The 288,358-nt window shown below is 38.7% G+C and overlaps 1 protein-coding gene across 10 annotated transcripts; it reads right to left on the bottom strand.

Annotated features, from left to right (window-relative positions):
• Positions 1-69,753: 69,753 nt before the first annotated feature.
• On the bottom strand, positions 69,754-231,682 carry ENPP2 (ectonucleotide pyrophosphatase/phosphodiesterase 2). 10 transcript variants are annotated; one of them, XM_060195679.1, is made up of 27 exons: positions 231,365-231,682; positions 185,501-185,603; positions 165,676-165,831; positions 160,871-160,996; positions 158,146-158,206; positions 155,226-155,323; positions 154,913-154,992; positions 153,778-153,897; positions 138,371-138,426; positions 130,080-130,145; positions 129,439-129,511; positions 122,175-122,283; positions 118,225-118,350; positions 113,932-113,963; positions 113,136-113,263; positions 109,469-109,556; positions 109,220-109,307; positions 107,953-108,137; positions 104,176-104,227; positions 91,493-91,567; positions 90,064-90,200; positions 87,914-88,049; positions 86,376-86,453; positions 86,074-86,202; positions 78,379-78,511; positions 75,443-75,599; positions 69,754-70,346 (listed from the first exon to the last, which is right to left on the bottom strand). In XM_060195679.1, the coding sequence occupies exons 1-27, from the start codon at positions 231,383-231,385 to the stop codon at positions 70,176-70,178; spliced, it is 2,784 nt and encodes a 927-aa protein (XP_060051662.1). In that variant the 5' UTR covers positions 231,386-231,682; the 3' UTR covers positions 69,754-70,175. The 10 variants fall into 10 exon arrangements, with proteins under 10 accessions (XP_060051662.1, XP_060051657.1, XP_060051667.1 ...); XM_060195674.1 differs by lacking the exon at positions 231,365-231,682 and adding an exon at positions 185,817-185,954; XM_060195684.1 differs by lacking the exon at positions 231,365-231,682 and adding an exon at positions 185,817-185,954 and having other exon boundaries at positions 107,965-108,137.
• Positions 231,683-288,358: the final 56,676 nt, after the last annotated feature.

Below are 288,358 nucleotides of genomic sequence, written 5' to 3'. Positions count from 1 at the left end.
CATGGTATTCTCTAATTCCATTCCAGGATATTCACTTCCTAACAAAGTCCCAAAGCCTAGATATAGACCAGGTCACATGAGATAGAGCATATGTTCACTTGTATCCATAAAATTAGGGCAGAATATATACCTGAAAGCAAAAATTCATAATAGTCTGTAGTGAGTCAGCATCAAATTCATAAATAAATAATGTCTACTTAGACTTAGATACCCTCTTCACCTACTTCCTATTACAGGCCTCTCACTCACTCCAAAGCTAACCTTAGCAAAGCAAGGACTGCAAAAGCTGAATAAGGGCAAGAGACTGGCATACTTTAAGGATGACTCTTTAGTCACTATCAGGACATTCCACCAGCTGGGGCCCTAATTGGGGAGTCCTGAGATTCCCAAACAGACATGATGGGCCTAGACCTCAAATAAATCCTTCTCTCTATTGTTACTAGTCATCTCTATCAAGAACAACACAATAAACCCTTTGTGGGCCGCCATAGGACCTTGCCCTCAATTTGGATCAACAATGGTAGAGAATGTTCCATCCTCCAAAGGGAGGATGGACAACATACTCTATGCTACACCTGAGGAAGATGGGCTGATATTGGGGCAGCATGGAATGTTCCTACTCGTGACCACAGAATGTGAGCTCAGATCTAGAGGGATGCAGAAGTCATACAGGCTCCTAAGTTAATTATGGGCCCCAGATCACATCAAATCGATGGGGTTTACAGTCAATGATATTTATACCCCTTTCCCATATTAGGGAGCTACTCTCTTCCCTGATCCAGCTTTCTGGTCCTTTTCTCAGCCATGACATCATCTCCCCAGACAATAACTTGGATCCACTGGCATATCAGATTTCAGGCTCAGGGGCAAAAAGAAAAAGGAAAAAAAAAAACAAAAACAAACTAGTATAGCCACAGGCCCTTTGTAATTTAACTAAAATATGCCTACTAGCTATCTACAAAATGGAAGACCCCTCAACTCTTCATCTGCACTATTCCAGCCCTTAGGTCTATGATTGGTCAACAATTTGTTTGGCTTTGTATGTTAACTCTCTTGTCAACCACCAGGTTCCAGACGCTAGCACGATGCCCACCAGACTTCCCTGGACAGACAACCCCAGTAATATGTCTTAGAGCTCCGCTTCCCCAGAGCCCTTCCCCACTAGGGAAAGAGAGAGACAGGCTGGGAGTATGGACTGACTTGTCAATGCCCATGTTCAGCAGGGAAGCAATTACAGAAGCCAGACCTTCAACCTTCTGCATCCCACAAGGATCTTGGGTTCATACTCCCAGAGGGTTAAAGAATAGGAAAGCTGGGAGTCGGGCTGTAGCGCAGTGGGTTAAGCACAGGTGGCGCAAAGCACAAGGACCGGCATAAGGATCCCGGTTCGAACCCCGGCTCCCCACCTGCAGGGGAGTCGCTTCACAAGCGGTGAAGCAGGTCTGCAGGTGTCTATCTTTCTCTCCTCCTCTCTGTCTTCCCCTCCTCTCTCCATTTCTCTCTGTCCTATCCAACAACGACAACAACAATAATAACTACAACAATAAAACAACAAGGGCAACAAAAGGGAATAAATAAATTAAATAAATATTAAAAAAAAGTGTTTATTAAAAAAAAAATAGGAAAGCTATCAGGGAAGGGGATGGGAGACAGAGTTCTGATGGTGGGAATAATGTGAAGTTGAACTCCTCTTATCCTTTGGTTTTGTCAATGTTTCCTTTTCATAAATCAAAAAAAAATTTTAAATGATTGTTTTTTTTCTTTTTTTTTTTCCTCCAGGGTTATTGCTGGGCTCGGTGCCTGCACCATGAATCCACCACTCCTGGAGGCCTTTTTCCCCCCTTTTTGTTGCCCTAGTTGTTGCAGCCTTGTTGCGGTTATTACTGCCATTGTTGACGTTGCTTTGTTGTTGGATAGGACAGAGAGAAATGGAGAGAGGAGGGGAAGACAGAGAGAGAGGGGAGAGAAAGATAGACACCTGCAGACCTGCTTCACCCCCCGTGAAGCGACTCCCCTGCAGGTGGGGAGCCAGGGGCTCCCTGCAGGTGGGGAGCCGGGGGCTCGAACCGGGATCCTTACACCGGTCCCTGCGCTTTGCGCCATGTGCGCTCAACCCACTGCGCCACCGCCCAACTCCCTTAAATGATTTTTTAATATTATTCTGAAATCAGGATGAGAGAAATGACTGCCATTCCTCCTAAGAGAAACATTCACATTTTAGTCTGAGAACTAAAGTACATGACCTCCAGGACCCCTCGAGTGCTGGTCTACTCAGGTTTATCCAGATCAATGGCTTATCAGCTCTGCATAAATTACTCTCCAGATCCAGCAATACTTGCAAGTCAGTCAGCAGCTCATCTTGTCTACATATACAAATGATGTGACCGTTAACATCTATCACCAGATTTCTTGACCTCTAACTTCACCTGCAGAATCACTTACACATACAAACACACAGAATCCCTTCCCCCAAGCATTTTTGAGAAAACTGCATTAGTCTGTTAGGTACTTTTACATTCTTTGTATCTGCCCTTTGATTTTCCATGAAATTTCTAGAGATACCTTTTTCACTATTGTCAGAATATAGGAATGTCACTGTACTATTCAATTTCCCTAATCTATCCAACTTTCAAGTATCAGGGAAAAACTGAGCAGAAGTGAGGGAAGTGGTAAAAACAAATCCATGGGGTCATCCATTCATGTAATTAGCATTAGCTGAGCATCTGCTGTATATAATAGTGGAGTCTGATTAAGAGTAAGGGCTTTGGTGTCAGAGACTCCAAACTGGATTCAAATTTTACTCTGCCCCTTCTAAGTTTTGGTATCTTAATCAAGTACCTTATTCTCTATAAGTTTCAGTTTATTCTTCTAAGGTCTAGGCTCATAGTAGACCTCACGTATGGTGATGCTACAAGAGCTTTATGAAACAGAACATTTAATATAGGAATCTTTATCATAGTACATCAACTGTCATCTTCATCTAGGTTCCAGACTTTAGTTTGACTTCAAAATATTTTCGTCTTATTTGACTTCTTCTCTTTACCAACCTATATACTTTTTGGGAAAGATCACTCTAATAGTGAATCCTGCCTAGTGCATACCATTTACATTTTTTTCCTTTTGCTGGGGGATGGGGGTGGCGGTGAGAGTGAGAATCAGAATTAATTTCTCATGCATGTAAGGCATGCACTCTACCACTGATCTATATCCCTGACTCCATTTTTTTATATTTATTTTATTTATTTATTCCCTTTTGTTGCCCTTGTTGTTTTATTGTTGTAGTTATTATTGTTGTTGTCGTTGTTGGATAGGACAGAGAGAAATGGAGAGAGGAGGGGAAGACAGAGACGAGGAGAGAAAGACAGATACCTGCAGACCTGCTTCACCACCTGTGAAGCGACTCCCCTGCAGGTGGGGAGCCGGGGTTCGAACCGGGATCCTTATGCCGGTCCTTGTGCTTTGCGCCACCTGTGCTTAACCCACTGCGCTACAGCCCGACTCCCCCTGACTCCTTTTTAAAACCAGCATTTCTTTGTTTATTTGTTTGTTCATTTTCTTTTTCATGAAAGAGAGACAGAGAGACCAGAGCACTACTCATTTCTGGCATATGGTTCTATGGATCAACTTCTGAGGCTTCAGACGAGTTAGTCTGGTACACTACTGCTGCACCCTCAGCTCTTTTTTATAGCGCATTTTATGAATTAGAATTACACACTTACTTGTTACTTATTTAGTTTATGTTTTTCACAGTCAGTGATTCCTTTGAGGTTAGAGTTCAGGTTTTACAGAATATACTATTGTTCAAATATTGTTAGCTCTGACACCATCTTCCAAGACAATACTTTTAGCCCACCTGCATGTTGGTTATCTGGCTCAGGCAAAAATGACTAAAGTCATAGGACTCTTGGAATATACTAAAACAGACTTCTTAGCTTCTTCCCACACCAAGACCCTTAGTGGATGTCCTTCTACCTTTATTCCTTTCTCCACTTGCACCCCCCCAGACCCCCCACCCATTGATGTGCTTATGGAATTTAATCCTTAATATTCTGAGTAATCACATACACTCATTCCCACTGCCTTTAATAAAAATGATCTGAAAACTCAAATCTACATCTCCTGCCTGGAGATCTACATCCTATTCCTGAATTCCAGTTTCTTTCTTTCTTTCTTTTCTCTCTCTGTCTCTCTTTCTCTGTGTCTCTCTCTCTTCCTTCCTCCCTTCCTTTCATTTATTTTTTACATCTCCCATTACCAAATGCCTGTGTCCCCATCCTCACCGGCCTATACAACCACTATAGTTCTCCCTCAGTCTTGAAAATAGGTTGATATTTTGGGGTTTTTTCACATTTGTATATTAAATTGTATATATTCCACATAAGTGAAACCATTCTGTAGTTGTCCTTCATCTCCTTACTTATTTCACTGAGAATAGCCTTCTCCAATTCCATCCACTTTATCCCAAAGTGCACAATATCATCTTATAGCCTATTAATCACAAATGTAAAAGAGAAAAAGAAAAAGAAATTCCAAGGAACAATAGTGGTACAGACACCAGTGGAACAGAATGGAAAGCCCAGAAATAAATCCCCACACCTATGGACATTTAATCTTTGATAAGGGGGCCCAAAGCATTAAATGGAAGAAGGAGGCTCTCTTCAATAAATGGTGCTGGGAAAACTGGGTTGTAACATGCAGAAGAATGAAATTGAACCACTTTATCTCACCAGAAACAAAAATCAACTCCAAATGGATCAATGACCTAGATGTCACACCAGAAACAATCAAATACTTAGAGGAAAACATTGGTAAAACACTTTCCCACCTATACCTCAAGGACATCTTTGATGAATCAAATCCAATTGCAAGGAAGACTAAAGCAGAAACAAACCAATGGGACTACATCAAATTGAAAAGCTTCTGCACAGCCAAGGAAACTATAAAACAAACAAAGAGACGCCTCACAGAATGGGAGAAGATCTTCACATGCCATACATCAGACAAGAAACTAATCACCAAAATATATAAAGAGCTCGGCAAACTTAGCACCAAAAAAGCAAATGACCCCATCCAAAAATGGGCAGAGGATATGAACAAAACATTCACCTCAGAAGAGATCCAAAAGGCTAACAAACATATGAAAAACTGTTCTAGGTCACTGATTGTCAGAGAAATGCAAATTAAGACAACACTAAGATACCACCTCACTCCTGTAAGAACGGCATACATCAAAAAGGACAGCAGCAACAAATGCTGGAGAGGATGTGGGGACAGAGGAACCCTTTTACATTGCTGGTGGGAATGTAAATTGGCCCAGCCTCTGTGGAGAGCAGTCTGGAAAACTCTCAGAAGGCTAGACAAGGACCTTCCATATGATCCAGTAATTCCTCTCCTGGAGTTATACCCCAAGGACTCCATAACACCCAACCAAAAAGAGGTGTGTACGCCTATGTCCATAGCAGCACAATTCATAATAGCTAAAACCTGGAAGCAACCCAGGTGCCCAACAACAGATGAGTGTCTGAGAAAGCTGTGGTATATATACACAATGGAATACTATGCAGCTATCAAGAACAATGAACCCACCTACTCTGAGCCATCTTGGACAGAGCTAGAAGGAATTATGTTAAGTGAGCTAAGTCAGAAAGATAAAGATGAGTATGGGATGATCCCACTCATCAACAGAAGTTGAGTAAGAAGATCTGAAAGGGAAACTAAAAGCAGGACCTGACTAAATTGTAAGTAGGGCACCAAAGTAAAAACCCTGTGGTGAGGGGTAGACATGCAGCTTCCTGGGCCAGTGGGGGGTGGAAGTGGGTGGGAGGGATGGGTCACTGTCTTTTGGTAGTGGGAATGGTGTTTATGTACACTCCTAGTAAAGTGTAGTCATATAAATCACTAGATAATTAATATGAGAGGGGGAAAATTATTGTATGTCTCAAAGTTGTTAAAACACAGACTGAGTCTTTTTAATATATAGGAAGTGTATTTGATGTGCAGACTTTCTCAAAAGCCTAGACCAAGTAGATCAGAAGCAACCAATGGCACAACTATATATAAGATACTGGGTACTGTACAGCAAACCCTAACAAAAGGACTTTTCAAAGTTAACCCAATTACCAAATAATGTGATGATAACATTAACTATCGATTGTCTTTTTGAACCCTAAGACAGCAGGAATCTCACATCTCCACTATAGAGCCTCTACTTCCCCCAGTCCTTGAACTTTTGGATAGGGCCCACTTTCCCGTATGCATCTCCCAATCCATATCAAATAATATTGCATCTGCCGATCGCAACCTCATCAACACAACGATTGCCACCTCAACATTCTTCAGCTCAGACTGTGTCCAGAGACTTCACGTGTGGAATGACAACCCTTCAGCTTCATTACTCGGGTGAGACCTTTCCTTTCATAGTATTCTCAATTACAGGTGGTTCTAATTACAGGTGGTTCACTTTCTAACAAAGACCCAAAACCTAGATATACACCAGTTTCTGTGAGAGAGAGCATATGTTCACACGTATCCATAAACTACTGCGAAATATATACCTGAAAGCAGAAGTACATTAGAGTTTGCAGCGAGTACCCCCTAACACTTGCTCTCCACTATTCCAAGCTTTGGGTCCATGATTGCTCAACAATTCGTTTGGCTTTGTATGTTAACTCTCTTTTCAGTCACCAGGTTCCAGATGCCATCAGGATGCCGGCCAGGCTTCCCTGGACTGAAGACCCCACCAATGTGTCCTGGAGCTCCACTTCCCCAGAGACCCACCCTACTAGGGAAAGAGAGAGGCAGACTGGGAGTATGGACCGACCAGTCAACGTCCATGTTCAGCAGGGAAGCAATTACAGAAGCCAGACCTTCCACCTTCTGCAACCCACAGTGTGCCTGGGTCCATGCTCCCAGAGGGATAGAGAATGGGAAAGCTCTCAGGGGAGGGGGTGGGATATGGAGATTGGGTGGTGGGAATTGTGTGGAGTTGTACCCCTCCTACCCTATGGATTTGTTAATTTATCCTTTCTTAAATAAAAAATAAATTTTAAAAAAAGAAAGAAAAATAGTGCTACAGACACTGGCCCCATCCCATGTTCGGCAGCTTCACCCACTCCTAGCCTACTAGAAGCCTATGCTTGATGTCACACCCCCACCACTGGAACTCCAGCTCCAGGAGTGCAGGCCTGTACCCTGCACTCCAGCACTCCAACTCTTCATCCTATCCTAGAAACCACACCCCAGCATCCAGACACAGTACCATAACCTACCCCTGAAGCCTAGCAGCCATCCCTGCACCTTGCCCTAACACCAACTGTGGCAACCCTCACTTGACCAGGGAAGGTGTGTAGCAAGCCACGAGCCTTTGTCCTGACACCTGCCTTGTCTGGACTGTGTGTCAGACGGGAGGCCTTCCTGTCTGCAAGGAGGGGGTGGCATTGAGGGAGGTATAGAGTACAGCTCCCACCTGCACCCCACTCAGAGCCCACCCTTTTGGGCAGTCAGGCCCTCAGAGTCTGTCCACATGGACCTCTGAAGCCCCCTGGCTCCCAGCGGCTCACAGAGTTAGGGGTTTGGGGCCCAGAAGGGGCAGCCCTTGCTCCTAGGACTTGGGGTGCACAGACAGCCCTGGATCCCTCCCTGCTCACATCACCATTCCCTTCTGGGTCTGGGTCTGGGTCTTCCGGTTCCTCTGGGCTCCTACTTCTGGCTGAACCACCGCAAGGGGGTCTCCGCAGTTTGTTTCAGCATCACCAAGGACAAGGGAGGAAGGGGTTGGGGTGGCAGAGAGACAGGGAGGGTGCCATCTTTTGCTTATTGATTTAGCCTTTCTTTTCTTTATTTAACTGTGAGCATATCTGTATAAGTAGGTGGTCTTCAAGGTTCCCTGGCCATTACAGACTCCTCACTTTAATTCAGGAGTGGGGAGTGACTTAGGAAGATACAAGTAGATGAGTGTGGGGATATTGTGAAAACATGGTAGAGCATAGGGAAACTCCCATCATAAAGATGGAGGTCTGAAAATATACCCTACCTGTCAGCCTTTCTCAGGGATCGAGCATGGAGGGGAAAAGCTTTCCTGACTCAGTTCCCCTTGGCAGTCTCCCAAGCATCACAAGAACCTACACCCCTAACACTTAACTCATTCCCTTGTTATAAACCAAATGGTTTGCTTGCTCAAAATTTCACTATAAGTTCACCTGCTTTGATCACATATGCTCCATATATCAACATTCTGCCTTGACCAAGAGGCTCTCCTTTCTATCTCCTTAACCCCCTCCTCCACTTTGATCTAACTCCTCTATCTTATCTCTCTGCCTTCAAGGCTCCTCTCTGTCTGCTTCTTCCTTGCTGGTATAATTAACATGTCCTTCTAAATACCTTCAGCTAATTGACACTCTTACCCAATTGCCACTAATTATTCTGGAACACTCTTCTACCACTATCAATTCTCTTCATTCCATAGATCCTTCACCAGGAGGGTTCTGACCTTCAAAACCCATAATTATCGCCAATTGTGAAATATGTCCTTTGTTCCCTTCTGCTATTTAAACCCTGCCTTCTGTACAATAAATGGATCATTTGCAACCAAGTGGTCTCCTGGTCTTTTCCTGTTGTTAGCCACTAGAGTTAGCACGAAAGGCCTGTAATGACTTGCCCCTGCTGAGAGGTCCCCCATGTGAGTACCAGCAGATAAGGAAACATCCCATGTGAAGCTTCCCTTGTGCTGTTGTTCTTTGGAATCTGATTTAATTTTGAAGAAAAATAAAAAGACAGTACAGACACTGATCTAGACATATGTCTAGAGACTGATCTAGACATTGATCTAGAGATCTCTTGGTCCTAGAGTACCCAAACGGTCACCTCTGAGGCCAAGGTGCCTCCAGCAAAGCCAGGCGCCCAGAATGGACTTTGATCGTCACTGTCTCAACTATCCAGTAAAGACTGAATAATCTGTGTAAGCACTGCCACAGAAAACAACTCAAAACAAGCTTACTGTCCAAGCAGGATCCAGTTATTATAAAAGAAAAGTGGCTTGGAACTAGGTGGTGGCACACCCAGTTGAGCAAACATATTAAAGAGCATGAGGACCCGGGTATAAGCCCCCGGTCCTCACCAGCAGGGGGAGAAGCTTCAGGAATGGTGAAGCAAGGCTGCAGGTATCTCTCTTGCTCTTTCCTTCTCTATCTATCCTTTCCCTCTCTTAATTTCTTTATGTCCTATCAATTAAGATAATTAAAATTAAAATACAAGTGGCTTGAGATTCAGTAAGGAATCAAAATCCTACTAGCAAAAACCCAGTTCTAGGGGAGCAGAGGAGAAAGATGGTACCAGGCAGAGAGGCACCTAGTTGAGTGCACAGGTTACCATGCTGACCAAGGGCTTCCCTGGCTCTAGAGCGCAGAGGTATAAATGACTGCTCTTCAGACACAGAAGGGAAGAAAGCAGACCCTGAAATAATTGGAATAAGCAGTTTAATAATGGAATCAGAGCACCACTAGCTCAGACAAAGTGCCGGTTCAGATACAGTCTTTGGAATCAAGTCTCCAAGGAGCAGGAAAGCTGTCCTTCTCCTGAGGCTACTGCTCTCTGGTGTTTCTGTCTACTTCCCTATGGTCTGACTCTTTCTCTTCTTAGAAGGCTGTGATCTATATTCATTCATTTATAAACACTTTCTATCCATGTGACGGTAAGGGCTCCAGAGGAACAACCAGGCCCAAGAGGGGCATAGATTGAACCTGAGAGCATGTATTCAACACCTGCTTTCTACCACTGAGCCACCTCCCCAGCTTCTATATTATTATTATTATTATTATTATTATTATTATTTTACCAGAGCACTGCTCAGCACTGGCTGATGATGGTTAGAAGGAATGAACCTGGGACCATTATGCTCTCTCCCTAGCCCTCCATTATTTTTAAGTGCAGTGACATGTATATCTTTGAATTTATAAATATCTTTGAATATATAAAGCTTACATTTCCTCAATTCAGATGCATTCTGTGGTGTGTCCACAAGATGGCAGAAAAACACAAGATCCAGGTTGTTTCTAAGCATTTTGTTGAAAGAAAAGTTCAGGTTTTGTACACAGTCCATTTCTTAAAGACTTTTTATAAATGAAGTTCCCTGTAAATATAAATATAATATATATATATATATATATATATATATATATATATATATATATATATATATATTCTAAATAAGATATGGAAAGTTAAGAATGTGTCTGTTCAGATATATTCTTCTGTGTGTCCACAAGGCAGCAGCAAAACACTACAATCACGGTTGTTTCTAAGCATTCTGTAAGTGTGGCCTTTTGCACAGTGGATTTTAACACATGAATTGCATAGCATATAGAGTATAATGTGCTTATAATATATTAACTTGCAGACCTGAACTGGGGCTCTCAAGTGTAAGAATCACTGTCCTCCATTGAGTCATCTGGCAGGCTGCTCCATTCTTGGCTTGGATCAACAATCTGTGGACTGATGTTGAAGGAAGAACTTGAGAGGCTGTGGAGATAGCATAATGGTGATGTAAAAGGCTTTCATGCTTGAGGCTCCAAGGCTTAGGTTTCAATCCCCAGCTCTCTAGTTTAAGTCTGAGATACTCAATGACCTGTTCTCACTGTTTGTTGTTGTTGTTTGTTTGTTTTTCTAAACAAGAGACTTGCTGAGTCCTGTGTCATGAGATATGAGAGTCTTTTTGAATCACCATTATGATATCTACCCCTGCCCATCCACACTCTGTATCTTTCTCTCTGTATCTCTAGCTCTCATTACTAAAGATAAAAAGAAAATAAAAATAGGATAAAATAGTAAATCAAAAAGGAGAGCTTGTGCAGAAGTGACTGCCTAGTAGTTATCACCTTTCTCTCTTTAAAGCTGTCACTACTCAAATTATTAACAAAGTATAGTAAAAAAAAAAATTAAAGAAATAAGTCCTTCAGATAGAAAAAGCATAGTAGCTAACACCATTCTCTCTGTCTCTCTCTTTCTTTTTGTCTCTCAATAGCTAAGTATAATAATACAGTAAAAATGTTTTCATCCCTGGCACCACCTTTTGCTTGAGCTGAGCAGTGTTCTGGTGTTTCTTCGTGTGTTTTTTTCTGACTGGATCTGTGTCAGGAACAGAGCATGAAGACAATCTTGAGAGAAATAGAAGAGCCCTTTGCTTGACTCTAGTCTCCCTAGTCAGGTGCATTCTACTCAGTGTCTACAAGACAGCAACACAACAGACCAGGGCGCCTGTTGAGAGGGCCTTGCTCCCACTGGACAGCCCCTTGGTCTGGATTAACTGTTCATTTGGGGAGGGTGTTTGCCGTCTGTTCATAGGATTTGTTCTTGGAAGCTTCTTTCACTTCCCAGGAGCTAGAGAGAAGCTCGGAGAAAGAGTTGACTGGGCAGAGCACCAGGTTTGTGTGTCTGAGGCACCAGGTTCCCTGGCCTGGTGGGCTGGCCAGAGAAGGGCCCTGGAGCTCTGCCTTTGCTCCTCCTCTGTGCCTTATTACATCAGTCCCTTTCTGTTTCCTACACTGTTCAAGCCTCTGCCGGGTTGCTGGGCTACAGTAAACCAGTGGAGTTACCAGATTTCCATGGACAAGGACCAGGATTAGAGCCTGGATCCCCACCTGTGGGGGCAAGAGAGGTAAAACAGGTTGCAGGGGTCTCTCTCTCTCTCTTTCTCTCTCTCTCTCTCTCTCCCCCACACTCCAGCCCACCCTCATCTATCTCAGCCTTCCCTATTTTTCAGTGTACTTTAAAATCAAAGAGAAGGAATAATGGGAAGGACTTGGGGTGGGGAGGGAAAATAGCTGCCAGCATCCTGGATTCAGAATGTTGGCACAGAGCCTTAGACTAAGCCTAGTAGCACTGAAAGTAGAAAAAGTAAGGGTAGATAGCATAATGGTTATACAAGACACTCTCATACCTGGTGCTTTGAAGTCCCAGGTTCAGTGCCCCTCACCAACATAAGCCAGAGCTGAGGAGTGCTCTGGTTAAAAATAAATAAATAGATAGATAGATAGATAGATAGATAGATAGATAGATAGATAGATAGATAGATAGATAGATAAGTTGTAGAGTGGACCCACTGCCCAGCAAGTCCAGGTCCTTGTTTCCATGAGGTCCGAGTGAGTCGACCCCAGGCTCTCCCTCTGGGATGAGACAATGGCAGGTTCCCCTGACCTCAGGAACTAATGATGGAAATGAGGGGTACCTTTCTGCACATTCCCCTCCTCTCCCCTTAAAACAAAGGCCATGAAAATACTGTACATTGTGTTTGGCCAAACTTGAAAACCACCGCAAACTCCTGTTACTCAACTGCCCCCTTCCTCTGAAGTGCCTGTAATTTACCCCCAGGGAAAATTGCATTGTGAGCTTGAGATCAAACCTTGTATGGTAACTCTTCACTTGTGATCAAATAGTTTGTGGGTCAAAGTATGACTATGCATTGTGTTGCTTTGTGTTTGGGTTAATGATTACCTTAACCTTTTCCCTGTGCAATGGGTATACCTGCTTGCTTTCTCTCTCAATAAATGAGTTGCCCCACTGAGACTCTCCCATAGCTGACTGCTTGTCTCTCTTAGCACTTTGCCCTCATCATGTGGAGCTACCCCAGGACTTCGAGGGGGCTGCTCTGACCTTCACCGCCAGTGGCCAGTGGGGGGCAGGGGACCTGGAGCAGTAGCCCACAATAAATAAAACATAGGGAATAGAGAGAGAAAAAAATTAACTGAAGGGTTCTGGATAGATAGGAAATGAGATGGTGAGACACCTGCAGACATGCTTTACTGCTCATGAAGCTTCCTTCCTGCAGGTGGGGACCTAGGGTCTAAACTTTTGGGCCCTTGCACACTGCAGTGTGTGTGTGTGTGTTCAACCAGTTGAATCACTTCTTGACTTGCTCTTTATTTTCAAAAATAATTCTATTGAGATGTAATGGTTTTCATTACAGTGTTAGCAGATGGATAAAATTTCCCATCTCAACATAAGTGTTTTCAAGACATTCTCATCCCCAGCCTAGGTCCTTTTCACCATCAGGTACCAGAACCCCAGAAAATGCTCCACTCCAAGCTCTCTATTTTTTATGAAAGAGAGCGTGAGTGAAAAAAAGCATGCACATCATTCTGGAACATGTGATGTCTGGCATGGAACTTGTGTCTTCATGATAGAGAGTCAGACACTGTATCACTGTGCCACCTCCTGAGCCCCATGGCCATGAAGCATCCGGGCATCGAGTGCAGAGTCTGAATAGATATTGTAGAACATTCAGCTGGGCCTTGTGGGGGAAAGTGATCAAGGTTTGTAAAGACTCCTCAAATGAGTATGCTGGACAGATTTCACCTTGAGGAGCCTTGCTAGCCAGAGAGAGAGGAGAAAATATCAGCGAGACACCAGGACAGGACAGACAGAAGACAGTGGAAGGAGAGGGAGCGGTCATCTCCACAAAACACAATACAGTATGTGCTGTTTCCTGCATCTTTTACAGCAAAACAGAGCTGGTGAAGCTGCCCTGTGCTTGGGGGGGAGGGGGGCTGCTTTCAGTCTCACAATAGCCTGGACTTTTCACAAGCAACCCTGGTCTCAGCAGACCTTGAACTCTTCCCTTATCACCCAGAAAACTCGAATGAGTCCTGTGGGTCCCTGAGACACTTATAGATAGAATATAGTTTGCTCCTGAACCCTTAAATCTTTCTCTCCAGAAAAACTCTAACATCTATTTCTCAGTCAGCAGTCAAGACCCAGGCACCAGCTGACATGCTGGTTAGTCAGAGAGGGGGTGCCCATCCCGCAGGGCCTGGGACACAGAGGGGGATTTATGGTAGGACCCACTTCCTGCCCTTTTCCAGCCTTCCCTTCTGCCTCCGGGTCTGGAAATTAAAATCATTAGTTCCTACAGTTGTTTTCATGGCAGTTTTGTTGCTGAGAATTCACAGGACAGCAGGGCTAGGATCCTCCTCACTTTTATATTCTGATTCCTGTTGTGTCAGTCAGTCCCATGTTCCCTCCCATCACTCAGAGCAGTCTAGGTGGCAGATGAGGCTGGAGTCAAGCTGCAGAGGTCAGAAGATGCCCTGCAGACACTTGCAGTTCCTGCTGGAAAGGGGAAGATCTCCCTCAGGGAATCAAACCAGGAGAGTTTTTGAATGGTTTGTAACAGTTTCTCCAGTGATTTAAGCCTTCCTCCTCCCTGCCCCCTCCCTCAGTCTTTTATTTAACAGGAGTTAATGGGAGTAAAACACACTGACAAAAGTAAAATGCTTCATGTTGTCCATGCAGTTCCTATAGGGGCTCAAACCCGGGCTATTCAGGCACCCCCACCCCCAACCCCACCCCCACCCTCCCTGGCCTTTTGAGTACAAGTCTCCTCCAGGCTGCCAGGGCCTAAAGCTTGAACAAGCATGAAAAACATAATTTCCTGGGAGGTGTGTGTATGTGTATGTGTTCCGATCCTGGCAAGTCTCCCGTGGGTCAGTGAGGCTCTAAGGCTCCTGCAAGCAGGAAAAATCTCATACCGGGCAATACTTCCCAGAGGGGACCAGATCCCAGGACACTGGGACTCATGAGGCAAAAACACTTGCACTGGGCTATTTTCCCTCCCACCTACCCTATAAGGACATTTGAGTACTTAGCTCTCCACTACTAGGTCTCCTCACTCTAAAGTTCAAATCCACATGAAAATGCTCAGAAAATGACTGGGACTCATCCTGATAGCTAGGGCATGAGAGGCTATTCAATTTGCCCACAAGTTTCCTTAGGCTGCAGTGGGAGGGGAGAAAGGGTGGGGCCACTAAGGCTCAAACAGTTGAAAATGTTTCACACACTCAGAGAAATACTTGAGCCTCCTGGGGCTCTGCACCTTCCCTTCCACTGTAAGCTCCCTCAGTAAACTCTCCTCCATGCTGTGACAACCAAGGGACACCCTGTCCTTCCGCTCCCCCTCTGTCTGGCTCACTGGCCACCCCCTGTAGCAAGTTCATGGCCCCCAAAACTGTGGTTGTAACCACCACAAGACATCAACCCAGTGTAAATCACTCTGTTAAGCCCGAGGACATTTTCAGTTTGAGTAAGCAGCCCAGAAGTCCCAAATCTCCAATCAACTGGGCCATGGGCTCTTGGGTAACTGCAGCTGGGGTTCCCTGCCCCCCACAAAGTGCATGCATGGCCAGTGCTGAAGGGACACTGGTGGACAACAGAGTGGCCCACTGCTGGGGACACCCCGAGGTGTCCAGTGCAGTATGTGTACTAGAGTGCTGCTGCTGCCACTTCTCAATCTTTCTCTCAAGAAACTCCCTCCCCTGTGAAGCAAATAAACCTTCTGAAAAGACAGACAGACCCGAGTGGGAGAAGGAATACAGGAACACACAATGCCCCAAGAGATGCTGTGTCCTGGCTCCTCTTCAGCCTCGCTGACTGGGGAAACAAGTGGACCCACAAACATGACAAAGACCAAAAAAAATTGCACATATGACATTTAATTATGGAAACATGAAAGCACAAGGAGCCAAGTGTTAGTGTGTGACAACCCAAGTTCAAGCCCCTCAGTCCCCACCTGCAGGGGGGAAGCTTCCAAGAGGTGAAGCAGGGCTGCAGGTGTCTCTGTCTCTTTCTCTATCTTCCCATTCCCTCCAATAAAATATAAAAAAAAAAAAAAAGATAGAAGAAATAAAGAAAAGAAATGTGAAGGGATGGGTAGTTAAGCACACACAATACAATGTGCAAGCACCCAGGTTCGAGCCCTCCGTCCCCACCTGCAGGGAGAAAGCTTTACAAGTGGTGAAACAAGGCTGCAGGTGTCTGTCTCTCTCCCCTTCTCTATCTGCACTCCCCCTCCATTTCTCTATCCTATTGAATTAAATAAAGTTTCTTAAAAAATTTTTAAAAAAGATTTAAAAAACAAACAAAAAAAGGAGCTCAGTGGTGGCATACCTGTTTGAGCACACATGTTACAGTGCACAAGGACCTGGGTTTGAGCCCCCCCCCCCCCCCCCCGCCCCTCCACCTTCACGGGGAAAGCTTTGCAAGTGGGGCTTTTGCAAGCAGGGCTACAGGTGTCTGTCTCTGTCCCTCTCTATCACCCCTTCCTCTCAATTTCTGGCTGTCTCTATACAGTAAATAAAGATAATTAAAAATTTTTTAAAAAAGAAAAGGGGGAGTCAGGTGGTAGCGCCGCGAGTAAAGCACACGTGACACAAAGCGCAGGGACCCGCATAAGAATCCCGCTCCCCACCTGCGGGGGGGAGGGGGGTAGCTTCACAGGCAGTGAAGCAGGTCTGCAGGTGTCTTTCTCTCCACCTATCTTCCCCTCCTCCATTTCTCTCTGCCCTACCCAACAACAAGGTCATCAATAAGAACAACAATAATAACTACAACAATAAAGCAACAAGGGCAACAAAAGGGAAAATAAATAAATAAATGAATAAATAATTTTTAAAAATAAAAGGAATACGAAAGAGTCTCATTACTACATATACGGAGGTGGGGCTAGAAAGGGGATTTGCCGCACCTTATATGCTCAGAGCTGAAAATCAGGTCCAGGAGCAAGAGGGGAAGCTGGGCTGGAAACGGCCACCCTGCCCCACCCCTCCCCAGCTCTCCCAGCTGACACTGTTCTCCCTCTCCCATGGGCTCCCATGGGGACCCTGGGGCAGCACCCCCAACAGTGCTCCCTCCCTCCTGAGCTTTGACCCAGACAGTGACCTTCCACCCATGTCAGGGCCCCACCTCTAGCCAGCCCCAGCAGAACTCACCACGCTTCCAGGTGTGGGGGCTGCCATGAGACCAGGGTGACCTCTCACTGAACAAGGACTTCAAGGTCCTTGGTCCACACTGAGGCCCAGTGGGAAGTGGGACACTGCTCATTGCTGCTGTAATCCTGCATCTACGCAGGTGTGGACCACGCCCACATGAGCAGTTGCGAGTCAGCATGCCTCCAGGGTCTGGCCCATCCATAGGGCCTGACCCCGCCCACAGAGTCTGTCCCTGCCTACCAGGATCTGCCAGGTGGGCTGATGTCATCACCTTCCAGATGACCCTCAGCAGGTGGAGGGTGTGGAGCTTGACCCCACCATGGGAGATAAACCACACCTGAGGCAGCCATGGCCCTGCCACTCAGCATGTCTCCAGTAAAGTGACTTCGGAGACATTCTACACTGGCATGGCCATAAGTCCAGTCGAGGCAAACAGAGGGCTGCCCTGATGCTGGAAGGTGGGGAGAGGGGCCAGGTGGTGATGCACCTAGCAGATGCACAAGGTACCATGTGCTTGGACCCAAGTTCAAGCCCCAGGTCTCCACTTGCATTGACAAGATTCAGGAGCAGTGGGTCATTGTTGCAGTGGCCCCTCCAGCTGCCCCCCTACCCATTAAGAAGAGAAAAAGGAAAAGAGGTTGGGACCATGCAGTCACCAATCCCCAAGGACAACTCTGGTGACATAAATAAATACATTAAATAAAAAAGGTAAGGCAGTCTGGACAGCAGCACCCCTCCTTGTGAGACTATGCCCACGGAGCAGCACCTAGGTGCCAGCCAGGGACCCAGAGGGGTTATTGTGCACATGCCCCATGTGACACTCTAGCTCCCCTCACTGACACTTCACTCTAATACTTTAAAGTTACCTGTGGGGCAGGGTGGGAGGTTTCCGTAGAAAACAAAATCAAGGAGTGAGGGCATCTTAAACCTTTGCTGTTAGTAGGCTTCCATGTAAATTGCCTTGATGTGTGTTTATATTTCAGCTTAAATATTAAAGGGGAGGGAGTCAGGTGTAGCGCAGCAGGTTAAGCGCAGGTGGCGCAAAGTGCAAGGACAGGCATGAGGATCCTGGTTCGAGCCCCCGGCTCCCCACCTGCAGGGGAATCACTTCACAAGTGGTGAAGCAGGTCTGCAGGTGTCTATCTTTCTCTCCCCCTCTCTGTCCAATCTCCATTTCTTTCTGTCCAACAACAAGGACAACAATAATAACTACAACAATAATAAAACAACAAGGGCAACAAAAGGGAATAAATAAATAAAATACTAAAAAAATATATTAAAGGGGAGAGATGCTTTGTTGCAGAAACTCTGAGAGAGACAGAGACAGTGATATACACCAGTCCAGTATGCTAAAATTAAAGGAAGACAGAGCCCTGTGTGGCAAGTCAGTTTCCCATGTGAGGTGGTGCAGTCTCAGGCGTTATCTCTGTTTCACTCTTTATCTTAAGTTAAAATGGAAAAAGTGGAGCTGGGGGTGGCACAGTGAGTAAAGCTTTGGAGTCTTAAGCATGAGGCACTGACTTAGATGCCCAGCTAGAGATACAGAGAGAAAGGTAGAGAATGTGATGGGCAGGGGTAGATATTATAATGGTAATGCAGAAAGACTCTCATATCTCAAGACTCAGGACTGAGCAAATCTCTGGTTAAAAAAAAAATTAGAGAGTGAGACCAGAGCACTGCATAGCTCAGACTTATGCTCAGACTTAAGCTGGGGGCTGAACCTGAAGCAATGGAACCTCAAGCATGGAAGTCTTTATATAACCATTATGCTATCTGCCCAGACACTCAAGGTTTTCTTTCAACATGAGCCCAAAGATTGTTGATTCAAGCCAAGAATGGAACAGCCTGCCAGGTGGCTCAATGGAGGGCAGTGATTCTTACACCTAGAGCCCTAGTTCAGTTCCCTCCCCTTCCCAGGTCTACCAGCTGTGATCCCTTCTTTACTGATTTTGCTAAATAACAGAAACCTGTTTTTCCCCCTGTAGCTAAGAGTGAATTTCTGTGCAATATGGAAAATGCAAACTCTCCAGATCCCTGGCCAAAGAGGAGATCTTGACTCACATCCACTCTATCTATCATCTATCTATCTGATTTTCTTTTCCAAATGGCATCAATATAAGATACATTTTAACATTTTCAAGTGGTTATCTATTACTTATCACACAACAACAGGTAAAGAGAGACATACACAGAGAGAGAAACTCCCACAGACCTGTTTTACCTCTCCTGCCCCCACAGGTGGGGATCCAGGCACCAACCCTGGTCCTTGAGCATGGAAATCTGGGAACTCCACTGATTCATCATAGCCCAGCATTCCAGCAGAGACTGTAACAGTGCAGAAGACAGAAAGGGACTGGCCCATGGCATGAGGGGGGGTGGGGGGTGGGATGGAGAACAAAAGCAAAGCTCCAGGGCCCTTCTGTCTCTGTGCCCAGCCTGCCAGGACAGGGAATCTGACGCCTCAGCCTTGCAAGCTTGGTGCTCTGCCCAGTCAACTCTGTCTCCTGCCTCTCTGTAGCTCCTGGGAAGGGAAGGAAGATTCCAAGAACAAATCCTGTGAACAGATTGCAAACACCCTCCCCAAATGAACAGTTAGTTCAGACCAAGGGGCTGCCCACTGGGAGCAAGATTCTCTCAAAACGGGCCCTGATGTGCTATGTTGCCGCCTTGTGGACACTGAGTAGAATGCACCTTACTAGGGAGACTAGAGCCAAACAAAGGGCTCCTATATTTTTCTGAAGATTGTCTTCATTCTCTGTTTCTGACACACATCCAGTCAGAAAAACATGAAGAAAAACACCAGAACACTGCTAAGCTCAAGCTAATGGTGGGGCAAGGGATGGTTCTTAAAAGCACAGGTATGAAAGTCTTTGGAAGAACTTCTAAGATAGCCCTTAAACCCAAGGTCGTTTCATTTTAAGTATTTGCATTTTATTGTATTATTATATTTAGCTATTGAGAGACAGAGATAAAAACAGAGAGAATGATGTCAGCTACAATGCTGTCTCCCAGCACCAAGATCTCTTTCTTTAATATTTTTATTTTACTTTACTTTGGTAATAATTGGAGTAATGACAGATAGCTTTAAAGAAAGAAAGATGATAACTACTAGGTAGTCACTTCTACCCAAGTGCTCCTTTTTGATTTACTATTTTATCATATTCTATTTTCTTCTTACCTTTAGTATTGAGAGCTAGAGATACATAGAAAAAGATATAGAGAGGTGGGCAGGGGTAGATATCATAATGGTGGTACAAAGAAACTCTCATACCTGAAGCTCTGAGGTTCCCTCATATTGCAGGACTGAGTAAAGCTTTGGTATATTTAAAATCTTTAAAATGACAATTTTTGGGTCAAGTTGTTGCACAGGCTACCATGTGCAAGAATCTAGGTTCAACCTCCCAGTCCCCACCTGCAGTGGGAAGCTTCCTGAACTGTGTGGCCATGCTACAGGTATCTCTCTCTTTTTTTTCTCTTTGTCTCCCCCTCCCCTTTCCTCCAGTTTCTCTCTGTTGATATCAAAAAGAAAAAAAGGGGGCTGGGCGATAGCACAGCAGATTAAGCTCACATGGTGAGAAGTGCAAGGACAGTGGTAAGTATCCTCCCCCACCTGCAGGGGGGTCACTTCACAAGGGGTGAAACACGTCTGCAAGTGTCTATTTCTCTCTCTCTCTCTTTCTCTCCCCCTCCTCTTACAATTTCTCTCTGTCCTATCCAACAACAACATTAGCAATAACAATAATAAAAACAAGGGCAAGAAAAATGGGGAAAATGGCCTCCAGAAGCAGTGGATTCACAGTGCAGGCACTGAGCCCCAGCAATAACCCTGGAGGAAAAAAAAAAGAAAAAGAAAAAGAAAAATGACACTTTATTACTTGTTGACCTTTAAATATTGGACCTTTTCTTTTATAATAAAAAAGAATTCCCATTTCTAAAATCTCTAGTAAAACTAAGCCTCACTGTCCCATCCTCCTAAATTGAAGTAATTTTCTGGAATTGAGTCAAAATGTCCTTTTACATAGAGGAATTGCCTTCTAAATATGACAGCCCCCACATGAACCCCCCTCCTCAATGACTTTACCTTCTTGGTGCTCTGCCCCATGGACATTGGACTTTGTAACCTCCCTCCCATACCTATGTGCTAAGTACAGAGATAGAATTTTATGTGATTTTCTATTCTTAGTACAGCTTAATAATTTCTATCCAGTTTTTGTTTGTTTTCTATTTGCCATGTTGAGCTCAACAGAGAAACTCTGCATTCAAGGAGAATTAAGCAAACAAATGCTGTTTATCATTTCAACCATCGCTTCATAAAAGCTACCCAGAAAGCTGGGCCTGAACCTCTCTACAGGCTGGCTAAGTAAGAGGCATGGAACGAGGCATGTCTTGGGGAACTACAAAGGAGAAAGGGAACACTAATACATTCTTGTTATTGTGGTCTTAAACATTCTCAACCAGTAACATTGAGCATTTTATGAATGAAGGTTTGCTCACAGTGTTTGAACACTATCTAGAAGGAAAGCATTTCTAACTTCCACCATTCCAGGAAGATGTCATTTTCTTTTCCTTTGGAGGACAGACCAACTTAGAATATTAGTTTATTCAAAGAGTTGGTTTAAAAAATAATAACTGTTTTATATTAAATCTGTAACAACAGTCTGCTTTATTCCATTGCCAAGTTTATCTGTATTATTGAAGACTAACGCTTGGGGTGGGGATAGATAGCCTGATAGTTATACAAAGAGACTCTCATGCCTGAGGATCCAAAGTCCCAGGTTCAATCTCCCACACCACCATAAACCGGAGCTAAGCAGTGCTCTAGTTAAAAATAAAAATAATAATAATAATATAATAATAATAATAAACTAATGCTTGAGTCTGTGACTTCCTGGGAGGGAAAATAAGCCCTAACAACTAGTGGAGGGGACAAATGTTATGCAGAGAGTTATGTGTTATGCAAATGTTATGTGTTAACCACACATCTAGGTCAAGCTCATGGCTCTCTGGGCTCACCTGGCATTAACAAGTCAATCTCCACTGTATTTTTATAAAGGGAGGAACCCAAAAACATGAGTTACAGCTGCACTGAAGCTGTAATCCCAAAATGGGAACTTTTCCTTGGTCAGTTGGTCCAACTGGAACTTTACTTTTATAGTTTTTATTCTTTCTTAAATAAAAGTCCACTCAAAAATTTACTTTCTTATAAAGATGATAACTTGGGATGTTTTAGATTTTAGTTATGATGCACAAAAAGGAATTTGGGGTATCTAAAGGCCCGTATTTTCATTTCTAAGCTACAATGTATTCATGACATAAAACTGTAGACCCAGGGAACAGTATTCATGTCCTAATCATAGTACTTCTTGTATAACCTGAATCTAGGGACTTAATTTCACACTTTCACACTTGTGACACTTCAGTTCAACAGAAATTTATTTAATAGAATAACTGTGTCCTATGAAGATGTCAATATTTATTTTTAATTAATTTATATTTATTAATTTAGTTGCCTCCAGGCTTATCTGTAGGGCTTGGTGCCTGCACTATGAGTCCACTGCTCTTGGTGGCCATTTTTTACATTGTTGTTTTTGCTGCTGTTATTGTTGTTGTTGCTGCTGTTGTTGTTGTTGTTGTTGGATAGGACAGAGAGAAATTGAGAGAGGAGAGGAAGATAGAGAGGGGGAGAAAAAGATAGACACTTGAAGACCTGCAGCAGCACCCCTTGTGAAGCAAACCCCCTGCAGGGGGGGAACTGGGATACTTGTGAGTGTCATTGTGCTTAGCACCATGTGCTCTTAACCTGGTGTGCCACTCTCTGACCCACAATGGTTTCTTTATTTCTTTTTACCAGAGCGCTGCTCAGCTCTGGCTTATGGTGGTATGGGTGATTGAACCTGGGACTCTGAAGCCTACAGTATGAGAATCTCTTTGTATAACCATTATGCTATCTATCCCCACTTGATGTAAACATTTATAGTGCTATATAAATCTAGAATTTAATTCATCAATAATAAAAACATCATTCAGTCTCTGCTTACAAAGTCACATATATAATCTAAATAAAACAATACTAATATTTCATAATTACACTATTAAGATAATATTATAAGTCTAATTTTTTATACAGTGATAAATATCAGGGGCCAGGTTGTGGTGTACCTGGTTAAGTGCCCATAGTACTAATTGCAAGGACAAGCACAAGGATCCTGGTTCAAGACTCTGGCTCCCTCCTTCAGCAGGAATGTCTCACAGTGGTGAAGCAGGTCTATAGGTATCTATCTATCTCTTTATCTTCCCCCTTCCTCTCTCAATTTCTCTCTGTCCTATCCAATAAAAAAAATGGCCACCAGGAGCAGTGGATTTGTAGTGCTGACATTGAGCCCCAGTGATAACCCTGGAGGGAAATATATATATAATTTGCTGAGGGCTTTGGACTTAGTAACTTAAGACTTTGACTCTGGAGCACAGACGATAGATTTCTTAAAAGTCAAAAATAATATAACCACTACATACATTTCGAAGATTTAGTTAGGAAAAAAGATTTGCATGAAATTAATTTTCTTTCTTTTTTATTTACTTTCTTAGTTTTATTGTCACCAGGATTAACGCTGGGGTTTAGCGCCCCATCACTCCAAATCCACCACTCCTGATAGCCATTTTTTCCATATGTTGTTGTTTTGTTTTGTTTTGTGCTTTCTTTTTGATTAGATAGGACAGAGAAATTGTCTGATAGAGAGGGAAAGGGAAAGAGAGACACCCAGACCTATTTCACCTTTCAACGTCGTTGTGGACTATAATGTGTGCACTGAGTTAGGTGTGCCACCATCCAGCCCCCACTGTTTTGTTTTATTTTCGGTAGAAAAAGTAGTGGGGGGGATGCCGTGGGGAGAATGGGGAGCAGAAAAGAAAAAAGTATTTTTATATGTATTTTTATTTGTGATTTAATAGTGATTACAGAATTATAAAATAATACGGGTATAAATCAAACCCCTCCCACCCCCAAAGATCTGTACCCCTACTCCTCTCCAACAGTAACTACCATAGTTCTCTCAAGGTCACAGATATGTGTTTGAGGTTTGTGTGTGTGTGTGATTTTTACATTTTCAAATTTGTTTCAATTCTCTATATTCCACACATGAGTGAAATCACCCCAAACATATCCTTCACTTAAAAAAAATTATCTTTATTTATTGGATAGAGACAGCCAGAAATCAAGAGGGAAGAGGATGATAGAGAAACAGACAGAGAGATACCTGCAGCCCTGCTTCACTACCTGCAAGGCTTTCCCCCTGCAGGTGGGGACAGGGGGCTTAAATCTGGGTCCTTGCACACTGTAACATGTGTGCTCAACCAGGTGCACCACCACCTGGCCCCCTAACATTTGTATTTGCTTAGCTAAGCATAATCACTGCAAGTTCCACCCATTTAGTCCCAAGGACACATTAAAGACTTTTTTTTTTAACTTCAGAGTTGTGCTCCATTGAGTATATATGCCATGATTATTTTCTTCTTCTTCTCCTCCTCCTCCTCCTTCTTCTTCTCCTTCTCCTTCTCCTTCTTATTCTACTCCTTCTCCTTCTCCTCCTTCTTCTCCTCCTTCTCCTTCTTCTTCTTCTCCTCCTTCTCCTTCTCCTTCTCCTTCTTCTTCTCCTCTGTCTCCTTCTCCTCCTTCTCCTTCTTCTCCTCCTTCTCCTTCTTCTCCTCCTTCTCCTTTTCCTCCTTCTTCTCCTCCTTCTCCTTCCTTCTTCTTCTCTCACTCTCTCTTTGTATTTATAAAACTCAGATTAATTGTTTGTATTTCATTGTTAAACTCTTTTATAACCCTAACTTTAAGTATTTCTCATAGGGTTTTTGTTTTCACCTAATATGTTAAACTTTTAATCAAGAAAATGAAAGGCACCAGAGAAGCACTTGGACAATGATGGCTGACCCCATGTGGAAGCTTATGCCCAATTTTAAAGAGTTTATTTATTTATTCATGAAAAAGATAGGAGAGAGAGAAAGAACTAGACATCACTCTGATACATGTGCTGCTGGGAATTGAACTTGGGACCTCATGGCTGAGAATCCAATAGCTTTATCCACTGCATCACCTCCTGGACCACAAAGATATGCTCATTTTTATTTACTTCTAAGGCTTGCCATCACTTCCTTTTTAAGCCTCACCTACACCTATTACAACTTCAAAGTGTCCTTTCTTTTTCCTTTTTCCTCTTGAGTTCAGGGAAAAGGACCTGGCTTCCTCATGTGTTCTCCAGAGTCTTTTCACTCTCAGTGATGGGGCAAACAGAAATTCCTGGTCAGAAAAGTTCTAGATCCCACTGGAACTAGAGTTCAGATCCCTCTGGTCATCTTCCCCTAGCATTTCCCCCTCTGAGCTTATGGATCCAAAAAACAAATTTTTTTTGAGGTAAAAAAAAAGTTCTGACTTGGATAACCACTTCCCCTTAGGACATGGACATCATGCTTCCCAATCTGCCTCTGTCTTCCCCTAGTGAGGTAAGGCTATGGAAAAGTGAGGGTCCAGGACACATTGGTAAGATGATATATACCTAGGGAGGTCAGGATGGCATCATTGTAGCATCTGGAACTTGGTGGCTGAAAAGTGGCAAGATATAAAGTAGGACAAAATGTTTTATAAACAAGGACCAAAGAGTAGGATTGGCGATAATGAGAATAAAGACCCTATGGTGGAAAGTAGGATATTTATTTTAGGTATGTTTCTAGGAGCCCAGACCCTTAGTAATCTTTGTTTGAGCTTGATATATAACATAAATGTGGGCTAGAATTATTGTCCGGGAGGATGGTGTCAGAGTGGAGAACAGAACATGAGATCTGGATTAGGGCAGAGAGGCATCTCCTAACTTGAAAAATATATATAAAGACAACTATTTACTATATTGATCTGATTCAAGGCCCATGTATATTTAGCACAGGAGTCTGTATAACTTCTGGATCCCTGTCAGTCTAAGCTCACAGTTCCTGGTCACAGCTGGGAACATTCTAGACTATATACATTACAGGATGAATTCTCGAGTAGCAGAGTAGAATTACCCAGCTTCCCTTTGGAGAAATGGGGCAGTCTTTACCAGTGCTAGTTGGTGGCAAGGGTAAGGTCATATAGAAACCCACAGAAAAGCTAATGAGGACATTCACAATGGAAATGACCAGTGATGACAACAGAGGGATCCCATAGTGTCTTATTTGGGAATCCAAGGATTCCTGACTAGGACCCCAGGTGATGAGATGACTCGGAAATGGCCAAAATGACCACCAAGTGAGCTAGTGTTTTGCTCCTTCTGAAAAAATAATTTTCAACTGCATGTTTAATAGTTGTTGATTTAAAAACCAACAAATAATGAAACCAGCACAATTTTTTCCTTTTTTCAAAAAAATTTTATTAACTTTATATATTTATTGGATAGAGGCAGTCAGAAATTGAGAGGAAGAGGGAGGTAGAGAGGAAGTGAGATGGAGAGACATCTGCAGTACTGCTTCACCACTTGTGAAAATGCAAGATTTCCCCCTGCAGGTGGGAACCAGGGACTCAAACCTGGGTCCTTGTGCATTGTAACATGTGGACTCAACTATATGCGTCACCACCACCCAGCCCCCACAAGCACAATGTTTTATAGCAGTTCTTAAAACCTTTTTCATATTATAGAACTGACCATACCCATTGAACAGAAATTCCCCAATTCCTCCCTCCAAGTCCTGACAGTCATTCTCCACTCTATATCTATGAATGTGACTTTAGATTCCTTATATCAGTGGATACAACCTAAATGTGATCAATAGATGAATAAAGAAAATATACATCTCTATACATACATATGTGTGTATTAGGAATATTATTCAGCTATAAAACAAAGTCTCACCATAAGTAACAAGTTTAGGATTTTAAGTGAAATAAACTGTTATCCTTACAGGTGGCATTTGGATGTGGAAATATCCCTGAGAAATATTAATCTGTGTGTACTGAAAATAAAGAAGATGTAAGTATCATTTCACATTGAACATAATATTGAATGTATACTTGACAGATTAAGTAAATTTGACTCTGCTAAGTTTCTATCACCAGATTTCTGGTAGGTAGTGCCTGTTTGTTGACAATTATTATATTTATTCACAGCCAAATCCTTATTAAATATCCAGAGCAACTGTTCCACATCTTTTACAGTTCCCTCATACCCTAATACATTTTCCCTCCAAAATCACCCTACTTTAGTGTTTGTTTTTTTCTTTGAAGTTCTTTGAGAACAATTTTTGCACGTAGTCATTTAAGGTAATGCCTTACAATTCCCATGTACCCCTTGAAGCTTTTCTGCTGACAGAAGTTTTTTCCAAATCACACTATTATGGTTAAGTCCACACTTTTTCTGACTGAATGTCTAAAACATATTTTGTCTAAAGCATACATAAAAAATATGTGGTTACATGACACAGTTTTGAAGTCCAAAGTTTTCTCCCAGAAGTCTTTATTCCCCTTCAAGCTACCAGTCACCAGAGCTTGATTAGGAGGAAGCAAAAAAGAAGAATTAAAAAAAACAAATATTAACCAGTAACTTAGTCTGAAAATATTTGCTTCTAAAAATCTAGCAATTTCAAAACTAGGTTATTCCACAAGAAGAAACCTCACCCTTCCTTTCTGGGCTCTGGATAGACTCCTTTTTCCTTGCAAACTGCAGAGAGGTAGAGGTAAAATGGTATTTGTGGAAAGGTTTGAAGCCATTTATGTCATAGTCAACATAGTAAGGACAATGTCCCCGGCATTTTGTTTAAACTCATCTTTATTTGAAAAGCTAAAATGTCAATGGCATGTCTGGTTTTCAAATGGGCTATTTCCCTAGCTCTTGTACAGAAGTCTCCATTTAAGCAATTCAACTTTCTTAGCATACTGGAACAACTTCCTATGCCATGTCCTGAAAAATAACCCAGATTTAAAAGAAATGAAAAAGGAAAGAAAGAAAAGTAGCTTAATCTTACTCTAGAGGCACTTAGTCTCTTGAACTTCATGATAGTTGATCTTGAAACTATTTTTATCGTTATCTTTAGAATCTCCAAAAGTACTCATGTGTCACAGTTAAAATTAAAAATGATGGGAGTCGGGCAGTAATGAAGTGGGCTAAGCACACATGGCACAAAGTGCGAAGAGCAGCATAAGGATCCCGGTTCGAGCCCTCGGCTCTCCACCTGCGGGGGAGTTGCTTCACAGGCGGTGAAGCAGGTCTGCAGATGTCTATCTTTCTCTCCCCTCTCTGTCTTCCCCTCCTCTCTCCATTTCTCTCTGTGTCCTATCATAAGTAATTACTCAACACATGTTTAGCTGAATAAATAACGGAATCATAAAAAGTCATTGATCATGGTTCTACCAAGCTAGATTGGAATTCTCTTCTTAGATGCCTTGCTTTTCAGTCATCTGGATGTAAATGATGCCAATGAGAAAGAAATTCCTGAAGTAGGTAACTTCATTGGTCCTACACTTGTGACCCTGGACTGAAATGTAGGTGATCTTCTCATTCATTTTTGCTGTAACTGTCAATGGTAAAAGTAAAAAAAAATAGTACCTGTGCTGAAGAATTTTTTTGCAAAATATCTAGTATCTTATGCACACAATATACCGAAAGTATTTGCATTTTGCACTTAAAATTTTTGAATTCTTAAGAGATGATTTATATGATGTAGTAGTGTACTGAGTGTTCTCCACTATGTCTATTTCTACCTTAACCAGAGGCCAAAATAAAAAGATGGACCTTTGCCAATATCATCATTGAGTTGCCTTTCTCTCCAATTAAATGTGCTCAGTGGAAAGCAATAGCAGCAGAAGGAGAAGACAGGTGAAGGAGGTGGCCGGGGCATTTATACTCAGAATCCCACTCTGGTGGCTGGGGCATTTATACTCAGAATCCCACTCTGGTAGACCATGGATAAGAATGGGCTAGGTTCCTCCACTGAACTCAGTCCACTGTTTGGAGCAGGTAAACCCTTTTCTGTTTTCTTTTCAGTGTCTTTTATTTCCAGTGTTAATTTACATTCTTTTGATTTTAGATTTTAGGATTATATAAGGGCTTTGCTAATCTTGGGCTACCTCATTCTCTTAATTTCTCTTAAATTAACCTTTTCCCTCAGAATTAGTCAACTCAATAAATTCATCCATCAGGTTGTTTGAGTCTATTTCCTATAAGAATCTGAATGATTGAAGATTTGTCAGTCTTTGAAAGTGTCCCTGAATTGTTAATACTAAACTTAATGTTCCAAACCTGTGTTGTAGGACTGGGGACAGAGTATAATGATTATGCAAAAGATCCTCATGCTTTGAAGTCCCAGATTCAATACCCAGCACCACCTTGAACCTGACTTAGGGAGTACTCTGTTAAAAAAATAATAAATAAATAATAAAATAATCCCATGTTATGAAGGGAAGTTAATTTTTTAAATATTTAGTTGATATGATCTGCTAAAGACAGGATTCAGCTCTGAGGAGAAATTCATTGATGAATATACACAAATAATTTATACCAATAACTGAAATGTAATTCACATAACATATAATTAACCAGTTAAATAAAGTATACAATTTAATGGCAAAAAAAAAAATACAGCACAGTCTAGTCTGGTGAGAACACACAATTACTGTGGGCTAAATACACTGAATTCCATTTTCTTTTTTTTTTTAATGGTATTATTTTTTTTTCTTTTTTATTTATTTATTTAAGAAAGGAGACATTAACAAAGCCATAGAATGAGAGGGGTACAATTCCACACAATTCCCATAACCTGATCTCCACATCCCACCCCCTCCCCTGATAGCCTTCCCATTCTCTATCTCTCTGGGAGTATGGATCCAGGGTTGTTGTGGGTTGAATTCCATTTTCTAAAACAATTAAATATCCAGTTGCTGCAGTTTGCAATTCCAAATGCAACTGAGTTTCCATCAATAATAGAATAGAAAAATACAGTAGTTGGATAAAGCTTATGTACACCCATAGTAGGGATCTACTAAAGAAGTAAGTCATATTTACAGTTATTGGTATGGTAGTATCTGAGTTTCATATTATTAAGAGGGAAAGAACAGATACTGTGCGTGATAATAACTCTTCATTATAGCATATGCCTTACATGCCTGAGGACTGAGTCTTAGTCCTTATACCTCACATAATAGTGCAGTAGTGCTCTGGCTTCCCTTCTCACTCTCTAAAAAGGAGTTAATTTGAAAATATTAAGAAGCATGTGTGATATATTCTCATTTTTATTTTAAAAAACTCCCTGTATGTACTTTGTATATAAATACGGCAAGAGTGTGAAAAATATATATTAGAATGATGATATTCATTATCTCTAAAATTAATATTAAAAAATTAATATTAACATGGTTGACAAGATAGCTCAACTGAATAGTGTGTCTGCTTTGTTAAGAGCACAACCCAGCTTCAAGGTCAGCCTCCACTACACTGGAAAGATTTTCATTGCTGTAGTATCTTGCCTTCACTGTCTCCATCTCTGTCTCACTATTTATAACTGAAATTATAGTTAATGTCCACCTCATGTGGTTGTAAGATGTTTTGACGTCCCAAATTCACTTAGCACAGTGTCGAAGTAGTGTACTATCAAGAGATAGTATTATAAAGATGTAGAAGAAGCAGAAATAATAGCCATAAAATGTGACCCAGGAATGGTGAAACCCTAGTGACAACAAAAAAAATTAATCATAAATTTCTTCTCCACCGCATGCCTCTGAGGGATTACAAAGACCAAGATGGTTTTTCTAGGTGAGAACACACAAGAAGCATCAGATTGGAGAGGATGTGCTCTACATCAGAGTGTAGACCTTAGAGTGTAAATTTGTCACCAGGTATTTGCTGTCCTAGGAGTAGGAAATGCTACAGACACAGTTATTTGCATGTCACAGAACTCCTTCTGCAGAGCAGCTAGTTATAAACAAAACTGCTAGTAAACAAAACAGCCTTTAGCCAACAATACCAATAAGGGAAGTCTGCGTTTGTTAAATTCATCTTCTCTTTTACCCCTCAGTTCACCTATGGCTTAGGCTGAAAACCCTCAGAAACTTAGAAAGATTTCCACAAAGGCAGAGAAGTCAGAGTTGGAGGACTGAAACCTTGAGACAGTCTGGAAAGTTGTCCTCAGTGAGCAAGAATTTTTGGAAGCCTCTAGGTGGAGACAGTTTGATTTAATGGTGATAAATTTGGTCTCTGGAGTCAAACTCATTGTCTCAGCTTTTGCTTTTTTTTTTTCTAGGACATTGAACATGGGTTTTTTTTTTTATTGTTTTGTTTTTGTTTTTATTTTATTTTTTATTTATTATTATTATTTTTTGCATCCAGGGTTATTGCTGGGGCTTGGTGCTTGCACTACAAATCCACTGCTCCTGAAGGCCTCCCCATTTTTGTTACCTTTGTTGTTATTATTATTGCTATTGTTGTTGTTTGACAGAACAGAGAGAAATCAAGAGAGGAGAGGAAGACAGAAGGGGGAAAAGAAAGATAGACACTTGTAGACCTGCATCCCCATTTGTGAAGTGACTCCCCCTGCAAGTGGAAAGCTGGGGGCACAAACCAGGATCCTTCTGCCAGTCCTTGGCCTTCACACCATGTGTGCTTAACCCGCTGCACTACTGCCTGGCCCCCTGATCATTTAAAAAAACTTTTTACTAATTACTGGATAAAGACAGAGAGAAATTGAGAAAGGAGGGGTAGATAGAAAGGGAAAGAGACAGAGAGATACCTGCAACCCTGCTTCACCACTCATGAAGCCTTCCCCCTGCAGGTGGGGACGAGGGTTTTGAACCTGGGTCCTCAAACACTGTAATGTGTGTGTTTAACCAGGTGTGCTACCGCCTGTCCCCCCCACTTTAACCAATAAATATATTGGCATTCTTGTCTAAAAATGGAAATTATAATTAATGCCCACCTCGTGGTTGTAAGATTTTTTTTTTAATTTAAAAAGGGAGACATTAACAGAACCTTAGGATAGGAGGGGTACAACTCCACACAATTCCCACCACCAGATCTCTATATCCATACCCTCCCCTAATAGATTTCCCCTCTGGAAGTATAGACTCAATGTCATTGTGGGTTGCAGAAGATGGAAGGTCTGACTTCTGTAATTGCTTCCCCACTGAACATGGGTGTTGACTGGTCAGTCCATACTCCCATCTGCCTCTCTCTTTCCCTAGAAGGGTGAGTCTCTGGGGAAATGGAGCTCCAGGACATATTGGTAGGGTTGTCTGGTTGTAAGATTTTAACAAAGTGATGTCCCAAATTCACTTATCACAGTGCCAAGGTATTGTACTACCAAGAGATAGTAACTATAAAGATGTAGAAGAAGCAGAAAGTAATGACCTAGTCAGATTCACATACATGGTTAAAAATGTAGGTGAGGGTGATTTTCAGATATTAACCAAGGATGTTGTTTAAGAGGTATTGTTTGACAGAGGTATTGATGACATTCTTTGGCAATAGAAATAGTTTTGTGGTGGATGGGGACAAGTACAATTAGTGGCAGTCATGCAGCCATACCTACATTTGCCTGAATAGGCAAAACAAAAATGCAGTAAAAAATCATTGCTAACTAATTATAGGGCATTGAGAAAAACTTTACATTTAAGATTAGTTATACTATTAAAATGAATCTAATCCTAACTGCATGATGTCCTGCCTTTGCAAGAACACTAATTAGAAAAGGACCACGCAAAAAAAAAAAAAAAAAAACACACACACACTAGTATAGCTACAGGCCCTTTGAAATATAACTAAAATATACCTACTAGCTATCTACAAAATGGAGGACCCCCCCAACACTTCATCTTCACTATTCCAGCCTTTAGGTCTATGATTGTTCAACAATTTGTTTGGCTTTGTATGTTAACTCTCTTTTCAGCCTCCAGGTTCCAGATGCTAGTAGGATATGACCAGACTTCCCTGGACAGACAACCCCACCAATGTGCCTTGGAGCTCTGCTTCCCCAGAGCCCTTCCCCACTAGGGAAAGAGAGAGACAGGCTGGGAGTATGGATCAACCAGTCAACACCCATGTTCAGTGGGGAAGCAATTCCCGAAGCCAGACCTTCCACCTTCTGCATCCCACAGTGACCTTGGGTCCATACTCCCAGAGGGTTAAAGAATAGGAAAGCTATCAGGAGAGGGGAGGGGATACAGAGTTCTGGTGATGGGAATTGTGTGAAGCTGTACCCCTCTTATCCTATGGTTTAGTCAATATTACATCTTTATAAATAAAAAATTTTTTTAAAAAGGGGGCCATGGACCTTCAGTGACAGGAATGATGAGGGGGTCAAGAGGAAGGACATATAATATTATCCATTGCATTTTTATCACGTTTTACCAATGGTTTTTTCCCTGGTATCAATAATGAGTTTGCCTATCACATCTGTGAATAATCAGACCAGGGCAAAACCAGCTGGGCACTTCCCTCCCCCATCAATATGTAAAATTGTTTATTTAGTCCTTAGTCAAATAGACACACACACACACACACACACACACACACACACACACACACACACACACACGCAGCAGTAGCATATTTATTATTTATGTAGATCAGGAGAAAAAAAAGAAAAAGTAACTATTACTTAAGGTCAAAATTTGTTTTCTAGTCTAGGTTAGCCTTCCTGCTGGTAAATCCATCCATGGTATTTTTCAGACAGGTTAGAAATCTCTACACTGTGATCAAAAAGTGTGCCCAGAACATGGTGAGACAGAGAACCTTGGAAAACTGGAAAGACAGATTTGTTTCCAAATGAAAAGTATAGGCTTGTCACAGCTGGCATTCCATTATGAAGGACTCTGAGAGAGAGTTAGAGAGAAAGAAGTTGGTTTTGAACTTGAAGCCAAGTCACTGTAAGGATCAAATAGATTTTTTTCTCTCAGAGTGGTACAACAGATTGCTATTTTGGCCTCTAAGAACGTACGTACAACTTTCAAATTTGAATGCTTAGATATGGCCCTTTAATATTTTATATTATTTGGATTGGCTTTTCTGCCTTATTTGCTACTTTGGTTCCCATGAAATGTTGTCTCTAAACACAACCAGATTATCTAAAATAAAAATAAGTTGCTCTTTTACTCTGGAGATCTTTTGGAAAAGGTTAGAGAACTGACATTTGTATTGATGAGCCTTATCTTCCAAAAGACCTTGAAGAAGGGAAGTAGGTTCTCAGATTTGACAAATAAGGCAAGTCTCACCTAGAACTGGAATAAACTTTCCAGTCTTCCCCCACCTGGTTACCCAAAAGGGACTAACAATCCAGGTTTTAGCTTCAACAACAGAGCATAAAAAATAAAGCATGCAATTTTGAACTAGCCAGAAAGGAATCTGATTCCTGATCCTCCACTTACTAGGTCTGTAATTTAGCCTGGGATGGTTATATTTCATGAGTTTCAGTCTCACTGATGATAAAAATAGAAATAGTAAGTGTGGCCTCATAGCACTGAATATGTGATGTGGGACAGTATAGGTAGTTCTTCCCTTTGCAAAACCAAAGAAAATAAAATTGCATGGTTAAAATTAAAATGGTTATAATCGTTATTCATTACATCTCTGCTTTGTAGGACTGATACCTGTTAAGATAAATTTGTCTTTGAAAATTACACTCTAGTCACATCAATTATTTGCATTTTTATGTGAGTAAAGGGAGGAAAAAGATGATCAAATTAGGGGCCAGGTGGTGGTGCACCTGGTTGAGCGCACATGTTACAGTGTGCAGGAACCGGGGTTCAAACCCCTGGTCCCCACCTGCGGGGGGAAAGCTTCATGAGTGTAGAAGCAGGGCTACAGGTGTCTCTGTCTCTCTCCCTACCTCCCTATTCCTCTCAATTTCTGGCTGTCACTATCCAATAAAAATAAAGATAATAAAAAATTTTTTAAAAGATTATAGAATTAGGGTCTGAGAAGAAAAAAATGGTAATACACATAGGGAAAACAGATACCTTAGGAGACAGCATAAACATTGCCTGTTCGTCTTTCTTCTATGCTGCTAAATTGGCTTTTTTCCCATAGATCAATGTTAAATATATGAACTTTACTCAATAAAATAAGAATTTCATAAGTACCTACTAAATAACAAGCACTGTGTTATGTGTTGAGATTACAATTATTGTCAACTGTCTTTGGGGGCCTACACTCTTTGGGGGTAGTTTGCACCACCTCTCACCAAGAAGATAAGTTTAGATAGAGATACTTTTACAGTTCAGGATTGATGATGTAAGAAACTGAGGAAGAGGCCTGCAGAGAAGCAAGAATGGAGGGATGGGGAGAGAGAGAAGATGGGGTCCAGAGGAGAAGTAGAAATAAATGTGAGGCAAGAGAAGAGTATTTTCTTCATGCAGAAAATAAAACACTAGGTTATCTAGCAGAAAAATACACCTAGCACTTAGCCCTGTGTGGAAAATTGGGTTAAGAACTGACAGTTCAGTTACCAAAAAAGACTCTAACAGACTGTATTTCCTCCAAAACAGACTCTAAGATGGAGAGCACTTAATGAGATTGCTTTAATATTTTATTTTTTCCTATCTTTATGTATTGGATCAAGACAGCCAGAAATCAAGAACATAGGGGGAGACAGGGAGAGATAAAGAGACACCTTCACCACTCGCAAAGCTTTCCCCCTGCAGGTAGGGACTGAAGGCTAGAACCTAGGTCCTTGAGTATTGTAATGTGCACTCAACCAAGTGCACCACCACCCAGCCCCACTTGGTGAGATTTTTTAAAGAAGTATGTGGTTTTTTAAAAATATTTATTTATTTAGCTATTTATTCCCCTTTGTTGCCCTTTTTGTTTTATTGTTGTAGTTATTATTGTTGTTGTTATTGATGTAGTTGTTCTTGGATAGGACAGAGAGAAATGGAGAGAGGAAGGGAATACAAAGAGGAGGAGACAACGATAGACACCTGCAGACCTGCTTCACTGCCTGCAGGTGAGGCGCCAAGGGCTCAAACCAGGATCCTTATGCTGGTCCTTGCACTTTGCGCCACCTGTGCTTAACCCACTGCTCTACCGTCCAACTCCCAAAGTATGTATTTTTAAGACATTTGAAAGTTTACACAAGACAATAGTCTAGTGAAATAATGTTTTCTCAATCAAAATCAATTTTTCAAAAGTATATTAAAACCAGTACCTGTTAAAGGGAAATAACTGAAGTAGAACTGGGTGAGAATAGGAAGAAATTTTTGGTGGCCTATTATATAATAAAATTGTATGCCTATGTCTGTGATTGCTTTGTAAAGCCTTAACCCCCTCAAACATATTTTTTTAAAGAATTGGGTGAGGAAGAAACAAAATTACAATTTATATTCAGAGACGTGATCATAACCTTCCACAGGAAACTCTGGAGTTAGAATACTGCTCAGACCTGAACCCAGGTGAAGCAGGAAGACCACCATGAGCAGCCATGGATTAAGAACCACTCTGGGATTGGCTTTAAGGTAAGATGGTCCTCTGCTCATGAGACAATAACCAAAGACACTGACAGTTCAAGATCATCTCTTGACAGTACTATGAGAATCTGGAAAATTCTTTCATTGAGAGGGACCCATCAGCGTGCCTATTCCATGGAACAATACAGTTTCTGCTCTCTGGAATCCAGGATTTCTCCAGAGGTACAAACTGGGAAAAAAATGAATCCAGCAGGTGGCAGTGTTACAATTTATGTTGGTTGTCATAGGTCCATGTCTTATGCCAGGGATCTTGGAGGTAAAACAATTAAAACAGACTCTGGTCACTTAAAGTTTAGGAATGATGAGATAATATGGACTTGCTGAGGAAATTTTTGGGACTATCTAGGAGACAGATTAAAAGATGGGTATAAATAACCAGGAATGTATGACTTTCAGAATCTCAGCCATGACCATACCACAGAATAACATAGACTAGACTGCCTCTTGTTACATTAGCAAACAATGGGTGACCCACCTCTGCTTCTAGATTGAAGTTGACTTGTCAAATGCTGCTCTGTGTTGTGATCCCCAAATGCAGAGACTCAAGCAGAGACAGGGCAAAGGGTGAAGATGCAGCTAAGCTTTATTCTCCCTTAGGAAAAGGTGGGAGAGGCCCTGCCTCACACCTTAACTCATGAAAAAAGAATATCCTCAAGCACCATAAGGCACTGGACTGATCAAAAGCAAATAAGCAAAAGGCCATGAATAGTAAAGGCCTACTCAGAGTCAGAGAAATGGTTCACCAGATAAAGCCCATGCCTTGATGTGCATAAAGCCCACATTCAAACCTCTACACCACACAGGAGAAAGCTCAGGTGCTGTTGGCATGACTCCCACCCTGTCTGTCTGTCTGTCTGTCTGTCTGTCTGTCTATCTATCTATCTATCTATCTATCTATCTGCCTTTCTATTTGAATGAAAGAAGTGGCCCAGAAGATGCAGAAGCAGTGAAATTATACATGACCCACAACATAAACAAACACAAACACAGAGTACAAAACCTCATCATTATCTTGATATAAGACTCATAGGAAGGTGCAAACAAGAGTCATACAAACATCAGAGCCTCCAAGCTCATGAAAAGGAGTATAGACAACAGACTGATAAAACAGACAAATACAGGGGAGTCGGGCTGTAGCGCAGCGGGTTAAGCGCAGGTGGCGCAAAGCACAAGGACCGGCATAAGGATCCCAGTTCGAACCCCGGCTCCCCACCTGCAGGGGAGTTGCTTCACAGGTGGTAAAGCAGGTCTGCAGGTGTCTATCTTTCTCTCCTCCTCTCTGTCTTCCCCTCCTCTCTCCATTTCTCTCTGTCCTATCCAACAATGACAACAACAATAATAACTACAACAATAAAACAACAAGGGCAACAAAAGGGAATAAATAAATAAAATAAATATTAAAAAAAAACCAGACAAATATAAAAAAATTTGGGACCGACATTTTTGAGAAGGGTTTAGCTAGAGTGGTGTCATTACTAGATCTGGCTGGATAGACTTGGTGTTGGCAGAGGCTTTTGTCTCTGCAAAGAAACAACTCATGGAAATGTATGTAGGAAACCAAAATCAATGGGAAGATGAAAAGCAATAACTAAAGAGGAGAGGTCAGGCTCACAAAGTGGGAAGATACCCATGACCATCCCAACCATAACTAATCCCCAGCGACAGAAGTAATTCCAAGATCTCTCCAGAGATAAAAGAAGGTCCCTTAAACTACCAAAAAACTTAGCCAAAACTAGCCTGACACCTGGTAGAGACTGAGTCTCTAAGATGGGTTGAAGAGGGTGATGTTAGGAAGATAAATGGTCCCAGAAAGAGTCTTGAATAGTTCTCTCTTTACCACCATCTTCTCCAGAGTCCTCCTCCAAATAAAAGTCACATTTATTTATTGCCAACTATACTAAACCTGTGCTAAGTGTTTTTGCAAATACTCTCTTGAAACCTTTACAAAGAAGTCTGTTATCCTCATTTTCCCCCATGGGGAAGCTGGATATCATAAATGTTAATAGCTTGTCCTGAGTCACACAGATCCAGGATTTGAACTCTAACCTACCTGAAAAACAAACAAACAAAATCTTGTGCCTATGATTTCTACTCTCTCTCATCCCTTGCATTACTCTAGGTTCTTCATTTCCTTTCTTTTTCCAGAGCTGAAGCCTTACACATGAGCCATTTCACCATTCCTTTTTAAAAAATATTTATTTATTTTCCCTTTTGTTGCCTTTGTTTTTCTTTTTCTATTGTTGTTGTAGTTATTATTGTTGTTGTTATTTATGTCATTATTGTTAGATAGGACAGAGAGAAATAGAGAGAGGAGAGGAAGACAGAGAAGGGGAGAGAAAGATAGACACCTGCAGACCTGCTTCACTGCCTGTGAAGCGACTCCCCTGCAGGTGGGGGGTGGGTGTCTAACCTGATCCACTGAAGGTCCTTGTGCTTCACTGCCACATGCACTTAACCCACTGCACTACCACCCAACTCCCCATTTCACCATTTCTAAGATGGCCTTTTTTTCCCCACTCAGACAGAGAGACAAAGAGAGAAAGAAGGCTCCAGTAATGTTTTCCCAGATGCCATGACATTCCCATGTGGTTTCAGACTCAAATCAGGACTATACACAAGACAAGGCCTATATCCCACCTAGTGAATCATCTCTACTTTTAAGAGTCTTTGTTTCTCACTAGACACTGGAATTTATACTCTTATTATAATATGTGTGAGTGCATTTGAGCTCTACCTAGACAACATAAAACATAACACCCACAATGGCTATTTTACTTGAGGATTCTGCAGGGGAAGGCTTGCGGTTTCATTTAAAATTCAGATATTAGAGACAAAAATGTCCTTAGCTACCTACAAATCCTTCTGAAATGAGTGTTTACTCTTGTCTGTTATTGAGGACATACTTTTACATAATTATGAGAATAAAATAGAGCCTAAATAAACCAGGCAACTCTAGATTTACCTGACAACGACCCATTCAGCCCCTGTAACCTCATTTGTTCTAGGGGGAAAATGTGTACTCAAAATAGAAAACAATAGATACTGTACAGTAGAAAAATGGAATTCTCTTTTTTAAATTTTATTAGTGACTTAATATTGATTTACAAAATCAACAGGGGTGTAATTCTATACTGTTCCCATCACCAGAGTTCTGAATCCCCAGTTCCTCTATTGTAAGCCACAGCAGTTCTCCTAAAACCTTAGGTTGTAGACAAGGGTTAACTGTCACTTCTACAACTGTCTACATTTGTACATAATTTCCCCCGTTTTCTTCCAGGTCTTGTCCTCTCTTCCCCTCCAAGCAACACATAACCCTATTACTACATCCAAGTGTCTGTCCCTCTCCTTTTCCTCCTCTCTCTCTGAGTCCTGAGGAAGCTAGAGTTCAGAGCCCTCTTTTCTTCTTCCTTCTACCACTTGTCCCCCACTGGGAGTATGGATCAATATTGTGTTTGGGGTGCAGAAGGTAAGAGTTCTGGCTTCTGTAATTGTTTATCTGCTGAACATGGGTATTGGCAGGTGGATCCATACCCTTAGTCTGTTCCTATTTTTCCCTAGAGTGGTAGCACTCTGGGGAGGGGAGGTTCCAGGGCACAATGGTGAGGTCATCTGCCCAGAGAAGTCAGGATTGAATCACGGTAGTGTCTGCCACTTGGTGTATGGAAGGTAACAGGATATAAAGTAAGACAAAATGGTTATGAACAGGAATCAAAAAGTAGAAATAGGGCAAATGAGATTTGGGATTTTAGGGTGGAAGAAAGGTAGGAAGTCCATTTTAGACATATTTCTAGGAACCTACAATTATGGTAGTTTTTGCTTGAGTTTGATAACTAACATGAAGTTGGATAAAGATATTGTCTGAGAAAATGGTTTCAGAGTAGAGAAAAGGGTTAGAAAGTTGGATTGAGGTAGAGAGTAGCTCCCATTCTTGAAAAAAAATTCTATGAACAAATTATCTATTTATCCACCTGACCCAGGGCCCATAGATATCTTTATATTTTTCACAAGAGCCTGTGTAACCTCTAAGTACTTGTTGGTCTGAGCTTGGTTATAGCTCATGGTTATAGCTGGGAACATTGCAGGCTGCACTCATTCAGGACCAGTCTTCCTTGAGTGGCAGGGCAGGATACCCTAGGCTCCCTTCTGAGACTGGGGCAGTCCCTACCATCACTGCTTTATGGTGAAGGTCCTGGGAAGATCTACAAGAACCCTTATAATGACATTCCTGATAGGCCTGACCACTGGTGGTGGAGAAAGGGATCCATTAGAGATCTATGCCCCTAAAGATGGAATTCTCTATCCAAACCTACTCCCTACCCTTCCTGCGCTGTGTCCTTTTTAACCCCTTTATAAAGGTTTTCACATCTCTACTGCAAGTTCTCAGGCAAGTTCATACCATGTTCCTATGTAAAATACTTCATTGCTTTCAGGTATGGAGGTTGGTGGCTTGGAACTTCATGGCTGGAGGTCATTTTAATACTTTCTTGCCAGGCCAGCTCCATTCTTGTGAATCACCTGTTTGTTTGTTTGTTTGTTTTCCAGGTACTTAGGTCAATGTAAGTTCCCAGGTACACAGACTGGCTCATTTCACCTTCCATTGTTTTTCAGGTGGGGAGATTGGAAATGCCGCTTTCTAGGCCTGCAGGCTGACTTGCTTAGTTTGAAGACCTAGGGTTTCTTGCTGGTTAGGCACACACACCACCAACACCACACCCCACACCCTCTCTCTTGCACCAGCTATGGGACTTCAATCTGGAGGCTCCCTGTTTTGAGAGAAGAAAAAGTACTAGTGAACATGCAAAGAAGTCAAAGTGGGGTGGGTCCCTGATATTGCTAACCTTTGAAAAACATGGAAAGAGCTAGAAAAAAAGAAGAGAGAAAGAAGTAAAAAAGAATGAGAGAACAGTCCAAGAGTATAAAGCACAAATAGAGATTAAACTAGAAAAAGAAAATAAATAAATAAATAAATAAAGCCCTTTGACTTGAGTTGGGAAAAGTTCCAGGCAGTAAGAACTGTTAGGTGACCAACATATGGAGAAGGAAATGAGGAGTGTCCCCAACACTTAGCTCATCTAACCCAGTGGGAACCAGGCAGCCTCCCCTACAGGGATCCATCTAGAGGGACTCTGGGAGGGCAGAATAGCCAGGCAGGTCATTTTCAGTTCCTATTTCTGTTACCCCATGGAACTGAGTGATTCAAACCTTATGTCTTCAAAACCACTCTTCAGTTCAGTGGTTTGGTTGTTTGGTTTTTTGTTTGTTTGTTTGTTTGTTTGTTTTCTTTTGTTTTTACATGACAAAGGTCCTTGTGACAAAACAAAGCGCTCTCACAAAGTTTTTTTCAAACCCAACTCCCTTATCTTCTCTTTCCCCTGCATGTAATGTGCTTTCTTTTAGAACTCGTTCCAGGGTAAACTGGATTGATGTTGTGCTTTATGTAAACTGTGAGGCCAAAGAACAGAGGAATATGAAAGAGCCCACACTGGGTAGGATCAAATTTCAGGGCAGCCTGGGGCTCTGAATCTGACAGTGGTACCCAGGGACCAGTGGTTAAAAGAAGAAAAAGAAAAAAAGAAAAAGAAAGAAAGAAAGAAAGAAAGAAAGAAAGAAAGAAAGAAAGAAAAGAAAAGAAAAGAAAAGGAAAGGAAAGGAAAGGAAAAAGAAGAAAGAAAAAAAAAAAAGCACACTGGTTGCTGTTAACCTCAAAACTCAAAAGGATAGGGATGAGCTCTTGCGCAGACCAAAATGCCTATTTTGTGGGCACACGTTTTGTGGCTGCCTTGTTCCATCTCTAGTAGGAAAAAAAAAAAAAAGCCTGGCCTTCAAACTCAAAAAGAAACAGGGTCTGATTTACTCTGCCCACACAGAAAAGGAAATTTTTGCTGAGTGAATTTATCTTTTCTGAACTTTGTCTGTAAAACAGACACAATTGAATGTCTCATTGAGATCAAACTGGAAGGATCACTAGGCATAATAATGCACATAAAGTTGGGGCTGGGCCATAGCGCAGTGGATTATGTGCACATGACATGAAGCACAAGGAGTGTCTGAAGGAGCCAGGTTCTAGCTGCAGGGGACTCGCTTTACAGGTGGTGAAGCAGGTCTGCAGGTGTCTATTCTCCTTTCCCCTTCTCTGTCTTCCCCTCCTCTCTTGATTTCTCTCTGTCCTGTCCAACAACAACGATGCACAACAAAAGGCAAAAAAAAAAAAAAAAAGCCTCTAGGAGCAGTGGATTCTTAGTGTAGGCACCAAGTCCCAGCGATAACCCTGGAGGCAAAAAAAAGCACATAAAGCAGGTACTCAGTAAACTCAAGAAAGTGATATGGTAGAGGTTCTAACTAAAACTCTCTGTTCCTTTCAGTTGCTTTAGTGAGGGAATAATGATTTACAAGACAGCTATTGTCACATGCATATAACTTCTTTTTTAATTTTATTTATTTATTATTGGATAGAGACAGAGAGAAATTGAGAGGGGAGGGGAAATAGAGAGGGAGAGAGAGACTCCTGCAACTCTGCTTCACTACTCATGAAGCTTTCCCCCTGCAGGTGGGAACCAGGGACTTGAACCCGGGTCCTTGCAGACTGTAGTGTGTGTGCTTAGCCAGGTGCACTATCACCCAGCCCCATGTATAACTTATCTTCCTGTGATAGGTGTCTACATACCACTCCCACTGCCAGCTTAAATTTTCCTCTGCTACCATGCATTGGGTATTCTTCCTTCTTTACCAAGTATTTCACTTTTTTACTGGATAAAGATAGAGAGAAACTGAGATGGAAGGATTAGATAGAGAGGGAAAAAGAAAGACACCCAAAGTATTTCTTCACAATTTGTGAAGCTTCCTGTCTGCAGGTGGGAGCTAGGTGCCTGACCCCAGGTCCTTATACTTGATAACATGTGAACTTAAGCAGGCACTGCACCACTCAGCACACTGCAGTACTCAATTGTAATTACATTTCTCTAAACTGAGAAATGTGACTTCCCACCTCATCAAGAAATAAATGTTGCCTTCCTAATTGGAAACCACCTTAGCTCTTTGTCTGTTAGTATTGCCATCTCTAACAGTTTCATAGATTGAGATGATCTAATCAACCAAACTTTTCTTCTTAGAATTTGAGAGGCTAAGAAATCCAAGATCAAGGTGCCAGCTAATTTGATGACAGGTGAGAGGCCTTTTCCTGTATCCTCACAAGGAGAAGAGAGCTTTCTCTCTCTGTTTTTTTTTTTTTTTAAACTATCAAGTAGTTCATCTCTCAATGTCATCATTATGTTGAGAATTAGTGTTTCAAGATTAGTTGGTGTGGGAGAGATCGACCCCTAGGGCTGGGTCAAGGCCTATCATTTCTACATCGAGTCTTGAGAGGTAGCCCCCGAACCCTCCCCAAGAGAGGCGGTAGGCATGCCCCTTCTCAACCATGTGGACCCAAGATGGCGCCTAGACTCCAGGCTGGGGGCACAAGTTCCTTAACTCATGACCAATAGCGTGGCTAGTACCTGTTCAGGGCATATATGATCTTACGCTGCTGGTATGACATGGTGTAACATGAGGCGTGGCTCTGTGATTGGATTGCTACTACTTCCCCTTCCCTAACCCACAGTATATTAACCCCACACTGTACAATAAACGAGCTGTCTCTCTGAAGCACTCCTGAGGTTTGTGTCTTTCTCCGCATGCTTACCCTCACCACTGGCTTCCCTGTGGTGGTGTGTCGCCCTCTCCACCAGCAAGGGCCACTGGTGAGAAATAGGTGACAAGATTGGTGGGAGAGCACAAAATTTTATTCTATAAGTAGCAGGTAGTGTAGGTGTTTTGCTAAAGGTGCCCTGACTTCAGGTTTAAAGGGAAGATCTGCTCTATCCATTGTTAGTGCTTAAGATGGTCTTTTAACAGATTTCCTTTATTAAATCCTTCTAAGCTTTTAAGAACCTATCTAACCCCTGTCTACCAGATGCTATGAGTTAGCATCCTGTCTCATTGGTTTACAAACTAAACAACATTCACTAATGTCTGACATTTGAAGAAGAAAAGATATCTTATTTGTTGCAATCAGAATGGCATACAATTCAAGAAGAACAGCCTTTGGTCACTTTGGCAGCCTGTCCTTATTTGCTAAGCAACCTCTTTATTTCCCTTTGCTGTGATTTTCTGAAGTATGGGATATGACTTTAAGAATGCACTTAAGTGAAAGAGTTAGAGACTGCTCTGATGGGGAGAAAGTTCTAAAGTTACTAACTGAAGAATCCAATATACTTCCTTTTCTGTGGGTTTCATTTGGTTTTGTTTGGGGGTTTGTTTTCGCAGCATCAGACTTTTCACAAACATGAACTATCACTGACCTTCAGCTGACTTTTATCGCAAAGACAGAGACAGAGACAGAGGGAGAGAAGTACCACAGAACCAGAACTTCCCTCCAGGACCATAGTACTCCCATGTTGTGGTGGGACTTGAATACAACTCCTACATGTCAAAGTGTGTACCCTACAGGATGAACTATCTCCTGGTTCCTGTGCTAGTTTTATGGCTTTGACCTCAAAAAGGAGACTTCAAAATGACCCTGAGTCCCTTGCTCAGTCATCAGTCTAAATTTATACCCTAGTGTTCCCTAGTTTACACATGATCCTTTATTGCTTAGACTGTAGAGGCATCTGTGAAACATCCCCAGCCACAAAGAAAGTTCTCTTGTCATATGTAGATATGGAGAGCAGAAAGTAAAGACTATAGGGGAGGGGGCCAGGCAGTGGCACATCTGGCTAAATGCTCACATAACAGTGCACAAGGACCCAGGTTCAAAGTCCTGGTCCCCACTTGCTGAGAGAAAGCTTCACAAGTGTTGAAGTAGGGTTCAGGTGTCTCTATGTCTCTCTCCCTCTCTGTCTCCCCCTTCCTTCTCAATTTCTCTCTGTCACTATCCAATAATGAATAAATAAAAATAAAATAAGAGAAAAAATATTTTTAAAAGAAGACTTTAGGAAATAGATTCAAGGACCACATTAGCTCCCTGCTGTTTGTATTCACCAGGTCATCAAAGTTACTTCCCTCAAAGCAAAGACATAGGCCTTTTAGAACACAGAACAGGAAAATTATGCCATCCAAGGATTTCACAAGTATAGGAGTACACATTTCTCTCTTGTGGCAGCTACTTGCCCATTGACTTTCCCTGAAGTTCATGGGCCTTAACACTCAGTCCTTTTAAGTATCTCTATTCCTAGGGCTTTATGAGTGTATTTGGATATTCACGTGCTAGTATTGGCTTGGAATCTTGAGATGACATTCATTCCACTTCCTACAATCTTCTACATTGACCAAAGTAAAAGTCAGTCCTCAACTAACTCTAATTTGTCACACATATGAAAAAATGGGGTAGAGGAGAGGGAATGAAAGTGTACAGAGAAGAGGGAAGCAGAGAGAAAAGGAGTATAAGTTGAGTCTATATTCTTCAGTTTTATAAATGAGATGAGTATGGACTGTTTTCATGGGTTAAGTTATTTAGGAAGTAGACTCAGAGATGTAAATTTAGGATATTTATTTAGGAGATTCATTAGTATAAAGTTGCAATGTAGGTTCTTAAAAACCTATGGGTAGGCACTAACTGAATGAGTAATATATAACTGACCTATTTCTATCTCCCTGTCTCTGAAACTCTTTGGATTCCATTTATACAATAAAGGTGGGATCCATTTATGTTGATCCAGATTTTAGTTAATCAAATAAACCATTAAAGCTACTCCCACCTGTGTAATTTCTTACACTGAAGTTATAATGACCACCCATTTTATCCAAAAAAAAGACACAATATCATTGTTTCAATTTGTAGATTATTGCTCATATATATATTATATGATTATAGTTGTTTAATTTACAACAGTCAATGAGTAGAAGCAATCTAAATGCCCATCAACAGATGACTGGGCAAAGATGTTACGGGGGATATATTCAATGGAACACTAATCTACAAATTGAAACAATGATATTGTGTTTCTTCAGACAAGTGGGTAGAATTGCAAGTATAGATGTGACTATGCTTAGTGAACTAAGTATGGAGGTGAAAGATGACTATCAGATTGCTTTTGCTCATTTATGTGATATAGAGAACTAACACTCATTAACATGCAAAAAATTGCTCTCTATTATTTGGTAAGAACTTTGGGTGTTATGGGTATGGGAGGACACAGAATTTAGGTGTTGCATATGCTGTAGAACTACACATTGTAGTCTTACAATTTTTTAAATTATGAAACCACTGATAATTTTATTTAGAAAAATAAAGAAGGTTAAGTTGGAAGGGAGTGAGGACAAAGGGAGAATTGACTCTCCCTTGCAAAAGTTAGGTACAAAAGCTTCCAACAGCCTTGGATAGGAAGATGTTTCAAGTTGGCCATGGAAGTTCACTGTTACAAATTTAGTCACAATTATTATTTTTATACAATTTTCTATTATTTTTCATTCAAGTTGATGGGGTCTTTTAATATTGAACTATTCCAATAGTTCAATATTAAATGTCTATTAGAGCTTTGAATTGAACTAATATTGCAATTTATCAAATCACAGAATAAAACCATTTTATTGTTGGCTATCCCAGTCCTAAAAGCCTCCAACAGATAAGATAATCGCTTTCATCATCACAGCCTTTGAGGCTATTCCTTAAGCCAAGAATGTAGGAATTTGAGTTAGTCAATCTCTTTAAAGCTACCTTGTGGCATTAGAAATAGCTGCCCAAAGATGGATAGTCTTCATTTCCTCATTCCTTTACATTTTATTTGTTGCCCCCCCCCAAAGTGAACTAATTGTATAGACTTCATCAACCAAATTACATTAATATTGCCGTTTCAGTTTGGGGGCAGAAAATGGTAAGCATAAAAACTAGAAACAAATGCATAAAATATATGAAGAGATACATTTCCTGGCCCTAGCCCAACAAACCATGAGCTAGAAACTGCCAGATTTGTTCTTTTCTCTAAGTCAACAGTTTCAATTAGAAAAATTTCTTCAATAGTCCTAACTGCAACTACAGTTCTTTCTAGATTCTGGTAACTATCCCTTCTTGTTCTTTCAGACACAAGAAGTTCACTTTCATCTAGTCCAAATTTGTAAACTCCAAATTTGTAAAATCTTTTGTTGTTTCCTTGGCCCCACCCACAGTCAATGAACCCTTTGTTAAAACTCTTCTCAAATACTCCCCACTGGAGTATAACTCTTAGCTGTTTCCTCAAACCATAGTTCACAAATTCACATGAGTTTTTACTCCATACTACAACATTTAGTTCTTAGTCCACCAAATTGTTGCCTCTAATGTGCATGGTGTTCAGCTTCACTAAAGATGACAACTTTATTGCAGAGTCTTAGCTATGTGCCATGAGTTTCATCCCTGAGTTTAAGCAAAACTTCTACTAGCTTCTCAATTAATTCAGACATATCCATATTGCTTACATTTTCTGGGATATATCTATATATACTCCTGGTACCAGTATCTGTATTAGTTAGAGTTTCTGTTTACAAATGGCAGGAAGTTATATGTATAAATTTAAATAAAATAGAAGTCATTTGTTAGAAAAAACGAGCTCACAGCTTCCCCAGAGACCCACCCTACTAGGGAAAGAGAGAGGCAGACTGGGAGTATGGACCGACCAGTCAACGCCCATGTTCAGCGGGGAAACAATTACAGAAGCCAGACCTTCTACCTTCTGCAACCCACAATGACCCTGGGTCCATGCTCCCAGAGGGATAGAGAATGGGAAAGCTACTGGGGAGGGGGTTGGATATGGAGATTGGGCTGTGGGAATTGTGTGGAGTTGTACCCCTCCTACCCTATGGTTTTGTTAATTAATCCTTTCTTAAAAAAAATTTAAAAAATAAAAAAGAAAAAAATAAAAGAAAAAATGAGCTCACAGAAATGGGATACAATATTCCAAAAGGAATAAAAGAAGACAACACATATTCAGAACAACACTGGAACTAGTACCAAAGCCACAAAACATTCACTGTTATCACTGATGGCACCAACACCACTAGAATTTGAACTTCTTTGCCATTAATCATCTTCACTAAAGTGTCCCAATGTCCTCTGACTTTATGTTAATTTTCTCTGTTGTCCAGTGACCCCCAACATTTTCACATCCATCACATGATTCACCAAGTTAGGAATCAGTGTCAACAAAAAAGTTCAGGCTTCTTATCCTTGGACTCAGAAATCTGTTGCCTTTCAAATGCCCATTTTTCTCCCTTTTCAGCATTCTTTCATAATTACAGAGCAAAAGCATTGTGACAGTGGCATATTCCTTGGTAGTGGATAGTGAGAGAGAGAGACCATTCTCAGCAAGAATTTTGATCAGTAGCATCATTGTGAGAAAGTGACTTGAGATGTAATTAATTTGAATATCAAAAAATTAAAGAAAACTTTTATAATTAGCAAATTAATATTTATTTAAAAAATTAAGAGATAACAGGCATATAATTCCACACCTTCCCACCAACAGACTTCTGTAACCCTGTTACCCTCCACTGGAAATTGCAGTAGTTCTCCCGAGGTCATGAAGATGGGTTGACTTTTATTTCTATAACTACCTATGTTTATATTTATTTGTCCATTTTTTCCAATAGTCCTTACTTCTCTCCCATTCTAAGTCACACTTACACCTATTGCTACTTTCGAAGGTCCTTCCTTTTTTCCCCTTCTCTCTCCTGATCCAGTGGAATTAGAATTCTGAGCCCTCTGGTTATCTCATCCTAAAATTTATCTCCCTGGGAGTATGAACCAAAATATAGAAGGAGATTTTAAGCTGGTGAGGCAGATCATTTCAGTTGAATATAACTTGAATCTGAAAAATATTTCCATTACAATCACTCACGTGTGTGTGTGTGTGTGTGTGTGTGTGTGTGTGTGTGTGTTGATGGGTGTATTTGTGTGTGTATGTTTTGTTTTTATTTTCCATTAGGGTTTTTGCTGACATGCCTGTATGACTCCATTATTACCAGTGGACTTCCTTTTTCTTCTTTCTTTTTTTCCTATTATTATTATTAATCATTATTATTATTTTACCACTGCACTGATCAACTCTGGCTTAGGGTGGTGAGTGTGTGAGAGATTGAACCTCGGGCTTCGGAGTCTCTTTGCATAACCATTATACCATTATGCTATCTACCCTGTCCTTTTTTTTCTTTTTCTTTTTTTTGCCTCCAGGGTTATTGCTGGGGCTCAGTGCCCGCACTATGAATCTATGGCTCCTGGAGGCTATTTTTTTCCCTTTTGTTGCCCTTGTTGTTTATTATTGTTGTTGTTGTTGATGTTGTTGTTTTTGGATAGGACAGAGAGAAATCAAGAGGGGAGGGGAAGACAGACAGAGGGAGACAAAGATACCTGCAGACCTGCTTCACCACTTATGAAGCGACCCCCCTGCAGATGGGGAGTCAGGGACTCAAATTGGGATCCTTGTGCCAATCCTTGTCCTTTGCACCTCTTTGTCTCTTTCTTAGATGTAGAGTGAGAGGGAGAGATAGAAGAGAACACTGTAGCACCATACTAATGAAAAATTCCCTGTGCAGGCGGTGGTCAGGGGCTTGAACCTGTATCCTCACACATGCTAAAGTGGGTACTCCTCAAGGCGAGCCATCTTCCAGACCCTCATTTATTACTCCCTATGGATTCTCCATATATATGGAAAATAGTCTTGCTGAAGATTTGATGAGGTGACACACATTTGGATTAGTGGTGACAAGCATTTGAATGCAGGGGTCAGTGAGGCCACCATTGTACTAATAGGAAAGGCATACCAAAGATCAAATTTTGAACTTAAAACCATTCTTGTTAGTACTTTTAAATACCTTTGTTATGCTTGTCTGCCCAAATCTGTGCTATGAACATTATTTGCTGAAAAGACAAAAGTATCATTCATTCAATAGGCATGTTTAAAGTTTTACCAAATTAAGGCCTCATGATAAAGTATAATAAGTACTATGTTGGGAATAAGTAGACCAGGCTGATTCTCAGAACCCATAAACATTTAATTATCTGTGCAAATATGAACAAACAAGTTACTTTTTATAAACCTAACCCGCATCCATGAAATGTGTAAAATGGAAAAAGCAAGACCATTCCCCAGTACAACCCATGGTAACCCAAGGTTGCAATGAAGATCAGATGACATAAATTATGCTATACTGCTTTACAGAATAGATTAAACAATGTATAAATGTGAGAGATGACTTAATTCCTCTCTTAGTTTTAACTGGTAAATTTTAAATTGGCAAGTACACATTTGCAACAACATTCAGAGGTTCAGGACCTTTCAATCACTAGTTCCCCAAGGCTTTTAAAGAGAGTCACAAGGATAAACCTCCATTGCCACATTCAGAGTATGAAAAGGCCATTTAGCTGTCATCCCTGGCTCTTGGCAGACTCACAGGGAATGCCAGCAAAACGTCCGAAATTGGAAAGGCAACCCACCAAGTACATCCAAATCTTTCATCAAACTGTGCCCAGTTTAGGAGAATATTATGTTAACATTACCCCCACTGTGGATTATTTCTAATGAAACCAATCTGCCAAGGCGAAATAAGAGTACGTGTCAGGGAGGAGTGTAATAGGATTGACCTGAAAACTGAGTTTAAAAGTAAATGGCTTTTCAATTAAAGATGAGCAAAGAGATTCCAGAAACTATCAAGTCTCCTGACTCTTGAATCAGTGGCCTGTCGTTTAGACCAAATATAATCAAATCACTTAAAGTTTCTGAATGTAATTAGAATAGAAATTTGTAACTCTGTTTATTGAGTCAAATTCTCTTGATGGCTGACCCCTCCTAACTGTAGGCTAGCAAACTTCAAAGACAGAACCAGCCCTTTCAAGCAAGCATGGCACCGCCACTAAGATGTGGAAGATACCAAAACAGCCTTTAAATTCAACCTCTGAATCGTCATCATTTCCTTCTCTCCTTAGTTGCTTCAACAATTTCTACCTCCCTTTGTAGCCATATCCTGCCAATCCCTAGAATTTTGTGGTCTATTTGTCTGACACCACAATGCCTTCTGGGAAAGTAAGGATGAGTAAGAGAGTGACCTTGACATTAGATACTCTGCTTCATTCCAGATCATCTCCTTTGTTCATTCTTTTAGTCTCTCATCAAATAACTTCTATTTTCTTATCCTAGGTCACCCAGGAAGACTCACAAATTCCTTCTTTATGCAGTCCAAGAAGTAGTACAGTGGTGGAATTCTGAATTTGATAAGCATGAGCCCCTGAATTTGATTCCTAGTATCCTATGTGCTGGAGTGATACTCTGATTCATCTCTCTCTCTCTCTTTCCATGTGTATATCCCCATTCACCCAGTTTTGTTTTCTGTGGTTTCAGTAGAGTACCCATTTATTGGGGAAACTGACGATCCTTCTTAGCCGACTGAATCCACATGGATCCCAGTCACTTTCAAAGCCAGCAACAAGCAGACATCAGGCTCAACCTGACGCTGTTGACTGGCTACGGAAGAAGGGCAAACGCTAGAAGAAGAAGAAGTTCTGCAACTATAGGCTCAAAATATTAAGTAATATTTTTAGAGAACAAGACTACATTCACATAACTTTATGACAGTATATTGTTATAATTATTTAACTTTATCATTAATTTTTTGTTATTACTAATGTTACTCCATCTAATTTATAATCAAACATTATCATATATATATAGATGCATAATAAAAAATAGTAGATGCAGAATATGTTATTATCAGACATTCAGGAACTCCTTATGTCTAAGAAGTTCACAAAACACATTTCCCTTCTACTCTGGATAAGAGAAGACTACTATTTCATGTTATATTTATAAAAGTTATTCATTCACATATGTCTTTGAAACTAGTGGCTGAGTCATTTTTTGTAATAACACCCTATACAATATCTAGCACAGTATAGAAATTAAAAATATTTATTAAGTAAATGATTCCTCAACAATTTCCCAGTCATCAAATACACTTACTTCTCATTCAGAATTTTCTCTACATATCCCTTTTTTCACTGCTTCTTTTTTCCCTTTTATTTATTTACCAGAGCTCTGCTCAGCTCTGGTTTATAGTAACACAGGGGATTGAACTTGGGACTTTAGAACCTCAGGCATGACAGTCTTTTTGCATAACCATTATGCTACCTAACCCCTTCCCCATCATCACTACCTCTAGGCCATCTTTGGCCCTCTATAACCTTCTACTATTTCTATGTAAATAATTTTTTATGCTATTCTTTACTTCAGATCTATTTTTATCCCTGTAAGATATATCTAAAGTATGTACTTGATTATTTTACTATATTTATCAAATATTCTCCCCTACTTAGACAATTAAAAGGTCTGATAAAATTTTCCTTTTATTAAGTTACATATATATCCACTAGTTGTTGCTGAGGTTCAGCACAATAAATCCACTGCTTTCAGCACCATTTTCCTTTTTGTTTTGTTTTTGTTTTCATAGAGACAGAAAGAAATTGAGAAGGAAGAGGGAAATAGAGAGGATGAGAGAAAGACACGTACAATATTACTTTACCATTCATGAAACTTCCCCCATGTAGGTGAGGACCTGGGGTTTGAACATGGGTCCTTGCTTATGGTATATGTGCACTCAACCCAGTTAGCCACTGCACGGCCCCTCAAACTTACCTTTCAACTCTCTTTCCCTTCCAGCCTAACTTCCAATACTCAGAAATATCATTCACATCTTACTCATATTGTCATTACCACAGAAGAACCTTCAGTGCATATTCACCTATTGAAAGCCTTCCTGGGAGCTGGGCAGTAGCACAGCAGGTTAAGCACACAAGGCTCAAAGCTCAAGGACCAGCGTAAGGATCCCGGTTTGAGCCCGTGGCTCCCCACCTGCAGGGGAGTCACTTCACAAGTAGTGAAGCATGTCTGCAGGTGTCTATCTTTCTCTCCCTCTCTCTGTCTTCTCATCCTCTCTCCATTTCTCTCTGCCCTACCCAACAATGATGACATCAGTAACAACAATAATAACTACAACAATAAAACAAGGGCAACAAAAGGGAATAAATAAATATTTTTTAAAAAATAAAACCTTCTTATCCTTAATAATTTAGCTGAATATCTCATAAACATCACAAAAGCACAGAATACTTTTATTCTAATTTATTAAAATTCCTTTCCACAAACAAATCTAAACATAGAATTAAGACTAAAATCTAAAGTGGTTTGGAGAGACAGTTCAATGGAAGGGCAAAGGACTTATGCATTTAAACCTCAGGCTGAGTCTCTGACACTATATATGTCAGAACTGAGTAGCATTCTGTCATCTCTCTCTCTCACTGTCTCATAAAAATAAAAATAGGAAGCTGGGCGGTAGCACAGTGGGTTAAGTGCACATGATGCAAAATCACAAGGGCCAGCATAAGGATCCTGGTTCGAGCCCCCAGCTCCCCACCTGCAGAGGGTTGCTTCGCAAGCAGTAAAGCAGGTCTACAGATATCTATCTTTCTCTCTTCCTCTGTCTTCCTCTCCTCTCTCGATTTCTCTGTCCTATCCAACAATAACAACAGCAATGATAACAATAACAACTACAACAAGGGCAACAAAAATGGGAAAAATGACTTCCAGGAGCAGTGAATTCATAGTGCAGGCTTACCAAGCCCAGCGATAACCCTAGAGGCAAAATAAATAAATAAATAAATAAATAAATAAATAAAATAAAAAATAAATCTTTTAACAAATAAACACATGGTTCCTAACTCCAGACCTCTTCAACATTGAGTCCATTGCCTCCATTGTTGTAGGAAGGATGATTATATTATGATTATGGTTCAATGTTTACACTGCTGAGAACTAAAGAGGCTGTTGCTAATAATCCCACTTATATGACAAAAACATACCTATCCAAACTGAATCCACCAAAACTTGTGATTATGTTAGATAGGTTCTATTTAACAAGGAGCTCTGTATTATCGAAAGTCTTTCTCTTAAGGAGAAAAGAGGAAACAATAAGAAGAAGGAGGAGGATAAGGAGAAGATGATGATGAAGAAGAGGAGGAGGAAGAGGAAGAAAGAAGATGAAGATGAAGGAGGAGGAGGAGAAGTGGAAGAAGAAGGAGGAAGTGGTGGTGGATGAGGAGAAGAAGGAGGAGGAAGAGAAAGAGGAGGGGGGATGAGGAGGAGGAGAAAGAAAAGAAAGATAAGACAACTCTAAAATAGTGGAATCAATCATACATGTGCAAGGATCAGACAGCCCCCCAAAAGAAATAATTTTTTTTTTTAAAAGTCTTTCTCTTAATAATCCATGAAATAGTGAAGGTGATTTGAGTCGTTGACAATCATTTTGTGCTCTGTCTCTGAATTTCAAAATAACAGCAACAATGAACACAACACACACAACCAAAGACTTGGCACTGTGACTTGTTTTGTTTCCCTAGTAACTGCACAAATTATCATAATCAGATATAGCTTGTGTTCTGGAGTTAGAAACACATGTGTTGGCCATGTAACTTCCTCACTTATTGTGTTAGATTCAGTCTCTTCATCTATAAAATAAAAACAATGGAATTTTTTGATTTATTCATTTCACCATTTGTGAACATTTACTAAATATGAAATACTGTGTGTATACCAGGAATAAAATACCTAGTAAATCGTAGCTACTCTTTACTGTCAAGCAGAAACAGAGCTACGTCAAAATGAATGAATTATGCATAGATGAGAACCGTAGTGTGATATTACATAACACAGGGATCTCTGAGTTCACTAAGTGCATAAAGACATGGTGTTTATTTTGAGATCTTAAGGAGAGTTTAAGTGTGAATGCATGTTAACTCTATAAAAGAGGAGTAAAGAATAATCAACCTTCTGCATCCCACAATGACGTTGGGTCCATACTCCCAGAGGATTAAAGAATAGGAAAGCTATCAGGGGAGGGGATGGGATACAGAGTTCTGGTGGTGGGAATTGTGTGAAGCTGTACCCCTCTTATCCTATGGTTTAGTCAGTGTTACCTTTTTTATAAATAAAAATTTTTTTAAAAAAAGAATAACTTGTGCAAAAGTCCTGTGCCTATGGGAAATTTGACTTCACTAAGAAAAACAAAAGAGCCCTGTGTGTAGGAGCACACAGGATGAAGTAGAAGACACTTCTGGAGATCAGACATGGACTGACAGAAGAAGACATGTCTTAGATGGTCATCTTCATGGTTTCTGCTTTTCCTTTATTTTTTTCTTTTCTTTTTAAAATAATCTTTAGTTATTGTATAGAGACAACCAGAAGTCAAGAGGGTAGGTGATGATAGAAAGTGAAAGAGAAAAAGAGACACCCGCAGCACTGCTTCACAACTTATAAAGCTTTCCCTTTTTATGGGTAATGTGATCTGAAACCAGGTGTTCAACCAGGTGTGCCACCTACGGGCCCTCTGTTTTTTCTTCAAAGAGCAATGGAGTGTTATGGGGAAGAGCTGACATCCACTAGTATATTTGCATGTGGAAATATCGCTCTTATAGAATGAATCATGAATTAGATTCGAAACAAAACACAGGCAGGAGACCAGCAGGAAGGTCTCACAGTAGCTCTGTTTAGAAATGGAGTAGTTTACCCTAGGATGCAAGCAGTAAAGCAGTAGGAAGGAAGAACAAAAAGGTGAAATTGGCAGATTTAGTGATGGTGGGGCAAAAGGAAGATTTAAAAAAAAAAAAAAACACCAAAGTTCTGACTATATGGCAATGCCATTCACTAAAGTAGTAACACTTTAGATTCAGGCCATATATGTACATGGGCTTGCATATAATGAGTATGAAGTAATGATATTGACAAGGAATTTGAATATGCAAGTGCAAAGTTCCAAGTTGAGATCTGAGTACACCTCTGATTTTTTTTTTAATTATCTTTATTAGATAGAGACAGCCAGAAAGCAAGAGGGAAGGGGTGGTAGAGAAGGGAGAGAGACAGAGAGACACCTGCCACTCTGCTTTACCACTCACAAAGCTTTCCCCTTATTTGGGGGGAGTAGGGGGCTGACACTTGCTTCCCCAACATTTAAAAAGTTCATCACAGGAGTTGGGGGGGTAGCCAGCGGGTTAAGCACACGTGGCGCCAAGCACAAGGACCAGCATAAGGATCCTGGTTCAAGCCCCTGGCTCCCCACCTGCAGGGGAATCTCTTCACAATCGGTGAAGCAGGTCTGCAGGTGTCTATCTTTCTCTCCCCCTCTCTGTCTTCACCTCCTCTCTCCATTTCTCTCTGTCCTATCCAACAATGACGACATCAACAACAATAATAACTACAACAATAAAAAAAAACAATAAGGGCAACAAATGGGAATAAATAAATAATTTTTTAAGTTCATTACGCATTATCTCAACAAAGAATTGAGGAGAGAATATGATTTTTCAGGAATTTTAAATTTTATTTGAGGAAATTGAGAACATTCACATGTCAGGGCATGAGAGAGAATGAGAGAGAAAGACAGAGGGAGAGAGCAAGAGCAACAGATTTGTTACTTACATGATGAGTTGGACAGAAAAAAAAAAAAAAGAGAGAGAAAGCCTACACACAGGTCTAGCTTTTAACACTCAAGCCTTGCCTCCACTTTTCCAAGCCACACCTGTCACAACTCCCATTTTTTGGGGGGAGGGCAGGGTGGGGTTACCATCTAGGTAACTCCTGTCCCTCAACACCTTTGCAGGTGGGGACTGGGGGCTCAAATCTGGGTCCCTGCACATTGTAACGTGCTCTCAACCAGGTGCACCACCACCCGGCCTCTATCTCTGTCTATACAGTAATGGCAGCCATGTGTATCAATGAGATTTTTGAGAGAAAAGAGAGGACAAACAAAGAATAGAATGGAGTATCCCATGTCTAGCTCAACCTATAAATAGCCAATGTCATGACCGAAGCTCTCTCCTTGTAACTTTCATTAAAATTGGAAGATCCCCTTCAGCAATAACCATTAGAAAACTTTGAAGAAAAGTAAAGGGTTGTTACTTAGTATGCCTGGAGATTATACAGCAAACACTTGGAGCCCTGTGGTGAGGCTGAAGCCTAGGGTGCTGTTTTATCAAGCTCAAATGAGGTGTTCAAGAAAGAGTTATGGACCTTTTTTTTTTTTAATTTAAAAATGTTGAGCGGGGCTTTAAAACAAAGAAAATGGAAAAGAAAAAAAAAACACAAAGGACTCCAATTGGTCAGTTATCTAAGTCAACCTGGATCTGTTAGACTAGAGTCCTGGTGGGGGGAAGCAATCTTGTTCTTTATCTATCTGCTGGGCAAAGTGTTTATTCAAGATAGAATTCTTTGAAGTGGGTGCCTCTACATCACAAAAAGTAGCCAGCCAGTGGTCTTACACTACAAAGGCACCTCAAGGAACTTTAACATTTAAGGGCAGATTAGAAAAAGAAAGACTCTACAAAGGAAAACAAACCTTTACCAAAGATAGAGGAGGTAAACCAAGAAGGAGAGGCAACCTGCAGCTTTACTGGCAGAAACAGGCATCAGTGGTGTCAAATATCTCTGAGAGGTCAAGGGATGTGCACAGGAAAGTGGATATTCAGTGATATGACTTCAGGGCCATATATATATATTTGTGTGTGTGTGTGGGGTGTGTGTGTGTGTGTGTGTGTGTGTGTGTGTGTGTGTGTGTTACTAAACACTTATTTGGGGGGTGGTAGATTTTTCTTCTCTACACTAGGACTTCACTACTTTGAGCCAATTTTTTTTCAATAGGAAAAGAAAGACAGAAAAGGAAAGATACTATATCACTGAAACTTAGTGCAGTGGTGGCCAGGCTTAAACCTGGGTCCTTTGGATGACAAAGCAGAAATACTACTCAGGTCCATAAGCTACATTCAAAAGTGGGTGCCCAGCAGTTGCAGGCTGCTCTGCAGATAGAGAGTGTGGACTGCAAGTGTAAGGCCAGGAGTTTAAGCCCCAGCACCACATATGACCAGATCTCTCATGGACAGATTACAGCTATATAGATAGTATTGTTTTTAATTAAATAAAAAAATACATAGAAGTATAAAGGGAGTCTTTAGTACTAGAAAAGGTCAGGGCTTCTCTTCCTCTCTCCTACTTGGACTTACTAAGAAGAGGTGGGAAGGCCTAGGCTGACAGGACTTCATTTTAAAACTTCCATCAGTACCTCCCAATCCACACAAATGTCTATATATGTCTCACCACTTTTTAAAAGGAAACAGAGACTGTATGAGAGACTTTTATATTATTAATTAGTTTATTATCATCATTATTATTCTAGATGTGGCAGAGAGAGAGAGAGACCACAGCTCCAAGCTTATTGGGGTGGTAAACTTGGATCATGGACAAGGCAAAGCACTACACTGTCCAAGTAAGCTATTTTGCCAGCACTAGGAGACATTTAGATTTTCTGAAAGCCACAGAAATGGTCAGAAAGATATGGTTTTAGCTCAAGATGTCTGAAGAGGAAAAAAGAAAGAAAGAAAGAAAGAAAGAAAGAAAGAAAGAAAGAAAGAAAGGAAGGAAGGAAGGAAGGAAGGAAGGAAGGAAGGGAGCCAGAGCATGTGCTGTCCCCACCTCAACCCATCAGTTACGTTACATTTAACTCAAGTCACCTGTCAGTAATGTACATGGCATCAAGGCCCATGTACAAACAGTGACTTTTCAGTTAGGGGCTCCCAGAAAGGGAGAGGAGGAAAACATCAGGGGCTGGGAAGGTCATAAATCAGGACAAAATGTACCCACATGTTGGTTTTAAATGATTTACTCTGGAAATTTATCCGATATCACAATATAATAGTACATCAACAGCAACAACAACAACAACAAAAAAGCTTGGCTGGAAAATAGTCACACCTCAAAAATAGGGGAAAAAGTTTTTTTATTTTTTGCCAGAACATTTCTCTACTCAGGCTTACAGTGGTATGGGGGGTTGAACTGGGACCCCAGAGTTTCAGGGACCTCAGAACCCCACATATGAGAGTCTTTTGTACAACTCTTACGCTAACTTCTCTGGCCAAGAAGTACTTGCTTTTTAAATAAACTTGTCCATTATTAGTTTCCCCTCTCTTAGTTTGTGTCCCTCTGATGTTACTGACTTATTCATTATGTGTCTTCACTTTTCAAATTCACCAAGAGGAGCACAGATAAGGGCCTCAACTAGAAAATTCTGACAAAATTCTATTTTACAACTGTTTTTCTTCTGTAACTCATGCTTCTTGGGGATAACCCAGTGACACCCTCCCCTCCACCTCACACTTACCAACATTGTGGACAGAAGGCAAGATTTGTCCCCTCTGTCCTCAGAGACTTGAGGCTTCATCACACAGTCATACCTCCTAGGGCCTTGGCAACACAGAACGTGTTACCATTGGAAGGTTCAGTCTAAATGTTTTCTGACTACAAGGATGTCACCCAGCTCTGGAGATCTGGGCGACATGGCATCTCTCCCAGGCTCAGAAAAAAGCAAGGGGTTATTGCCAGCTCAGTCTCACTGCTAGGAGGAAGCTGATTTTAGTGGAAATCCATCACTGAACCCCAAAGCAGTGATTTCCTCTCCCTTTTCCAAAACAAACACTTTCCTATTTGATGAGCCATCGGTCACCTCATATTGGGAAAATACTCTTGAAATACTCCCTATGGGAGGAAAATTTTACCGTGTTAAACTTCTCTCTCCGTCCTTTACCTTCGCTTTTTAAACCCCAGCCTCTACACGTGAGGAAATTGCCAGATTATCACTGGTGTCTTCTCTTTATGTCCTTTTCTCATATAATTCAGCTAAACTAACTGATGAAATCTTAATTTAAAAAAAGTGGGACAGAGTAGTAGTACATCTGGTAGATGCCCATGTTACAATGTGCAAGGACCCAGGTTCAGGCCCCCCAGTCTCCACCTGCAGGGGAAACTTTCATAAGTGGTGAAGCAGTGCTGCAGGCTTCTCTCTGTCTCCCCCTTCCTCTCTATTTCTGGTTGTCTCTATTCAATAAATAAATCAATACTTTTTTAAAATTTGAACATAAAATACACCCCCCCCCCCGTTTCACAGGGTCAGGAAACTCACATTTATTCATGCCAGTGAGAAAAATCGAAAGAAATAAAATGGGCCCAGTGCTACACTAGTACTGGTTACATATTTGCTGACTGACACTAAAGGGGTCCTGATGGTTAGGCTAAAGTCAGTCAAGAATTACAGTCAAGGTACCAAAGTAGCCAAGAACCACAGGGAGCTAGTGGGGAGAGTCCAGGGGCCAGGTGGCTTGGGTAGGTTATGACCAAAAAGGTCACAGTGGAAGTGAATTAGTGAAAATAGCTGTGTGGCAAAAGGTATAGTTTTGGAGTTATACAGGCAATGATTAGAGTGGGAGGGGTGCATGTGTGACAGAGATTATTTATTAGGTCTTGGGTTTGGTTCACAGACAATTTGCCAGAGGGTGGGGAGGGAGAGAGGGAGAAGGAGAGGGAGAGAAAGAGAAGGAGAGGGAGAGAGAGGGAGAGAGGGAGAGAGGGAGAGAGAGAGAGAAAGAGAGAGAAGGAAAAGAAATTCAACTTGTACTCCCCTTCTCCCCTTGAATGAAAAAAAAAAACATAGGGTTAATAACAATTACCTAGGTACGAAATCCAGTCAGCTAACTGATTCTATCTGGGCAATAAGTGAAGAATAGATTAGTACATTTATTGTACTCAATCATACAATTGAGTAATTAGAGACTCACAGAGCTTCTGACTTTTTTCTCTAATGTTTTTGCCTTTCATAGAAAATGCTTTCCAATTCTTGATCTAAAGAAAAAAAAAGCTTATTCTCAGGGCAAAGGTTTTCCAGATAATTGTTGGCAGAAACAATATCCTATACACAACTTCAATGTAAAATGTTTTAAGAGGCAAAGAAAACAAATCTGAACCTATACAGGAAATTAATCAATTTTTAAATTTTGACATCTAATTCAGTTTTTTTAAAATATTATATGACCCAACAAAGCAACTTGTGGTCTGTATCCAGCCTCAGGCCACCATTTTGCAAAGTGTGATTTACATCATAAGCCTTATGGTAACACCTAATCCATGAAGAAATTATATTAGTTCCTTAGTTTGAAAGCAAATTTACTACAGCTGACTCTTTAGGCATCAAATGCTTCCAATTTCAAATTTGTTTGAAGTTCAATTGTTCTATCCATTAGTGCCTTTTCATGGTTAACTAAATCTTCTCAGTGACCTATAAAAGCTTTTTCTCATCCTAAATAGAGTAAAATCCTTCCCCATTCCTGCTGGCACTGTCTTTTTTTCTCTATTTCTTCAAAAGACAGTCTTACAGCCTGCACTGTGGTCTCACTTCCTTGCCTCATTCCAGTGTAGTTTGGCTGTTTTTCAGACCACTTTACTGATTGTACTTCCAGGAACATCTTAGATAACCAAGGTATTGCAAAATTCTATCACTGCTTTGAAATGTACCTCTAAGTTAACTTTACTCTGGCCTTCATACTTCCCCCATATTGAGAGCATCTATTTTTGAATTTCACTATACTTGGTCTTTCCTCTCTTGGCCCTCTAAATACCATTTCTTCTCACCTCCTCAGTAGGTTTGGTTTACATACATACACACAACACACACACACATACACACACACACACACACACCAGAAATCCACTAATATCAGCTGTTTCTGCTAACTACTGCAACTCAATATAGAACCCTATAATCAAGAAAATACTTATAAACTGTATCCTTTCTTTAGTGGGATGTAAAGATAAAAATGAAAGGAGAAATTATCAATTTATGTTTATGTCTTCTGCAGAATGCCAGTCTTATGCCAGTCTTGAGAAATGGGTATTATGGTTCTCTGAGAAAATTTAGACTAGGAGTTTTAAGTATAAGCCATGTTACTATAACTCCCTAGCTTTTTAAATCATTGCTTAACCTCAAACTATTATCTTGCCTCTGTTCGGAAATGCCGGTGGCGCTGGGGAATACCACCTTTTCCCTCTATGTTCTTCTTAGGCTGGTCAAGTGATCAAACATGGTCAATCAGGTTAGCAAAGGGAAAAAAAATGAATAACATGCACATGGGATACAACAATGATTGTGCATGCCCCTTTCCTAGTCTTGGAGAAAGGAGCATAAACTCCAAACTAAGGTCAAGAGCCCAGAGGTTCTAAGAAAAGAAGAGGTCTATTTCACATGACAAAGAGAGAAGAACATTTCAGTCATCATGGGGGCTTTACCACTCTAGGGTGAGTTTTTCAGATAGAGACTGAAGGAGAAAGGGAAACACACCACAACATTAAGGGTTCCCTCAGTGTAGTGGGGTCCAGGCTCAAATCTGGGTGGTACACACAGCAAAGTAGTTACACTGTCCAGGTAAGCTATCTTGCCTGTCCTGTGACATGATCTTTACTTCCAGAGAGGATGTGTGCCCAAACATTTGCATATGTGATAGTTCCTCAAATTAAATTCTTTTTTTTTAGCTTTACTTCTTTTTTAAATCTTTTTTTCCCCTTTTGTTGCCCTTGTTGTTTTATTGTTGTTGTAGTTATTGATGTCATCGTTGTTGGGTAGGACAGAGAGAAATGGAGAGAGGAGGGGAAGACAGAGAGAAGGAAAGACACCTGCAGACCTGTTTCACTGCCTGTGAAGCAATGCTCCTGCGCCTCTTCAGGTGGGGAGCCAGGGGCTCGAACCAGGATCCTTACACCGGCCCTTGGACTTGGCGCCATGTGCGCTTAACCCACTGCACTACCACCCGACCCCCCCCCCAAATTAAATTCTTCTAGGTCATAAAAAGGGAAGCAGTGGTGACTTCCTTAGCTAGGAGAAGAATTAGGGAAAGAGGATCTCTTCAATTAATGGAAATATCTTTGATTAATGGAAAAGGATTCTTCTCAGTATCTGCAGCCCTCATTGCTCTCAACTCAGAATAATCTGGGGACTGGAAGATAGTTTACCTGGTTGGACACCCATCTTGCCTTGAGTGTAACTTAGGTTTGATCCCTGACACCACATGGGAGAATTATAGCACTGGCAATTTTAAGTTTCTTTTTTCTTTATTGAGGGGTTAGTGGTCTACAGTTGATAGTAAAGTACAGTAGTTGGTACATGTGTAACATTTCTCAGTTTTCCACATAACAATCTAACCCGCACCTAGGTCCTCTCCCAGTATCATGTTCCAGGACCTGAACACACTTCCTGCCTCAGAGTCCTTTACTTTGGTGCAATAAATCAAATTCCATACCCAAGTACTGCTTTGTTTTTTCCCTTCTGTTCTTTTTTTACAACTCTATGAGTGAGATCATTCCATACTCATCCTGGCTTCCAATTATGTTATAGGCCTATGATAATCAAAACTTTGTAGTACTAGAACAAAAACAGACAACACACATGTGAATGGGCTAGAATTGAGAGTCCAGAAATAAAGTGTTCATACATGTGGACAACTAAAGGGGTCCAGAATATTAAATAGGGAAAGTTGAGTCTTCTCAGCAAATGGTAATGGGAAAATTAGATTGAAAGAAGCCAAACAATGAAACAGACCACCACATGTCACCATGCACATAAGTCAACTCCAAATGAAGCAAAGACATGGATGTGAGACCATTAAATACCCAAAAGAAAACTTTGGCAGAACACCTCACAATGTTTGCTTCAGGAACATTTTTGAAGACCCAAGTCCAAGAGCCAGGAAAACAAAATTAAAAGTAAATCAATGGGACTATATGAAACAGAAAAACTTTTGCAAGCAAAAGAAACTACTAAAATGGAAAGAAATCTGAGTAGAAAAAGATATTTATATCTCATACATCAGATAAAAGGTTATAGTAAAAATATTATAAAGAACTCACAAAATTCAACAGTAGCAACACAGAACCACAAAAAGCCCTCAAACAATCTTACTAGAAAATGGGGAGGCCCAACACTTCATCTGCATTATTCCAGCCTTTAGGTCCATGATTGTTCAACAGTTTGTTTGGTTTTGTATGTTAACTCTCTTTTTAGCCACCAGGTTCCGGATGCCAACACGATGCCAACCAGACTTCCCTGGACTGAGGACCCCACCAATGTGTCCTGGAGCTCTGCTTCCCCAGAGACCCACCCTACTAGGGAAACAGAGAGGAAAACCGGGAGCATGGATCAACCAGTCAAAGCCCATGTTCAGTGGGGAAGCAATTACAGAAGCCAGACCTTCCACCTTCTGCAACCCACAATGACCCTGGGTCCATACTCCCAGAGGGATAGAGAATGGGAAAGGTTTCAGGGGAGGGGAGGGGATATGGATATTGGGTGGTGGGAATTGTGTGGAGCTGTACCCCTCCTATCCAATGGTTTTGTGAATGTCTCCTTTCTTAAATAAATAAAAAAGGAAAAAAAAAAAAAGAAAATGGGGAGGGGAGAGACTGAGCAGAGTGTTTACCGAAGATATTTAAATGGCCAGCAGGCATATGAAAAAAATGCTAAGAAGTCACTGATTATCAGAGAAATGTAGATTACATAATCAGTGAATACTACTTCATCCCAGTGAAAATGTCTTTAATCAAAATGGACAGAAACTAGTACTGAAGTGGAAATCAAGGGAAAAAAACACTTTTATTTATTTATTTTTAATTTCTTTATTGGGGAATTTACGCTTTACATTCGACAGTTAATACAATAGTTTATACATGCATAACATTTCCTAATTTTCCATATAACAACACAACTGCCACTAGGTCCTCTGTCATCCTTTTTGGACCTGTATTCTCCCCCCACCCACCCACCCCTAAGTCTTTTACTTTGGTGCAACATGCTAATTCCAGTTCAGGTTCTACTTGAAAAAAACACTTTTATACTGCTGGTGGGAAAGTAAATATATTCAACCCCAATAGAAAAGAATCTGTAGATTCCCAAAACATTAAAAATGGACCTACCTACACCCATGTTCATTGCAGCACAATTTGTAATAGCCAAAACCTGGAAGCAACCCAGATGTCCAAGAACAGATGAGTGGATGAGCAAGTTGTGGTCTATATATACAATGGCATACTATTCAGCTATTTAAAATGGCACTTTCATAATTTTTTAGCCCATCTTGGATGGAGCTTGAAGAAATTATGTTAAGTGAGATATGTCAGAAAAGAAGGATGAATGTGGGATGATCTCATTCATAGGCAGAAGTTGTAAAACAAAATCAGAAGAGAAAACACTAAGAAGAAGTTGGACTGGAGTTGGTGTAGTGCACCGAAGTAAAAAGACTCTGGGGTTGGTGGCTGGGAGGGTTCAGGCCTGGAACATGATGGCAGAGGACCTGGTGGGGGTTGAATTGTTATGTGGAAAACTGGGAAATTTTATGCATGTTCAAACTAATGTATTTACTGTTGACTGTAAAACATTAATGAACCAACCACATTATCCAGCAATTCCTCTCCTAGGCATTTATCCAAAGAACACAAAAGCACTTATCCAAATTAATTTCTGCACACCTCTGTTAATGGAAGAGCTATTTCATAGTCAGCAAAGAGCCAAAAAACGGAAACAATCCAAATGTTGAACTACAGATAAGTGGTTAAGGGAGCTGTGGCATATAAGCACATTACATTGGATGCATGGGATTGACCTTCCCGTGGTGCATCCCGTGAGTACCCACTCATTGGGGAAACTGATGATCCTTCCTAGCCAACTGAATCCATATGGATCCCAGTCACTTTCAAAGCCAGCAACAAGCAGCTCCTGAGAGCTTTCAAGCTGTTGGTCCTGCTCTTCCAGTCCTCCAACTTAATGTTGAGGGGCTGTCCTTTGCCAAACGCGTTCTTATTGGTCAATTGGTGATACAGCATCAGGCAGATGTTATTTGCCTACAAGGCAGACTGGGAGTATGGACCGACCAGTCAACACCCATGTTCAGCGGGGAAGCAATTACAGAAGCCAGACCTTCTACCTTCTGCAACCCACAATGACCCTGGGTCCATGCTCCCAGAGGGATAGAGAATGGGAAAGCTATCAGGGGAGGGCGTGGGAAATGGAGATTGGGTGGTGGTAATTGTGTGGAGTTGTACCCCTCCTACCCTATGGTTTTGTTAATTTATCCTTTCTTAAATAAAAAAAAACCTTATAAAAATTTTTAAAAAATGAAAGGCCAACTAATCTAGAGTGACAAAAAGTACATGAATGTCTGAGAATAGGATAGTGGGAAAAAGGAGGTTAATAATGAACAGTAGTATTTTTGCCATCTTGACTATGGTGGTGGTTTGGGTTGTGTATTCATATGCCCAAACTTATTAAATTGTACACTTTAAACATATGATGTTTAATGATGCCAGTTTCACTATAAAAATTTTTTAAAGAAGCCAAGTTTGTTTTCTATTTTTTTTCCACTTTTACACTCCAACCCTAACTGTACATCTCTGCAAAGAGGTCAAAGAGATGAGCTAGCTCAAAATGTAATCCAAACAGGACTCCTACCACCCTTAGTTGGGCCTCTAGCAGTGCTCTGTTGACCTAAAACTATTAAGTCTAAATATTGTTCCTGTCTCATGCAGTTCCCATTTTCAAAGTTGTGGGAGAGTCTTCCTTTCCTTTACCACTTCCCACTCACAAAGAAAAGAGATATTGGGAGGAAACTGAAGTAATGGAATCCAAGAGGACTAAATCATCTGGACTTCATCTACAGCCATTTTTGTTTTCCTCAATCACCACAAGAAATAATGAACACTGGGATATGGGGGCTGTGGATAAATTTAATTGGCACCAAACACAGCCTTTGTTTTGAAAAAATTGTAAGTCAAATTTCCTAAAAACATGTCAGCCTTTTCCAGAATAATTTTCCTTTGAGTAACCACATGTCTACTTTCCTGGTTTAATTTATAAATACAGTGAGCTCTTTTTAGACCATTTCTGAACCCATCCACTAGAACACGGCCACCATGCTAGTGAGCAACTGGCAATTTGTTCAATGAAAGCATGAATGGACCAAGGTCTTAATTTTTAAAAAAAAATACCCCAACCTAAAATAGTCTTCCTGACCTCATGTTAATAGTGCCCTGTTCATGCAGGAGCTTTCATAAATAACTCCACAATTAATGATACATGTTTATGTATCATTAAAACCATTCACCTGAAATACGCAGTGGTTGTTTCCCCTGGAAATGGAGTTTGTTTATAAGGATGGCCCTTAGGATAAAAATAAGCAGCAGTACTCAATCATTAAATTTGTTCTCCCCCAAAAGCTTCAGGTGTAACCTATTTTGAGACAAGGTCATTCTGAGGTGATAAAATAATTTGACTAAACTTGCAACTACTGAGAAAATGGTGTGAGTGTTGGGTGGGGGGCAGGTGGTGGCACATCTAGTTGAGCACACAAATTACCAAGGACCCATATTTAGGCTTCTGTTCCCCTCCTGTGGGGGGCGCGGGGAGTCTTTTCAGCAGTGAAGCAGGTCTACAGGTGTTCATCTTTCTGTCTCCCTATCTCCCTCTCCCTTCTCAATTTCTCTCTGTCCTATGAAAAAAAGGAAGGAAGGAAGGAAGGAAGGAAGGAAGGAAGGAAGGAAGGAAGGAAGGAAGGAAGGAAGGAAGGAAGGAAGGAAAAAATTGGTTGCCAAGAGGGGTGGATTTGTTGTGCTGGCACCAAGCTCTAACAATAGTCCAGTGGCAATGGAAAGAAGAGAAGGGAAGGGGAGGGGAGGGGAGGGGAGGGAAAGAAAGGGAAGGGGGTGATGCTTCTCCCTTACAAAGTTACTTTTGAGAAACCATTTCAGCATCTAGTAAGTGGAGCCACTGTTTTGAGACGTTATATTTACAGTATTCTATGTACTTACTGCACATATATGTCAACATATGAGCATCTTTTAACAGATCCTGTCATACTCCACTTGAGAGTTCTTTTTCATTGCACTTAGAAAAATATTCAAGTGTCTCAATGGGCATTTATCTTTATCTTTTTTCAAGTGTCTCACCTATTTTTTTCACAACCTTCACACCTTTCACTCCCCACTCTTTTTCTTGTCCCTATTCATGAAACCAGTTCTTTTCATCTCCCACATTTTGATTGTAATGTTACATACAAGGCTCTTCCCTTTCACCATCTTTTCACTCTACACCAGTTTTATTCTCTCACATCATGCATCACAACTAAACTTTGAGATTTTTATTTAAGAGCTCACTTTCTTTTATTAAAGTACAAGCTCTATGATTTCAGGAACCCATGTTTATTTTATCATTGTTTTATTTCCAGTAGCAAATATAGGTCCTGAAATATACTGTAGCATGTGCTTAGTAAATAATTATTGGATATTGAATGAGCAGATAGTTGTATTACAATTATTTTCTACCATACTTACACTATAAATTACAAAGCCCAATTCAAGCACTTTTTCCTAATCCCATCCCAGCTATGGAATTTTTCTTGAGCTACTCTTTTTCAATGTTTAGAGAAAAGGCAATGAAGTGTCTGGAACATACGGCTGCTTAGTAAACACAGATATCACTAGTACTACCATGTTCACTTCTCCCGATGTGGTCTTGCGACTTGTCTTCCCAAAGGTCAGTTTTCTCTTACTACAACCAGAATTCATCCATACCCCACTACATCTGTCCTTCTGCCATTTAATGCCCTTTAATGTTGATTTTAATATTTTCTTATTAAACAAATTTATTTTTAAGGAAACTCTTGCCGAAACAAAAATCCTATTTCCATAAAGCCACTAATGCTAAAAAGGCTGAGAATTAACTATAACATTTTTAACATAATGAAAACAAACAGTATGCTGTCCTCTTTATTTGACAGAGACTTTTGAAAGTTTTAGAGCTACAGAGATAATATGAGGCTTTCTTCATCCCATGCTGTTTTATTATTTAATTTCAGATCTGAGTCCAACTAGAATCAACTCACTAATTAGATCCTTCAAATACTATACTAGTAGTGCTAACAATCTTTATAGTATCCCTTGTTTTGATTGTTGAATTATATTTTTATGTTTATATCTCACACCACTGTCTTATTTTTATTTATATTCTCTTTTTAAGATTTATTTATTTATATGTCACTTATTTATTTGCTTATTTATTATTGAATAGAGACTGAGAGAAGTTAAGAGGGATAGGGGAGACAGAGAGGGAAAGAGACAAAGAGACACCTGCAGCCCTGTTTCACCACTTGTGAAGCTTTCCCCCTTCAGGTGGGAACTAGGGACTTGAATCTGGATCCTTGTGCACTGTAATGTGTGCACTTAACCAGGTGCATCACCACCTGGCCCCCTTCCCCATAGTCTCCAAAGTTTTAAACAGAACACAGAACATAGTCTTAAGATAGTATTAGTTGTGTCTAGGACTTCAAATTTTGAGCCAACCTGAGCAACAGAACATACTATTTTAAATGCCAAAGTATTTTTAAAGGGTTATATGAGAAATGACATTCAGGATTTATGATTTTTTTTTCCTTCTGATCTTCTCATTTGCCTTGGATCTGCACCTAGAGCATCCTATATGACCACTATGCTTGAGTATAATGGCTGCCTTATTATGTAAGCAACAGCCACCTACAAATGGGTCTGATAAAAGAAATGCATGCCTCTCACTTCTGAATACAGCAGAAGCAGACTCTATACATGAAATAAAGACCAGTAAAACCAGAAAAAAACTGAATGTGTGATTTATTATATTTAAGATTGGTTTATAAGACTTAAATATGTCTGTTACAATTGACAGTAAGTGACTGTAACTATACAAAATCAGTATTTTGGTACAATACAGGACTAAGTATGGCAACTGTGCATTGGAAAATTTATATTTCTTCAATGCAAATATCAAATTTGCAGCACCGTTTAGGAGCTTCTACTAAAAATTCAAGCTGCAAAATTTATTACAAGCTCTACTCCAAACACAAGTCTACCTAAAGCAAGCATTAGAGAAACACAGTGGAGTCATTCAGGAGTAATATGTCAGATTTGGTACAAGATTCAGATATTAACTTTTTAATGTCCTGGTTTCAAATTAATAAATACAAAACAATATAAAAATATACACCAGATAAGACTGCACTGCAGATGATCAGAAAGTTAGATCTCACTCTCATAGGTATGCAGGTACGTTTTTAGTGTCAGGATTTCTGAATAGCTGCGGCTGGTCTTCCGAAAGAAATCCAAGCTGGTGAGATGTTCAATGTCCCGCACCCGGGCCGTGTGCATCTTTATGAGTTCTTCCACCCACTTTGACTCATCCTCTGAGCTCTGCGATGGACATAGACAACACAATCAGAATTTTCTAGAGCAGGTTCTTCAAATGGTCACTTTGCTCCAAATCCACAAATGACCTCTGCGTGTCCCCCCCCTCCTGTCCCATTATCCCCCAGAGTCAGTGGGTGTTACTCCTTTCTGACCCCGCCCCCAACTCACCACATTCCCATTGGTGAGATGCCATAAATACCTGCCCTCAGTTGTAAACATTTTCAACAGTAATTAGCTGTACCAAATAAATGAGACATGTGGTGTGAAAGAGCACTTGGCCCAACAGATTCTCAGAACATAAATCAAAATTAGGAAAACCAAAGGCCCTGGAGAATTCAGTAATTTGTTTCTTTGCTCCCCCGCTGTCAAAGTGCAGTGCCGGCCCATGCAGCAGGAGTGATTCAGAAAGCTTGTCTGCCTCCCAAGGAGAGCGAGGAACCTGTGCCCAATGCACAAAATTAGTGTTTAGTTCTGCCTCTTTCAGAGGAACCCACCACATCATGTGCTAGGTCACAAATTAACTGATATTGAGTCATGCCTTTGACTTGAAGCAGGTCAGTTGATAATAGCTAGCACTTTGGAACTCAAGAGTCCCAGCTTGAAATCACCGACCTTCTACTTTGTGGCCACAGGCCACATTTGATGAGTCTTGGTCTTTCTAGGTCATTTGTTCACTGGTTCACAAGAATGATAATGTTTATTTTGGCAGCACCCTGGGGGTAGGAAAAAGTACATGAAGGAAAAACGAGGGGGGAAAGGGAAGGTATAGAAACCAGATTATGAAAAAAAAAAAAAAGGAAAAGGAAATATCTGTCTTAGACACTTGCCAAGAACTACTTCATTGATATAAATTCCAGATGAAAGCATCCAGATGTCCTGCAGCAATTTATTTTATGTCTAAGTTGAGAGAGACTTCAAGGTGATTCAGGTGAACCAATTCCTGCACATTTAAAAAATAACTTTTGCAGATTGGCAAAATAGTTCACCTTGATAATGTGCCTGATCTTCCACATCTGTGACACAAGTTCAAGCCTAACCTCCCCATTAAAGGAAACTTTGATGTATGGTGACTTTTGCTTTGTCTCCCACTATCTGAAAAAGTCAGCCTGGGACTGGAGAGAGAGAGCATACTGGTTATGTAAAATGACTCATGCCTGGAAGATCTGAGTTCACAAGGTTCAACCTCTAGTACCACCATAAGCCAGAACTGAGCAGTGCTCTGGTAATAAACAAACTAACAAAACTGAAACAGAGAAGCCTCAGTGATGATGAGAAAAAAAAAAAAAACTGATGATTTCTCAAATAGTAGAATAATAGAATCACTGCCTAAGGTCCTTGATTCAACTCTAGATATAGAATGTACAGAAATGGTATTTTGGCTTCTCTGTCTTAAGTGAAACTTTATCTTATATATAATATGTAAAATAAATCTTTGAAAAGATAATTTCACTTTTGATGGAAGATAAAAAGAAACTATGAGATCTGAGATCCCTGACAATTATGGGGCACCTTCATTAGTAGACAGGAGACAAGAAGAGTCCCTTTGCAAACAATTTCACTCCTAAATGTCCCTAGAATTACAACCCCCCCAGAGTTTTTCTACAAATTTAAAGGAGGTTGTATAGGCCAAGGCTGGGGATATGCATACCATAACCTTCTCTACTCTTATCCCCAGTGATCTTAGTGAAATCCCCACCAAAGCCCAAGAACCTTGGTTTTCTCAGAAAGCTCCAACCCACACAAACATGGACAAAGAACTACAGCAACTTGTGCCTGTGCTGGTAAATATGTACCATAAAAGTGTTGGTTTAGAAAACTGATGCCTGGTTATCCCAGGCAAAATAAAGAAATGGCTTTGCAAGCATGCAAAGTAAGTGTTTTAACCCCACATGCCTCGCCCTCCTAACCCAGCTAACCAAGATTTCTGCGATTCACAGGAAAGACCTAAATATAAATTTCCCCACACTGGCACTGACCAGTCCTCAGAGTGGCCATATAATTAACAAAGTAGGAGGTCCCCAAACATATCAAGACCCCCTTCAGAGTAAGCAGAGGAAGCATGAAACTATATTTTGGAAGAATTTTCATATTCAACTGATTTATTTGGGGTTTTTTTCTAATGGTAAGCTTAATTTTTCCTTAATAGATACAGTCATGCACACATGTAACCTGGGATAAAAAGAGTTTTCCTGATTTAAGTAATGGCTCATTGGGATTCAAGAAAGAAATTCAAGAATTAAGAATTCAAGAAAGAAATCTGTTTTCCTCTTTCTTTACTTGAGAAATAATTTGCAAGTTACATTGGAGGGGCATTTTCTTCCGGTATCAAGTATCCAACTAATTATTAGAAAATATTAACTATGCTATGTGTGAAGAAAATTTATTTTGCTTGATTTTAGTCAAGAGTCCAGAGACATTCCCTAAGAGAGAGTCTGGTATGAAATGAAAAACTATTAAAATTCAAATACTACTTTGTAGGAAAAGTCCTAACACAATTTTGCATAGGAAAAAATAGAAAAATGTGTCATGGCTTTTCTAACAGTCCATGACTTGTCAGCTTGTGTGCACCAAAGAATGAAGAAAAGATGGGAGGAAAAGGACGTGTACTAAGTTTGGTATATTGATTGAAGGAGTGAGAAATAGGGGGACTCTGGGATCCAGATGCAAGATGATGGGGGCAGGGAATCCTAATTTGTGAGTATTATGTAAACCAATTAGCTAGCTTTATGGTAAAGAACAATTAAAATTGAGAAGGGCAAGTACAAAAGTTGAACATAATATGTCTCTTTCTTACTGTTATCTTAATACTTCACCTCCCATGCAAGTATTTATAAGATCTTAGCAATCCTTCCAGGAGCGTATTGCTAACTTTCTTCTGCTTTTTTAGTTTCCAAGACCAGAGCCATAATTTTGGCTGTTACTTCTAATGCCGTGAAATCTGCCTAAGCCCACTGACCACCAGACTTTACCCACTTCAAATTCACTGCTATAAATCAGAGCCTAAAATATTTTTTCCCCTAAAGTAAAGCCTAAAATACTGTTTCTTAGCTTAAAAGTTTGTTTTCTGTGGCTATCTAATGCCTGTGTAATAATAATAATAATAATAATAATAATAAAAATTGAAAGGGAATAGCCTTTCTGTATTGGGGGTCCTCCTACTAACTAAGCAGGTAATCATATAACATGATTTTCCTTTAGGAGCTATGGGTTTCTCATTCATTAATACAAGAGATAGTAGAAATATAATCTATGCCTTCCCCATAGGATAATTGGAAGGTTAAAATAATATGTGTAGAGAGCCTACATAGTTTTGAGATGGTAACATATTCAATAAATGGTAATAATTATTTTTGCTGCTGCTATTAATATATTACTACTACTTTTATTGTAAATTTGATTACATTTGATTTTAAAATGTTATTAACCATAATGACTCCCATTTACAATATTCTGGTCAAACTCAATCAGCTTTCAAATCGCTCTATATTTTTTTCTTGTATCTTTATTTCATTTTGGATATTCATCATCCAAATTTTTACCTATAGTGGAAGCCAAAGTCTAAAATCTGCTTTATCAATGAAGTTGCTAATCTCTTCTGGAGTTATTCTATTGGCTCTTTGTCTTTGAATGTAGCAATCTTTAGTTCTAGTTTATTTGCTCTTTCATACTGTAGGCTGCCGGGAATAATGATGGTTGAACACAGTATTGCTCTTCTCTAAGTTCAGGGTTTGAGTCATATGTGCTGACTAAAAACCCTTTGTAAATTTTATCCTTCTAGGCTATGAGGCTATGAAACAAAAGCAAAGGGACTGTTTTAAAAAACAGTTTTAGAGTACAGACTTCCCATTACATGAGAGGCCTTATGTAATATGCCCCTGAGTGCAGAATTAGCACAAGGCCAGAAGAAAACTGCATAGCTACTCTCTGCTTCCCTGGGGCTTATGCATTATGTCATCCCACTTTTGAACAGAAATAAATGAATCAGCAGTAATAGGTGCTATGTGGGAATGGGGTGACCTGATGCACATGTCTGCATTATTAATCACAAACAAAAATATGATTTGTGAGTTATATATTTTTTCTGTGTGTATCATTTTAAAATGTTTTATCAGGAAATGTTCAAACATCCAAAAAAGTAGATAGAAAAATATAATATATTTTTATAATATGTTTTATATTATAAAAAATATAATATAAGCTCCTATGAACTCTTACCCAGTTCTAACAGCTATCACAAATATTGCTGCTTTTCTCTTTTTTCAAAAAATAATGACTTTTGCAAAACTAAAGCCACAAAAGCACTTTTATCATTTTTCAGAATTAAACATAATAAAAGAACTATGTTAAAAGTACACACACACATACACACACACACACACACACACTTACATTGAAAACTAAAGGGTTCAGGCTGGGTAATGATAGATACACTTGGTTGATCACACAAGTTACAGTGTGCAGGGACCCAAGTTTAAGCCCCTGGTCCCCATCCCCAAGGGGAAAGCTTCACAAGCAGTGAAACAATGTTGCAGGCGTCTGTCTCTCTCCCTCATGTCCCCATTCTCCTTGATTTCTCTCTGTTCCTACCCAATAAATAAAATATATATTTTAAAATACTTATTTATTTATTCCCTTTTGTTGCCCTTGTTTTATTGTTGTAGTTATTATTGTTGTTATTGATGTTGTTGTTGTTGCATAGGACAGAGAGAAATGGAGAGAGGAGGGGAAGACAGAGAGGGGGAGAGAAAGATAGACACCTGCAGACCTTCTTCACCGCTTGTGAAACGTCTCACTGCTGGTGGGGAACCAGGGGCTCAAACCGCGATCCTTACTCCAGTCCTTGCATTTTGCACCACATGTGCTTAACCCACTGTGCTGCCTCTGGACTCCCAATAAAATATTATTTGAAAAAAGAAAAAGAAAGGGTCATCAATATACAAAGTTCCCAAGTACTAAGTTTTGCTTCTGTCCATTCTTCATTCCACTTGATCTTATAACCCAAATGCAATATAATGAGTGTGTCTACTCCATAGGTAGGAATGTAAATTAAGAGATAAATTGTGTAAGCAAAGCCTAAAGGACTCTGCCTCTGAACTTACATTGCAACTCTCATCATTGTCAGGTCTGTGAGGAAGGATGAAGGAGGAGACAGACAGGGGGCCATCACACTTGTCAGCAGGCTGAGTAAAATCCAGGCAGCTGGTGATGATACTGTAGTAATGAGTCGGAATGGGAATGGAACTACCTTCTACATACCTGAGACAGAAAGGTGAAATAAAATTACAAGTGACATATAAGATAGCTTTCTTAAAAAGTGACCAATGAATGTTGCCCAGGTCATTAAAATTAACGTGAGTCATCAGTGCTCGCTTCTCTTGGTGCTAAACACACACACACAACACACAGACAGACATACACATATTACATTTTACTTAAAATTTTTTACTGAAGTAGCATTGCATTATAACATTTAATTTTCAGGTGTTTATCAATATATGTACATATTATATTAAGTTTATAGCATTAAAAGCACAATTCTATCCTTCAAGATATAGTTGATTCCCTTATAAAATTTATTTTATGTACTGGAGGGGGGGAACTCGAAATCTTCTTTGGCATATGCAGTGCTGGGATTAGACTCAGTGCCATAGTACACAATTTCTAGGCTCAGTCTGCTAAGTCATCTCCAGACCATCAATTAACACTTTTTAGCCTTTTTTTTTTTTACCCTTCTCTCTTGTGATAACCATTACATTGACCATATCATCTAGAGGATTGCCTTTGTTTCATTTAGTTCACTTATTCCTTTGGTTTCTGTATGCACTACATATGAATGAAATCATATAGTGTCTTTCCCCATTTAATATATTTAATGATTTCAATGCCTAGAGGTCCCCCACATATCCCCAACTCTCTCAATCTATAGAATGAAAATGTAGTTCAGGCTTGAACCAAACTTCGAGGCTGGAGATGATAAGTAAATATGATAGTAGAAATGTAAGGCTGGATGGAAAAGCCTATAAATGCCAAATCACGTAAGGTTCAATGTATGAGTTTGTGCTTAGATAAGAATGCTTTGTTGAAGATTTCTCTGCTGAAGAGTATCATTTTGATATTCATGCTTAAGAAAGATTACTTCCACAAATTTATATAAAATTACCCAGAGAAATAAGTCAAATGGTATCCTAAATTTGGTATAAAAACCTATCTTCTAAAGGAAATACTAAAGACTGAGTGCCAGTGAGAAGCATGGTGCTGTAAAACAGTTCCAGCTAAATTACTGCTTTGCTTTTCTATTATGTTAATTCCAAAAATTTTCAACATATCAAACTTATGATTGCAATAGTAACATACCCTGCACTGAGTGGAGCAGGACCTAGGTGGAGGCTTAGAGTTTCATGTAGAAAACTGAGAAATGTTACACATGTACCAAATACTGTATTTTATTTTTTACTGTAAACCATCAATCCACCCAGTAAAGAAAAAAAATAACTTGGAAAAAATTTTTAACAATAACCAACAATAAAACAAATGTTTAACAAAGATGGAATTCATTGTAGGGCCAACAATATTTAGTGAGCCTGCTTGGCAATGTGTATGACCCAGGTTTGAGCCAGGCTTTCACCACACTGGGGGAAACATTTGTACTATACTATATGTCTGTCTGTCTGCCTGTCTATTATCTATCTGAAAAAGTAAAAAAGTATTTTGCTATCACCAGAGCTGTGAGGTTCTGGTGATAGCAAAATATACAATGAGTTTTATCTTATCAATTATTGAAAAGGTTGAAGTAGTTTTTTATTTTACTTTATTAGTTACTAGTATGAAAATTGGAATATACCTAAAAGAAACATCCTAGCTTTTTCCATCATAAAGACCCCAAATTTCAAATGCTCTATTCTTACCTTTAGGTTCCTGACTATTAAACAGTTTCTCTGCTTTATATCTTAATGCTTTTCAGTCACCAAATCGCAGGGCCTACCATGATGCCAACTTGACTTCCCTAGGCAGACAACCTCACCAATGTGTCCTATAGCCCCACCTCTCCAGAGCCTTGCCCCACTAGGGAAAGCTAGAAACAGGCTGGGGGTATGGATCTACCTACCAATGCCCATGTCCAGCAGAGAAGCAATTACAGAAGCCAGACCTCCCACTTTCTGCACCCCATAAAGATCTTTGCTCCATACCCCCAGAGGGATAAAGAATAGGGAAGCTTCCAATGGAGGGGATGGGATATGGAACTCTGGTGGTGGGAATCATATAGGAAATACCTCTCTTATACCACAGTCTTGTCAATCATTATTAAATCAGTAATTAAAAAAAAACTGCATTTAATTGTCTAAATATCTGTACATAATAATTATCCCTTTCTTCTATTTGGTATTTCTGATTGTTTCAAACATGCATAAAATTAAATGATGACTTCTAAACTTTTTTGCACTGTGTCTTTTTGCCTTCTCTGACAATCCAAAAGTTCCTTACAGAGTATCATTTTTTTTGTATCCCCAATAGCACCATGGAGAAGAATAGAAGCTAGGTTCAACCAAAGTCTATGTCTATATATTTTTTTTGCCCAAGCCATATTTTATTTGTGGTTAAAAGTAGTTTACAAGATTGTAAGATTATAGGTTATAATTTCACTCAATTTCCTATTAAGACATACTGACTATAAAAAAATTTAAGGAACTCCACAATAGCCCCACTAAGTAATGAGAATAAGTGAGAATAATCATCTTCTGCTGAAGAACTGGGAGTATGGATGAATAAATGCAAAAGAGTTTTTAATATTTTGATGTATTCTCTTTCATGGAATGAAAGATACACGTATGTATTTTTCATGAAACTCAATTCCATTTCATCCATAAACACCATATTGAATCAAAGGTCCAAAAGAACAGAATAATTTGTAAGGAAATTCAAAGACCAAAAGAGTTAAGGGATATAAACTCTTCCCTCATAAGTGACTCCTTGATAAATAGCCTTGAATGAATGTTTAAATTTAAAAACACACAGTAAGAGAAAATGAAAAACTTACTGTTTGATTTTATCTTGTGTGTCATGTAACCCATCATAGTCATAGTCAAAAACTGGTCCACTTATAACATTAACTCCATTTCTTTCTGAAGCATATTTCTTCACTAGTACTCTTTGGAAATAATTCCAGACTCCTGTACAAAAACAAAATTAATTCTTTATGAGCCAAATCCCTTGCTTAGGTCAAATTCTTTCTATGATGCATTCTAGAAGTCAACTGTTACAAGTTAAAAGTAAAGCTAATGTGACTCATAAGAAGAGTTCATCAAAAAGTATTAACTGTGTGTGTGTGTGTGTGTGTGTGTGTGTGTGTGTGTGTGTGTGTGTGTGTGTGTATGTGTGTATGTGTGCGTGTGTATGAGAGAGAAAGAGCCGGGGGGGGGGGGGATTATAAACAAGCTAAGAGAAGATCGACACTTTGGTAAGGAAGTTTAAACCAGCCCAATAAGTCACTCAATAAGACTCAGAAAAAAATTGTCATTGAGTTTTGGATGAATACTTGATGAGTAGGTGGGTATTTCATAGGCCAAGAGATAGTAAGAGAATATTGCAGACAAGAAAAGAAGAGATAAAGTGTTTGTGAGAAACTTAAAAGAGAAAAAGACCTTCATGATAATATACATAGCCTAATTTTCAGATACATTTTTCTAGAACTGACATTTCCACAGAAGTCTATTCATATTATCTTGCCATATATCTCATGATTCACTTGAATACTTAATAGTCATTTCTAGCAAGAAAAAATATTTATAAATAATTATTAATTTTCCATCCCAATCTTGTTTGCTCCAATTTTCAAATTATTTATTATAATGAGAGGTATTCACATTCACCCAGTTATTTAGGCCAAAATACTAGAAGTCATTTCTGATTTACCTTCTTATTTCATATACATACAAAGAAGGGTCAGTGCTACCTCCAAAATATACCTGTCATCTAATTGTGATCACTTCTCACCATTTGTACTCTGACACCTTTGTCTAAATTAACATCCTTTGTAGGGAACCAACACATGTCTGCTTCCTAGGATATGAGTGAGAAACCCTTAAGTCCTTATAGTTCATTCTCTACAGAATAATCTAGTTAGAACCATTCTACATCATAAATCAGATTGTATCACACTCTCTCCCACACCCATATCTTTTTGTTTCCTTTACTGGGGGATTAATGGTTTATAGTCAACAGTAAAATACTTATCATTTTTAACAGTTGAGTAGTAATCCACTATGTATATATAACACAACTTTCTCAGCCATTTATCTGTTGTTAGACACCTGGGTTACTTCTAGGTTTTGGCTACTACAAATTGTGTTGCTATGCATAGATAGGTATGCACAGATCTTTTTGAATAGGTGTGTTTGATTGTTTGTGATATATCCCCTGGAGAGGAATTGCAGGATCATAGGGTGGGTCCATTTCTAGCCTTTTGAGAGTTCTGCAGACTGCTTTTCACACGGTTGGTCCAATTGACATTCCTACCAGAGTGCAAGAGGGTTCCTTTGTCCCCACTACCTCTCCAGCATTAGTTACTGCTACCTTTTCTGATACATGACATTCTCACAGGAGTGAAGTGCTATCTCATTGTTGTCTTTGTTTCTGAAATCTTATATTCAATGGATCACACTTTATTCTATAGAGGAATTATAAAACTTAGACTATGACTACTTCTTTTTTATGTACTCTTAATGAAAAGCATGAGACTATCTTTCTCATTATCCATCAACTATCTCTAAACTTTGTGTCACTTGTAGGACAGAGCAGCCCACGAGAGCCAAAATAATATAGATAATTGTTTGCAATAAAGAAAATAAGAGCACCTACAGGACCTTGGCTTCATTGTGGATCAACAATGGTAGGGACTGCCCCATTCTCAGAAGGGAGGTTGCGGGGGGAGGAATCCTCTACCACTGAAGGAAGATGGGTCTGGCAATGGATGCAGCCTAGAAAGTTCCTACCCATGACCACAGAATGTGAGTTCAGACCTACAGGGATGCAGAAGTTACACAAGCTCCTGCACTGAATATAGGCCCCAGATCAAATCAATGGGGCTTATAATTAAAGCTATTTAATATACACTACTCTCTTCCCTGATCCAGCTTTCTAATCTTATTCCAACCCTGACACCATCTCCCCAGATAATCTCTTTGGCCCACCTGCATATTAGCAATTGGGCTCAGGCAAAAATTAGTTAAGTCATAGGCCCCTTGGAATATACCTAAAATAGACCTACCAACTTTTTACAAAATGGAGACCTCAAATCTCATCTACTATATTCTAGCTTTTAGATTCCTGATTATCAAATAATTTTTTCTTCTTTATATCTTAATGTTTTTTCAGCCACCAAGTTACAGATGCTACCATGACGTCAACCTGACTTCCCCAGTCAGAGAACCTTACCAGTGTACCCTGGAACCCCATCTCTCCAGAGCCCTGCCTCACTATGGAAAGACAGAAATAGGCTGGGAGTATGGATTCACCTGCCAATGCCCATGTCCAGCAGAGAAGCAATTACAGAAGCCAGACTTTCTACCTTACGCACCCCATAATGATTCTAGGTCCATACTCCCAGGGAGATAAAGAAGAGGAAAGCTTCCAGTTGAGGGGATGGGATATGGAACCCTGGTGGTGGATGTGGAATTTTACCCCTCTCATTCTATGGTTTTGTTGATATTTTCTATTTTTTATTTTATAAATAAATTTAATTTTTAAGAAAAGAAAAGAAGAACAGTGGGAGAGAAATTCAAATGTTAAGGGAAGCATACAAATTGCAAGATACGTAGGAACAATGAGAACAGTTAAAAGGTCATAGCCACAGAAATGTGGCATGTGGGGGGAAGAAAAGCATTCCCCTAGTGAAGAACAGAAATCCTCTATAAAATGACTTCTGTCATGCCAGCCTCAGGGTGGTACTGTGTGTTTGCTTTCTAACTGCTTACTAAAAAAGAATCATGAAATCAGGCTGGAGATCATGCAACCCACCCAGGTTTGAGCACTAGCACTACATACCACCAATAGCACTCTAGTATTATAACATCTCTGTCTTTCTCGCTGTTTCTTCTTTCTCTGAATGAGAAGGTCTGCTTGGGAAGTGGAAACATGAATGTGTAAGGTCTTTGCTTCATAAAAGAAAAAAAGAGAAGAAAAGGAAGGAAGGAAGGAAGGAAGGAAGGAAGGAAGGAAGGAAGGAAGGAAGGAAAGAAAGAAGGAAGAAAGGAGAAAGAGATTTAAGAAACCTTCATTTGAAGCCCAGCCTTAGCTTTGGCTATTGGAATTGGCTTGGAGACAGACTGGGCTTCACCCTGCATCCCTTCTCTGCTTCAGGCACCATGCAGAGAAAGGGTCTCTGAGTCCCTCCACTCAGTTTACTCTGAGCCTCAAACTGCTCCACAGAATAAAACCCAGTACCAAAAACCAGCCAACCAGGAGTGGCTCAGGGGTAGAACGCCGAAGTTTAGGATAAAAATTAAATAAAATGAAATGAAAGAAAGAAAGCTTCATTTGTGGAAACTAAATGAAGTTACATTCTATGTCATGAAGTAATAATTATAACTGTGAGGTTTTCAAATATCTCTCAATTGGACTGAAGGACAAACCAGGAAATTCTTAAAAACATACTTTTAATTTTCATTCAAATCAATAGTCTACTTGTCAACAAGCCTTCATTTACTAACTAGAACAGTAAATATTTTTCTTTTCTCTAAGTCATATTGATCTTTTCTCCAGTGTGAAATTGGTGAGGTCTACACTGTAGATGACATTCAAAAATTGCTTGTTCCTATACTAAAACTTTATGTCAACCCTGAGTATCCAGAAACACAGTCTAAAGCTTGTTTGCTAAATGAAATCAAGGACTGGGGGCTGGGTGGTAGCGCACCAGGTTAAACGCACATAATACGAAGTGCAGTGAAGCAGTTCTGCAGGTATCTTTCTCTCTCCCTATGTATCTCACCCTCCTCTATCAATTTCTCTCAGTCCTACCAAACAACAACAAAACTGGAAAAAATGACAGCAGGAACAGTGGATTCATAGTGCAGGCACTGAGCCCTAACAATAACCCGGGAGGCAAAAATAAATAAATCTATCCTGCTAGACTTTCATTCAATCTAGATGGAGGGATCAAAACCTTCTTAGACAAACAACAGTTAGAGGAAACAACCATCACCAAACCGTCCCTGAAAGAGGTTCTAAAATACCTCTATAAATAAGAACATAAATATAATACTTGCAACATATCAGAACAAATAAGAACTTGTTGAACAATGGCACTACAATACATTAAATCCAAAATATTAATAAATGTCAATGGCTTAAACTCACCCACCAAAAGGCACAGAGTGGGAGGATGGATCAGAAAACATAACCCAACCATATGCTGCTTGCAAGAATCCCACTTGACCCAACAAGATAAACATAGATTTAAAGTGAAAGGATGGAAAACTATCTTACAGGCTAATGGACCACAAAAAAAGGCAGGAACAGCCATTATCATCTCTGACATAATAGATTTTAAATTAAATAAAGTAATAAAAGATAGGCAAGGTCATTACATAATGATTAGAGGATAAATCAGCCAAGAAGACTTAACAGTTATTAACATCTATGCACCCAATGAGGGACCATCCAAATACATCAAGCACCTACTCAAAGAACTTCAAAAATACATCAATAGTAATACAATAATAGTGGGAGACTTTAACACCCCACTCTCACACTTAGATCAAAAAAAGCACAGAATCAACAAAGAAACAAGAGAACTGAATGAAGAGATGGACAGACTAGACCTCTTGGACATTTTCAGAGTTCTTTACCCCCCAAAATTGGAATATACATTCTTTTCAAATCCACACAACACATTCTCAAGGATAGACCACATGTTAGGCCACAAAGACAGTATCAACAAATTCAAGAGCATTGAAATCATCCCAAGTATCTTCTCAGACCACAGTGGAGTAAAGATAACAATAGAAAATTATTAAAATTCACAGAATTTGGAAACTAAACAACATACTGCTTAAGAACCACTGAGTCAGAGAGTCACTCAAGCAAGAAATTCAAATGTTCCTGGAAACAAATGAAAATGAAGACACAAGCTACCAAAATATTTGGGACACAGCTAAAGCAGTATTGAGAGGGAAACTCATAGCCATGCAATCACATATTAAACAATAAGAAAAAGTGCAAATAAACAACCTTACTGCACAACTTAAAGACTTAGAGGAAGAGGAACAAAGGAACCCTAAAGCAACCAGAAGGACAGAAATCACTAAAGTCACTATTTAAGGAAACAGAAAGGGAAACTAAAAGCAGGATCTGATTAAATCTAGAGCAGGGCACCAAAGTAAAAACCCTGTGGTGAAGGGGAGGGTGGCCACTGGAATTCCTGGCGGAGCAGGGGGGATGGGGGGGGTGGATGGGATGGGACACAGTCTTTTGGTGGTGGGAATGGTGTTTATGTACACTATTAAATTGTAGACATATAAACCACTATTTAATTAATATCAGAGGGGAAAAATTGATCATATGTCTAGAACTTCTTAAAACACAGACTGAGTCTTTTTAATACATAGGCTGAGTCTTTGATAAGTTGACTCTTTCAAAAGCCTAGACCAGGGAGAACAGAAGCAACTGGTAGCACAGCTATATATAAGATGCTGGGTATTATACAGCAAACCCTAACAAAGGGACTTTTCAAAGTTAACCCAATCACCAAATAATGTGATCATAACAATAACTATCCATTGTCTTCTTGAACCCTAAGACAGCAGGAACCTCACATTTCCACTATAGAGCCTATATTTCCCCCAGTCCTGGAACCTTAGGGTGGGGCCCACTTTCCTGCATGCTTCTCTCAATCCAAATCAAATAATATTGCATCTGCAGATCGCAACCCAATCAAGACAAGTGCTACCCCAGCATGCTTCACTTCAGACTATGCCCAAAGACTTCAGGTGTGGAATGAGAACTCTTCAGCTTCATCACTCGGGTGAGACCTTTCCTTTCATAGTATTCTATAATTCCATTCCAGGGGTTCCACTCCCCAATAAAGTCCCCAAACCTAGATATAGTCCAGGTCCCTTGAGATAGAGCATATGTTCACACATGCCCATAAACCAGGGCAAAATATATACCTGAAAGCTGAAGTACACAAGAGCCTGCAGGGAATACCTCCCAACACTTCATCTGCACTATTCCAGCCTTTAGGTCCATGATTGTTCAACAATTGTTTGGCTTTGTATGTTAACTCTCTTTTCAGCCACCAGGTTCCAGATGCCAGCATGATGGCAACCAGACTTCCCTGGACAGATGACCTCACCAATGTGTCCTGGAGCTCCACTTCCCCAGAGACCCACCCTACTAGGGAAAGAGAGAGGCAGGCTGGGAGTATGGATAGACCTGTCAATGCCCATGTTCAGCGGGGAAGCAATTTTAGAAGCCAGACTTTCCACCATCTGCAACCCACAAAGACCCTAGGTCCATACTCCCAGAGAAATAGGGAAAGGTATCAGGGGAGGGGATGGGATATGGAGATCGGGTGGTGGGAATTGTGTGGAACTGTACCCCTCTTATCCTATGGTTTTGTCAATGTCTCCTTTCTTAAATAAAAAAAGGGAAAAAAATCAAGAAGTGCCTCATTATTTTTACTTTTCCTATGTGCATATGTGCTAAATATAAAGGTCCTAAAGGGAAATAAAAGTCACTCTAAGTGCTTTTTCTATCTTTAAGTACAAAGGCAAATAAATTAATTCTTTGCTATCTGAAATATAAAATAGATAGTTTTAGCCTTTCATTAAATAATTAAGTCATAAATCCATATATGCCACAGAATTCAAACAATTAAATCTTGTAGTTCTATAAGACACAATAAATTAAATGGCATAACTATAATCATATAGCTCCAGAGACCAGAACTAGATTCTGGGGCGAGATCACCATTCATATAGCATCATTATCATCCACAGATATATGTCATGTCCAAAGAAATTATTAGTACATGGTCAGGAGGTAGAGGACCTGGTTGAATGCACACATTGCCATGTGCAGGTTCAAGCCCCTGATCTCTACTTGCAGAGGCAAACACCTCAGGAGCAGTGATATAGTGCTTTAGTGCTCTTCCTCTGTCTCTCTCTCTATCCCCATCCCCTCTGAATTTCTCTCTGTCCTATTAAAAAAAAAAAAGCCTCCAAGAGCAGTGGATTCATCATCCAGGCACCAAGCCTCAGTGAGTGATTTTATAATTACATTATATACATATAATGAGTGTTCGATGAAACTGAAATAATTGCACAGCCCTGAAACTGAAATTATCTAAACTGAATACTCCAATGATTTACAAGAGGTTATTGCAGGGTCTCAGGGAAGTCAATATATCATCACTATTACCCAAAAAAGAAGTAATGGAAGCTTTTACTATAACATTCAATAAAGAAATATAAAATTTGTCAAACTTAGCAAGTGGGTGCCAAAACAGGGGAAACTCTGTTAATCATTAAAATGAAGAACACTAAAATGGAAAGAACATAAGATTAGATGAAAAATCACAAACAAGTTAATGACCTGGGTTCCTTCTTGTGACTTCAATTTCTTAATTTAATTTTCATTTTGTTTAATATTTTATTTATTATGTACTGAATAGGCAGAGGTAAATCCAGAAAGATTAGAGAGACACACGCACAGAGAGAGAGAGAGAGAGTCAAACCTATAACACTGCTTTGCCTCTCATGAAGCTTTCCTCCTGGAAAAGGTGGGGACCAGGAATTGAACTCAGATCCTTGTGCATTGTAACGTACATGCTCAACTGGGGGCACCACAGCCATATTCTCAATTTCTGAATTTTAAACAAGGAATAAAATAACTTCTAACCTCCTTCACATATTCATAGTTTGTATTATCACGTGAAATACATTATTAAAATAAATATAGAGGCATAAAAAGTTAAGCAATAAATTTAGAATATCTCTTTACATAAATAATCATTTACTAAGTAAACTTCAGACTTACTTTTGAAAGCAGGATACATCGGAACCATGTTGGTTATAAGGAATGTATCATATTTAGCTTCTGGTGAAGAACTTAGATCTAAACATATGGAAGATAAATAATGTCCATTACTTACCAAAACCTATACCAATAAAAAACATTAATCTTCTAAAACAGTATAAACAGCATAAAGTAAATATGGATCCACTCTTCTATTCCCTCCTTTATTTAGTATTCTCTACTTCCCCTCTCATTTAATTTCCCCTTAAAAAAAACTCACTACCACAACAACAATAAAACAACAGGGGCAACAAAAGGGAAAAAAGTAGCTTCCAGAAGCAGTGGATTCATAGTGCAGGCACTGAGCCCAGCAATAACCCTGGAGGGAAAAAAAAAACAAAACACACAACTCACTATCTCTCTCAAAACATTTTTATAATCCTTTTTTCCCCTACGTACTCTTTCTATTGAGGATTTTAAAGAAATCCCTTTGCTTCATTAGTTTAATTTGGACTTTAAAATATCATGAGTGGAAAAAACATGTTATAAAGCTAATGATATATAGTTAAAGGGTTTTTGACATACTTGAGAGATCAACTGTATACTGGAGGAGGAAGCAGCACACCTGGTAGAGCACCTTTGCCACTTTCCACTTTACCACTCACAAGAACCCAGGCCCAACCTTCCCATGACTACATGCGTTGGCAGGTGCTATTGTGTATCTCCCTCTCTCTTCCCTTTCTGTGTCTCTCTACACTAAATTAAAAATAAAGAAAAAGAGTCCTCCAGGAGTGGTGGAATTATGCAGGTGTGAGGCCCTTGCATGTCAAAAAAAAAAAAGTAGTATGGTTCAAAAAAAAAAAATCACCTCTATAGTGTTAAATGAATAATGCTTGGGAGTCGGGCAGTAGCGCAGCAGATTAAGCTCACATGGTGCAAAGTGTAAGGACCAGCATAAGGATCCCGGTTCGAGCCCCTGGCTCCTCACCTGCAGGGGAATCGCTTCACAAGTGGTGAAGCAGGTCTGCAGGTGTCTATCTTTCTCTCCCCCTCTCTGTCTTCCCCTCCTCTCTCCATTTCTCTCTGTCTTATCCACCATCAATAACAACTACAACAATAAAACAACAAGGGCAACAAGAAGGAAGAAAGAAAGGAAGGAAGGAAGAAAGAAAAAAGAAAGGAAGAAAGAAAGAGAGAAATGAGTCATGTTATTTTTTTTTAAAATGATTAATGTTTATTTACCATTTTACTTTCAGGTTCCCATCAATAATGTTAGAGGGTTCATAGAACATGCCCTTAAAATTTAGAATCCCTCCTGAGAACAGAATTTGAGAAAAATTGTCTCTTTTTTCACCTGTTTTTAAAAGGACCTCATAGTAGTACATCTGTTCACTCTCTTGAACACCTCAAGTTTCTCAGTTGAAGTCACATTATAATATCATTTGAAAAAGGTTTGAAAACCACATGAAGTCTTAAATACTATGTTCCATACTCCATATCCCACAAAAGGACATCTTTCTATTGATAGTATAGTCAGATGCTGATACCCTGTAACTTACATGGAGGGAAGAGGAATCCATAGGACATCTGTTTGTCATTTTTGTAGACCAAACAGCTCTGACTGAAATTCGGAGAAACACGGACATCAGGCCGGACACAGTTAGTTAGATGCTCCGGAATTCCAGAGACCTCAGCCTGCATGGTGAGTCAGAGGTGGTGAGTGATGTCATCACAAGGACCACACAAAACAGAGAAATACCGAGTTCAGACTTTTCTGTTGTCAACAGCCAGGATCAAACCTCCTCTAGTTTTTGCTACAATTCATATTTGTATATTTTGACATCTTTAAAAAAATACCCTGTCTTAAATATGGCAAGCCAGTAATTCAGACTCTTACTTTTTTTTTTTTTAGCAACTGAACTGTTTTATCAAAGCCTTAAGTAAAATAATATATAAAGCAGAAATTCTGCTGCTGAAATAATAAACAAGACTCAGTGAAAGCTGAAAAAAATTAACACTGAGAAATAATATAGACAGAGCCCTTATAAAATGAAAAAGTCAAGATCTAGGTAAGTGGGTCAGTGGATATCACAAATGATCAAACTCAACACCATGTGTGAGCACCAGAAAGAGAGGAATATGAAGAACCTTATGAATCAACAATGAATCAACAATGCTTTAGTGTCACTCCTTTCTCTTCCTGTCTTGCCGCACACCTGCCCACCCACGTGCATGTGTGCCTGTGTGCGTTGTGTGTGTGTGTGTGTGTGTGTGTGTGTATCAGCTAGGGTAGTGGCACAGTGGCTAGAGTACATACATGATAGGCCCAAAGTCCTAGATTTGATTGCTAGCACAACATATGCCACAGTGGCATTGTAGTTTCTGGTCTCTCTCTTTACAAAGTAAATATTTATAGTTAGATCACAGACAGACAGACAAAGCATGAAAGTTCAGCCATGAGACTGCATGTGTGAGACTCTAGAACTGTCCCCTTCTAGAAATACATTAAGAAAAACAATTGTGTGTGTGTGCGTGTGTGCATGTGTGCATCCAGTACAAATTAACAAGAAGTTGTGTTTGTAGAAGTTGAAACATTCATTTGAATTCAGAAATTTAAAATATATCTTAACTTGGGACTGGGTTATAAATTCAACCAGTACAGTGCACACTTTACCATGTGCAAGGACCCAGATTTGATCCCATGGTACAAGGGAGTGCATACACAGTGGAAGCTTCACAAGTGATGGAGCAGTGCTATGGTGCCCCTCCGTCTCTCTGTGTCTCTCTTTCCCTCTCTGTCTAGAAAGAAAAAAAATGTGCCAGGAACAGTGAAATCACATAGGCACAAAGTGAAGTCCTGGCAGGAAAAGTAGATACATAGCATTTTCAAATTCCTTATATAAACTCATCCATCTCATTTCATCAAAACTGACCCTAACATTAAATCTTTATTTAAAAAAAAATAAAAATAAAAGCCAATCTGTAGAGGACCCAGTAGAACACAAAAATTATAGTGCTCAAGGAGCCATGTTCATGTCCCTGAGTCCCACTTGCAGGGGTGAAGTTTCATGAGCAGTGAAACAGTCCTGCAACTGTCTATCTATCTCCTTCCCTCTCATTCCAGTTTTAGTATATGTGTTGCTGAAACATGCACTCTATTTCTTTCCGTCTCTATTTCCCTTCTCTGTCCATTTCTCTCTGCCTCTATCAAAAAGTGAAAAAAAATGGACATTGTGAGTGATGTATTCATAGTGAAGGCATCAGCCCCAGTTATTACCATGGTGGCAAAAAACAAGCCAGCAAATAAACATAAAACAAATAAGATGCTAACAGTTGAGTGGGCATATGGGAATGCTTTCTTTACCATTTCATTTATTTGTGAACCTAAAACTTCTCTAAAAAGTAAAGTCTAGTAAAACAAACAAGTCTCAGCTGACATGTATAACTACTGGATAATGACAGAGCGTTTTTTTTTAAATACATGAAAAAAATCAGCAAACTCCTTTCAATAGTCAATGTGTTACCATGAAGTTATTAAAATATTAAATAAAGTTCAGTTCAAAATATCTCACAATACATCCAACATAAGTTTCTTCATCAGAAAAAAAAAATTAAAATCTTTTCTAAGAGAAAATTTTACTAAGCAGCCACTATATTGATACAAGAAATACACAAAAGCATAAAGAGACTATGCTATTTTCTCAGTGACCTGTTTGGAAATAGTGTATGATGTCCAGAGTGGCATTAGAAATATTTCACTATAGCCACTTTCAAAATCAGTATGATATAAGACATCATATCTAGTCCGATAAAGTACTGCAGGCCGTCCGTAGAGGAGGTGTCTCTCTAGGAAAGAAGAAAATAAAGGAGGTTAAACATACATTCAAGTTAATGTCTAATGTTAAAGCAGCATTTGGAGGAGAGTAAAGTGGTCTAAAATTGTTTTGCTTACTTATTAATGTAACTCCTTCTTAATTTAATCACGTAAGCTTTCTTAACACTTTGTGGTTTATCTGATCACCTAAGCATGGGTCAAGGCTTATAGTTAGTGCAAATGCCATATTTATTTGAAATGCATTTTTAGTGGCTAAGGTTTTTAACAGCTAATTCTTACAAGAAGGAAGTGTTACATAGTACATTTTGAAATAAATCAGCTGACTGGGAAGTCAATCAGTTGGATTTTTGTAGGATTAAATCATTTGACCCCTGAAAAGGCTCTTCAAATAACCAATGATTAATTAAGAGGAAGGCTCTCTTCAACCATTGTTTGCAAATGGCAACTCAAAAGTACATTATTTCAGCATGAAAAAGGTGAGCGATGATGAGCATTTAAAGTAAGCAGTTTGTCACAAGGAGGGAAACTCATTAAGTCAGAACTTAAAGAAACATGTATAAATAAAATAAGTAGGCATTCAAGAAGGCCTCTATTAAGTACAGGAGAGGGGAGAGCATCAGTTACCAAAGCTCAGAGTTCAGATTCAGACCTCCAGAGAAATCTCTCCTTTTAGGAAAAAATTTTTTAAAAAAATGGTTTGAAAGCTTTTAGATGACAGTTTAGTAAGCACACCTTCAATCCCCACAATAAACATCGAGAGCTTGATTTGCCCATTTTGGACAGATTAAAGCTAAGAATGTCCAAAGATTCTTAGAAACTGGGGTCCAACAAGACCATAATAGTTAGAGGCTGAGATTTTGGTAACTCACAATTCCCTAAATGATTGTCAAAAACTTTAAAAAAAAATTTTATTAGGAAAAAACAGTTTGAGTAGTCACTTATTAAATTATGTATACATGTTGCTTTAATTACAGCATTGCCATTCTTTGCAAGGAACAAAGAAAACTCCTCATAGAAAACTTTGCAAGCCCTTTGCAAGCAGAAGTGCTGATTTGTGGCAAAGCAGACGACATGGCTACACCACAAGCCTGTTCTGGGTAGTCTGGTTTCTTCAGCAGAGGAGTAAGTGTAGAAGACAAGTTGGTTATGCTGCCAAAGTTGGGAACCCACCCTGAAGTATTAGAACGTAATGCGAGATTATATAAGTAAAATGTAATGAAAAAAAAAAAGACCAGCAAATCATAACAGTAGTATTTGTGACTAGTTATCCAAGTCAGATTTTCCTTTGAAACTCAAACCAAACCTTTTCTAGGTTCAAAATTTCCATTAACGTTTTCCTTGTTTTCATTTTTGCTGCCTCTGAATTTCCTGGTTTCAGCTGGAAGCAGAAGTATCAGAATTCTTTGAGAAACTATTCTCTTTTTTATCATTCAAATTTCAACATTTACCAAACACAAAAGCAAACCTATCATTCTCCAGTCCATTCCATTAAGAGACTATAAAGCAGCAGCCACATTTCTCCCTGTGACACCCCTCTCCCTGAGAACACTCACCAAACAATTGTCTTGGGAAATTCAGAAAAGCTACCAAATCTCATTCCCCCTCCAGAACTCTCTGCTTCTCGGTGTCCCTCAACTAACACTTCATATTGCAAAAGCTGTGTTGTTTGCAATATCTTTCATGACTGTTGATTGTAATTCTTTGCTATTATACATGTGATTCCTTTTGCTTAACAAGTTCTGTCACCTATGCACACTGGAATATATATATACATATATATATACATATATATATATATATTTTTTTTAACCAAAGCACTGAGTAGTTCTGGTTTATGGTGGTATAGGGACTGAACCTGGAACTTTCGAGTCTCAGGCATGAGAGCCTCTATATACCCCTGCCCTTCCAATCATATTTTTCATGAAAGCATTTCCCCTCAACAACCAGTACATGAATGCTTACTTTACAGCAAGCCATAATTAAGATAAAACGAATCCTCAAAAAGTTCAGTTTCACAGAAGAGACAAATTTGCACAGAAAACTAAAACTTAACCTAGTACTCACCATATGAGAGAGATTGGAACACAGAGCATAATGAATGCTATGGGGTGGGGGTCAGGTGCTGTCAATATAGTTGCCACAACACATATAATGCTAATTGAGGCTAAGCCCACAACCCAGAATATGTCTGTTGTACTGCCATGATTTTAACAGTGCCCCTCTTCACATTCAAAAAATGAATGGCAAATAATATAGTTGCATAGTTCAGTCCTCATGGAAGAGACATGAAAAAAAGGAGAGAGGGGACAAAAATGTAGAAAACAGCATAGGATTTACTCTCTTGAATGATTTTGCCAGCAAACTTCTCCTCTCATCTCATTCTTTTGGTCTGTGGGAGACTCAATTTTGAGTCTGTGGGAGACTCAATTTTGAGTCTGTGGGAGATTCAATTTTCTTCAGAAATCCAAGCTCCATAGCTAGCAAGCTATGCAGATACACAGATTTGGACACTTAGCTAGAGCACAGATATATCATTATGTTAAAACTTCCTCTCAATTTTTAACTGGGCATGTATGGCATGAAGAAAAATCAATGTCATGGTTTGGACAATTATCTTAAAGTATAGCAAAGTTCCCCAGCTGACCCAGAAATCTCCTCATGTCTTCCTGAATCTTAACAGTACAGAGTAAGAAAGAGATAAGATAAACTTTGCAGCAAGAAATACAAACTTTAAAGTCTAGCATTAAAAAAAATTGAATTTCCGTGTTTCAAAGTATCAATGAACCACAGGTTCTTGGTCACAGCCTGACTCTGTTACCCTTCCTGACATCATGGGTAAGTCACCAACTTCATTTCTTCCTTCCTTCCTTCCTTCCTTTCTTCCTTCCTTCCTTCCTTCCTTTCTTTCTTTCTTTCTTTCTTTCTTTCTTTCTTTCTTTCTTTCTTTCTCTCTCTCTTTTTCCAGCTTCATTTCTGTTAAGCAAAAGTTCTCTCCTGGAGCTTCAAGCATATACTTGAGTCTTAGTCATATAATTTCTTCGTCTCAAGTTCAGTCACCTTAAAAATAACCCTACAAGCCTGTGCTTTTGAAATATTTTCCTTAAGACTCCTTAATTTAACTCTAATATGTATAATCCAGGCTGGATTCTACTCCTCCAAATTCCAGACAGAGCTTCCATTCCATACACCCAGTTTCCCACTTACAATAGTGTCTGGATTTTTCAGTACACATCAAGGTTCTCCTTCAGAAGCCATATTTGACTAAATGATATAAGACACATCTTTTCAAGTACTATGAGCTTCCATAGTGCTCATTCTTTTTGTCATACAAATTTTGGTTATTCAGACACGAGTTTGTATTTCTTTTCCCTCCTCAGCTTCTGATTCATATTCCCACAGTTCAACTGAATAGAGAGTCACATAAAAATTTCTATTTTGGGGGCCAGGTGGTAGTGCAGTGGGTTAAGTGCACATGGCGCAAAGTGCCAAGGACCAACGTAAGGATCTGGGTTCCGGGGTAGAGCCCCCAGCTCCCCACCTGCAGAGGGTTCACTTTACAAGTGGTGAAGGTCTGCAGGTGTCTATCTTTCTTTCTCCCCACCCTGTCTTCCCTTCCTCTCTCAATTCCTCTTTGTCCTATTCAATAACAACAACAATGATAAACAAGGGCAACAAAAGAGAAAAATAGTTTTCAGCAGCAGTGGATTCATAGTGTAGGCACCGAGTCCCAGAGATAAACCTGGAGGAAAAAAAATAAACTCTCTTTTTAAAAATATTCATTCTCCGGGGCCAGGGTAGATAGCATAATGTTTATGCAAAGACACTCTCATGCCTGAGGCTCCAAAGCCCCAGCAAGGTTCAATTCCCTACACCACCATAAGCAAAAGTTGAGCAGTGCTCTGATAAAAAAATAATAATAGGGAGTCGGCTGGTGGTGCAAGGACCAACATAAGGATCCCAATTCGAGCCTCTGGATCACTTGCAGGGGAGTCACTTCACAGGTGGTGAAACAGGTCTGCAGGTGTCTATCTTTCTCTCCCCCTCTCTGGCTTCCTTTCCTCTCTCCATTTCTCTCTGCCTATCCAACAACGACATCAGTAACAACAACAGTAATAACTACAACAAAAATAAAAAACAAGGGCAACAAAAGGGAAAATAAATAAATATTTTTTTAAAATTTCAGGAAAGACTTCCAAAAGATTTCCCCTGCCTCCCTTCTCTCTGTTTCCTTTCCTGAAGTTAATGTGAGGTTTATCTATTTACTTGCTTAAAGTAAATGTTGGTTCTTCAAAAGAGTGAACAAAATCAACAAGCCATTAGCCAGACTCACAAAACAAAAAAGGTGAGAATACCCAAATAAATAGGATCATAAATTAAAGAGGAGATATCACAAAAGACACCAGACACCACAGAAATTCATCATATCATGCAAGACTTCTATGAATAACTATATGCCACCAAGCTAGAGAACCTGGAATCAATAGATGTTTTCCTAGATACCTACAAACTTCCAAAATTAAGTAAAGAAGAACTAAATAACATGAACAGGCCCATCACAGCTAATGAAATTGAAACAGTTATCAAAAACCTTCCTGTTGCTGAGGAGTTATTCTGATGCAGTCTCCGCCCCCAGGTTTTACTATGCCCTGTGAAATCCTAGCAGTGCCCCCTTCAACCAATCCTGGCACCACACATCACCCCTGGTTGTCGCCCAATAAAAAGCCCCCTCACCCTCCCCCTCTCTCTCTGGGCTCTCAGCCCCCGCTGTCTTTCAGATCTCGCCCCCTTCTCTCCCCCTGTGGTCAGCTAGTGGGGACCGCCATTGCCAGCTGGCCCCATGTGGTCTGAACCAAACCCCCCCCCATCCTATAATAAAGATTTGTGTACCCCTTTGCTCTGGACGTCCGCTCTCTTCTCCGCGGTGCAGCCCGACACCAGACCGCCACAACAACACCTTCACAAGAATATAAGTCCTGGACTAGATGGTTTTACAAATGAATTCTACAAAACTTTCAATGAAGAACTAATACCTCTACTTTTAAGTCTTCCAGAAGATTGAAAACATGGGAATACTCCCTTCTAGGTTCTATGAAGCCAACATCACTCTGATACCAAAAGCAGACAGGGACACAACCATAAAAGGAAACTACAGAACAATATCTCTGATGAACACAGATGCTAAAATACTGAACAAAATTCTAGCCAACCAGATACAACAGTATATTAAAAATATTGTTCATCATGACCAAGTGGGGTTTATCCCAGGGATGCAAGGTTGGTTTAATATATGTAAGTCAATCAACATGATCTGTAGTGATGCAGTATACCGGCAACCATGGATGGAAGTCCTGACACAATGCTGACATCAGCCTTGGCGACAGAGTATGCAGTGATCTGCACACGCGCATGGTGGATTGTGGGCGGATCCATTCTGTACTGGTGTGCAAAACATTGTGGGTGGGCTGAATAGACTTAAAAGTACAACCAGCTGAAGTGAGTCTCTCTCTCTTTGGTTGTTGTTTCTTCTCCTGGTCAGAAGCAACTTGACGGAGGTGCACCAGGAATCCATCCACCATGGTTACTTCTCCTGGGACCTGAACACCTGTGACTCTACCAGCCGGAAAACTTTTAGACCCCTCTACAGCCATGATCAACCTTTGCCAGAGCTGATAATTATTTATCTTATGGGACTAAACTATAGCTATACTCAGAATTGATGAACCTAGTGTACTCTTAATCCTTGATAAGTGCTTATTTTGCCTTTTACCTGTTTCACCCTAATAAACCTTGTGTTGTTTAAGCCAGTTCCCAGATCCTACTGTGAATCCTATTACGCACCGTAGCAGCCCACCACCAAACCCCTTTTTAAGTTAAATTACAACAGTGATCCACCACATCAATAAAGGCAAGACCAAAAACCACACGGTTATATCAGTAGATGCAGAGAAAGCCTTTGACAAAATACAGCATCCCTTTATGGTCAAAACACTACAAAAAATGGGAATAGATGGAAAATACCTGAAGATAGTGAAATCTGTATATACCACACCTACAGCCAACATCATACTCAATGGTGAAAAATTGGAAGCATTTCCCTTTAGATCAGGTAGTATACAGGGATACTTACTATCACCATTACTATTCCACATAGTAACAATACCACATAGTGTTGGAAGTTCTTGCCATAGCAATCAGGCAAGAGCAAGGAATTAAAGGGATACAGATTGGAAGAGAAGTCAAACTCTCCCTATTTGCAGATGACATGATAGTATACATAGAAAAACCTAAGGAATCCAGCGAGAAGCTTTTGGAAATCATCAGGCAATACAGTAAGGTGTCAGGCTACAAAATTAACATTCAAAAGTGAGTGGCATTCCTCTATGCAAACATTAAGTTAGAAGAAGTTGAAATCCAGAAATCAATTTCTTTTACTATAACAACAAAAACAATAAAATATCTAGGAATAAACCTAACCACAGAAGTGAAAGATTTGTATACTGAAAATTATGAGTCACTAATTAAATTGAAAAAGACACAAAGAAGTGGAAAGATATTCCATGTTAATGGGTTGGAAGAACCCATGAACCATCATCAAAATGAATATACTACCTAGAGCCATATACAAATTTAATGCTATCTCCATCAAGATCCCAACCACATTTTTCAGGAGAATAGAACAAATGCTATAAATGTTTATCTGGAAACAGAAAAGACCTAGAATTGCCAAAACAATCTTGAGAAGAAAGAACAGAACTGGAGGCATCACACTCCCAGATCTCAAATTATAGTATAGGACCATTGTACTAAAAAATGCTTGGTACTCAAATATGAATAGATACACTGTGCAATGGAATAGAATTGAGAGTCCGGAAGTAAGCCCCCAAGCCTATGGACATCTAATCTTTGACAAAGGTGCCCACATTATTAAATAGGGAAAGCAGAGTCTCTTCAACAAATGGTGTTGGAAAAAAATGGGTTGAAACATGCAGAAGAATGAAACTGAACCACTATATATCACCAAACAAAAAAGTCAATTCCAAGTGGATCAAGGACTTGGATGTTAGACCAGAAACTATCAAGTACTTAGAGGAAAATATTGGCAGAACTCTTTTCTGCATCAATTTTAAAGACATCTTCAATGAAATGAATCCAATTATAAAGAAAACTAAGGCAAGCATAAACCTATGGGACTACATCAAATTAAAAAGCTTCTGAACAGGAAAAGAAACCACGACTCAAACCAAGACCCCTCACAGAATGTGAGAAGATCTTTACATGCCATACATCAGACAAGAGTTTAATAACCAAAATATATAAAGAGCTTGCCAAACTCAACCAAGAAAAAAAATAACCCCATTCAAAATTGGAGAGAGTACATGGACAGAATATTCACCACAGAAGAGATACAAAAGACCGAGAAACACATGAAAAAATTCTCCAAGTCTTTGATTGTCAGAGAAATGCAAATAAAGACAACAATGAGATACCACTTCACTCCTCTCAGAATGGTAGAAAAGGTAGCAACAGCAAATGCTGGAAAGGTTGTGGGGTCAAAGGAACCCTCCTGCACTGCTGGTAGGAATGTCAATTGGTCGAACCTCTGTGGAGAAGAGTCTGGAGAACTCTCAGAAAGCTAGAAATGGATCTACCCTATGATCCTGCAATTCCTCTCCTGGGGATATATCCTAAGGAACCCAGCACACCCATCAAAAAGATCTGTGTACACATGTGTTCTTAGCAGCACAACTTGTAATAGCCAAAACCTGGAAGCAACCCAGGTGTCCAACAACAGATGAGTGGCTGAGCAAGTTGTGGTAGATATACACAATGGAATACTACTCAGCTATAAAAAATGGTGACTTCATGGTGATTTTCAGCCGATGTTGGATGGACCTTGGAAAAATCAGGTTAAGTGATGTAAGTCAGAAACGAATGAATATGGGATGATCTCACTTTCAGGCAGAAGTTGAAAAACAAACTCAGAAGAGAAAACACAAGTAGAACCTGAACTGGAATTGGCATATTGCACCAAAGTAAAAGACTCTGGGGTGAATGTGTGTGTGTGGGGGGATGCAGGTCCAAAATGGATGACAGAGGACCTAGTGGGGGTTGTATTGCTATATGAAAAACTGGGAAATGTTATACATGTACAAACTATTGTATTTACTGTCAAATGTAAAACATTAATTCCCCAATAAAAAATTTCAAAAAAAATAATTGTCATAAAACATATGTATACTTTTATATTTAGGTTCCTGACTATTAAACAAATTGTAATGCTTTATATCTTAATTCTTTCCCGCCACCTAGTTGCAGATGCTACCATGATGCTAACCTGACTTCCCTGGGAAGACAACCTCACCAATGTGCCCTGGAAACCCACATCTCCAGAGCCCTGCCTCACTGGGGAAAAACAGAAACAGGCTATGGGTATGGATGGATTTGCTAATACCCATGACCAGTGGAGAAGCAATTACAGTAGCCAGAACTCTCACCTTCTGCACCCCATTAAAATCTTTAGTCCATAATCCCAGAGGGATGAAGAATAGGGAAGCTTCAGCCATAGAATGTCAACCTTTCAGCTTTATTACTCTGCTGAGACTTTTCCTAGCTCATAGGACTCCTTAATTCTATTTCAGGTGGCACACTTCTTAACAAAACCTCAAAGCCTAGATTTAGATCAGGGCTCATGAGATAAGGCACATGTACATGTATCCATAAGGTAGGGGAAAATATATACCTGAAAGCAAAAGTACACAATAGTTTGCAGTGAGTCAAACAAAGTAAGGACTACAAAAGCTGAATAAGGGCAAGAGATAGGAATACTTTAACGATGACTATTTAGTCACTACCAGGCCACCCCATCACCTGAAGCCCTAGTCAAGGAGTCATGGGATTCCCACACAGAGTCATGGGATTCCCACAGAGAAATGATGGGACTAGACTTCAAATAGATCCCTCTCATCACTGTCACTGGTCATCTCCATCAGTAAAAAAACATACTGGACCACTTTGAGGGCCCCTATTAGACCTTGCCCTCAAAGTGGATCAATAATGATAGGGACTGTTCCATTCTCTGAAGGGAAGTTGGACAACATACTCTACCTACTACCCCAGGAAGATGGGTCCTGAAATTAGGGAAGCCTGGAATGTTGCTAGCCATGACCACAGAATACAAGTTCAGACCTACAGGGATGCAGAGGTTACATAGGCTCCTGTGCAGAATATCAGCCCCAGATCAAATTGATGAGGTTTACAGTCAACAACATTTATATATTTTCCCCATATTTGGGAGCTATACTCTTGCCTGATCCAGATTTCTAGTTCTTTTTCCAAGTATGACACCATCTCCCTAGACACTAACTTGGGTTCAGCTGCATATTAGCTATCAGGCTCAGGTAAAAACTAATAAAGTCATGGGCCTCTTGGAATATACCTAAAATAGACCTACTAGCTTTTTCCAAAACAGAGAAGTCAAATCTTCATTTGCAATATTCCTGCCTTTAGGTTCATGACTAATGAGCAATTTGTTTTACTTTATATCTTAACTTTTTTTCAGCCACCAGGTTCCATGATGCCAACCTGACTTCCCTGGGCAGAGGACCCCACCATGTGTCCTGGAGCTCCTCCTCCCCAGAGCCCTGCCCCACTAGGAAAAGAGAGAGGCAGGCTGGGAGTATGGATCAACCTGCCAAAGCCCATGTTCAGCAGGGAAGCAATTACAGAAGCCAGACCTTTCACCTGCTGTACCCCATATAATGTTCCTGGATGCCTACTCCCAGAGGGATAAAGAATAGGGAAGCTATCAAGGGAGGGGATTGGATATGGAGTTCTGGGGGTAGTCTTGTCAATATTTCCATTTTATAAACTTATAAAATTTTTTTAAAATAATATATATCCAGTGGTACACACGAAGGGGAATTAATAATCCTGAACAAAATATGCATGTGCGCTCACACTAACAGTGACTCAGAGTCATGAGGTTCTACTCCTAGGGAGCTGCTGTTGAATATTTTAAGTGGGAGACAAGATTTATGATCAAGAAAGCAGTATAAAGACCTAACATAATTTTAGAAAGTGCCCCTTTGCAAATGGAGAAATGACTATAGCACTCTTACAGAGAAAATGATCAAGAAACAAAGAAACAGGAGAGAGGACTATGGCTTATGTATATTCCCAAAATTTAAACAAGAATATGCTTTGCACTTAATAAGACAAGAATATATAATTATTGTTATTCTATGGAATGGTCTTAACATAGCTTTCATATCATAAAACGTTATTCCCACTAGGCCATGAGTAGGTCAAGGGGACGTGCTATAATGGTCCTCTCCTAATATTTAATGTACTATAGTGAAAGTTTTATGTTACAAACCATTGACAACATAGTGGACAGAACCAGATGTCAGAAAGATCACTCCTAGTCTAGGGTAGGCATTTACTAAATTCCCAGGAGAGACAGTTTCCATAAAAGTATGTAATTTTAAAGGAAGTGATAGCAAATTATCTTGAGATAATGTACTCATTTTTGAGGAGATCCTGGAAAAACTAAGGTCAATAATTACCTTCTTCCAGTCTTGACAGTCAAGGATTCACTTGAATGACTAGTCTTACTTTCTTTTTGTCTTTTAATTTTTAAAATATAATTTATTTAAATGAGAGAGAAATAATAGAATGAAAGGTACACAGAGAGAGACCAGAGCACTGCTCTGCTCTGGCTTATATTAGTAAAGGGGGGGGGGGGGCTTGAACCTGGGACCTTGAAGCCATAGGCAAGAAAGCTCTTTTGTTAAAAAAAAAAAAGAAAAGAAAGAAAGAAAAGAAAGGAAGAAAAAAAAGAAAGAAATCTCTTTTGCATAACCATTATGCTGTGTCCTCCATTGAGATGCTTCCTATTTTTATGTTCCTGGGTGTGAGGTTCTGTTTATGCTGAACTGTGGAATTAGCATTATCATAGACAGCACCAACAAACTAAATACAGGACTTTCCCCTAGATATAAGTATTTTAGTGACAAGCCTAAACTTAAATCAGCAAAACAAAGGAGTCCACAAAAAGTAAACATAGCTATTTCATTAATGACTTTTTGAAGGAAAACATTTTAGTATTACTTTTCTGTCTTGCTAATTGAATATTTGAAAAACACATCTTTATACCCCTATACCCTGACAATATTCTAACTTTCTAATTGTAATGATACTATATAGAAGTCAAGTATGCACTTCTCTAGTCTCTCTCACAAAAATAAATAAATAAATAAATAAAAACATTTATTGGGCATCACACATTTCTAATCACTTCTAGAGTACTTCCTACCAAGTAGACTTTATCTTCAAAACTGTCCAATTACATGCCAAAGAGTCTGTGTTCCCTGATCAAAGAGAAAAGATGAGGGTGGTGATATAGAAAGGGAAACAGGAGGACGAAGATCTTTATAAAGAAGGAAAATAAGACGAGGAAAATAAAAATTGAAAAAAAATCTCCTTGTTTATTCTACTTCAGTTAATCAGATTGGAAACAGATGATAAGCAAAACCATATGTAAACTAGTAAGAAACACTCTCAGGAGAATTTGACTCTGCATCTTTACTGATTGACTTGAGGATGCTATACTTATCTGTGGTCTAATAAACTTTTCATCATTCCTTTACTGCTGCAAGATGTTATACCATCAACTGGAATATCCCACAGAGGACATTTTTATCCCTCTTAGCTTTTACTTATCTTGGAATTTACAAAGAAGGAAGAGCTGTGTCTTAAATTGCAGTATTTTTTCTCAATACTTACTGCCCTTTTGTAAAAGATTATATACAACCACCCACTGCCTTATGCACTGTTGAAAAGTATCCCAGCCAGATGCATATACAACTGTGCTCCACTGGTTTCAAATGCTCTACCTTTGTTACTGAGCCATGAATGAAAATGAAATACACCTCATAAAAGCAGAAGTACTGAGCCCTAGTGCACAGTTCTGCCATTATTCTTCCCTCTGCCATGAATACAGAATGTCCCAGTGAGAGGCTGCTCCAGAATAAAGACAACCCAGGGGGTACAGTCACACTTAGCTTATAGTCACACCACACCGAGATGTGAGTAGGAAACAAAACTTTCTTTTTTTTTTTTTATATTTATTTTTTTTATTTATTCCTTTTGTTGCCCTTGTTGTAGTTATTATTGTTGTTGTCGTTGTTGGATAGGACAGAGAGAAATGGAGAGAGGAGGGGAAGACAGAGAGGAGGAGAGAAAGACAGACACCTGCAGACCTGCTTCACCTCCTGTGAAGCGACTCCCTTGCAGGTGGGGAGCCGGGGTTTGAACCGGGATCCTTATGCCGGTCCTTGCGCTTTGCGCCACCTGCGCTTTAACCCGCTGCGCTACAGCCCGACTCCCGAAACAAAACTTTCTTGATCAAATCACTATCTCTTTTTGTATGTGTTTCATAAGCTTGTAAAAATTGACTGATCCATTTGTGTTTTTACTATACACAAAATGAAAGGAGAATGTTTTAGGGGTCAAGATGATCTTTATGAACAGAGGGAGATTTCTGGGGTGATTATGCTAAGTGAAATAAGTAATGAAGTGAAAAAACAATTTCCATGCTATGTGAAATATCAATTACTAAAGCAAACCTGCAGATAACAATAATAAAACTAACTCTTAAACTGTTAAAATCCTGGTAGTTATTGGAAGTGATGGGGAGGGGGTACTCTGCTAAATTTAAGAAAGTTGGAAGAAGGGTCTCTGATACAATGACACTGGAACTTTTATGGTGGGAATGGTAAAAATAGGTGTGAAATTATAGCTTCCAAGTTTCATAATAATATAAGCCAATGTTAAATGAAATGAAAACTAGAAGACAATTGATCGATTTCTTTAAAGCACTGGAAGAAAAACATCTGAGAATCTAAGTCTATTAACTTATACCAAAAGAAAAAATATATATTTCAAAACTTAAAGCAAAATAAAGACTTTTAAAATATATAAAAAGCCCTTCAGTAAGAAAATAAATGACACCAGGTGAATATTGGGATTAACAGAAAGAAATGAAAAGATTTGGTAATGGTATCTATATGGGCAAATACAAAAATTGCTTTCTTGTTATTTAAATGTTTAGAATATAGCTGGCTGAACTTCTTAAAAAGGGAATCTTTTAAAAAGTGAATTTTATTTGATTGACCAGCTAGGTAAGATCTGTCTTTGCCAGTTATTCAGGCAGATGTTTTCTATATATTAAATATGTTAAATTCAACATGAAAAAGAATAATGAATAATTCTCTTTCATTCCTTCTGTGTACCTCTACCAACACAACACATATCCTGCCTTTCTAGTACATGAACTTCAGTTTAGGTACCAGTTACTATTACAATTATAATAACCATTTCACTTGGCTTTTAAATTATGGCATCAAGTACACAATGCAATGCCAGTTTTGGTTTTTTGCCTCCAGGGTTATTGCTCAGACTTGGTGCCTGCACTATGAATCCACTTCTCCTGGAGGTCATTTTTCCCATTTTTGTTGCCCTTGTTGTTATCCTTATTATCACTGTTCATTGCTGTTGTTACTGGATAGGACAGAGGGAAATCAAGAGAGGAGAAGAGACAGAGAAGGGGAGAGAAAGACACTTGCAGACCTGCTTCACCACCCATGAAGCAGCAGCCCCCGCCCCTGTAGGTGGGGAGGGGGGGGAGGGAGGTTGAACAGGGATCCATCAGGGATCCTTGAGCTGGTCCTTGCTTCCTGCCATGTGTGCTTAACCTGCTGTGCTACTGCCCAACCCCCAGAATGCCAGTTTTTCTAACACATACTTGGCATCTTGTATACATAGAACAAACTAATACCTTTTGTTAGATGGATATTAAAATTGCTTTGGAACACAAATTTGAATTAAAAAAAATACTATGTCTACTTTTGGAAGAAAACAAAAAGATGCTGCAGTTTTTGAAATCTAAAAAATAAAACCCGTTTTTTCCTTTCATCATCTCCTTACCTTCTGTAGATCCTTTTACATGAAGACGTTTGTTGAGTTCATCTAATTTGTTCTTCATGTGTGAAAACCAGAAAAGGCAAAGAGAAAACAAAGCAAATCAGAAATATTCATTCTTCCCTTCACCCTTCATGCTACTTAAAATCCTACTAAATTCAAAATAGGATGCTAAACTCCCACCAATACCATAAGCCCTACAGAACAATGACTTTCATCTCAAAGTGACATTATAGGTTTCATTATAGTGATATGGTTGTGGTGGGCACCTCTTTAATCTCTCCATGACTTTGTTTCATTTTGTTTAAACTGATTATTTCTGGCACCAACTTCCCACATTGAAAATGATAATTTACGGCATATATTTAAATGTAAATTACTTAGAACAATTCCTTCATATTTCAGACTGTTCTCTCAGTATACTAAATTGGTTCCCAAATGTATGTATGAAATTGTTTTTTTTCCAAAGGAGAAAACTAATAGATCATAAATTTGTGAAAGTAATTAACTGCTCATTACTTTTCCCTTTACTACATGTCCTAGAGATACTCTAACACGTAGTTAGAAGACTATAAAGCAATAGGGCTTCTGTAGTATTGCTTGTAGTAGCAAACAATTGTAAATTACCAAATATTTTCAAATGAGAAGGTACATAAAATAATTACTGTGTTAGTAAGAATTGAACTGTTATGTGGAAAACTGGGAAATGTTACACATGTATAAACTATTGTATTTTACTGTCAGTTATAAACCATTAATCCCCCAACAAAGAAATTTAAAAAACAACTACTGTTATTTATACAATTAAATATTAGCTATAGTAGTGAAAATAAATGAACTGAAACCTCATGTATTCATTTGAAGCATAATGAGTTAAAGACATTACAGGATACATATAAAATCATTTACATAAAATGTCTAATATAAAAATGTTACTGTAGGTTATTTCAGGGAACTGTACTAGAAATTACTTAATATATCATATATATATATATATATATATATATAAAGTGTGAGAGCTTAGAGACTTGAATGACAATTACACATAATATTCAAGACATTAATTTCTTTAGGATTAAGAATGAAGTGGGGTAGGGAAAAGTAGTATACGAGTTTCCACTAAATTTGTAATGTTTTCTCTAATTTTTTTTAATCTTTATTTATTGGGTAGAGACAGCTAAAAATCGAGAGGGTAGAGGAAGATAGAAAGAGAAAGAGACAAAGACACACCTGTAGCCCTGCTTCATCACTCGCAAAGCTTTCCTCCTGCAGGTGGAGACCAGAGGCTCAAACCTGGGTCCTTGCGCACTGTAACCTTTGCGTTCAATGAGGTGTACCACCACCCAGCCCCTGATTTTTTCTTCTTCGTGAGGTGTGTATGGAAACAATGATTTTTTAAAATTTCTATGCCTTTTCAGTATTCCTAAATTACTTTTTTTTTAAAAGGAAAGTGGCACTTTGCAGAAGCCACTAGACAAAAATCAAGATGGTCTAGTGTTCTGCTAAAATGGCTTAGAATAAAATATCCAAAATATTCCTTATTCTCCAAAGGAAAGGCAGTTAGGAAAACAAAGTACAATTAATGTATTACTCTAAATATATTTGGAGCCCACCTCAAATGTCAGTTCCCTTTTACTTGACATCTCAAAGCTGAGGTATACCTGCCTTACAGTGTTCAATTCTTTGGTTCTTCTCAGAAACAAAACTAGGAAGGAGAAATAAAAGGAGCAGATAGGGAGTCGGGCTGTAGCGCAGCAGTTTAAGCGCAGGTGGTGCAAAGCACAAGGACCGGCATAAGGATCCCGGTTCGAACCCCGGCTCCCCACCTGCAGGGGAGTTGCTTCACAGGCGGTGAAGCAGGTCTGCAGGTGTCTATCTTTCTCTCCCCCTGTCTTCCCCTCCTCTCTCCGTTTCTCTCTGTCCTATCCAACAACAACAACAACAATAATAACTACAATAATAAAACAACAAGGGCAACAAAAGGGAATAAATAAATTAAATAAAATATTTTTAAAAATTATTTTTAAAAAAAGGAGCAGACAGGGGCAAGATATGTAAGTGGAGAAGAAAAACAAACTAAATTCCTCCCAAGATGAGCCTCCTAGCCTATCATTTTAGGCCTTTAAGAATCATAAAAGGTAGCAAATGCTAGGAGGAGTGGGGTTAGGAAGTACAATTATAATCCATTTTCCCAGAGTCTAAGAGAAATAAATACCAGTCGTCTGCCCATAATAAATCACATATGAAAAAATAATAGATTTATTTGTTTTATGTTGTGATCACATCCACTCAATGTGACTTCCTGCTGTCATAAGCACTGGCTGGCTTATGGTGTTAGATCAATATAAAATTCAATAAATAAATTAATTGCTTAACATATATAAATTGTTCAATATTTAAAAACTGTCCAAAGACAGTGTGATGAATAGTTTTTATCTGCACCACCCTCCTGACACCCTTGTTTATACATCCTTCTCTCCTCTTCCCTGTTCCTGAGAAACTGACCTGCAGGAATGCATTACTCTGCCACCAAGTTGCAGATGCTACCATGATGCCAACCTGACTTCCCTGGGCAGACAACCTCACCAATGTGTCCTGGAACCCCATCTCTCCAAAGCCCTGCCACACTAGGAAAGAATAGAAACAGGCTGGGGGGTAGGGATCTACCAGTCAATGTCCACGTCCAGTGGAAAAGCAATTACAGAAGCCAGACCTCACACCTTCTGTGCCCCATAAAAATCTTTGGTCCATAATCCCAGAGGGGTAAAGAATCAGGAAGCTTCCTAGGGGATGGGATGCAGAACTCTGGTGGTGGAAATTTTATGGAATTGTACTCCTCTTATCCCACAATCTTGTCAATCATTATTAAATCACTAAAAAAAAAAAAAAAAAAAAAAAGGAAGTTTGCCCCCTTCCCCACTTCCTCTTAAACTCCACTAATGAGAGGTACCATCAAGAAAAAGAAGTGGGAATGATCTCTGGAATACAGATTTCCCCAGTTTCCTCCCTACCATTTTCTCCCTACCAGACTATTGGCTGCACCAGTCCACCAAATCCTATAGTTCCTTCCTATGTAGCTCTCTCACCATGTTGTGGTAATTACTTCCTCCTTTATAGTGTACAGGCCCTTTAGCTCCAGAGTACTTTAACAACCCTCCTTCACTTCCCTCTGCTCCATCCAGTCTTTGCAAATAGTACTCTCATCAAACATGATAGAAATCTCTCTTTAAAAATCTCTTCTGCATGGGCCATTAGTTTTCCAGTGGGATTATGACTGAAAGACAAGTAATCTAGGTAGAAAAAAAATAAAAGGAAAACTCTTTAAGAATTGTGACTCTGAAGAATAGCATCATGGATTTTACTTTTTGCCTTTCATTCTCTACACTAGTGCTATCCAATATGGTAGTCACGATTTAAAGTAATTAAAATAGGTCTTTCAATTTAAAGTAATTCAAATAGGTCAGGCAGAGAATTCAGTAATAGTGTACAGACTTTCAATTTCTGAGGTCCCAACCTGTACCACATAGGCCATAGGCAAGTGGTGATCTGGTTCCTCTATGTAGTTCTCTTTCCCTCTAATAAAAATAAATAACATTTTAAAGTAATTAAATTAACTAAAATTAAAATTTTAGTCCCAACTACTCGAAAGTCATATCTGACCAGTGGCTGACATTTTGGACAACACAGATATCTATCATGGACATCGACATAGAGTGATCTATTGAAGAGCATTGTTCTATACTCAACAGATTCCTCCATGAGAAACACAAAGATTTTTTCTACCTTCAGCTCTACCTTATCATCACAGGAGCAGCCCAGGTCAAAATCAGACTGGAGATACATAATCCCTGGGTAATTCGGCCTAGTAACTTCCTCTGGCATAGCTGGCCGAAAGGTGTTGGTACGCAGAAGATGATTCAAACTTCCATGGGTCCCATTATTAGGAGCTGGCTTCAATCCCAGAAGATCTGGTGAGAGAAAACAAAGAATATGAATAATTTGTAAATATCTGTGATAAGAATGATGAGAATCAAAGCTATTCAGTCTTCAAGGATATAAAAAGTCTGAACATAAGAATGAGATAAAACTAAATTTAGATAGAAACTCCTTTTTATATCCCAAATTATTCTAGTCTGACTATGTCTTGATACAACTTTCTGGAACAGTCCCATTGACTGTTTAATGATAGAGACAGTCCCATAAAGAAAGAGTATAGGAATAGGGCCTTATTTACTATCACTTACATCTGTGATAGAGACAACCCAAAGGATATTGATATTAGTGACATTACCTTTCTGATAGAGCACTTTTTATTCCAACTTTAAAAATCAACTTTATAATCAATACATAACTTCAGATCTGTCCTCTAATGTCCTTAATGGATGCAACAAGACAAGAGAAGGTTTTGGCCTAGTGCCTTGACGTGTCACTATGAACTGAACAGGCTGTGAATAGTTGCCAAATAGGCATACAGTGACTTGCCTAAGCTGAGAGGCAGGAAGGGGAGAGCCTGCAGCCAATATGGGAAAAGAACCCAGGAGACCCGACTTTCAGACTCCCCTTCTAACCACCAAACTGGCACTCCCTTACTAAATAGGAAAAGTTGTCCTCATTCAGCAACTAGAAGCTCAAGGAAGAAAAATAATTAGGAGCACATAAATGGTTGGCTATGATGCAAGCTGGCAAAATTTTCACTGGTCTGCAGCAGGAGAGATGGAGGTAGGAGAAAGTTCTGTGTGGAACTCTTGCTTCACCAGGTCTCTGACCACTGGTCTCAAACTGTAATGCTATGTTGGACCAGTCAGAGGCTGCCAACAGCAACACTATGAAAACTCCCCATTAGTCAACTTTCAACTTGAAGAAAGACAAAGAGGTCTTAGAAGAGGATGAGACCCTTTCCTTTGAACCAAGAGGCTAGTTACAACATTTTTTAATGGAAAGATGAGGTGGTCCCAGAAAAAAAAAATTCCTCATTTCTTTCCTTGACACAGAAAATTCATACATTAACCCCAAGATCGTTCCAGTGGTATTGATTAAATAAGTGACTCACCACACATAACATTGTAAAGTTCAATGTTTTCAAATGGAGGCACTTTAGTCTTGTATTTGAATGTTGGGCCATAACCTACAAAAACAGTCTTCAAGAAAAGAGAAGAAGCAAAACATTTATATAATGTTAACACCCAGTAGAACCCCTTCCTCTGTGAATGCTGTACAATTTCATTCATATCACCAATTACTTATGCTTTCCATGAATCACAAGTTCATTTGTTTTCAATTCACAGTTCTGTAGTCATACCTGCATGCTGTTAACCTTGTTATCAAAGCCATGGTCTCCTTGTAAAACACATTTCCCTGGTATTTTCTTATAAATATCCAAAGGTTTCCTACATTGAAATAATTTTATGATTAGTCAGGATTTCTCATGATAAAAAGTATATTTTTCTCTCTTTTAATGCCATTGTTCCTATGGTGAGTAAAAGAAAGTAAATCCAGGTGCTATTCATTTCCCCCACATACCTTTGCTTTGTCAAATGGAAACCTCTAGTCAGAAGTCATCGTGCACTACCTATGCTTAATTCTTGTTCTGAGACAATACTAGTAACAGGTAATCTTTCAGTCTGACTTTGCATTTTCCTAGATCTGAGATTTTAAGAGTCTCCATCTGGAGACAAGTTTCTGTGGTTCAATTAGATATAACCGCCACTAGGTTCAATTCCAAACATGTAGTAGACACTTAAATATGTGACGGATCTGTGAATGAATACCCATAGTCTTTAAAATATCTGCATACAAATTTATGGACCACTGGAATACAAATAGAGAGTTGTGGGGCCAGGCAGTGGCACACGAGCTCGAGTGTACATGTTACAGTGTGTAAGGACCCAGGCTCGAGCCCCCAGGCCTCACCTGTGGGGGCACAGCTTCACAAGTGGTGGAGCAGGGTTGCAGGTGTCTCTCTGTCTCTCTCCCTCTCCATATCCTCCTCCCCTCTCAATTTATCTCTGTCTCTATCCAATGAATAATAAAAATAAAATACAAAAAAAAATAGAGTTGAACTGAGTGGTGAGCTTAACAGATATAACAGTGACATGCCAAACTCTTCTTGTAAAAACCCAGCCTCTATTAAAGGATATATTTAGAAACAGATAATGGAAATACTTATTCTTCCACATCAAAACTATGGCCTTTCTTATTGTAACAGGAAGAAACCTCTTATTAAATATCATGAAGCATTATCCAAAATGTGTTCATATCTGCTAATATGACTATTTCCTAAGGCTATATTATATAGATATAAAAGACATGAAAAAAAAAAGAAATTAAACATCTGGCCCCTTGTTCTTTGGAAGAAGTATTTTCAGCTAGGAATAATTAGATAAGTGCATACACTACTGGTAAAAATGTAAATTGGTCCCTGTGAAGAGCAGTCTGGAAAACTCTCAGAAGGCTAGAAATGGACCTACCCTATGGCCCTGTAACTCCTCTCTTGGGGATATATCCTAAGGAACCACACATACCCATCCAAAAGGATTTGTGTATACCTATGTTCATAGTAGCACAATTTTTTCCCCTTTATTAGGGGATTAATGTTTTACATTTGACAGTGAATATGATAGTTTGTACATGCATAACATTTCTCAGTTTTCCACATAACAATATAACCCCCACTAGGTCCTCTGTCATCCTTTTCCAGGACCTGTACTCTTTTCACCACCACCACCACCACCACCCCCAGTCCTGTATTTTGGTGCAATACACCAACTCCAGTTCAGGTTCTACTTGTGTTTTCTCTTCTGATCTTGTTTTTAAACTTCTGCCTATGAATGAGATCATCCCATATTCATCTTTCTGTTTCTGACTTATTTCACTTAACATGATTTCTTCAAGTTCCATCCAAGATGGCCTGAAAATGGTGAAATCACCATTTTTAACAGCTAAGTAGTACAAATTGCATAGCAGCATAATTTGTAATGGTCAAAACCTGGAAGCAACCCAGGTGACCAACAACAGATGAGTAGCTAAGTATGTTGTGGTCTATATACACAATAGAATACTATTCACCTATTAAAAATGGTAATTTCACCTTTTCCACCCCATCTTGGATGGACTTTAAAGGGATCATGTTAAGTGAGGTAAGTAAGGAACAGAAGGATGAATATAGGATGATCTCAGTCATGGGCAGAAGTTGAAAAACAAGATCAGAAGGGAAATCACTAAGCAAAACTTGTACTAGAGTTGATGTACTACACCAAAGTAAAAGACTCTGGGGTGAGTGGGTGGGAGGGTTCAAGTCCTGCCATCAACATGACGGCAGAAGACCTAATGGCAGTTATATTGTTATGTGGAAATGTTATACAAACTATTGTATTTTACTGTCGACTGTAAACCATTAATCCCCCAATTTAAAAAAAAGGTACGTGCATACAGCAGTAACAATGACAAAGTCAAATTAAAAAGATATATTACCAATTAAAATAGCTGGATTTATTCTGATTTGCTCAACTTTCATCATCTTTCTATTAACTTCTACTAAATTCCCAAGTATTCCATTTTAAAAAAATCTATCAAATGCACTATATTTTTTTCTGTCAAGTCACCTTGGTATTATGTACAATCCTATTTAAAACAATAAAATTGTGAGTATTGAAGTAAGATAATGAGTTACAGTAAATATAGTTATGTATGTAATTGTCACAAGGCTCTTCCAATATGGTTTCAACCTACTTATTCAATTATTAGTGAGAAAAAGAAGAGAGAGCCAGGGAGAGCATCACTGTAGCCCATCTGATGCCAGAAGTTGTACTAGGTATATCTTACCCTCTCTACTACCCCCCAGATCATCTTCTAGTATGTTTACACTGATATAAATTCCTACAAAGCAAAGTTTTCTTGTTATCATCTCACTCATGCAAACTAATTTAGTATCTAGTTATTGTAGCTGTTCAAACTGTAGTTGCTCAAGTATTACTACTGACTGATAAATCATACTTATTAAGGAGAAAGTCAGAGATCTAGCAAGATAGTCTAACAGTGATACAAGTGATGTCTGAAGTTCTGAGCTCTCAGGCGCAATTCCCAGCACCACCATAAGCCAGAGTTAAATAGTGCTCTGGAGGGGAAAAGGAAAAGGAGGAAGAGAGATGGTGTTGGTGATGATACAATAGGTTTTATGCTTGAGGCTCTAAGGTCCCAGGTTCAACCCCCAACAACATCGTAAGCCAGAACTGAGCAGGGCTCTGGTCTTTCTCTCAGTAACATACTATCTCTCTCTTTAAAATAAAATAAATAAAATATTTTTTAAAAAAGAGAAGGAGGAGAAGAAGGAGAAGAAAAGTCAGTGCAAAGGTGAGTAAAAAAAAAAGGCTGCTTCCAGGTTTATGTGAAAACACATATACTTGTAGTGATTAATTAATGGAAATGCATACAGTTTCCAAACACATTCTATATCATACTCAAAAGCAAGGGACAACCTATTCAATACTGGTTAGCCTTTCATAGCTTCAAAGAAGATGAACGTCTGAACTATTTAAGCAATTTAAAACATGCCAGAGTAACAGAGGATTTAAGACTAACATTTTCTGAGCTCCTCTCTAAGTGTTGCTATAAGTTAAGTTTCATCAACTGAAACTAAATCAGTCCTGTGTAGTAAGGTAATGTCCCAATCTTACTTTTGACTCACCAAAATAATAAGTATAGAGACTAGAATGTAAATTCTAAAAATGAGAGAGACACAGGAAGATGAATCGAGAAATTACACAGAGACACTTAGATGCTGAGACCTATCACATCTAGATGTATTATCTCAGTACTAATTGTTTTACTTGCATACAAAAGTCTTTGGAAACACTGAGATTTCCAACAGAGATTTATTTTTAGTGATGACTAAGGGCCTTACAGCATACTAGTTGTCAAAGAAGAAGTAATAAAGTTGAGAAAAAGGGACAACCAACCCCCAAGATTACCTTGCAACATGCCATCTGCGGTCCACCAATAAATGAATGTCCTCAATTCTCCTGTTGTTGGCATAGTGCAAACGTTTGGGAAGGTGTTGTTTCATGTACGGCTTAAAGTGCTGATCTGGTTTTTTACACTGAAATGGAAATGGGACTTTTAGAGAATATCCTATTCTCTTTCTTAAAAGTTGAAAGCAATTTTAAGTCAGAGAAAGATTGGTTTATTGAATAGAGTTAGTTATGCCCTTATCAAATAGTACTAACAGAAAACGAATGGGCTCAAAGGAGATTAGATAATTTTGGAGATGATATGGAAGTTTATCAGAGGGGAGTCTGGGATTTTTAAAGCTACATTCCTGGTATATGAGGCCATCACTGAGAGCAACTCAATCTTTAAGGTATTCTCCAGCTGCTTCGAGTTAATGTGACAGAGGTAGAAGGAGTAGATGGGAGGGAGACATTTTTAAACCTATGCTTTAAGGTCTGCTGCATGGAGGGACTGACAGAGCAGGGTGGTGGGCAGGTCTGGTTGAGAGAGGATAAGAATTTGTTTAATCGTGAATGAACAGCTTTCAGTTCTAATGGAAAGATCAAATATTCTCAGTTTGTGTTGTTGCCAAGACCATTAGGGAGCCTGCAGCTGTCCACAGGCCAGAAGTTTTGAAATCTCTTAAGGAAACAAATAGACAGGATGGCAGGGCAGTGAGAAAAATATTCCTCCTGCCCCACCAAGGAGGTGAACTCAGAGGTGAGCACGTGGGAGCCCCTCCAACAACAGAGAGACCTGGTGACTTTTAATACTTACTGTGAGATTAGCAATAATGGTTTTAGGGTCATCTGTTGAAAGAGAAAAGGAGAAAGATTTCAAAAGAGATAACAAGAGTCCCCGAGACAGCTCAGTTTTGCATCGAGACTCAATTCTTCCCCTCCCCTTCTCCCAGAGGGTTATCGCTTTAGTGTTTCAATTTGAAAATATGCCGTGTGTGTGTGGGGGGGGATTTAATATTTAAGTAAATGACAAAACAGACAACTAGGTAGACCAATCACTATGGTAAATTTCCCCCCTAAATTCATGTTTTCTCTTCTGGAAGGGACTTCCTTCTTTCAGAATACCAGATAAATTAAGTATTTAAATTCTTCCAAATAAGGTGGCAGAGTGGGGGATACAGAATGTTGGTGGTGGGTGTGATGTGGTGTGGAGTCTTACAATCTTGTACAATCTTACAATCTTGTAAAATATTTTTTTCATTCCTTCAAAATGGTCCCTTGGGAACTTGGATTTAGTTTATTTGAAAATTAACATTAGGAACTACATTAGGCAGTAAGGGCTTTGGATGTAACTTCCTATCGTCTTAAGATCTTTAAACAAGTTATTGTTTACTTTAGTATGAATCTTCTAGTCCATTTCTAAAAGTTTTCTTTCCTCAGCAATATCATGGGTATAATTATACAGGTAGCTGCGCTCTCTCTCTCTTTCTCTCTCACACACGCACACGCACACACATACACACATACACACATACACACACTTCCTTTAAGTCCTCCATCAGGAAGTAAAGGGTATTTTAGTCAATACCCTAAAATAACTAAAAAACTAAGCTATGAAAATTATGGTTGTGTATAAACTGTAGGCAGGAATACATTATCTAAAGGGTCCCTTGGCGGGGGGAGCTGTAGAGAGAAATAGGAGATTGTAGGTTGGTTGGATTGTGTTTTGTTTTGTTTTGTTTTCAAAAGACTCTGGTTTAGTATGTCATTATGGAATCAGCAGGAAAGGAAAGCAGTGTTCAGAAGAGATACCAAATGTCATGGTACAGCCTCCCCTGGAATAGAAGTGCCAATGGAACAGGTCAAGTCTATATAGTTTCCTACTGTCCTGGATCTGGTGCATATTAAGCATTCAAAATAAATTTATTAATATACATGCATATTTGTTCAAGCTTACTGGAAACTCATAATAAGTTTGCTTAACAAAATAAATGCACACCTGCTAGAGAAAGTTTTCAGAGTCTTAACATTGAAACTATGAAATCTGAAGCTAACATATTGGTCCCATTATACTTGGGGTTAAATTTTAGTTCCATTTTTAATGGAAAGAGGGCTATAAGGGGTTTTATTTTTAAAGTAAAAATTTATTTTTATTTTTATTTATTTATTTTTATTTGTTTATGGTGGTGTAGGGGATTGAACCTGGGACTTCAGAGCTTCAGGTAGAAGAGTCTTTTTACATAACCATTGTGCTGTCTCCTCCGCACCCCTCCTTTTAAATACATGCCTAACTCATGAGACTAACAATGAGAATAACTTAAACTACAAGGATTTTCCCAACTGTGTCAAAAGTTAAGTGGTGAGAGGTAGAATGAGAAGGGAGGGAACAAAAAGTAATAGTGGCAGTACTTAGTGTTATCCTAAGTTGTATCTACACCATATACAGTTTCTCTGGTCATTCACAACAAATCTAGGAGATAGATGCTATTAGAATCCTCATGAGGTCAATGGACACTTGGAAGGCCAGGGGGCAGGAGACTTGCATACTAGGACCTTAGAAATCTGACTTGAGTCAGGCATGCTTTGTCCCACCACCCTAGCACTTTGGAGCCTCAGGCATAAGAGCTCCTTTGCATAGCCATTATGCTATCTATTCTTGCTTCTATAGCTTCTCAAACCACAGTTCACAAAGGAACAAAACAGAATACACTCTTTTTTTTTTAATAACAAGGAAAATAAAGAGCATGGGGGGGGATCTTGTGCTCAGATAAATCTCTGAGAACTGATAGGAAACAACAAAAGTCTATGCCCACATTTCAACCATCCAATTCTGAAGTATCATTGTGCTCATGTTAGCATTACTCACATTGTGTGAGGGGAAAAGAACATGAGAACAGTGATAAAGAATCATAAAATCTGATTTTTATTACTATTTTTTAATCATGTCATTGGGAGTTTAATGGTTTACAGTACACTTGTTGTCACAGGTAAAATTTCATATCTCGCCATGACAGGTGTCTACAAAAGTCTCTGACCCCCAACTTTTGGGAGAAAATCTAATTTCTTTTTTTTTTATTTAAGAAAGGAGACATTAACAAAACATTAAGACATTAAGAAAATCTAATTTCTAATCTCAGCTGTGACTAATTATCAATCTGTGAGCCAGTCACTTTACCTCTTTTTTATCACTCATTTCTACAGTCTCTCTCTCTCTCTCTCTCTCTCTCTCTGTGTGTGTGTGTGTGTGTTTGTGAATGAGTAGGAAACAATATTTATTATAAACAGCTATCTGAAGGAATTAATAAGAGTGTTATATACCCAGCTGAAAAAGTGATGTGGTCAAAAACATCATCGTAGCTAGCATTCACATAACTTTGTCTATGTGATAACCTAAGCTATACATAGAATGTCTCATTTAATTTTATCAATAATTCTTACTTTTTAGATAAGGAAAACTAAGGCATATAGAATTTAAGAAATTGCCCAAAGTCACTGTGCACCTGCAGAGATGAAATTTGAAGCACACAAAGTACGTTTATATATGTTATTTTATTTTGTGAAAGAAACATACCACTCTTACATCTTTCATAAAGTAAAATCACATATATAAAGTACTTTGTGAGCTGGGGAGACAGGACAGTGGTTATGCAAAAGACTTAATATCTGAGACTCTGAGTTTCCAAGTTCAATTTCCCAGAACCACTCTAAACCAAAGCTAATCAATCCTCTGGTCTCTCTATCTGTATCTTTCTCACTGTGTCTCTCACTTAAGAAATGAATAAATATATTATTTTTAAAAAGAAAAGGAAGTGATTTATAAAGTACAATACAATTAGTGTTAGTTACTGTACTGATCCCCGGGAAGGATTTTCTTCTCCTCATAACAACTTCCAATATATTTATGTCTGAACCTTTCAAGAACACACTTTCTTGCCTAATTCTCAAAAATACACATACTAAATCAAGGGGCAATATAGACACTTGCCTATCATCTCTGACCAGAAGAGGGATGAGCAGAGTAGAAGGGAGGACAGAAGACATAAAGGGCATGAAAAAGACCAAGACATCAACATTTTATTTCACAATGTTGCCTGGGGCTGACCTTGGAACAGTTCCCATTCCTCAGGAAAATAGTTTGGGAAAAACCTTAATTTTCAAAAATTCTGCACTTGGTGTCAATGACTTCTTATTCCCATAGCTAAAAACTCTAAAAGGATTTTACCCCAGTTATCGCATACGTCCAATAAAACTACAGACTTCTGCTGTGGGCTGACCTGGTACGTTCATCTGCCAATGCACAGAATGGTTCCTAGTTAAAAGTTTGACATCCATCTCTCAAACTCTGGATGGGGATGGGAATACAGAACTCTGTGGTGGAATACTGTGGAATTATATCCCTATTATCTTATAATTTGCAAATCACTAATAAAAATATTTTAAAATTTTTGTTGAAAAAAAAACTACAGACTTCTCAAATGCTAACTTAAAACATCTCAGTCATAAGTCGAAATTCATATAGCCTGAGTGTGTTAAATAAAAGTGATAAGATTATTCATTTTAATTTCTAATCTTTCAAGACAGCTTCTACTTCCCAAGTCTTAAAGGTTCTCCCTCTGGCTCTGCCCATCACTTTTACAAAAGTGAAAAGCTCCCTTTAACAGTTCTCCAAGGAACTATCAGGACCAAAATATTCTAACAAAATTCTCATGGACGGTCTACCATTAGCATCAGACTAAGTATGAATCTCTTGTTGACAAGTTCTTCTCTTGTAAATAAAAGATCATGGTCATGTACATTTTCACATAATAAAAACAAGAGTAAATATTTGTGTAACTCAAACATATGTTAAGAACCAGTCTAAGTGACATGTCTAAATTAATCATTGCAACAATTTCATAAATTACCCATTGCTGTTTTTTGTCATTCCCATTTATCAGCTAGATTAATAAAAGTGAGAGTAGACACTTAGCTGATTTACTCATGATCACCCAGCTAAGAAGTTATAGATCTAGAATTTTTACTCAACTATTCCAGCTTTAGAAAAACAAGGTTTTAACCACTTCACTATTATTATCATTCTAACAATTTAGCACTTGAAGAATTCACTTACATTTAGCATTATTGCTAAATTTAGATCGAATTCTTCCAAGAGTTCCAGGCACTAAAATAATATCATCCACATTAGTCAGGTAATTGCTCAAAAACTCTGTTCTATCACATGTGACATCTTCCATTCCTATGGGGAGGAAAGAGAAGGTATTTTCAAACAACCTTAAAATTAAAAATTTTTTAACACAAGCACTTAAGGTAGCATTCAGTCATAAGCTTAGTTATATTATTTTTATATATTTATTTTTAACAGAGTACTGCTCAACTCTGACTAATGGTGCTGGGGATTAAACCTGAAAGATCTTGGGCCCATACTCTCAGAGGATTAAAGAATAGGAAAGCTATCAGGGGAGGGGATGGAATTTGGAAGTCTGGTGGTGGGAATTGTAAGAAGTTGTACCCCTCTTATCCTATGGTTTTGTCAATGTTTCCTTTTTATAAATAAAATTTTCTTTTAATTATAGGTAGTGAAAAAAAAAAACCTGGGACCTCCAGGGCTTCAGGCATGAAAGTCTATTCCACAAGCACTAGTGACTCCACCCTTATTAGTTTTAAGCAACTACACAAGAATCTTTCTTTTTATATATATACTTCTCAATTTTAGTTTTTTCAGTGCTTCTTTCCTTTTCACTGTACTTTTATTTAGTTGTATGATCTTGTAGCACTAGAAAATTAGAAATGCATCATCACAACAACAGCAAAAAAAAGAGCAAAAATTAACTACTACTCTTAGAAAATGTAGTCATAATTTTAAAAACTATCTGTTGTTAGAAGGTCTGAGATTGTTGCAAATGTTTCCAAGCTGTTAGTTATGTAAATAACTGAAATATAAAATTGTGTCTTCTTTTACATAATGTGATTTTCCACTCTCCCTCTTTGTTTCTCCAACTTGAATACATAATCATCAGCCTTTACTGTGTCTCCACTGGTGGCCTTGGATGTTACTGACGAAACAATACTGGCAAGAGGAGATGAGAAAGAAAAATATCATCCCAAATGACCACCCAAACTAAAAAACTAGCACTAAACACAAGTCATAAACAATGTACTCAGTCAAAACTGAAAACTAGCAACTAGAACACACACAAAAAAAAGTGTAGGTAGGAAAAAATTTAACCATAAATTTTTGTTTCCTATCTCCCATCAAGGATGTGTTCTTGATCAATGCTTAAAAACAAAGACAAACTCAAATCTTAGACTCATACACCATGGTTAGTAGAGACCTATACTGTCATTTAGGAATTTATGAGATAATGAGAAACTATGCAAGTTTCATATATTGCACGACACAGTCTAATATATAAACCTTTTCTAAGGGTGTGTGTTGGGGGGGGTAAGTGATTTTTGTAAAGGATGCCCTAAGAATATATTTGAACAAATAAATACCAGATTAACAGTAATAAAACCCAAATTATCATCTTTGGGAAGACCTTTTTTAAAAAATTGGAATGTAGAGAGAAAATTGTACACCAACACAGTACAAGTATTATATACCTTACCTTTAAACATATAAAGTTTTAGGAAGAAGGCAAAAACTATTTATCAAATAAATAACAATTATTGTCCCTATGAAAAACTTTGTTAGAATCATCAAACAAATAAATGCAGAAAAACTTGAGGCTAACTAAGACCCCATTAAAATCCTAGGTCTATTTCCTGCCTAACTTGAGGCCAGATCCCATAAATCTAATATTGATTTAAATTCAACAAAGGACACTCAATGCTTGAACAACTGTGAGACAGTCTAAGCTTATCAGGTAAAGAAGCAACTACAATAGTTGGGTAAGGGCAAGAGACTTGCCACTATCAGGTCACCCAAATACTTGGAGTTATAGACAGGGAATCCTTGGATTCCCCCATAGATAATGTGGTCCTAACCCTCTGATAGATCCCTTTCTCTACAATTGCTGGTCACGCCCATTGAGAAGCCCTTTAGTCACTCTGGTGACTAAACACCAAAAAGTACCAAAAGTTATTTTGTTCTTGTGTTGGTTCTTAGTGGATACCTCACTCTAACAAGGGAAATGTCTGGTAATTTTCTCAAGTTGAAGGAGATAAAGTAAAAAGCTATATATCATAAAAACTCTCCTCCCCCAAACTTCATCAGCAATATTCTTGTCTTTCAATTGATGACTAGTCAACAATTTGTTCTGCTCTATATGTTAATTCTTTTTCAGCCACCAAGTTCCAGATGCCATCATGATGCCAACCTGACATCGCTGGGCAGATGACCCCACCAATGACCTGGAGCCCCACCTCCCCAGAGACCCACCCTATTAGGGAAAGAGAGAGACAGGCTGGGAGTATGGATCGACCTGTCAATGCCCATGTTCAGTGGGGAAGTGATTACAGAAGCCTGACCTTCCACATTCTGCACCCCATAGTGATCCTAAGTCCATACTCCTAGAGGGATAAAGAATAAAGAAGCTATCAAAGGCAGGGATTGGATATAGAGTTCTAGGGGTGGGCACTGTGTGGAAATATACCCTTATCCTATAGTCTTGTCGATATTTCCATTTAATAAATAATTATTTTTAAAAAACCTTCCTCTTCATTGCTTCTTAAACTATGAAAACTCATGAGACTGCCATTTGTTAAAGAAAAGATATTCTCTTGTAAAAACAGGCTGGGAATATGGATTGAACTTCCAGTGCCCAAATCCAATGGAGAAGCAATTACAGAAGCCAGAACTCCTACTTTCTGCATCCAAAAAATAACTTTGAGCCATACTCCCAGTGGGAGAGAAGTGATAGAAGGACAAGCATAAGAGGGCTCTGAACCCCAGCTTCATCAGGTCTCAGAGAGAGGATGTAAAGGGGAGATATATTTGAATGTAGTAATAGGTTTGTGTGTGGTTTGAAAGGGCAGAGAGGATTGGATCTGGAAGAAAAAGGGGAGAAATTATGTACAGATGTAGACAAATAGTTGTAGAGATGACAGTTAACCCATGTCTGCAACCTTGGGAGAACCAAGATGGTTTGCAATGGAGGGACTTGGAATTCAGAACTCTGGTGGTAGTAATGGTGTAGAATTATATCCTTTTTGACATGTAATTTTGTAAATCAATATTGAATCTCTAATAAAAATAAATAAAAGACATAGGCCCCTAGGAACTTTCCTAAAATAGTCTTTCTAGTTTCTTTCTACCCAGAGATTCCTACTTTCATCTACTCTATTCCTACTTTATGATTTCTGTTTATTAAACAGTTTGTCCTGCTTTCTACCTTATAGTCTTCCAGTCACAAAGTTCCAGATGCTACTATGATTCCATCCTGACTTCCAAGACATCCTGAGCTCACCAGGGAAAGATAGAGACAGGCTGGAGGTATGTCCTGGAACCCTACCTCCCCAGAGCCTTCCCCCCACTAGGGAAATATAGAATGGGCCCGGGTTATGGATCAACCTGTCAATGCCCATATTACAGAAGCCAGACCTTCCACCTTCTGCACCCCATAAAGATCTTTGGTTAGGGAGTCAGGCGGTAGCGCAATGGGTTAAGCACACATGGTGCGAAGCACATGGACCGACAGTAAGGATCCTGGTTCAAGCCTCCAGCTCCCCACCTGCAGGGGGAGGGGTCACTTCACAAGTGGTGAAGCAGGTCTGCAGGTGTCTATATTTCTCTCCCCCTCTCTATCTTCCCCTCCTGTCTCCACTTCTCTCTGTCCTATCTAACAATGATGACATCATTAATAACTACAACAACAATAAAAAACAACAAGGGCAACAAAAGGGAAAGTAAAAAAATAAAATATAAGAAAAATTTTAAAAAGATCTTTGGTTCATACTCTCAGTGGGATAAAGAACAGGGAAACATCTAATGGGGGTGGGTAGTGTTGGTATGGAACTTTGGTGGTGGGAATTGAATTGTATGGAATTGTACGCCTACTACCCCCACAATCTTGTCAGTTGTTCTGAAATCATTAATAAAAAATAAAATAAAAACCATACCATGATCTCCAACAAAGATGACATTTACACAGCGATGTAACTTTAATTGTTTCAGTCCATCCATTAGCTGTCCCACTGTTTTGTCAATTTCCCTCAGAGGATTCGTCATCTGGAAAAAGAAACAAATCAGCCTCTGTAGGATTTTTTTTTTCAGTTTCTCATAGATCTTCTACCCTTAGAACATTCTGGAAGGAAAATTTTAGGCCAAGATGCAGAGCTTTGTCCAGGGGTATTTGCTGCTATTCTTAGTGGAAATATGGTCTGAGCACTTTTTTTGTATTCTTTTAAGATCATGAAATCTCTCCTCTTCCAATCCCTTTCAAGATTCTTTGATATAAAAATATTTAGAGCTATTAAGCACAATTTATTTTTAAAGATAAAATGACATTCACAAAATATAACAATGTTCTTTAAATTAAATAATTTTGAGAGTGTGCAGAAAGTCAGCTAGAAAGTTTGAACCACATGTTTCCAAAGTGAAATACTAAACTTTGGCCACGGTAAGAAGAGGACAGCTGAACATCTGAGACGAAGTGGTAATATTCCACCAGAGCAACAACATTTTAATAGAAGAGCATCTTCTAAGAAATTGACTATTGCTTCTCAATTCAGTGCTTCTCAAACTGATTTTGAGTTAACCACTGAGCTTGCTTCAGAAGATTCATTTGGGCAAACAAAAACAAAATTTTAGCTCTCTAAATACCTCCCAAGACTAACAACTATAATCTGCCTCTCATTTTCTTACATCAAATGGAGGTCTCTAATAACATGAAAGACCATAATATACTAGAGACTTCCCTTTTACTCTATCTGTAACTATGCAATGAAAATACTTTAAGAAACATTTCAAACACTTGATAGAACTTTAGATGTCAGCTATAGTCACCCATATAAAACCAAGACAAAAGAGATAAGGAAGAAAAATAGAGATATATTGTCTTCAACTCTAAAAGATATTATTATATTTTATTAACACCTTCTCAAGATCAAAGACCTTTCCTTATAAGATATTATTGATGAAATTAGGTGAAAGTGTATTTTTTTCTCAAGATGGGAGTAATTATTTCAAATGCTATCCCAAGGAGTAAGTCACAAGTATTCACAGAAATATGTACAGAATAGTGTGATGGAACTAACAGATGTGGAAGTGGGAGGCATTGACTTCTAAGGAAATTATGACCTTCTTTAAGACCTTTGCCTAAACAAAAAACAAAGCAAAGAAAAAACATGATAATGTCAACCCTTAGCAATGATCTTTTTCTTTACTCAAAAGGCAAGCTAAAAATTCCTCACTTCTTACTGATTGATTCAAACAAGTGTAAATAAAATAAAGGCCTAGAAGTACCTGAAGATATTGAAAAATAACTAACAACAATTTATTACACTATGAATGTACTAAAGAGTGGATATCACTCATGTCACCAAGAAAGCACACACAATTCTACTCATTGTTTTTTTTTTTTTCCTCTCTCTGAGCTATCCCTTGTTTACCACTGAAAATCTTTTCTTAACTGAAATGATACAGACCACTAACCTAAGCTAATTCTCTATGAAGATCTGCTCTATACTGTCTGAAATTCTCATAATTAATCTTACCAGGTTATTCTCAACAACCAAGGTTACAAATCTGATTAAATCTACAAATAAGTACAAGCAAAAAATCAACATTTCACTCCAAGTCTAAAAGTTTTAGTATAACAAATTTGAAAGAAAGAAGCTTTTTATTTCTGTCTTGCAAAAATGTCCAGAAGAATTCACACCAGTGTTAACTACCAACTCTCAGAAATTTCTGGACACAAAGCCAACAAATGATACACCAGAGTTTTTCTGAAGCTTATTCTGCTGATTTTTCCAATAAAGCCACTGAAGGAAACCTTCAACTTGGACCTGCCCGATACAGAGCTTTGGAACAATGGATAAACTTACTTTGTCCTGACGAGTTTCCGCGGCATAATGATCCATCCTATGTAATTTTCTTCTTCTTTTCTTTGGAGGAGCAACTGGTCTTTCCTGTCTCCTTTTAGGGGTAACCTTCCTCTTAGGTCTCTTAGCCGGATTAAGAGATGAGCCATAACTACTCTCCTGTACTGACGGATAGAGATGTCTGGACTCAGAAGTCGTCTGTCCCTCTAGGTCAGACTTTGCCATCTAACAGCAGTAGAGTCTTAAAAATATTAAGGCTCTTACATGTTTTTTAAAAAAATGGTATGAGGATGATAAAAGACTACAAAAATCAATCTTAATGCTGTTGTTACAGCATCTTCACTGAGAATAAGTATTTAATTTAAGGATATCTACCATGCAGCCTACTCATGAATACACCAGAAGGTGTCAGAGTTCTGCATTTCATAACTTCTGCAGTAGGGACAGATCAGACAGCTGCTGGTTGTGAATATCTCTCCATTAATAAAATAATAGCTAAAAAAGAAAAACCTTAAAATTTTCAAGATGACAATGAGTAATTTTAAAATGCTAATGAGATTTAGATAGGTGGTTCCATTTCAGAGTCTGACAGGTATCTGTTTAGATTTATCAAAGCAGCTGTCACCTTCATTGCAAGAATTAGGGGGAAAAATTTTAGACCAAGGATGAAAGAAACATAAATAATAAACAAACCAAAGGAAACAGAATAATGGTTATGCAGAGAGATTGTCATGCCTGAGGCTCTAAAGTCCTAGGTTCAATCCCCTGCACTAGCCAGCACAAGCCAAAGCTGAGCAATGCTCTGATTTAAAAAAAAAAAAAAATCACTAAAACTATAACGATAATAATAATACTTCCTTGGTCATAAGTGTACTTCCACAAATCAGGACTTTTAACAATATAATTTGGAAAATTAGATAAAATTTTTAAAAGTCATCCTCTTGGTATACCAATCAAGAGTCTACTTGTACTCTTTCTATCAGAAACCCTTTTGTGGCTGCAGTGGCAGTACTATACTTCCTATTTTGAAAACTTAGAAGCCGTTAAGATTGTTGCATAAGCTAAGTCAGGAAATAAACCTTTTGGGGCTTTCAAATCCTGGAAGATAAGAGGCCCCTGATTTGATGATGGTGCAAAGGTGAATCAAAGCAGCAAACACAGCTGTCTACCTAGTTAATTTTTCTCAGGGTAGACTGTTTGGAAATCATTCAGATGCAAGAAGGGGCAAGAAAAGGGATAATGTTAGTGTTTCCAAAAAAAAAAAAAGAGGCCATTTGCCATGCGGTTTGGTTTCACTGTTTCCAGAGCAAGCAACTGCAAAGGCACTTCCATGTGTACATCCTCCACTCTCTCTCTCTCTCTACAGCACAGCAGTTAAAAGACACAGCTCCACAGACACTAGTTTGGTTTGGTCTTTTAAATGTTTCTAGTTTTAGATAATTCTCCATGAAAATAGAAGCAAAAGAAAGGGGGGGGGGGGAAGGTTTGCCATTTCATGGTCACTGAATACATCCAGCTTGAGCTCAAATCCGCCATTCAGACACTGGGCCATTTGCAAGAGACCTCAACATTCCAAAGACTCCAAAGGTAAGTACTACCAATTGCAATGGGTTAGAGGAGCAGCAAGAGAGGTAGGATTTAGCCAAAACAAGTTTTCATCCAGTGATTATATCGCATGTATGTTCTTTTTCAAATGTTAGAGGTATATAAAAGCTAAGTTCTCACTGACAAGCCATACTTTAGTCTCAATTTAGAAGATATAGCCTGAGGTTATTAAGAGGATGGGATGTAGAGGAGCAAATTTTCCTGCTTTTCAGAGTACTTTGCCATCTGAAGGTAGTAACTAGCCAGCCAAAGCTCTGCCTCTAGGCCTGGAAAAGCAGCCGAACAAGGGTCACAGAGAAAGCATAGATGCTCAAAGAGAAGATGGCGTCAATAATCCAAAGCAAGCATATTTCTATTATTCACCATTACACTATGAAACCAGGAGTATGAAACCATTTCCTGAAATTACTAGCTCAATATCTGGTCATCTTATTTAATAGTCTTTTTGAGAAGCATCCTGAAAAAATAATACTCAAATAGTAAGCAAATAAAGCACAAACTTCAACTGTGTTGTATGCAGCACGCAATGTTTTGCTAGATTGAATCATTTCAATGAGTCTTCAAACAAAAGCTTTTTTCTCATACATAGAGACAGCATACTATTGACTTAAAAATATTCCAGCTAGTATGTTTCATGTACAAATGCACATATGTGATAAACTAGTACATGAATATAAACAATAGAAAACAGGTTTTGCTGAGTTGCTTGGGTTTCATATTCTAAAAATATAATCTTTTTAAAAAAATTTTCCTACAGTAAAAATAAGATGCCTCGAGCCAAATGAAAAACAGCTGAAATCCAAAACAATCCCTTGACTTCTCAGAAGAAAGTGACCAAGTTAGCAGGTTTTCAAAATTAAAGATACATTTCAAGATATTTATTCAAAAACTGTATGAGTAATTGTATGAGACTATCTCAACTACAAGAAGTAATAATACTAAAATCAACATAACACAAATACTTACAACTCTTAATACAAAATACTATAGGGAAAAATTGCATATTTATGAGCAACTGCAATCATAGATCCATCTGCACAAAAAATTAAAGCATTCTAGTATACTTAATTTATCATAAATTAATAATTTTAAAAGACCTTTTGCTTTATTTTTACACATACACCATTCAAGTATGTAATCACAAGTGAACTACACACACTAGAAGTCCAGAAAAGATAGTGGTAAAGAACATTTATTGTTAAGTCATATAATTTTAAAATAAATAAAAATTATAAATTATCCTTTGTCAGTGTTGTCAAAAGTCAACTTTTGACCTAAAGAAACTGTTTTGTATGATTTAAACAAAGTTATTAACTGACAACTTCGTCTGCTGAACTGCAGAAGAGTTCAACAGTTCCTTGGGAAGAGTCTAGGCTGGGAAGTCAGAAGTTATAAGGTTGTTTCCTAAATTCACTTACCAGTCAAGCAGCTCAAGTAGCCTCAAGCCTCTTTAAAAAGTCTCTTACTTTTAAAAGAATGGCTATATCAGCCCTTGTTTTGCCTGTGCCACAGTCTTTTGGGAGAATATATTATTCAAGCATTATTAGACCTTAGAAAGGCACATGGAACTTCTTAGGGTTTTTTTTACTTAAACATTTAATAAAATGTGGTTCCTTTTGTTCATTTTAAATTAATCTCAAAGAAAGTCATCTTAAAGAAGAAAAAAATCATGCTTGCATTGGCAAGAAAAAGATTTGTGTTTCATGTATGCAGATGTTTATCACATTCTATCATTTGTATTGCATAATCACACAATGCTGCTTAAAGATCAAAGGAACTGGAAAAAAGAGCATCCGACTTATGACTTCAATTACTGAAGGCAAACCTTGCATAGGTTTCATGTAGCTTTTTCAGTGATTTCAAAAATAGCCACTGAATTAATGTTAAAGTATTCAGAAATAGTTGTCGTTCCTAAGTGTTCATTTATTGTTTTTGCTTAGATTTAATTAATTTTAAGAAAATGCCAAGGCATGCTTATTTGTATGTCCTACTTGTTCTTATGATTAATATGATGAGCTTAATCATAGTCAACAGAGTTGTTACAAGCTATTAGAGAATAGGAGGTAGTTTCCACAACAGAGTTTTAAAAATAATGTCCCCTCCAATACCAAGCCTTATAATGGAGACCTCACCTAGTAAGAGAGGCAGAAAACAGATTTACAGTTATATTTACAAATTTCACCATATATCTAAATTTTATTTATTTATTTATTTATTTTGCCTCTAGGGTTATTGATGGGGCTCGGTGCCTGCAATAGGAATCCACTGCTCCTGGTGGCCAATTTTTCAATTTTGTTGTTGTTTGTTGTTGGATAGGACAGAGAGAGATTGAGAGAGGAAGGGAGATATAAAAGGAAGAGAAAGACACCTGCAGACCTGCTTCATCGCTTGTGAAGCATCCCCCCGGCAGGTGGGGAGCCAGGGGCTCTAACCAGGATCCTTGTGTGGGCCCTTGCATTTTGCACTATGTGCACTTAACCCAGTACACCACCTTCTCATACCCCTATCTAAATTTTATATGGTGAAACACTAGAAGGATATTCACCTCTAGACGAGAGAGGAACATAATAAAACATCACCTTCCCATTCCCACCTCTTCAATTTGAAGTTATACTCAATATACCAGACTGTCTTCTAATAGAGTTCTCGAATGTCTGACAAAAGGACACCACACTGCTATACTAGACAGATTCATTCAACAGTATATATCTATTAATTAGGAATTTATTTCTCATTGGATGGGAGCATATTCGTATTCTTGGTCATACTGATGATTTGGCATACCTATGTCAAAATGTATCAAATAAGAAAATGCTCAGTGCTTAAAGCATATACTAGGTTGATTGTATCTGCTAAGTCTATTAACTCTCCTTAGCTAATCTACCATCTATAAACAGCACAATCATTTTAAGGAAGCTGAAATTCAGTACACTGCACTGTTTATAGGCTTAATCTCCAGGTGCCTTTCCAATCCCATTTCAGTGATGGCAAATGCTAGCTTTTCCTGGTCCTTCACTTTATGACTAATATGTCTGGTAGCCTGGCATATAACTCATCCATAAACACCAACTTTAAGATATATTTGATTGTCAAATCAACCTAGAATAAAATTCCTATGAGACAAAGAGGGATGCTTCTTTTTCTGAAAAAAAAATTGGGGGAGAATTTTATTTTTAAAAAAACATTTCTTATTTATTCCCTTTTGTTGCCCTTGTTGTTTTATTGTTGTAGTTATGATTGATGTTGTTGCTGTGGATAAGACAGAGAGAAATGGAGAGAGGAGGGGAAGACAGAGAGGGGGAAAGAAAAACAGACACCTGCACACCTGCTTTACCGCTTGTGAAGCAACTCCCCTGCAGGTGGGGAGCCAGGGGCTCGAACCGGGATCCTTACGCAGGTCCTTGTGCTTTGCGCCACGTGCACTTAACCTGCTGCGCTACTGCCCGACTCTCAGCATGCTTCTATTTCTAAAAGCAATTTAAGTCCTGTAATTCTTTGACTTTTTAGGTTCTCAGCAAAATTGAACATGTTGTACATAGAGTTATTTTCCATATCTTCTAACCTCCACACATGCAGAGCCTCCTCTGATTATCAAAACCCTCCACATCCACAGTGCATTTGTTTTAACTGCATATACAAACACACCAAGTGATCTTGTACAAATCCTGAAATAAGGACAGCAGATCAGGCAGGCCAGGGACTCAGGTTCTCTTTGGGCAGATGAGAAGTTACTAACCTCAGGGCCAAAAGGTCCATATTTATGTCCAGATAAATCAGGTTGTTCCGAATAAAAGGCATAGACAGAAGGCCTACAGGAAAATTAAAAGAATTAGAATATTTCCCCCAAACCACACAAGAATGTAAAATATCCCAACACAACATTTCAAAACTTTCTCCAGTCAAATAAATTCATCCTTCTTAGGACTTAAGACTAAAAAAAAAAAAAAAAAAACATAAAACTTTTAAAAATGGGAGTTGGGTGGCAGCGCAGCAGGTTAAGTGCACGTGGTATGAAATGCAAGGATTGCCATAAGGATCCTGGTTCAAGTCCCTGGCTCCCCACCTGTAGAGGAGTCCTTTCACAAGCAGTGAAGCAGGTCTGCAGGTATCTATCTTTCTCTCCCCCTCTCTGTATTCCCCTCCTCTCTCCATTTCTCTCTGTCCTATCCAACAACGGCAACATCAATAACTACAACAATAAAATAGCAAGAGCAACAAAAGGGAGTAAATAAGTAAATAAATATTTTTTTAAACTTTTAATATCAAAGCTTGGCTTTGCTTCTATTTTAGAGTCCTCCCAGTCTTCCAGTTTCTCACTCAAATCTACCCTAAGATGGATATGCACTGAAAAAAAGAAGCAAAAAAGAAATCAAATACCTTTCATGATCCGGTAGGCTGAGCCACTGCAGGATAGTTAATATTCTCCGCTCGTGAGGGATGACCCTGTAAGGAATAGCAAACATAGCATGAGGTGAGGTTGCTTTTCCACACATTTCAGCTTACTTTTGCACCTAGGCCAAGTGCTCTTCTATGCACCACCATCTATTTTTACTTCGTTATAGTGGAAGGTTCTCTTTTGAACTAGTGTTCAAACTTCCATTTGCAAATTATTACATTGTTCAACCTCACAGGAGACTAGTACGGAAACTGTGATTCATAATGAAATGAAAAACTTGCCTTGGTGATCAGAGATTCTACTCTAGGCAGACAGGGTCCTAGACATAAATACTGTTATTGATAAATAAAAAACATTACCTATGACCATAGAGGTACCCAGAATTATAGCATCTTAGATACCCTCCTCACCTATTTCATATTACAGTTCTCTCACTCACTCCAAAGCTAATCTTATCAAAGCAAGGACTGCAAAAGTTGAATAAGGGCAAGAGACTGGCACACTTTAATGATGACTCTTTAGTCAGTACCAGGCCACCCCATCAGTTGGGGCCCTATTTGGGGAGTCCTGAGATTCCCAAACAGACATGATGGGCATAGACTTCAAATAAATCCCTCTCCAGTGTTACTGGTCATCTCTATCAGGAACAACAAAATAGACCCCTTTGTGGGCCCCCCCCATAGGACCTTGCCCTCAATTTGGATCAATAATGATAGAGAATGTTCCATCCTCCAAAGGGAGGATGGACAACATACTCTATGCTACACCTGAGGAAGATGGGTCGATATTGGGGTAGTTTGGAATTTGAAATGTTCCTACTCATGACCACATAATGTGAGCTCAGATCTAGAGGGATGCAGAGGTCACATAGGCTCCTAAGCTGAATATGGGTCACAAACCAAATCAATTCTATGGGGTTTACAGTCAACAATATTTATACCCCTTTCCCATATTAGGGAGCTACTCTCTTCCCTGATCCAGCTTTCTGTTCCTTTTCCAGCCATGACATCATCTCCACAGACAATAACTTGGATCCATATCTGCATATCAGATTTCAGGCTCAGGCAAAAAAAAAAAAAAAACCTAGTATAGCCACAGGTCCTTTGGAATATGACTAAAATATGCCTACTAGCTATCTACAAGATGGAGGAAACCCCCCCCCCCCCAGCTCTTCATCTGCACTATTCCAGCCTTTAGGTACATGACTGTTGAACAATTTGTCTGGCTTTGTATGTTAACTCTCTTTTCAGCCACCAGGTTCCAGATGCTAGCAGGATGTGGCCAGACTTTCCTGGACAGACAACCCCACCAATGTGTCCTGGAGCTCCGCTTCCCCAGAGCCCCACCCTACTAGCAAAAGAGAGAGACACTGGGTGTATGGATCAACCTGTCAATGCCCATGTTCAGCAGGGAAGCAATTACAGAAGCCAGACCTTCCACCTTCTGCATCCCACAATGACCTTGGATCCATACTCCCAGAGGGTTAAAAAATAGGAAAGCTATCAGGGGAGGGGATGGGATATGGAGATCTGGTGGTGGGAACTGTGTGGAGTTGTACCCTCTTATCCTATGGTTTTGTCAATGTTTCTTTTTTATAGATAAAAAAAAAAAGGATTATAGCATCAATCTACTTCTTTCTGATAATATGACTTCTCTTGACTACTAGGTCTCTTATCTCTCTCATACTCAGTTTACTCATTAGTAAAATAAAAACAGTGAAGCACAGTGTACAATTTGGTTGTAGGATGAAATGAGACAGGATGTGCAGAGTTTGTACAGTGCTAAACATTTCATTAATAATTATAGTCATTGTTCTATGCCTAAATAGCTATCTGATTTTAAAAATATTACTTAATCTGGAAATTAAACTCTTTTTTTAATAAAATAAAGGGCTTGGAAAGGTATTCTATAATTCTTTTCTTCTAACTCTACACAAATCTATCAAGAATAGGTACATATAATTGCGAGACTGGCAAAAATGGTATACTCCTCATCTACAATGGCTTTTGTGATGGTCTCTTTCCTCTGTTGAAATATAAACAATGTAAATCTGGCACTGGTTTTAAGCACACGCAGTTAACATGACAGTATTGTATCCCTGACTGAGTTACATAAAGATGCAAAAAACCTGAATGATGGCCTTTTGGTAGAATTCACTTTATCTTTCTCAAGAAGGTACAAACACACTTTTCTGCTCCCCACTCCAAGACTAGATACTTAAAGTATGTTTATCATGAGTTTAAACTAAAGCCTGAGTTTAATTGCACCTAGTGAAAATTATTCTGGTAATAGTGAACCTTATGTAAACTATGGACTCTGAGTAGTAATGATGGGCTGATGTAGGTCCACCAGTTATAACAAATGCACTGTGGATATGGAGGGCTTTGATAATCAGAGGAGGCTCTGCATGTGTGGAGGCTAGAAGATATGGAAAATAACTCTATGTACAACATGTTCAGTTTTGCTGAGAACCTAAAAAGTAAACTATAAAAACTGTATCATGATGAACTGCCTTGCCTTGCATGACTCAAGTTGAAACCTGTGCTCTCTTCCATGTCTTTCTGTCTATGTCTAAAAAATCAAAACAAATGAACAAACAAACAAAAGCACTTTATGTACAGGAGATAGCATAATGGCTATGCCAAATGAATTTCAAGCCTGAGGTTCTAAAATCTCTGGTTCAATCTCTCACAGTACCATAAACAAGAACAGAGCAGTGTTCCGGTTAAGAAGAAAAATAAACTAATAAGATATTAGGTGAGCCATTTCAACTTTTACTTTTTAATAAGAGAGAACTAGGAAAAAAATCTTTAAGAACACATTAAGAGAGTAAATTGGCAGATATTCTCATTAAGCAGGCCCTCACCCAATTTCTACTCCCCACCTCCAACAGCTCCAAATTCTTATAACAGGGATATGTCAATATTCTGACCCGTCAGTATCTAGAGTTATCCTACTAATATGAAAAATTGGGTTCACCATAAACTAAGTCCTAGCTAGGTCAGAAAATTCCAATGCTACTGAATCAATGTGACCCTGTTTATTACATCCTATAATTGAATCCAAAACAAGCATAGGAAAGCCAAGTTAATCACTTAATTACTTTAGAAATCCCCTGTATCAGAACAAAATAATTATATATTTTGAAGTCTTTCCTAACTTAAAAGAAAAGGCAATTTGGTTTCCTTTTCATTTCACCTTATTTCACTGCCTACTTAAAAGTTTATTTTAGTTAGTTGGCATTAAATCCCAGAAGTGAACTCTGGTGGACTCAGTTGATGTTAGTGGAAAACAAGAATTGATAGAATTAGTGTCAGGTTCAGAATACCCACACTGAAGTGCCTTCACTGGGTGACATGCTTGATGAAAAGGGCACAGGCACTCAAAGCATGAATTCTGTGGCCAAAAGGCTCAGGTTTTAAGCCAGAGTTGAGTGTGTGTTAATAAGTATTTGGTAAGTTACTTAACCTTTTGGTGCCTCTTTAAATGAAGATAATGATGATACCTACTACAAGATTGCAGTGAGAACTAAAAGATAATGTCTGTCCCTGGACAGATAACCCCACCAATGTGTCCTGGAGCTACAATTCCCCAGAACCCCATCCCACCAGGGAAAGAGAGAGGCAGCTGGGAGTATGGATTGACCTCTAAATGCCCATGTTCAGCAGGGAAGCAATTACAGAAGCCAGACCTTTCACCTTCTGCATCCCACAATGACCTTGGGTCCATACTCCCAGAGGGTTAAAGAATAGGAAAGCTATTGGGGGAGGGGACAAGATAGAGTTCTGGTGGTGGGAATTGTGTGGAATTGTACCCCTCTTATCCTGTTTCCTTTTTATAAATAAATTAAAATTAAAAAAAAGAAAGCACTTACTTCAGTGCTGGCACACTAAAGTGTCAAGCTACAAAAGGAATTTTAAAAAATGTTAGCTTTGATTATGATATAGTAGATCCACAAGCTGGACAGAAATGACCCACTTTTTCATTAAGTAACTATTAAAAGTTTATTATGCTTGAGAGGGGAAAAATTGATCGTATGTCTCAAACTTTTTTAAAACACAGACTGAGTCTTTTTAATACATAGGCTGACTCTTTGATATGCTGACTCTCTCAAAAGTCTAGACCAGGTAGAACAGAAGCAACTGGTAGCACAGTTATATACAAGATGCTGGGTATTATATAGCAAACCCTAACAAAAGGACTTTTCAAAGTTAACCCAATCACCAAATAATGTGATGATAACAATAACTATCCATTGTCTTCTTGAACCCTAAGACAACAGAAATCTCACATTTCCACTATAGAGCCTATATTTCCCCCAGTCCTAGAACCTTAGGGTGGGGCCCACTTTCCTGCATGCTTCTCTCAATTCATATCAAATAATGCTGCATCTGCCGATCACAACCTAATCAACGCAATGAGTGCCACACCAACATGCTTCACTGCAGACTGTTTCCACAGACTTCAGGTGTGGAATTACAACCCTTCAGCTTCATCATTGGGGTGAGACCTTTCCTTTCATAGTATTCTATAATTCCATTCCAGTCTAGGTCCCCTGAGATAGAGCATATGTTCACACTTGTCCATAAACCAGGGCAAAATATATACCTGAAAGCAGACGTACACAAGAGTCTGCAGTGAGTACCCCCCCAACACTTCATCTGCACTATTCCAGCCTTTAGGTCCATGATTGCTCAACAATTTGTTTTGCTTTATATGTTAACTCTCTTTTCAGCCACCAGGTTCCAGATGCCAGCATGATGGCGACCAGACTTCCCTGGACTGACAACTCCACCAATGTGTCCTAGAGCTCCGCTTCCCCAGAGACCCACCCTACTAGGGAAAGAGAGAGGCAGACTGGGAGTATGGATCACCAGTCAACGCCCATGTTCAGTGGGGAAGCAATTACAGAAGCCAGACCTTCTACCTTCTGCAACCCACAATGACCCTGGGTCCATACTCCCAGAGGGATAGAGAATAGGAAAGCTATCAGGGGAGGGGATGGGATATGGAGATTGGGTGGTGGGAATTCTGTGGAGTTGTAAGCCTCCTTTCTTTTGTTAATGTCTCCTTTCTTAAATTAAAAAAAAGTTTATTATGCTTAACACATTTGCATACATATAAAAATAACTGGACATACCTGCTTCACCACTCATGGAGCAACTCCCCTGAATGTGGGGAGCCAGGGTCTTGAACCAGGATACTTAAGTCGGTCCTTGAGGCAGTCCTTGCACTTGGCAATCCTTGCACTTTGTGCCATGTGCGCTTAACCTGCTGCGCTACCGCCTGACTCCCTCATTATACTATCTTAACTGTCACTTATGATAGAAAATTTCTTATGAGTCTGAGTACATTAGACATAGCCCAGAAATTAAGGAAGAAGGAGGAAAAGAAGGAGGAAGGAGAGGAGGAGAAGGGCAAATAAATTAAGCATTGGGGGCTGGGCAGTGGTGCATCTAGTTAAGTGTACATATTACCAAACACAAGGGCCAGAGTTCAAGCCCCACTCCCCAGCTGCAGGGGAAGCAGGTCTGCAGGTGTCTCTCTCTCTCTCCCTGTCTTTATCTTCCTGTCCTTTCTATATAACAATGTAGTGGAGCATCTTCTGAGGATGATTCAGGAACAAACTACTGTCATTTAAGATACCCAAATTCTAAGCTGTGGTACAAAGTTCTGTCAAAAATATTTCAAGGTCTAAGTCTATAATTTTATTCTGGTTTTAAATTTGAAATATTTTGTAAAATATGTTGCATACATTTCTTTGATTTCCTCTAAATAACTGAAAGTTTGGCTATGTTGTTTTCATAAAACTGTAAAGAGATCAAAAAAAGAGAGAAAGAAGGGAAGAAAGAAAAGAAGGAAGGAAGGAAGGAAGGAAGGAAGGAAGGAAGGAAGGAAGGAAGGAAGGAAGATCCACATCACTTCCAGGATATAGAGATATAAGAATAGTCTGAGAAGCAAAGCAAAATAAGATCTTTGATTCACATAAAAGCCCCCTTCTTATAAGTGGTTTGAAATGGGTGGAAAATATGACCATTCAAAACCAAAACACTGGACATTTTCAATGAAGTTTTGCGACTGTTTCAGGAGATAAGAGGCTAAGTTTTATTTATGTTGTTGGATACTCTCCATTAGGTCAGGAAAATATGTTGGGGAGCAAAAGAAATCATTTCTATAAGCAACCATGGCAGTCAAATGTTTTTTAAAGATGTAACACATAAGATTAAATTATTAAATCATCATGCCATTTGAGTTCATCTGAAACTAAAAAAAAATGTATTTCTCAATTTAAAAAAATCTGTTTTTTAGGCAAAAAATACTTTTAAAGGGATATTCTGTCTTAACTTCAAATGACTAAACCCTATTTTTATTAAGTCATTCAAATCTGAAAAATCTACCTTTATTCCTGAGTTTGGATTATATAGATGTCACCATTCTGGATTAATCTGAGTCTGTGATTACTCTCAGCATACTGCTATTATAGAATAGTCAGAGTTTTGTTAAAGCAGTAATAGTCAAATATGGAAACAAATTTAGGTAGTTAAAGAAAACAAGATGAAACATTTCAACTCAGTGAAAACAAAACCCCCATGAAAGTTGAAACAGATTCATTTTCTTACTAAGACACTTTAAAAACAATCAACACGTTTTACTAAGTAAGGTTCATACTAAGACAGTTGTTTAAACATTGCCTACCCTTGTGCCATGACCTGCATATAGAAAAATAATAATTCTATTTTCTAGTTAGGGAGATCCTAGAGTCCAGTGGGAAATTAGATGAATAAAAGAGGCTTCCCTATGTCTTCTGTCTGGGATTTCCAATCTCTAGACCTAGTGGTCTCTCTGAACCTACATAAATTTCAACAATAAATGTTCTAAGAAACATACAGAAGTCATGGGCCCTTTGGAATATACCTGAAATAGACCTACTAGCTATTTCCAAAACAGAGACCCCAAATATTCATCTGCACTATTCCAGCCTTTAGGTTCATGATTAGTCAATGTTTTGTTTGGCTTTATATGTTAATTCTTTTTTCAGCCACCAGAGTCCAGATGCTACCATGATGCCAAACAGACTTCCCTGAGCAGATGACCCCACCAATGTGTCCTGAAGCTGTTTCCCCAGAGCCCCAGCCCACTAGGGAAAGAGAGAGACAGGCTGGGAATAAGGCTTGACCTGTCAATGCCCATGTTTAGTGGGGAAGCAATTACAGAAGCCAGACCTTCTACCTTCTGTACCCCATAATGACCCTGGATCCATACTCCCAGAGGGTTAAAGAATAGGAAAGCTATCAGGGGAGGGGAGGGGATACGGAGCTCTGGTAGTGGGGACTATACCCCTCTTATCCTATGGTTTTGTCAGTATTTCCATTTTATAAATAAATAAATCACATATAACCCCTTGTGGCAAGTTATTAAAAATCAATAAGTAAGGATAAAGAATTTAGAAGATGCTTATAAAAGGAAAAAAAAAAGTTCCTACATTATATTAAGAAAAGATGGGGAGACTTCCAGGAAGCATGGCCAGGCAAATATATACTAATATAGACAGATAGCTGTAGAAACCCATATCTGTAACCTTAGGAGAACTGCTATAGCTTCCAATGGAGGGACTGGGAATTCAGAACTCTGGTGGTCAGAGTTGTACCCCTGTTATCTAACTCTGGTGGTGTGGAGTTTTACCCCTGTTATCTTGCAATTTTGTAAATCAGTATTAAATCACTAATAAAAATAAAGTAACAAAGAAAAGAGAAGATGGGAGAGTAAAGGGGGTGAAGTGGAAGAAGGGATGAAAGAAAAGCTTAAAATTTTGGCATTTGTTTTTAATACTCAGGCCAGGCAGGGGCACACCTGTTTAAGTACACATAGTACCATGCTCGAGGACCCGAGTTTGAGCTTCTACTCTCCACCTGAAGCGAGGACACTTCAGGAGCAGTGGAGCAGGTCTGCCGATGTCTATCTTTCGCTCTCCCTCTCTATCTCCCACTCCCCTCTCAATTTCATTCTATCCTATCTAATTAAATGAAAAGAAAAAAAGAAGGCAAAAAAGGCCACCGGAAGTTGCAGATTTGTAATGCCAGCACCCAACCCCAGTGATAATATTCCATGGCGAATAAATAAATAAATCCTAGAAGATTAATTTAAATCAACAAATATTCTGAAGTGCCAATACTTTTACATTTAACTAAAAAGGAGATAAAATTGAACTAATGATTCATAAATTAAATCATAATTATAACTTTACAAAATTGGCAAAATAATGGTAACTTACACAGACCAGAAGAATGTCCCGGCTTTCACCCCTTGCTTGGTGGCTGTAATCCATAGCTAATCAGGAAAATATATGAGAATTATAAAATGTTTTGAGTTTGCATTGAAGAAAGGGCTTTTTAAATTTATTAGATCAGATAGCCTATATTTTACTCACAATCCAGCATAAATTTCACATTATTTGCAACCATTTTTTCACATCTGGAAGTCAGAGTCATTATTTCCATAAATGTTATTCAATACTTTCTCTGCAAAAGCTCTCAAAAGTTCTCCTATGAGTCTATGACATTTAAAAAGATTCTAATTTTATCTCAAGTTTCCCTTTATACCTATATTTTTCTGATCTTTGTTTTGAACATTTCACTTCTATGACAGAATTCTGCTCATCAAAGGACCCAGTAGTATACCATATGTTTCTTTTACTACTGAAAGCCTACAGATGAGAACCCCAATTTGGCATACAGATGCCAGGATCTTGGAATCTTGTTTTGCCTGGCTTTACTTCCAACTAGGTGAAAGAAATGGAGGGAAAGGTTTATTTTTACTTTGAGTCTTCCCTCTTATCTTTCTTTTACTTAGCCTTTTAGTAAATGGAATTTTAGGAACAAGTTTCTGGGGTAAACTAAGTAAATAAGCATTTCATTAAGGCTTTGGAAATATTCTTTCTAGTTCATTCCTCCTCTGGGGAAGAAGATACAGCAACCTAAAAGCTGGTCTCTACAACAGATAACTGTATCATTCATGTGATATGTCAGTAAATTAAACTCTGATCCAGCTTCCTTTAAAAATTCAGTAGTATACCCTAGCATGTAAGATTGTTCTAATCTTTAATAGATAAACACACTTAAAATTCATAAAATAGTTATTAGTCTTTGATCTACCTCTACTTTAATTATTTCATAATAATGCAATAAATATAATCCACCTATTCCAAAAACACTATTAGTAGAAAAACCTTAGGAATGCTAATGTCTTCTTGAATAGAAAGAAGTCTTAGGAACCAAAAAAAAAAAAAAGTATAACAACCAACCCTTACTTTAGAAAGCAAACAGGAAGAGTATCTTATTTATTGTGAGACCAAAGCAAATATGGTTAGGAATTGAAATCAGTCCCTTTTCTGCTTTCATTGCATCCAGCCTTTTATAATGTCTTACTGACTCCTGTGAAAATATATGTATGTGTGGGAAAGGAGTAATTAGGAGGTCTCTTGGGCATTCAGGAGTTTGACTATGGTTTCAGAAAGGCCAGAGGAACCTGGTATGGGAGTACTTTACGAGGATTCCCAGGTCCTTCAGAGAAAATAAAATGAAGCTCCCCATTTGCTCATATCTCAGCTGGGCTCCTGGCAAGTGAGATATCTAGTATTCTCACCCTGTCAGATCTGTGGTAGTTGAAGCTGATTATGAATGTCATCAGCATAGAAATAGAGCCCTCAGAGATAGGTGGTGGCACACCTGGTTGAGCACACATGTTACAATGTGAAAGGACCCAGGTTTAAGTTCCCAGTCCCCACCTGCAGAGGAAAAGTTTCACAAGTAGTGAAGTAGTGCTATAGGAGTCTCTCCCCTTCTCCATCTCCCCATTCCCTCTCAAGTCCTCTCTGCCTCTATCTAACAAATAAGGAATAAAATATTTTCTTTTTAAAAAAATAAAAGTGGAGACCTAGACCCTTTGGAACCCATTAGAATATTAAAGAACTTGGTTTTCTCTGAATCTTTCCAACACTTAGCACAGAGAATGTTTTGTTTACATGAGCATACTCTGGCATGCCCAGGAGTCCTCAACCAAAATTCAGAAGTTATCCTGGATTTTCATCCATCTTGATCCAGAGCCTCCACTAGTAATCTAAGAACTGAACATCCCACATGTGCCTCAACCACACTAAGTTTCTGAGAGGACAATATCTTATATTATGGGATCTATTTCATACCAATTTTAATTTCTAAGACACAAGCATAGTGTATTTATTTATTTATTATCATTATTTATTAGATAGAGACTGCCAGAAATCTAGAGGGAAGGGGATGAGAGAGAGGGAGAGAGATACCTGAAGCACTCTTTCACCACTCAAAAAGCTTTCTACCTGTAGTTGGGGACTGGAGACTTAAACCTGGGGCCTTAAACACTGTGACATGCACTCAGCCAGGTGTGCCACCACTTGGCCCCACAAGCATACTGTATTTATATGAAGAAAAATCTTAGAAAAACTTAGTGCATTGATATTTCAAAGGAAGTTCCACTAGACAACATTTAGCAAGAATTAAATGTAAGATCAATTTTTTTAATTCTTTACTGAGGAATTAATGTTTTAAATTCAACAGTAAATACAATAGTTTGTACATGCATAACATTCCCCAGTTTCCCATTTAACAATACAACCCCCACTATGTCATTTATCACCCTTCATGGATCTGTATTCTCCCGACCCACCCACCCCAGAGTCTTTTACTTTGGTGCAATATGCCAATTCCATTTCAGGTTCTACTTGTGTTTTCTTTTCTGATCTTGTTTTTCAACTTCTGCCTGAGAGTGAGATCATCCCATATTCATCCTTCTGTTTCTAACTTATTTCATTCAACATGATTTTTTTCAAGGTCCATCCAAGATCGGCTGAAAACAGTGAAGTCACCATATTTTACAGATGAGTAGTATTCCATTTTGTATATATACCACAACTTGCTCAGGCACTCATCTGTTGTTGGACACCTGGGTTGCTTCCAGGTTTTGGCTATTACAAATTGTGCTGCCAAGAACATATGTGTACACAGATCTTTTTGGATGGATGTGTTGGGGTGCTTAGGATATATCCCCAGGAGAGGAATTGCAGGGTCATAGGGTAGGTCCATTTCTAGCCTTCTGAGAGTTCTCCAGACTGTTCTCCACAGAGAATGGACCAATTGACATTCCCACCAGCAGTGCAGGAGGGTTCCTTTGACCCCACACCCTCTCCAGCATTTGCTGCTGTTACCTTTTCTGATGTATGACATTCTCACAGGAGTGAAGTGATATCTCATTGTTGTCTTGATTTGCATTTCTCTGACAATCAGAGACTTGGAGCATTTTTTCATGTGTTTCTCGGCCTTTTGGATCTCTTCTGTGGTGAATATACTGTCCAAGTCCTCCCCCCATTTTTGGATAGGGTTATTTGTTGTCTTGTTGTTGAGTCTGGCAAGCTCTTTATATATGTTGGTTATTAAACTCTTATCTGATGTATGACATGTAAAGATCTTCTCCCATTCTGTGAGGGGTCTCCTGGTTTGGGTAGTGGTTTCTTTTGCTGTGAAGAAGCATTTTAATTTGATGTAGTCACATAGGTTTATACTTGCTTTAGTCTTCTTTGTAATTGGATTCGTTTCATTGAAAATGTCTTTAAAATTTATGTGGAAAAGAGTTCTGCCAATATTTTCCTCTAAGTATTTGATAGTTTGTGGTCTAACATCCAAGTCCTTGATCCACTTGGAATTTACTTTTGTATTTGGTGAAATACAGTGGTTCAGTTTCATTCTTCTGCATGTTTCAACCCATTTATTCCAACACCATTTGTTGAAGAGACTCTGCTTTCCCCATGTAATAGTCTGGGCCCCTTTGTCAAAGATTAGATGTCCATAGGTGTGGGGGCTCATTTCTGGGCTCTCAACTCTATTCCACTGGTCAGTGTGTCTATTCATGTTCCAGTACCAAGCAGTTTTGATGACAATGGCCCTATAATACAGTTTGAGATCTGGGAGTGTGATGCCTCCGGTTCTGTTCTTTTTTCTCAAGATTGTTTTGGCAATTCTAGGTCTTTTCTGGTTCCAGATAAACATTTGTAGCATTTTTCTATTCTCTTAAAAAATGTGCTTGGGATCTTGATGGGGATAGCATTAAATTTGTATATGGCTCTGGGTAATATATTCATTTTGATTATGTTAATTCTTCCAACCCATGAACATGGAATATCTTTCCACTTCTTTGTGTCTTTTTCAATTTCTTTGAGTAGTGACTCATAATTTTCAGTATACAAGTCTTTCACTTCCTTGGTTAGGTTTACTCCTAGATATTTTATTGTTTTTGTTGCTATAGTAAAATGAATTGATTTCTGGATTTCAATTTCTTCTTAGTGTTTGCATAGAGGAATGCCACTGACTTTTGAATGTTAATTTTGTAGCCTGACACCTTACTGTATTGCCTGATGATTTCCAAAAGCTTCTTGCTGGATTCCTTAGGTTTTTCCATGTATACTATCATGTCATCTGCAAATAAGGAGAGTTTGACTTCTTCTCTTCCAATCTGTACGCCTTTAATTCCTTGCTCCTGCCTGATTGCTATGGCAAGAACTTCCAACACTATGTTGAATAGTAATGGTGATAGTGGGCATCCCTGTCTAGTACCTGATCTGAGTGGAAATTCTTATAGTTTTTCACCATTGAGTATGATGTTAGCTGTAGGTTTGCTATATATAGACTCGACTATCTTCAGGAATTTTCCATCTATTCCCATTTTTTGTAGTGTTTTGATCATAAAGGGATGTTGTATTTTGCCAAAGGCTTTCTCTGCACCTATTGATACGACCATGTGGTTTTTGGTCTTGCTTTTGTTGATGTGGTGGATCACATTGATTAATTTACATATATTAAACCAACCTTGCATGCCTGGGATAAACCCCACTTGGTCATGATGGACAATCTTTTTGATAAATTGCTGTATCCGGTTAGCTAGAATCTTGTTCAGTATTTTTGCATCTATGTTCATCAGAGATATTGGTCTGTAGTTTTCTTTTTTGGTTATGTCCCTACTGCTTTTGGTATCAGGGTGATGTTGGCTTCATAGAAGCTGGTACGGAGTATTCCAGTGTCTTCAATTTTCTGGAAGACTTTTAAAAGTAGAGGTATTAGTTCTTCTTTGAAGGTTTTGTAGAATTCATTTGTAAAACCCTCTGGTCCAGGACTTTTATTTTTGGGGAGATTTTTGATAACTGTTTCAATTTCATTAGCTGTGATGGGCCTGTTCATGTTCTCCACTTCCTCTTTACTTAGTTTTGGAAGTTGGTAGGTATCTAGGAAATCGTCCATTTCTTCCAGGTTCTCTAGCTTGGTGGCATATAGTTGTTCATAGAAGCCTCGCATGATATGTTGAATTTCTGCGGTGTCTGTTGTAATATCTCCTCTTTCATTTACTATCCGATTTATTTGGGTCTTCTCCCTTTTTTGTTTTGTGAGTCTGGCTAAAGGTTTGTTGATTTTGTTCACTCTTTCGAAGAACCAACATTTACTTTCGTTGATCTTTTGTATGGTTTTCCTATTCTCAATGTTATTTATTTCTGCCCTAACTTTAGTAATTTCTGACCTTCTCGTTGCTTTAGGGTTCCTTTGTTGTTCTTCTTCTAGGTCTTTAAGATGTGCAATCAGGCTGTTTATTTGTGCTTTTTCTTGTTTCCTAATGTGTGCTTGAATAGCTATGAACTTCTCTCTCAGTACTCCCTTAGCTGTGTCCCAAATATTTTGATTGCTTGTGTCTTCATTTTCATTGAACTCTCGAAACATTTTGATTTCTTCCTTGATTTCCTCTTTGACCCAGAAGTTGTTAAGAAGTGTACTGTTGAGTTTTCACATTTTGGGACTGTTACTAATCTTTTGTTGATTGTTAAGTGTTAGTTTAATTCCATTGTTGTCTGAGAAGATGCTTGGGATGATTTCAATGCTCTTGAATTTGCTGATGCTGTCTTTGTGGCCTAACATATGGTCTATCCTTGAGAATGACCCATGCAGATTTGAGTAAAATGTGTACTCCAGTTTCTTGGGATGAATGACTCTGAAAATGCCCAATAGTTCTAGTTTATTTATCTCTTCATTTAGCTCCCTTATGTCTTTATTGATTTTCTGCCTGGATGATCTGTCAAGTTGAGAGAGTGGGGTGTTGAAGTCCCCTACTATGATTGTGTTACTGTTAATATATTGCTGTAGCTCTTTCAGTAGAAGTTTGATGTATTTAGATGGCTTCTCATTGTGTGCATAGATGTTAATAATTGTTAAGTCCTCTTGATTGACTGATCCTCTGAGCATTAAGTAGTGTCCATTTCTATCTTATTTAATCTTATCTATTTTAAAGTCTGTCATGTCAGATATGAGAATAGCTGTTCCTGCCCTTTTTTGTGGGCCATTGGCTTGTATGATAGTTTTCCATCCTTTCACTTTAAGTCTGTGTTTGTCTTGTTGAGTTAGGTGGGTTTCCTGTAGACAGCATAGTGTTGGATTGTGTTTTCTGATCCTTCTGCCTACTCTGTCTTTTAATAGGTGAATTCAGGCCACTGGCATTTATTGATATCAAAGATTGAAGATATTTTAACGCCATTCTTGTAGAAATTTAGAGTGTTTTGATATATGTCCTATTTGTGATGGTCTGGTTGTTTATAGGAGACCTTTCAGAACTTCTTTCAGGGCAGGCTTGGTGATGGTTGCTTCCTTCAACTGTTGCTTGTCTGAGAAGATTTTGATGCCGCCCTCTAGTCTGAATGACAGTCTAGCAGGATATAGTATTCTTGGCTGAAAGCCTTTCTCCTTGAGCACTCGATAGATATCTTGCCATTCTCTTCTGGCCTGTAGTGTTTGAATGGAGAAGTCTGCTGCTAATCTTATGGGTTTTCCTTTGTAGGTGACTCTTAAGTTTTTCTCTTGCAGCCTTCAGGATCCTTTCTTTATCTTTATTCCTTTCCATTCTAAGTATGATATGTCTTGGTGTCTTTAGGTCTGGGTTAATTCTGTTTGGGACCTTCTGGGCTTCTTGAATCTTTATGTCTTTGATGTTGTCTAGAGTAGGGAAATTTTCAGCTATTATGGCCTGGAAAATGCTTTCTTCATCTCCTTCTCTTTCTCCCTCTGGTATGCCAATAATGCATATATTGTTTCTTTTGAAGTCATCCCATAAGACTCTGTTGTTGTTTTCAGCATCTCTTAATCTCTTTTTGAGATCTCTTACTTCGTTTTTAGTTGTCTCTAATTCATCCTCAATCTTGCTAATTCTGTCTTCAGCCTCATAGATTCTATTCTCTCTTCCCTCTACTGTTATCTGGAGTTCATCTATTTTGTTGCCTTGCTCTGATACTGTTTTAGCTTGTTCAGCTAGTTGCATTCTTAGCTCAGCGATTTCAGCTTTCAGCTCTCTAATAACCATGAGATAATTAGTATTTTCTTCCATATTCTCATTTGTTGTTCCTGCATTTCTGATTATAATTTTTTCAAATTCTTTACTCACTCCTGTTATTATTTCCTTAGCTAATGTTTGCATGTTGAACTCATTATTTTGTGCTTCACCCTCTGGAGGACTTTTAGCTGGACTCTTTTCCTGATTCAATTCTCCAATATTTTTTCTTGTTGTTTTAACCATTTTATATATTATGTTATGAGTTCCCTTTATCAGTACTTTTCAAATTATTGATCACTATTGCCTGGATTGACTTGTGTCTAAGTAAGTTAATTAAAGGGTTCACAGTGATGGAAGTTAACAGTTGTTTCAATCCCTGAGTTGGAGCTCAGTGGTTTAAAAGCCTCTTTTTTTTTCTTCCCTGTAGGCTATGGGAGCCTGAGGGCTTTTAAACTACCAATAGGCTTCTTAGCTTAATCACTGACTCCTGACCAAGAGATAAAGCAGGGTGTGGCAGAGATAATCCAGTGGTTATGCAAAGAGACTTTCACAGCCCCTCAGCTATGCCACGGAGGTATAGGTCTTCTCTTGAGTTTCCCGGTTTGATCTCTGTCCCCTGGTGTCCTTCCCTGTTGCTGTTCCAGATTTTGAGGGTAGTAGCAGTGGAGACTCAGAGTTGCACTTGGTGAGTTTCTGGGGAGTCCTCTCCTCCCTTAAGTTGTCCCCTTGTTGGTGGAGCAGACTGGAGGTGGTGTCTCCACTGATAAACTGTTGAACTGTTAGCAGTCACTTAATCTCTCCTTAGGCTACTCTCTCCTGTCACCAGCCACATGTGTTTGTACTCACCGGTGATTTACTGGGTTCCTGTGGTCATTCTAGTCCTGTTTTGTTTCGGTCCACGGTGGTCTCCTTTGGTATTCCTAGTTGATCCGGGAGAGGAGAGGAGAGCAGAGGAGAGAAAGCGATCTGTTGCTCGTAGCTCTGCCTCCGGAAGTTGAATCTTAAGATCAATTTTTAAGGAAAGGTTTTTTTTCTACTCACTTTGTCAAATGTTGACCGTAAAATTTCAGGTTATATTGTGGCCTATATGTTGTTATTGGCATTCTCTTAGCAACAAGAAATTCTAAGAGTAACATTGAGTTCCACAATAATTAAAGGAAAACCTTGCCAGAAGGCATCAAACAGCAGAATAAAGAAAGAGCATTGTGTCCAGAGATGCCATGCATGGGATGCTAACCACCCAGCTCCAATACTTGGGTGAGGCCTTTTCTAGCTCAGGGGACTTCTTAATTCCATTATGGATAGCACACTTCCTAGCAAAGTTATAGAACCTAGATAGAGACCAGGACCCATGAAATAGGGCATATGTGCATGTGTATCTGTTAGTGTCCGATAGTCTACAGTGACTCAGTAAGTGCAGCAAAGACCTAAAAAAAAAAGACACCAAACAGTACTTAATCAAATGTTTTCTACTTAGACCTAGATATTCTCCTCTTCTACTTCCTATTTCACTTCCCTCAATCACTCTAAATCTAATCCTGTCAGACAAAGTAGGGACTACAAAAGCTGGATAAGGGCAAGAGACCAGCAAACTCTAATGATGCCCCTTTTGGTCACTACCAGACCACTACTTCTTCTGGGGCCATCGTCAGGGAATCCTAGGATTCCCACATAGATATGATGCGCCTAGACCTCTAACAGATTCCTTTCTCCACCATCACTAGTCATCTCCATCATGAACAACATCATAAACCCTCTTGTGGGCCTCTATAGGAGCTCGCCCTCAATGTAGAACAACAAGGGTAGGGATTACCTTACTATCTGAAGGTAAGCTACTCAACATACTCTGCTACTCAAGGAAGACTGGCCCCAAAATGAGTGCAACCTAGAATGTTCCTAGATGACCATGGACTGCAAGCTCAGACTGACAGGGATGCAGAGTTTACACAGGCTTCTGTGCTAAATATGAATAGACACAGGCCCTAGGTTAGATAGATGGGGTTTACAGTTAATGAAATTTTTATATTTTTCCCATATATGGGAGTTACTCTCTACCTTGATCTAACTTTCTAGTCCTATTCCCAACTCTGACACCATCTCACCAAACAATACCTTTAGTCCACCTGCATGTTAGCTGATGGGCTCAGACAGAAATTAGTAAAGTTATTGGCCCCTTAGAATACACCTAAAATAAACTACCGGGTTTCTTCCAACACAAAAACGCAAATCTCATCAACTATATTCTTACCACATTGTTATTAAACAATTTGTCCTGCTTTGTATCTTACTGCCTTTCAGCCACCAAGCTGCAGATGCTACCATGACGCCAATTTAATTTCTCTAGGAAGGTGACCTCACCAATGTGTCCTGGAACCCCACCTCCCCAGAGTCCTGCTCCACTAGGGAGAGTTAGAAAACAAATTGGGAGTGTGGATCCACCTGCCAATGCCCATGTCCAGCAAAGAAGTAATTACAGAGGCCAGATCTCCCACCTTCTGCACTCCATGAAGATCTTTGGTCCATATTTCCAAAGGGATAAAGAATACGGAAACTTCCCATAGAGGGGAAGGGAATGGAACTCTGGTGGTAGGAACTGTATAGTATTGTACCCGTCTATAGGGCCTCTACTTCCCCCAGTCCTGGAACCCTTGGATAGGGCCCACTTTCCCATACGCCTCTCCCAATTCATATCAAATAATATTGCATCTGCCGATCACAACCTAACCAACACAACAATTGCCACCTCAACATGCTTCACTTCAGACTGTGTCCAGAGACTTCACGTGTGGAATGACAACCCTTCAGCTTCATTACTCGGGTGAGACCTTTCCTTTCATAGTATTCTCTAATTACATCTCAGGTGGTTCACTTTCTAACAAAGTCCCAAAACCTAGATATACACCAGTTTCTGTGAGAGAGAGCATATGTTCACACATATCCGTAAACTACTGCAAAATATATACCTGAAAGCAGAAGTACACTAGAGTTTGCAGTGAGTACCCCCCCCCAACACTTCCTCTCCACTATTCCAAGCTTTGGGTCCATGATTGCTCAACAATTTGGCTTTGTATGTTAACTCTCTTTTCAGTCACCAGGTTCCAGATGTCATCAGGATGCCGGCCAGGCTTCCCTAGACTGAAGACCCCACCAATATGTCCTGGAGCGCCGCTTCCCCAGAGACCCACCCTACTAGGGAAAGAGAGAGGCAGACTGGGAGTATGGACTGACCAGTCAACGCCCATGTTCAGCGGGGAAGCAATTACAGAAGCCAGACCTTCTACCTTCTGCAACCCACAATGACCCTGGGTCCATGCTCCCAGAGGGATAGAGAATGGGAAAGCTATCGGGGGAGGGGGTGGGTTATGGGGATTGGGTGGTGGGAATTGTGTGGAATTGTACCCCTCCTACCCTATGGTTTTGTTAATTAATCCTTTCTTAAATAAAATAATAATAATAATAATAAAGAATTGTACCCCTCTTATCCCACAATCTTGTAAATTATTATTAAATCACTAATAAATAGAAAGAGAGAGAGAAAAGGAAGAAAACAAAGTGAGCATTGGGAGAGAAGACAAGAGTGTGCTAAAAATCATTCTTACAACAAAATGGAGATCACTTGTTCTTTATACTTTCCTGTATTTTTTCAGTGTATTAAGTGACAATCAACATCTCTGTAATCAGAAAAAAAGGTAAATAATCCAGACTTATTACATTTGTTTTATCTGAGATAGAGTTTCACATGAAAGAAGGAGAGAACAAGAATGAGGAGAAGCCAGAGCACCACTCTAGCACAGGCAGCACCAGGGACTGAACTGAGAGCTCCTGGTATGCAAGTCCTAACTCTTCTAGTCAAGTTATTTCCCTGGAACTTTTTTTTCTTTTCTTTTCTTTTCTTTTCTTTTCTTTTCTTTTCTTTTCTTCTGTAAAAAGGAAACACTGACAGAAACTATAGGATAAGAGGGGTACAACTCCACACAATTCCCACAACCAAAACTCTGTATCCCATCCCCGACCCTGATAGCCTTCCTATTCTTTAACCCCTGGGAGTATGGACCCAGGGTCATTATGGGATGCAGAAGGTGGAAGGTCTGGCTTCTGTAATTGCTTCCCTGCTGAACATGGGCATTGACAGCTTGGTCGATCCTACCAGCCTCTCTCTTTCCCTAGTGAGGGGAACTTTTTTTTAAGCAGCACGAACTATGAAAATAAAATTTAAAAATAATTATTCCTTCCATCTTCCAAAAGAAACATCAGAAAATTTCTCCCTACTTCTTGATGAGATTCAAGTAAACTATATCACTGAAAAGAAAATTGGGACCATGTTTAGAAAACTATAGAAATAGGGCAAATAAGAAAGAATACTGAAAATTTTAAAACACCCTTTAAAATCTCAAACAAAAGCCAATTTGTCAAGGTTTAGCAAATGGTATAAGACTTAAGCACAAAGAAAATACTCTGTGTATTTATGAATTTATTGCCAGGACACTGCATAGCTCTGGCTTATGGCAGTGCTAGGGATTGAACATGGGAACTCAAAGCCTCAGGCATTAAAGTCTTCTGTGTAAATATTATGTTATCTCTCCAGGCTGCAAAAAAAATTCTTATGTTAGTTCATAAGAAACAAAGAGGGAGTCAGGCTGTAGCGCAGCGGGTTAAGCGCAGGTGGCGCAAAGCACAAGGACCAGCATAAGGATCCCGGTTCGAACCCCGGCTCCCCACCTGCAGGGAAGTCGCTTCACAGGCGGTGAAGCAGGTCTGCAGGTATCTATCTTTCTCTCCTCCTCTCTGTCTTCCCCTCCTCTCTCCATTTCTCTCTGTCCTATCCAACAACGACGACAACAACAATAATAACTACAACAATAAAACAACAAGGGCAACAAAAGGGAGTAAGTAAATAAAATAAAATATTTTAAAAAAAGAAACAAAGAGTTCCAGGGTGAAGAGATAGTATAGTAGTTTACATAACAGATTGCTATTTTTTAATTTTTATTTATAAAATGCAAATATTGACAAGACCATAGGATAAAAGAGGTACAATTCCACACAATTCCCACCACCAGAATTCCATAATCCATCCCCTCCCTTGAACGCTTTCCTCTTCTTTATCCCTATGGGAGTATGGACCCAGAATCATTATGGGGTGCAGAAAGTGGAAGGTCTGGCTTCTGTAATTGCTTCCCCTCTGAACATGTTATCTTTAAGGCATCATAGGTCCCAGGTTCAATATCCAGCCCCACCATAAGTCAGAGCTGAGCAGTGTGTGGGTCAAAAGAAAATAGGTAGGGCACATGTTTTGATATGCCTGTGGCTCAGGTTCAAGCCTCTACACCACATGGGAGTACCACAGAGACCAGGGGAAGCTCTGATCCTGTTGTACATTTCCCCCATCTCTTTATCTGAATGAAAAAAAAAAAACACCTGGGGGAGAAAGAGAGAGGCAGAGAGAGAAACAGAGAGACGAGAGAGAGAATAGACAGAGATGAACAGTGATTTGCATCAAGATTGTCTCTTTATCATAGATGTTCACTCCTATTCCAAAGTCACTTTGCTCAGTGGTACCCTGTTTAGGAAATTGCTGCATATCTTCCTTTTTTATACCACAGTAATTACTAGGATGCTCTTGGTACCACTTCATTAAAGCACTATGACTTTAACAAATTTGTACCAGACTGGGATGTTTAATTCATTTCTGAAATCTTCACATTTAGTATGTTCCTTAGAGTCTGGTTCATTCTCATTCTTTTGAGTCCAGAATTTAAAGAAAAAGAGTATTTTGCTTTCAAGAGATAGTATTAGAAATTGTGAGGGCTGAGGAGCTATCACAGTGGGTAGTGTATCAGGACTCATGCCTGAGGCTTCAGAGGGTCCAGGTTCGATCCCCAGATCACCATAAGCCAGAGCTGAGCAATATTTTGGCATCTATCTATCTCTATCTCTCATTTAAAATTTTTTAAAAGCAGAAATTGTAGAATTACAGCTGAGAATTTTTCAAAGGAGCAAAAATACTTAAGGAATTTCATTAAGAGTTTGGAACATACTTTTTTTGTAATCAGAAAAAGTTACAGTTTTAAAATGACAAGAACCTCATTAAAATATATATGAAAATATAGGATCATATAGTGAAGAACAACTTTAATAGCATATTCTGAAGGCTAACAAATTAAAGTACAGACATAATTTTGCTAAATTTGCTGTGGCCACAGTTTTAAAGCTGAAATTAAATTATAGAATCGCTAATGATGCAATTCAAATTTTCAAATGGACACTGTACAAGTTACCCCATGTTGTCTACTAGAGCAAACATCAGAATAAGTGCTACTCTTACCCACCATACAGTGTGGTTCTTGCATTTATTCATTTCAATGTCTTTCTTTCATGGCTTAATTTCAGAGTAAAAATAAGTTGACTTCAATTTAATTAACAAATCTAAACATTTTATCTTTTCCAATAATTTGTTTACTGGCAAGTTTGTGCAATGTACAAACAAAAGATGGGGGAAGTGCTTGGAGAATATCAATTAATTGGTGACTATTGTGGGGTTGGTAGAGACACAGAACTTTGTTGGTGGGTGCAGTGTGAAACAATACCTGGTAATTTTACAGTCTTATAATCACAGTTTTTAAAAAACTGGCCAAAAAAAAAAAAGAAATACTTGTTAAGACTTGTCTTTTCTTATAGCCTTTTATGCTTATACTTTAACCTCTTACAGCTTCTGTTCATATGTCCTACCTAGATACCAGATTTTAATAAAATTTGTTTTAAAGTTAAAGTTATGGTCCTTCCTTAGGATTCTTACAGTGACCTCTTGCTCAAGAAGATAAAAATACACAATGGTTTCATTGTGAATCTTGCTCTGTGCTAGAAAAATAGTAAACTTGCCCAAATGTGTTGACTTTGAGAGTTAGTAAGAAGCAAACAGAGTTGAGAGACATCACTTCATTGGATAGGTTACAGGCATTGCCTCTGCCTGTTTCTGCAGAAGTTAATGATTATGTGGACTCATCTTCTGAGTCATACTAACCCAGAGGAAACTTAATGTCAACACTTGGTATAACATGAGCCAGTCTGATAAAATTACTATTTATTGTTGTATCTGTTCTCTTTTTTCAGTCAAGTTTACTTTCATGATAACATTAATAGGAGAGATTACCTAGCATCCACCTGACAGAGCTCTCATTTCAATTTTCAGTAATACGTAAAATGTTCTTCTATCATAAACTTTGTGATATTCACTCTGTAAACAAATTTCATTATGCTCACAACATAGATCATGAGCAACTTCTGGGAGTATAGCCTGAATAAAGATAACAAAATAGAACCTCTACTATAAATGCAGACATGGAAGAGTCTTACACTGTTATTTAAGTAGAAAGTTCATACCTAGCATTCTTTCTGTTCTATCTGTTATGCAATATGAGTATTCTGATAGTATTTTTCTCAAGAGGTTGTATGTTAAGAAAAATTCCAATTCTTATCTTTCTTACTTTATATTCTCAACTTTTCCTATAGATTTCCTCAAATGTTTCATTATGAGATAATATAGAGGTGGATGTGAACAGATACTGCACACTCTTCTTGCTATGTCAAATAACACCAAAGTCTCCCAACTTTTTTTAAAAAGTACAATTGTTTTTTTAATTTTTCTTTTAAAAAATTTATATTATCTTTATCCATTGGATAGAGACAACCAGAAACCAAGAGGGAAGAGACTGATGAGGGAGACAGAGAGACACAGAGAGGGGTAGTTACTGTTAGTCATCTCTCTTTGACTTAGTATTCCCCTAATCCAAATCAATAAGAGCTATTTTACCTTCAAAATATTTCTGAAAACCATCCCTCTGAACTTCCACCAATACCAACTGAATAAGTCATTTACTATAATCAAAACCCTAGAAACAGATATATATATATATACAATATGTATTTATACATGCATAGTATATATACATACATAAACTTCATTTATATATATTTAATATTAAATGTATACATGTAATTACAGATGCTTTTTACACATATATACGCATGTAAATTACACACATATGATATCAAAAGACAGAAATATTACAATGTATGAAGAAATTATATGCATCTTTTTCACAGGTCACAAGTTGTTACCATATTATTAATAAATGATATATTAAATCTACCTCAAAACAACAAAAATAATGATATAGTAATAATTTGTTAATAAAATCATATAAAATGCTTCAGTGTGTGTGCATGTGAGCTCATACACACACACACACACACACACACACACACGTGCACACACACATGAGAACTTACCGGCTGACCTCCCCACCATCTATGATTAAATTTTTCTCGTCCACGAAGATGAAAAATGGCATCAAATACAGGGTCATACATTGAATTGCCAATAATTCCATGTGATTCTGGGTACAACCCCTACGTGTAAAAGCAAATTTATTATTAAAATATCAATATAATAACTCACACATGTGAATTCCATTATTTCCTTCTAATAGAAGGCCTTCTAGCAAACTTAAAGATACAAATTATATATCCTATATAATAAGTTATATACAAAAAAGTGTAGATATGTCTACCTGAAGAAATAAGCCATCTGAGAAACGTAGAGTGGTTATCGTTAATATTTGGCTTTTTAAAACTTTCATAATAAAAGAAAATAATTTTATTATAATAACCTTTAGTTTGAATTTACTTCTGTGCTTCTAAATACATTTGTATTTATAAATACAGTTTTCCTTTTTCCTAATTTCTAAATTTACCTCAAAACAACACAAACTAATGATAGAACAATATATTTTTTTAAGCAATCTAGGTGTAAGAGGGGAACATGAAAATTAAAACACAGGGGGGCAGGCAATGGCATAACTGGGTGGGCACACACATACTTAAGTGTGCAAGGGCCCAGGTTCAAGCCTCCAATCCCCACCTGCAGGGGAAAGCTTCACGAGTGATGAAGTAGAGCAGGAGGTGTCTCTCTGTCTCTCTCCCTCTGTCTCCCCACTCCTTTCTCAATTTCTTTCTCTATATATTCAATAATAAAAGAAGGAAGGAAGGAAGGAAGGAAGGAAGGAAGGAAGGAAGGAAGGAAGGAAGGGAGGGAGGGAGGGAGGGAGGGTAAAATTAAAACACAGTAGTCAACAATTTAATGTTAAACTTAAGAAAATAAATGTTAGCCCATTCTGGTGTGTAAAAGAAGTTAAATGTATACGTTCAGAAAGAGTAGCACCTGAAGAAATCTTTCAGTTTTAAGGCTGCAGTGAAATTTATTACCTGAAAAGTTGTGAAAAGCATGTACTGTAAACAACTTATACAAATAAGGTGAAAAATTTCTTTGAGCACTAAGGAAGATGTTTTTAAAATATCCTCTTTAATCCATTTCAAGATGAATTCAACCCTTGGAGTCAACATTATTTGAAAAAAAAATACTTACAGTAGCCAAAGTATATAAGTTAGGGAAAGTTTTTGTTGGGTACACTGGTCTCATGTAGGGAGAATGCGTGCCACAAGATCCTGAAAACAGAATTTCAAACATTAGAAGAAGAGAACCAATAAAAGAGAACCAATGTGTGTGGGCATCCATTTGATAAACTGTCAAAGGTCTATGTTTCCTTCACTTTTGTATTTCAAATGATAAGATACATTTAAGGTAAAGTGTCTATGATCTCAAAACCCATAAGTGAAGAGTTCCTGCGTGGATCATAGATTATAGATGAGAACAAAGAAGAGGGAAATAAACGACTTACTAAGTTTTTCAATGTTGGGCATGACCTTGCTGCCTTTCTTCATGTATGATGCACGGAAACCATCCACAGAGAAGATGATTAAAGGAGGGCGAGTAAACCTTAAATAGTAACACACTTAGCTTTAGAAAAATTATGCCAATCGTTTTCATTTTATCTAGAAATTCTCAATAATTGGGACAAAGTATTTCCAAGATAAAGCTTCAGCTGAGGCTATCTGTATAAACCTAGGTTTGCAGCCACACTGTATCTGTGACAGCTGAAGTCCAGAGTTAAATATTCAAGGTCCTAGGGAAAGGACTGGACTCAAGATTTTTCCTAATACACATTCTCCACTGATATCTTTCACATTGCAAGTAGAATATTTTATAATATAAGAAAAGTGTTGTATTGGGGGTCGGGCGGTGGCGCAGTGGGTTAAGCTCACGTGGCGCAAAGTGCAGGGACTGGCGTAAGGATCCCGGTTCGAGCCCCGGCTCCCCACCTGCAGGGGAGTCGCTTCACAGGCGGTGAAGCAGGTCTGCAGGTGTCTATCTTTCTCTCCCCCTCTCTCTCTGTCTTCCCCTCCTCTCTCCATTTCTCTCTGTCCTATCCAACAACAAAGCAACGTCAACAATGGCAATAATAACCGCAACGAGGCTGCAACAACTAGGGCAACAAAAAGGGGGAAAAATGGCCTCCAGGAGCGGTGGATTCATGGTGCAGGCACCGAGCCCAGCAATAACCCTGGAGGAAAAAAAAAAAAGTGTTGTATTGTCTTGAGCATGTATTCTACTCGCTGAGATATTCTTATTCATCCTGTAACCCCAGTTCTAAAATTCCTCTTTTATAAAGTTAGCTGCAAATATTTCCAAATTCCTCTGTGATATAGTCATATATGTTTCATTCTTCATGTATATATCATATTATATTATATTCTTTTTAATGATTTAACATATTTCTACCCCCTGCTGGTTTCAAAGCAAGAAGTTTAAGTCTTCATTATCTTTTTGTTTTGAGTACCCATAGCAAGGCTTGAATGTAAGAATGACTGGCTATGAAGTTAATAGCAGTAGAACTCCTGTCACCAGAACTAAGCATTTATGTAAAAAAAAAAAAAAAAATCAGGGTCAGGAAATGGCTCCATGGATAAAGAACAACTGGCTTACCTAAGGTACAGGATTCAATACCTAGTACCATATATCATGTCACTGTACATTGGGGTCTCTCTCTTTCTCTTTCTCTCTCTCCCCCTGCTTTCTCTTTCTTAGTCATAGTAAATAAATCTTTAAATGCCTTAGGTTTAATTTTAACATATTTTAAAATATTTTTTTAAAAATTTGAATGTTTTATTTATTTATATATTTATTAAATAGAGACAGAGGGAAATTGAGAGGGGAGGGGGGATAGAGACAGAAAGGCACCTGCAGACCTGATTAACTACTTGTGAAACTTTCTCCATGCAGGTAGGGACCAGGGGCTTGAACCTGGATCCTTGCACAGTGTAATGTGTGTGTTTAATATAATGTCATTTTAAAAATAATGAAAATTATTGAGGATATCTAAGAATTACATCAATAACTGACTATCAGATGAAATAGTCATTTATTTTACACTAAAGGCAGTTATTGAATCAGGTAAAAATACTAAAATATGTAAAAATTATTTCCGATAGTTTGAAAATAATTCAATGAGTATGAATTTAAATTTATTTGAAGCTAGAAAATAAAATATATTTTAAACAAAGCATTTAAAACATTTGGTGTATTGCACCAAAGTAAAAGGCTCTGGGTGGAGAGTTCAGGTCCTGGAACGTGATGGCAGAGGAGGACCTAGAATGGGGTGAATTGTTATGTGGAAAACTGAGAAATGTTACACATATACAAGCTACTGTATTTTACTGTTGACTATAAACCATTAATCCCCCCAATAAAGAAAAAAAAATTAAAACAATACTTTATAAGTACTCACTACCATCATTATAAACTATTATTTAACAGAATAGAATTTTCAGCATTTTATTTATTTTAATTTAAGAGAGATGCAGAGAGAGAGAAAAAAACAGAGCACTGCTCAGCTCTGGCTTATGGCGGTGCTGGGGTTTGAGCCTAGGATCTCAAAGATTCAGACATGAAAGTCTTTTGCATAACTACTATTCTCTCTCCCCACTCCTTCAACAGTGTGTTTAACCACATACACTTGTCTTTTCTCTTTAAACTACAAAACATATTTAAACAGTCAATAACTATTATGACCTCATAATAAAATTCAAGGAAGTTCAAAATGAAATTGATTACAATTAAAAAGGAGACAAATATAAAGATAATATTCTTGTACTTGGATCTTGTGTCTCAGACTGTACAGCCTAAAGCCAGAATATATGTGAATAAATACATAATGAAAGCACATTTTAAAGGTCCATGCATTCCCAACAATTTCCTGGAGCATAGTAAGTACCTTATGCTGGTCACACTTAAGCTGTGGGGTGTCACTCAGGTCTGGTAGTACCCCAACAAAATAGTGTTCCATTGGTTTGTCAAGTTTCTACAGCATCTGGTAGGAGTTACCATCTTGGATGATACTTTTGAGATGTTCTATAGTTTCCCCAACCACCCTACCCCCACAAAATAGGCAAGAACAACTCTCCAGGTTAAAAAAAAAAAAAGTCAGTTCCAGAAAATTTTCCTTCTTTTTCAGATAGATATATATCATAAAATAGACATCTAGAATGGAATATGAGGGATCAGATTCTGATATCCAGAGAATACGTAATAGGAAAATAAAGTGTTTAATTCTTTTGAGATGTATATTCTAGATTTTGACAAGTAAATTATTAATAAGATGTTTTCTTTACAGATTTTAGTTTGCCATTGTCTAACAATAATACAGTAATAGGTCCTTAATTAATGTATAAAATTTCAAAATATTCATAAAATATACTTACCCTGCAGGGCATTCTGGGGCTTTTATTTCCTCACAATCATCATCTATCCAATGTGATTCTCCTATAAAGAAAAATGGGTAAATGTATTGGTAGATCTAATTATAAATGGCATACAGAACCTTGGAGAGTAAATTCCAGGCTTGTGTCCTGTTCGATACTAATTGTTTATTGACAAGCATATAAAAAGAAGTTCTTAAATAAAGTTTAGTTTCTGGTTTGGATTAAAGTCCACCCATACATGGTAGAAAGGCTAAGATTTAATATCCCCAAGTGGTGTTTATGTGAGCCTTCCGAGTCTAAATGGTTTGAAGATAAAACATCAGTGGCGTCAGTGAACAAAATTTCATGTTTATTTACTTCCAGAAATAAACTGTTTGGCCATTAGATGGAACATTCTTTTCTCTGCCACTGAACATCTTTAGCCATAGAAAGCTTGGCAAAATTTTAGTGGGGAAAGGACTTAGAATCCTCAGGATAATAGATGAAAAAATGCAATAGAAAAATTAGTTGTTTTTTTTTTATTTACTTCTTTATTGGGATGTAAATGACTTGTAGTACAATTGTTGGCACATGGGTATAATTTCTCATCTCACCAAGATAAGTGTCTGCAAAACACTCTCACTCCCAAATTAGCATCATCGACCAAGACTTGGAAGCCCCCTACTTCTCTCACCCCTCTTTCTACCCTCCTTCTGAAGCAGCCATGCTTTGGTGCAATGCACCACCAGTCCAAGTTTTACTTTGTTTCCCTTTTCTGTGCTTGTTTCTTAAATTCTGCCCATGAGTGAGATCCCCTACTCCAATCTCAATTTCTCCCTATCTAAGGAAAGAAAGAGAAAAAAGAGAAAAAGAAAAAAGGAAAAAAAATGGCCACTGGGAGTGGTGCCAGCACCTAGAGTACCAGAGATAACAACAACAAAAAAAAAGACTACTTGTGATTCAATAGCCAATTATGCCTAGGACTTCTTCATTATTTTTTCCTTCTAAAAACTGTCTTAACTAATAATTTTGACACATGAAAATAAAAAAGGAACTAAATTCTAAAGTTTCTATTTTATTAGCAATTATAATAATTGTTTAGGTAGAAACTTTCTTTTTAAAAAAGTGGATAAAAAATATTTTGTTATTTTTATTTATTTATTTATTGGATAGAGACAGAAAAGAGACTGAGAAGGGAAAGGGAGAGAAAGAGGGAGAGAGACAGAGAGACACCCACAGCCCTACTTCACCACTTGTGAAGTTTCCCCCCTGCAGGTGCAGACCAGGGGCTTGAACCCGGGTTCTTGTGCACTGTGATGTGTGCACTTAACCAGGTGCACCGCCACCTGGCCCCTAGGTAGAAACTTTCCAAGCTCAAGATTAATTTATACCCTCTTGAAACTTAAGACTGCACACCTGTCAGAATTAACTTTTTCTTTCTCTGAAATATTAAAAGAAACTCTTCTTTAAGTGTTTTATGTCAGAAAGGCAAAAATAGTTTAATTCAGATATTCAGAAAGGCAAAAATAGTTTCATTCATATATTTAAAAGTAACTTACAAACTTTAAATGTTCTTAAGTCTTTCCCTTATTTCTATATAGTGGTTACTGTGGTAACTTAAAAACTTCTTAAAAACAAAAACTATACTTCCATGTTGTGAACAGTGCAGCAACAATTTATTGTTCACTATGGAATCAAAGCATCATCTTTGACAATCAATCATACAAAGTCAACATACACATATGTATGGCTTCAGTCTGTAGAAGAAGTTGTGGGTGCTCTAATCTTTTTCATCTACCATCCCCATGCCTAGACTTTTAGCAGTACTTCAACTTCCATCTGACAGATGTAAAACGATGAAAAACTTGCCTCAAGAGTAAGAGCTCTAGAAATAAGAGTAGATGAACACAATGCTTTGCCTGAGATGGATCACATCCTTGTTTGCCTTACTCCCCCCACCCTACTCCCTAGTCCTCTTCCTTTGTTCCTTTGTGTGCTTTTTCTACAGAGCATCCTCTCAATAAATTCCACTTAAAAAATCTTTTGTCGGGAGTCGGCGGTAGCGCAGCGGGTTAAGCGCAGGTGGCGCTAAGCACAAGGACCAGCGGAAGGATGCCGGTTGGAGCCCCCGGCTCCCCACCTGCAGGGGAGTCGCTTCCCAGGCGGTGAAGCAGGTCTGCAGGTATCTATCCTCCCTTCCCCTTCTCTGTCTTCCCCTCCTGTCTCCATTTCTCTCTGTCCTATCCAACAACAATGACATCAATAATAACTACAACAATAAAACAACAAGGGCAACAAAAGGAATAAATAAATAAATTAATTAAAAAAAAAATCTTTTGTCTTAAACTTGGCTTATATGGAACCTGACCTAAGGCCAAACCAGGAAGTTTAGAAAACACTTCATTATTATGTTTCTATCTAATTACAGTATCCAGGATTAACTCCTATTTATTGCAAGTTAGTGAAATTCAAGGTAGCAAAACCAAGGTAGAATTATGAGAAATTATCTCATAACAATTCTTTAAATCATCAGTTCCTCTGTAAACTGATATTAGAGCTGGGAGAAAAAATAAATAAATACATACACACAGAGACCCCATGAGAAAGTGCAACTCATCCCCTCCTCTCAACTGTCTATATGTCATGTTATAATCAACAATATCCAAAGTTTCTTGGAGCAGTTTAGGTTTTGTTTTGCTTTGCTTTGTTTTGTTTTAGTTTGGTCAGCCCAAGGATACACACATACCTTTACAAACCACTTGGTAATTAGTACAGCAGTCTCCCCTGGCCAAGCAGTCCTCTGAGCAGTGACAAGCGTTGTCTTCATTTCTTACTTCTCCACATCTGTCCTTAGTACATTCCCAACCGCCAGCTGCAATTGGCACAATAAAATACATTCACTGCTTCACACAAGCCAAATGAAAGAAGCCATAACCCATTACAAGGATGACCATCAGAAGGAGCTAAAAATCTGATATTGTTTCATCTGCTTACAAAATTAGAGTTGGCCTGGTGTCTAGCAGGTATTTGGAGGTCTTACAACAGTATAGATTTTTAATTTTTAAAATCATAATACAAATTCAAGTGAAATTATACTCCTGCAGAAAAATCGAACCCTTACCATTGCTGAACTGCCCTAAAAGATTCAATAAAATATATGGTATCTAAGGTATAGAATAGTCTGCCATTGCAGGTAATCATTCACTGAGCCCTTTTGTTTTACTTACTTTAATGATTCAAACACAATAATAGTGCAACTAAATATCTATACTTTCCATAAGGTACAAGTGCAATTTAAAGTCCTAAGCCCAGTAAGAAGAGTATAAAGAGGTATTAAAACATATGCATAGTAAAAGGCCAGAAGGTTGCATAGTCAGTAGAACACTGGACTTGCATAAGACCTTAAATTTGATTGCCAACATTGCATATGCCTGTCTGTCTCTTCCCTTTCTCCCTCTATCTCATAAAATAAATAAAATAGTTTTTAAATCACTGAATGGCTAGGTTGATGGTTCAGTGGTACAGTGCAGGAATTGAATGCATGAGGGCTTGGCTTTTATTATTGACACTGCTTATGCCAAAGTAATAATATGCTTATCCTTCTCATAAATAAATAAATAAATAAATAAATATTTTAAATATAAGACAAAAATATTGAGAGTTCTAATCGCTGACCAAAATAAGTTATTATAAGACATCAAAGTTCCTACTCTGAAATCCAGTGCATGGGTTGCCAATTACTGTCTGAACATATTTGCTTGAGAACTGACATGACTCATTTCTACCAGAAAGGATATATTTGGGAAATAACATCTCCAATATAAAGAGAATGCTTTTTAAATTACTTTTTAATTCATTGGACTGTAAGCTCCACTATATGAACAATCACATCATTTTACCATTATTTTTCCATACCTGTGATTGTTCCCAGCACATGTGTTCCATGAACATTTAATATATTGAAACTTATTGTGAATTTTCAGTTGTTTAGAAATCACCAAGATAGAAAGTATCAGTGTTTAAATCCAGTATTTATGCATTGAGAAACTGCATTGCATGAAAGCACAATGATATTAAGGCATCATACTTATAATTGTCATTTTCAAAAGCTATTATGCATGTTACTTAGAAATATGGATTAACATCATCAAAATGAATATTCTACCCAGAGCCATATACAAATTTAATGCAGTGCCCATCAAGGTGCCACAGATTTTCCTTAAGATAATATAACAAAAATTATAAAGATTTATCTGGAACCAGAACACACCTAGAATTGCCACAACAATCTTGAGAAAAAGGAACAAAACTGGCAGCACCACACTCCCAGATCTCAAACTATATTATAAGGACATTGTAATCAAAACTTCCTGGTATTGGAACAAAAACAGACACACAGGTCAGTGGAATAGAATTGAAAACCCAGAAATAACCCCATACACATAACCATGGGCATCTAACTTTTGATAAGGAGGTACAAACTATTAAATGGAGAAAGGAAGTTCTCTTTAATAAATGGTGCTGGGAAAAATTGGGTTGAAATGTGCAGAATGAAACTGAACCACTATATCTCACCAGAAACAAAAGTAACTCTAAATGGATCAAGGACCTAGATATTAGCCAGAAACTATCAAATACTTAGAGGAAAATATTGGTGAATCTCTTTTCTATCTAAATTTCATAGACGATCTTTGATGATATAGACCCAACTGCAAGGAAGACTAAAACAAAAATAAACCAGTGGGACTACATCAAATGAAAAGCTTCTGTACAGCAAAAGAAATGATCATCCAAACAAAAGCTACCTCATAGAATGGGAGAAGATTTTTATATGCCATACATTAGACAAGAGGATATTAACCTAAATATATAAAGAGTTAACCAAACTTGGCAACAAAAAAGCAAATGACTCAATTTGAAAAAGTGCCTTCTTAATAGAAATTGCACTCCAATTGGGAAAGACCATAAGCAAGTAAACCAATAAACAATCATTTCAACTTGAGCTGAGTTCTGAAGGAAGTACAAGGTAGAACAAATAGTGATCAAGTGGTCGGGAAAGGCTTCTCTGATGTAAGAGAAAAGTCAGGACTTGCTCTTAAAATGTGTCATTAAGATAGTAATTGCAGAAAGCAATGCTGCTCCTGGTGCTAGGGAGGTAGCTCGATGACTATTATACTCCTAGGCCTGAGGCTCCCAGGCCCCTGGAATAGTCCCCCTACCCAACCTCCCCCTACTCCCCCCCCCCATCAGGCGCCAAAGATGAGCAGAGCTATGGGTCAGGAAGGGTCTCAGAAAGGGGAAAGAAAAAGCATTAAAAGGAGGTTAGGAACTTGAGTCCCTGTGGTAGAATAAGATGATGGTTAGGTTGAGGGTAAAATATACTGATACCTCTCTTGGAGAAATGCACCCTGTGACAATTAGGTAAGTCAACCTTTCTTTAATAAACTGATAATGGAGTTTGGGAAGAAATAAATCTAAAAATAAACACACACATCCAATTAATAATAAGATTAGGAATTTAAAAGGATATGATAAGTGACAGAGACAATACTCAAGACAGAAGAGAATCACAAAGCATCAGTTGGTTCCTCAGTGCCAGGCAAGCACAGACTGCTAGTTTGAAATAACATTTTAGAGACCAAGAACACCATTGGAATATCTATTCCATTCATATAATCAGTTTACAAGGTTCTCAGCATTTAAGTCTTCAGATACACAACTAAGGAATCTGGAAGGAGTTCCAAGAGGAAAAAGAAACAAAAGCCAGATAAATGTTTCAAAACTTATTATGCAAAAAACAGCCTAATAAAACTCTTCATATTGATGGCAGGGGACAAAAAAGAAACAAAAATCAGAATAAGGAAGTTGATGCCTCACACAAATCAAGGGGTTGACTTACTAGTTCTTTAGTAAAGGATAATTGCTTCAGTGTGGAATTATACCACTGTTGATATCAATATTAAATCACTAATAACATTTTTAAAATTATAATTGTTTCTCTTTCTGTTTATTACCAGAAAAATCATAATAATCTTAGTGATGATCTTTAGTTTTAGTTTTTGAAAGTATCACCCAATCATGAAAGTCCAAAACTAAATAATAACTTGTCAAGAAATTTGTGGAATTGGACCAGCAAAATAGTTCACTTGGATAGTGAGCCGGCTTTGTTCAAGCCAGGCACCAAATGCACTTGAAGAAGTTTTGACACTGTGGCATCTCTATCTCTATCTCTAACCTTACTATAAAACATCTTCCCAGTAAGATGGAGCCTTGATGATAACAAAAAGAAAGCCATTTGTGAAATTGATGTCTAGTGGTCTTAAAATCAGGATTAAACATCCTGGAGTGTGAATCCAAAGTTCTAGACCTTGAAAATATATTAACAGGTGGAATGGCAAAAGTTCCCAAATGTACTTCCTCTCAACTCATGCACATTCATTCAGAACCCTTTATATTCTATAGATTTTTTTTTTGGTATAAGAAATATGTAAAGAAAGGTCACAATGACTACAGAGGAGGATTTAGAGGCACCCAGAGTATATATGATAGACTTTCATAACAAATTTCCACTTGCACAGATCATAAGAAATTACATTAAGGCAAAATGACATCATTATACAAGCTAGAATAAACAAATAAGTAAGCTGTACAAGTAAAAAAAAAATCACCAAAATTATAGAATATATCTAACACCAGACTACATAACTACATGTCCCAAAGCGGAAACAGGAAAATGTCAATGAAATAAATCTCAGGAATAAATGCTGCCCAAACAAGCAAATAATGACCACAGCAGCAAGGGACATTTTTTGGATGGGTCTTGCAGGGATATAACTGCCACATGGGATATTCTCATATGCAATCAATTATTTTTTTTTAAAAAGTTGGAACAGATTGTTTTGGGGAGCTAGGGAAATATGTCACCTAGTAAGGAATTTCACTTTCCATAGACAATACCCACACTTGAATTCTGGCACACAAAGTGAAGATGTCACAGCTCTGGGGGAAGCTTCAGTGCTGTGGTCTCTCCCGTTTCTTTTTTCTTTTTTTTTTTTAATTTTTTAAAATATTTATTTATTCCCTTTCGTTGCCCTTGTTTTATTGTTGTAGTTATTATTGTTGTTGTTGTTAATGTCATTGTTATTAATGTTGTTGTTGTTGGATAGGACAGAAAGAAATGGAGAGAGGGGATAATGGGGAGAGAAAGACAGACACCTGCAGACGTGCTTCACCACTTGTGAAGCGACTCCCCTGCAGGTGAGGAGCTGGGGGCTCGAACTGGGATCCTTATGCCGGTCCTTGTGCCTTGTGCCACCTATGCTTATCCCACTGCACTACCAACCGACTCCCTCTCCCCTATTTCTATGGATACACATATTTAAAAACAATCATCCGTGAGTAATAAAACTGCATGTGTGAGGCCTCTGCAACACACAAATGTGCACACACACACACATCTTGACAATTTTGGTTAATATAGTGTGGTGTACAAAAGGGTTTGAAGGGTCTTTTATCCACCTAGTTGAAACTAGAGAGGACTTAGTTACATACCTGTCTTCAAGCAAAGCTCATCAAAGTCATGGCAACAACTGGTATAGCTCTTACACAGATTGTCACATCGGCAATTAGGGGGTTGCAACTCTTGAAGTTCAAAACATCTGCCCCTGCAAGATTCAGAAGTGTTGATCCAGGGGGCATCTGATAGCACTGCAAGACACAAGAAGCAAAGCAGTGTGACTAGACAGTGGGCCTTGTCAACACAAAGGAGTGACACTGGGAAGCAGCACAGTGTGGTGACACAGGAAGACACTGAGCAGCCTGGCTACACTATCTGCTTCCTGGGATGCCATATGACCTGGGAAGATGGCTGACCTTTGTTGTGTCATAATATCCTTATATATAAAGTGAGGCAACAATACAAGTAACCTGGGACTGTAATGAGAAATAAAGTCATCTATGTCAAACACACAATAGGATTTCAAACAAATAGAAAGTATAACAAATGTCAGGTATTGTTTCTTTTTCCATTTACAAATATTATTCTCACAAATCTATGATGGTCATTATCTCTGTAGCTGTGTAATTCCTGTATTAAAGACAAAAGATTTCTCTATTTAAGAATTTACAGCTTTTTGTATCGAAAAAGAAATGAGCTCAAACATTAAGAATAGTTTCAATTATAAGGCTGAAATAAAAGGTTTTAATAAATATCTCATCCATAGCTAAAGAATGGCACACTCAGTTGAATGCAAAGTTACTATGAGCAAGGACCTGGGTTCAAGCCCTTAGTCGCCACGTCCAGGGGTGAAACTTCATGAGCAGGAAGTAGTGCTGTGTCTCTGTCTCTTGGCTCTCAATTTCTCTCTCTCTCCTATCAAACAAAAATAAAATGTGTAACATTTCTTCTAGGCACAGAAATCTACAGTTTTATCTAGAGTCACACAGATATAAACTCCATTGAATTATCTTATAAAAATAAATCTTTCTTCCATGTAGTACAATCATACATGTGAACATTTACGTTGGGGGCCAGGTGGTAGAGCAGCCAGTTAAGTGTGCATGGCTCAAAGCTCAAGGATCTGCACAAGGATCCCTGTTCAAGCCCCCCACTCCCCACCTATAGGAGGGTCACTTTACAAGTGGTGAAGCAGGTCTGCGGGTGTCTTTCTCTCCCCCTCTCTGTATTGCCCTCCTCTCTCAATTTCTCTCTGTCCTGTGCAGCAACAACAATGGCAACAATAACAACAACAAGGGAAACAAAATGGGAAAAATGGCCTCCAGGAGCAGTGGGTTTGAAATTCGTAGTGCAGGCACTAAGCCCCAGCAATAACCCCGGGGGCAAAAAAAAAAATCAATTTTGTGAGAATATTCAGTAAGATGAAAATTTCACCATTTTGCAATATACAAGCAATATTAATGTAAGTTGCATTCATTATCACACCTAAGTAAAACATGCAGTGATGATAGAGATAGATAGATGTAGTCATGGCTACTTTGTAGCAGCTTAAGGATCAGAATTCATCCTAGATTACTTTGTTTTCAGCAAAATCTGTGGGGGTTCAGTAGCCATATTTTACATGAAGAAGGTAAAATCAAAGAAAGTAAACATCAAAGTTTCTTTCTTAAAAGTATGTATTATCACTTTGCTGGAAGACATGACATCTACACTGCCATCATAATAAAAGTTCTCTTAGACTAGATCATTAGTAGACCATCACCACCACAACAATTAGAAGGTCATTTTCGTATGTGATCTCAAACTGAGGATTTCCAGAGCCTGTTCAGCTTCCAGAAGTATCATGAAGTAGGTAGCACTAATCAAGATCTCAGATTAAGAACTTTAATCTCCATCATTTCAACTTTACTTTTAACTGTCCTTGGGGGCTGCATGGTGGCTTACACAGTCAAGTGTACATGTCACAATGCAAGAAGACTCAGGTTCAAGTCCCTGGCCCCCCACCTGTAGGGATGAAAGCTTCACAAGAAGTGTAATAGTGCTGCAAGTGTCTCCTCTCAGTCTCTCTCACCCACTGTCTCTAACTTTGTATCAAAAAATTCTCACTGGGCTCAACAATTTGTTTGACTTCGTATGTTAACTCTCTTTTCAATCACCAGGTTCCAGATGCCACCAGGATGCTGGCCTGGCTTCCCTGGATTGAAGACCCCACCAATGTGTCCTGGAGCTCAGCTTCCCCAGAGAACCACCCTACTAGGGAAAGAGAGAGGCAGACTGGGAGTATGGACCGACCAGTCAACGCCCATGTTCAGCGGGGAAGCAATTTACAGAAGCCAGACCTTCTACATTCTGCAACCCTCAATGACCCTGGGTCCATGCTCCCAGAGGGATAGAGAATGGGAAAGCTATCAGGGGAGGGGGTGGGTTATGGAGATTGGGTGGTGGGAATTGTGTGGAGTTGTACCCCTCCTACCTTATGGTTTTGTTCATTAATCCTTTCTTGAATAAAAAATTTTAAAAAAAAAATTCACACTGGGAACAATAGAGTAGTACAGGCACTAAGTCTCAGCATAAATAAAATAAATAAATAAACCTACTTCTCCTGAAACAGATATGGAAAACTCTCTGATCTAGACATCTTCTTTTTTTTTTTTTTTTTGGCCTCCAGAGTTATTGCTGGACTATAAATCCACTGCTCCTGGTAGCCATTTTTTCCTCCTATTCTCTCTCTTTTTTAAAATTTTTATATTATACTTATTTATTGGACAGAGACAGCAAGAAAATGAGAGAGGAGGATAGAGAGACACCCACAGCCCTGCTTCACCCTGTGAAGCTTTCCCCCTGCAGGTGGGAACCCAGGCTTGAACCCAGAGGTCCTTGCACACTGTAGTGTGTGCACTTAACCAGGTGTGCCACTACCCGACCTCTTATTTTCTTTCCCTCTTTTTTTTATTGGATACAACAGAGAGATATTGACAGAGGAAGGGGAGATAGGTAGACACCTGCTTTACTGCTTGTGAAACAGTATCCCCTTGCAGGTAGGAAGATGGGGACTCAACTGGGATCCTTGCATGCCACCACCCAACACCCAGATCTAGAAATCTTAACAGAACCCTTTATTCATTTACAGAAATTTTAGTGATTGTCATAGCATATTCTCCCCCAGTCCTCCACCATGAGTTACCTTTCAAGCTGTATCTTGCTTCAGCTAACACTTACTGTTTCAATAATACTAGCAGAAACCCAGTGTCCATTCATACCAGTCTCCCAAACCTTGGCCTCATTAATTATAATAGTTACAGTTGGTATGCCAAAATCTAGATAATTCAGGGCCTGAAGTACTTTTCTGTCCTAATAAATATAAACATTCTGGACAGCGGATATATAAAAGGCATACTACTTTCTCCTGTGGTGGAGTGATTTGACATTGGGAAACCTCTATGGAATCTCAAGATCCATCCTTTACTCAGGCAAGACTACTGGAAATAAACATTTATTTGTGAGTTGAAAATAAAAATAACACTGGACCTTTGCAAGGTAACATACTAAGCATATTGTAAGCGAGTTCTACGGTTTGATTTCACAGATGGCATCTTCAAACTTCCTATAAGTGTTATAAATGAGGCCAAGAATGATTATTTGCCTAGTTGACAGAGTCCACACAAATGGCACACAAATGACAAATAAGTGGATCAAATCTGCTTTGATCAAAATACAACCTGTTTTGTTCTTAAAGCCTGGTAAGCTCTTAGAGCATGGGAAATTAAGAAGTGCAGATGCCAGTGTAACTAATGACCAACGTCAAGATAAACATTTAATTCCAACCTAGTGGGACACTGGTTAGACTCTGACCACAATTGTCCACAAGCAATTCTTTTGGTTGAATGCAGAAATAAGATATAAAGAAAAGTCCTACCTAAAGGCACAGAGGTCTGGAGAAATATCATAATGATAATGCAAAAAGACTTTCATGCCTGAGGCTCTAAGGTCTCAAATCCAATCTCCAGAACCACCGTAAGCCAGAGCTGAACAATAGACTGGTTAAAGTAAAAACACAACAGAAAGTAAAGACCAGGTGGTGGTATTCCTGGTTGAGCACACATGTTACAATGCACAAGGACCCAGCTTCTAGCCCCAGGTCCCCACCTGCAGGGGGGAAGCTTTGCAAGGTGAAGTATTGCTGCAGGTGTCTTTTTGTCTCTCCCTCTCTATCTCCCACTTTCCTCTTGATTTCTAGCTTTCTCTATCCAATAAATAAAGATAATAAAAAATTAAGTAGGGGCTGTGTAGTGGCACATCTGATTGAGCATACATGTAACAGTGTGCAAGGACCCAGATTCAAGCTCCCAGTCCCCACCTGCAGGGGGAAAGCTTTACGAGTGGTAAAGCAGGGCTGCAGGTGTCTCTCTCTCTCTCCCTATCTCCCGCTCCTCTCTCAGTTTCTGGCTTCCTCTATCCAATAAATAAAGATAATTTAAAAAATTAGAAAAATAAATAAATAAAATAAAAATTTTTAAATTAAGTATAATAGATATGTACAGAAAAGATTTTTTTAAAAAAAGGAATTTGGGGGCCAGGTGGTGGCATACCTGGTTAAGCACACATAGTACTATATGCAAGGACCCACACAAGGAACCCAATTCGAGCCCCCAATCCCCACCTGCAGCGGGGATGGGGATGCTTCAGGAAAGGTAAAGCAGGTCTGCATTTATTTATTTTTCTCTCTCCCTCTCTATCTTCCCCTCCCTTCTTAATTTCTCTCTGTCCTATCAAATAAAATGGAAGGGAAAAAATGACCACCAGGAGTGGTAGATTTGTAGTGCCACCACTGAGCCCCAGCAACTGGAAGCAAGAGAGAGAATATATATAATTTTGAGGGGCCAGATGATGGCATACACATACTACCATGGGAGAGGGCACTGATTCAAGACCTTTGACCCCCACCTATAGAAGGAAAGCTTCAGGAGTGGTGAAGCAGTGTTGTAGGTGTTTTTCTTTCTCCCACTCTCCCTATTCCTTCTCAATTTCTGTCTCTATCAAATAGATAAATAGAATGTAAAAGATAAATGGGCAGAGTAAAGAAGACTGGAATACCTAAATCCCCCCCTCACCAGGTACCCTGCTTTAAATGTTGGCTAAATTATAAACCTGGACTCCTTCATATATAAAGTAGCAACACGTAAACTCTCCTGATGAGGCACAATGAATAACACACTCATATACTGCAAGACCAATTCAGTAAGTACTCTCTTTTCAACTTTGGGAACTTCTGATGAAGAAAAAGCAGTTCAAAACATTTGTATAGTAATAAATAAGAATTAGCAGCCACTGTGCAAACCTCACAGGAGGAGCTAGTTTATCCTCAGCCCTTCAAACCTCCCCTCCCTCAACAACCTTGATACACTGACCATCCAACAAGGAAGAAGCCATCGGCAAACTACTCAGCTTCTATATGCCAAAATCAGGAGAATGTTTCTTTTGACCTGTTTAGAAAAGCAGATTAGCATTCTCCATAAAAGAAGTACCTTCTTTAGTTTTTGACTTCTTTAGTTGGACTGACCTATCTACAGGAACATTAGACCAATTCAATGGAAAATGGAGCTATGTTTTTGGATTAGTTGTCACCTCTTTTTTCCCCTTTTGTTACCCTTGTTTTTATTGTTGCTGCAGTTATTATTGTTGGTATTGATGTCGTAGCTCTTGGGTAGGACAGAGAGAAATGGAGGGAGGAAGGGAAGACAGAGAGGGGGAGAGAAAGATAAACACCTGCAGACTTGCTTCACAGCCTGTGAAGTGACTCCCCTGCAGGTGAGGAGCCTGGGGGCTCTAACCCGTATCCTTACGCCTGTCCTTGCACTTCACACCATATGTGCTTAACCCGCTGTGCTACCACCTGACCTCTGGATTAGCTCTTTTCGGCTTATGCTTCCTGATTCTCATCTGAGGTGATGTTTTCTTTGCATACAAGTCATACCGCTTGACTTTTACTCTTCACAGCAATACAAGGGTTCTTGCCTCTGAAACTTTGTCAAGTTTCAAACAAGGAAAAATGAAAGGCCTAACCCAACCAGCATGGCATAAAGACAACTTCAAATGGAGAACATATGAAAAAATAGCAGCTGCAGGGGAAGAAAAAAAAAGCTTTCCCTAAACTTCCCTTTGATGAGTAAAGCAGATATTTCTAAGAATTCAGCTTCCATAAACTACATTTTCTGAAGGAATCTTCTATAAAGGAGTAGCCTAATTTGGCATCAGAATCTCCCAAGAAATAGTGTAAATAGTCATACCAGAACTTTCCATACTTTGCCACTGAGGCCTTAACATCCCTCTCCTTCATTCCATTAACCTGGCTATTCACAGTCATTCTTTATAGCAAGCTTTCACATATATGTATAATATTTTTTCTCCTGTTAATCTGTCCTCTAATCATAGATGTCCCCCAACTATTTAAGCCCAAATTAGCAGAGGGAAAAGGTTTCCTCTCAATAGCCCTCTAGACTTTTTTTGAAACACCAGAATGTATTGAAAAGGAATTTAGAAATCTTAATTTTGTTTTGGGAAAAAAAAGTCACTTTTTTTTAGCATCACTTTCTGTAAATCCTTTTAAGTTGGCATCACATAGTCAACGACTGCCACCTCTCCAGATTCAAAGGAGGTCTCGAAACTTTACATCAGGCTCAACCTGATGCTGTTGACTGGCTACGGAAGACGGGCAAACGCTAGAAGAAGAAGAAAAGTTGGCATCAATAAACTATAGTTATCCTGTGTATGTCAAAAAAGACAAAATTCTAAGTATAAATTTGATATTATATGGCCTTTTAGGGTCCTCGCTTCCAAAATGATCAAGAACAGAAGAAACAATGTCCATACCAAAAAAGGGCCACAGTTACATGCAGCCTGTCTGCTGCACCAACTGCCCTGATGTGCACCAAAGACAAGACCATTGAGAAGTTTTTCGGAGCAGAGCAGAAACCACCACAGTCATGGGTATCTCTGAAGCGAGTGTCCTCGCCATTTATGTGCTTCCCAAACTGTATGTGAAGTTATATTACTGTATGTATTGAGCTATGCACAGCAAAGTGCTCAGGAATTGTTCTCAGGAAGCTGGGAAAGCCCACACATCCTCACCTCGATTTAGACCTGCAGGTGTTGCCCTCTGACCTCCAACAAAGCCCATGGAAGTTATGGCCTGAAGGAAACCCATCTACTAAGAAAAAGATCAAATGTAAATTACAGTTGAAATTTTTTCATAGGCTATGTGTAGCACCGATATGAACAACAACAACAAAACATGACAAAAATTTACTTTTTAAATCTAAATAAAGGGAAAGACATGCCTTTCTAAATGCCCACATGTATGTTTTTTAGGAAGGAAGCAAGAGAACCAGCCAGAACCCAGCATAGCATATGTGGTGCTGGGGATAAAAGCCACGTCTTCACATATGCAAGAAATTTGCTCTATCCATGGAGGTACCTCTAAGTAGTAAAACATACCATCTTGAAAGATAAGTATAATATTATTTTTAAAAAATCAGTTCTAAATAAATATAAAATTCAATGCAATCACAATAAAAATGTAAAGAGAATTTCTTTTTTTAAAATATTGTATTTATTTGTTTTTTAATGAGAGGTACAGAGAGAGAAAGACAAAAACCAGAGCATTCATTGCTCTGCTCTGATTTATGATGGTGCTGGGGATTGAACCTCGGAGCTCAGAGCCTCAGGCACCAAAGTATTTTGCATAACCGTTATGCTATTTCCCCAGCCCACAAAAGAATTTCTTAAAAACTTGTGAGATTATGTAAGGATTTTTTGCATTTATTTTTTTGTATTGAGAGGGTTAATGCTTAATAATGTAATAACTGATACATGCATACAAATTTCATTATGTAATAGCCCCAAAGTTTTCTTGCTATCTTCCCTCCCAATGTCTTTTGTTTTAAAAAAAAATTAATGCACACATGAAAATAGAAAAAATTCTATAAAGAGCAATTTTGTGGAACTCACCAGTAAAATAGATTCTAAAGTTAAATAACTAATACAGATTCATTCTAGAAAATAGATTAGTATTGAAGTGGGGATCATAAATAGGACCAACCATATAAGAATTTAATTTATAAAGGCTGTTACATCTTAAATGAAAGGAAAAATGAATTAATCAGTTTTAAAAAAAGGATTAATCAATCATTAGTGCTGGAAAAGCTGGGGAAAAAACTGGCCAACTGGAAAAACTTTAACATGCTCCGTATTCTAAATTACAAAAGGAATTCATCTCTCAAAAGTGTAGGAAACACATAAGACATACCTGTTGATATGAACAATACTTTTTGTAAAACAGAACACAATTTGAAAATATCTTCTACAATTTTTAAATACATCTGACTCTTGCCCCTAACAAATATCACTGCTAAGAATTTAAAACTTGGGGGTCGGGCAGTAGCACAACAGGTTAAGAGCAAGTGGCACAAAGCGCAAGGACCAGCGTCAGGATCCTGGTTCGAGCCCCCAGCTCCCCACCTGCAGGGGAGTACCTTCACAGGCGGTGAAGCAGGTCTGCAGGTGTTTATCTTTCTCTCCCCCTCTCTGTCTTCCCTTCCTCTCTCCATTTCTCTCTGTCCTATCCAACAAACGATGACATCAACAATAACAACAATAATAACTACAACAATAAAATAAAATAAAAACAAGGGCAACAGAAGGGAAAATAAAAATTTAAAAGACCTGAACTTTCAAAAAAATAATTTGTAACTTTCATATGTTTTTTAAAGCTTGTCAATATACATGGATAAGAAAGAATCACAGAGGCCTGGGAGGTAATGCTGTGAATAAAGCATTACTGGATTCTCAAGATGAGATTCTGAGTTCCTGGCATGTGTGGCAGGGTGATGGTCTGTTTTTCTTTCTTTCTCCCCTCTTCTTTTACTCTCCCTCCTTCTCTCCCTTCCTCCCTAGTTAATAAATATTTTTTAAACATTTATTTATTCCCTTTTTGTTGCCTTTTTTATTGTAGTTATTGTTGTTGTTGATGTCGTTGTTAGATAAGATAGAAACGGAGAAAAAAGGGGAAGACAGAGGGGGGAGAGAAAGACACCTGCAGAACTGCTTCACAGCCTGTGAAGCAACTCCCCTGCAGGCAGAGAGCCAGGGACTCCAACATGGATCCTTACTCTGGTCCTTGCGCTTTGTTCCACGTGCACACGTGCGCTTAACCTGCTGCACTACCGCCTGACCCCCAGTAAATTTTTTAAGCAAGAAAGAATCATAGGTCAGACAAATAGCTCACTGGTTTGGATGCCTGCCCTGCCATGTATGTGCTATAGCCGTGAAGAAACTTTGGTGCTATGATGTCTCTCTCTTTCTCATAAAGGTGAAATCTCATATGTTCAATGCCACATTTAACCAACAAAAAAAGTCACAGTATCCATAAATTCTATTAAATAGAATGAGTCAGATCTGTGTAGGTTAGTTCGAATAGATCTGTCAAATGTGTGTACACATTTAAAAGAGAAAAAATACAGAAATTGATGTTAAATATTATACTTGTCTTTAAAATGCTGATAATGAGCAACAAGGATGGAGAAAAATGTGAGCATAAAAATAGAGCTAGAAAGCCAGAAGGGTCTAGATCTGAGTAAGGCCTCATGTCACCAGGCGAAATTTCAGTGCTATAGCATTTCTCCCTTTCTGTCTACCTGTTGCTGTCTTTCCCTTTCAATCTGAAAAAAAAAAAAAAAAGTAAGAAGCACAAAACAAGCAAAAACAACCAAAAAATCAGAGCTAGAAGTAGAGATGAGAAAGTGGAGATGTGGGATATGAAAAAGCAGAAAAGGTGTAGTTGTAAGTAGCTTTTTTAAAGTGCAGATGTGAATACTTCTCTTTTCTTCCTTGTAAGAACCTCTTTACATTGGGAAAGAAAAAAGCCTCTTTGCTTTTCTTTAGTTGGAAACATGTAACATTTTATAAATATCTTTATATGTCTTACTTTTTCTCTCTTTCTCACACATAGACGCATATACCCTTCTGTACCTTATATGTATAAATTATATAAGCATTCCCTAACAATGATATTTGATATTCTAGTGGGAACTTTACTTCCGTTTTTGACACATTTATCAATTTCACATTTTTCAAAATTAGTATGCATTACTTTTAAAAATCAAGAACATGGAAGAAGCAGGGGAAGAGCAGATGCTAAATGTCATTTCTAGGTTCATTAAAGTCATTTATCTGAACATTGTGTTCATCTCTTATCCTTTGTCCTATTTAAAGTCAGTCCCTCAGTCCTCACCTTTATGACATCAGAACAGTTCAACTAAAGCAAACAGAATCAGTAGACCATGAGATGTGAAACGCTTTTGCAAGGCTGAGTCTGGGATGTCAAAAAAACACTGAAACCACATGAGTTTAGTTTAGGAAATAATGTCAGGTTTCCAATGCAGTGCCTTACCTCCGGTTCATAAACCACGTTTTCTATTGACTTTGGCCAAACTATCAACAGTGCTCAATGAATCATAAGAAACTATGGAGGGTGAAAGGGTGAGAAGTTTAAAAAAACTGAGACCATCCTAGAGTGAAATTAGAGGGAAAAAAAGTTTATAATAGAATCAATCCTCTCTTAAGAATAATACTCCTCAGACCCCATAATAAAAAAAAAATAATACTGAGAATCCACGAAATTCTAATAAATTCTGAGTCGTATTAACATGATTGTAGCTGAGATGTGAAGGAATCTAGAGGTATAATTTTAGTTGCTAACTTGTCTTTTCTGTGATGATCCAGCATGCATTCTCCTCCATTCCTACCTTTCCTCCCCCTATCCACCATAATCTTTTCCCTTTTTCTTTTTTTTTTTTTTCAGGTCTGCAGCTATCTATCTTTCTCTCCTCCTGTCTTCTCCTCCTCTCTCAATTTCTCTCTGTCCTATACAACAGCAATAACAACAACAAAAAAAAATGAAAAAAATGGCCTCCAGGTGCAATAGATTCATAGTACAGGCATCAAACTCCAGAGATAACCCTGAAGGCAAAAAAAAAATTCATCCTAGAGATAGTTGTTTTAAATTTTGTCTGCTCCTGTGTATAGTGCTGTTTGTTCTTCCCATTCTCCCTGGTTCCCAGCCCAATGGTTTCCTGAAAGTGAAGGGGAAAAAAAGACTTGCAATGGGTATAGTCTGTGGTTATACCACCCCCTTTTCTTAAAAGCACTGAAACAGATTTGGTTGTCCTGTTTGAAATATAAACCAGAAGGAAAGGAGGAAGACAGCATGGGTAACATTCAAACTGCCTTCCACATCTAGAATTTAATACAACTCTGTGCCTATTCTGAAGTGTATGAGTCATTCTTTCTGGGCATACTTTCCTATATTGCAGTTTTCATCTTGATAATATTGACTTCAACCCTCAGTAAGTACTCAGTGGAGACATGCATGTCAATATCTCTGCAGCCTAAAGCTGGGGTTCAGAGTAGGGAGATAGCTCAATTCATTAGAGGACAAGACTTGCAATCTCAAACTCCCCAGCAGTGCTACATTCCACATTCTCAGAGCTGAGGAGTGCTCTACTCTCTCTGATAAAAATGAACAAATATTTTTTTGTAATATCTGCTTCCTAATTACATCACTTTACATAAATAATAATTATAGCCCTTATCACTGTTCTCTTTATCACAGCTGTTGGACCATATCTCATAGACAAATTTTCATAAGTAGGTCAAACTGTACTTATAATGCATTTGTAAATACAACATTGACTAGAAAAAAATACATAAATAGGGGAAATAGATTTCTATACTACTCAGATAAAATATATTTGAAACTTTAACTCAGCTTCTCAGCTATTCAAATAGTATTTATGGTGGTAGCCAGTAGTATACATCTAAGTGATCTGTAAATCTGCTATTAAACAATGAAATGTTGCAATTTTAAATCACAAGTATCTGTAACTCAGTAAGGTAAAAAATAAAAAGGTGGGTTGACCTTTAATTAGAAATAGATTCCAAGCATCATACACTTTACATATTATAATTTTATCAGGCTTACTATGACATCTTTTCTTCAGACTCTTTTTAGAAATATTATGTCCATTTTCTAATAGAAAACCAGGTATCTGGGGCTAGTTTGAGTAGCAAAGTTTACTATTGTGGAGAGACCCATCTGGTAGAGCATACACATTACCATGTACAAGGACCTGAGTTCAGGCCCATGGTATCTATCTGCAGAGGGGATGCTTCCCAAGTGGTGAAGCAGTGCTACAAGTATCTCTCCTCTTTCCCTACCTCCGCCTTCCCTCTCAATTTCTCTCTGTAGGAAGGAAGGAAGGGAAGGAGAAAAGAAAGAGAGAGAATGAAAAGGCCACCAGAGAGGTGGATTCATCATGCAGATATCAAACCCCAGCAACAACCCTGGTGGCAATAAATAATAATGAAACAGTAAGTTTTAATAAAAGAAAATGACCAGTGGTGAAGCAGGTCTACAGGTGTCTATCTTTCTCTCCCCCTCTCTGTTTTCCCCCTCCTCTCTCCATTTCTCTGTCCTATCTAACAACAACGACATCAATAACAACTAAAAATTAAAGAAGAAGAAAATGACCATATGACTCTAACTAAAGTATTTTTAATTAACAAGGAATTGTTAAGGGGCCAGAGAGAGAGCTCCAGGAAGGTTACTGGCCTTTCATTGCATATAGCCAGTTTGGGTCCCAACACAACATGGGAGGTGCTCTGACACCAGTGATTTTGTGGCAACTCTCGCTCTTTCTCTTCTCATATCTCTATCTGAATGAAAAGAGATCTGGAGCAATAAAACCATGCATGTGTGAAGCCCTGACTTTGCAAAAAAGGAGGGGGGAGGGGAAGGGGGAAAGGGAGAAGGAAGGGAAGGAGAATGAGAATTTCTCAAATTGTGTATGTTGGCTCCAAATCTTAGACAATCTCTTTAAGATTTTGGAAGATGGTGATTTTTTTAATTCAATAAATTACATTGAAGAATGAGATTCTGGCCATCGGACAATACAAAGAATTCTCTACATCTTTAAGACAAACAACAACAACAACAAAAAATCAGTACAACAAACTTTCATTTAACAAAGAGCCAAAAGGTCTGTGTCCTCTCCAGACTCCAAATTGAGATCCTTCTAGTCCACTGACTTAAACTTCCTGATTTTTATAACAGATTTAACATAAAGTATCATGATGCTATAATAGCTTTTATAAAATAATTTTCTTCAGAGTAATAACTGATATATCTGTCAGTTTTATAGTTTTCAACACTATCCTACCATTTGCATAGTTTTCACTATAGAAAGTGCTGCCTAAAGTGACTGAACGAATATGAACCTTCCTATTTCCATTTTCAGTTTTCTCTAAGATTCACAAAGAAATTTCTTCTCATAAAGTTGTTAGAAACACAGGGGCTGGGTGGTAGCACAGTGGGTTAAGTGCACATGATGCAAAGCTCCCCACCTATGTGGGGGGGGTCAGTTCACAGGTGGTCAAGCAGAGCTGCAGGTGTCTATCTTTCTCTCCCCCATCTCACCTCCTCTCTCGACTTCTCTCTGACCTATCCAACAACAACAGCAATGGCAACAGTAAGAATAAGGGCAACAAAATGGCCTCTAGGAGCAGTGGATTCATAGTGCAGGCACTAAGCCCCAGTAGTAACCCTGGAGGCAAAAAAAGGAAGTTGTTAGAAACACTTTCCATTTCACATTTATCCATGAATATCGCTCACATACATTTAAACTTTCCTTTCAGAGCACTAGAGATGATAATGAATTGGACTGAGCTAATTTCTATAAGCCAGCTATTTCCAAGATCATAAATTTCCCATTATCTTCTAAGTACTAGATTGCTTGTATTTCAGAAGACATCTCAACTCCACCCAAATATTGAAAGAGTATGTAAATCACACATGTTAGTAAATTCTATTCTTCCACAGTGCTTATAACATATACATATGCACACATACATGACTGCATCCACACTTCTATACATAGATTCTCTTACAGTCTTAAAAACAGATCAAGAGGATGACTGCAAAAGCTTGCAATGAAAACATCAATCTGAAGTGCACCTGTTCCTTGCACTGTCTTTGAAAATGTATTCCAGTTAGCTCATTTACCTGTGTGTCCATTAGACTCACCCAAAAGTATTCTAATTAACTGTGCACATTTTGTCTTCTGAATAACTTTTTAGATCTTTTGTTATCTGGTAGAAGAAATCTTCCTCCACCATTACTTGCAATAGATCACTAGGTTCTAACAATAAATCCCAGCTGAACAGATGTGCTGGTTAATTAATTATAAGCTTGTTTGTACTGCCACAGCCTTGACACTAAAGCTCCAGTCCATAGTGCAGCAGCGGGGGGGGGGGGGGGAAGGGTATGCATGTGTCTAAAAGGTTCTCAGCTATTGTAGAAGGCTCTAAAGAAATGTATTTGCCAAATAAAAAACATATTTTAATAGATTATTTTTTTCTCTGGTTAGTTTGAAGCTGGTCATATTTCAATATCCTTTGTATTCCTTCTATTTAGTTGGACAATTCTGAAGCACCAAGCTGTCAAGGATTTTATTTGAATACATGAGGGTTGTTGAACACGAACATAGCTGTCTTTCTTTCTACGATCTGCTCTAGTATTCATAAGAACGTTCTCCCAGTGTTTTGTAATGTGAAGGGTTTGCTGAAAGACTAACCAACCCTTTGTTATTTCAGTGAGGCCCTTCTTAGGTGCATATACCTTTTAACAGATAAAAAATACTTATATCTCTGCATTCTTCTTTCCCCAGCTTTAAAAGTACACCTCTGGTCTTTATTCAGTAGAAATCAATCATAGTGCCTAAATAGCCAATGAATTACATCAACCAAAAGTTTTAAAATTAATGGTATTCAGGTATACCAAATTCCTAAAACTTAGACTTATTGGCATTGTACTTCAAGACTAAACTTCACACAGGTAAAATACTATCTTAGAAAATACTATAGAGGCCTAAAATTTTCAGTGACTTAATAATTCAAGAAGCAAATATTTTACAGTATATTTAATGTGACTTAAATTTATAGATTATAATAGAAACTACATTTGACATTATTATTGGATTAGTACATCTTACTTAATGTCATATTATTTCAGAAGAACCATTAATTTGTTCATTCTTATAGCTACTATAATGAATGGAAATAATTTATTACACACAATATATTTAAATATGAGTGAGTCAGGTTTATATTTTTCAATTTTTCCAGTTGAGGCACAAAAATTTAAAAGACAATAAAATGTGTAGAATCATGAGCTTTTTATTAATTCAGGAGGAAAATTAGAAATCATTAAGGTCTTTTCTTTAATATAAAGCTAAGAAAACAAATATCACACAGGAGTTGCTCATGACTCCATAGCAATTGACATGAATACAAGCCAGTGGCTTTCAGGACTATCTTTGTCATATGTTTGTTTGGTTTTTTGTTTGTTTTGGATAGACACAGAGAAATTTAGAGAGAAAAGAAAGAATGAGAGGGGAAGAGAAAGAGAAACACTTGCAACACTGCCTCACCACTTGTGAAGCTCCTCTGTTACAGATGGGGATCCAAGGCTTGAACCCAAGTCCTTGAACATGCACTCAAATTTATAAATTGATTGTATTTTAACACTGGGCTTAAACTGTTAATACATTTTTAATAATAACTTCTTTGAAACATTAAATAACCTATAATCTTAAACCAGGGAGAACAGAAGCAACTGGTTTTCTCAATATATAAGATAGTTATTTGTAAATAGCATTAAATGACATATATGGTATAGTAAATCCTAACCATGGGATTTTCAAAGTAAACCAAGTTCTCAGATAACTTGGTTATAATAAAAATTATCTATTGCCTTTTTAAACTCTAAGACAGCAAGGACTTGTAAAACAAATGACTTGATTTTACAGCTTTATCTCACTGTTGTCTTTATTTTCATTTCTTTGACAATCAGTGACGTGGAGCAATTTATCATATGTCTGTTGGCATTCTGTATCTCTTCTGTAGTGAATATTCTGTTCATAACCTCTACCCACTTTTTATTGAGCCATTTGTATTTTTGTTGCTAAGTTTGGTTATTAGCCTCTTGTCTGATATATGTCATGTAAAGATTTTCTCCCATTCTGTGAGGAGTCACTTTGTTTAGGTGATGGTTTCTTTTGCTGTACAGAAGAAGCTTTTCAATTTGATGTAGTCCCAATTGGTTTATTTTTGTTTTAGTCTTCCTTGAAATTGGGTCTATATCATCAAAGAAGTATATGAGATTTAGATGGGAAAGATTTCCACCAATGTTTTCCTCTAAGTATGTGATAGTTTCTTATCTAACATCCAGGTTCTTGTTCCATTTAGAGTTTACTTTTGTTTCTGGTGAGGTATAGTGGTTCAGTTTCATTCTGCACGTTTCAACCCAATTTTCCCAGCACAATTTATTGAAGAGAGCTTCCTTTCTTCATTTAATAGTTTGGATTCTATTATCAAAAAGTAGATGTCCATAGATGTGGGGGGTTGTTTCTGGGATTTCAATTCTGTTCCAGTGATCTGTGTATCTACCACTTCACCCTTGTAAGGATGTCATACATCAGAAACAATAACAACAACAAATGCTATGGAGAGGTTGTGGGGACAAAGGAACCCTCTTGCACTGCTGGTGAAGATGTAAACTGGCTTAACTCCTGTGGAGAGCAGTCTGGAAAACTCTCACAAGGAAAGAAATGGACCTTCCTTATGACCCAGTAATTCCTCTCCTAGGGATATATCCTAAGGACTCCATAACATCCAGCCAAAAAGGTATATGTACACCTATGTTCATAGCGAAACAATTTGTCATAGCCCAAACCTGGAAATAACCCAGGTTCCCAACAGATGAAAAAGTTATGATATATATATATACAATGGAATACTACTCAGCTACTAAGAATAATGAACCCACCTTCTCTGACTCATCTTGGATGTAGCTAGAAGGAATTATATTAAATGAGATAAGCCAGAAAGAGAAAGAGGAGTATAGGATGATCCCACTCACTAACAAAAGTTGAGAAAGAAGAACATAAAGGGAAACTCAAAGCAGATTTGATTGAGTTTAGAGTACTGCATCTAAGTAAAAAATTCTGGAGGGAGAGGAGGGTAGATTTTCAGTTCTGTTATAAGAGGGTGGAGCTAGGGACACAGACCTTTGGTGGTGGGAAAGACACAGACTTTTGATGGTGGGAAAGGTGTTAATATCTACTCCTATTAACTTACAGTCTTATAAATCACCATTTAATCAAGATGAGGAAATAAGTTTAATGTCTTAAGCTTTTTAATGCCGAGACTTCAATTCAGAGTATATATTCCTTTAATCTAAATACTTATGGTTTCAAATGAGTAAACTGATTGAATTTTAACACTGGGATTAAACTGTTAATGCATTTCTAATAATAACTTATTTGAAATATTAAATCACCTATAATCTTAGACCAAGGAAAACAGAAGCAACTGGTTTTCTCAATATATAAGATACAATTATTTGTAAATAGCATTAAATGACATATATGGTACAATAAATCCTAAACATGGGATTTTTCAAAGTAAACCAAGTTCCCAAATAACTTAGTTATAATAAAAATTACTTATTGCCTTTTTAAACTCTAAGACAGCAAGAAACAGTCCTCATTCTCTATAAAACCCATATTTCTCCCAGTCCTGGAACCTCCGCTGCTTTGCTTGTTTTCCTTCAAGCTTCTTTTGATGCATACCATTTGATATTGCATCTGCTGATTTCAGTACAACCAATGCCACCTCATCATATTTCACTTCAGATTGTGTCCAGAGATGCCAGGCCTGGAATGTCAACTGTCCAGCTCCAATACTGCCACCACATTGCAGATGCTACCATGACGCCAACCTGACTTCTCTGGTCAGATGACCTCATCAATGTGTTCTAGAACACCAACATTCCAGAGTCCTCCCCCACTAGAGAAATATAGAAACAGGCTGAGGATATGGATCAACCTGTCAACGTTCATGTCCAGTGGAGAAGCAATTACCAAAGCCAGATCTCCCACCTTCTGCTCCCCACAGAGATCTTTCATCCATACTTCTAGAAGGATAAAGAATAGGGAAGCTTCCAAAGGAGGGGATGGGACATGGACCTCTGGTGGTAGAAATTGTAAGGAACTGTGCCCCTCTTTACTCCAATCTAGTCAATCATTATTAAATCACTAATAAAAAATAAATAAGTAAATAAATAAAATAAAACATCTTTAGTCTCAGTTTTGGCTAACACAATGTATTAGAATGAGACATAAAGTTCCTGGGACTAGGTGGTGGCACACCTGGTTGAGTTCACATGTTACAATGTATAAGGAACTGGGCTGGAGCCCCTGGTCCCCAACTGCTTTGCCAGTGGTAAAGCAATGCTGCAGGTGTCTCTCTGTCTCTCTCCCTCTCTCCCCCCCCCTTTGCTATTGATTTCTGTATTTTTATATCCAATAAGTAAATAGACCAAAAAAGAAAGAAAAGTTCCATTTAGGTGCTTAGGATTCAAAGCAAACTGAGTTAAGAGGGCAAATGGATGGCCTGGAGGTGGAAATAAGCAGCAATGGAACCTCAGGCTGCTAGCTTGCCCACAAGAATATGTAGGGATCTGTCCTCCCTTCAGTTTTGCCATTACACTCACTGATAGTAGGAGTTATTCTCTTCTGCAATAAGAAAAATATGTCTTTAAAAAGAGCATTTGTTACCAATAAAATCAGGGTTCTTCACCCAGTAATCTACTCCCTTCTCACTTCCCAACAGAAAAAAAATAATAAGTTTTGTCCATTTGGCCACTTAGGAGTGCAAGTTTCATAATCTTTTTTTTTTCTTTCATCTTTCACCCCCATCCTACTCCTACTTCAACTCACTAAACTATTTCTAATATTTTTGTCAATCTTCAGAGATAACTCAAAGAAAACTTAGATAAAGTAAGGAAAATTTAGTATCTTCTTAATGTATATATGATATTGGTGATAGACTTTGCCATAATCTGATTTAAAAAAATACTAAGAAGCACAAAATACATAAGAAAGTAGACAAACATCCTGAGGTATTGTAAAAAGTCAAGAAAATATTGCCCCCTAGAGTACTCATTACTTAATATGTATTTTTTATTTATAAAACCATCAGCAGCTCCAATTTCCAGGAAATTAACCAACTCATTACTTAAGACCTGGTCAGTTAAGCCCCCTCTGTCTACACAAGGAGCTCCTTCATAAGAATTTCTACACTACTTATAGCACAGTGTATTGTAAAAGAAAACTCTTTCACTTCAGTTCTATCAGTTAAGTCAAGGTACACTATTAAAACTTACTTTTCAAAAAGCAAAAAAAAAAAAAAAGAGCAATGAGGGTAAATCAATCAAACTCACTATTTTAAATTTTGCTCCTCTGTGATTTTTCTTCTTTAGGTAAGTACTAACCTCTTACAGTCATAAATTTCTAAAGCTTCATAAAGATAGTTCACTGTCTTTATTATTTTTATTCCTTTTATTCCTGGTCACAAGTTTCTGGACACATATACTACATCCCATATTTTATGTCAATAAATCAAATTCATTTTTTCCCAATATTAAACCAGCACCTGTTCTTGCTAGTTCTATTTTAGTGTTGTCTAGCAATAACAATTTTAACTTTATTTTAACATTTATAAAGTTCAGAGTACAAAAATTTATATAGCTCATTTTCAAAAATGCATGAATTTTATTAAATTAAAAAACACATTCTCTCACCTGAATTATATACTTTGAGATTTTAGTCCAGAGAAATGTAGACTTAAATTAGTTTTACTGCATTGTTATTTTTTTTAAAGATAAACTTCTTAATGAGATTATATTTATTACCTGCTGCACAATAGTTTGAAAAGGTTGAAAATGTGAATAGTTGCTATGCTTACCTGTAGGAGGACCTCCATGCCATCCATCTGCTCTCTTAACTCGGCTTGCTGTGAATCCTAAGCAGATATTGACTCCAATGGCAAAAATCAGTGGTGATATTACCTAATGAAATGAAGAGATCAAATTGTCAAGAACATCTAGAAAGGATGAAATCAAGTTATGTGAAGGCAATTCAGACAGCCAGTTCACCACCCAGACCTGCAGCTTCCCAACTGCACTAGGAAGTGCAGTCTCAGTTTGTACAAGAAGGAAAAAAAAAAAAAAATCCAAAAGCAGGAGTTGGCTCAAAGATCAAGTAATCTTTTCTTTTCCTACCTGATATGGCTGGAGTGTGCTTCTCCTGGCCATTGCAGAGAATTCTTGGAAAGCCTTTTTTCCACTGTGCTCTTTTTTACTCACACTGAATGCACTGCTTTGGGGGGCTCTGAGTTCAGTCTATTAACTACAAGTAATCCCACCTGGGAAGTTGACAGGCTCCTCTGATTTGCCCAAAGCTTGATTTCATCACAGCATACTCACAAATCACAGCCCTGAGCCTAAGAGGCTTGAAACATCATCCTCCATTTCTCCTCCCCCTAATCTGTCCCTCCTCTAACACAGAAACACTTTCATGTGGTTTCTTTTGGTAACATGAGGGTTTCTTCTGTTGCTGTAGCCAATAACAGTGCATGTTCATTTTCCTCCGTTCACAAAACATGGTTTTAAAAACAGAAACCAAATGGATTTTATCAGAAAGAAAAAATGAAATAGTCCTGTAAAGAGGTCCTTAAAAGCTTTAGTTTTTAAGGTTTACATTGTAATTCAATGTAGTTGGTTACAGGAACTTTTTTTTTTTTTAACAAGGAAACTTTTGCAACTTTTAATCTAATGAGCTTTGCTGTCTTTCCCATCTGCTTTTTTTTTTTTCTGGCAACTTAAGTGACCCTCTAGTTATTGTCACATTCTCAGCTTTTCTTGACTCCTCAAGCATTTCTCACGATGAAATCTCTCAAGATTGTAACTAACATAAGAGATAGCATTTTTCCCCTGGCATTGTTGTTAGACTTTAGAAAAGTAACCTTTATCAAAACACTGGGAATGCCAGCTAGGCGGCATAAAATCCTTCTGCCCTGTGAGAAGGGACAAAAATCAGTCTCTGCCTTTTTTTCCTGAAAAACTGTCAGTTTGTCTCTGGGTGTTTTGCTTTCTCTCTCTCTCTCTCTCTCTCTCTCTCTCTCTGTGTGTGTGTGTGTGTGTGTGTGTGTGTGTGTGTGTGTGTGTGTGTGTGTGTGTGTGTGTAGGGGGTAATATGTTGAAGAAAACTCTATGTAGTTAAATTTAGGAAGGAAAACTCAATGGCTACAAGAATTCAGTTTTTAAAATTGCTTCCCTACTTAATTCCCAGTTAAATTATCATCCAGCTACTAAGTACTGTGTCCTCTGAGATTATGTTTTGTGTTCCTGTGTCTACTAAACTGTTTGGCAGCCAGCTACGCATCCAACAGACGAAACCAAGACCTCTAAATCTCAAAACTATTTCATTATTATATGCATTTGGGATTCAAATGAGGGGAAAAGGCTTTGGTTTTGCTCTCTCCAGGCCCAATGGCCATCATTTCTACTCAGCACATAAATACAAGACTAACCATGAAACAAAGTACTAACAAAGCAGTGGTTCTGCTCAAACTAAACATGATAGTGCAAAAGCAAGAACTTGTTTCTAGTCAATTGCACAGTAAGTCTGGGTTTCATTATGCATTATAGAACTTAGCAACAGCCAATTGAGAGAAAGCAAAAACACAATGTCAAACTTTAAGTTGTCTTTCAAAACCTTTTTAGGAAAATAACCTTGTAGAGATGGCAGGCTTATGAATTTCTTTATACAAGTCTCTTGCTTTTGTCAGTGTGCCATACTGAAATGATTTGGATTTGGGTAGTTAGCAAGAATTAGGAAAGACTTTATCCCCATGAAGGATTTCTCTAATATTTATGTCAACTTTCAAATTCAGGCTTGATTTACAGAGAGGAAAACTATACGACAAAAAGGGAAATATCAAGACAATCCTGTGATTTAATTGTCTGTAAAACTGTTTAAAATGTTCTGAAAAAAAAAAAAAAAACTAGTCTCCATGTCTATCTAACCTTGCCAGATTTAAGATTCTGTTATTTGATTTGATTGTACACACCCAGCATGAGGACAATTATGGGTCTTACTGGAAAAAATAGATTCAAAAGCCCAATATCATTTTCAAATTCTTTGACATGCGGAGCAGTTATGCAGGAAGTAACCTTAAACACAGTCACCAAGTTAATCCACTATCAGCTTCTGTAGAGCATTTGTTACCAATTATCTTAGCCATTTTACTGTTAACCATGATTTCATCTTCTACTTAAGTCATTGTGTATATGAACTCATTAATACACATACATACAAGTGTGCATGTACACACACAATCACACACAGTCTAACAATAATTAAACAGAATTTTACTTCAAAATATAAGCATATAACTATTAGAAGGGTAGCTAAGATCCCTACCTAAAGCATCAGATCAGCTTCAAAATACAACGAATTACCTTTCATGATCTGAAACTGAGAAAACCAAAAAGTCTGATAATGTATTATATAGGTCAAGAAATTTGACTAACACCAGGTTCCAGATGTCATCAGGATGCCAGCCAGGCTTCCCTGGACTGAAGACCCCACCAATGTGTCCTGGGGCTCTGCTTCCCCAGAGACCCACCCTACTAGGGAAAGAGAGAGGCAGACTGGGAGTATGGACCGACCAGTCAACGCCCATGTTCAGCGGGGAAACAATTACAGAAGCCAGACCTTCCACCTTCTACAACCCACAATGACCCTGGGTCCATGCTCCCAGAGGGATAGAGAGTGGGAAAGCTATCAGGGGAGGGGGTGGTATATGGAGATTGGGTGGTGGGAATTGTGTGGAGTTGTACCCCTCCTACCCTATGGTTTTGTTAATTAATCCTTTCTTAAATAAAAAAATAATAAAAAAAGAAATTCGACTAAAATGATCAGATTATAACCTGAAACCTTCTATAAATAAATCATGCTAAGAAAGTTCAGTGCTGAGAAGATAGCTCACAGTGTTAGAGCAAATGATTTGCATACCTGAAGCACCAGAAACCAGGTTACTGCCTCTCTCTCTCTCTCTCTCCCTCCCTCCCTCCCTCCCTCTCCCTCCCCCTCTCCCTCCCTCCCTCCCTCCCTCAGAGACACAGAGACAGAGGGAAGGAGAGGAGAGGAAAGGAGAGGGGAAGGGAAGGGAGGGGAGGAGAGGAGAGGAAGAGAGGGGAAGGGAGCAGAGGGGAGGAGAGGAGGGGAAGGAGAGGAGAGGAGAGGAGAGGAGAGGAGAGGAGAGGAGAGGAGAGGAGAGGAGAGGAGAGGAGAGGAGAGGAGAGGAGAGGAGAGGAGAGGAGAGAGAAGAGGAAGAAAAGAAAGGAAAAGAAAGTTCACCTGCTATGGTGCTTAATATTTTCGTATATGGTCCTATGTGGCCAGGTCAGTAAACGAGAAAGTGTCTGAGAAAAACTGAAATTAACTTGTAGCATGGTTTATTAATCCAGTCATATTTCAGAGAACACTGCCCCCTGGCAGAAGAAAACCCAGAAATATAAGAAAATCGTTCCATAGCCTCAAGTCCTAGAAATCATTCTGTGGTTCTCGAGTTTTGTCAGGCAGAAGAATTACTCTGGAATATTGTTTTGTTTTGTTAAGGTGTCAGTACTCCATAAAATTCTTTTTTTAATTTGTGTTTTACTTATTAATTTTTATAGCTGGGGCTTCACCACTTTAGGCTGATTTTTTCCTATAGAGAAAAAAAAGGGAGAAAACACATAGTGCTGAAGATTCCCCCAGTGCAGTAATGATCCCATCTAGTGTACCAGGGGCCTAAATCTGGGTTGCCCATGCAGATAATGGCCAAACAGGAATTATCCTAGGTAGACAATTTCACTGGCCCCCACTTTTGAAGATTCTGATTCACTATGCCAAGGGTTTGGGGAGAAACGTTTAGAGGTGGAATAAGAGGTGGCTATTCTGAAATAAGTAATTTACATGCCACATCTGCAGAAACAGAACATTATAATAAACTACTCTTGGTTAATTTGTTCATTCCCTGAATATAGAATTGTTTCACCTAATTCATAATGTAATTGTAACATATTATTAATAGCATTAGCAATTACTTGCACATTGTAATTTATATTTCTTAATAAGAAAATGAGCACTCCATGGGAATCATCTCCAAAGTATATGCAGCAGAACAGGATTTTATTTACTTTGCTAGTAGTACAAAGCAGCAGTGTGTGCATTGCTTAATTGCAATACAGTAGTTGCATTTATATAAATGCACAGTCTATCTTTTCATGAAATGGCTCTGTGAATCCTTGTTCCCAAGCCCTGATTAAGGTAAGAGGGCTTGAGGTTAATGGGGAGATTTGAACGATATGTAATTGCCGGTGATCATTCTTGCCTCCCGCTGTAATAATGAAATTTTCATAAACCAATTTGAAATTTCCATCCAGTATCTCATTATGCAGAATTAACTGCATGATAGTACCTGGATATGACTGAACACTGCCTCCAGAATATTTGGACTGCCTAACAGAATGCATACTAATTACTGCCCCCTCAATTTTCAGTAGTATCATTTAGTAGTTAACTACCATAATACATTATGAAAGTAAGAAAATATCACCCATGTGCATGCTTCCTATTTTATGTTAAGACTCTTTGAGCTAAGTCTTGCTTTAAAATTCTGATGTGGCTGAGGAATATTAGAAAATTCAAACTAGGGAGTCGGGCGGTAACGCAGTGGGTTAAGCGCAGGTGGCGCAAAGCGCAAGGACCAGTGTCAGGATCCCAGTTCGAGCCCCCAGCTCCTCACCTGCAGGGGAGTCACTTCACAAGCGGGGAAGCAGGTCTGCAAGTGTCTCTCTCTCCCCCCTCTGCCTTCCCTTCTTCTCTCCATTTCTTTCTGTCCTATCTAACAAAGATGACATCAATACCAACAACAATAATAATTACAACAACAATAAAAACAAGGGCAATAAAAAGGAAAACAAATAAATATTTTAAAAAAAGAAAATTCAAACTGAAAATTTAACAAGCTTTGAAAATTGAATTTATATTTCTTAATTGAGAAAAAAATTTAAAGGACTAGTACCAACAATATTTATACACTTTTCCCATATTTGGGAGCTACTCTCTTCCCTGATACAGCTTTCTAGTTCTTTTTCCAGCCATGACATCATCTCCCCAGACAATAACTTGGATCCACCTGCATATCAGATGTCAGGCTCGGGCAAAAACTAGTAAAGTCATAGGCCCTTTGGAATATATCTAAAATAGACCTACTAGCTCTTTCCAAAACGGAGACCTCAAATCTTCATCTGCAGTATTACAGCCTTTAGGTTCATGACTAGTCAACAATGTGTTCTGCTTTATATATTAACTCTTTTTCAGCCACCATGTTTCAGATGCTACGATGATACCAACCAGACTTCCCTGGACAGATAGATGATCCACCAATGTGTCCTAGAGCCATGCTTCCCCAGAGCTCTTCCCCACTAGGGAAAAAGGCAGGCTGGGAGTATGGATTGACCTGCCAACACCCATGTTCAGTGGGGAAGCAATTACAGAAGTCAGACCTCCCACCTTCTGAATCCCACAATGACCTTGGGTTCATACTCCCAGAGAGTTAAAGAATAGGAAAACTATCAAGGGAGGGGATGGGATATGGAGCTCTGGTGGTGGGAAGTATGTGCAATTATACCCCTCTTATCCTATGGTCTTATGGGTGTTTCCATTTTATAAGTTAAAAAAATTTTAAAAAGAAGAAAGAACTAATAGAAGAACAAGCTAGTTCAGTTGCTAACACAGACATGTATACATGACATAGATGCATAGAAACAAAAGAAGCGATCATGACATTTCTTTATGCAAACACTAAATCTGAAGAAGAAGACATCCAGAAATCACTCCCATTTACTGTTTCAGCAAAACCAATCAAATACCTAGGAATAAAGTTGACCAAAGAAGTGAAAGACTTGTATGCTGAAAACTATGAGTCGCTACTCAAGGAAATAGAAACTGATACCAAGAAAAGGAAAGATATCCCATGCTCATGGATTGGAAGAATAAATATCATCAAAATGAATAGTCTCCCCAGAGCTATATACAAATTTAATGCAATACCCATCAAAGTTCCACCAAGCTTCTTTAAGAGAATAGAACAAACACAACAATCATTTATCTGGAACTTGAAAACACCTAGAATTGCCAAAACCACCTTGAGGAAAAGAAACAGATATGGAGGCATCACACTCCCAGACCTTAAACTATATTATAAAGCCATCATCATCAAAACAGCATGGTACTGGTACAAAAATAGGCACACAGACCAGTGGAACAGAATTGAAAGCCCAGAAATAAATCCCAACACCTATGGGCATCTAATCTTTGATAAGGGGGCCCAAAGGATTAAATGAAAAAAGGAGGCTCTCTTGAATAAATGGTGCTGGGAAAACTGGGTAGAAACATGCATAAGAATGAAATTGAACCACTTTATCTCACCAGAAACAAAAATCAACTCCAAATGGATCAAAGACCTAGATGTCACACCAGAAACAATCAAATACTTAGAGGAAAACATTGGTAAAACACTTTCCCACCTACACCTCAAGGACATCTTTGATGAATCAAACCCAATTGCAAGGAAGACTAAAGCAGAAACAAACCAATGGGACTACATCAAATTGAAAAGCTTCTGCACATCCAAAGAAACTATTAAACAAACAGAGAGACCCCTCACAGAATGGGAGAAGATCTTCACATGCCAGACATCAGACAAGAAACTAATCACCAAAATATATAAAGAGCTCAGCAAACTTAGCACCAAAAAAGCAAATGACCCCATCCAAAAATGGGCAGAGGATATGAACAAAACATTCACCTCAGAGGAGATCCAAAAGGCTAACAAACATGAAAAACTGCTCTAGGTCACTGATTGTCAGAGAAATGCAAATTAAGACAACACTAAGATACCACCTCACTCCTGTAAGAATGGCATACATCAAAAAGGACAGCAGCAACAAATGCTGGAGAGGCTGTGGGGACAGAGGAACCCTTTTACATTGCTGGTGGGAATGTAAATTGGTCCAGTCTCTGTGGAGAGCAGTCTGGAAAACTCTCAGAAGGCTAGACATAGACCTTCCATATGATCCAGTAATCCCTCTCCTGGGGTTATACCCCAAGGACTCCATAACACCCAGCCAAAAAGAGATGTGTACTCCTATGTTCATAGCAGCACAATTCATAATAGCTAAAACCTGGAAGTAACCCAGGTGCCCAACAACAGATGAGTGTCTGAGAAAGCTGTGGTATATATACACAATGGAATACTATGCAGCTATCAAGAACAATGAACCCACCTTCTCTGACCCATCTTGGACAGAGCTAGAAGGGATTATGTTAAGTGAACTAAGTCAGAAAGATAAAGATGAGTTTGGGATGATCCCACTCATAAACAGAAGTTGAGTAAGAAGATCTGAAAGGGAAACTAAAAGCAGGACCTGATCAAATTGTAAGTAGGGCACCAAAGTAAAAACCCTGTGGTGAGGAGTAGACATGCAGCTTCCTGGGCCAGTGGGGGGTGGGAGTGGGTGGGAGGGATGGGTCACAGTCTATTGGTGGTGGGAATGGTGTTTATGTACACTCCTAGCAAAATGTAGACATATAAATCACTAGTTAATTAATATGAGAGGGGGAAAATCAGTTGCATGTCTCAAAGTTTCTCAAAACACAAACTGAATCTTTTTAATATATAGGCTGTGTATTTGATATGCAGACTCTCTCAAAAGCCTAGACCAAGTAGATTAGAAGCATCCAATAGCACAGCTATATACAAGATACTGGATACTGTACAGCAAACCATAACAAAAGGACTTTTCATAGTTAATTCAATTACCAAATAATGTGATGATAACATTAACTATCGATTTTCTTTTTGAACCCTAAGACAGCAGGAACCTCACATCTCCACTATAGAGCCCCTACTTCCCCCAGTCCTGGAACCCTTGGATAGGGCCACTTTCCCGTATGTGTCTCCCAATCCATACCAAATAATATTGCATCCGCCGATCACAACCTAACCAACGCAACAATTGCCACCTCAACATGCTTCATTTCAGACTGTGTCCAGAGACTTCACGTGTGGAATGACAACCCTTCAGCTTCATTACTCGGGTAAGACCTTTCCTTTTATAGTACACTCTAATTTCATCTCAGGTGGTTCACTTTCTATCAAAGTCCCATAACCTAGATATACACCAGTTTCTGTGAGAGAGAGCTTATGTTCACACGTATCCATAAACTACTGCAAAATATATACCTGAAAGCAAAAGTACACTAGAGTTTGCAGTGAGTACCTCCCTAACACTTCCTCTCCACTATTCCAAGCTTGGGATCCATGATTGCTCAACAATTTGTTTGGCTTCGTATGTTAACTCTCTTTTCAATCACCAGGTTCCAGATGCCACCAGGATGCTGGCCAGGCTTCCCTGGATTGAAGACCCCACCAATGTGTCCTGGAGCTTAGCTTCCCCAGAGACACACCTTACTAGGGAAAGAGAGAGGAAGACTGGGAGTATGGACCGACCAGTCAACGCCCATGTTCAGCGGGGCAATTACAGAAGCCAGACCTTCTACCTTCTGCAACCCTCAATGAACCTGGGTCCATGCTCCCAGAGGGCTAGAGAATGGGAAAGCTATCATGGGAGGGGGGGGGGTTATAGAGATTGGATGGTGGGAATTGTGTGGAGTTGTACCCCTCCTACCTTATGGTTTTGTTCATTAATCCTTTCTTAAATAAAAAATGTAAAAAAAAAAAAAAAAAAAGAAACAAAAGAAGCAAAGTTTTATGGGTAGTTTGTAGTCCCAGAGGTTTCTCCTGTGGAAAGTTAGCAAACACCTATTCAAATGCAAACTGGAGATAAACTATTACCTATTATATGACAGAAATCTGAAATCAACAGTGCTATATCTTTCAATAACTCCAATTTATAGCATAAACATCAATGTATTACATATATTCTCAGTAGAACCTAAGCATGATGTCCACCCAACACAGGAGAAATGTTCTCCTCTGACTACTCACTAATTGCACAAATATATATTCACTCCAGTTGTGACAAAGCACTGTTCCAAGCACTAATACTTTACAAAAAGTTGAAACAGAATAACTGCTTGCCTTTCATATTAAGCAAACAGACATAAAAATATAGTTGTATAAGTATACCAATAAATACAAGTATAGAAATGTGTATGTATGTTTCCAGAGCCCTACCCAACAGGGAAAGACAGAAACAGGCTGGGAGTATGGATCAACCTGCCAATTTCCATGTACAGGAGAGAAGCAATTACAGAAGCCAATACTCCCACCTTCTGCTCCCCATAAAAATGTTTGGTCCACACTCTCAGAGGGGGAGAAAGATGACTAGAAGTCTCTGAATCCCAATTTCATTAAAACCCTGAGAGAGAAGAGGGGGGGGAAATACTTGGAAGTAGGATACTTGGAAGTAGTAATAGGGGTAGGTGTGACTTAGAAAAGAAGTGAAAGCAGTACTACAGAAAATATCGGTAGAGATATAAACATAGATAGAGGTAGTTATTGAGTCATCCCATATCTGTGACCTTGGGAGAACTACTGCAGTTTCTAGTGGAGGGGAATGGGAACACAGAACTCTGGTGGTGGGAAGAATATGGAATTATAACCCTTATAAAATTATAAGATAATAAGAATTAATAATTATTATTATATAATATATAATAATTAACAATAATCTAATTATCTTATAAAATTATAAGATAATAATAATTGTAAATCTCCAATAAAAAATAAATGTAGAGGTAAGTAGTGTAAAAAGAATATATTAGATGTGACCTAGTAAAGAGGATAACAAAATACTCTATTGCGCGATAGTGAAACTGTGTGAAGGGTAGGTGGGAGTAACTAGGTAAGAGAGAGAGCATGAAAGGATTCTAAGCAGAAGGTACAGGATGTGTGAAGATTCAGTGTAGGGTGGAGGCACAGCATTCTTGCATATGTGTGCACACACAAACACAACCAATTTGACTTGTATAGCAATAGCAAAAGTGAATATGTTAAGGCCAGTTCAAATGGAGTCTCATAGTCATGTCAGCTAGAATTATCTTTATCTTAATAGCAACAGGAAACCTTCAAAAAGTATTTAAGACTGGGGAGTCTTAATAGGATTTTGAAGCATTAATCTCTGTACAGTGTGAACATTAATTGGAGAGAACTGAAAAAAATGGAGAAAGCAGACCAGTTTGGAAACTATAATCCAGAGGAAAAGCAATACACCAAGATTATAGTGGTTGCGGACAGGGAGAAAACTAGACTTTGAAAACAGACTTGATAAGATTGAAGAGCAGCAAAGTGTTACATATGATCCCAGAGTTAGTAAATAGTAAAACCTCTATGATGAAAATGTATATTCAGTAGAGATAATTATATCTTAATTGAAATATCAAAAATGTATTATGAAATCCATTTGCTAATATTATAGAATTAAATAGTTAAATAAGAGAAATTGCTATTAGCTTTAAAATGTGTCAGTGGTATTAAACATCATCTAAGGCAATCAATTCAAAGTAAAGTTATGCTGGACCTTAAAAATTAAAATTATTGATAAGAAAATATACTAAACTTAATGTTGGTCAAAAGGCTGTTGTGAGAAAAAGTCAATTAGTAAAAGCAAAGACTATGATTTTATTCACATATGGTATAGCAAAATAAGAAACACTTAATAATGGCCTTTTTGTCCATTATCAGGCCACCCCATCACCTAGGGTCCTAGATAGGGAATCCTTGGATCCTCCCAGAGATAATATGGACCTAGACCTCTGATAGATCTCTCTCGATCTCCCTCTCTCTCTCTCTCTCTCCAGTCACTATCCACGCCCATCAAAAATATCATCATAAGCATGTCTGTAGCCTTCTTCAGGGCAATATCCTATGAAATAGCAATGGTAGGGACTGCCTCACTCTCCAAAAGGAGGCTGGGTCATCCTACTCTGCTACTTAAGGAAGACTAGTTCAAAAGTGAGTGCAGCCTAGAATGTTCCAGGTGACTATGGACTGTGAGTCTGACAGGGACTGAGAGGTTGTACAGGCTCCAGTGCTAAATATGAATGGTTATGGGCCCTGGGTTACATCATTGTAGTAAACAATTAATTGTATTTATATAGTTTCTTCAAGTTTGCAAGCAACTCTCTGCCCTAATCCTGCTTGCAAGGTCTAGTCTCCACTCTAACACTCTCTTCCCAAACAATACTTTTAGTCTACCCTCATGTTGTCTATCAAGCTCAAGTGAAGATTACTAAGATACAGGCTCCTAGGAAGACTTCTAAAATAGACTTCCTAGCTTTCTTTTACAAAACCGAGTGTCCCTACTTTTTATCTACTCTATTCCTTCTTTATGGTTCCTGTTTATTAAACAACTTTTCTTGTATTCTATCTTACTGCATTTCAGCCATCAAGTTGTAAATGTTCCTGACTCCCCCCTGGGCAGAAGACTTCAGCAATACTTCCTGGAACCCCACCTCCCCAGAGCCCTACCCCACTAGGGAAATATAGAAACAGGCTGGGAGTAGGAATTGACCAGCCAATTCCCATGCCCAGTGGAAAATCAATTACAGAAGTCAGATCCCCCACCTTCTGCACCCAAAAAAGAATTTTGGTCCATATTCTCAGAGGAATAAACAATAGGGAAGTTTGCATCGGAGGGGATGGAACACAGAACTCTGGTGTTGGGAAGTGTATGGAATTATACCCCCATTATCTTGTAAATCAATATAAAACCACTAGTAAAAAAATTAAGAAAAATGAAAAAAGAGAGATAAGAAACAAACAGATGAACTAAATTTAAGAAAAATAAATTCAATAAAACTAAAAATAAATTTGTTCAAAATTGAAGTTAGAACCAGGGAGGTGGCTCAAGGAGACAGCAGTTGCTTTGCATGTGTGATGTCTTGAGTTGAATCCCTATACCATAATACAGACACCACATAAAAACAATAAAGACAAAATAGAACATCACAAATGTTAGGATGGTGCTTTGGTCATTTCCTTCACTCTATACAAAAGATAAATAAATTTTTAAAATTCAAAAATAAATATTAGTCGATTTCTTTACACCTGTTCTGAAACCTACCTGGCTCAGCAGACTGAGCCAGTTTAGGATACCTGCTTTCTAGTTGGGATCATCATTTACCTTTATACCTTAGAGACATTATGTGCTCTTTGAACTTCAGTTTCTTTATTTTTGGAAGGGGAGCAGGGACTTACAATTACTATTCAACTTGCTGATACAGGTAGAAGGGAAAGAGGGCTGGCGGAATGAGGTTAATCCAGGTTCAAGCTTGGCTTCCTCCTTATTGAAAGACACTTGGTCTTTTCCACTATTTCTGTCTCTCTGTCTCTAACTTTTAAAAAAATGGAGTGGGAGGTAAAGAATGATATTCTTTGACCCAGTGATGAAACATTTAGTACAATACTTTTCTCTAATCATAAATCCACACGTTAGTGCTCATTACAGAGTCCACATTACGAAGTAGACTCAAAAGATGAAAATTTCCATGAGGCTTATGGACATGCAGATGATCTCTTTTTTACATATATTTATTTATTTTCCCTTTTGTTGCCCTTGTTGTTTTTTATTGTTGTTGTAGTTATTATTATTGTTATTGATGTCATCATTGTTGGATAGGACAGAGAGAAATGGAGAGAGGAGAGGAAGACAGAGAGGGGGAGAGAAAGATAGACACCTGCAGACCTGCTTCACCGCCTGTGAAGCGACTCCCCTTCAGGTAGGGAGCCGGAGGCTCGAACCAGGATCCTTATGCTGGTTCTTGCGCTTGGTGCCACTTGCGCTTAACCCGCTGCACTACCACCTAACTCCCTGCAGATGATCTCTTTACCCAAACTGTTATAACACTCTGCTATTCATTTGGACAACTAACAGGTACCATGATACCATAATCTCATCACACTGCATTAGGACCTCAACTCAACTCCAAACACAAATACCTGAATAATCAGCCCTACCCAACTTAATTTCTTTTCATGAGAACCTTAAAATCACTTTATATCTACTGCTTCTACGATAACTGCTATTACACATCAGAATATGGTGAGTGTGGTTAGTACCTGCATTATCTTTCTATGTGATTACTTTCTGATTCATCCTTCCTCTTCACCCTCTGGACATGCATTATAAGTTCATCTCTTAACTGTTCTTGCTGTTTACATTCTCTGCCACATTCAAACACAGTTGCATTGAGTTTCTTCTCCTCCAATCTGAAATTCAAGTGCATTGCCCAGAGAGTCTTGCATAATGGCAAATCTGATGTTGACTCTCCCAAACAAAATCTTCCAGTGGTCCCCTCTCAATGTAGTTCTCAAAGTGTAATCCTTAAACTAGCAAGGTTGGAACTATCAGGACAGTGTGTTACTAAAATTTCTATATAACTGAAAATTCTTGGGTTCTCTCTCAGACTTACTAAGTCAGAAAATTAGGGGTTTATATCCTCCAAAACAATGTCAGACAAGTCTATGAAGTGAGTATAGTATAAGTTAGTGAACTCTGCGAGTAAAGGATAAAATTCATACTACTTAGCAAGGCACATAGAATTCTAAATCCAAATTTAAGCTCCCTAGATTCAGACTCAACTCCCACTACTGTCCAGTGCTACAACCTTATATGGCTTCTAGTCAAATTCCTTCTTCATCCCTAAACTCAATTTTCTCATCTGAACTCAATTAATAGGATGCTTAAGAGTATTAGATAAAAATAATCCATGCAAATTGCCCAGTACAAATGCTTGGCACAAAATATTACTTAACAAATTAATTAGAGAAATATGTGCTGTTTCTTTATTAAACTGTGTTCTCTTCCACCTTCATCCCTTAATACATGCTGTTGTTTTGACCTAGAATGCCCTTCTCAGCCTAATCTCTCTGGAAAACCTGAACATATCCATGAAAACCTGGTCTAGTTGTCAGTCACTAATAAATTGCCATATCTGTCACCCAATTTGACCTTTCTCATCCAAAGCAATAAGGTCCTCCAATCTGCCCTCGTATCATCTGTAGCTCATTTGGGGATCTCCACTTGAACTCTCTTTGATAGTCATCTTCACTCTACACAGAGCTTGCTGGCACTATAATAAGTAAACAAGTATTTGCTGTGTAAAGTACTTAGCACCAAAGAACTTAAGTTGGAACTCAAGTTGATCATGAGTTGTTGCTCTGTTATTCACTAGCTATGTGATTTCAAGTCATACAAGTAAATTGTGAACTAAATCAGTTGTTGGTTTATAACCCTTAAAACCTTGTTTTCAAATAAACTCTCTTAAAACCTTGTTTTCAAATAAACTCTCAAAATGAATACCAATATCTAACTTTTTAGTGACTCCATTTTTAAAAAATTTTTAACATAACTGTGGGCATATAGTAGGTCTAAAAGTATCATAGGCTCTCAGAAGAGTTTCTCTGCATAAATTGAAAAGTAGTGTGTGTTTTCAGCCCAGCTTGGATGGAGCTTGAAGAAATCATGTTAAGTGAAATAAGTCAGAAATAGAAGGATGAATATGGGATGATCTCACTCACAGGCAGAAGTTGAAAAACAAGAAAAGAAGAGAAAACACTAAGTAGAATTTAAACTGGAGTTTGTGTATTGCACTAAAGTAAAAGACTCTGGGGTGGATGGGAGGGAGAGTTCAGGTCCTGGTACAGGATGGCAGAGGGCCTAGTGGGGGTTGTATTGTGTGGAAAACTGGAAGATATTATACATGTACAAACTATTGTATTTACTGTTGACTGTAAATCATTAACCCCCCAATAAAGAAATTTTTTAAAAAAGAAAAATGGTGTAGTTGTAGAACTTTGGACTTGCAAACACAAGGTCCTGAGTTCAAGCCCCAATATAAGATATTTCAGAATGCTACTCTTGCCTCTCTTTCACTCTCTTACCACATTATATAAATAAAGTCAAGCCTTACAAAACAAAACAAAAAAAAAGAAAAGAAAATTATATTCATTTATGGAGAGACTATATATAGGTTAAAGTTAGAAATATGGGACCAGGAGACAGCTCACTCATAGAGTGCACATGGACATGGGTTCAAGCCCTAGGCACCACAGGGGAGTGAGTGGTAAAGTATCAGGGGAAGCTCCATGAATTTTGGAGCAATTCTGTGGTATCTTTCATGTTTCTATTTCTACTTCTCCCTCTCTGTGTCTATCTGAAATTTTAAAAGTCTGCCATGAACACTGGGTTTATGTAGCTCTAAAACCCTGGTGGGCAATTAAAAAAAATAATAGAATAAAGTTAGAAATGTTACAAAGCTAATCTCAGGAGAAAATAAGCACCACTTATTCAGCATTGTAAAGTGACTCTGAAGACATTTGACAGCACAGGTTTCAACTACAATAATAAATACCATCTATTTAAATTGGAAAGCCCCAAGAATTTGAGCTTCTACTCAAGAAACTGTTTTGAACTTAAGCCTATAAGGAAGTTTATATTGGCGACTGAAATGGCATTATCACATGTTGAGTAGCACAAGGGTACTCTCTCGGAGAGGAAGCAAAACTGCCATTTCTGTGATTCCCCTTGCAAGTAGCAGCTGGTGGCATTTAACAAGCCAGGAATAGAAGAGAACTTCCTCTACCTGACAAAAGACTTCTAGGAAGAATTTGCAGCTTACATCATACAAATGTTGAATGATTTCTGTCTAAACTCAGGAACAGACAGGATGTCTTGTTTATATTCTCTTTTGCACTTTTATCCAGGGCACTTAGACAAGAAAAACAGTCAAAAGGAGAGGCACTCCAATTAGAAAGGAACCATCGAAAAAACAAACTAGCTCTAGCCATAAAGATATGATCTTATAGATAGAAACTCCTAGTGTATCTGTTATTTAAAAAAATATAGAACTGATGAATGAATTCAGAAATTGCAAGATAAGACATAAATATGAAAAAATAGCCAGGGGGAGATAGCATAATAGTTACGCAAACTGACTCCCATGCCTAAGGCACTGAAGTCTCAGTTCAATCCCCTGCACCACCATAAGCAAAAGCTGAGAAGTGCTCTGATAAAAATAATAATAATTACCATTATTGTTAATTAATTAAATTTATGTTCTATACACTATTGGTGGATAATATAAGATGAAATTAAGAAAACAAATTCAAATTACTTGGGAATGAATTTAAGAAAACAATTGTGAGACATACATTAAAAATTGGAGAATAACTTTGAAATGTGTTATATAAGACCTAAGTAAATGGAAAAATATTCACATTTGTTATTGGAAGATGCCATTGTTAAGACAGCTAGAAAGTGAAAATATGATCTACAAAATGAGAAAAAAAACATTTGCAAATTATGTATCTTTGGATAAGATTCTAGTATTCAGAATATATAGATACTCTTCTAACTCAGCAATAAAAAGAAATGAAGTCTTGATATATTCCATAACATGGATGAACCTTAGCAAAAAACGAAACAAACAAAACACAACTACATGGTTCTATTGTAATGAAACATCTAAAATTAGCAGATCTACAGAGAAAGAAAGATTAGTGGAATTGTGGATATGACAGTGACTGCTTTTGAGTTTGAGGTTTTCTTTGGGGGGTGATGGAAATTACCTGAATTATATCAAAATGATGTTTACATTTCTCTGTGAATGTATTAAAAGTAGTGAAATGTGAAATGTTTTTAAACCAGTGGGTTTTGTGGTTTATAGAGTCTACCTAAAAAAGCAGATAAAAGAAGAGTGCTAATGAGATTATTCCTGCATTGAAACAAGTTTCAAAGCATTTGGACCCACAGAATGAAAGCAATAACCTTGACTGATCTTTAGTTTGCAGCCTTCAAAACTATCTCCAGTCACCTGTTACTTTTGAAACCTGAAAACTATGATAAGGGAAGCAGCTGAGTCATCTACAGACCTATTTCACCACTTCTGTGTGATGGAACCTTCTCCATTGCTTCAACAACAACAAAAAAAAAAAGATAGAAGTGCTTCTGGGGCCAGGTGGTGGCGCACCTGGTTAAGTGCTCACATTACAGTGCTCATGGATCCAGGTTCAAGCAACTGCAGGGAGGAAGCTTCACTAGTGAAGCAGGAGGGCTACAGGTGTCTTTTTGTCTCTTTCTCTATCTCCCCCTCCCTGCTCAATTTCTTTCTGCCTCTATCCATTAATAAATAAATAAAGATTTTAAAAAAATAAATGAATGAAAATCACATTCTAGTTAAAAAAGAAGTGTTTCCTAGGACTCCCTCAGAGCAGCCTTCTATTTCATTTTATTTTCCAAGAAATAGTCTGAGGTCCAGGGGGATAGCATAATGATTAAGCTAAGACTTCTATGACTAAGGCTAAGGTTCCAGGTTTAACTCTCAACACCACCATTAGCATGAGTGGCACCCTGCTATTGAGGGGGAAGAAAAGGCCAGTTCTTAACTTAAGATCTTAAGAAACTTGATATTTTTTTTTCTTGTTTCTAGGCCAGCCTTTCTCTTTTCTTCTTAAGCAAGGTCACAGACTAAAGAAATTACAGATCAAAACAGTTCATATAATAGCATCTGATATAGTGGTTGAAATATAAATAGAATTATTTTAATTATAGATAAAGATGGGTAGGATGTGCCAGACAGAGAAAACTCAAAGAACAAAGACCCAGAATTGGCTCCGTCTTAGATAAGTCACAGAGTTAAAGGAAAACAAGTATGTGCCAACATGGTGGAGAACCAACTGTGAAAGTGGGAGCTAAGATTAAGTGCCTAGTCTTTGATAGACAAGAACAAATACACACACACACACACACACACACACACACACGTGTGTGTGTATGCATATGCATATAGATGTATATACATATATGTATCCTTTCATCTTCATAAAACCCATCACAGTATTATTGACAGTATATGCATAAACAAGTTCCAAATAAATGAACCAACTTTCCAAGTTCAAGTACCTATTAAGTAGGGGACTTCTTTTTCTGTGACTTCCCGATGAGAATTACAAAACTAACAAGATCTAACTATGAGAATTGCAACTATTTGCTATAGATATAAGCTACGAAAAGATAGAGAATATAAGGGCCTAGTGGTGGTACACCTGGTAGAGTGCACATGTTACCATGCTCAAGGACTAAGGTTCAATCCCCCAGCCACCACTTGCAAGAGGGAACTTTCACAAGCAGTAAAGCAGGTATACAGGTGTCTCTCCTCTTTCCCTCTGTCTCTCCCTTCCCTCTTGATTTCTCTGTCTCAACCACATAAATAAATAAAATATTTTTAATAAAAATAAAAGAGAAAATCTGATAGTTAAGTATCAATAAGTGATAACAATTCATAATTCAGAATGTTACAGAAATCACAAATTAATTCCTACTCTAAACTACTGGCAAAGTGACCAGAATCCTGGGTATCATAACCATTTTCTTTCAAAGTTTCTAAGCGATCAAAGAATACTAGTCATTATGAAAGACAGTTGCCAGGTGGTGGTACACCTGGTTAAGCACGCATACTACAGTATGTAAGGACCCAAGTTCAAGCCCCTCATCCCCACCTGCAAAGGAAAAGCTTCACAAGTGACAAAGTAGAGCTACAGATGTCTCTCTGTCTCTCCCTATCTATCTCCCCCTTCCATCTCAATTTCTCTCATATTTATTCAATAAAAATTAAATAATTAATAAAAAACTTACTCTGTACCAAATTCAAGTATCTTGACATAGGAAATATTGAGATAAAAATACATTAATTGAAAAATGTAAAAAAAAAAATAGAAGTTTGTTAGCACATTGTAGTTTTTTTATCTTTATTTATTTATTAGATAGACACAGCCAGAAATTGAGAGGGAAGGGGTGAGAGAGAGAGAGAGAGAGACACAGAGAGACACCTGCAACCCCATTTCACCACACGTGAAGCTTTCCCCCTACAGATGGGGACCAGGGACTTGAACCTGGGTCCTTGCACACTGTAACATGTATGCTCAACCAGGTGTGCCATGAACCGGCCCTAGTGAGTTCTATCAATAAGATATACAATAGGTGGTCCAGGAGGTGGCGCAGTGGATAAAGCATCAGACTCTGAAGCATGAGGTCCTGAGTTCAATCCCTGGCAGCACATGTACCAGAGTAATGTCTGGTTCTTTCTCTCTCTCTCTCTCTCCTTCTCTCTTCATGAATAAATAAATTTAAAAAAAAAAAAAGATATACAATAGAGCAGGCTGAGCAGTGGCGGACTAGGTTGAGCACACATGTTACCCTGTTTAAGAACTGGGGTTTGAGCCTTTTCTCCCCACGTGCAAGCAGAAAGCTTCACAAGTGCTGAAGAAGGTCTGCAGGTATTTATCTTTTTGCTCTCCCTCTCTATCTCCTCATCCCTTCTCAATTTCTCTCTGTCCTATCAAATAAAACAGAAAGAAGACCAGCCATGATATCATCTCCCCAGACAATAACTTGGGTCCACCTGCAAATCAGATGTCAGGCTCAGGCAAAGTCTAGCACAGTCATGGGCCCCTTGGAATATACCTAAAATAGACCTATTAGCTTTTTCCAAAACAGAGAACCCACATCTTCATCTGCAATATTCCAGACTTTAGGTTCATGACTAGTCAATAATGTGTTCTGCTTTATATGTTGTCTTTTTTCAGCCACCAGGTTTCAGGTGCTACCATGATACCAGCGGTCTTCCCTGGACAGATGACCCACCAATGTGTCCTGGAGCCATGTTTCCCCAAAGCTCTACCCCACTAGGGAAAAAGAGAGACAGGCTGGGAGTATTGATCGACCTGCCAATGCCCATGTTCAGTGGGGAAGAGACTACAGAAGCCAGACCTCCCACCTCGGTACTCCATAATGATCCTGGGTCCATACTCCCAGAGGGTTAAAGAACAAGATATCTATCAAGGGAGGGGATGGGATATGGAGTTCTTCTGGTGGTGGGAATTGTGTGGAGTTGTACCTTTCTTGTCCTATGGTTTTTTCAGTGTTTCTATTTTATAAATAAAATTTTAAAAAGAAAGAAAGAAACCAAAAAAAGAAAGTGAAAAAAATGGCCACCAGGAGTGGTGGATTCATAATCAGCACCAAGCCCCAGTGATAACCCTGTTGACAACAAAACAATTAATTAATTAATCAATTAATTAGTTAACCAAATATATGGGGGGATACTGAAGATTAAATCACTCAATCTCTAGACATTCTACTTCCACAAAGTCCTGCGGGGTAATAGATGGCAGTTTCTGGTTTCCAGAATTTTACTTATGGGTATGTACTTGAACTCAATATTCCAGGCAAAGTTCACTACCATGAATTATGTACCACAGACTGAAAAAAAATTGAAACATATTATTGACAGGAGGAAATCAAGATGGGTTGCTTGGTGTATTTGTTTGTTGATTTCACTACTGCTGGTGTGTTAGAGAACATACGAATGTCAGGCTTGACATGAGTACAAGGAAATAGGATGAAAAAAACAGCAAACTGTTTTCTCTCCACTGCTTAGAAGAGCTTGATCTCAAGCCACTCTTGCTTTCGTGTTGTTCCTAGACGTTCACTAATTATCACAAAAACATTTGCTTCCTGTGTCCCTGAGCAAAACAGCATATTCTTGGAATAGATGCATTTGAATGCTCATGTGACCACCATCTCAATATTTATTGTGCATTCAGTAAATATGCGCTGAAAGCAGTCATGGAGCCACACCGGTGGACCCTTGTTTTCTTTTCCCTAGTTAAAGGAAGAGAGAGAAAAAGAGAAGAGAAGAGAAGAGAAGAGAAGAGAAGAGAAGAGAAGAGAAGAGAAGAGAAGAGAAGAGAAGAGAAGAGAAGGAAGAGAAAACAGAGAAGAGAAGAGAAGAGAAGAGAAGAGAAGAGAAGAGAAGAGAAAAGAAAAGAAGAGAAGGCAGAGAAGACGAGATGATAAGACAAGAGAAAACAAGAAAAGAGAAGAGGAGAGTCACACCGTAGTACCACGTAGCCACTCATGAAGTTTTCCCTTTGCAAGGTACTCACCTATCTTGGTCAGAGGCTTCAGCCTGGGTCTAGATAGTGTGCCCACTATATGGTAAGCCATTTGCAGATCTCAAAGTCAAGAGTTCAAAAAAAAAAAAAATCAAAGAGAGTGACAATAAGAACTAAATGGACTAAATGTGGACCTTATCTTTTTTTTTTTTTTTTTTTTGTGGAGGAGGGAGGGACAGAAAGAAAGAGAGAAAGAGAGAGAGATAACAACACTAACGTTTCCTTCAATGGTGTGGTGGCCATGCTTGCTAGACTACATGGTAAAGCAGCACCCTACTCAAGTGAACTATTTTGCCAGCCTTATCCCTTATCATTTGTGTGAAAAGAAATATGACTGAGCAGCTGCTCTCTAGGGATTTTTTTTAACATCTATTGTTATTTTATTTTATTGAGGAGTTAATGGTTTATAATATAGTCTTTAACACATAGGCACAGCCTCTTATTTCCCCTTGACAGGCATCTAGGAGATACACCAAGATCCCAGTGTCCTTCATCCTGTCCCTTTTCCTCCTTCCCCAGAGTCCTTTGCTTTGGTGAAATTACACTACACTTAGTCCAAGTTCCATCTTATGTTTTACCTTACTGTCCTTTATTCTTTTTTTAAATTTATTAGTGATTTAATAATGATATCTTATACAAGCGTATAAGATAACAGGGGTACAGTTCCATACAGTTCCCAACACCAGAGTTCCATGTCCTACCCCTTCCATTATGTTCCACCTATGAGTGATACCATTCAGTAAGATTTTTGAATTTCTGGTTTGTCTCACTCAGCATGATGCCTTCAACTTCTGACCACAGTATTGCAAAAGAGATGATCTCATCAATTTTAGCAACCTCAAACTACTCCATTATATACATGTACCACAACTTTCTTAGCCATTCACCTGGGTTGTTTCCAAATTTGGGCTGGGTCAACAGACATGAAAAAATGCTCAGTCTCTGGTGATCAGGGGGATGCAAACAAAAATAATGAGATGCCACTTTATACTTGGAAGAATGTCTAACATTAGAAAAGAAATAAACACCAAATGTTGGAAAGGCTATGGAGGGAAAGGGATTTTTTTTTATCTCAGGCAATTCTAGTCATCTGTTCCCTATATGTAAGTACAGCAGGTCCTCAAACAGCACTGTTCTGTTTGACAGCACTTTGCTATAATGCTCATGATGAAAAACACTCAATTCCCTGCTGAGTCTACTATTTGTGTCGAGTTTTATATTCTCCTCATGTCTGTGCAAGCTTTCTCTGAGAACTCTGGCTTCTTCCTACCTCTCAAAGATATGCATGTACGATGTGTCTGTGTATCTCAGTTGTCCATTCTAAGGTGTGTGTGTACAGTACCTTCGAATTCAGTGAAAGTACTACCTACCAGAGGTTGATCCCTGCCTTATGTCCCAAGCTGCTAGGATAGGCCCCAGCTATCTGTGATCCAGAGTGAAATAGGTTATAATTTTTTAATAAAGAGAACATGAGATCCATCTATCAGGAATAATATCTCTGAAATTGAATACAATATTCAGCTATATTCCTTCATACTAGAAGAGACCAACATCAACAATGATGTGAAATAAATATAGGAATTTGTGTTATCTGAAAGCTCTGTAAGAGTTTATGCTTGAAGGTAAGTCTAAGTGACCCCATTTTAACATAGACTCCTTTAACATAGCACTCTGGATGCAGAAAAAGAAGGTTTAGTTGAGCCTGGAGCACCCCAGAATCTATTTAAGTTGTGTTCACTTTAAGCTTCTCATCTTAAGAGATGGCTTTGAAATTAAATGGTACTGAAAAAAAGGCATGACCAGGATAACAAAGAGTCCACAGCACCTAGTCCATTCATTAAATCACTCATTCGTCTGCTTACTCATTGAACAGACTTTCATTGAGCATCTAGAATGTATCAGACCCTGGGAATGCAAAGAGAACAGAGCAAAGTCCCTACTGCAAACAACTCACACTCTAGTGGGTGGCTGGAGAAATATAATATGATGTCAAGGCATTTTATAAATGACAAGAAAAATATAGCAAAGCAAGATGACAAAGAATCATGGGAGGAGCTATGGTCAATTGGGTGGCAATAAAAATCTCTATGAAGAGATGCCCTATAAATAGAAATCTGGATAGAACAGGTTAAGAAAGAAGAAACTTCAATGGCTCCCCACCTGCAGGGGAGTCACTTCACAAGTGGTGAAGCAGGTCTGCAGGTGTCTATCTTTATCTCCCCCTCTCTGTCTTCCCCTACTCTCTCCATTTCTCTCTGTCCTATCCAACGACAACATCAACAACAACAATAATAAATACAACAACAAGAACAACAAAAAACAAGGGCAATAAAGGGGAATAAATAAATAATTTTTAAAAAGAATCTTCAAAAGGAAGAGCTTGGAGGAATATTCAATGTGTTCATAAAAGCTAGTGTGAGTAGAGTGGAATGAGAAACAAGGAGTGGCGGTAATAGCAAGTGATGTCAAAGAGAAGATCCAATGCTGGTTCACACAGCATTTCACAGGTCATAGTGGAACCTTTGTGTTCATATAGGTGTGATGAGAAGCCACTAGAAGGATTTGAGCCAGGCAGGATTCAATTTATGTCTCAAAAGGCTCACTCTCAAGTGTGCTTAAAGAATGAACATTTAATGACTTCTCTTTATAACCAGTGGTTGAAGAAACTGTTGTAGTATTTCTGCTTTGCCTGGCTGACAGCAGCAAATGGTTTGATCTTTCATAAATACTATAAGAGCAATGCAAAACATATTAGTCTTATTTTGTGTACTTCCTTGAGCAAAACTAGAAGTTACAGAGAAGCGTGCTCAGTCTCATAATAAGAGGAAGTTTCTAGCAATCAGTTGTACCAAGTTCTTTTTTAAGAAAAACTTGGTCACTATGCAAGGAGAGGTGGGAAATATATTGGTGAGAAATTCACATAAAGTATCTAAATTCAGGGGATGACTATCTCTAGATATCTATTATTTTCCTCTTTATTTTTCTCTTTTTGCTTTTTTTTTTTTTAATAAGGGCACTGCTCAGCTCTAGCTTATGGTACTGCCCAGTATTGAACACTCAAAGCCACTAAATATGAATGTCTTTTGTATAAACACTATGCTATCTCCACAACTCACTTTCTTCTTAAATTTTCCTTAAGGAGTTGAGTTCTCTTTTTGCTATAACCAGCAAGTAGGCATTCAAATTAAATTAAGTACCCAGAATTCAGTTTTATTTTCTTTTTTTTCTGGATAAATCAAAATGAAAGGAAATTAAAAACAACTTGTTCTAATAATTTTATCTCCTGAAGAATATATATACATGTAGATACAGAGATATAGATCATAGGCAGATGCAATTTAATGTTTGTAAGTTAAAGGAGACAACTGTGTGGACTAGGCTAAGGAATGGGGGAAAAAAGCACCTTTTACAAAATGATATGATAAAGAACATATATACTGCTTCATGAAAGAAGTTGACCTTACATTGCTTCTCCTTGTCTTATGGGTCTCTTACAGATCTTTGTAAACAAAAAGTCTGAAAAAACTTGAGAGCCAGTAACTTAAGCTTGACACTAGGGTATTGTGCAAGAGAATGCAGAAGTACTGGACCTTAAACTGCCCCACAAAGTTTCTGTTACCTTTATGAGAGATGTTATACAATTTGCTAATTACTAAATTCCTAGGCTTGATTAGTCATGCCTCATTGCTCACTAGCTGTGCAGTCTTCAATGAATGAGGAAACTTCTCATTTATGAAATGGGGATAAGTCCAATACCTTTCTCATAGGGTTGTATGGAGACTTTATGCCATAATCCATGGTATATTGTTAATAATAATAGCTAACACCTATTAAGTACTTAGGATATCCCAGACACTATACAAAAATTATCTCACTGAATTCTCTCAAGAATCTTGCAAAGTACAATAGTTTTCTTTGTGAACAGAAATTCATAGAAATTAAAATAAATTACTTAAACACACAAGTTTATTCAAATTCTGCTTAATCAGAGTGTAACTTTAAACTATTTCTTGTTACAGTCTACTATACTATGATACATTCTAGTTTAAAATAAATTCCTCTAATGTCATGTCTGGAGGACAGTTATGAGAGTTCTTCAAGTTATCCCTAGTGATTTAGACACAGATTCTATAAAAAAAAAAGTCTCTCTCCAGTGGAGAAGCAATTACAGAACTCCTACCTTCTGCACCCCCAAAAACAACTTTGATCCATACTCCCAGTAAGGGAGAAGTGATAAGAGAAAGAGGATAAGAAGGCTCTGAAACACAGCCTTATACAAATAATGTCAAAGGACATGAATTATGGTGATGTTGTGTATGATACAGCAAATCCTAACAAAGGGGTTTTTCAAAGTTAACCCAATTGTAAAATAATGTGATTATAGCAATAATTATCTATTGTCTTCTTAACCCTAAGACAGCAGGAACCTCCCACTTCCTCTACAGAGCCTATATTTCCCCAACTCCTGGAACCTCTAGGGTGGGGCTCACTTTCCTGCATGCTTCTCTCAGTTCATACCAAATGATATTGCATCTGCTGATCCCAACCTAATCAACACAACAAGTACCACCTCAGCATGGAAAGGTAGGAACTTCCTTAGCAACTGTTGTGAAGGTTTTAACTGGTGGGATTAATACTACCCTGGAGGCAGGGAGGGTCTTGAGGGTAGAAAGAAGATAGGTCAAAGGAATGGAATGCATGGGGATCTTTCAGGCAAAACAATGATTATGTAGATAGGCCATAGTATCAGGAATGCAGGGTGCTTTCTGAGGCTGCTCACAATTTCCCAAAATCTTCCCCTTTCTTTGTATCTAATAGCCATAGTATCAGGAATGCAGGGTGCTTTGTGAGGCAGGGAGTCTGATAAGACGAGGCCAACCTTTGGGGTTACTCCTGTCTCTCCTTGCTCAACCTCTCAGTAGAGAGAGAGACTGACAGGATAGACGCACTCCTCAGGTCAAGCCCTGCCAAGCTCAACCACATCCTCACAATTTCCCAACATGAGTGAGTTTTAACATGCACTCTGGAGAAAAGGAGGAAGCATCTCTCAGATAGAGGCAACCAGCTCTTGCAGCTCTGGGTGAGAATACCAAAAGGGGATATCCAAAGAGGGAGCATGGGCAGTGAACCCCAACAGCTCAGCCCTGTTGTCTGTCCAGCAATGCTTCCCCTGCCACCATCACTCATAAGCAGTTAGGAACTGGAGGTAATGATCCTGGGTCCATATCCCAGCGGGATAAAGAATAGGGAAACTGGGAGTCAGGAGGTAGCACAGCAGGTTAAGCATAGGTGATGCAAAGCACAAGGACCGGTGTAAGGATCCTGGTTCAAGCCCCTGGTTCCCCACCTGCAGGGGAGTCACTTCACAGGTGGTGAAGACCTCTTCAGGTGTCTATCTTTCTCTCCCCCTCTCTGTCTTCCCCTCCTTTCTCCATTTCTCTCTGTCCTATCCAACAATGATGACATCAATAACAACAACAATAATAACTATAACAACAATAAAATAACAAGGGCAACAAAAGGGAAGAAATAAATAAATATTTTTTAAAAAACCTTAAAAACAAGAATAGGAAAACTATCAAGGGAGGGGATTGGATGTGGAGATCTGGGGGTGGGCACTGTGTAGAAATATACCCCTCTTGTCCTATAGTCTTGTCAATATTTTTATTTTATAAATAAAAAATTTTTTAAAAGGTCCAATTATGTACAAATATAGACAGATAGTTGTAGAAATGACCGTTAATCCATATCTGCAACCTTGGGAGAACCACGTGGTTTGCAATGGAAGGACTTGAGATTCAGAACTCTGGTGGTAGGAACGGTGTGGAATTATTCCCCTGGTCACATGTAATTTGGTAAATCAATATTGAATTGCTAATTAAAAAAACAGTGGGTGGTGAAGCACTCAGTAGAGCACACATATTACCATGAGCAAGGACCCAGGTTCAAACCCCCAGTCCTGACTTGCAGAAGAAGATCCACAAGTGGTGGCACAGTACTGCAACCATCTCTCTTTCTCTCTACTTCTCCCCTCCATCCTGTTTCTCTCTGCTACCAGTAAAAAGGGGGTGGGGGAATAGCCATCAGGAGTGGTAGGCTTATTGTGCAGGCACAAAGCCCTCACAATAACCTTGGTGGGTAAGAAAATAATAATAATAAAGCCAGCTTTTCACTTTTGCACCAACCATGTGTTGAAGTCATTGTACCACAGTACTTTTTGTGTGTCACCTAGTCAATAATAGCTGGTTTTGCATGCCTTCTCTGGATGGATAAATCTTGACCACAGTCTGGTTGCCTGCAGCCTCATGTGACAAAATTATCTGCAAAAGATGCTATTTCCTCTTTGTCTCAGTCTTCTTTCCCATTCTACAACTGTTTCCCCATCTTCCTGAGTGCTGATAAGATTTCTGGAACTCTTATTTTTGCTATTGATCTCAAGTGACCTTGCTATTAACAACGACCCAGTTAATTCATCCAACTACAGCACAGTTGATTAACAGCCAGTGCTAAGAACAAAGATCACTGCCTGATGGAGCCAAGAGCAATATTTCTGCCTGGGCTCCTCTAATGACAAGCATTGTATTTTAATCATGGCAAAAACACTAAGCTTAGTAACAACTACTTTGCACTACACTTTCTAAGCATTTGAAATGGTCTTTAGCATTCATTCACTTTTTTGTTCATCCATTTATGCAGCCGATGTTTTATGAAGAATGAATTATACTCTGGGTACAACTTTAGCAATAAAGGACAGCAGTCATGAATAAATGAACTCAGTAAATTAATTTACTAACTCAGCTAACTTAATATATTCAACTAATAAATAAATTCATAAAGCTTGTGCTTTATTTGATATAAAAAACACAGAATTATAAGTATGTCAATCAATTATAAAACTTATGAATAAAGACTAAAACAAGATGGTAAAAGAATGTAGAAAGCTCTAGAACCACACAAATAAGGTCAGTAGGGTAAGCCCATTTTACAAGCGAATATTTAATTATTTTTTCCAAAACAAGAGTCTCCCATATTCTGCTAAAAATAATAACTATGCTACAATAGTGTGTATGAGGGGCCGGGCAGTGGCGCACCGGGTTAAGCACACATAGTGTGAAGCACAAGGACCCGCACAAGGAACCCGGTTCAAGGTCTACCCCCCCAGCACTCCACCTAAAGGAGGTCTCTTCACAAGCAGTGAAGCAGGTCTGCAAGTGTCTAGCTTTCTCCCTCCCTCTGTACCTTCCTTCCCCTGCCCTCTCAATTTCTCTCTGCCTATCCAAAAAAAGAAAACAGAAAAAAAATGGGCCCAGAAGCAGAGGATTTGTAGTTCTGGCACTGAACCCCGGTGATAACCCTGGAGGCAAAAAAAAAAAAGTAATGAATACAACAGGTGCCATCTATTAAAGTAATTATAAATTTCATGAGGTCATTAAAGCCCCACTGGGTGAATGAATAAATGAAGACTCAAAAAAATGGCACTGTAGCAGAGGGTAGATAGCATAATGGTTATGCAAACAGACTCTCATGCCTGAGGCTCCAAAGTCCCAGGTTCAATCCCCCGCACCACCATAAGCCAGAGTTGAACAGTGGTTAAAAAAAAAAAAATGGCATTGTTTGCTCAATACTAAGTAGATAAAGGTTGTAAACATGGGCTGAATGGTTTAGAGTCCCACCACATTTTGCTTCCTTAGTTGATAGTGTCGAAAATCCTTACTAAACTGAAACTTCTCCAATAACAGATTGCATCCCTGTCATCTCCTGAAAGTTCTACAACATCTGGCAGGGAAAGTGTTGAATTTTCTCTACCTGAACTTCCACATCTCCTATCAGAAATATGACTATCCAAACAAAGATGGCTGCTGCATCAAAGTAAAGGACTCTGGGGTGGGGGAGGAAGGGGGGTTCAAGTCCTGGAACATGATGGCAAAGGAGGACCTAAAAGGGCACTGAGTTGTTATGTGAAAAACTGAGAAATGTGAACAGGGGAAGATGGCACAATGATTACGCAAAGAGACTCTTATTCCTGAGGCTCCAAAGTCTCAGGTGCATGGTGAAGTCACATTTTTTTACCCCATCTTGGAAGAAGCTCAAAGATATGTTAAGTGAGGTAAGTCAGAAATGAAAGGATGAATATGGGATGATCTCACCAATAGGCACAAGTTGAAAAACAAGATCAGAAGGGAAAACTCTAAGCAGAACTTGGACTGAGTTGTATTGCACCAAAGTAAAAGACTGGGGTGTGAGGGAGGGTTCAGGTCCTGAAACATGATGGCAGAGGAGGACCTAGTGGGGGTTGTATTGTTATGTAGAAATGTTATGCATGTACAAACTATTGTATTTTACTGTTGACTTTAAACCATGAATCCCCCCAATAAAGAAATTTTTTTAAAAACCTGCAAAAAAAATTACAAGATTTTATCATTTAAACAACATAGATGAAATTGGAGGTACTTATGCTAAGTGATATGTAAAAAGGGGAAGGACAATTGCTAAATAGTTTCACTCATATGTGAACTTTAGATGACTAAAGCAAATGTATATGGAAAAAAGTAGTAAGCAAAATGACTCCTCGACTTCATAAGAACTCTGGTCATGGGGTGAGGTGGGGAGGTGGCACATAAGTTTGATGGAGAATGTGGTGACTTATATAGACCATGTGGTTATGAAATTACATCCAAGAAATATTCTAATTTCATCAAACACTGTTGAATTACTACTGCAAAATAAAAACAAATTAGAACCAAGAAGAAGAAGGAGGAGAAGGAGAAGGAGAAGGAGAAGGAGAAGGAGAAGGAGAAGGAGAAGGAGAAGGAGAAGGAGGAGAAGAAGAAGAAGAAGAAAAAGAAAGAAGGAAAGAAAGAAAGAAAGAAAGAAAGAAAGAAAGAAAGAAAGAAAGAAAGAAAGATGGCTGCTACATTTGCCTTTCAGACTATCTCAACAGTAAGGCGGTAATTTAAGTTTATAATTAACAATGTATGCGACTCAGGTTTGAATTCCCCCTACCCCACCCTCCCCAGCACATTATAGGAATCTTTGGTGCTATGCTTTCTTTCCCTCTCTCTTTTTCTTTCTCTACAAAAAAAAAAAAATTTTTTTTTAATCCATAGCAGTGAAGCTATGGTGATGACAATATGTATATATCTGATATTACTCTTGAGCCACAGAATGCCAAATAGCATGGGGCAATGACAGCCTGCTACCATCAGCCTAACCTCCCAGAAATACTCACATTCCGCAAGTCAACTTGTGACCTGGGCAGACCTCCTTGTCTCCTTATTAAACTAGTGTTTGTCTAGGAATGAAAGGAATAAACAAGTGGGATGCGCATGGCCTGCATTTTAATGAGGAACAGAATCCAGTGGAGTAAAGGGCACATTGTTATGAATCTGCAGAGTAGACTCTTTCTATATTTCCCCAACTCCAATCTAACAATGTTTTTCTCAGAACTGTTCATCACTCGAGTCCACAGCTGCACCGTATACTTCATACACGTCATGGCTAACCCACAGTGAATGATCAGAAGGGATAAATCAATAGATGAATTTTCTCTTTATTGCTCAATTTACTTCCTAAGAGTACAACACAACTACATGGAAACAGTCTGAGACCAAGTGTGATTCTTTTTCTGGTTATAATTTAGTAAAAGGTAGACAATTCTTGTTGGGCAAATCTTGGTTCACACTTCATGCTGTCACTTACTGGCATTGAGTTTGAAAGCTGCAACTGGTCAGACTTCTCTGCCATCATTGTGCCTTCAGTGCTTAGCTCAGAAAGAGATCATTCTCATCCATGAGGTCCCCTTACATTCAGCCTTTTCATTCTCTTTCTCTCTTCCTCAGTGTTGGCATCACTTAGCCCAATTCCTAACTCCTCTTGTGGGACTGAAACCTCCACAGAGTTGAACACCCAGATCATGCCCCTCCCCTTTAGCCTGCAAAGTCTAGCACAGTGCCTAAAAGACAGAAACATTCAATTAATGTTGGTTTGATAAAACTAAAAATATATATGAAAAAAAAAGAAGAGAATAAACAAGAGAAAGGAAAAACTGTAGTCAGACTGTGGATGGTTAAGAAAGAGAAGAAAGGGATCAAGCAGTGGTCTGCCAGCTTTATTCTGTGAAAGGGAAAACAGTTTACTGAGGCTTCTCCCCTCTCTCCTACCTTGCCTGACCCTTCCCTGCATCAGAGATCTAAAGAATGTTCTAGATCCTAGAGGAGAGCTAAGCCTCAAGCCCAAAGAAAGTAATGCCGCCTTCTTTTCCTGTTTCTATGTACCAAAGACATGCTGGGAAAATTGAAAACACTGCATGATCATATCCACATACTTTGTCATTTTGATTTAGCAAACCTCTCAACTAGCATTTAACTCGACTTCATATTGTCCAGTGATTAAATTTCTGCATACTAAGCAAAATAGTCAGTCTTTTCAGGTCTCTATTCCTTTATCTGTTGAAAAAAATTTTATCTCCTAACTTCCTCGGAATATCAAGGTCTTTCTAGTATGGTTATGTAGCCAAATAAGGTAGTTGTGCCTACAAAATGTGATTTAGAGCATAGTGGCACCAATTTTCTTCCTTTTTAAAAAAAATCATTTTAAGAATTTTTATTAGTGACTTAATATTGATTTACAAAATTATAAGATAACAGAGGTATAATTCTGCACCATTCCCACCACCAGAGCTCTGTATCCCCATTTCAATCTCCATTGGAAGCTACAGTAGTTCTCCCAAGGTTGCCTATATGCATTGATTATTTCTGTAACTATCTGTCTATATTTATAAATATTTGCCCTTGCAAAAAAATTTTTTCTAAGCTGTAGTCTTTGTTTTCACTTAGGGATCAAATTATAGGCCAAATTTTCATAGGGAAATTGCCTATGTTATTTAAGACAATAACAAAGTGACTATATGTTTAGTCAATCTGAAGCCCTGGAAAGTGAAAATCAAGACTATAAATATCATATTTAAACCCATCCCCACTACTGGACCTTGAGAGCTTGTTTGGAGGTTCTAGCAGGGGAGCACAGCTACTCGTATACACTCGACTGAAGACCGGTTTGTCTCTATTCAGGAAAGGCTGTCCACTCTGACTGAGTGCGCAGCTTCGGGAGGGACACACATGGAGCAGTGAGGGAGGAAGGGGACACCTGCCTAGACAGCCAGATCAGCTGAATCAACCCTGTCGATCAATGGGGTGATAGATATCGCAGCCAGATCACCCTCACATCCCCAGTCCCACTATTGGAAGAAGGTTTTGGGGGGGTTTTAGGGATTTGTTTGTTTTTTTCCTTCAGGGTCACCACTGCTGGGACTATAAATCCATTGCTCTTGGTGGCTATTTTTTCCGCCTTTTTTTTTTTTTCAATTGGATAGGACAGAGAAAAATTGAGAGGGCGTGGGAGGCAGAAAAGGAAAGAGCAAGATAGACACTGCAAACCTGCTTTACCACTTGTGGTGGGGAGCTCAGGGCTCAAAACTTGTATCCTAGAGATCTATAAAAGATCTATATCTGGATCCTTGAGCTGGTCCTTGCCCTTAGTACTATGTGTGCTTAACTGGGTACACCAACATCTGGTCCCTGTTTGAAGAAGTTTCTATGCTGTGGTTTCTTCCCATATCACTGTCTCACAACAACAGCAATAACAAAAAAACGAACTATAAGGGTGGGGGTAGATAGCATAATGGTTATACAAACAACTCTCAAACCTGAGGCTCCGTCAAGTCCCAGGTTCAGTCCCCTGCACCACCATAAGCCAGAGCTGATCAGTGCTCTGGTAAAAAAAAAAAAAAGAGGGGGGATTATAAATTTCAGGAGTAAGTATATCCTGGTGACATGTTCTAAAGAAACAAACACACTCATTCAAAGAGATCTCTATATTTATATTCATAGCAGCACAATTTGTAGTTACCTAAACTCAAAGCAAACTAAGTGTCTAACAACAAATGAGTTGCTAAGAAAGTTGTGGTATATATATACATATATACGCAATGGAATAGTGCTCAACTATTAAGATTAATGAAGCACCTTCTTCATCTCAATTTGGATGGAACTTGAGGGAATCGTGTTAAGTGAGATGACTCAGAAAGAGAAGACAGAACATGGGAGGTTTTGCTCACAGGGAGAACTTAAGAAACAAAAACAGGAAGGGGAAACACAAGCCGAGCTTGGACTGGGTTTGGTGTATTGCATCAAAGCAAAGGACTCTGGGGAGGATGGGGGATGAGAGGGATTTGGAGTCTTGGTGCATGATGATGGAAAAAGATTTAGGTTGAGAGTGAGAACGCTTTTCAGACACCTATTATGGTGAGATGAGAAATTTAACCAATGTGTCGGCAACTGTACTGTAAACCATTAGCTCTCAATAAAAGTTATTAAAACAGGGAGTTGGGTGGTAGCACAGTGGGTTAAGCGCAGGTGGCGTACAGCACAAGGACTGGCGTAAGGATCCTTGTTGGAGCCCCCAGGTCCCCACCTGCAGGGGGATCGCTTCACAAGCGGTGAAGCAGGTCTGCAGCTGTCTATCTTTCTCTCCCCTTGTCTGTCTTCCCCTCCTCTCTCCATTTCTCTCTGTCCTATCTAACGATGACATCAATAACAACAACAATAATAACTACAACAACAAGGGCAACAAAAGGGAAAATAAATACATATTTTTTTAAAAATTTAAAAATATCAAAACGCACACACAAACCTCAGTTTCCAACTCAACTTAGAAAAATGTAATTGACAATCAACCATCAGCTCATCTCTAATAAGAATAGAAGTATTTTAGTTGGTTTGAATTCTAAAAATTTAGAGGTCCTGCCCAGTTATTTAACCTACTCAGGCCGTAATTTTTCCCCACACTAAAAATAATAATAAATAGTCACTTATCCAAAGATAGTTATGAGCACTATGTACTTAAACATTTTATGATAAGAGTCAAGCAATATTTTAGGTCTTGTAAATCACAAAGACATCTTTAGCACAACTACTCAACTTACTGCAATATCAGTCACATACACACACACACACACACACACACACACACACACAAAGAGTACCAAAAGGGATGGCTGCATTCCAGTAAAATTTTGTTTACAAAAATGAACAGCAACTAGACTTGACATGTAAGCTATAGTTTGACATCCTGGAGGATTGCATAATATATTGTGTATTATTTGCATGATCTCTAGGATACAAGTCATCAAAATGGTAGTGTAATTATTGCTTCAGCTTGTGGTAGGCATAGCTTTCAAGTAGGTTCAACAAAATTGAAAGTTTGGGTCAACTGAAAGTTACAAGTTTGGTCAGTCGTAACCAAGACATGGTACTACACAGATTTTTATAGACTTTGAAATACTTAAGAAAAAAAAAAAAGAGACCAACAATCCACCTCAATATTACTTCTGAGATGGAATAACCAGAGATAATATATTGCTTAGTAGTTACAATATTTGAGATGTGTGAATAACCTCTTAAAATTTTAAAAGTTTAATTTTTTTTTTTGCCAGGGCACTACTCAGGTCTAGTTTTTGCTTGTGCTGGATACTGAGCCTAAAACTTCAAAATATTAGGAACGTTCTTTGCATAATCACTATGAAATCTCTGTAGCCTTTACTGAAGTATCCTGGTATTTTATTGTTTTTGCCTGATTTACTTTGTTTCGTTCTCTAAATTTGACAGCCCTACTTATAGACCTTTCTGTTGGTCCCTCAATTTGGGAGTCACTGGTCTTGTCACATAGCAAGAATAATTCAACACAAGCAACATTTTGTTCTTTCAGGGAGGAATTACATTCTAATGGAATTATCCCCAAAGTTAAAAAATAATAAGTCCCCTGGGTAGAAGTCACTGAAACACTAAGAGAAAACCAGTCCTTGCAGTCTTGGGTGCCAAGAACAAGCTGAGGTCACCCAAGGAAAAAGTGTAATAATCTTGCATTTGTTCCTGCTGATTAAAATCAAGCAGCTTCCTGGAAAATGTTAAATATCCTTCACGTCACTATGTTGAATTAATATCTGAGCAGTATTAATGATGGAAAAACTCAATTGTATCCAGCACATCCAAAGTTTTGCAATTAGAGTTGTCAACAAACAAACTGTGTTGTCAAAGCCCATTTTGTCAGTAAACAAAGCAACTAAGGGGTGAATAAATGTTCTGCATACATAAACAAAGGTGTCTAATCAAAGATTACTAATAAATACTTGATAATGAATATGAGGGTGGAATAAGTGTCCTCAAAAATTAGATATCTCCTCATTGAGTAGGATTATAGATTAATCTTCAGGACATTTAGGGTAAAAATAGGGAAACATGACCACATCCCATAATCCACATCTTTCAAACTTTAAGTGATATTTGTCTTGTCCATGGAGGTGAAAGGCATCATGTTTTAACTAAAAGTGTACAAAATTCACTATGAAAAGTCTACAAGGGTCAGGCAGCAAAATATCTGTTAGAGCACATAGACTACAGCAAACAAGATTGTGAATTCAAGCCCTCAGTCCCCACCTATGGGAGGGGAGTTGTTCACAAACTGTGAAACAGTGCTTCAGGACTCTCTCTCTCTCTCTCTCTCTCTCTCTCTCTCCCCTCCCTCCCTAACCCCCCTTCCTTTCAATTTCACTCTATCTCTCTCAGAAAGAAAAAAGAAAAAAAGAGGGAAAAAATGGCCAGCAAGAGTGATAGATGTGTCCTGCAATCACTGAATCCCCAGTGATAACCCTGGCAACAAAAAAAAAAAAAAAAATGAGAAAGGAAAGGAAAGACTCACATAAAATTTCTCTATTAGAGACAGGATGGGTATATGGATCCACCTGTCAATGCCCATGTTCATCAGGGAAGCAATTACAGAAGCCAGACCTTCCACCTTCTACATCCCACAATGACCTTGGGTTCATACTCCCAGAGGGTTAAAGAATAAGAAAGTTATCAGGGGATGGGATGGGATATGGAGTTCTGGTGGTGGGAATTGTGTGGAGTTGTAGCCCTCTTATCCTATGGTTTTGTCAATGTTTCCTTTTTTTATAAATAAATAAAAATAATAAAATAAAATTTATCTCCTATCACTTCTAAGCAGTGCAATCCATAATCTCATTTAGTCTCTCTAAACCTCCATTTCCTATCTGTTAAACAAAGATAAAAATTCACACCAATAACACTTTGGTCAGCGTTAAAGGAAATAAGAATACTTTGTCACCTGTGATATAGCAGCATACCATCCTCTGTCATTTTTCTGAACAACAACAGAATCTCTGGTGTTACTAGCAAAAAGCACATTTGTACTCCCATGAAATTTTGTGTTAACATACTAGTGCTGCATAACAAAGTGTCACAACTTGGGTGCCTTGAAAAAGTTTTTTTTCCAATTGAGTGAAATAGGTCACTCAGACAGTGTACTGCTTTGCCATGTGAGTGACCCAGGTTCAAGTCCAGCTCACATGACACCGAAGGAAATTTCAGTGCTATAGTATCTATCTATATCTCTATTTCTATCTCTCTATAGCACTTGCCTCTCTACTATCTCTAGTAAGAAAGAGAGGGAAAGAGAAAGGAGGGAAGAGAGAGAAAAGGAAATAGAGAGAGAGAGAGAGAAACAACAGGATTCTTTTTCTTATAACTGGAGGTGCAGAAGTCCAAACTCAAGGTTTTGGCAGGGTTGGCTCACTTTGGGTTATAAAGAATGGATCTGTTCCAGATCTCTTTGCTTTTATAGATGACTACCATTTCCTAAGTCTCCTTCTATCTTCTTTTCCCATTTATGTATTTGTATCTTAGTTTTCCCTCTTTTATGAGGGTACTAGGTCTATTGGACTAAGCCCAACCTAGTGTCCAAAGCATACTTTAACTACCCCTGTAAGAACCTTGCAGTGGTCAATTTTCTTGGGAAGCTTAGGTAGCTAGCAAAACATTTCTTATGTATAAATGGGTGCTTCTGGAAGGGATCAGAATTTAAACCAGTTGAGTATAGATGGCCCTCTCTAAAGTGGGTGGACATCACCCAATCCATGGAGAGACTAGACAGAACCAAAAGAGGGGGAAACAGTGTTCTATTCATGTAAACTGTGATGTCTATCCTCTACCTTCAAATGTTGGCACATCTAATTCTTAGGCCTTTCATCTCACATTGTAATATATACAGTCAAATCCCCAAATCTTTATATTTGACTATTAATACCGTTTCTATGAAGAATTTTAACTAATACATATCTTATATCTAAATAGTGCTATATTCTGAGGGTTGAGGTATAAGGAGAGAACTTCAGTATAAGAGTATGGTGGAAATATATTTCAGCTCATAATATAGTCTTTCATTCATTTTGACTGTAAGTCACCAGCTAATTGACCATGTTTCCCTGCCCCCAAAAAGGTCTGCTTCTCAGATAAAAATGCTTCACACTATAAAGGAGACCTACATGTTTGATGAATATCTAAGATGATGACTTAATTATTCTATAATAAGGCTCTAAGATCATGTTCAAGTGTCTTCTCCAAACCCTAAAATATTAGTGTCCCTCTTTTCAAAGAATTATTTCTATCCTGTAATAAATATACCATTCCATTTTTTAAAAAGTGGGTCAATTATGTATAAATGTAGACAATTGTAGAGATGATGGTTATCCCATATCTACAATCATAAGGGAACTGTGGTGGATTACAGTAGGGAGAATCAAGATTCAGTACTCTGGTGGTGGGAATGGTATGGATTTAAACCCCTGTTGACATGTAATTTTTTAAAATAAAAATAAATATACCATTCCTTTTCTTTACATTTAGTTTGGGAATGCATATTTGGTACAATGATCAATAAATTAAAATGTGTGGACTTCAAACTTAATTCTCTGTCAAGGTATATATTCACTGGCTCTCTCTCACTTCTGCATCAACCTACAGACTGTTGATACATTTCTAGATTGTATACTTCCATTAAATCTTTGGACTAATAATTATATACATGCCTATATATAACAAACACATGTATACTAAACATATGTAACATAGAATGTAATTAAAGTTTCTAAAAGTAAAATAAGAAATTTTTGTAGCAAACCCTAAAAGTAGTCTTTAGACATTTTGGTTAGTCATGGTTTCTCAACAGCTTCTTAAGTTATTAATGAATTTGCTATTTTAATGTGAGAGCTTAACCAGGCACACCACTGCCTGGCCCCAAGATTTTGCTATTTTAGAAAATATAAATGACCCTACAGAGTGGATATAAGGGGACATGGACCTTGGGAGCCATCATAGCACTGTTTGTAACATAAAAAAAAATTAAAAATTAAAAAAAAAAAAACTAGAAACAGCCTGATGCCCACCAAAAAGCTTTCAGTAAAGAAGCAGCTGCAGAGTGGAATACAATTGGTGATAATAATTTTGGGAAAAATACAATATTGGGGGGAATTATTCTTATTATGTTGTTAGTGAAATCAGGTCACAGAATGATATACAAAGGTATCCAATTTTAAGGCTATATGTGCATAACAATATATATGAAAGCTATTTACCAATATATTAATACAGTAGTAAGATTGCAGACATATTTTTTGTTTCTTCAGGGCACTTTCCTTATTTGTTTTCTTACAAAGTTTGTGTAGTACTTAGAAAAAGAAGAGGAATTCTGGAAATAAGAGAAAGAAAGTGGAAATATATCCCATGCTTATGGATTGGAAGAATTAACATCATTAAGATGACCATGTTACCTCCCTGGAGCCCGACCCGACTAGCGAAAGGTAGAGACAGGCTGGGGGTATGGATCAACCTGTCAATGCCCATGTTTAGTGGAGAAGCCCCATTGAGATCTTTGGTCCATACTCCCAGAGGAATGAAGGGGAAACTTCCAGGGGAGGGGATGGATATGGCACTCAGGTGGTGGGAGTTGTGTAAATTATGCCCCTCTTATCCCACAATCTTGTCTATCAGTATTAAATCACTAATTAAAAGAGAGAGAGAGACAGAGACAGAGAAACTGAAAACTTGGACTGGAGCTGGTGTATTACACTAAAATAAAAGACTCTGGGGTGGGGTGGGGAGGTTCTGGAACATGATGGCAGAGGAGGACCTAGAGAAGGTTGAATTGTTATGTGGAAAACTAAGAAATGTTACATATGTACCAACTACTATATTTTACTGTTGACTGTAAACCATTAATCCCCCAATAAATAAAATTTAAAAAGAAAATAAATAAATAAAATAAAATAAAGATGACCATGTTACCAAAAGCAATATAGATACAATAAAATTCCTATAAAAATCCCTGAGCCTCCTTAATAGATTAAGACAAACACTGCAGAAGTTGATCTGTTACCATAAAAGACCAAGAATTGCCCAAGCAATTCAGAGAAAAAAGAACAAGAATGGAGGCATTATACTGCTTGACTTACAATTATATCACAGGGCCAAAACCGAGTAATGTTTATTATTGTTAAGGGGAGGAGACATACAGATCAATGGAATAGAACTGAAATCCCAGAAATCAGCCCTCACATTTATGGAGAGTTAATCTGTGACAATCTGACCCAGAATATTTAATTTCAGAAAGAAAATTCTCTTTAATAAATAATGTTGGAAAAAATTGGGTGGCCAAATGCAGAAGAATAAAGCAGGACTGGGAGTCCAGTGGTAGTGCAGCAGGTTAAGCACATGTGGCACAAAGCACAAGGACCAGCATAAGGATCTTGGTAAGAGCCCCGGACTCTCCACCTGCAAGGGAGTCGCTTCACAAGCCGTGAAGCAGGTCTGCAGATGTATGTCTTTCTCTCCCCATTTCTGTCTTCCCCTCCTCTCTCCATTTCTCTCTGTCCTATCCAACAATGACGACATCAAAAACAACAAGGGCAACAAAAGGGAATAAATAAATATTTTTTAAAAAGAATAAAGCAGGACTGCAACATAAAAATCAAAACACAAAATGGATAAAAAAAACTTAGATAATGGACAAGAAACTATAAAATGCATAGAAGGAAGTATCAGTGGAATGCTTCATGATTTCTGCTTTGGAAATGTCTTTAGAGACTCTAGCCCAGCAGCCAGAAAAACAAAAGAAAAAATAAACTAGTACATCATACTGAAAATCTTCTGCACAGCAAAGGAATCACCACCAAAAACAGAGAGATATCCTATGGAGTGGGAAAAAATATGTCCATGCCATTGGTCAGACATTCTTTTTTGCTTATATTGCCACAGTGCCTCCTAAACAGATCTATTTTATGTTAAACAGTGTTCCATTGGCCATATTACCACCAGAATTATATTTTCAATACAACTATTTTGGAACATAAGGTGGAGTATCCAAGAGTAAACATAATCAGTGTCTAAAATCTTCATGGATATCAATGGTATTGAATAAAAACAGAAATGAAGACAGAGCCCAGTGGCATACCTCTACTATCTTTTCTTCTATTGGGGGTGGGAATTAATGGTTTACAGTAAATATAGTTGTTGTTTGTGTATGTGTAACATTTCTCAGTTTTCTGCAAAACACTCAATCCCCACACCTCCCTTTGCCTAGGTCCTCCTCTACCATCGTGCACCAGAACCTGAACCAACCCCCTCCTCCCAACCTTTACTTCAGTGCCATACACCAAACACAGTCCAACTTCTGCTTTGTGACCACTACTATCTTTAATCCAACCAGTCATTAATCCAGTCAATCTGCAATTTTTTATCCCAGTATAATATTACAAGAACTAAGCTATTCCAGAAAACAAGGTTTTGAGTTGATTGTTATGTGAATATAGCCATATCCCAGGCACTCTCATATTTAGTTGTAATTCCCTCTGTCTCTTATTATTTTTTAATAGATAAGGAAACTATTAATGAGAGATAAAATCATATAGGTAATGAGTACCAGAGTATAAATATAGGTCCTATGAACCCAAGTTTGCACTGAATACCACACAATACACTGAAATTCTGTCAAAAGAAAAATAAGTATAATGGGAGTTACATTGACTCCCACAAATCACCACCTACTTGAATAAAATAAACCTTTTTAGTACAGATCTTAACCTGAGCTTCCTGATAATTCAAGGGTATTCAAGACTAGACCTGTATGAATACCTTCAATATTTGCAAAAAGTTTTACTGTGTATAGAATATATAGTGTGTTTTAAGAAAAGTGGTGTATATACGAACCTTTAAAAGAAGGTAGCTTCGCTTGAATGAATCATGAGATAAATCAGAAAGAGAAGGAAGAATATGGGATGATCTTGCTCATAGGCAGAAGTTGAAAAACAAGAACAGAAGGGAAAACACAAAGCAGAACTTGGACTGGAGTTGGTGTATTATACCAAAGTAAAAGACTGTGGGGTAGGGAGGAGGGTTTAGGTCCTGGAAGACAGAGGAGGACCTAGTGGGGTTTCCATTGTTATGTGGAAAACTGAAATATTACACATGTACGAACTATTGTATTTTATTTTACTGTTGACTATAAATCATTAATTCCCCAATAAAGAAATTTTTAAAAGAAGGTGGCTTCAAACAAGAACAATTTGCATTTTCAAAAGCTCTATAGAACTTACTCAGTTCTCTGCTTAGAATTTTAGATACATTTATTACCGTCTCCGGTCTCTTAACAATTTTTTTACTCTCCAGGAGTGTTTCTACCAGTCTGATGTTCCTTTCTGAGGTCTGATACCAAGAGATAGCTCTTGGGTCTGATTGTCATATACACAGCCAGGTTTGAGCTCCTACACCAGAAGGGCAATGATATGATACCAGAGGAGGTTTAGGTGCTGTAGTGTTTTCCTCTCTCCTTCTCTTTCTCTCTTTGTCTTTCTAAATAAAAAAGCAGCTCAGAGCAGTGAAACTATACTCAGACTACACACACACACACACACACAATGCCAGTTTATCTCTTTGATACCACTATGTCAAAGGCTGTGTTAGAAGTTCACCTTTTTTATTCTTTTTTATTGTTTTTCTCATATTTATTTATTTATTGGATAGAGACCGTCAGAAATCGAGAGGGAAGAGAGGGATAGAGAGGGTGAGAGACAGAGAGACACCTGTAGCACTGCTTCACCACTTGTGAAGCTTCCCGCTTGCAGGTGGGGACTAGGGGCTTGAATCTGGGTCCTTGTGCATTGTAACATGTGCACTCAATAGGTGCACCACCACCTGGCCCCCTATCTTTTTTTTATATTTATTTATTCCCTTTTGTTGCCCTAGTTATTTTATTATTGTAGTTATTATTGTTGTTATTGATGCCATCATTGTTGGATAGGACAGAGAGAAATGGAGAGAGGAGGGGAAGAGAGAGAGGGGGAGAGAAAGATAGACACTTGCAGACCTGCTTCACCGCTTATGAAGTGACTCCCCTGCAGGTGGGGAGCCACGGGCTCGAACCGGGATCCTTATGCTGGTCCTTGCGCTTTGCACCACATGTGCTTAACCCGTTGCACTATCACCTGACTCCCAAGTCCACCAATCTTGCTTGACCTTCAGTCTCTTCTTCCCATGGCAGTTTGTAGCCTAAAGAGTTCTTTGCCTCCATAAAAGCAAAGCAAAATTGCAACAGGCTTTTCATACAGTTTTTCTCCGGCTTTGGCAAGGATAGAATGGCTAGGGTAGCAAGAGGAGAAACCTTTTAGTAGATCAGAGAGAGAACTGGATTAGAGGATTATCTCAATAGTAAATCGAAACCATATCCTTGTTAAATAAGTAAAAGATTGTGCTTCGCCTGACAGTCATGGTTGATCTTCAGTCTTCAATCTTTACCATATTGTATTATAGATAATCATTTCCAGATATGCTTTTGTATCTCTGTCATCTTATTCATGCCTGACAAGAATTCACTGAACTTCCTAGTTGGGTTCAGGTTATAAGGTCTAAAGATGATAAGATCCCTACCCTCAAGGAGTTTACAACTTGGTGAGGAATAGACAAGTAAATAGATCACTTTGATAAGAATGGCAAATGTTCTGATAGTAAGAATAAAGGAAACTCTGGGAGAATATGGGAGGGGTACCTCTGGGGGATGAGGAGCAGATGCTCTGGATCATTTCCATGAGAAAATGGCTCTCAACTGAGTTTTTAAAGAAAAAATACAAGTTAAGGTCTGTGCATTAAAAAGTTTGAGACATTCAAAGAATAGGAAAGCTATCAAGGGAGAGGATGGGATACAGAGTTCTGGCGGTGGGAACTGTGTGGAGTTATACCCTTCTTATTATTCTATGGTTTTGTCAGTGTTTCCTTTCTATAAATAAAATTTTAAAAAAATACAAGTTAAGCGTGGACCCAAGAGAAGGATAAGGAGGAAAGGTATATTTAATGAATAGTTTCATAGGCTTAAATTACACACAATGTGCATAAAATGTGGGTAAAGAATGAATGTTAAGAGATGAGACTGAAGATGAAGGTAAAAGGCAAGCAAATCATGGAGAATCTGTATAGATCAATATTTATTGCAAAGGGAAAAAACTAGAGAAATTGAAGTTTTCTTTTTGGGCAAAAGTCATGGTTCTATTACACTGCATCCCGTGAGTACCCATTCATTGGGGAAACTGACAATCCTTTCTAACTGACTGAATCCACATGGATCCCAGTCACTTTCAAAGACAACAAGAAGCAGCTCCTGACAGCTTTCAACCTGACCTGTTGACTGGCTACGGAAGAAAGGCAAATGCTAGAAGAAGAAGAAGAACTGTAGAAAGACCATTTGACACAGTGTGCTGAATACAGTGTCTAGGTGGTGCCCAAAGGAGGATAGTGGGCAACTCTGATCAGTATCAAAATTGGGGTGGCAATGACTTTAACAGAAACACTGAAAGGAGGGATGGAGACACCAGTGTGTGCATGAAATGGGTTAGTAAGCAGATAGTATAGATGGGACTTGTCATGAGTGAGAGGACTAGCCCTAGGACGACCTTGTTCTATCTGAGTTGATGGCTCAGCAGATTAGAAGATGTGACCTGAAAAGTGGAGGGAAAAGCAAATTGTTTTGAAACATTCATTTTTCACGTGTTCTTGTAGAAAAATCCTATCCTAGAGAAAAAGTTATATTTCAGAAAAAGAAGCCACAAAGTATGTAATGGTTGAAGGCATGGGAATAGGTGAGATTATTTAGGGTGACTATGAGATGAAAAGGTAAGAGATTCAAGGAATCACAAACACCAGTACTGATGCCAGGAAACCTTATAGATGCACTAAGTAGTATTTGAATAGCTCCGGTACCACAGAATCCAGAAGAAATAGAGAGGGAATAACCAACAGTTCAAAATGACACTGAGAAGACTGGGAGAAAGGTTAAAAGTCTATGAAGGGGCCAGGCAGTAGCACAGCGAGTTAATCGCACATGACAGGAAGAGTAAGGATCCCGGTTCGAACCACATCTTCCCACCCGCAAGGGGGGGTCCCTTCACAAGCAGTGAAGCAGGTCTGCAGATGTCTTTCTCTCTCCCTCGATATCCCTCCCCTCTATTTCTCTCTGTCTTATCCAACAACAACAGCAATGACAACAATAACAATAATATGGCAACAAGGGCAACAAAAATGGGGGGGAGAGTCTCTATGAGTTTAGCTACAAGAAGTCCTTTGCAACTGTGACCAAGTTTTTTCTAGAAGTGAGGGCAGATGCACAAGGTATGTAGAAGCAACCGGATTGTGAGGTCATCAAGACAGTGAATGTCCTCCAACTTTTTCAAGAAGTAGGAGTGGGACAGGAAGAAAAATCAAGATGGAGAGCAAGCACAGAAAATTAAAAGAGAAAAGAAAAACTTCGAATGAACTAATACAAGAAAGTCTCTGATCCTCTGAGGAACTGGGTGTGTGATAAGTACATAAACAAACACCAGCACTCCTTCCTTCTGCATCCTGCTGAGCACTAGAAGGGCTTTTGTTTTCATAGTCTTTATCATTGAGAAATGGCTCTAAGCTTAACCTGTTAAAATGAAACCAAGAGAGCAGGGGATGCAACAATCCCAAAACCCTTTGACCCACCGCTCTCTTGCACCTGAATGAATGCCTGCTATACCCACTCCCACTTCCGATCCTCCCCACCTGCTCTGCTTACCCTGGGATATGTCCAAGCCCACATCAAAAGCAAGTCTTCCAGTTGAGACCCCAGGCTCTGGTGACTCAAACGCAAAACGCAGTTGCATTTGAAAGGTTTGTTTAGACAGTTAAACACAAAGGGCCAGAAGGCTGGCTTCGGGGTCTGTGCACTAATTCCAATTAACATCTTTCCTCTGTGGACTCGGAGAGGGGGACACCGTCTTAGGGAAGGGACTCCCTCTATCTAAGAGGTGTTGGAAAGAGTGAAGAATCCCAGAGAATATTATGGAACCATATGTTTTCCAGCAAAACCTTAGCCAACAGGGAATGAATGAATGAATGAATGAATGAATGAATGAATGAATGAATAAATAAATAAATAAATAAGAGTCCCCTCGCGACCCCAAGTGGACAGAGCTCACAGTACCCGGAGACTGTCTTGGCACGGATTTGAGAGCCTGGAGTGCCTGGAGAGTCCTCTAAGGCCCTTCTCTGCAAGGAAACGCGATCTGAGATCTTTGCAAATCTAAATATACTCTGGCAACGGAAACTCCAAATGAGTTCAGCTCTATATCTTGTGTGCCTGAAAACTGCTCCAGCTGAATGTACGGGAACGCAGCCCAGTGGAGATCTTTCTTTTTTTCTTTTCTTTCTTTTTTTTTTTTTCCCCCGGCGAAGCTGGAAGGAGGCCCTTTGCAAGGACTGAGTGCTGGCAGAATAGCAGCAAGCAATGGAGGAGCGAGGGGAAAGGCGCCTACCGTACCCAGTGGACGAGGCGGGTCATGCTGCGGGCGGGCTAGTGGGTGCCTGCTCAGGCCAGGGCGCTGCGGACTCAGCCTTTGCTGCGGGAGGCGGACCTGTGAGCTCTGCCCCCGGACTGCTGCCCCCGGCTGCTCTTGTTTGCACTGGGCCGTTTGCTTTTGGGATTTCTCCAGTCCAGATGTAGTCAGGGGGCCGCTGTCCCGGGGGACAATGATTCCATTGGAGGCAGGCCTTTGACAAGACTCACACATGACCTTTGACTAAAATGGCTTTGGAAAGGAAAGTGTCTGGAGGCTGAAGACGCGCCATCCAGCGCTGCCGTCCATGTTCCCACCCCCAACTGTGCCAAGTTATTTTTTTATCTCGTAATCTTTCACAGAGAGTCTCTATGGGTTTTGTTTTGCCTTTTTCTGTATAACCCTGTAGCATTATTTCCCGTTTCAGAAAGAACTTGCTGCATACGTTTCCTGCTGTGTTGCTGACGAACTCTCTGAATTAGAATCCCCAGATTAAACTAGGCAGTCATATATTCTATGGATTCCTCTAACGCTTTCAGAAATAATATAACCTTTTTTTTTTTTTGTTCCCTCGGAACATACCACAGTACACAAAGATCTTAAAATCATACTGTCATTTGGCCTCCTTGGTGCAGGGGAGGCTTTCTTAATTATATCTACTTTGCACACAAAGAAACCGAATGACCAGAAAATTAAGATATTTGTCCACTCGCTCAACCAGAAAGTGAAATCTGGGCCAATCCAATCAGCATCCTAGCCAATCCACAAACCACCCACTTCTCCACTAGTGACCCATAGCAGGAACTTAATTATGATAAACACACGGTGTAACACGTAATTGTAATACTTAATATAAGGCAACAGTAGTTATAACTACTTTAGGAGCTGCAGTTAACTCCTTTTTTGAAATGACAAAAGTGAGTACTAAAAATTGTTTTAGGATAATAGCTCTCTGGGGGTATTGATGCCTACAGAATTTATTTACTATGTTTTTAAGACCTTTTTTTTTTTTCTCTTTACCAGTTACTAAAAGGTTACTATGGGAACCAGGCCACCACTTTGAGGTATGAGTTAAAGGATTCCTGAGATCGCTGTAAGAGATCATCATTGACCAAATCCAGCGCATTTTTTTTCTTTTCTCTTCCTGTGTCTTTCCAGATGATGAAATACTAAAGGAAAGAGGGTTGGGTGAGGTCTTATGATAGTGAAGAAAGCCTTAAGGAGGGAGTCAGCATCCCAAGAACTGTGATGAGGACAGCTATGACAGCAGTTGCAGATATGCCCTGGAACCATTGGGTGTATGAGTCAGTCTCTCTCCCTCTCTCTCTCTTTTTCTCTCCCTCCCTTCCTCCATCTCTCTCTCTCTCTCTCTTTCAGCTTAGAAAAGGAAAGAGGCCAATAATACTATCAGTTTGGAAGGAGACAGCCAGGAGGAGAAGAGGGAGAAGGACGCCACTGACCCAGAGGACATCATATACAACCTGTCTCATTGCCTTCAGTAAACTGAAAACAGTTGCTCCTACAGGAGCAGAGTGTGTGGGAGGTGCATCTAGAGAGGTTTGAACTTTGACCACTCTTCCCTGTTACTCTAGGGAATTTGGACTTCATCCTGCCCACTGAGCAGAATGGGTTAATGTAACCAGCCCTAGGTTATCACCTTACAAGAAAAGAATTTTGTAGCCATATATTGTTCTACAATAAGAAAAACATATAGATAGATAATATGGCATCCTAGGTTAGTGGCTATGGACATTAACTTCATCAGATAGATGCAGTTTAGTCTTCTTCTTAGGTGTGAAAAAAATGTGACCAAGTGGAAGTAGATAGCATAATGGTTATGCAAAGAGACTCTGATGCCCGAAGCTCCAAAACTACAGGTTCAAACCCCCATACCATCATAAGTCAAAGCTGAGCAGTGCTCTGGTAAAAAAAAAAAAGTGACCAATATAGTAAACCCACTAAGTTTTTTTATTAAGAGTAAAATAGGATCTATGCTGTGAGGATCTATGTATGCTGTGAGGATCTATGTATGCTATGAGGATTAAATGGAATGATGTCAGTAAAACCCACTGCCTTAGTTTCATGACATACTGTCTTACACAATAAAAGGTGTCCATTGTTATATTTTTAAGTGCTTTATTGTATGAATACCTACCAAAAAGGAAGAAGGAGCATCCTTTCTCTCCAGTTCCTCCCACCATATTCCTGATTCCTGATTCATTTGAATTTTTCCTTTGTTCTTGCCACTTGTTCTTGGTCAACTCTTCCACATTACTTTCTCGAGCCCTAGCCTAGACTAAACATAAGTTCCCTTCTTTCTCTCCTCCCATCTCAGTTTGTTTATTTCTTTATCCTTGTCCTACACCTATCATATTCATCTGCAGAATTTCACCCAAGTTGTAGTTAAGTGCTTAGGGTTCCCTATCAACACACATGTTGATAGGGAACAACCATGTCTATGAGCACCACCATTTACATGTGGTCAGCAGTACAGCAGTATTGTCTAGAACCCTTTCAAGTGTTCTGCCAACCCACATCTGCAGTTATACAAAGCTGGTATCCCCACCATTACAGAGCTCTGTGTTCATCCCCACTGGCATTCTTTCTGTAACTATCTCTTCCCCAGCAAAGATCATTGTAGCTACTGAGATGGAATTCTGCTTCATGTTCCAGCACCAAATAACTTATTTGTCTTGTCTTTCCTTCTCACCTCAGAGATGTGAAATATGATATAGAATCCCTTGTTTCCTATTTCCTCTAGAACATTCTTTTATTAACCATTCCCCTTTCTCTCAATTTCTTTTCTACTGTTTTCATTAGTTTATTTACTCAGCAGATGGTTATAAAAACATCTAGTTAACAAGAATGGGTATACTTGAGGCTGCATATACAAGAAAAATAAAACATCAAAGTTTATAAGCATGTCCAATTGTCACACACACGATGAACTTCTTTTTCCTTTTTCTTTTTTCTTTTGAAGATTTTACTTATTTATGAGAAAGATAGGAGGAGAGAGGAAGAACCAGACATCACCCTGGAACATGTGCTGCCAGGGAATGAACTTGGGACCTCATGCTTGAGGGTCCAAAGCTTTATTATCACTGTGCCACCTCCCGGACCAATGAACTTCTTTTTTTCTTTTTAATTTCTTTATTGGGTAATTAATATTTTACATTCAACAGTAAGTACAATAGTTTGTACATGCATAACATTTCCCAGTTTTCCATATAACAATACAACCCCCATGAGGTCATTTGTCATCCTTTTTGAACCTTGGATTCTCCATCCACCCCACCCCAGAGTCTTTAACTTTGGTGCAATATGCCAATTCCAGTTCAGGTTCTACTTGCGTTTTCTCTACTGATCTTGTTTTTCAACTTCTGCCTGAGAGTGAGATCATCTCATATTCATCTTTCCGTTTCTGACTTATTTAACTTAATGTGAATTTTTCAAGGTCCATCCAAGATCGGCTGAAAATGGTGAAATCACCGTTTTTAATAGCTGAGTAGTATTCCATTATGTATATATAGCACAACTTGCTCAGTCACTCATCTGTTGTTGGACACCTGGGTTGCTTCCAGGTTTTGGCTATTACAAATTGTGTTGCTAAGAATATATGTGTACACAGCTCTTTTTGGATGGGTGTGTTGGGTACCTTAGGATATATCCCCAGGAAAGGAATTACAGGATCATAGGGTAGTTCAATTTCTAACTTTCTGAGAGTTATCTAGACTGTTCTCCACAGAGGCTGGACCAATTGACATTCCCACCAGCAGTGCAGGAGGGTTCCTTTGACCCCACAACCTCTCCAGCATTTGCTGCTGTTACCTTTTCTGATGTATGACATTCTCACAGGAGTGAAGTGGTATTGCATTGCTATCTTTATGTGCATTTCCCTGACAATCAAAGACTTGGAACATTTTTTCATGTGTTTCTCAGCCTTTTGGATCTCTTCTGTGGTGAATGTTCTGTCCAAGAACTCCCCCCATTTTTGGATGGGGTTATTTGTTTTCTTGTTGTTGAGTTTAGGAAGCTACTTATGTATTTTGGTTATTAGCGTCTTGTCTGATGTATGGCATGTAAAGGTCTTCTCCCATTCTGTGAGGGGTCTCTTGGTTTCGGTAGTGGTTTCTTTTGCTGTGAAGAAGCTTTTTAGTTTGGTGTAGTCCCATAGGTTTATGCTTGCCTTAGTCTTCTTTGTAATTGGATTCATTTCATTGAAGATATCTTTAAAATTTATGTGGAAAAGAGTTCTGCCAATATTTTCCTCTAAGTATCTGATAGTTTGTGGCCTAACATCCAAGTCCTTGATCCACTTGGAATTTACTTTTGGATTTGGTGAAATATAGTGGTTCAGTTTCATTCTTCTGCATGTTTCAACCCATTTATTCCAACACCATTTGTTGAAGAGACTCTGCTTTCCCCATTTAATAGTGTGGGCACCTTTGTCACAGATGAGATGTCCATAGGTGTGGGGGCCTACTTCTGGGCTCTCCACTGGTCTGGGTGTCTATTCATGTTCCAGTACCAAGCAGTTTTGATGACAATGGCCCTATAATAGAATTTGAGATCTGCGAGTGTGATGCCTCCATTATTGTTCTTTCTTCTCAAGACTGTTTTGGCAATTCTAGGTCTTTTCTGGTTCCAGATAAACATTTCTAGCATTTGTTCTATTCTCCTGAAAATGTGCTTGGGATCTTGATTGGGATAGCATTAAATTTGTATGTATATGGCTGGGAGTCGGGCGGTAGCACAGTGGGTTAAGCGCACCTGACGCAAAGCGCAAGGACACGCATAAGGATCCCATTTCAAGCCCCCGGCTCCCCACCTGCAGAGGTTTCACTTCACAGGCAGTGAAGGAGGTCTGCAGGTATTTATCTTTCTCTCCCCCTCTCTGTCTCCCATCCTCTCTCCATTTCTTTCTGTTCTATCCAACAACAATGACATCAATAACAACAACAACAAGGGCAACAAAAGGGAATAAATAAAATAAATAAATATTTTTTTAAATTTTGTATATAGCTCTGGGTAGTATATTTATTACGATGATGTTAATTCTCCCAGCCCATGAACATGGAATATTTCTCCACTTCTTTGTGTCTTTTTCAATTTCCTTGAGTAGTGACTCATAATTTTCAGTATACAAATCTTTCACTTCTTTGGTTAGATTTACTCCTAGATATTTTATTGTTTTTGTTGCTATAGTAAAAGGAATTGATTTCTGGATTTCAGTGTCTTCTAATTTAGTGTTTGCATAGAGGAATGCCACTGACTTTTGAATGTTAATTTTGTAGCCTGACATCTTACTGTATTGCCTGATGATTTCTAAAAGCTTCCTGCTGGATTCCTTAGGTTCTTCTGTGTTTACTATCATGTCATCTGCAAATAAGGAGAGTTTAACTTCTTCTCTTCCAATCTGTATCACTTTAATTCCTTGCTCCTGCCTGATTGCTACAGCAAGAACTAACAACACTATGTTGAATAGTAATGGTGATAGTGGGCAGCCCTGTCTAGTACCTGATCTGAGAGGAAATAATTCCAGTTTTTCACCATTGAGTATGACGTTGGCTGTAGGTTTGCTGTATATAGACTCCACTATCTTCAGGAATTTTCTATCTATTACCATTTTTGTAGTGTTTTGATCATAAAGGGATGTTGTATTTTGTCAGAGGCTTTCTCTGCATCTATTGACATGACCGATACAACCATGTGGTTTTTGGTATTGCTATTATCGATGTGGTGGATCACATTGATTGATTTACGTAAGTTAAACCAACCTTGCATGCCTGGATAAACCCCACTTGGTCATGATGAACAATCTTTTTAATATACTGCTGTATCCGGTTGGCTAGAATTTTGTTCAATATGTTAGCATCCATGGTCATCAGAGATATTGGTCTGTAGTTTTCTTTTTTAGTTGTATCCCCATCTGCTTTTAATATCAGAGTGATGTTGGCTTCATAGAAGCTGGTAGGGAGTATTCCAGTGTCTTCTATCTTTTGGAAGACTTTTAAAAGTAGAGGTATTAGTTCTTCTTTGAAGGTTTTGTAGAATTCATTTTTCTTTCTTTTTTTTAAAAATATTTATTTTATTTATTTATTCCCTTTTGTTGCCCTTGTTGTTTTATTGTTGTAGCTATTATTGTTGTTGTCGTTGTTGGATAGGACAGAGAGAAATGGAGAGAGGAGGGGAAGACAGAGAGGAGGAGAGAAAGATAGACACCTGCAGACCTGCTTCACCGCCTGTGAAGCGACTCCCCTGCAGGTGGGGAGCCGGGGTTCGAACCAGGATCATTATGCTGGTCCTTGTGCTTTGCGCCACCTGCGCTTAACCTGCTGCGCTATAGCCCAACTCCCCAGAATTCATTTTAAAACCATCTGGTCCAGGACTTTTATTTTGGGGAAGGTTTTTGATAACTGTTTCAATTTCATCAGCTGTGATGGGCCTGTTCATGTTATTTAGTTCCTCTTTACTTAATTTTGGAAGTTCGTAGGTATCTAGGAAAACATCTGTTTCTTCCAGTTCCCTATCTTGATGGCATATAGTTGTTCATAGAAGCTTTGCATGATATGTTGAATTTCTGTGGTGTCTGTTCTGATATCTCCTCTTTCATTTATGATCCGATTTATTTGGGTCTTCTCCCTTTTTTGTTTTGTGAGTCTGGCTAAAGGTTTGCCAATTTTGTTCACTCTTTTGAAGAACCAACATTTACTTTTGTTGATCTTTTGTATGGTTTTCTTGTTTTCAACATTACTTATTTCTGCCCTAACTTTATTGATTTCTGTCCTTCTAGTTGCTTTAGGGTTCCTTTGTTCTTTTTCTTCTTCTAGGTCTTTAAGATGTGCAATCAGGCTGTTTATTTGTGCTTTTTCTTGTTTCCTAATGTGTGCTTGTACAGCTATGAACTTCCCTCTCAATACTGCCTTAGTTGTGTCCCAAATACTTTTATAGCTTGTGTCTTCATTTTCAATGAACTGTCAAAACATTTTGATTTCTTCCTTTATTTCCTCTTTGACCCAGTAGTTAAGTAGTGTAGTGTTTAGCTTCCACATTTTGGGACTGTTACTAATCTTTTGTTGATTGTTAAGTGTTAGTTTAATTCCATTGTGGTCTGACAAGATGCTTGGGATGATTTCAATGCTCTTGAATTTGCTGATGTTGTCTCTGTGGCCTAATATATGGTCTATCCTTGAGAATGACCTATGTGGACTTGAGTAAAATGTGTACTCCAGTTTCTTGGGATGAATGACTCTGAAAATGTCCAATAGTTCTAGTTTATCTATCTCTTCATTTAGCTCCCTTATGTCTTTATAGATCTTCTGCCTGGATGATCTGTCAAGTTGAGAGAGTGGGATGTTGAAGCCCCCTACTATGACTGTGTTGCTGTTAATATATTGCTGTAGCTCTTTCAGTAGATGTTTAATGTATTTAGATGGCTTCTCATTGGGTGCATAGATGTTAATAATTGTTATGTCCTCCTGATTGACTGATCCACTGACCACTAATTAGTGTCCATCCCTATCTTTTTTAATTATATTAATTTTAAAGTGTATCATGTCAGATATGAGAATAGCTGTTCCTGCCCATTTTGTGGGCCATTGGCTTGTATGATAGTTTTCCATCCTTTCACTTTAAATTTGTGTTTGTCTTGTTGAGTTAGGCGGGTTTCCTGTAGACAGCATATTGTTCAACTGTGTTTTCTGATCCATCTTCTTACTTTGTGTATTTTAATAGGTGAATTCAGGCCATTGACATTTATTAATATCAAAGACTGAAGATATTTTAATGCCATTCTTGTAGAGTTTTAGAGTGTTCTGGTATATGGCAGAACTTCTTTTAGGGCAGGCTTGGTGATAGTTGATTCTTTCAACTGTTGCTTGTCTGAGAAGGTTTATATGCCTCTATCCAGTCTGAATGACAGTCTAGCAGGATACAATAGTCTTGGTTGAAAGCCTTTCTCATTGAGCACTTGATAGATATCTTGCCATTCTCTTCTTGCCTGTAATGTTTATGTGGAGAAGTCTTCTGCTAATCTTGTGGGTTTTCCTCTGTAGGTGACTCTTTGTTTTTCTTTTGCAGCCTTCAGGATCCTTTCTTTAACCTGTTTCCTTTCCATTCTAAATATGATGTGTCTTGGTGTCTTTAAGTCTGGGATAATTCTGTTTGTGACTCTCTGGGTTTCTTGAACCTTTATGTCTTTTATGTTGTTTAGACTAGAGAAGTTCTCAGCTATTATTTCCTGAAGAATGCTTTCTTCCTATTCTTCTCTTTCTTCCTCTGGTAAGCCAATAATGTGTATATTATTACTTTTGAAGTCATCTCATAGGTCTCTGTTGTTGTTTTCAGTATCTCTTAATCTCTTTTTGAGATATCTTCTTTTTTAGTTGTCTCTAACTCATCCTCGATCTTGCTAATTCTGTCTTCAGCCTCAATTATTCTATTCTCTCTCCCCTGTACTGTTTTCTGGAGTTCATCTATTTTGTTGCCCTGTTCTGATACTGTTTTACCTTGTTCAGCTAGTTATGTTCTTAGCTCAGCTATTTCAGCTTTCAGCTCTCTAATAACCTTGAGATAATTAGTGTTTTCTTCCAGAGTCTCATTTGTTGTTTCTGCATTTCTGATGACAATTCTTTCAAACTCTTTACTCACTCCTGTGATTATTTCCTTGACTAGTGTTTGGATGTTGACCTCATTATTTTGTGGTTCACCCTTTGGGGGCTGTTAGCTGGACTCTTGTCTTGGTTCATTTCTCCAATATTTCTTCTTGTTGTTTTAACCATTTTATATATTATGTTATGAGTTCCCTCTCTCAGTACTTTTCAAATTACTGATCACTATTGCCTGGATTGACTTGTGTTTAAGTAAGGTAATCACATGGTTCACAGCTGTGGAAATTGATAGTTGTTTCAATTATATTTTTAATCCCTGAGTTGGAGCATAGTGGTTTAAATGCCTCCTTTGTTCTTTTTCTTCCCTGTGGGGTATGGAATCCTAAGGGCTTTTAAACTATAAGTAGGCTTCTTAGCTTAATCACTGACTCCTGACCAAGAGATAAAGCAGGGTGGGGCAGAGATAATCCAGTGGTTATGCAAAGAGACTCTCACAGCTCCACCCCTAGGCCACTGAGGTACAGATCTTCTCCTGAGTTTCCTCATTAGTTCTCTTTCCCCTGGTGTCAGCACAGGGCCTCTTCCCCACTGCTCCAGATTCTGAGGGCAGTAGCAATGGAGATTCATAGTTTCATTTGGTGAGTCTCTGGGGAGTCTGTCTTTTTGTTGGTGAAACAGACTGGAGATGCTGTCTTAACTGGTAAACTGCCAGACTGTTACCAGCCACTTAATCTCTCCTTAGGCTCCTCCCTATCCATGAGCCACACGTGTTTGCACTCACCAGTGATTTGGTGGTTTCCTGAAGTCATTCTAGTCCTGTCTTGTTGCAGTCCCAGGTGGTCTCCTTTGGTATTCCTCTGAACTTCTTTTTCTAATATGGTCTAAATATTCTAAATGTTCCAGAAAAAACTCTCTCTGTCTTTCTGTCTCTCTCTCTCTCTCTCTCTCTCTCTCTCTCCACATGTGCTCATTGCCTAGAGCTTATTTCCCATGGATCTTCCAAGCCTGGTTTTTTTTTTATTTATGATTTAATAGTGATTACCAAGGTTGTGGGATAACCAGGATACAATTTCAAACAGGTCCCACCCTAGAGTTCAATTTCCCATCCCTTCCATTGAAAGCTTTATTATTCTTTATCCCTCTAGGAGTATGGACCCAAGATCATTATGAGTTGCCGAAGGCAGAAGGTCTGGCTTCTGTAATTGCTTCACCATTGGACAAGGGTGTTGGCAGGTGAATACATATCCACAGCCTGTCCCTATCTTTCCCTAGTGGGGTAGGGTTCAGAGGAAGTGGGATTCCAGGACACATTGGCAAGGTCGTCTGCCCAGAGAAGGCAGGCTGGTGTCATGGTAGTATCTGCAACTTGTTGCCAAGCCTGGCTTCCTCATTTTTGATCTGACTTAAAGTTTTCCTCTATAAAGAATCTTTCCTCCAGAGAGCTCTGAAGCCCATTTTCATCAGGACCCTTACATGTTTGCAACCTTGAATCTGTTTTTATACCATCATTGACAGGGAAGAGAATCTGTAAAACACTAGAGGAAGTCAGGCACAGGTTCATTTATCTGAGAGGAAGAAGGTAAAAAGGAAGGATACTCAGGAAGTCGTTAACAGGTGTACCGTGTGACTTAGGAAGTAAAGGTAGGGCCACAGAAGTAAATAAAAATGGGGGTGGGGGAATATATATATATATATATATATATATATATATATATATATATATATCCCATATTTGTGATCTTAGGAGAAACTACTGCAATTTCTAGAGGAGGGGGATGGGACACAGAACTCTGGTGGTGAGAATGCTGTAGAATTATACCCCTATTATCTTATAATTTCACAAATCAGTTTTAAGTCACTAATAAAAATGCTTTCAAAAATTAAAAAACAAAGAGTCTTTCCTTGACTGGCTAACCTAGGAATCTGTCATCTTCTTTATTCTTAGTTGTCTGTTAACATTCTCACCCCCTTTATGTCATTCATATTTTATTGTAGTGAGAGACTCTTCTAGTCACTTTCTGACCTGTCTTCTGTAGCTTCCACATGGCTACACCTTCCTGAGGATGGTAGTCTTTCAGTCTATGGTGTATCTCCAGTGCCACATGCTGCCTAGCAGGCGCTCAAAAAGCACTCTGTTGGGGCTGGGTGGTGGCACAGCTGGTTGAATGCATGTATTACAGTGCACAAGGACCCAGGCTTGAGCCTCCAGTCCCTATCTGCAGGGGGAAAGATTTGCAAATGGTGAAGCAGGGCTGCAGGTGTCTCTCTGTCTCTCTTCCTCTCTACCACCCCCTTCCCTCATGATTTCTGGCTTTCTCTACCCAACAAATAAATAAAAAGATAATTTAAAAAAAAACACTCATTGAAGGTAGACTCCCAGGTATCAGGACTCCCTGCCTTCATGTTCCCTGCACTCTACAGATATTTGACATCAGTTACAACTAGTGTCCCACTCAAAGCTATGAAAAACCTGGTGCCTAAAGCACCTGCAGACCAGTCATCTGTTGGGTAAAACCTATTGATAGATGTCATTTTTTTAAATTTGTATTTTTAAAGTGGTGCTGGGGCATCAATACCACTACTCTTGTCAATTTTTTTTCACTCTTAAAGGGGGAGAGAGGAAGAGATGGAGAGAGGAGAGTCAACCCATAACTGTTCCATCATCCACAGAACTCCTGTTGCCATTCAAGACATTCCTATATGAATATTCCCATAGGTCACTTGAATCTAGGATCCTGTATGTGGGAAGGCATGCACTCTACCAGGTATGTTATCTTTCAAATCCAGTGTCAGTTTTTATAAACTTTTCCAGTATTTCTAAAAGCCAAGCTTGAAGTCTCAGACATAACTTCTACCTGGCAAACAGGAAATACTGGATAAAGTACTGAGTGAATTCATGAGTGGTTCAAGGAATGGCATCATTTAGCCCCTGCTTATATTTCAGTCTACTTTACTTTGGTGTTGCCACACATCATCTGTTACTCCAAAAAATTCCTGTGTTCTTGCTTCTCTAAGCTTTTGCATGCTTCTGTCTCTATCAGGAATAAGTAACTTTACCTTATCATGGCAATTTAGGAAGCCTCCTTGTTATACTATTTGGTCAATTCTTATTTGGATTCAAAACTACTTCCTCTGTCAGGTCTTTTCCAATATCTCCATGCCCTCAAAGTGCTCTATATGTCTTCTCTTCTTGCACGTGTCTCTGTTAGAGCAATGCTGCGACTGCTGGCTGTTGTGCACTAATTGTTCCTAACCAGGAGTTCTTTTCTCTTTATGTTCCCTATGTTTAGTAGACTGTTTAGTAAGATATTGCATTCTGCAGATATGAATGAAAGAATTCACATACAGAGCACGAGGATCTGGGTTCCAGCCCCCAACCCCCAGCCCCCATCTGCATGGGGAAAGCTTCATGAGTGGTGAAACAGTATTGCAGGTATCTCTCTGTCTCTCTCTGTCTCCTCCATCCTCTCAATTTCTGGCTGTTTCTATCCAATAAGCAAATAAAGATAAAGATAAAATAAAATAAAGATAAAATATCTTTTATCTAGCATAATGGTTGTGCAAAGAGACACTCATGCCTGACACTCCAAAGTCCTAGGTTCAATCCCCTACACCACCACAAGCCAGAGATGAGCAGTGCTCTGGTAAATTATTTGATGTTTACTTTTAATAATTTATAAACTATAAATCTCCTAATATACAGTACAACTTAATAGCTTCTGGGATATTTACAAAGTTATATGACCATCACTTCTAGAATATTTTCATTGCTATAAAAAGAAAACTTAAACCCATTCATAGTCACTCAACCACAATTTCAGTTTCTTAACCCTAGGAACCACTAGTCAAGTTTTTGTCTCTATATATTTATCTATTCTGGTTATGTCACATAAATGGAATCATATAGCAACTGGGTTTTCCGATTGACAATTGCTTCTACTTTTGGAGATTTATTTGATAATGATACTCTTTTTTTACATTGCAGAATATTATTTTTATATTACAGAATGTAGACCTTATCGGATATTTGGAGGACAAACAAAGGCACAAAGTATGTCACATAGCAACCAAGTGAATTATTAAAATTCCTGATCTGAATTTGAATCTGAAGAGAGTCAAAGAAGTTTAGTTGTACCTGCCATCATGCATAAAATGGAAGATGGAGGATCCTGCATAGCTCAGTTCAGATTCACCAGTTCTGACCCAGCAAGCCCACTAAAATAGTATGTCCTAGGGTTGGTGTGGGGGAACTTGAATATTGGATAGACAAACAGACTTTCATGCTTGAAGCTTCATGGCCCAAGGTTCAATCCTCAATACCACTACAAGACATAGCTATTTGTTTGGCTGTGTATGTTAACCCTCTTTTCAGTCACCAGGTTCCGGATGCCAGCATGATACTGACCAGAATTCCCTGGACTGACGAACCCACCAATGTGTCCTGGAGCTCAGCTTCCCCAGAGCCCCACCCTACTAAAAGAGAGAGGCAGACTGGGAGTATGGATCGACCAGTCAACGCCCATGTTCAGTGGGGAAGCAATTACAGAAGCCAGACCTTCCACCTTCTGCAACCCACAAAGACCCTGGGTCCATGCTCCCAGAGGGATAGAGAATGGGAAAGTTATCAGGGGAGGGGATGAGATATGGAGATTGGGTGGTGGGAATTGTGTGGAGTTGTACCCCTCCTAGCCTACGTTTTTTTTAATGTCTCCTTCCATAAATAAATAAATAAATAAATACATAAATAAAGACATAGCTGAGCAGTGCTCTGGTAAGAGGAGATAGATGATAGATAGATGATACATAGATAGATAGATAGATAGATAGATAGATAGATAGATAGATAGATAGATGATAAATAGGTAGATGGATAGATGATAGGTGAAAAGTAAATAGGTAGATAGGTAGGTAGGTAGTAGGTAGGCAGAGAGATGATAGATGATAATAGATGACAAAGAAAAAAAGAATAAAATAAACATTATTTCCTGTATCATAAAGACTCTAAGGGCAAGTAACCTAGTGATGTTATAGTTTTGCCACACATTAGCTTCAGCTCTTCATTTCCTGCTTCCTTATCTCTAAAAGAAAGAGGATAGAATTTTCTGATTTTTAAACATCAGATCATAGTATAACTGTAAGGACTAAATGAGGGTGTAATAGAGTACCTGGGTAAGTATATAAGCAGTTGCTTCTTGAATACAGCAGTTTATATATTTTTCTTTTTTAAAAGATGTTATTTATTTATTAATGGAAAGATTAGAGGAGAGAGAGAAAGAACCAAACATCACTCTGGTACATGTGCTGTTGGGGACTGAACCAAGGACGTCATGCTTTATCCACTGTACCACCTCCCAGACCACACAACTTATATATTATTCTAAGGAAATTTTAATATAGAAAGTAAATCCTAGTGCCTTAAAAACACTGCAGTGTATACAGAGCTGTGGTACACTCAGTAGGACACATATCTGTAATGTGTGCACTTAACCAGATGCATCACTGCCTAGCCCCAGGACAGACACATATCTTGCCATGCTCAAGGACCTGGGTTCAAGCCTCCAGTCTCTACCTACAAGGAAAAAAATTTCATGAGCTGTGGAGCAGTGCTGTAGCATTCTCTCTTTCTCTGTCCTCTCTATAAGAGGGGGGAGGAAAGAAAAAGATAGAAAGAAAGAAACAAAGGAAAGAAGAAAAGAAGGAAGGAAGGAAGAAAAGGAAAAATGGGCACTAGGAGTAGTAAAATGATACAAGCATAACCTTGATGGCAAATAATAATAATGACAATTATAATAACAACAATAATAACAATAAATAATAATATAACAAGTCTAGTGGATGAGAAAATAACTCAACTGGTAGAACTCAAGACATAGAGAGACTTCTGGAGGTGGAGCTACGAGCAGCAGCAGATCTCTTTCTCTCCTCACCTCTCCTCTCCCAGATCAACTAGGAATACCAAAGGAGACCACCCGGGACCGAAACAAGACAGGACTAGAATGACTACAGGAACCCATTAAATCACCAGTGAGAACAAACACGTGTGGCTGGTGACAAAGAGGAGCATAGGGAGAGATTAAGTGACTGCTAACAGTCCAGCAGTTTATCAGTTGAGACACCACCTCCAGTCTGCTCCACCAACAAGGGGACAGCTGAAGGGAGAAGAGGACTCCCCAGAGACTCAGCAAGTGAATCTCTGAGTCTCCATTGGTACTACCCTCAGAATGTGGAGCAGTCACAGGGAGGAACACCAGGGGACAGAGATCTAACCAGGAAACTCAGGAGAAGACCTATAACTCAGTGGCATAGCTGAGGGGCTATGAAAGTCTCTTTGCATAACCACTGGATTATCTCTGCCCCACCCTGCTTTATCTCTTGGTCAGGAGTCAGTGATTAAGCTAAGAAGCCTATTGATACTTTAAAAGCCCTCAGGCTCCCATAGCCTATAGGGAAGAAAAAAAAAAAAAAGAGGCTTTTAAACCTCTGAGCGCCAACTCAGGGATTAAAATGCTATTGAAAAAACTGTTAACTTCCACCACTGTGAACCCTTTAATTAACTTACTTAGACACAAGTCAATCCAGGCAATAGTGATCAGTAATTTGAAAAGTACTGAGAGAGGGAACTCATAACATAATATATAAAATGGTTAAAACAACAAGAGAAAATATTGGAGAATCGAACCAGGACAAGAGTCCAGCTAAAAGTCCCCCAGAGGGTGAACCACAAAATAACGAGTTCAACATCCAAACACTAGCTAAGGAAATAATCACAGGAATGAGTAAAGATTTTGAAAAAATTGTAATCAGAAATGCAGGAACAACAAATGAGAATATGGAAGAAAACACTAATTATCTCAAGGTTATTAGAGAGCTGAAAGCTGAAATCTCTGAGCTAAGAATGCAACTAGCTGAACAAGCTAAAACAGTATTAGAACAGGGCAACAAAATAGATGAACTCCAGAAAACAGTAGAGGGCAGAGAGAATAGAATCTATGAGGCTGAAGACAGAATTAACAAGATCGAGGACGAATTAGAGACAACTAAAAAAGGAGTAAGAGATATCAAAAAGAGATTAAGAGATGCTGAAAACAACAACAGAGTCTTATGGGATGACTTCAAAAGAAACAATATACGCATTATTGGCATACCAGAGGAAGAAAGAGAGGGAGGGGAAGAAAGCATTCTCCAGGCCATAATAGCTGAAAACTTCCCTAGTCTAGACAACATCAAAGACATAAAGATTCAAGAAGCCCAGAGAGTCCCAAACAGAATTAACCCAGTCCTAAAGACACCAAGACATGTCATACTTAGAATCGAAAGGAATAAGGATAAAGAAAGGATCCTAAAGGCTGCAAGAGAAAAACTAAGAGTCACCTACAGAGGAAAACCCATAAGATTAGCAGCAGACTTCTCCATACAAACACTACAGGCTAGAAGAGAATGGCAAGATATCTATCGAGTGCTCAATGAGAAAGGCTTTCAACCAAGAATACTATATCCTGCTAAACTGTCATTCAGACTAGATGGAGGCATCAAAACCTTCTAAGACAAGCAACAGTTGAAGGAATCAACTATCACCAAGCCTGCCCTTAAAGAAGTTCTGAAAGGTCTCCTATAAACAATCAGACCACCACAAATAGGACATATATCAAGACACTCTAAAACTCTACAAGAATGGCGTTAAAATATCTTCAATCTTTGATATCAACAAATGTCAATGGCCTGAATTCACCTATTAAAAGACACAGAGTAAGAAGATGGATCAGAAAACACAGTTGGACAATATGCTGTCTACAGGAAACCCACCTAACTCAACAAGACAAACACAGATTTAAAATGAAAGGATGGAAAACTATCATACAAGCCAATGGCTCAAAAAAAAAAAGGGCAGGAACAGCTATTCTAATATCTGACACGATAGACTTTAAAATAGATAAGATTAAAAAAGATAGGAATGGACACTACTTAATGCTCAGAGGATCAGTCAATCAAGAGGACTTAACAATTATTAACATCTATGCACCCAATGAGAAGCCATCTAAATACATCAAACTTCTACTGAAAGAGCTACAGCAATATATTAACAGCAACACAGTCATAGTAGGGGGCATCAACACCCCACTCGCTCAACTTGACAGATCATCCAGGCAGAAAATCAATAAAGACATAAGGGATCTAAATGAAGAGACAGATAAACTAGAACTATTGGACATTTTCAAAGTCATTCATCCCAAGAAACTGGAATACATATTTTACTCAAGTCCACATGGGTCATTCTCAAGGACAGACCATATGTTAGGCCACAAAGACAGCATCAGAAAATTCAAGAGCATTGAAATCATCCCAAGCATCTTCTCAGACCACAGTGAAATTAAACTAACACTTAACAATCAACAAAAGATTAGTAACAGTCCCAAAATGTGGAAGCTAAACACTACACTACTTAACTACTGGGTCAAAGAGGAAATAAAGGAAGAAATCAAAATGTTTTGAGAGTTCAATGAAAATGAAGACACAAGCTATCAAAATATTTGGGACACAGCTAAGGCAGTACTGAGAGGGAAGTTCATAGCTATTCAAGCACACATTAGGAAACAAGAAAAAGCACAAATAAACAGCCTGATTGCACATCTTAAAGACCTAGAAGAGGAAGAACAAAGGAACCCTAAAGCAACCAGAAGGACAGAAATCACTAAAGTTAGGGCAGAAATAAGTAATGTTGAAAACAAGAAAACCATACAAAAGATCAACGAAAGTAAATGTTGGTTCTTCGAAAGAGTGAACAAAATTGACAAACCTTTAGCCAGACTCACAAAACAAAAAAGGGAGAAGACCCAAATAAATTGGATAGTAAATGAAAGAGGAGTTATCACAACAGACACCGCAGAAATTCAACATATCATGCGAGGCTTCTATGAACAACTATATGCCACCAAGCTAGAGAACCTGGAAGAAATGGATCATTTCCTAGATACCTACCAACTTCCAAAACTAAGTAAAGAGGAAGTGGAGAACATGAACAGGCCCATCACAGCTAATGAAATTGAAACAGTTATCAAAAATCTCCCCAAAAATAAAAGTCCTGGACCAAATGGCTTTACAAATGAATTCTACAAAACCTTCAAAGAAGAACTAATACCTCTCCTTTTAAAAGTCTTCCAGAAGATTGAAGACACTGGAATACTCCCTGCCAGCTTCTATGAAGCCAACATCACTCTGATACTAAAAGCAGACAGGGACACAACCAAAAAAGAAAACTACAGACCAATATCTTTGATGAACATAGATGCAAAAAAACTGAACAAAATTCTAGCCAAGCAGATACATCAGTATATTAAAAAGATTGTTCATCATGACCAAGTGGGGTTTATCCCAGGCATGGAAGGTTGGTTTAATATACGTAAATCAATCAATGTGATCCACCACATCAACAAAAGCAAGACTGAAAACCACATGGTCATATCAATAGGTGAAGAGAAAGCCTTTGACAAAATACAACATCCCTTTATGATCAAAACACTACAAAAAATAGGAATAGATGGAAAATTCCTGAAGATAGTTGAGTCTATATATAGCAAACCTACAGCCAACATCATACTCAGTGGTGAAAAACTGGAAGCATTTCCACTCAGATCAGGTACTAGACAGGGCTGCCCACTATCACCATTACTATTCAACATAGTGTTGGAAGTTCTTGCCATAGCAATCGGGCAGGAGCAAGGAATTAAAGGGATACAAGTTGCAAGAGAAGAAGTCAAACTCTCCTTTTTTGCAGATGACATGATAGTATACATGGAAAAACCTAAGGAATCCAGCAAGAAGCTTTTGGAAATCATCAGGCAATACAGTAAGGTGTCAGGCTATAAAATTAACATTCAAAAGTCAGTGGCATTCTTCTATGCAAACACTGAGTTAGAAAAAATTGAAATCCAGAAATCAATTCCTTTTACTATAGCAACAAAAACAATAAAATATCTAGGAGTAAATCTAACCAAAGAAGTGCAAGACTTATATACTGAAAATTATGAGTCACTACTCAAAGAAACTGAAAAAGACACAAAGAAGTGGAAAGATACTCCATGTTCATGGGTTGGAAGAATTAACATCATCAAAATGAATAGACTATCCAGAGCCATCTATAAATTTAATGCTATCCCCATAAAGATCCCAAGCACAATTTTTAGAATAGAACAAATGCTACAAATGTTTATCTGGAACCAGAAAAGACCTAGAATTGCCAAAACAATCTTGAGAAATAAGAACAGAACTGGAGGCATCACACTCCCAGATTTCAAACTGTACTATAGGGCCATTGTCATCAAAACTGCTTGGTACTAGAACATGAATAGACACAGTGACCAGTGAATAGAATTGAGAGCCCAGAAGTGAGGCCCCACACCTATGAACATCTAATCTTTGACAAAGGGGCCCAGACTATTAAATGGGGAAAGCAGAGTCTCTTCAACAAATGGTGTTGGAAACAATGGGTTGAAACATGCAGAAGAATGAAATTGAATCACTGTATTTCACCAAATACAAAAGTAAATTCCAAGTGGATCAAGGACTTGGATGTTAGATCACAAACTATCAGATACTTAGAGGAAAATATTGGCAGAACTCTTTTCCGCATAATTTTTGAAGACATTTTCAATGAAACGAATCCAATAACAAAGAAGACTAAGGCAAGTATAAACCTATGGGACTACATCAAATTAAAAAGCTTCTTCACAGCAAAAGAAACCACTACCGAAACCAAGAGACCCCTCACAGAATGGGAAAAGATCTTTACATGCCATACATCAGATAAGAGTTTAATAACCAGAATAAGTAAACAGCTTGCCAAACTCAACAACAAGACAACAAATAACCCCATCCAAAAATGGTGGGAGTTCTTGGACAGAACATTCACCACAGAAGAGATCCAAAAGGCCGAGAAACACATGAAAAAATGTTCCAAGTCTCTGATTGTCAGAGAAATGCAAATAAAGACAACAATGAGATACCACTTCACTCCTGTGAGAATGTCATACATCAGAAAAGGTAACAGCAGCAAATGCTGGAGAGGTTGTGGGGTCAAAGGAACCCTCCTGCACTGCTGGTGGGAATGCAAATTGGTCCAACCTCTGTGGAGAACAGTCTGGAGAACTCTCAGAAGGCTAGAAATGGACCGACCCTATCACCCTGCAATTCCTCTCCTGGGGATATATCCTAAGGAACCCAACACATCCATCCGTAAAGATCTGTGTACACATATGTTCTTGACAGAACAATTTGTAATAACCAAAACCTGGAAGCAACCCAGGTATCCAACAACAGATGAGTGGCTGAGCAAGTTGTGGTATATATACACAATGGAATACTACTCAGCTGTAAAAAATGGTGACTTCATTGTTTTCAGCCGATCTTGGATGGACCTTGAAAAATTCATGTTAAGTGAAATAAGTCACAAACAGAAGGATGAATGTGGGATGATCTCACTCTCAGGCAGAAGTTGAAAAACAAGATCAGAAAAGAAAACACAAATAGAACCTGAACTGGAATTGGTATATTGCACCAAAGTAAAAGACTCTGGGGTGGGTGGGTGGGGAGAACACAGGTCCATGAAGGATGATAGAAGACATAGTGGGGGTTGTATTGTTATATGGGAAACTGGGGAATGTTATGCATGTACAAACTATTTTATTTACTGTTGAATGTAAAACATTAATTCCCCAATAAAGAAATAAAAATTAATAAATAAATAAACAAAAGTGATAAAAATTAAAAAAAGAACTCAAGACATAAATTTAGGGCTCCCAATTTTATCCCCAGCACTACATGTACCAAAGTAATTCCTTCTCATGAAACTCTATCTTCTATGTAATATAGATAAATGAATCTTTAAACTTCTGTAAATAATTGTCCTAGGAAACTTCACTCACCATTCAAATATCTGCTGCACTATATTCTTTTGTATTCTGATTGTTGAGAGCAGTGACAATGGAAAGACTTGGCTGATGCTTAAGAGTAGCAGTATTTCACTGTTGACTGTTAACCACTAATCCCCTTAATAAAGAAAAAAATTGAAAAGAGTAGCAGTAGTGGAAGTGGAGGAGAAGGCACGTTTGGTCCATTCCTGGTATAAAATGTTGACAAAAAGAGCCTAGTTCTTTCCAACAAATGATCTGCAATGCCACTAGCAGGCAGAGTATATTGATTCCATTGACCTTAGGTTTTTATCTGTTTGACCTGCACTCTTCTCTGCTGTCCTCCTCCCCCTCCCTTCTCCTCCCCCTCCCCTTCCCTTCTCCCTCCCCATCCCTCCTCCTTCCCCCTCCTCTTTCTCCTCCTCCCCTTTCTCTTTTCAATCAATTAACTCTGGGAGCCAAACTCACCTAGATTGTGTGCATGACAAAGAAGTACACTATTCAAGTGAGCTATTTTATAGCCTCTATTTATTTACTCCTTTATCTATTAATTAATGTATTTGAGAGAGAACACATCACTGTGGGACATAGGTGCCAGGAACTGAAATCATGACCTCATGTTTCCAAGTCCTACTCATTGCAACACCTCCTGGGCCCTTAGTTTTATGAGAGACTAGAGCATTTCTCAGTTATATGCAGAGTCAAGAATTGAAGCCAAAGTCTCAGGCATGCAAAGCATATATTCTATTAATTTAGCCAACCCCCTAACCATTCCTTCTGCTGTTCTCATGTCTTTATTATATTTTTGTTATCATTAATTTTTATTAGTGATTAAATAGTGGTTTGCATGATTATATGACAACAGAGGTATCACTCTACATCAAACCCACCATCAAAGATCTGTGCCCGCTTCTCCAAGGATAGCCACCATAGTTTTCACAATATCTTGGAGACAGTCTGGCTGTCTCCAAGATATTGTTGTTCATTTGTTTCAATTCTGTTTTCCTCATATAAGCAAAGTCATAGTTGTTTTTCACCTACTTGTTTACTTCACTAAGCATAATCATCTCAAGTTCCATCCGCTTTGCCCCAAAGGGCACAACACAAACTTTTAAAATTTCAGAGTACTATTTCATTGAATATACATCCTGTAACTTATTTATCTGCCTGTATTCTCTTTTAAGCCTTCCTGAGGGAGGGGTTATCCTAAAAATGTCTGAAATTATCAGTTATATGACTTCCTTTGGCAGAGAATCCAATGATAAGACCTAAACATCAGCAAGTGGCTACAGCAGTTATCAATTGTGCTACCATCTAATCAGACAAATAGCCTTCTAGCTCCAGTTCAAGAGTTTATTTTAACTTGAGGGGGCATATTTAGTGAACCTTCAAGTGCTTTGGATGATCTTTCCTGCATATCTGGAAAGCCTCTGTTTAGATTCAGCCATCTCTGTTTCTTGCCACCCTCAGCTCTGTGATTCCATAGGCATCTATCCATGCTTTTTAAGGTGGTGCATAGACAGCATCAATTTATTCACTGTATATATACTATGAGCAAATGAAATACAAGGACCTTTTCTAGGGCCAGGCAGTGGTACAGCAAGTTAAGCACACACATTACAATGCACAAGGACCCAAGTTCAAGCCCCTGGTCCCCATCTTCAGGGGAAAAAGTTTCATAAGTGGTAAAGTAGGGCTGTAGGTTCCTCTATCACTTTCCCTCTCTATTTCCCCATCCCATCTCAATTTCTCTCTCTCTCTCTCTCTCTCTCTATATATATATATATGTATATATATGTATGTTTGTGTGTGTGTGTATTCAATAATTAATTAATTGAAAAAACAAACTTTTCTAGTTCATTTTTGTGTCTCCCATTAACATCCATTTAGACTTGAACTCAACACAATATGCTTATTCCTCACATTTTACAAATTTAGATTGAGATCCGAGTGTGTGTAGATACTTCAAAATGCAAGCAATTCCTAAAAGTCTGGGATTCTTTTTTACTCTGAAAGAAATTTGAGGACAAGGAAATGAAGTTGTACTCTATCACGTACTATGGTGTTTGAGTAGGAAAATTATTGGAGGTAGAATTCAACTCTTCTTAAACCTGTTCTTTTGTGGTGGTGCTTTTTCCTTTGGTTAAGATAGCAGATTTTTCACATGGTTAGAAAATTAGAGAATAAAAACATTTCATTTATCAATAATTTCTTCAACTTAAACACTAGCCCTTGATGTGCCCTCCTGAGTTGATGGCAGAGGATGACAACATAAACCAATCCAAATCCAATGTGTTGGGTGGTGACACATCCAGTTGAGCACACATGTTATTATGTACAAGGATCAGAGTTCAAGTACCTGCTGCCCACCTGCAGGGAGGAAGCTTCACAAGTGGTAAAGCAGGTCTTGTCAATACCCATGTTCAGTGGGGAAGCAATTGTAGAAGCCAGACTTTCCACCTTCTGTACCCCATAATGACACTGGGTCCATAATCCCATGGGGTTAAAGAATAGGAAAGCTATCAAAGGAGGGTATGGGATACAGAGTTCTGCTGGTGGGAACTATGTAGAATTGTATTCCTCTTATCCTATGGTCTTGTCAGTGTTTCCATTTTATAAATAATTTTTTAAAAGCAGGTATCAGGTATCTATCTATTTATATCCCTCTCTCCTCTCAATTTCTGTCTTATCAAATAAAATATGAAAAAGTGGGGAATGACCAACATAAGTGGTAGATTCCTTGTGCTGGCATGCAGCTCCCAGTGATAACCCTGGTGGCAATTAAAAAAAAATAACGTCTAACATGTATTTAACTCCACAGTTGTCTGACACTCTGCTTCTCAAGCTCTTGCCATCCTGGATTACAATTCCCCAACACCAGGCCAAATAAGGTCTTGTAAAATTTTAACTCAGCATAATTGCACAAGCATGAGAGCTCAAGTTGCTTTTGGGGTAATGAATGAACTCTTCAGTTGCCTATAGTGAAATTGTATCCAGTGGAAGGGAAAACAGAACAAATTGTCAGAAACATAAAAGTCCCCATCAGTCTCACATAAAATTACTATGCAACTAAAGGAAGTAAGGGAAACATATTTGGACCAGTTTGGGCAACACACAGAGCATTTCTGTGTGTCTCTACCTAATCTTTTGCTGAATTTCTATTGTTAAAAAACAATTTCCCAGGTGAGGTGGGGGGAGGATAGCATAAAATTTATGCAAACAAACTCTTATGCCTGAGGCTTCCAGCTTTCAGGTTCAGTCCCTCACGCAGTACCAAAAGTCAGAGCTGAGCAGTGCTCTGATAAAAAGGAGGAAGAGGAGGAAAAAATTTTTTCCCTTTTAGAAGTGATGGATATACTTATTACTTTAGTGTATCATATGTTCAAAATCACCAAATCATATGCATTAGATTTATAGTATGTGTGGGGATCTTTTTGTTTGTTTGTTTGGTTTGCTAATTTTTTAGGTAGAGTCAGAGAGGCAGAAAAATAATGGAAGAGATCACAACAACAAATTTCCTTCAGTGCAGTGCAGACCAAGTTCAAGCCTATTTCATTCACATAGTAAAGCAATAAACTAATGCAAGTAAGCTATTTCACTGGTCCACTTTGTATCAAGTAAACCTTAATAGGGGCATTAAAAAAAAAAGAGCCTATATTCTCATGGAGGGGAAATCATGGTTCTATAGTCCAATGCTGTGTCGCCAAGATAAACTATTAGTGAAAACAACTAAGACTATAGTTGAAGGTTGATAATCATTACTAGTCATTAATTATTCACTTAGCATTAATTTTTAGGACACTATCATTTCCAATCTAGACCTGTGAGAATATTTTCTAACCAGGCTCCTTGATTCCAATGTGAATGTACATTCCAGACTTCAGTTAGAGAACCTGCCCCCAATGTTCTAATCTGATAATGTAATTCCTTTGCTTAGCGTACTACAATTCAGTTTCCTGAAGATAAAGTATCATCTCTTTAATATAAATTAGCAATAATCTGGACAAGCCTGTTATCCATAGACAAAGGTCCTAGCTAAGGGGTTGAGTGAGCTGGAATCCAGTCCATATTCCACATGCTAAGATATGAACTCTGGTCTATTTCTACCTAGTGCCAATAAAGTCTAGAGATATCCCCTAGAAATCTTAGTACTCCCTGCTGTAGGATAATTTATGATCATCTCAGTACCTGCTTCCATTCCCATTATATACTACAAAGCCACCATGTTACTATATTATTCCCCTCTGTCTTGCTCCTGTCCCTTTGCCCAAGTTCAAGTCTAATTTCTCTTCACCTGGGTAAATTACTTCCTTCTGGCTTTCCACTTGAATATCACCTCACTGAACTTTTTGAGCTGGATAATAGTTCCCAGTATGAGTTCTCGAAATACCATGTGTTTTTTATTTAAAAAAAAAATCACTTTGAGCTGGGCAGTGGTACACCTGGTTGAATATATGTTCAATAGCTTTTTTTTTCAATCCCAGCCCCCACCACACTATAGGAAGCACTGGTCCTTCTCTCTCTCTCTCTCTCTCTCTCTCTCTCTCTCTCTCTCTTTCTCTCTCTCTCTCTCATTAGTGATTTAATATTGGTTTGCAAAATTACAAGGTAAAAGGGGTACATTTCAGCACTGTTCCCACCACCAGAAGTCTGGATCTCCAATCCCTCCATTATAAGCCACAGAAGTTCTCTCAAGAGATATAGGTCAACTATTGTTTCTGCAATCCTCTGTCTATATTTGTATATATTTATGGGGGGGTCCCATCTTCTCTTCCTTTCTAAGTCACACATACATCTATTATTACATCCAAATATACCTCCCCTTTTTCTCCTCTCTCTCTGGTTCCTGATAGAGTTAGAGTTCAAAGCATTGTGGTCATCTTCTCCCTATAATTTCTCTCCCACTGGGAGTATGGAACAAAATTATTTTTGGAGTGCATAAAATGGTAGGTCTGACTTCTGTAACTGCTTCTCCACTAGCCATGGGCATTGGTAGGTGAATCTATACACCTATCCTGTTTCTGTCTGTTCCTAGAGAGACAGGACTCTGAAGTGGTGAGGCTCTAGGACACATTGGTGAGGTCGTCTACCTAGGGAAATCAGCATGGAATCATGATAGCTTCTGCAACTTGGTGGCTGAAGTATCCCCATAGCTTCTTTAGTCAGTCATCTATTATTGAGCACTTAGGCTTCTTCCACTCTTTAGCAATTATGAATAGTGCAACTATGAACATAAGGCTGCAATATTTGAGTATCCATTGGATAAATGCCTAAGAATAATATCGCTGGACAATGAAGTAATTCCATTTTTGTTTAAGGACTGTCTATAGTCTTCCAAAAGGGCCACACCACTTTGAACTCCCACCAGCAGTGAAGCAGAGTCCCTTTTTCTCCATAACCTCTCCAACATCTGTCATTTCCTGATTAGTTGATGCAAGCCATTCTCAGGTGTGAGATGGTGTCTCATTGTAATTTAATTTGCATTTTTCTAATTAGTGAAACAAAGCATTTCTTCATGTGTCTGTGGGCCATATGTAACTCTTCTGTTTTCTTCTTCTTTTTTTAACCAGAGCACTGTTCATCTCTGGTTTATGGTGGTGCGGGGGATTGAATCTGGGACTTTGGAGCCTCAGGCATGAGAGTCCGTTTGCATAACCATTATGCTATCTACCCTCCACCCTATGTGTAACTCTTCTATAGGAAACTGTTTAGTTCTTTGGCTCACATTCTTATTGGGTTATTTTTTAAAATATTTATTTATTCCCTTTTTGTTGCCCTTGTTTTATTTTTGTAGTTATTGTTGCTGTGAGAACTGTAGTGGTTATCTTTGGGAGATGCGAGGGTGGAGACAGAATTCTGGTGGTGGGTGTGGTGTGGAATTATACATTGTAATCTTAAAATACTTTAACTCACTATTAATCACAAATTAAAAAAGTGGAAAAAAAAGATGTATTGGGTATAAGTCATGGACTTCCATAAGAAATTTAAAAAGGAAGAATATGTATACTCAGTTTCCACACACAAGTATTTACACTTAAAATATTTTTAATTGACTTGAAGGTACAGAATATCTTACTTACAGAATGTTTAATATCTAACTGTGGTAGTGTCTTTTGTCAAATTTACTGCAAAAATGCATCCAACCATAATGCTCTAATATAACATTCATCCATAGGACAAGCTAAGAAATTTCATTCCCCTGGAAAATATGACTAAGAAATTCTACTGCAATAATAATTTTCACTACGTGGTAGAAGTCAGAAAAGGTGATAGTTATTATAGCAACCACAAATTGGTCCAGAGCTACACGTGGCTTCTAATTTCACTACAAATTTCAGAGAAGCTATAAACGATTCCTGTGAAATCTGGTTGGTTGATTAGAAACATGTGAAGGAAGCCCAAGCAGGCACGTGTTTCACATTTCCTACTCCTTAGTTTGCCAAGTTTTAATCATCCTCTGCTCTACATTATTTCTAGAAAACAGAATCACCCTAGATGGCCTTTTGGAAAGATAGGGCCTGGGTCAGGAAGGCATCTACCAAATCCAGGACTTCCATAGCTGGAGAATCAATGAATGAATGCCAAGTAGAGGGGAGTTTGCCATAATCAAAATCCCCCATGTTCCCCTAACTCACTCCCTTTCCATGTTGTGGCCCTCAACCCAGTCACCTCTATCTCAGAAGGGAAGAGGGAGTTTGGGGTGTAACCTCTCATATGAGAACACTGTTGCTTCATACTGAAGTTCCCTTCCACTCCAAGACACAGATTCCAGAAGGGAACATGCACAAGCTTTAGAGCCAGAAAGTTGCAAATTCGTTACCAAAATCCATCATTTACTTTGAGTAATTTACTTAATTTCTTTGAGCTTTAGATCTCTTCATTTGCAAAATAATAACAATGAGATCTACTATGAAGGGACCATATGAAGAAATAGCGAGATAATCCACATAAAGCACATCTATTTGTGTGATGTTAGAAATGTGCTTGAATCCTTCTTGTTCCCTGCCTTCTGTATGATAAACTGGCCCAGCAAGTGTGTAGACCAAACTGTCACTGAACATACCGGTCTCACTCACAAAAATCCCAAGAAAATGGACTCAGCTCACATAGCAACCAGAAGCTTGATCAGGGTACTCAGTTCCTCCTGGGATTTACAGGGCAGGTGAGATGACAACACACCTGAACTCTCAGATTGAAGTAATGAGAACAAGAATGATGGGGAAGTTAGTTTTTATCTAGAATAGTCATATCAAACCTCATAGATGAGTCATCATTCAAACTGAGAAGGAATCAGAGCCATTTCCTGCTAGAGGGGTAAATGAATAAAGACAGAGACAATGACAGGCTCAAATAAACAGTATCCAGTTTTGTATGAGTAGAGAAGTAAAAGATCAAGATGCTGGGAGATGGAGCTTACCATCCTAGGTGGATCTTGTAGACATAAATACACAAATAATGTAGTCTCATGAAATAGACTTTCTCTTTTTTCATTTTTATTGTATCTTGTTTTTAGTGATTTCTCATTATGAAAACCATATACATAGTCAAGGAATTCAAAGAGTACAAAAGTATATAACCAAGATGAAATTTTTAACTAATTAATTAAATGAATAGAGACAGAGAGAAACTAAGAATGGTGATAGAGAGGAAAGGAACAGAAAGACACCCTGCTTTACCACTTGTGAAGCTTTCCCCCTGCAGGTGGAGAGCAGGGACTTGAATCTGGGTCCTTGTGAACATTGTAGTGTGTGTGCTTAACCAGTTGTGTCACCACCTGGCCCCCAGTGAATTCTTTAACCACAGACCCGGTGTTTACTAAACCTGTATTTTTCTTCTAGAAATGGTATAGATGTCAATATTCTTATAAGTATTTTCACAATTAACAAATTATATTAAATATGCTTCCTTTCCTGCTTTATAATATGTCACGGAGATGTTGCCATTTCTACTTAATATCGCCATATTATCATAAGTAACTAAAAGATATTCTACATGTTAAACATCATCTTTTATTTATCTAATTGCTAGTTGGCTGATTTTTAAGGTGTTCCCAGATGTTTACTGTTATAAATAAGGCTGCAAGCCATCTTGGTACTTGTATCTTTATAAAAGTATCCTGATAAAGAAAATAAACTACTATTTAATCATTGCTAGATCAAAGACTATGTTCTTTTAAAATCTGAGAGCTATTTTCTCATTTTTTCCACCTAAAATACAGCCTATTTATACTCCTACCATCAGAGTATAACTACATCTTACTCCACACACCCTTGACATTACTGTTATCAAACCTTTGGGCCAATCTGATTAATTTTTTATTTCCTTGTTTTGAATTTTCAAATCCTTAGCTGAGTGAAGATAATCAACTGCTCATATGTTTATAAAGCATTTGTAACTTCCTTCTCTCAGAACAGCTTTTTAAATTTTCCATGCCAATTTTATTAGTTGTGATCTTTGTGGACTTAGAGGAGCTTTTTATATATTAATAAAATAGGCAAACTGACCACGACTTAATTTATGGCTTCTTGGCTCTGTTTAGTCCAAAACAAGTTATCTTTTATTCCAGTTTTAAAGGAGTAATACCGTAGTACTAAAGCTCTTCTTGGTGCTGTAGTACTTTTGTCTGGTATATGGGAGACTCAAACCTGGGCTAGGCATATGGCAAAGCAGGTACTTTCCCAGATTAACTGTCTGCCAGCCCCTATAATATCAGTGCTAATTTGGCCTGTATTTTCTTTTATACTTTTGTAACTTCCTATGTCACGGTTGAATTTTTGAGAAAGGCAGTATTTTAATTGATTATGTGGTGTTCTCTCTTTCTCTCTCTCTCATTCTGCTACCAGGATTTTGCAAACCTGCACAGTTTCTGATGGACTCTTTGTCCCCAGATGAGAGTAGGAGAGAGAGAGAGAGAGAGAGAGAGACCATAACACCACTCCATTTTTGTGAAGCTTCCCTTTGCAGTCTTCTCATGTAGTGATTGAGGGTTCAAACTAAGGTCCTCATGTATAGTGAGCTATCTCCCAGCCCATAGACATGCCTCTGTGTCACTCTTAATGATGAGTTACCCCATTTCACTTTATTGGAATTATTCTTTTTTAATAATTATTTTTGATATTAGATTAACTTAGTTCCCTTCTCCTAGTTATGCTTTCCTCTGTTTTCTGATTTAGGCTACACAATTTATCTTTATTTTCTTAGATATACTTTATATTTTTCTTTATGGAGAATGACTTGATGGAAGGATGAAGCTATCTGCAAGGCATACAAAGAAGTCTCATATGTCACAAGTGTTGTTTTGTGTTTGTACCTACCTGTAAGTACCAGTTAACTAATATGATTACTGTTCCCTCTCATGACATGAAAGCTTATAGAGATGGCACAATAAGCTACAAGATTGTTTTAGCTCTAATTTCCATGACCCTTTGCAATGTAGAAAGGGGACTTGAATAATCCCTTTCTTCCCATACCCTTATGCATTGATGATAACAGACACAATTTCAGCACAATTATGAACTAATTACTTATAGAGAACATTATATAAATGTCAACTTTCTGTAAGAGTTTCTCTCATTTAGATCCAAATTTTACTGTACTTATGAACTCTTCAGGGGGCTGGGTGGTGGCGCACCTAGTTGGGCACACATGTCACAGTGCACAAGGACTCAGGTTTGAGCCCCTGGTCCCCACCTGCAGAGGTAAAGCTTTGCAAGCGGTGAAGTAGGGCTGCAGGTGTTTTCTCTGTCTCTGTCTCTCTATCACCCCTTTCTCTTGACTTCTGGTTGTCTCTATCTAATAAATAAATAAAGATAATAAAATTAAAATACTTAAAAAAACAAATTCTTCATCAAGATTTTGAGGTGGTAGGTATTTTTCTAAGTTTTCTGAAGATAAAATGTTCTTTTCTATTCTTTTTTAAATATTATTTATTTATTCCCTTTTGTTGCCCTTGTTTTTTTATTGTTGTAGTTATTATTGTTGTTAGCTAGGACAGAGAGAAATGGAGAGAGGAGGGGAAGACAGAGAGGGGGAGAGAAAAATAGACACCTGCAGACCTGCTTCACTGCTGGAGAAGTGACCCCCCTGCAGGTGGGGAGCCGGGGGCTCGAACTGGGATCCTTACGACGGTCCTTGTCTTTGCACCACCTATGCTTGACCCGCTGCGCTACAGGCCAACTCCCCCACCCCTTATTTTTAGTTGAATTTAGAAGATAGAGTTAGCACAGAACAGACATTAATCCCCTAGTGTAGCAGGAGAGAATATATTGATATAAAACTATAAGTTTGAGAAACAGGAGAGGGAAGAGAATGGAAACAAAGGCAACTTGGAAGCCAGTGTTCTCTTTGAATTTTGAAGAGAGATGATGGAAGCCTGTTATACGGAGGTAGCTGTAAGAAGAGTGAGAAAAGCCTGAGAGAAATTCTGCAGGCCAAATAAGCATGACTAATTATTATTAGGCACGATGATGGTAAATGGAAAAGAATAAGAAAACTTTGTGGATGGCCATGCACTCTCTGAGAAAGGGAAAAGTCTCTTTGTTTTTAACATTGGAGTGCCAGGGTCATTTAGAGGGAGCTATAAACAGGCAGTGGAAAACATAGCACTGGGATTCAGGAACAAGTCATGGCAGTGGGTATGGATCCAGAAGTCTCCACTAAATTGCAAGTTGTGGTGGTTAGAGTCATGAAATATATTGATTTGCCAAGAAAAACAGGATCAAGTAAGCAGAGGGCAGATATGGAAATTGGAGAACATCAGTCTTTAAGGGGCTTGTGGGGAGAGCAGAGGCCATGAGGGATTAAACAGAGTAAAGGTAACAAGAGACCAAGGCATTGTGAACAGCAAGGCAAGTCAGAGTGTCCAGGAAGGATGTATCATAGTTATATACTCAATAGTGCCAAATGCTGTCAAGAGTTACAAAGCAAGCACTAAAAGTTGTACACTGAATTTCTCAACAGTGTGAGAGTAAATTGGGGAGGAAGAAGGGGCAAGATGACATGACAAGGTAATATTAAGCATCTAATGCATACTAGGTAATACACTACTGTTCTCCACATCACATTCCAGTCAATCTTCTCAAAGTCTCCAGAAGAGAAATAGGAGGTCAACTGACCTCAAATAACCCTTGTAGCATCACACAGAAGCCAAGGAGCTAGCTAGATTTATACACAAGCCTGTCCTGGACATACATGATGGAGCTCATCCAATAGAATGCATGCCTTACCACATGCTCTGGATTCGAGCCCAGCCACCACATGAGAGTACAGTGGAAGACACCAGGAGAAACTCCATGGATAGAGGGGCAGTGCTATAGTATCTCCTTCCTGCCTCACAACTGCTTTCTTTCCTTCCCTTTTGTACTTTTCAATGCTAAATACTACTCATCAAAGGAAATCCCTGGAAACCAAAGTAGGTGATGTTTTGCCTCCCCTGCCCACCCACCGTCCTCGTCACACGATGGGAAATCTGCTAAAGATTGTTTTTCCTGCAAACATCAGATGATTTCATCTATAGGTGGAGCTTAAGGAACAGGTCAGAAGGGTAAAACACAAAGTGAAAATTGGATTGGGGGTGGGGAATTGCAGCAAAGCAAAGGACTCTAGAAAGGAGAGGAAGGAGTGGGTAGAGAGGATGTGGGACTTGATGCATGATGGTGGAAATGGACCTAAGTTGGGAGTGAGAGTGTCTTGCAGATACCATCATGAGGAGATGAGAAATTGTACTCATGTGTCAGCAACTGTACTGTAAACCATTAAGCATGCCAATAAAATTATTTTAAAAAAGAAAGAGACCAAAAGAGAAATCAAAAAACAAAAACAAAATAAAAACCTCTTTCTGAATGGATGACACCTGATTCATGCATGGTTACCTCAGGCTGTACAGATGTGATTCATTATTTTTACACATAAAAGGCATTAAGAGAGTATTTTCTTGTTCAGAAAGCCTAATTCCCAGTCATTCAGCTAAGTCCTCAACATACTACATGCAGTTTAAATCTCCTAACACTCTTACTCTGAGAAGGGAATGTTATTTTGTCCACTTAACAGAGAAAGAGAGGTTCAGGTAAGTTAAATTCACAAACCTGAAAAGCTAAGAGCTAGAATTTGATCTTTTAATTTCTTCTCCCATACTCTTCTCATTATACCATGTGGTCTCCCTCCCTGAATCTCAACAAAACCTGTCTTCATATTAATCACAAGGGATTAGTTTGCAAGTACCAAAGTCCTAGAGTGGACATAATATTAATGCACATCCTTTTAGCAACCAAAAGCCCTCAGTATATGGATTGGTCAAGAATCATATTTCCCCAGAATTGTAAATGTAATTTAATCATAACCATATTCAAACAGCCAACAGATACTCATAAAGTGTTTAACACTCTAGGGAAGGGCATTGTGCAACATAAAACCCATCCAAGCAACAAGCTTAAAAGCACATTTTCAAACTTCATTCTCTAGTCAACCAAAGGCATTTTAATGCCAGGGCATTAGTTCATATTTGCTGTAGATTTAAATTGACAGAAAATTGTTCCCTCCTGACAGCCATTCAGCAGTCTGTGCTTACTCTCAGTAAATTGGTGGTCCCGGGAGGCAGAGTTGCCTGTGCAGACACTACATACCACTAGCCTCTGCTGAACCACATGACAGAGTTGGGGGGAAACCTGAGGAAAAGATCAACTTCCTTTAAAAACATACCCAAAAGGGACTCCATACTTAAGGCAAAACAGATGCTCCCAAGGAGAAAAATCATCAGGCTAAAAGGAAGTTTGCATCATAGCACTAACCATTCCTGAACTCAAATTGTACTTGCCCAGGTTCCCTCTTTCTTTTTTCTTCTCTTTTCTTTTCTTTTTCTCCTTCCCTCCAGTGTTATCGCTGGGACTCAGTGACTGCACTAGGTATCTACTGCTCCTGATGGCCACTTTTTCTCTTTCTTTCTTTCTTCCTTCCTTCCTTCCCTTTCTTTCTTTGGAAAGAAACAGATAGGACAGAGAGAAATTGAATAGGACAGAGAGAAATTGAGAGGGAAGGGAAGACAGAGAAAGAGAGGGAAAGATAGACACCTGCAGACCTGCTTTATGATTGTGAAGCAACAGCGGCTCTCCTGCATATGGGGAGTAGGGGCTCAAACCAGAAACCTTGTGCTTAGTACTATGTGTGATTAACTGGGTGCCTATTGCTCCCCTCCCTACCATGTTCCCTCTTTTCTACTCTTCTTTTTTATATGAAAGAACCACCCCCTGCATGTGACTATGCACACCAGTGATTTGGTAGTAGACTTACTGGATATAAAGTCTCACTCCCCACCTGCAGGGGGGTCACTTCACAATTGGTAATGCAGGTCTGCAGGTGTCTATCTTTTTAAAAAATTTTATCTTTTTAAAAACCCACCGCAGGGACCGGCTTAAGGATCCCGGTTCGAGCCCCCGGCTCCCCACCTGCAGGGGAGTCGCTTCACGGGCGGTGAAGCAGGTCTGCAGGTGTCTAGCTTTCTCTCCCCTCTCTCTCTGTCTTCCCCTCCTCTCTCCATTTCTCTCTGTCCTATCCAACAACAAAGCAACATCAACAATGGCAATAATAACCGCAACGAGGCTGCTTGACAACTAGGGCAACAAAAAGGGGGAAAATGGCCTCCAGGAGTGGTGGATTCATGGTGCAGGCACTGAGCCCAGCAATAACTGTGGAAGAAAAAAAAAAAAAAACCCACCACCAGAGTTCCGTATCCCATCTCCTCCTGATAGCTTTCCTATCCTCTAACCCCGTGAGAGTATGGACCCAGGGTCATTATGGGATGCAGAAGGTCGAAGGTCTGGCTTCTGTGCAGGTGTCTTTCTTTCCCATCTTTCCCTCCTCTCTCAATTTGTCTCTGTCCTATCTAACAACAACAACAGCAATGGCTACAGTAACAATAACAAGGGCAACAAAATTGAGAAAATGGCCTCCAGGAGCAGTGGATTCGCAGTGCAGGCACTGGGGCCCAGCAGTAATCCAGGAGGCAAAAAAAAAAAAAAAAAAAAAATTCTCAGGATGATGAAGTATCATCATTTTACATCAAACTGGTTGTATGAGACATTATGTGAACAGTTATATTCATTGAGCATTTATTGTACCAGGCCTGAGCCAAGCACTTCTTTCTTGTGGATGTGTAGATGATGAAAAGGAGGCTTAGAAACTGGTAATTCTAACTTCATGCATGCAAATGGTGATAGTAGAATATAAACCAGGTTAAGTCTGACTAAAACTGAAGCCATACATGCCAATTCACAGACTCCCAATTCAGGTTGGAGGAGACAACAATATTAGGTATGCAAAAGACTTCCATGCCTGAGGCTCTTTCATCTCAAATTCAATTCCCGCACCTATAAACCAGAGCTAAACAGTGCTTTGGCAAAAAAGTAAAAATAAAAATAAAGTTAACAGTCTCCCGAATCATACTGCCTCCATGACACTCATCTGAAAAATGAGTATGTTGGACCATTTAGAGATTCTATAGGGCCATAAAAATACCCATAGGTGGAGGAAGACCTAGGTGGGGGATTAAAGTGTTATATGGTAAACTGAGAAATATTACACATGTACCAACTACTATATTTTACTCTTGACTGTAAACCATTAACCCCCTGAATAAAGAAAAACATCTTTTAAAATGTCCATAGGTATTGTGAAATGCTTTTATTTTTCTTTGGCTTATTATCATTGTTGAAAGATTTTAATTAAATTAATTAATTTTATCAGAGCACAGACTCAGCTCTGGCTCCTGAACTGAGACCTCAGGGCCTCTGTTATAAAAGTCTTTTGCATAAATATTGTACTACTTCTCCTGTTCCAGATTTTTTTAAAATTTAGTTCCAACATCCACATTCCTTTTCCTCCAGGGCTAATCTGTCTTCTTGCTTTAGACTCTACTGTTTGCCTGTTACCTGCTTCCCTTCTGAAGGAATTTGAATTTTCAACCCCTGAATGTACTATTGATATTTCTTTAGCATTGAATATTAACATTATTGATATTTCATTTAGCATTTTAAACCATTCTATAATCCTGACATGACTAACAGTTGTCCAGCCATGAAAGATAGGTTTAAAGTAGAATCTAGTAAAAGTAGAGTGTGAGGTTCTGTGACAAGATACCAAATTTTGTCTTACACAGGGCTGGCAAACATGACTCAGCCAGTGTGCCTGGTCTGATGAGTTGTTAGAAGATACATGAGTACTGTTGGGAAGAAAGTTGAAACTGCACCTTAACACAGCAGTACACTTGACAAGGGGAAAAAATACAATGATCATGCAAAAAATACTTAATATCTAAGGCTACAAAAACATGATTCAACCCTCAGACCACCATAAATGAAAGCTGGGTAATGCTCTGGTAAAAATATATATAAATAATAAAATACACTAAGTTAAAAGACACACCCACACAGCAGTGACAACAGGAGTGATTACAAGTCAGTTTTCTTTTCTTTTTTTTTTTTTTAATATTTATTCCCTTTTTTGTTGCACTTTCATTTTATTGTTGTAGGTATTGATGTCATCGTTGTTGGATAGGACAGAGAGAAATGGAGAGAGGAGGGGAAGACAGAGAGGGGGAGAGAAAGAGAGACACCTGCAGACCTGCTTCATTGCCTATGAAGCGACTCCCTTGCAGGTGGGGAGCCTGGGGCTTGAACCAGGATCCTTACACCAGTCCTTGTGCCTTGTGCCACATGCGCTTAACCCACTGCGCTACTGCCAGACTCCCTACAAATCAGTTTTCTTGAACAAAGTTTTTAAAGACTCTACTAATGAGATAGATAAATGTAGGGCTGCATAAAACTAGATCAGTATCTTACACAATACACAAAAATTAACTCAGAATTTATTAAAGACTTGGATATTAGAACCAAAACCATAATATATACATATATATATATATATTCAATATATCATTTTACTTTTCTGTCCTTAGATCCCTTATGTCTATATGAGCTCTTGATATGTATGAAAATCAATTAATTATTTTTACTACTAATGTGGCTGGTGTTAATCTGATTATTTAACTTGCTTGGAAAAAACTGGTGACTGGGAGTCACTTGTATTTTACACACACACACACACACACACACACACGAAGAAAGAGTGAGAGAGGTTACTAAGTTGAAGTCTCTGAGTTTATATAGTGACTCTAATATATCTGAAGACAGATAAATCATCACAAATCCATGTATGAGTTTCCATACATGGTTTCATTAATTAGAATCACTTTTGGTATAGTACAGATGAATTAATTCAGATAGCTAATAGTCAATACTGTAAAAGCTAACATTTCTTGTGTTTATGTGGGGTCCCTTTAGTAATATTTTTAATGTATTATTTAATTCTAAGATAATGATAAAGCAATTTGGATTATTATCATCCCCATCATATAGCTGAAACAACTGAATAGGAGGGGGGATAGGGAGGTGGGCACACACACATTACCATGTGCAAAGACGGAGTTAGAACCCTTAATCTCCACTTGCAGAGGGGACACTTCACTAGTCTTTCTCCCTCTCTTTATTTCCCGCCCTCTCAATTTTTCTCTTTCCTATCAAATAAAATAGAAATGGGGGGGGGCACTGGGAGTGGTAGATTCATAGTGAGGTGATAAGAATAAATAAATGAGTAAAGAAAAAAAAATCAACCAAGGCACAAAAAAGGTTAAGTCCTTTTCCCAGTTTCACAAAGTTCATCATATAGTGGTGAAGGCTGAATTTAAACCCAGGCAGAGTTTTCTCTGAAGTTCTGTATTGGATTATGCTTTTTAAAATGTCAATATCACCAGACATAGACATAGTAACTTCCTAAGAGTGGTGCTTAGAAAATTTCTTTAAGAATATTTTACAGCGTATGCCTGTCCCAATCCATATCAAATAATATTGCATCCGCCGATCACAACCTAACCAACGCAACGATTGCCACCTCAACATGCTTCACTTCAGACTGTGTCCAGAGACTTCACATGTGGAATGACAACCCTTCAGCTTCATTACTCGGGTGAGACCTTTCCTTTCATAGTATACTCTAATTTCATCTCAGGTGTTTCACTTTCTAACAAAGTCCCCAAACCTAGATATACACCAGTTTCTGTGAGAGAGAGCATATCTTCACATGTATCTATAAACTATTGCAAAATATATACCTGAAAGCAAAAGTACACTAGAGTTTGCAGTGAGTACCTCCCTAACACTTCCCATCCACTATTCCAAGCTTTGGGTCCATGATTGCTCAACAATTTGGCTTCCTATGTTAACTCTCTTTTCAGTCACCAGGTTCCAGATGCCATCAGGATGCTGGCCAGGCTTCCCTGGATTGAAGACCCCACCAATGTGTCCTGGAGCTCAGCTTCCCCAGAGAACCGCCCTACTAGGGAAAGAGAGAGGCAGACTGGGAGTATGGACCAACCAGTCAACGCCCATGTTCAGCGGGGAAGCAATTACAGAAGCCAGACCTTCTACCTTCTGCAACCCACAATGACCCTGAGTCCATACTCCCAGAGGAATGGATAATGGGAAAGCTATCAGGGGAGGGGGTGGGAAATGGAGATTGGGTGGTAGGAATTGTGTGGAGTTGTACCCCTCCTACCCTATGGTTTTGTTAATTAATCCTTTCTTAAATAATAAAAAAAAAAGAATATCTTTCAGAGGGAGTCGGGTGGTAGCGCAGCGGATTAAGCACAGGTGGCGCAAAGCGCAAGCACAGGCATAAGGATCCCAGTTCAAGCCCCCATCGTTTGGTTTAGCAGTTTAACCAAATCCTTCAGTTTCTACATGAAAGAGGTAAAGTCAAAGGCAGCCCTGTAGACTCCAAAGCCTAAGTGTCGGCAATGTAAAAAGTTACTAGGTGAGATTCCACTTCCGAAGGCAGGGCTACGAGCAGCAGATCGCTTTCTCTCTTCTCCTCTCCTCTTCTCTCCCGGATCAACTAGGAAGACCAAAGGAGACCACCGGGACCGAAATAAGACAGGACTAGAATGACCACAGGAACCCAGTAAATCACCGGTGAGTACAAACAAGTGTGGCTGGTGACAGAGAGGAGAAAGGAGCCTAAGGAGAGATTAAGTGACTGCTAACAGTTCAGCAGTTTATCAGTTGAGACACCACCTCCAGTCTGCTCCACCAACAAGGGGAAAACTTAAGGGAGGAGAGGACTCCCCAGAGACTCCCCAAGTGCAACTCTGAGTCTCCATTGCTACTACCCTCAGAATCTGGAGCAATGACAGGAAGGGAGACCAGGGGACAGAGATCTAACCAGGAAACTCAGGAGAAGACCTATACCTTGGTGGCATAGCTGAGGGGCTTTGAAAGTCTCTTTGCATAACCAATGGGTTATTTCTGCCACACCCTGCTTTATCTCTTGGTCAGGAGTCAGTGATTAAGCTAAGAAGCCTATTGATAGTTTAAAAGCCCTCAGGCTCCCATAGCCTACAGGGAAGAGGGGGAAAAAAAGAGGCTTTTAAACCACTGAGCTCCAACTCAGGGATTGAAACAACTGTTAATTTCCACCACTGTGAACCCTTTAATTAACTTACTTAGACACAAGTCAATCCAGGCAATAGTGATCAATAATTTGAAAAGTACTGATAAAGGGAACTCATAACATAATATATAAAATGGTTAAAACAACAAGAAGAAATATTGGAGACTCGAACCAGGACAAGAGTCCAGCTAAAAGTCCCCCAGAGGGTGAAGCACAAAATAACGAGTTCAACATCCAAACATTAGCTAAGGAAATAATAACAGGAGTGAGTAAAGAATTTGAAAAAATTGTAATCAGAAATACAGGAACAACAAATGAGACTATGGAAGAAAATACTAATTATCTCATGGTCATTAGGGAGCTGAAAGCTGAAATCGCTGAGCTAAGAAAGCAACTAGCTGAACAAGCTAAAACAGTATCAGAACAGGGCAACAAAATAGATGAACTCCAGAAAACAGTAGAGGGAATAGAGAATAGAATCTATGAGGCTGAAGACAGAATTGGCAAGATTGAGGATGAATTAGAGACAACTAAAAAAGAAGTAAGAGATCTCAAAAAGAGATTAATAGATGCTGAAAACAACAACAGAGTCTTATGGGATGAATTCAAAAGAAACAATATATACATTATTGGAATACCAGAGGAAGAAAGAGGAGGAGAGGAAGAAAGCATTTTCCAGGCCATAATAGCTGAAAACTTCCCTAGTCTAGACAACATCAAAGATATAAAGATTCAAGAAGCCCAGAGAGTCCCAAACAGAATTAACCCAGACCTAAAGACACCAAGACATATCATACTTAGAATGGAAAGGAATAAGGATAAAGAAAGGATCCTGAAGGCTGCAAGAGAAAAACTAAGAGTCACCCACAAAGGAAAAACCATAAGATTAGCAGCAGACTTCTCCATTCAAACACTACAGGCCAGAAGAGAATGGCAAGATATCTATCGAGTGCTCAATGAGAAAGGCTTTCAGCCAAGAATACTATATCCTGCTAGATTGTCATTCAGACTAGATGGAGGCATCAAAACCTTCTCAGACAAGCAACAGTTGAAGGAATCAACTATCACCAAGCCTGCCCTTAAAGAAGTTCTGAAAGGTCTCCTATAAACAATCAGACTACCACAAATAGGACATATATCAAAACACTCTAAAACTCTACAAGAATGGCGTTAAAATATCTTCAATCTTTGATATCAATAAATGTCAATGGCCTGAATTCACTTATTAAAAGAAACAGAGTAGGAAGATGGATCAGAAAACACAACCCAACAATATGCTGTCTACAGGAAACCCACCTAACTCAACAAGACAAACACAGACTTAAAGTGAAAAGATGGAAAACTATCATACAAGCCAATGGCCCAAAAAAAAGGGCAGGAACAGCTATTCTTATATCTGACATGATAGACTTTAAAATAGATAAGACTAAAAAAGATAGGAATGGACACTACTTAATGCTCAGAGGATCAGTCAATCAAGAGGACTTAACAATTATTAACATCTATGTACCCAATGAGAAGCCATCTAAATACATCAAACTTCTACTGAAAGAGCTACAGCAATATATTAACAGTAACACAATCATAGTAGGGGACTTCAACACCCCACTCTCTCAACTTGACAGATCATCCAGGCAGAAAATCAATAAAGACATAAGGGAGCTAAATGAAGAGATAGATAAACTAGAACTATTGGACATTTTCAGAGTCATTCATCCCAAGAAACTGGAATACACATTTTACTCAAATCCACATGGGTCATTCTCAAGGACAGACCACATGTCAGGCCACAAAAACAGCATCAGCAAATTAAAGAGCATTGAAATCATCCCAAGTATCTTCTCAGACCACAGTGGAATTAAACTAAAACTTAACAATCAACAAAAGATTAGTAACAGTCCCAAAATGTGGAAGCTCAACAGTACACTTCTCAAAAACTTCTGGGTCAAAGAGGAAATAAAGAAAGAAATCAAAATGTTTTGAGAGTTCAATGAAAATGAAGACACAAGCTATGAAAATATTTGGGACACAGCTAAGGGAGTACTGAGAGGGAAGTTCATAGCTATTCAAGCACACATTAGGAAACAAGAAAAAGCACAAATAAACAGCCTGATTGCACATCTTAAAGACCTAGAAGAGGAAGAACAAAGGAACCCTAAAGCAACCAGAAGGGCAGAAATCACTAAAGTTAGGGCAGAAATAAGTAATGTTGAAAACAAGAAAACCATACAAAAGATCAACGAAAGTAAATGTTGGTTCTTCGAAAGAGTGAACAAAATCGACAAACCTTTAGCCAGACTCACAAAACAAAAAAGGGAGAAGACCCAAATAAATTGGATAGTAAATGAAAGAGGAGATATTACAACAGACACCGCAGAAATTCAACATATCATGCGAGGCTTCTATGAACAACTATATGCCACCAAGCTAGAGAACCTGGAAGAAATGGACGATTTCCTAGATACCTACCAACTTCCAAAACTAAGTAAAGAGGAAGTGGAGAACATGAACAGGCCCATCACAGCTAATGAAATTGAAACAGTTATCAAAAATCTCCCCAAAAATAAAAGTCCTGGACCAGAGGGTTTTATAAATGAATTCTACAAAACCTTCAAAGAAGAACTAATACCTCTACTTTTAAAAGTCTTCCAGAAGACTGAAGACACTGGAATACTCCCTGCCAGCTTCTATGTAGCCAACATCACCCTGATACCAAAAGCAGACAGGGACACAGCCAAAAAAGAAAACTACAGACCAATATCTCTGATGAACATAGATGCTAAAATATTGAACAAAATTCTAGCCAACCGGATACAGCAGTATATCAAAGATTGTTCATCATGACCAAGTGGAGTTTATCCCTGGCATGCAAGGTTGGTTTAATATACGTAAATCAATCAATGTGATCCACCACATCAACAAAAGCAAGACCAAAAACCACATGGTCATGTCAATAGATGCAGAGAAAGCTTTTGACAAAATACAACATCCCTTTATGATCAAAACACTACAAAAAATGGGAATAGATGGAAAATTCCTGAAGATAGTCGAGTCTATATATAGCAAACCTACAGCCAACATCATACTCAGTGGTGAAAAACTGGAAGCATTTCCACTCAGATCAGGTACTAGACAGGGCTGCCCACTATCACCATTACTATTCAACATAGTGTTGGAAGTTCTTGCCATAGCAATCGGGCAGGAGCAAGGAATTAAAGGGATACAAGTTGCAAGAGAAGAAGTCAAACTCTCCTTTTTTGCAGATGACATGATAGTATACATGGAAAAACCTAAGGAATCCAGCAAGAAGCTTTTGGAAATCATCAGGCAATACAGTAAGGTGTCAGGCTATAAAATTAACATTCAAAAGTCAGTGGCATTCCTCTATGCAAACACTAAGTTAGAAGAAATTGAAATACAGAAATCAATTCATTTTACTATAGCAACAAAAACAATAAAATATCTAGGAGTAAATCTAACCAAGGAAGTGAGAGACTTGTATACTGAAAATTATGAATCACTACTCAAAGAAATTGAAAAAGACACAAAGAAGTGGAAAGATATTCCATGTTCATGGGTTGGAAGAATTAACATCAAAATGAATAGACTACCCAGAGCCATATACAAATTTAATGCTATCCCCATCAAAATCCCAAGCACATTTTTTAGGAGAATAGAAAAAATGCTACAAATGTTTATCTGGAACCAGAAAATACCTAGAATTGCCATAACAATCTTGAGAAAAAAGAACAGAATCGGAGGCATCACACTCCCAGATCTCAAACTGTATTATAGGGCCATTGTCATCAAAACTGCTTGGTACTGGAACATGAATAGACACAGTGACCAGTGGAATAGAATTGAGAGCCCAGAAATGAGGCCCCACGCCTATGGACATCTAATCTTTGACAAAGGAGCCCAGACTATTACATGGGGAAAGCAGAGTCTCTTCAACAAATGGTGTTGGAAACAATGGGTTGAAACATGCAGAAGAATGAAACTGAATCACTGTATTTCACCAAATACAAAAGTAAATTCCAAGTGGATCAAGGACTTGGATGTTAGACCACAAACTATCAGATACTTAGAGGAAAATATTGGCAGAACTCTTTTCCACATAAATTTTAAAGACATTTTCAATGAAACGAATCCAATAACAAAGAAGACTAAAGCAAATATAAACCTATGGGACTACATTAAATTAAAAAGCTTCTTCACAGCAAAAGAAACCACTACCCAAACCAAGAGACCCCTCACAGAATGGGAAAAGATCTTTACATGCCATACATCAGATAAGAGTTTAATAACCAACATATATAAAGAGCTTGCCAGACTCAACAACAAGACAACAAATAACCCCATCCAAAAATGGTGGGAGATCTTGGACAAAATATTCACCACAGAAGAGATCCAAAAGGCTGAGAAACACATGAAAAAAATGCTCCAAGTCTCTGATTGTCAGAGAAATGCAAATAAAGACAACAATGAGATATCACTTCACTCCTGTGAGAATGTCGTACATCAGAAAAGGTAACAGCAGCAAATGCTGGAGAGGGTGTGGGGTCAAAGGAACCCTCCTACACTGCTGGTGGGAATGCAAATTGGTCCAACCTCTGTGGAGAACAGTTTGGAGAACTCTCAGAAGGCTAGAAATGGACCGACCCTATGACCCTGCAATTCCTCTCCTGGGGATATATCCTAAGGAACTCAACACATCCATCCAAAAAGATCTGTATACACATATGTTCTTGGCAGTACAATTTGTAATAGCCAAAACCTGGAAACAACCCAGGTGTCCAACAACAGATGAGTGGCTGAGCAAGTTGTGTATATATACACAATGGAATACTACTCAGCTGTAAAATATGGTGACTTCACTGTTTTCAGCCGATCTTGGATGGACCTTGAAAAAATCATGTTGAGTGAAATAAGTCAGAAACTGAAGGACGAATGTGGGATGATCTCACTCTCAGGCAGAAGCTGAAAAACAAAATCAGAAAAGAAAACACAAGTAGAACCTGAAATGGAATTGGCGTATTGCACCCAAGTAAAAGACTCTGGGGTGGGTGGGTAGGGAGAATACAGGTCCATGAAGGATGATAAATGACATAGTGGGGGTTGTATTGTTATATGGGAAACTGGGGAACGTTATGCATGTACAAACTATTGTATTTACTGTTGAATATAAAACATTAATTCCCCAATAAATTTAAAAAAAAGTTACTAGGTTATCTGAGTGGAGACTTATAAAGCAAAGTTCCTTTGCTTCTAGATTACTTTTCGTACTGTATGATAAAGATCAACAAGTTCCCTTGCTCTTTCATAGATATGCTAGTGCCTCTGGAGGAACTTATAAGAGAAGAAAAGAAGAAAGAAGAAGCTAGTATTTTTGCCTGCTCAAGTGCCTCTAGAATCACCAGGCAACTACCCAAGATGCAGCAAAACATCTACGTTTAATAAATGATCAAAACCCTGCATTTGACAACAACAATAAAAACAGCCATGAAGCTTGACTATCTGACTAAGCATTTAAACCAAGCACTGACCTTTTAGGAGAATAGTTGGCTTCTCTGAAAATGGAAAATAACTGCATGAGAATCAAAACCTGATGTGTGAAATGTCCCCTCAAAGTAAACCATTCAAAAGATGTTAGAAGCTTTTGCCAGGAAAATAGACATCCCTCTTTTTCACTTACCAAACTCACCATAACTAATTAAAGCCACAATATTTAGAGCACTGCTCTCCTCTATTGCATGAAAGGACTTGGTCTTCTATTTGCAAGGTGTAAGGAACATGTGAAGTCTGGTGACCTCATGTATAATAACTCAGTGCATATAAGTACTGTGTACTGAGGTGTCTGGAGAGCAGACTTTTAATCAATGCCAAGACAAGCCTGTATTGCACTGATAGAAAATGTGAAACACATGGTTCCAGGTCTGGTTGCTGAATTATAAAACAATCAGAGTATTATTGACTTTACTTCCTCCCAGAGGGTGAAAGAACAGAAGATAAGTTCCATGAAGATATGTGTTACATATACAGAGCACTGACAGCAATGATCACGAGGTCTGGGGTTATCAATTTAGTCTTTGTCAAATAGGAATATTACAATAAAAATCATAATAATCAAACTAGCTAACCAACAAACCAGCTACTATTAATATCATTTCCTGAAACACCAAGCAACTAAGAAAAATAAACTTAGTCTTAAAGTCAAAGGTAGTGAAATGAGTTTTTTTTAAATATTTATTTATTCCCTTTTGTTACCCTAATTGGTTTTTCATTATTGTAGTTATTGATGTCGTTGTTGTTGGATAGGACAGAGAGAAATGGAGAGAGGAGGGGAAGACAGAGAGGGGGAGAGAAAGACAGACACCTGCAGACCTGCTTCACCGCCTGTGAAGCGATTCCCCTGCAGGTGGGGAACCGGGGGCTCGAACCGGGATCCTTACGCTGGTCCTTGCACTTTGCACCACCTGCGCTTAACCTGCTGTGCTACCACCCGACTCCCCGAGTTTTTTTTTTTTTTTATTGAAATCTCATACTCTCATCCTAACTTTTAACATATGTAATTATCGATCAGAAATCATCCTGTATCCCCTTGGCATTCTTCAGAGGCTGAACAAATAAACAAGTTTTAGGCAGACTGATAAGAGAAAAAAAAAGTAAAGGGAATTAAAAAAGTTATTAGTGATTTAATATTGAATTGAAAAATTATAGGATAACAGGGGTGTAATTCCACATTTTTCTCATCACCAGAATTCTGTGTTTCCATTTCCTCCACTGGAAAGTTCAGTAGTTCTCCCAAGATCACTGATATGGGTTGACTATTATTTCTATAATGATATTTACCCTATTTTATGGTCCTGCTTTCTCTCCCTTTCTATGTCACACTTACTACTTCTGAGTGTCCTCTTCTCTCTTTTGGTCCTGATGGAATTCAGAGCCCTTTGGCTGATTTTTATCCCAGCTGATTTGTCTAGCTAGGTGGGTGTCCCCTTCCTCCCTCACCACTCCATGAACCTGCACTCTTGGTCAAAGAGGTAGAGATGGGTTGAGGGTTGAGTAGCTGCACTCCCCTGCTAGAACCTCTGAATAACTCACCACAAAGTCTAAGTATCATCTTTAAGTACTTTGGGGAAAAAGAAAGGAAAGTATAGTTAGAAATATTACCCCAAAAGTGCACAGGAAAAGCATATACGGACTAAAGTTCTGTCCTCTCAACTAATTAAAGTTTCTCTATTACAAGCCTTTTTTTTTTTTTTTTTTTTAAACAAAGGTAATCTCTCAATTCTGCCTCCAGTATCCCATAAAACTAAACTTTTGTGGGCTTGGTGAAATAATAAGCCCAGTTCACATGCATTGAAGTAAGCTTTGGTGCTGTGGTCTCTTTCATGTTCTCTCTCTCTCCCTCTCCCTTTCTGTCTTAAAAACAAAAAGCCACCAGTATTAGTGGAGTTATCCACAGGCCTGGACTGATAGTCTAAATGACTTTCAAACTTGAGGCTCTCAGCTCCTATCTTCAATCCCTAGCATTTCCATAAGCCTGAACTGAGCAGTACTATTGGGGGGGGAGAAAAAAAAAAGGAAAGAAAGGAAGGAAAGTAGGGGGGGAGGACAGGTGGTAGAGCACCTGGTAGAGCATTAACATGCTGAAGACCTATGTTCAAGCTCCCAGTCCCCACCTGAGGTGGGAAGCTTCACAAATAGTGAAGTGGTAGTGAAAGTATCTCTCTATCTTTCCCTGTCTTCCCTTCCCTTTCAATTTCTCTTTGTTCTATAAAAAAATAAATAAATACTAACAACAAAAAAAACCTTTTGCCAAAGATATTTTGTTTGCGGTATACAGTAAAAGATTTCTATTCCCCTAAATATGCACAGATGAACACTTAGGAGTCACAGTATCAGTCCTGAAACATTTTGCTTAGTCCTGGATGGACTTCACGGACACTGGATTTCAAGACAAGAGGGGAACTGAGAGCGGGGGGGGGGGGGGGGGAGGAGAGAAGATAGAAGAGAGAGAAGAAAGAGAGAGGAGAGAGAGACTTGCATCACTGCTTCACCACTCATGAAGTTTCCCCTCTGCAAGTGAAGATGCTGGGCTTGAACCTGGATACATACACTTCCAAACTTTCTTTAGCATGGCTAAAGAAATAACTCAGGTTGGTGGAGCACAAGACATGCGTACCCTAGATGCCTGGTTTGATTCCGAACTCAACGTGTCCTCTGGGGCCTCTCTCTCTCTCTCTCTCCTGTGAAATTCTGCATCATTTGAAGTAAAATGAAACTTTAAAAAAAATCTCAACTACTACAGTGTACACACATATGTAGGTATGAAACTATCTCTGAAATCTTTTATGTAAACTAGCGTTAAATCAGTATTAATGTATTTTAAAAAAAATATCCACTAGAAATACTTAAAACATATCTGTAGCTGGAGAAGAGAACTTGGCAGGTTTTTCCCAGTTCCCTCATGGTCCGCCTTAAAGTATCTCAATAAATTAAGACTACAGCTTCAAGTTATTATGGTTGCTACATAAGTATTTATTTTAACTCTACTACTAGGACCTGGCCCCCTTGAAGGCTGAGGTTTTATATGTCTAAAGTGTCTCACACTTGACAGGCATTCAATTACTCATTTGGTGTGAACCTGGTGATTATGAAGTCTCTTAAAAGTCCCAATGAACAAGCATAACTCACAACATCACTGGTATCCTGTCCAGAGAGAAAAGATATATTTTTACAAATAATTAAAGAGAAAATAACTTATAATTCCTGTTCACATATCTAACTATATAATGTTTATGCTCTGAGCATATATAGTAGTTGCTCTAAGGCTAAAGTATAAGTTCTTCTTCTTCTTTTTTTTTTTTTTTTTTAGAAAATTAAGATAAAATCAATCAAGGCTATATTTTAAAACTAAAATAACAACTTGATAACCTATATTTTATGAAACAGTGTATTACTGCAGAGCTGTAACAGGTTAATGAGAGGAGTTTCATAGCTGGCAAGAAGCTCTGAGACAACTGTATCCAGTCCTCTCAATTTTCAAAGAAACTGGCCCCAGTATGGTTGGGTGATTTATCTGAGGCCACAAATCCCAGCACTCATAAAGTTAGGACATAGACCCAGATTTCCTGTTTTCAAGGACCATGATTTCTTTATCCTAATATTTACTCTCTAGCTGACAACATCACCTTCTGCGTTAATATTCAATTCAGTGAGAATGGAGCCCATGCTAAGTACCAATAGTGATTTGCAGTGGCAGCAGATGGCTAAGGAAGAAAAGCATCATAATCATGATAATGACATGATCTTCACTTTCAGTGTTAATCAAGCAAGAAGGACTTGTCACACCCAAGTAATATGTTTTGGGAATAAGTGTTCATCTTCAGAAATGATAAAAAAATATTTTTCAGCCTTTTTTTTTGCCCCACACAACTTGCTGAGTCCTTTCCCCTTTCTCTGTCATATTCGTGTCTGACTTAGCATAAAGCGCAAAAGCCTGTTACAAGCAACTGTATAGCCTATTGGAAAAAAGAAACTCAACAGTCTCCTTAATGTTGAAAACCAAGAAAATGAGACAGTCTATTTTTGTAATATTCCTGCACACTAGCACTTAAACTATCATGCTAATCTAAGTAAGATTGCCATTTAATGAGAGAAACCAAGAGAAATAAGAATCCCTGGTGATCTCACTCATATGCAAACTTCACTTCAGAAGAGACAAGGACTGAAAAAGAAAACACAAAGTAAAGCTTGAATTGGGTATAGTATTTTGCACCATAGAAAGGACTCAGGGGTGGGTGGTGGTGCACCTGGTTAAGCACACATAATACTAAACTCAAGGATCTGGGTTTGAGTCCTCAGCTCCCCACCTGCAGGAAAGCAGGTGTCTGTCTTTCTCTCTCCCTCTCAATTTCCCCTTTCCCTCTCAATTTCTTTTTTATCCAATAAAATGGAAAAAATGACCACTAGGAGTAGTGGATTCATAGTTTCAGCACTGAGCCCCAGCAATAACCCTGGAGGCATAAAAAAGGAAGTGGTAGGGGTCGGGCGGTGGCGCAGTGGGTTAAGCGAATGTGGTGCAAAGCGCAAGGGCCGGCTTAAGGATCCAGCCCCCGGCTCCCCACCTGCAGGGGAGTCACTTCACAGGCGGTGAAGCAGGTCTGCAGGTGTCTATCTTTCTCTCCCCCTGTCTTCCCCTCCTCTCTCCATTTCTCTCTGTCCTATCCAACAACGAACAACATCAACAATGGCAATAGGAACCACAACGAGGCTACAACAACAAGGGCAACAAAAGGGGGAAAAATGGCCTCCAGGAGCGGTGGATTCATGGTGCAGGCACCTAGCCCAGCAATAACCCTGGAGGGAAAAAAAAAAAAATCTTTACAGGAGCAGCAGAAATAATGCTGGCATGAAAGCATGAAAAAAAAAAAAAAAAGGAAGTGGTAGAGGAAGCTGGGGTGGGGGGGTGGTTCCTGGTGGATGAGGGTAGCAAAGGAGCTAATCTGGAGGTGGGAATGTTTTGCAAACACCTAACAGGATGCCTGTAAACCTGCAGACCTAAGAATAGATGCAATAAGAAATTATACCCATGTGTCAACAACTTGACTGTAAACCAGTAACCTCCCCCCCAAAAAAAAATTTAAAATATGCCAATTAACTGGGCTAGTGAAATAGCTCACTTGAATAGCATGCTGCTTTGTCACATTTTGGTGTTATAATGTCTCTTTCTATGCCTCTATGTAAAAAAACCAAACAAACATCTAAGCAAATAGTTGTCGTCGTATTCATTGTTCCAAATAAATATCATCATACTAACAGCAGTAAAGGACACAATACTATCTAATCATTTATGTGGACACTATATAAATTTTCCATGCATTGCTAGGATCCACCTGCATATCAGATTTGAGGCTGGGGTGGGGGGACTAGTATAGCCACAGACCCTTTGGAATATAACTAACATTTGCCTATTAGCTATCTAAAAAATGGAGGACTCCCCAACTCTTCATCTGCACTATTCCAGCCTTTAGATTCATGCTCAGTCAATAAGTTGTTTGGCTTTATATGTTAACTCTCTTTTCAGCCACCAGGTTCCAGATGCTACCATGATGCCAAACAGACTTCCCTGGACAGACAACCCCCCAATGTGTCCTGGAGCTCTGATTCCCCAGAACCCTGTCCCACTAGGGAAAGAGAGAGGCAGGCTGAGAGTATGGATTGACTGTCAGTGCCCATGTTCAGCGGGGAAGCAATTACAGAAGCCAGACCATCTACCTTCTGCATCCCAGAACGACCTTGGGTCCATACTCCCAGAGGGATAAAGAATAGGAAAGCTATCAATGGAGGGGATGGGATATGGAGTTCTGGTGGTGGGAATTGTGTGGAGTTGTACCCCTCTTATCCTATGAGTTTGCTAATGTTTCCATTTTATAAATAAATAAAAAAAGAAAAAAGGAGTAAATGAAAAGAGTCATTCTGAGAAACATGGTCTTTGAGAGCAGAAACTATTTGTCATATTATTTTATCATAGTTATCAAACAGAAATAGTGAGAATTCAAAATATTGTATACATGAGTGGAAGGAAAGAAAGGAAGGAGGAAGGGAAAGAGGGGAGCTTGGTTGATTAGAACTTTAAAAATCCAAGGGCACAACAGGTAAGCACACATAGTACAAAGCACAACCACCCTCGCAAAGATTCCAGCTCCAGACCCTGGCTCCCCACCTGCAGGGGGTCGCTTCACAAGTGGTAAAGCAGGTATCTTTCTCTCCCCCTTTCTGTCTTCCCCTCATCTCTCAATTTCTCCCTGTCCTAACAACAACAAAAATGGAAAAGATGGCTGCCAGGAGCAGTGGGTTTGTGGTGCAGGCATGTAGCCCTAGCGATAAACCAGAGGCAAAATAATAATAATAATAATAATAATAATGGAACCGGGCAGTAGCACAGTGGTTTAAGAGCAGGTGGCACAAAGCACAAGGACTGGCATAAGGATCCTGGTTTGAGCCCAGGCTCCTCACCTGCAGGGGAGTCGCTTCACAGGCAGTAAAGCAGGTCTGCAGGTATCTTTCTCTCCCCCTCCTGTTTTCCCCTCCTCTCTCCATTTCTCTCTGTCCTATGAAACAATGAAGACATCAATAATAGCTACAACAATAAAACAACAAGGGCAACAAAAGGGAATAAATATAATAAATATAAAGTAATAACAGTAATAAAATAATAATAATAATCATGTGACAAAGATGTTTTGGTGGAGTCTGGATGGAAGATTTAAGATTCTTTGGTTCAGGGGCCGGGTAGTGGCACACCTGGTTGAGCGCAGTGTTGCAATGCGCAAGGACCCAGATTCGAGCCCCAGTCCCCACCTGCAGGGGGGAAATTTTGCAAGTGGTGAGGCAGGGTTGCAGGTGTCTTTCTATCTCTCTCCCTCTCTGTCTCCCTCTTCCTTTCGATTTCTGACTGTCTCTATCCAATAAATAAAGATAATATATATATTTTTAAGTTTCTTAGGTTCCTAGGATTCTGCAAGAAAAGGTAAAGTATTCTAGATGCAGAGCGGGTTCTTGCTCATTTATGGTTATGTAGACTGTGCAGTGCACTACTCAAGGGGTAGGGGGAGGAGTTACAACCCTAGGAAGAAAGGTCATAAGGCAGATCATATAGTTCTGGAAGTCTTCTAAGTGTATTTCAATTCATCACTTATGATTCAATTGGCTGACCAAATTTTTCACGATGATGATTTGGTTAGAGTTCATAGCAGAAAAAGAACATATTTCTAGAAATGACACAGATGTGTTACTTTTTCAATTTTTAAATGTTTTTCTTTATTATTGGATAGAAAAAGAGAGAAATTAAGAGGAGTGACAGAGAAACAGAGAGATACCTGCAGCCCTGCTTCATCACTGCTGAATCTTTCTCCTGGCAGGTGGGGAACAGGGGCTTGAACCTGTGTCCTTGCACACTGTAATGTGTGCGCTTAATAAGGTCTACTACTGCCTGGCCCACACTGTGTTAAATTCTTGATATTTTTCCCTTAGTTGGATGTATAAACTAAATATATACTTACTGAAGTCAAAACTTTTACCTATCTTGTTCATGATTATTATTTATTTATTTATTTTTGCCTCCAGGGTTATTGCTGGGACTTGTTGCGTGCACTATAAATCCACTGCTCTTAGAGGCCATTTTTCCCCTTTTTTGCCCTTGTTGTTGCAGTTGTTGTTGTCACTGCTGTTGTTGTTGTTGTCACTGCTGTTGTTGTTGTTGGATAGGACATACAGAAATTGAGAGAGGAGGGGAAGACAGAGAGAGAGAGAGAGAGAGAGAAAAAAAGACACCTTCCGACCTGCTTTACCACCTGTGAAGTGAACCCCCTGCAGGTGGGGAGCCAGAGGCTTGAACCGGGATCCTTAAGCTGGTTGCTGTGCTTTGTGCCATGTGTGCTTAACCTGCTACACCACTGCCTACCCCCCTCCCTTTTTCAGGTAGAAACAGAGAGAGGCAGAAAGAGAAAAAGCAACCACAACACCAAAGCTTCCTTCAGTGTGGTGGAGGCTGGCTTGAACCTGGGTCACACATAGGGCAAAGCAGTCCACTGTCCAGCAAACTCTTTTGCTAATCCTTGTCCATGACTTTTCTTTCAGTGCTTAGCATATAGAACATATTTAATAAGCATTGGATAGGTATTAATCATCTATCAAGTGCCTAGTGGTCTCTTTATCTGTTAAATGAGGGTCACACTTATTTCACATGGCATTATGTATATGAAAAAGAAAATGTACAGGGCTGACAATACTGCTCACCTGGGTAGTATGTTGGTTTGCCACTTGCATGATCTAGGTTCAAGCTTAGCCCCCATGGCATTGAAGGGAACTTCAGGTGATATTTCTCATTCTGTCTATTAAAAAAAAATAAGTGCACAATAAATGTAGTACAGTTCCACAAACATGGTAGATGCTTAGTGATCAGAGCTATTATGAAAAACATAAAGGCTTTGTCTTGTTCTCTATTGGGATGGGAATTATATCTAATTTAAAGTAGAAATGGAGAAGGGGGGAGGCAGTGATGTATCTAGTTATACACACATAGTACTAAGTGCAAGGGCCCGTGCAAGGACCCAGGATCAAGCCCCTAGGTCCCCACCTGCAGGAGGGGAAGCTTCACCAGCAGTCAAACAGGTCTGCAGGTGTCTATCTTGCTCTGTTTCCCCTACTCTCTCAATTTCTCTCTGTCCTATCCAATAAAATGGAAAAATGGCTGCCAGGAACAGAGGATTTGTAGTACCAGCACAGAGCCCCAGAGATAACCCAAGAGGCAAAAACCAAACAAACAAACAAAAAAAAAAAACAAGCAGAAATTTAGGGCCAGCAGATAGATTACCAAATACATAGAGCATGTACTGAGCACTTACAAGTCACTGGGTTGAAGCCCCAGCACAATATGGAAGTACCATGGACAGTACAGGGGGAACTCTATGAATGGTGGAGTAAAGCTATGGTACCTTTCCCTATCTCTCAAAAAAATAAATATATACATTAGCCCAGAGAGGCAGCAAAGCAGTGGTATTGCACATACTTGATGCCTTCGGTTCATTCTCTGATGCTTCAAAATAAACCAAGTAGAGATCTTGCAAGCAGGGGAAATAACTCACTTGGTTCAGCATAGGATGTCATGCCTGTGGATCCCAGTTGGATCCCTGTGTCACATGTACTGGAGTAGTGATCTGTAGTGATCTCTTTCTCTTGTGAACTCTCTCTTTGTGAAATAAAATGTCTTTGAAATTATGAAGAGATTTTAAGTAACTGCCTCTCTTATAAGCTGAGCAACCCAAAGACTAGTTCTTTTTATAAAATTTATTTATTTATTTTTAAATATTTATTTTATTTATTCCCTTTTGTTGCCCTTGTTGTTTTATTGTAGTTATTATTGTTGTTGTCATTGTTGGATAGGACAAAGAGAAATGGAGAGAGGAGGGGAAGACAGAGAGGAGGAGAGAAAGATAGACACCTGCAGACCTGCTTCACCGCCTGTGAAGCGACTCCCCTGCAGGTGGGGAGCCGGGGTTCGAACCGGGATCCTTATGCCGGTCCTTGTGCTTTGCGCCACCTGCGCTTAACCCGCTGTGCTACAGCCCAACTCCCTATTTATTTATTTTTAATAGAGTACTGCTCAGCTCTGGCTTATGATATTTAGGGCAATGAACCTGGGACCTTGGAGCATGAAAGTCTTTTGAATAACAGTTATGCTATCTCACCCACCCTAATTTTATTTTCTGTCTAAAGATTTATTTTTATACATTAATAAGAGGAGAAGAAGAACTAGATCATCACTCTGGCATATATAATGCCAGGGATTAAACTCAGGACCTCATGATTTTTAAGTCCAACATTTTTGTCCATTGCACCACCTCCTGGGCCACAATGCGTTAGTTCTCAATGAGTAGACCACATTTAGGGGTGACATCTGAAGCTCAGAAAGGAATTTATGATTGTTCCAATGACAGGGCCTATTTGTAAGTCAGGACCAAAGTGTTAATGCAAATGTAGTGTGATACCTGGGGTAGTTAAAATACTTCAACTGCCATTTGAATAGCAGGGCAGTCTCTCTCTCTCTCTCTCTCTCTCTCTGGGGCTTCATTGCTCCAGGCTGATTTTTGCAGACAGAAACCAAGAGAGAGGGAAGGAGAGTAGAAGGAGGAGGAGAGAGAAAGGAGGAGGAAAAGGAGGAAGCCACAGCATCAAGCTTCCCTTCAGTGTTACCTAGGCTGGGTTAAATCTGGGCAGAGCACATAAACAAGCATCACACTATCCAAGTGAGCTATTTTGCAAACTCTGAAGGACATAGTCTTAAGAAGTAATGTCTAGGGAGTCGGGCGGTAGCGCAGCGGGTTAAGCACAAGTGGCACAAAGCGCAAGGACTGGCATAAGGATCCCAGTTCGAGCCCCTGGTTCCCAAACTGCAGGGATTCACAGGCGGTGAAGGAGGTCTGTAGGTCTATCTTTCTCTCCCCATATCTGTCTTCCCCTCCTCTCTCCATTTCTCTCTGTCCTATTTAACAATGATGACATTAATAACAACAACAATAACTACAACAACAATGAAAAACAACAAGGGCAACAAAAGGGAAATATATATATATATATATATATATATATAAAGAAGTAATGTCTACTAGTTTCTGGCTACCTTTCATTTTACACACAATATATACAAATGCTTGGAAAGCATCTGCAAGTGGAGTAACATTTACCCTGATTTTAAGACATACTTAAAAGAAAAAAGGAAAATCAGGCTCTATGACATCATTAAGTAAAGTCAATTAAAATCTCACATGTGCATGACTGTGTGGAGGAAAAGAGTTCTAGCAAAATAATAAATCAAGCAGAAAACATGACAATAGAAGTAGAAAATGTTTGCAAGAAACCCAAAGACAGGAGTTTAATCTTAACAGTGACACTATCAAAATTTTAAGAGAATAAAAGAAAGCAACTTTGAAGAACTCTTATTTTTATCCTTTCATGTATTGTCTCCTTCTGGTCCTGGATCCCATATAGTAAACATCTGTGTCCTATTAAGATTTCAGTTCCCCTGCTGGGCAGTGTCCTGCTGGTTTCTAGCCCAGTGGTTTACTTATTACTTTGTAAAATGGAAGGCAAAGGAACAATGATAAAAAAGCAAGGCACCAAAGAAAAGGCATAAACAGGTCAGCAATGAAAGATCAAAGGCCCAGAAATGGGTCCTTTCAAGTAGGTGCTTGTGTACACTAAGAAGCATGCAAGAGATAAAGGAAGACTACATTAGAACTTTGCTTATATTTATTTATCCTAATACAAATTGTCATGAAAATTCTCATTTGAATTCTGTCTCAGACAAGTGAGGTCTTTCTCAATAGTTAAGACTTAGGGCATTGCTTTTCTTACTCATTCCTATATTTTGACATATTGCAATTTATGTCCAGTTAAATGGCCATAGGGGTTATACAACTAAACTGTACCTTATAAAGCAGACAACTGTATTTCAAAGACTGTTACAATTAAAAAACAAACAAAAACAACACTAGACTGAAGACAGTAACAATAGTGCAAGCACACACAAACAACTGAAAAAATAGCTAAGCCAATGCTTGTTTTATTGAATGAAATATTTTATTCCAAAACTACATTATGTGAAAAGATGAATGGCCAATTGTCCAAGTTAGCATTAAACAGTACAATGTACTGTGATGCTGGGAATATGTCTAGATTGGTGCTGTCCAATATAATAGTCATAAAACACTTAGGGTTACTGAACAGTTGAGATGCAGCTAGTGTAAATAAGGAGCTAAATCTCTATTTTTATAATGTAGTATAAGCTACAATAGTCATGTGGCTAGAGCCTACTCCACTGACAGTACAAGTCTAAGAGATAATAAATAGAGCCAAGTTCTTAAAATGGAATTTAAATGTGGCTACAAGATATGTTACCTTTGGCTTAGCTTTACTATGCCCTAAAAAGTGGTATAAATATTTATCTATTTATTAGTAGGAGAGAGAGAGAAAGAGAGAGAGAGAGAACATCACCAGAGCATCACTCTGGGATATGTGATGTCGTAGATTCAACTCAGGGTCTCAGGCTTGAAGGCTCAGCACTTTATCTACTGCATCATCACCTGGACCACTTCTCCCTACTGTGCCCCCTAATAATTAAACTAGTTCTCCTTCCCTCTCTCAAGTACAAGCCAAATTCCTCAACTGCAAAATCATTACCCAGCCCCTATTTGAAAAATAAAAACACACCCACAATCAACTATTTGCTACCAACTTGCTTAGAAGCTTTACAACTTTGCTTAGTAACTTTAAACTCATATACTCATAGTCAACCTCAAGAACATAGAACTGCAAAGCCCTCCAGTCCTCTCCATTCCAATGGATCTATTGCAAAACTCTAGGTGCCCACGGTAAGGGCCAATTGGGCTGACTCTCTGTGCAT

The sequence above is a fragment of the Erinaceus europaeus genome, chromosome 1 (genome assembly GCF_950295315.1).
Source record: "Erinaceus europaeus chromosome 1, mEriEur2.1, whole genome shotgun sequence".
Classification (NCBI taxonomy): Eukaryota; Metazoa; Chordata; class Mammalia; order Eulipotyphla; family Erinaceidae; genus Erinaceus; species Erinaceus europaeus.
This window is presented reverse-complemented; position numbering and strand designations above follow the sequence as displayed.

What these genes read in the sequence shown, in the direction of transcription:
- ENPP2 (XM_060195674.1), bottom strand. Translation starts at nt 185,849, where the DNA reads ATGGCCAGGAGAAGCACACTCCAGCCATATCAG. An exon ending in GCACACTCCAGCCATATCAG is followed by an intron (nt 185,604 to 185,816) that starts GTAGGAAAAGAA and finishes TCATTTCATTAG; the next exon opens with GTAATATCACCACTGATTTT. An exon ending in ATGGACCTTTTGGCCCTGAG is followed by an intron (nt 122,284 to 129,438) that starts GTTAGTAACTTC and finishes TTCTTTTTCCAG; the next exon opens with ATGACGAATCCTCTGAGGGA.